The 281920-nt window shown below is 33.9% G+C and overlaps 2 protein-coding genes and 7 long non-coding RNA genes across 15 annotated transcripts; 6 read left to right on the forward strand and 3 right to left on the reverse strand.

Annotated features, from left to right (window-relative positions):
- Positions 1–1152: 1152 nt before the first annotated feature.
- On the reverse strand, positions 1153–2082 carry LOC126966964 (uncharacterized). The gene has a single exon (XM_050811280.1). It carries the CDS (start codon positions 2080–2082, stop codon positions 1153–1155), a length of 930 nt encoding a protein of 309 aa, XP_050667237.1.
- Positions 2083–13711: 11629 nt separating this feature from the next.
- Positions 13712–224997, forward strand: LOC126966760 (uncharacterized). 2 transcript variants are annotated; one of them, XR_007729775.1, is made up of 2 exons: positions 13712–14119; positions 17799–18282. XR_007729775.1 is itself a non-coding variant. In XM_050811042.1 (2 exons), the coding sequence occupies exons 1-2, from the start codon at positions 14077–14079 to the stop codon at positions 224859–224861; spliced, it is 555 nt and encodes a 184-aa protein (XP_050666999.1). In that variant the 5' UTR covers positions 13712–14076; the 3' UTR covers positions 224862–224997. The 2 variants fall into 2 exon arrangements, 1 of the variants encoding a protein (XP_050666999.1); XM_050811042.1 differs by lacking the exon at positions 17799–18282 and adding an exon at positions 224350–224997.
- Positions 116142–120209, forward strand: LOC126966796 (uncharacterized). Its single transcript, XR_007729816.1, has 2 exons — positions 116142–116461; positions 119730–120209. It is a non-coding gene; the product is annotated as an uncharacterized LOC126966796 (long non-coding RNA).
- On the forward strand, positions 130733–131583 carry LOC126966787 (uncharacterized). The gene is made up of 2 exons (XR_007729808.1): positions 130733–130996; positions 131158–131583. It is a non-coding gene; the product is annotated as an uncharacterized LOC126966787 (long non-coding RNA).
- On the forward strand, positions 145813–147546 carry LOC126966783 (uncharacterized). The gene is made up of 2 exons (XR_007729804.1): positions 145813–146641; positions 147170–147546. It is a non-coding gene; the product is annotated as an uncharacterized LOC126966783 (long non-coding RNA).
- LOC126966774 (uncharacterized) lies at positions 162358–165237 on the forward strand. The gene is made up of 2 exons (XR_007729795.1): positions 162358–164125; positions 164204–165237. It is a non-coding gene; the product is annotated as an uncharacterized LOC126966774 (long non-coding RNA).
- On the forward strand, positions 167898–174888 carry LOC126966798 (uncharacterized). The gene is made up of 2 exons (XR_007729818.1): positions 167898–167939; positions 170389–174888. It is a non-coding gene; the product is annotated as an uncharacterized LOC126966798 (long non-coding RNA).
- Positions 224998–227979: 2982 nt separating the features above from the next.
- On the reverse strand, positions 227980–247536 carry LOC126966770 (uncharacterized). 2 transcript variants are annotated; one of them, XR_007729787.1, is made up of 8 exons: positions 246503–247536; positions 246016–246176; positions 244913–245129; positions 243784–244020; positions 238347–238511; positions 235831–236109; positions 231362–231605; positions 227980–228635 (listed from the first exon to the last, which is right to left on the reverse strand). It is a non-coding gene; the product is annotated as an uncharacterized LOC126966770 (long non-coding RNA). The 2 variants fall into 2 exon arrangements; XR_007729786.1 differs by lacking the exon at positions 227980–228635 and having other exon boundaries at positions 228762–231605.
- Positions 247537–270418: 22882 nt separating this feature from the next.
- On the reverse strand, positions 270419–276415 carry LOC126966766 (uncharacterized). Of its 5 annotated transcripts, XR_007729781.1 has the most exons (5): positions 275796–276409; positions 275516–275600; positions 275327–275348; positions 272750–273684; positions 270419–270854 (listed from the first exon to the last, which is right to left on the reverse strand). It is a non-coding gene; the product is annotated as an uncharacterized LOC126966766 (long non-coding RNA). The 5 variants fall into 5 exon arrangements; XR_007729779.1 differs by lacking the exons at positions 275327–275348; positions 275516–275600 and having other exon boundaries at positions 275796–276405; XR_007729782.1 differs by lacking the exons at positions 272750–273684; positions 275516–275600 and having other exon boundaries at positions 275796–276387.
- Between the last annotated feature and the right edge of the window lie 5505 nt (positions 276416–281920).

Below are 281920 nucleotides of genomic sequence, written 5' to 3' on the forward strand. Positions count from 1 at the left end.
CTCCTCAAAATTACCTTTGTTATAGTTAAAAATTGTCCGCTCAGCTGGTTTCAAGTGTGGTATATATGAAAAGTTAAAGTGCACAATTAATGACTTATGATAGGGATCTTCTGGTACTAACGGATCAGTGCATGCTGACACAGTGAGCTCATTGTTACTTAAAACTAAATCTAATAATTTGCCAAATGCATTATAATTACTATTAAATTGTCTAAGTCCACACAGACTGAGTGTATCTACGAATTGCAAAATGTGGGACGTGGTTGGTGCAATTGGAATTAAGTAAGTTTCGCATGGAACCCACGATATGGAGCTCATGTTGAAATCTCCCATAAACTTATCAAGCGGATTGTTATTAATCAAAGATGTTAGTTTACATAGAAAATTGTTAAGCTGAGTAGCAAAATTATTCCCAAGGTTCTGTTCGCAGAGATAGAGAGTACATATGTGTATTTTAAATGTTGTTCTCGGACTAGATGCAGTTATCAACAGTGTAACCCACACATCCTCGGCACACGACTGCCATTCAATTCTGGGCGTAGCCAACAGATCACGTCTAATGGCTACAAGGACACCACCTCCACGTGATTGCCCTTGTGCTAAGTAATCACGGTCACGCCGAAAGACTAAATACCTACTATCAAATAGCTCACTGTCAGAGATTGATTCAGTCAGCCATGTTTCAGTGAGTGTTATCACATCATGATCGCTCAAAGACATATTTCTTGAGAATACCTCTGTTTTAGTTCGTAACCCCCGTACATTTTGGTGATAAATACTAAGATTAAACACTGTTACCGAAAAGACAATTTCTAAATAGATCAATGATATACTGGAACAAATCATTTGTATACCGAACCATATACTCCATATACCAGTCAGCGCTACCCGAAATAGATAAATAACAAATACAAATATACTCATGAACAACAATAAACATAATTATCAGCAAATGGAAAAAGCACGCAGTAACTTTTTTAGCGTAGTAATGACATATTCTATAAATACTACAAATAATACTAAAAGCAGATACAATAGTAATGCCAATAGCATAAATAATAACATGTTTAAGTATGGTAGAAGAAATACAAGTAATGTAAAATATTAAAATAAAAAATCTTATAAGTAAAATAAGTAATTCTGGCAGTATTATTATCGTATCTTTTGAATATCCTGTTCTCTTTGTATGGTAAAAGATTTTGAAGTAGAGTCGCGCCGAACAAAAATTCTTGAATGTTTGACCCACACGAACTGAAAATTATGTTGCGAGGCGAGTGCTTTAGTTTTCGTAAGCAGCATTTTGTTTCTAGTGGTGAGGTGGTCATTTACAAAAATTTTTCCAGATCCAGAAATCTCAATATCCTGAGGTGTGAGACGGTCTTTAACGGAGCGTGCAGCAGCAACAAAATTTTCTTTGCTATACCGGTTTGTGAATGATAGTACTATATTCTTGACGTTGTTGGTGCCTGTGTGAACTCTATGTACAAAGTTTATTTGATCTTTAGATACAGGACATGAGATCTTATTACCAATTTTATTAACTACATCAAAAAGATTTTCTTTGTCTGTGATTGGTACGCCTTTTATCTCCACATTGTTAGAGCGAAGCCATTGATCTTTGTCAGCAAGCTCTTCCTCCAGTTTGGTCACCAGAACCTTGAGTGGTTGCAAACATTCTTGATCCTTCTCTACCCTGGCGATATTTGCTTCAAGTGACGAGATTTTCTTTGAATATTCAGAAGCAGAGGCTTTAAGGTCACTAAGCTCTTTTTTTACGACCTGCATATCCGCTACAAGGCTGGAGAGTGGCGCCAGTTTTAAATTGATGCTTGTTAGTTCCTGCATGATGGTTTCCAAGCTTATCGATGATGGCGATATCGGTGAAGAAACTGGGGTAGGAGTCACAACACTTAAATTGCCTGGGTTTTTACAAGCCGGACACCGCCAAGATGCCTGCCGATCACCGAATCTGCGATAGCCGCGTTCTGTAATTCCAGAGCATTCAAAGTCATACTGTTTCGTGCATACTGAACATTTTATCGTTTCTGTTGCTTCATCTCCGCAGCGACTACAGGTCATCATTTTTAGAAAATAATAATACTTTGACTATATTTATATATATGTATGCCTGTAATACGCAGAAAATAATAAAGCAACGGTGAGAAAGTACTTCAATAATTCACGGTCTATGAATGGATGCCGTGAGTACACAATGCATACAAGTTAGCACAAGATATGTTCGCAGTACTTATTTAAGCGATTCTGGCTCAATACAGTGGCAGTTGGTACAAAACAATATTCGGTCACTTATGCTTGTCGAACGCAAAAGGTGAATTGTTATTAGTTGATCACTATTAGTTGAATATCACTTCTGTAATCTGGATCTATGACCGGTTTCCGTAGGCGCACATTACAATTGAACACAAAGAATGAATTAAAGACGCAATTCTGACCTGTCTTCGCTGTACTTAAGCGTGAAAATTCAATGTAGCGGCAGTAGGCAAGATGTCATCCGTGTTGTTGATTGAGTTGAGGTTCAAAACAATATTTACACACTTTATGCTTGTAGAATGCACTAATATGTTATTCTTATTAATTGATCACTACAAGGAGTTTACTAGTAGCCAATTTGTAACTTATTTAGGTAGTAACAAAACAATCGAGTACGTAATTATTAATTATATTATTTTGCTAAACGTAAACAATACTATAATGTTCACTGCGCGTCGCGAGACTGATAATGTCATCAATTAATAACCAACAATGTCATCCAGCAATAGCTAGCAATCTCACCCAGCAATACTTTATAATCTCAACAAGTAAAAGCTAACAACGTCAACCAGAAATAGCTAACATCTCAACCAGCAATAGCTCACAATGTTATCCAGCATAAACTAACAATCTCACCCAGTAACAACTAACAATGTCAACCACCAATAGCTAACAATGTCATCCAGCGATAGCTATCAATGTCAACCAGGAATAGCTAACAATGTCAACCAGCAATAGCTGACAATCTCCACCAGAAATAGCTAACAATGTGAACCAGCAATAGCTAACAGTCTCAGCCAGCAAGTATTAACAGTGTCATCTAGCAATAGCTAACAATCTCACCCAGCAATAGCTAACAATGTCAACCAGAAATAGCTAATATCTCAACCAGCAATAGCTAATAATATCATCCAGCAATAGCTAATAATCTCAACCAGCAATAGCTAAAAATCTCAACCAGCAATTCCTAACAATATCATCCAGCAATAGCTAAAATTATCACCCAGCAACAGCTAACAATCTCAACCAGCAATAGCTAACAATCTCAACCAGCAATAGCTTACAATATCATCAATTAATAACCAACAATGTCATCCAGCAATAGCTAGCAATCTCTCCCAGCAATACTTTATAATCTTAACCAGCAATAGCTAACAACGTCAACCAGAAATAGCTAACATCTCAACCAGCAATAGCTCACAATGTTATCCAGCAAAAACTAACAATCTCACCCAGCAATAGCTAACAGTGTCAACCAGCAATAGCTAACAATGTCATACAGCAATAGCTAACAATGTAAACCAGCAATACCCAACAATCTTCACCACTAACAACTAACAATGTCAACCAGCAATAGCTAACATTGTCATCCAGCGATAGCTATCAATGTCAACCAGGAATAGCTAACAATGTCAACCAGCAATAGCTGACAATCTCCACCAGCAATAGCTAACAATGTGAACCAGCAATAGCTAACAGTCTCAGCCAGCAATAATTAACAGTGCCATCCAGCAATAGCTAACAATCTCACCCAGCAATAGCTAACAATGTCAACCAGAAATAGCTTATGTCTCAACCAGCAATAGCTAACAATATCATCCAGCAATAGCTAATAATCTCAACAAGCAATAGCTTAAAATCTCAACCAGCAATTCCTAACAAAGTCATCCAGCAATAGCTAAAAATATCACCCAGCAATAGCTAACAATCTCAACACGCAATAGCTAAATATCTCAACCAGCAAAAGCTAACAATGTCATCTAGCAATAGCTAACAACGTCAACCAGAAATTGCTTACATTTCAACCAGCAATAGCTTACAATGTTATCCTGCAAAAACCAACAATCTCACCCAGCAATAGCTAACAGTGTCAACCAGCAATAGCTAACAATCTCATCCAGCAATAGCTAGCAATCTCACCCAGCAATAGCTAACAATGTCAACCAGCAATAGCATACAATATCAACCAGTAATAGCATACAATGTCAACCAGCAACAGCATACAATCTCCACCAGCAATAGCTAACTATGTCAACCAGCAATAACTAACAATCTCAACTAGCAATAGCTTACAATCTCCACCAACAATAGCTAACAATGTGGACCAGCAATTGCTAACAGTCTCAGCCACCAATAGCTAACAGTGTCAACCAGCAATTGCTATAAATGTCATACAGCAATAGCTTACAATGTCAACCAGCAATAGCTTACAATATAAACCAGAAATTGCTTACAATCTCCACCAGCAATAGCTAACAATCTCAACCAGCAATAGCTTACAATCTCCACTAGCAATATCTTACAATGTGAATCAGCAATAGCTAAAAACCTCAACAAGCAATAGCTAACAATCTCAACCAGCAATAACTAACAATCTCAACCAGCATGAGCTAACAATGTCATCCAGCAATAGCTAAAATGTGAACAAGAAATTGCTAACAATGTAAACCAGTAATAGCTTGCAATCTCAACCAGCAATAGCTAACAATCTCAACCAACAATAGCTAAAAATCTAAACCAACAATTACAACCAGCAATAGCTTACAATGTAAACCAAAAATAGCTAATATCTCAACCAGCAATAGCTAATAATTTCATCCAGCAATAACTTACAATATCAACCAGCAATAGCTTACAATATCATCCAGCAATAACTAACAATGTGAACAAGCAATAGCTTACAATGTCAACCAGCGATAGCTTGAAATCTCAACCAGCAATAGCTAACAATGTCATCCAGCAAAAGCTAACAATCTCACCCAGAAATAGCTAACAATCTCAACCAACAATATCTAATAATGTCATCCAGCAATAGCTAACAATCTCACGCAGTAATAGCTAACAATGTCTACCAGCAATATCTAACAATTTCATCCAGCAATAGCTAACAATCTCACCCAGCAATAGCTTACAATGTCAACCAGCAATAGCTAACCATTTCATCCAGCTATAGCAAAACATCTCACCCAGCTATAGCTAACAATCTCAACCAGCAATGGCTAACCATTTCATCGATCTATAGCAAACATCTCACTCAGCAATAGCTAACAATCGCAACCAGCAATAGCTAACAGTCTCACCCAGCAATAGCTAACAATCTCAACCAGCAATAACTAACAATGTCAACCAGCATTAGCTCACAATGTCAACCAGCAATAGCTAACAATCTCACCCAGCAATAGCTTACAATCTCAATCAGCAATAGCTAACAATCTCACCCAGCAATAGCTAACAATCTCAACCAGCAATAACTAACAATTTCATCCAGCAATAACTAACAATGTCAACCAGCTTTAGCTCACAATGTCAACCAGCAATAGCTAACAATCTGCACCAGCAAAAGCTACCAATATCAAACAGCAATAGCTAACAATCTCTACCAGGAATAGCTTACAATGTGACCCAGCAATAGCTAACAGTATCAGCCAGCAATAATTAACAGTATCATCCAGCAATAGCTTACAATCTCACCCAGCAATAGCTAACAATCTCAACCAGCAATAGCTTACAATCTCAATCAGCAATAGCTAACAATCTCACCCAGCAATAGCTAACAATCTAAACCAGCTATATCTAAGAATTTTATCCAGCAATAGCTAACAATCTCAACCAGCAATAGCTTACAATCTCAATCAGCAATAGCTAACAATCTCACCCAGCAGTAGCTAACAATCTCAACCAGCAATAACTAACAATTTCATCCAGCAATAACTACCAATGACAACCAGCATTAGCTCACAATGTCAACCAGCAATAGCTAACAATCTCTACCAGCAATAGCTTACAATGTGACCCAGCAATAGCTTACAGTATCAGCCAGCAAAAATTAACAGTGTCATACAGCAATAGCTTACAATCTCACCCAGCAATAGCTAACAATCTCACCCAGCAATAGCAAACAATATCAACCAGCAAAAGCTAAAAATCTCAACCAGCATTAGCTCACAATGTCAACCAGCAATAGCTAACAATCTCTACCAGCAATAGCTTACAATGTGACCCAGCAATAGCTTACAGTATCAGCCAGCAAAAATTAACAGTGTCATACAGCAATAGCTTACAATCTCACCCAGCAATAGCTAACAATCTCACCCAGCAATAGCAAACAATATCAACCAGCAAAAGCTAAAAATCTCAACCAGCAATAGCTTACAATTTCATTCAGCAATAGCTAACAATGTGAACATGCAATAGCTTACAATGTCAACCAGCAAAAGCTTGCAATCTCAACTAGCAATAGCTAACAATGTCATCCAATAAAATCTAACAATCTCACCCAGCAATAGCAAACAATCTCAACCAGCAATAGCTAATTATGTCATCCAGCAATAGCTTACTATATCACGCAGCAAGAGCTAACAATGTCAACCAGCAATGCATACAATCTCCACCAGCAATAGCTAACTATGTCAACCAGCAATAGCTATCAATGTCAACCAGGAATAGCTAACAATGTCAACCAGCAATAGCTGACAATCTTCACCAGCAATAGCTAACAATGTGAACCAGCAATTGCTAACAGTCTCAGCCAGCAATAATTAACAGGGTCATCCAGCAATAGCTAACAATCTCACCCAGCAATAGCTAACAGTGTCAACCAGAAAAGCTAATATCTCAACCAGCAATAGCTAATAATATCATCCAGCAATAGCTAATAATCTCAACCAGCAATAGCTAAAAATCTCAACCAGCAATTCCTAACAATGTCATCCAGCAATAGCTAAAAATATCACCCAGCAACAGCTAACAATCTCAACCAGCAATAGCTAACAATCGCAACCAGCAATAGCTTACAATATCATCAATTAATAACCAACAATGTCATCCAGCAATAGCTAGCAATCTCACCCAGCAATACTTTATAATCGTAACCAGCAATAGCTAACAACGTCAACCAGAAATAGTTAACATCTCAACCAGCAATAGCTTACAATGTTATCCAGCAAAAACTAACAATCTCACCCAGCATTAGCTAACAGTGTCAACCAGCAATAACTAACAATGTCATACAGCAATAGCTAACAATCTCACCCAGCAATAGCTTACAATCTCAATTAGCAATAGCTAACAATCTCACCCAGCAGTAGCTAACAATCTTAACCAGCACTAACTAACAATTTCATCCAGCAATAACTAATAATGACAACCAGCATTAGCTCACAATGTCAACCAGCAATAGCTAACAATCTCTAGCAGCAATAGCTTACAATGTGACCTAGCAATAGCTTACAGTATCAGCCAGCAAAAATTAACAGTGTCATACAGCAATAGCTTACAATCCCACCCAGCAATAGCTAACAATCTCACCCAGCAATAGCAAATAATATCAACCAGCAAAAGCTAAAAATCTCAACCAGCAATAGCTTACAATTTCAATCAGCAATAGCTTACAATGTGAACATGCAATAGCTTACAATGTCAACCAGCAAAAGCTTGAAATCTCAACCAGCAATAGCTAACAATGTCATCCAGCAAAATCTAACAATCTCACCCAGCAATAGCTAACAATCTCAACCAGCAATAGCTAATTATGTCATCCAGCAATAGCTAACAATCTCACGCAGCAATATCTAACAATGTCAACCAGCAATGCATACAATCTCCACCAGCAATAGCTAACTATGTCAACCAGCAATAGCTAACAATCTCAACCAGCAATAGCTTACAATCTCCACCAATAATAGCTAACAATGTGAACCAGCAATTGCTAACAGACTCAGCCAACCATAACTAACAGTTTCATCCAGCAATAGCTACCAATCTCAACCAGCAATAGCTATCAATGTCATACAGCAATAGCTTACAATCTCAACCAGCAATAGCTTACAATTTTAACCAGCAATAACTAACAATGACATCCAGCAATTGCAAACAATGTAAACTAGCAATACCCAACAATCTTCATCAGTAACAACTAACAATATCAACCAGCAATAGCTAACAATGTCATCCAGCGATAGCTATCAATGTCAACCAGAAATAGCTTTCAATGTCAACCAACAATAGCTGACAATCTCCACCAGCAATAGCTAACAATCTCAACCAGCAATAGCTAATAATCTCTACCAGCAAAAGCTAACAATGTCATCTAGCAATAACTAACAACGTCAACCAGAAATTGCTAACATTTCAACCAGCAATAGCTTACAATGTCATCCAGCAAAAGCTAACAATCTCACCCAGGAATAGCTAACAATCTCAACCAGCAATAGCTTACAATGTCATCAATTAATAACCAACAATCTCATCCAGCAATAGCTAGCAATCTCACCCAGCAATAGCTAACAATGTCAACCAGCAATAGCATACAATCTCCACCAGCAATAGCTAACTATGTCAACCAGCAATAACTAACAATCTCAACTAGCAATAGCTTACAATCTCCACCAGCAATAGCTAACAATGTGAACCAGCAATTGCTAACAGTCTCAGCCACCAATAGCTAACAGTGTCAACCAGCAATTGCTATAAATGTCATACAGCAATAGCTTACAATGTCAAACAGCAATAGCTTACAATATAAACCAGCAATTGCTTACAATCTCCACCAGCAATAGCTAACAAGGTCAACCAGCAATAGCTTACAATCTACACTAGCAATATCTTACAATGTGAACCAGCAATAGCTAAAAACCTCAACAAGCAATAGCTAACAATCTCAACCAGCAATAGCTAACAATCTCAACCAGCAATAGCTAACAATCTCACCCAGCAATAGCTAACAATCTCAACCAGCAATAACTAACAATCTCAACCAGCATGAGCTAACAATGTCATCCAGCAATAGCTAAAAATGTTAACAAGCAATTGCTAAAAATGTAAACCAGCAATAGCTTACAATATCATCAATTAATAACCAACAATGTCATCCAGCAATAGCTAGCAATCTCACCCAGCAATACTTTATAATCTTAACCAGCAATAGCTAAAAACGTCAACCAGAAATAGTTAACATCAGCTATTGCTGGTTGAGATTTCAAGCTATTGCTGGTTGACATTGTAAGCTATTTCTTGATGAAATTGTAAGCTATTGCTGGTTTAGATTGTTTGCTATTGCTGGTTCAGATTGTTAGCTATTGCTGGATGAGATTGTTAACTATTGCTGGATGGCATTATTTGTTATTAATGGATGAGATTGTTAGTTATTGCTCGTTGAGATTGTTAGCTATTGCTGGGTGAGATTGTTAGCTATAGCTGGGTGAGATGTTTATCTATTGGTTGTTGAGATTGTTAGCTATAGCTGGGTGAGATAGTTAGCTATTGCTGGTTGAGATTGTTAGCTATTGCTGGGTGACATTGTTAGCTATTGCTGGTTGAGATTGTTACTTATTGCTGGTTGAAATTGTTAACAATTGCTGTGTAAGATTTTTCGCTATTGCTGGAGGACATTGTTAGCTATTGCTGGTTGAGATTGTTAGCTATTGCTGGATGAGATTCTTAACTATTGCTGGATGGCATTATTTGTTATTAATGGATGAGATTGTTAGTTATTGCTCGTTGAGATTGTTAGCTATTGCTGAATGAAATCGTTATCTATTGCTGGATGACATTGTTAGCTATTGCTGGTTGGGATTATTAGTTATTGCTGGGTGACATTGTTAGCTTTTGCTGGTTGAGTTTGTTAGCTATAGCTGGGTGAGATATTTAGCTATTGCTGGTTGAGATTGTTAGCTATTTCTGGTTAACATTATTAGCATTGCTGGTTTAGATTATTATCTATTAGTGGTTGAGATAGTTAGCAATTGCTGGTTGAGAATTTTAGCTATATCTGGTTGAGATTTTTAGCTATTGCTGGTTGACATTGTTATCTATTGCTTGATGAAATTGTGAGCTATTGCTGGATGACATTTTTGGCTATTGCTGGTTGGGATTATTAGTTATTGCTGGGTGACATTGTTAGCTTTTGCTGGTTGAGATTGTTAGCTATAGCTGGGTGAGATGTTTAGCAATTGCTGGTTGAGATTGTTAGCGATAGCTGGGTGAGATATTTAGCAATTGCTGGTTGAGATTGTTAGCTATAGCTGGGTGAGATAGTTAGCTATTGCTGGTTGAGATTGTTAACTATTGCTGGGTGAGATTTTAAGCTATTGCTGATTGAGATTGTTAGCTATTGCTGGTTGAGATTTTTAGCTATTGCTGAATGACATTGTATGCTGTTGCTGGTAGAGATTGTTAGCTATTGCTGGTTGAAATTGTTAGCAATTGCTGGGTGAGATTTTTAGCTATTTCTGGATGACATTGTTAGCTATTGCTGGATGAGATACCTAGCTATTGCTGGATGATAGTGTATGCTATTGCTGGTTGAGATTATTAGCTATTTATTGCTGGGTGAGATTGTTAACTACTTCTGGTTGAGTCGTTTGCTATTTCTGGTTGACATTTTTAGCTATTGCTGGTTGAGGTTATTAGCTATTAGTGGTTGAGATTGTTAATTATTGCTGGTTGAGAATTTTAGCTATTGCTGGATGAAATTGTTAGCTATTGCTGGTTGACATTGTTAGCTATTGCAGGATGAAATTGTTAGCAATTGCTGGTTGGGATTAATAGTTATTGCTTGATGACATTGTTAGCTATTGCTGGGTGAGATTGTTAGCTATAGCTGGGTGAGATGTTTATCTATTGCTGGTTGAGATTGTTAGCTATAGCTGGGTGAGATAGTTAGCTATTGCTGGTTGAGATTGTTAGCTATTGCTGGGTGACATTGTTAGCTATTGCTGGTTGAGATTGTTACTTATTGCTGGTTGAAATTGTTAGCAATTGCTGGGTAAGATTTTTAGCTATTGCTGGAGGACATTGTTAGCTATTGCTGGTTGAGATTTTTAGCTATTGCTGGATGAGATTGTTAGCTATTGCTGGATGGCATTATTTGTTATTAATGGATGAGATTGTTAGTTATTGCTCGTTGATATTGTTAGCTATTGCTGGTTGACATTGTTAGCTATTGCTGAATGAAATCGTTATCTATTGCTGGATGACATTGTTAGCTATTTCTGGTTGGGATTATTAGTTATTGCTGGGTGATATTGTTAGCTTTTGCTGGTTGAGATTGTTAGCTATAGCTGGGTGAGATATTTAGCTATTGCTGGTTGAGATTGTTAGCTATTGCTGGATGTGATTTTTAGCTATTGCTGGTTGAGATTGTTAGCTATTACTGGTTGAGATTTTTAGCTATTGCTGGTTGAGATTGTTAGCTATTGCTGGGTGAGATTTTTAGCTATTGCTGGTTGAGATTGTCAGCTATCACTGGTTGAGATTTTTAGCTATTGCTGGTTTAGATTGTTAGCTATTGCTGGTTTGTCTATATCACTGATTCAAAGTCACACCAGTTTACAGACTGAGTGCTCTCCGCGTAGCGAGCGCTTTCCGTACAGTCTCGGGCGAAGCTGCATTTGTCATAGCTGGAACCCTACCCCAGACATACTGGCTGAAGAACGTAGAGCGATGTTTCATCACAGGAATACGGAAACCTCAATGTTGCCAGCTGAACTCAAAAGCAAACAAAAACAGAAGAGTTTGCAACGATGGCAAGAACGCTGGAGTACTTCAAGTAAGGGACGTTGGACCTACCGCCTGATACCTGAAATTGCGCCATGGGTTAACCGCAAGCATGGGGAGGTTAACTACTACCTGACCCAGATGATCCCTGGCCACGGATGTTACAGATAGTACGTCCATAGATTTAAACACGAGGACTCCCCAGATAGCCCAAACTGAACAGACGCAATCGAAGATGCGAATCATGTATTTTTTAAATGCCATCTTTACATAACCGCTCGGGACAATTGGGAGAAGACAGTAGGTACAAGCATTACACCTGATAACCTTATCAGCGTAATGCTTACTTCTGAAGTAGCATGGGATGCAACTAGTGCATACGCGGCAGAAATACTAAAAAACTTGCGTAGGTTAGAGAGGGCAAGACAAGCCACTGTAGTAAATTTAAATTTTTTAGTTTCCAACTAAAGCAAAAGCTAGATTCTCCCCCCGTGAAAAAATGCCTTGCGGCGATTCCATGGGGGCTAAAGAGATAGAAGAAGAGGCGGTTTTTTAGTCTGTATTGGCCTTCAAACCGAGCCCGACATATGAGATCAATACGATCTTGATCTTATTTTACGTAAAAGTATTTTTCCCCACAGAAAAAAAACACCCCTACACACACACACACACACACACACACACACACACACACACACACACACACGCATACTAGTTAAGTTGTCTTTGCTCCCTGTATTGTATTTTGATAATTAATAATCTTCTATATGTATAAAAATCAATTGCTGTTCGTTAGTCTCGCTTAAACTCGAAAACGGCTGGATTGATTTTTTATACATATAGAAGATTATTAATTATCTTTATACAATACAGGAAGCAAAGACAGCTTAACTAGTATGCGTGTGTGTGTGTGTGTGTGTGTGTGTGTGCTGATTTTGGTTTTGAATGTTTTGTGGAAGTCTAGGGAAGGTTTAAAATGTTTGAATAGACGTGAAAATGCTTGGATTTAAATAAAACAAAAAAAAATTCAACCCGTCGTTCAGAAATCAAATTCATATCAATCAAAGAATAGTTGAAAATGAATAACTACTAAGAATTTTTATATCTTTCTAACTTACTCAGGAGGTAAAAAGTAAACTAAATTTTAGGTAACTATAGTAGGTAGATTAACTACAGTTGTTAACTATCTATCAGATTATTTTTATGTAGATTAATAAATCTTAAGCTTTGTCACAAATTAAATTTCTGAACGCAGACAATTTTATTTGTAATTTGACAACAAACTATATTATGTGGATTGATAAATCTTAAGTTATGTCAAAAAATAATATTTCTGAACCTAACCGCACCACAAAAAAAAACAAAAAATGCAAAAAAGTTTAATTTACAGCTTTAAATTGATGTGTCTGTCAATATAAAATTGAAACCTTATAAAAAGCCAGTATTTTAAGAAAACTCTGTTTTGTAAGTAAGCTGCTTACTTATCATGTGCAATTATATCGTGTATATAATCAAAAATAATAATAAAATTTCATTCATACCGTGCATCTCATTTTATTTTTTTAATAAAAAAAGGATGCCTTTCGTTTGTTTTAACTTTATATTATACAAAAGTTTAGGTCTTTTATTTATCCATTGAGGCAGTACGAAGTCTGCCGGGTCAGCTAGTATAATTTAGAAACATATTTTCAACTTGTAATACTAGTATTAATTATTGTAATGTTAGGGAAATAAAGTTATTATTATTATATTTTATTAATAAAACTATGAATAAAATTCAAGATAATATTATGTAACTTGAAACCCACTTTTCAAATATGATAAGCACGGTAATTCAAAGTTATATCACTTGCTCATTTTCCACTGAGGATTCGAAATGTTGGCCTATTGACTTGCGTTCCGTGCAAATAAATTAAAAAATAAAGTAAAAATGTATAATGGAAGTTGGATATTGTAATGTCAAAATAACTCTCTTAGTGCCAAAATATTTGCTTTTTCGGTGTTTATTGCGTTATTTCTTCAATTAAAAGGCATTATGATGGAGTTATCCGCGAATTCTTTTTCCCGTGGCGTATTAGATTGTCACATAATCGTTCGTTTGTAGTGATTTCGGGTGTGTTGTCGCTAAGTACAAATGTCACTGTTGTTTATTGTTTTGTATTTGTTATTATATCAGTGAAATCAACCAAGAATTTTATATTTTAGTGCTACTATTTGATTTAAATCAGTTTGTTTTAGTGTTTTATAGTGTTAAGTGCGAAATAAATTCAGTGATTTGCAGTGTTGAGGTTAGTTTTCGTTCCCGCTTTTATGGTGTTTTCACGGTACATCTCTATTTGCAGCCTCCGGTTCGGTGAGTAGTAGCAAGTAAGTTCTATAACTCAGAATCTCCCAAAGTCTATAATATATATAGATGTTTTATAGCAGCAAAAATAACATTTTTATTATGCAACACTTTCTGCTCTCAGTACTCTGATGTTTGTTTATTTGTTGTTCTATGACGTATTTTACTATAAATTTCATTAAAGATGCTGACAAGAAACCAAACTAATAGATATTTTTTTCAACAAAATAGAAAATTTGGTATTAGTTGAAAGTATATTCTATACTTGTTGTTAGTAAGTAAAAGTACCATGAGATGTTCAGTTGGGAGACATTCCAATAATATGGCCTCAAGAAATACAATGTTCTATAACTATATAATATATCAGTAATGATTCTCCATATTTGAATGAAATGTTAAAGTAGAAGAATACTATCATAACACTGAGTATACTGTACTTGTATAAACATTTATGTGGGAAAGGTTATTATAGCATTAACAATTTTCTTAATGACTCCACGGCCTGGAAATAAAGCGAACACCCTCAGGCTCTTTAATTATTAATGTTTATTGTACGATATTACATTGTAATCCATATTTTATATTTAAAAAAAAGCCCACTGAGTTTCTTGCATTTCCCATTCTTCTCAGCTCTGAGGCAGTCTCTTTTGAATGGGTGGTAGTTTTTGACGTTCAATAAGTGATTTTAAATCCTATTTTGAATAAAAATATATGAATTTTAATTTTGAATTTAAATTTGTACTTAGTTATAGCTGCCTCTATATTTTAAATTCAACTAGGTTTTATTTTCTTAAAAAAAATATTTTCTGTTTAATGTTGGTAAAAGTTTAAATTTACCTATGTGAGTTAGTAATACTAAGATATAAAAGTGTAACAATATTTTAGTTAGTAGTAAAAATAAATAATACAGTATAAGATAGTGTTTTTATGTTGGGACACATTAAATAATTCTTTCAGGATAACTATGATAATAATATTAAATAATTTTTCCAGTGTTTTTGAAACACAGTTGGATTCACTGTAATGTAGTAAGTTGATAGTTATAATTTTTTTTGATAGTTTTTGTATAAGTGAAAGTTAGCTTCCAAGTTTTTGAATGTAAGTTGATGTGAATGCTGCAGTGTTGGCTTGAGAATTAGTTTGTATCCCATTTAATGAATGTAAGATTTTAGCACTGTGTTGATCTACAAGTTTTCATTCCCGTTAAATAAATGTACGTTAAAGTTATTTATGCCATTACATTGGCTTTATAACTGTGTAAGATTCCCATTCAAGGAATGTATGTTTAAATAATAGCCACAATGTTTGTTAGTTTTTTGAGTTAGTTGAGTTGGTATTAGTACTGGGTTCAATTCCCAGCAGAGGAATATAAGTTTAATTTATTGCCACTGTGTTGGTATTAGTACCGGGTTCAATTCCCAGCAGAGGAATATAAGTTTAATTTATTGCCACTGTGTTGGTATTAGTACTGGGTTCAATTCCCAGCAGAGGAATATAAGTTTAATTTATTGCCACTGTGTTGGTATTAGTACTGGGTTCAATTCCCAGCAGAGGAATATAAGTTTAATTTATTGCCACTGTGTTGGTATTAGTACCGGGTTCAATTCCCAGCAGAGGAATATAAGTTTAATTTATTGCCACTGTGTTGGTATTAGTACCGGGTTCAATTCCCAGCAGAGGAATATAAGTTTAATTTATTGCCACTGTGTTAGTATTAGTACTGGGTTCAATTCCCAGCAGAGGAATATAAGTTTAATTTATTGCCACTGTGTTGGTATTAGTACCGGGTTCAATTCCCAGCAGAGGAATATAAGTTTAATTTATTGCCACTGTGTTGGTATTAGTACTGGGTTCAATTCCCAGCAGAGGAATATAAGTTTAATTTATTGCCACTGTGTTGGTATTAGTACCGGGTTCAATTCCCAGCAGAGGAATATAAGTTTAATTTATTGCCACTGTGTTGGTATTAGTACCGGGTTCAATTCCCAGCAGAGGAATATAAGTTTAATTTATTGCCACTGTGTTGGTATTAGTACCGGGTTCAATTCCCAGCAGAGGAATATAAGTTTAATTTATTGCCAAAGATTCCCATTCAAGGAATGTATGTTTAAATAATAGCCACAATGTTTGTTAGTTTTTTGAGTTAGTTGAGTTGGTATTAGTACTGGGTTCAATTCCCAGCAGAGGAATATAAGTTTAATTTATTGCCACTGTGTTGGTATTAGTACCGGGTTCAATTCCCAGCAGAGGAATATAAGTTTAATTTATTGCCACTGTGTTGGTATTAGTACCGGGTTCAATTCCCAGCAGAGGAATATAAGTTTAATTTATTGCCACTGTGTTGGTATTAGTACCGGGTTCAATTCCCAGCAGAGGAATATAAGTTTAATTTATTGCCACTGTGTTGGTATTAGTACCGGGTTCAATTCCCAGCAGAGGAATATAAGTTTAATTTATTGCCACTGTGTTGGTATTAGTACTGGGTTCAATTCCCAGCAGAGGAATATAAGTTTAATTTATTGCCACTGTGTTGGTATTAGTACCGGGTTCAATTCCCAGCAGAGGAATATAAGTTTAATTTATTGCCACTGTGTTGGTATTAGTACCGGGTTCAATTCCCAGCAGAGGAATATAAGTTTAATTTATTGCCACTGTGTTGGTATTAGTACCGGGTTCAATTCCCAGCAGAGGAATATAAGTTTAATTTATTGCCACTGTGTTGGCATTAGTACTGGGTTCAATTCCCAGCATGGGGATAAAAGTTTTATCTATTGTCATTGTGTTGGTATTAGTTCGATGTTCAATTCCCAGGAGAGAAATATAAGTTAAACACAATGCCACTGTGTTAGTATTAGTACTGGGTTCGATTCCCAACCAAAAAATATGAATAGTTAGTTATGTTCAATGAGTGATTTCATGTACTAATTTTATTAAAAATATTTGAATAAGGTAGAGCGCAATTCAAACAATTGCCCAATCAAGAGGCTAAGTGTGTAAACAGCCCAGATAAACTAGGTAAATATTAAAAAAAAAACTCAATCAGATAATTCTTATCACTTTTATATTAAGGATATTATTTAAAGTATTGCATACCATTTATAAACGGAGTAAGCAATTAAGTAATAGTTGATGGCTAAGTTTGATTGAGATATTTTCTAGCTAGGCCACCTTGTTGACATGAGTCTTTTACAACCATGGTTTCATATTTAAATATTTGTCCTTAAATTTATTACCTCATAGAACAAAAATAACATTTCATAAAACAAATATCAGTTGCTTTACTTTTGGAGATTCTTATCCATTTAACAATTATATATATTATATATAAAACCATAGTGCCATTACTATTCAAGGATAGGTTTAAATTTAAATATATCACTTTAGTACTATGGTGATTAATACAAAAGAAGAAACACATATGAAAACAAAAAGTTTGTAAAATGATTAATATTTTTTTGTTCTTGTGTTTTATTTTTTTACCATATAATTCCTGGACAATTTAATAAAATATATCAAATTGTGTGTTTAAATTATTTACCATTCCTACTTCCACATCCTGTTTTCCCTGAATACAAAAATTTTAATATTTGTGCCATACCAATGGCAAGTAATGGTCCATATGTCTTTTATTTTATAAGGTATGAGGTATTTGGTATAAGAGGTTTGATTATTTGGTTTTTCTCATCAGTGCCGGCGCAGTTTATAGCAGGCAGGACAGGAGCGGGCTTGCTTATTTTAAATGGATTCACATTTTATATGAAGAATCATCAAGCACATGGCAAGAAACAGTGGTACTGTTCTTCACGCGATGTTCATGGCTGTCGGGCAGATGTCATCACATACAGAGGCTATGATGGCCGAGATTATATTTCAATCTTCAGAGGTCGGCACATACACCACCCACCTCGTCTTCGCCAGTGTCAAGATGGGAGATATATTAGAGAAAAAGATTTAAGTAGATTATACAGCAAGTCCCAATAATCCTAGCTGTTTTTATGTATTATAATTTTTTACATTTTGTTTCAATTTTAAATCATGACGATGTATATGTATTGAATGTACTTATTGTTATACACTGACGATTTTTTGGAACGCATGTTTCTTATAGGGACCTGCTAGTTTAGATTGGTTGAAAATTGTGAATATTTAAGAATACATTATTCTGATACAAATGTGCCTTACTTAAATGCCTCTTATATAAAATATGACCAGAAAGACAAGGATCTCATATATTTGATGATTGTGGCATATACATTGTTTATATATTATATAAATAGAACTTTATGATATGTTAATTAACTAGAAATACAGAAAAAAAGAAAACTTATAATATAAAAGCTATTATATTGTTAGTTTTATATATGCTTGTTATATAAACTATTAAATATACACATATAACTTATACACAAGGAACAGAGTGTGTGTGTGGAATTGGAGATTAGATCTCATAGCTTGGTAAATGTATGTACCTGTTATAAGTTATGCTATGTTTCAGATTCAAATATATACTACCTCCCATCACACCGCACAGGAAGTATGGTGCTGATATTCAAAGACAATAAGTATTGGATAAATAATCGGTACCAGAATACAATTAATTGGACATGCAGAGACAGGAAGCGTATTGGATGCAACAGTTGTGTGCAGACCACTGTTGAGGGTCGTTATATCAAGCACAAGGGCTATCATAATCATGCTGACAATTATACTAAATATAACTTTAATGACTGATGCCGGACAGCATGTTTGGTACTTCCCATTATTACCGCTGTAGAGAGTGTCAAAAATGTATAATTATAACTCACATATTAAATATTATTAGTAGCAAGTAGTCATAATATAAAGCTTTCTACTTACTACCAACCAAGAATTGTATTTTGGTTATTTTATTGGAAAATACAATGTTTTTTCATTTCTTTCCTGTCATAACTGTTCATAAAAAAAAATGTAACTCATCACCCATTTAAAAAGTATTGTCAGTATTCTAATGGTTATTACTTATGTATCTGTTTAATATTACAACATTAATGTACAATGATTCTTGCATTCTGATAATAGTGAACAAACACTGTCGGTGCATAACAATCTGTGGTTGTTTAATGTAGGTACCTACTTAATTTATTATTTAATTTGAAATAAAAATAACATATTGTGATCTTACTTTTAAACCTTTAAAACTTGCATCAAAGATGAGTAAGTTTTTTATTTGTGTGTCTATTTCTATTACTGTGTAAAATAATGGTACCTATCAATAAGTATAGGATTTATTTCATTTAATCTTATAAAAATTATAAGCTGTATCGTAGAAAATTTACTGAAAGCAATGTATTTGCTAATTAGTTGGTAAGTACTTAACTATATTTATTTTAGATTAGTATTTTATAGTCATAAAACTTAACACAAATTACTTATTAATCAAAATTTGTGCTAGGATAGTATACGAGGATAGAATTCAGATCTAGTACTTAAAGGTATTTTAGTGATTTTGTAGCATACTTTGTAACTGATCTCTTTATAAAAGTTCATTCCTTTTCTAATATTATTATTATTTTTAATTAGTTATAAATGATATGCAGATCAATGTTAGGTGTAATTAGAAGTTTCTGCCATGAAACAATGTGATTATACACATGGAACAATTGGATCCGTTTTGGAAAGTTTTGTTTAATATGATAAACTAGTCATCATTCGATTGAAAATATCTGTATGTGCCAAATGTAATCTCTATTGTAATGACTTAGGAAAGTTTGTAATGAAATTATAATATTGAAATATGCTTGTTGTTTATTTTTTAATCAATTTGATTGTTTTTAAAACACTCTTGTGTCTTTATTTTAGTTTTGTTTGGATCCTTATAATTTTTAGGTAAGAAGTGTGAATTATGATTTTTATGTAGGTATTTTTTTTTTATTTTGCAAAATATCACTTTCCATATCTTCTTAACTTAGAACTGCAACATTTTCCATATCATTTTAGTCTAAAGTAATGAAAGATTCTCAGCCTTTTAAAATAATGTAAAATATTATTATAAAGTTTGTTTTTTTTTTAGCTATTTATGTCAAAAGTAGTAGGGGGAAGGACTTGGCATTGATAAACAACTATACTTTCGCGAAACATTACCCAGTGAAGAGTGGCTATCGATGGAAGTGTTCCAGCCAGTATTCGAAGAATTGTCCGGCGGCCGTGACCATCGACAACGACGGTCGGATCGTCAAGAGGAACGAGAACCACACGCACTACCCGCCGCGCTATCGACACAGCATCTGGGCCCACCACGAATATCTGTTGAATCTCAGAAACTGTGTGTAAACAAACTATCAAATGACGCGTGTACTCACTCCTGCTTCAAGTTATACAAAACTATACGTTTTGAGCTCGATTTAAGTGTGTGCAGAGTAAATATACAATAATTTAAACCAAAGGTATAAATTGATTCTCAAACTTTCTCTTTGTTATTAATAAACGCGAAGTATAGTTATTATCTTTCCTTTGTCACTACAGAGTTACATGACATACAGAAGTAATTTGAAGCTTTGAGTAAGTTTTCATTGCGTTTATTACTAATAAGATAGTCTGGGTTGAACGTTACCTAAGTGTTAGATAAGCTCTTCAGTAAGTATACATCGTATACTAAACACTGTAATGTTTCAGTACTATTGGTGAAGGGGCGCAACGGGAAGAACCTTTTGATGCTAAATGGATACACGTATTATCAACACAAGCACCTCCGTGATGGATTTAGATGGAGCTGTACCCAGATGGGCTCCAGATCGTGTCGCGGGTTCCTGCATGTGACGGACGAGATGCTCGTCGTCAGGGCGTTCATTGAGCACACTCATCCACCTTCCACTTACTTCTTTAAGCACATTAAAAAGAATTGTGGAAAAATTAAAGTGGTAAGATATTTATATATTTCTTTTTCAAGAATTTCATAAAATCATATAACTAGGTACAAAAATCGCGTATATTGTAAAAATCAAGTCCATAAAGACGCATTATTAAGAAAAAAATGTTGCAGAGTTTTGCTTAAGACCGATTTTGAATATTACGGGTGTCTATTAAATGTACATAACAATTTTCAAATCCTGCTTTCTTTTCAGGCAAAGAGTGTGACGGGCGGTGTGGCTCCGAGCGCACCTCTCAAGATATCGAGAGTCCAGGGGCGCGTCGGATTCTAACAACAGCTAGCTTTAATATTATTATAAACTTGAGTTTTAATTATTAATCTTTATTTTATCAAGGCATCATGGAAATTAAATTTAATTATAAATGTATTCATGTTATATTATAGAAACAATTAAACGTCTAGTTTATACTGTTTGCGAAATAATTTTCCCTTCTTGCATGATAACAGTAATTGGTTGAATACTATAGATAATTAGTTTAATGTACAATAAGACAAGGTCTGAAATTAATGGTAATTTTTGTCGGCAGTTGAATTTTATCTTCGTCCAAGTGGTCGCATCAACTTGCGTCTCAACAACTTTACCTTCTATAAGCACTTGAAAGCTAGAACAAACGCGTATCGCTGGAGCTGCACAGCATACGGTTCAAAATGGAAATGCAAAGCCCACCTCATCATCACTGACAAACTCGAAGTCCTCAAAGCGAGCATCGATCACAGCCACCCGCCGAGCTCCAGGAAAGAACCGCGACTACCCTCACTGAAACCCATTAACAAAAGTGATGCATACAATAAACAAAATGGCCATCCAACTATAAACCCGCCATCATTAACTCCTTTACACGATTATTTGATTGCTCATAGCGTTTATAACAATTATTGAAAACGAAACAATTGTATCATGTCGTCTTTATTAAGATATTCGTTTTACTAGTTAGTTAGGCTGTAGCGAGTTTATTAATTCCGTATTATTATACGGACAGTATTACACAAGTATTACAGACAGACAACAACGATCACTCTCGCTACTATTTAAGGTACATTTAATTTTATTATATTCGACAGTCTTGAAAGTTTACTATTATAATATCTTGCCAAATTGTTATTAGTTCCTAATTCATTTTCTGCGTTTAATATTAAGGGTGCCTTCCAAATTGACTAACACTTAAATCCAAATAATACTTACTCGAAAGTGACAAGTTCGTCTTACACTCGCCATTTGTATGACACTTTGTGTTAGTGTGCGTGAATTGTTTAAAAATAGAGGATAAATCAAAACTCAATTTTTTTTAACAGCTGTAAATAATAATAATAATAGTCTATCTAGACGTATAAAGCGACGGTAATCTAATCGTATTACCCTATGGTCTAACCAAGACTGCACGAATTTTGCTTTTTTTATTGAATACTCGCTATTCTCCAGTTAGTGGAAGTAATATTTGTTCGACATAAACTTACCAGTAACTGAATACAACATAGGTAGGTACTGATCCTCTCCCAGGTGTATACCTACCGGTAGATGAATCTGAAAATACTAGAACTTCTAAAAAAGCAATTAGGTACATTTATGATTGCGTATCCATGATCGTAAGAGGAATTGTTATTATTACTTATTGATGTAGGATAATAATGTTATTGATAACATTGTAATTTATTTTGTAAGAGTTTTCATATTTCAGAATGCTGTTCTGATTGCAACCCGTCACTTTGACGGGGTTATTTGCTTTAACCCAATTAATATTACTAATTTATGAGACTCAATTTAAAACAATTTTATATAAGAGTTAGGTACGTTATGGTAAAATGTATCTCCGAAACATAAAAGTAATATGACAACTGTATTTTGTCATTTTATCACATTTGAAGACTTTTTTACGTAACTTTTGTATTGAAAGTGCCTTCTAGAATAGGTTTTGCATGCTTTTTATTAGTATATTAAGTTTTTACTTTTTTTTTAGATAAGTATCCTTATCAAAAGTGTGATATTTTGTATAAACATATCCAGTATTATTTGTGTGATCATTATTTTACTCTAAGACTGTGTGATTTTGTGCATTTATTAAATATCTCGTTTCGATCTCGTTTTAACTACCTACATTACTACACGTACACTGTATAAAGGTGCGTTTCATTTTTAATTCTAAAACTAATCTTTGTATAATCGGATAATGCTTTTGTAATATCAAGCGTTTAAATAAAGTATCTTTAATGTTTTTACTATTATTTTAACTGTCTCATATCACATTGTTTTGCTTACTGTTCTGAACTGTGAGGAAGGTATTCTATATATTTTTAGTTAGAACTCTATCCAGTAAAGCGATTACTTACATAAATGTTGCTTACTTAAATATATTTACTCCAAGAATTACGAAATCCGAGTTAAATCAATTGAAATTAGTTAAATTTTCAGTCTTTTCTATTACCTTCTTCATTTAAAGTAATTATCTGCAATTATATTCAGCGTAAATGATACCTCACCTTTGGCCTTCCATTTGAGCCCAAAATCGAAGTTCAAGTTCTCTGCGATCGGCTGACTGTGTGACTTTCCGTACGGAGTATTCCCGAATTGATACGATTTAGAGACTGAAAGCTCGGAGCATAGTCTCACCTCAAAAGCCCTCACCTCTACTATTGCACATGGCATGGTGGCGTTTTCACTTCCCGTTGAGCATCAGGTGAGCCACATGCCGGTTTACCTCATCTAATACATTGTAATAAAACGGTGTGTGATCAAGACCGCGCCGACTTTACCCGAACCAGCATTACAGAGCGAGTTGGTGGCTGCATATTATTACAACACATACAATACTCAGTGCGCTTAAACAAATTATCACATCAAAATATATTTTAGAATATTTACATTTTTAATACATGTACAAGAGTAGTTTGTACATAAGCATAAACTCACAGCTGTGTTCCAGAGGTTTGGCACAGATTATGGAACTCCATTTGCCACGATGCTAACATATTTGTTTTGCTTTTTCTAAGTGCATCACTTCTTTCATAGTTTGCTTTATTGTTTATTCTATTTTTCACCTCTTTTATCTTCCCGTCTATCCCCGACTTGATCGGAGAATGTCTAGGTCGACTTTTCCCAACACTTGTATCCAATTAGCTCTGTAACTTCGTGCAGTCAATCTGTTTTCATATTATCAAATACAATCACATCGTTTTCTTTCACTCCTTCGTTCTCTTATGTCACCGTTGATTTGTCTTTTAATTTTACATTATTTATTTATCCATACATTGCGTAGGTACTTACACCACGAGCGACTGATTTTGAGGGAATTTTTTCGGGGCAGTAATTGTCCGTTTTGTTGTTCACTTAGCGCCATCGCGCTTATAATTTAAATAACTTAAATTATTATAATTTTTAATAATTTTAAAAACCATTAATTATTTTCTCTCGTAAGCGGTTGGTCGGGATAGTATTTCTACTTAGTAATATTTTGAAAACGAAGTATTTATTACTTTATTTCAGAAATTATTTCGTAAGAATTCCGTATCTTCACACTATAACATTTATAATACTTTGCCGAATGCTGTGTTGAAAACTGCGAAGGTACTAATCTGATTTATTTATTTTATTATTCAGTACAAATAGTAGATTGTTAACCGAGGGTCGAAAGAATCAATTCCCGACGTATTTAAAGTTTAGACACCCGAGCGCAGCAAGGGCGGCTATAGTCCGAGTAGGAATTGATTCTTTTACCCGTGTTAAGCACTTTACTTTTCATTTCGAATATGAGGAAAATAAAATTAGTTGTTTATTTAAACTATTTATTGATATTAAATCATAATATTAGTAGTACCCATTTAAAATTAACTGTCAAATTAGGACAATGTATGACGACTTTTTAAATTTTAAATTAGGAACTCTCCGCGTAATTGTTGCGGCTTATTCCGCTCAAAGAAGTTTGCGCTAAGTTCACGCTGACAGTCACATGTCCGCAGCTTTTTTTTAATTCGTTTTTTTTACATAAAACTTCACAGCTGAAAGCAGTTCTATTTTTGAAGTTCATTCCGGCCCTTAGGTGGAAAGTAATTTGTGTGAGTTTTTCCCTCTCTATGTAGGGAAGCAGCATTTTCCACCCAATAATTAGATCAAGACAACATTACTTTCCGAGTATGAGAAATGAAAAATAATTTTCATTTCTGTCCTTATTTGCGTATTTGTTACATAAACAAGTGTTTCCGCAGGTAAAATGTTAACACTGTCAAGAGGGAAGCGAGGAAAACAGGTATTTTATTACAAGGGATATACATTTTACAAGCAGAAAGAGCTGAGCAGAGGTGATGCTTCCAGATGGAGGTGCACCAGACACAGCCGGGCCAGGTGCACGGCTTACTTACACCTGGACCATAACCTGAGTGTGGTGTACGCGCCCACCATATGCCACACTCACAAACCCCCGAACGTGATAAAGCCTAAGACGGCAACTTTTTATGTGTAGAGTGCTTTCTAAATAAACTGCACAAAATAAATTGCCGTGAATTGCCTTTTTGCGGTAGCTTTAAAGGTGCTTAGTTTATTATTTTGCTCCAGTTGTTCCTGTTGTTTGACAGGTCGATTCTCGACATATTGTCGATATTGCTTCATAAGCTATATGATATAAAAGTAACATTGTGTCAATTAAGTCCGGGGTAAATATTTCACATACCAGGTATATTATGTACTAGTTGACCCGGCGAACGTTGTTTTGCCATATATTTTTTTTTTAGAGTTAGACCGTTTCTTGAATATTGCTTTATTTTTATAAAATAAACGTAGCCTAAGTTACTCCTTATTACATCAGCTAGCTGCCAATAAAAATCACCGGATTAGCCAGAACATACAGACAGACCGACCGACAGACAAAAATTGTAAAAAATGTTATTTTGGTGTATGTACCGTATATTTATTATTTATTTTATTATTTCAATATTACAAACAGACACTCCAATTTTATTTAAATGTATAGATAATTCAAACAATATTTTTATAACTAATAGCCTATATGTTATTCTGGTGTGTAAGCTATATTATTGCAAAGTTTCATCAAAATCCATTCAGTAGTGTTTGCGTTAAAGACGTTCAAACATACATCTAGACATACAAACTTTCACATTTATAATATTAGTAGGATATTATATTATCAGACTATGTTGGCAAATGTAATGCTTATATTTTAGTGGCTTATTTAATTCTAATCGTGTTTGTGATGTTCATGAATTTATTTATTTATTTAATCGATATATACATTTCCGACACAGATGGTCTTTAGAACTATATAAATTATGCATAATTTATATTACACGCGGAAAAATGTGAGTACATAGATCTTATTAAATACGTTTATTAGTGTTAATGTTTTGTTGCACTTGATCTCATGTTTGTTTGAACTTTATTCAATAATTATAATTAACAATAATAATAACATACGCAGCAACTGAGTTTAATGAATGAAGGGCAACTAATTGAGATTTTTTTAAATTGAAACGTGTGTATTTTCTATATAATATGTTATGGTATTGAAACATAAATTATTTTAATATAAGTAAACTAGTTTATCTATTTATCCTGACGTTTCGCTGATAATGTAAATCGGTTATAATTTATTCTCAAAAAGTATATCAATAGTATTTTATTTTATAGATGAATTGAAGAAAATTTTAAGGCAAAAGGCATACAAGGCATTTATTTTCTCAAAATTGATTCCTTTAGAATTCTTTTTGATGTCATTTCTTATACTACTAGATACTACTACCGCTTCGGAAACAAATGGCGCTCTGAGAGAGAAGAAGCGGCGCAAGAAACTCTCCCAGCATTCTTTTTTTTTTAAGATTTTCTTATTCAACTTGATTCGGTAGGCAGTGCAGCCGGATCTTATGCAAATTAAATTTTCTCTTAAATATAATATGCCCACTTCTAGATATACACGGACAAAGACCACGTCAGGTGTTTAATATTCTTTATATTGAATATAGTGAGGTCACACCTAAAGCCAACATCAATACCGTAGCTGTCCATCCAAGGAGCGGAGTATGTTCCAGTGGGCATAGTTCACGGTATTAGTTCGGGACGATACGACATGGGTACCTTCAAGAAAAGCGCGTACACCTTCCTTAAAGGCCGGCAACGCTCTTGTGATTCCTCTGGTGTTGCAGGAGAGTGTGGGCGGCGGTGATCACTTAACACCAGGTGACCCGTACGCTCGTTTGTCCTCCTATTCCATAAAAAAAAAACGGTATTTGTATGGCGGTGCATGGTCACAGTATGACGCGGTCACGCGGGAACATTAATGATAAATTATGTATTCCTGTCATATTATATATGTTAAAATGTATATGTATGCACATTATTCATTTCCAGTTTAGCTTCTATACACCCATTACTACGAGTCTTTTGTAATAGTAATTTATTAAAAACCAATCAAAACAATACAATAGTATTAATTTCCTTGTGCAGTCAACAAATGATCGATGAAACATATTAGTTACTGTGCTCGCTACTTGTTCAGTTTATATGTACATTGATCGTTTGTCCATTACACGATTGTTGTGGTGTTCCTTAACTGGGCTTGTTGTCGCCAATGATTATGAATGACTTATTAGTGTATCAAACCAGAAGTAATGTGCGCATATACAAGTTTGAATGTAATCCTGCAATGGAAAGAGTATGTCGGTAGGTACTTTGTGGGTACTGGGTTACACATAAAACTGTACTACTGGGAAATTATTGGGAATTAAATTTATTTGAGGCAAAAATAAAAACACTATCTTCTGCTGCAACCTGTCATAATCTCTGCTCCTTTTAACCCCAAACTTTGAGAATGGAGATTCGCTGTAAATGCACACAACTTTGACCCACTTATCAATCTTTTGCAACGTAATAAAACGGGAAATTAATGCCCATTACCCAGTTTATCGTCCTAATTTGGTAGCAAAGCGAATTTATGGCTGAAATGTATACATTTATAAATGACGTTATAGTCCACAGACCACACACAAGAGTGGGAGGCTCCTTTGCACAGGATGCCGGCTAGTTTATTCTGGAATCCTGTGCGGGCCTAGATTATGGGTACGATTATGGCGAAGCCTATTTCTTCCGTGAAGCAGGAATGTGTAAACATTATTGTTTCACTTAAAGGGCACCGTAGCTAGTAAAATTACTGTGCAAATGAGCCTTACACATCTACATCTTATGTCTTAAGGTGACGAGGCCAATGGTTTTATCGCTCAGAATTTTAAAAATCTCGAGCGGCACTGCATTGTCGTGGGCAGGGCGTATGAATAACCATCAGCTGAACGTCCTGCTCGTCTCGTCCTTTATTTTCATACATGAAAGTCTACCAACGCAATCCAAAAGAAGGGCTTTGGGTATTTAATTCTTATAAGTAGGTACCATACGTGTACTAAAACCAACATATGATAATTCTTATTCTTCTAGTTTTCTTAGATGTTGTAATTTATTGTGATAAAGATAAGTAAAGGGCACAACTACATTTTAGCCTTGGCTGATTGTTATATAAGCGTTTAAACAATAACAGTAAGAAAGATCTCAATATAGGTACTTAGTTTTAATTTACAGTATGTTTGTTATGCTCTCACACCCTAACTACACAGCTGATTATGTCATTGTACACACATCTTGGGTAGGAAAATACATAGTCTACATTGTATCCTGAAATTTATAAGATTTTGTGAAGATAAGCGGTTAAGATTTGTATACGGACGAAGTTACGGGCACAATGTAGTCACATGTTAAATATTTAACACTATTTATCAAGATTGTGAAATTTTTGACATTTAAAAGGTACATACAGTCAGAAGATAGATAGACAAACATTTCGATAAACGTAGTATTGGATTCAGTCAAATGTTTATTTATGAGAGAATTTAAAAAAATGTAATTACATAGCGGGCACTCTTGTATTAAGTTAGTGTTATATTACTCTATTATATCCAGCTAACTTCATAGCCTCATGTTAAGGTTGTGTAAGTGAACATCCAACGGAAGTCATATTGCTAAGTCTCCGGTGTCCGTCTGTTTGTATCACATAAACTACAAAAACAATAACAATGGCTGATAGCTGAAATTTGAACAGAGAGTGTAACAACAAATAAAATATAAAATATTCTATGCAATACAAGTATTTCAAAAGTACAGTATTATATATCTTATGTATCTTACGATGGCACGGAATTTTTGATGAAAGAATCTAGAAAATCAAAGGAAATAGTTACATCTTACATATTTATGTTACCTATCTACTGGAAGACACTTCGTAAAAACTTCTAAACCTCTCTTAATTAAGTTACTAACTTACTTAAGTTATTAATTATTAAATTGTACATTTTTAATTGTCAACTTATTTATTTCAAAACCAACAAGATAAGAATGTGATAATGATCCATTAAATTGTATTTATCAATTTAAATATAGGAATTACCTCTAAAAATTCTTCTTATTTATTAAATCCTATTTTTATGTATTGATTTATTATGAAAAATAGAATTACAATTTATTAATATATAACAGGCCAAAAACCACAGAGCTGAAGCTCTAAGCTTATCACAAACTGAATTTATTTAGGGTGCCAGTTAAATTTATGGTCTATAATTATTAATCCAAGATATACGGAGATAACGGAGACAATTATTGTAGGACAGATGCAAATACTAGGGTCCAAGTTATGGTGAAAGTAAATTGTAAGTGACTCTGCGCTTTTAGTACTCGTATTTGGGTAGTATCATTTGTTGATTTTATGTACGGGGATCGAATATGTATTAGTTTGGTTTTTTAGCATTTAGGACAAGTCCGTTGTCATGACACCATTTATTGATTAAATCAAAGTCGATTTGAAGTTTATCAAGAGCATCTTTGACATTCTTTTCAACTATTAACAAACATGTGTCATCTGCATATTGGTATGAGGTGCAATATTTTAGAACACTAGTCATGTCATTAACATAAGCAATAAAATGAAGCGGACCGAGCACCGATCCCTGAGCTGTGCCTTCAGTGACGGGAATGACCTTGCTAGAATAATTTCCCAAAAGTATTTAAAGTAAAACTTCGCCTCAAATTTCTTCACCAATCTATCGGTACCCCGCGTTCGATTGTAATGCGACATTGTAGTAAAGGTGAAGTTGTATCATTAGTTTTAACTACTGCTTTCAAGTTAGTGTGGCCGCGCGGTCTAAGGCGCCAAACTTAAGTCTTGGATCCCGAGAGGAGAGCAAGTTCGAACCCAACAACCATGTTTATTATCGCTTTATATTTCAATTTTCATAAAGAAGTAAAGCATTCTCTTTTTCGGTTATCATGCTAATATTAAATACTCGTATGATATTTTGTGAAACAAAGTTTCACTTGCATAGTCGTTTCATTAAGCCACACAATCGCTTTTTATTACACGCACACATAAATTTATTTTCTATTTTTTAGTTGAATTTTATATAAAGCGTGTTCTTTTGTTTTTTTTTAACTATTATTTTTAAATGTTTACATATATTTATGAAAATACATGAAGGTCCGTCCAGAAGGCGACTTAACACGTAATCCGCATATTTTAGTTATTTTATACAAATTGAACGGGTTTCCTTTTAAATTTGCTGAACCTGTGTTATGGGAGACCACTCTTTCCGTCTGATAAAATGCTGACATATTAAGAAAACTGAAATAAGCAAAGTAGTCTAGAACTTGTTATAACTATAGTTATTAAATTAACTAAAGTAGATTATACTTTTTTTTTTAAATTTGCGTTAGATTAGAATTACGACTAGATAATTGTTCACCAGATACTTAGATTGATTTATAGACAGGTGAAATACTCCAAATTAAAGAATAAAAAAACGTTTCAAAAATCGACTTCAAAAACTAAAAAGTATAAAATAACTTAATAAAAATTTAATTTAATACTTATCTTATGCAAACCTTTAGCTTTAACATTAATAAAATACTATTATTTATATGTGCTACCTATTGATAGGTTTTAATTGAGCGGGATAGCTTCGTCTAGAACAAAACAACGCAAGCGGCCCGACGTCCTTAATATTTACAGTAAGTAAGCTGTTTATAATATTAAGTTTTATTTTATATGAAATATTGTTATTTTTGGGGTCGGTGTCAGGTTTGTAACTTCGTACATAGTTAAAGGTGAGATGTGCTTGTGTCGCACGTGCGATGTGAGGAGGCGAACGCGGGGCCGCAACGGGAGGACACCGACTGAAAAATAACAATAATCGTAACTAAAATTAGATTGTTTAAAAATACGCAATTAGTTTTAGACTTTTTAGTGCATATTATATCTATTGTTATGGATTAATGTTTTAGAAGTCGGTTGATTTTTTTGTTATTTATTTTTTCAAGTATTGTACTAATAATTATTAGGACGGCACAAGTTGATTCCTCCTGACGTCGTGTTCAGGCCCCCGCCCACGCTCATCTAATCCTTTCAGCTATTTAACACAATATAATATAATTAGGAAATAAGATCAAAAAGGGTTTTTAAGCTTCTAATAATAAATTTCAAACATCACAAAGAAATATTCGAATAGAGATCGGGCAGAGTAACGTCCTAACTAGTCAACGGTTGCAGCGGAAATGTGTCGACGCTAGGGAGACGTCGCCTGTTATAGACGTCTTCTCCCTGTCCACCTGTCACTGTCAACACAATTTAAATAATTACTCACTACAAACAATCAATACGAAAACAGGCAGAATTTCGGTGAGATGTTCACAGACGACAAACGAAGTAATGGTCACCAAAAAAAATCAAATTCCAAATTTCTATAGTTGATTGTAAAATGTATACAAATTTACTTATTATAGCAATTTACAATTAAGCCTTATATATGTAGGTATCAGAAAACTTATTTCTACAACCCTATCTACGTGTCAACGTGTGTGTCTACGTGGATCAAACTTTATTATGCTTAAAAACTAATACATAAGGTTTGTGGGGGAAAATCCAGGAAACTGGGAAAACCTGGCTATTTGCTAATGGTCACCAACTGTTCTGTTACCGCTTATGTAGCGGTCTGTCGGCTGCAAGTGGGGAAAGGTGACGTCACGTCTTTAAAATTTTCTTGTGTTTCTAAGAATATATTTATAAAACAAATATATTTGTCACAAGAAATTAAGTTTCTCGCTTGGCTGTATAATGTTGCCTTCTTCGCTTAAGGAATATTTTGTTATCACATTACAAAAATCAACATACCTATATCACAGTAGACATGGCCCAAATGGCATCTATTCCGCATCGAAATAAAGAAGAATCACGTAAATCGGATCATAAATCTCATCGTTATCGGTGTACATAAAAAAATATCAATTGAGAACCTCATCCTTTTTGAAATCGCTTAAAAACGACAAAACTGACACTCTCCATTTCAAGGTTGTTTACTTAAAAAAATAGACTTGCGACTAGAGCAGACAATGAAACATAATGTATTAAATTGTACTATTGTAATATAAAAGTTAACAAATGACAAAAAAAAAGTAAAGCATCGGTACTGCGGTTTCTGCAATGATAAATTGATGCAATATTTGTTTGGAATCCTGAGGGAAGGAGGAGTGGAGTGAACACGAGTAGTTTTGAGAAGATTATTTGCTCCCGGCAGATCCCTTCTAAAACATTATTAGCACCAAGTTTAGTTCTATATAATTTTCCAATAAACGGTTTGAAAACGTGCACTTTCGCGTGGCACTGAATATTTTATTTTGCTAGAATATTTGCTAAGTCTAATTTATGATTTAAAATTTTTAATAGAAACACTTTCGACTTTTAGAAAGATTTTCCACGAGTGACGTTATATTAAAGAACTTTAATCTATCGTTATTTATGAGGTTAATTCAAACTGTTTATTTTTCATGTACTGACAACAAAAACGCGTTTCTATCCAGAAACGCTGTCGATTATTTTGATAGTATGAATATATATTATAGAATGGATTCCAAGTGGTGGAGCCGTATTCTAATAAGCTACGATAAAGCAAAATAAACCATTTTAAGCGCTAAACATGATTTAAACGTTTTTCAAATACGCCAAACAAATACTAGTATTTTGTAACATTAATTGATTGTTATATCTATATATTGAAGGATAATATTTCTTGTCTAAAAGCTGGTGTCTGTAACACCAAAGGTGTCTGATGTTATCCACTTCGTCTAACGAAAGATTGTTTAACGAATATGAAGCATTATGTGCTTATTCGTTTCTTTGTAAATTTTATATCCTGATATTTTTTAACATTGGGGGACAATTAATTCTTAATAGACCCATGGGGATTACTGTTTAAGTCATTTTGAAGGGAATCCAGTCTAACGGAGTTTGAATAGGTTTAAAAATGTTTAAGTCGTGTCAAATAAAGCAAAAGATTTTATGCGGTCACACAAGTCGTTAATAAATACTAAAAATAATATAAGACCTAAATGGGATCCTTGAGGGACGCCAGATGGAGCTATGAACGGCCTATTTGACGTTTGAGTATGTTTTTTGCATCACCTTACATATTATATTGTAATAGAAATCATTTGTAACGATGAAAATGTAAATCTTGATTTAAAAGAGTGGCAATGAGTTTCCTGGTACTTCTTCTCATTAGTTCAACCCTTTACGAAGTAGCGGTAGATTCAATAAAAAAAAATTTTTTTTTGACATTTATAAGTGTCATTTCCGTGACCTACACGAATAAAGTGATTTTGATTTGATTTGATCTGATTGATAACCGCAAACCACAACTTGAGTGGTCGACCCGATCGAAAGTCTTACTGACATCCATGTATATATAGCGTCAACTTGGTGTCCCTTGTTATTGATTACTTGAGTTGTGAATTCAGTTAAATTGAATATGGTAGACATTTTAATGCGGAAACCATGCTGTTGGGATACCTACTAAAAAAAATTTTTAACAAAAAAAAAAACAACCGATTTCAAAAACACTATTCCAAAACAATAGATATAATATGCACTAATATATATGTGCAATATGCACTAAAAAGTATAAAAATAATTGCGTATTTTTATACTATCTACTTCATTAATCTAATTCTAGTTACGATTATTGTCATTTTTGAAATCGGTGTCCTTCCGCCGTGACCCGCTCTCGCCTCCTCACGACGCAAGCACATCTCACCTATAACTATGTATGTAGTTACAAACCTATCTTGAATGACACCGACTCCAAAAAATATCAAAATCAGTTCACCCAGGCGAAAGTTTTTAGATAACAAACATAATAAAAAAACCGACTTCAAAAACTGAAAAGTATCAAATAACTAAAAATTTAATTTAATACACCTCTTATGCAAACCTTTACCTTTAATATTAATAAAATACTATTATATTTTGTATGTGCTACCTATTGATAGGCTTTAAGTCAGTGCTGACTTCAAATACTTTTCAGTTTTTGAAGTCGGTTTTCTTAAACGTGTTTTTTTTTTACGTTTTAGTGACAGTTTATAATAATATAAAATCAATCTGAATGAAAAATCAAAAAAAAAACCGTAGGTACACGGAAAACAATTATGTCATCCAGGTAGACGAAAATTTTCATATAAATGTTCATAAAATTAAAATTACTTGGCCAAACTAGGTAAATTTTTTATGGGACCATATGGCATCTATTTCGCATCAAGCAGTATTTTCTGTCTGTTCCATTTTCCGATCAAGATCTGTTAAGTCGGAGGATTTACGTTTTAGTTAAACTGGTTATTTAAATGTGAAGTTCCTTGAATTAAATTAAATTTGTCTTTTAAATTTGACTTAGATATCGTTTGTAGGGCTTTTGTCAAATTTTAAATGTGGTTAAATCCAAAAAAAACCCTCTATGTACGCCGACGAAGTCGCGGGCATCAGCTAGTACGTTATAAAAATGAAGTAGTAGTTCTTTTCTGTTTTTAGAAAAAATATTACACTGGAGACATGGATAAGTTTCTTCAATTACAAAGGATACAATGTAATTGTTGGGCGGCTTAAACGTTATTTTCAAGTCAAATTCAAAACTTTCCCACGAGGTGTGGCGGATCTTAGTAGCGGCCGTTTTCAATAACGTATCTCTAGTTACGGATACATTGCTGTCACCGTTTAATGACAAGATCTTATCTATCCGTAGTTATGTCCAATATAGTTATAGTCCAATGCTTTATGTCGACAGATTATTGAAATGTAAGTAAGCGTAATAGGATAGATTTGTCTACGTCTAGTAAGTAACTTAAACTAAAGATAGATAGGTTATTGAAAACGGCCGCAAGCCGCAGTGGCACATTTGGTAGAGTTTCGAATTGAGATGATTTTTCCTGTAGGAATAGGAATAAATTGAGATGATTTTTCCTACACTATGTAGTGTGCGTATGTATGTGTATGTAAATCATCTCAATTTATTAAATTTTGCTCGTTTCTTGAGATAATGATGCGTGATTATATGTCAGAATCTAACAGCAATTACTGCCTCATGACCAAGGCTAAAGAGTGGAAGAAATTACAAGTTCTTTGATTAGATTTCTCAAATTATTATAGTTACGTTACATTACTACAGATAAATAAAATACTTTTTAAAGGATTAAAACGCATATTATTGTAACTATGTTTTTACATTAGATTTTTGCGTAAAAGTTACATTTTTATTATTATTTTAGATAAACCGATGTTTCAACACATTTCCATATCTCGTTTTTCCCGAGACCCCCTAAAAAAGAGATCTGAAAAGGTCTTGAAACGTCGGGAAAACACTTTTCACACAAAGGCAGTCGTTTAGTACCAGTCGCTCGTTATTTTACTAATCTTAAGATGAAATATTAATTATTCTCCGATTGTAAAAAAGATAATGATATAGAATAATAATAATAATTCTTTATTTGTATAATCTATACTTAATATTATAAATCTGCAGTGTTTGTTTGTTTGTTTGTTTGAACGCGCTAATCTCTGGTACTACCGATTTGAATGATTCTTTCAGTGTTGGGTAGTCCATTTATCGAGGAAGGCTATAGGCTATGTTTCTTTTTTTTTTTCAATATTAGGGATCCGTAATAAAATTGCTATTTTGTAACACAAGGTGTAAAATCGAAAACCTATTTTTGCGTGCGCTGCAAAAACTATTGACAATAGAACAAAATGATGTACAGGCTATAATATAGGCAATATTTTATTACTTATCGCGTGAATTATACTTTATATGGCAAAACAACGTTTGCCGGGTCAGCTAGTGTGTGTATAAACGTTTACATAAAAATCCTATAAGAATCAACACATAGCCAAAAAGGGCATGAAAATCACATTAGATCCACATCATTGTATAATAATAAAATTCTAACATTACAAGCACTTAATATTTCATTGTAACATCTACACAAAAATATATACATGTCATATAAATATTTAGTCAAAGTTAAACACAAGATTATAAAAAAAGAAAATCACGAATTTAAAAAGTCAGATACAGCATACAAATTGTAATTTATTAGCCATTCTTATAATTTCGTTTTAAAAGGACCGATCATTGTCTAAAATTATACCTAAAAATGAAGTTCCCTTTTTTTATCCATAATGACGTCATTATATTCTATTTTTAAATTATTGCGTGGAGCATTTGAAATGTCATATAGTTCGATTTAGTTAGATTTATTTGGTGTGAATAAACCAAGCCATTTAATAATTTCGTAAGAAGAAGTATTGGTATTGGTTGATAAAAGTAAAACAAAACAAGCGTAATAATCTGCCAACTGTCTCAAAAGCTGTAATATATATAAGGAGGGTGCCTAAATATTACAAAATCAGTAGTTTTAATAGACTGTTATCTGTGATCGTATGAAGGATATTTCTATAACGTAAGTGATAAAGATTACAGTCACAGCTGTGTTTCATTTTGGCGCGGAGTTTGAGTTGCATTGTCATTTGGATTAAATACGTCCGGTAGAAATCATAATGGAGAATTTGCGACGAGAACTAAACTCATTTCCCAAAATAGTGTTTAGGAAATGGTTTGGTGATTGGATTATTCGTTGGCGTAAGTGTATCGTTTGTGAGAGGACATACTTTGAAGGCGATAAAATAAATTGGAATGACTAACATTTTTGTATGATTGATCTCTTCCCGCTAGTTTTTGACAGAGTTGTAATTATATGCGGAGGTGTTCATAAAAACATTCTGTAGACAGATAGATGTTGATACTCGGCCATTAAAAGCACAGATGGTATATATATTTAAATATATGCAGTATGAAGTTAAATGTTTTTAATGAAAAAATAAATGATCTTTAAACCTAAATTAAAATAGTTCTAATACGATATAAAAATATTCACTCTATAGCAAAATGTGTCTTGGAATGAGAACACCAAACACTTGCTACTGATTTCGTCAAAGCAACATACAACATACATACAAATACGAGAACTGATACTAAATATTTCGAACCGATACAACTGACGACGTTGCATGTAGGAGGAGGACGCTGCCCTTCATCATACTGATCCCTATCAGTGGTCTACCGAGAGGAGTTTACTTACTGTGAAATGAAGTATAAGTATTAAGCTTTTTCTTACCCCGTGGAAATACTTTTTTTTTTATATATTATTAAGATAATACAATAGTCTTCCCTATAAATGGTGAGCACGACACTCAAATAAACAGAAGGTACTTTATTGTTTTAGGGATCTTTATATTTTACATTTATACATGTATATAAGTAGATAGATAAAAGGTAACATTCATTATGTTTATTAAATCATATTATCTTAATAATTTTGGCTTTAGCTGAGGCGAGATCCTCATAGAAGATATCCATTTTATGAGAAATAGAATTATAATGAGAACAGAACCTGGAATTGAGCGAGTTTCTACTAACGTTAGTTCGACGATAAAATAAAACTAATACTTTGATGGTTGGGGTTTTAATAAAGAAAAATTTACGCTTTTCGTAGGTTACTGCTAATACGAGCATTAACGTGGATCTCTTGGCTCCTTTGACAAAATGCTTGTACTGTCAGGTCAGACATTAGTGTGCGCGGTGCTCCATGACGCAAGACGGCGGATTGCAGAGTGGACTTAAGGCGGGGTCATACCTCAATATCCACAAAAATTGGTTTCTCAGGGAGTCGATTACAACGTAACGCAATGAAAATATCCCGACGCAAAAAATACAGTGCACAAAGAAGGATCTAAAGAAAATTTTTAACCGAATATAATATTTATATATAATTTGAAATATACATTAAAAAATTTGGAAGTTGCTTCCCAAAAATAAACTGTGGAGTTTTGACTCCACAGTTTATTGTTATGTCTCCGTATTTTCAGCGATAACAACATTCTTTTTTTATGGAATTGAATAGAATTAGTACTTTTCTAAAACTTAAACCGATCAATATTTTAGTTTGATATGTAAATTTTGAATAAACAAAAAAAAATCAGTAAAATAAATGCCCATTTGCAGCTTAGCCACATGATCAACACAAATATTGGTTGGGTTGGTTGTAGCATTTACAATCCTAGTCAGTCCGCGCCTTAAAAGTCGATACCTGTCCTTAGTGCACGCGAAAAAGTTCATCAACTTAGCGCGCACGTCTTGTATTTATTTTACTTTGTTTTTAATAACGTAACTTAAACTTTTTTTATTTTTTTTATGATAGTAAGGGACAAGACGAACAGGACGTACAGCTGATGGTAATTGATACGCCATGCCCATTACAATGCAGTGTCGCTCAGGATTCTCAAAAAACCCAAAAATTCTGAGCGGCACTACAATTGCGGTCGTCACCTTGAGACATAAGATGTTAATCCTCATTTGCCCAGTAATTGCACTAGCTACGGCGCCCTTCAGACCGAAACACAGTATTGCTTACACATTACTGCATCACGGCAGAAATAGGCGCCGTTGTGGTACCTAGCCGGCTTCCTGTGCAAAGGAGCCTCCCACTGGTAATAGATTAGTAGGTAGATTATACAGACTGAAGAAGAATGAAGCGTTGAATACGTTACACTATTAAGTAAATTAAATTTAAATTTGTAACCGAAACGTTAGACTAAATGAAGAATTAAGACGATACCCGAAAAAATTTTAGGTATTAAAAGATATTGAACAACATTTTTTTTGGAAACAAATTTTTAGAGAGAATAATTAAATTCCTTATGGAAAATTATTCCTAGCTTTAAGGTAACATTTTTATCAGGGTAAATAATAAATTTTGCATTGACGAAGTTTGACGAAGTGAAGGCTATCAGAAAGACCCGGCAGCGTCATTAAAAGAGACATTGTGGAAGAAGTAAGTTAAATGTGTGTTTGGCACTCCGAGGGTTATATTTCAATCATTCGAACAACAGTAATATACCAATTTCTTGTCTGTTCTTTGATCAATCTTGTTAATATAAAGCGTTTTGAATCCCTGCGGCTATGGAAGCCTCCAATGTGTACACACTTTATTAAAATAAAATTTTGTTTTATTTTATTAAGAAAACGAACAGCATGTTACAGATTAGATAAGGGACTAATAATATTTTACAATAACAGGTATCCCTTGTATTATATTATAGTTTCCGAAAAATTCAACATGGTGCGATGCCTACTAAAAAAAATGAGATTTATTTTGGGATTATATTGGTCGTTTTGTTAGGTACATAAAAAAATTGTAACTACATATCTAAATAATAGGTAAGTACTACATACAATAAACTACTTTTTGTTTCAGGGAGCATGATAAAAATGGCATCGGGGAAAACTTTTTATTATTATAAGGGATATACATACAGTAGGCATTTTCCATGCGCAGCAGGTGTCCGTTGGGCGTGTCCTCGTAGATACAGTAAGAAATGTTTGGCATACTTGCATTTGGATAACAAGCTAAATGTAGTGTTTCAGTCTCAGTCGAAACATACGCACGAGCCTTGGAAACTGCATATGTTATGCGACGGAACTTTTATTAAAATATCTTAAAACAGAAGGTTCTTTTTTATTTTGGTCTTTTCGAGCGGCGCCAAGTGACAAAGAAAATGTTTAGTCGTCCACATTTAAACTGTCAAAGCTTTATAAATGATGCAAATGCTATCATCTAAGATATTTTAAACAGTTGGTTGACCTGTAATAATATTGTATTAAATTGCCTAATATTTGACAGGTGAATTCATTACGTTGGTGTCCGGTAAAAAGTTCTTTTTCTACAAAGGTCATACGTTCAGCAAATATAGTAGTGTAGCAAAAGGGTCACTGGATCGTTACAGTTGTACAAGAGCGAGAGGAAATAAATGCAATGTGTACTTACATCTGGACAAGCAATGCAACATTGCGTTTGAGGCGCCGATACAACATACCCATGCACCTCAAACGTATCTCAGGTGTCCTAACGGTTTGTACTATAAAATTTAATAGTGTATTATGTATATAAAATAATCATGGGATTTTTATAGTATTTTCTTGTCCAAACGGAACTTTTTCAATGAATTTGTTTCATGATCACTCATTTCCATTCCTTGATCTCTTATTCTTCAGTGTTTTAAAAACTTAATTCCAATCGTTACATTAATCGAACCAAAGCTTCTCTTCCATTTAATATATAAAAAAGTATGTGTGTACTTATGTACACACGCAAGAAATTAAAATTCTTTGGCGTAACAAAACTAAAATAGTTAAAAAAAATATTCGCCGTGCTATTTTATCTAGATTTAAGTTTATCGACATGTTGATATAATATAATAATATTAATTTTGTATAAAACTAATAGTAAATTATTGTATAAATAAAAATGAAGTATTTGGTTTTAGTTAAATTAGTCGATAGTATGATACAAATGGTCTAGTTGACCAGCTACCGTCAGAGTGTATTGTGTGACGGTGCGCGCGGCCATTGTAAATATTCGCTCTTATAATTTTTCTCTGGCGCGCCAAAAAAGAATAAGTTCAAAATTCTTGGACCCATTGCACTCCGATGACGGCATCGTATACACGCAGACACGGAAACGGTTCAATTCACTCGGATTCTCTAATAAAAATTGGTATACATTACTAGATGTTTGACTCTAATAGGTATTGCTGTCCTCAAATGGGTGCTGTTTTGACCAAATTCTTAAACAAAATAAGCAATTAATCAGATTCTTAACACTTCTACAGCTCTTATGTACTATAGTCTGGCCTTAAATATTGTTACTATTAGAAATAAACAAAATATTATATTTGAATTTGAAATCTGTCATTTTTATATATTGAGTTTTCTCATTTTGGCACCAATACATTGTACCATATTTTGCGACATTAAAATGGAATGGGGTGATTAAAATTACCGAATCGCTGTTTGCATTACACAAAGTAGGTATGGAGCCAAATGAAATTTTTAAAACTCTCCATACGCTTGGTATTGGTAAGATGTTTGTGTAACGGGCTATTAATAGGTACAATGAGACCTCCCCTGTCTGTGACAGAAAAAGATCTGGCCGTCCACATAGTGTCCGTACGAAAAAGGTGCTCAAAGCAGTAAGGGAAAGAATTCAAAGAAATCCTGTCCGAAAGCAAAAAATTTTATCTCGAGAGATGAAGATAGCACCTAGAACCATGTCGCGTATTTAAAATGATGACTTAGAACTTGCAGCCTATAAGAGACGTACTGGTTATTTCTTAACTAATAATTTAATAAAGAATAGGGTGGTAAAATCTAAACAACTACTGAAGCGAGAATTTTTTTTCAATTGAGCAATATTTTAACAAACAAAATGACCGTATTTATGCTCAAAGCTCTAAGGAAGCTTCCCAATTAGTCGACAGAGTGCAAAATAGGCACTATCCGACTTCAGTGATGGTTTGTTGGGGTATTTGCTATGAAGGAATGACTGAGCCATACTTTTGTGAAAAAGGTATCAAAACATCGGCACAAGTATATCAAGACACCATTATTGAGATGGTAGTGAAGCCCCTTAACAACACCATGTTCAAAAACCAAGAATGGTCCTTCCAGCAAGACTCGGCGCCGGGTCATAAAGCTCGATCTACGCAGTCTTGGTTGGAAACCAAACGTTTCGGACTTCATCAAAACTGAAGACTGGCCGTCGTCTAGTCCGAATCTTAATCCGCTGGATTATGATTTATGGTAAGTTTTAGAGAGTACAGCTAGCTCAACACTTTTTTTGTGTTTTTAGCTGCAAATAAAATACTTTATTATTACTTTATTATTATTAAAATTTAATATTCTATATTAGTAACCAAACAGAATCATTATTTTACCAATCTTTGCAATTCCCTACAATACTGTTATTATTTTTATAACACTTAAAGTTGCTCAAAATTGAAGATGGATGGATCACTTCGTCTTCCGGTACGTGGTCGCCATTCGAGGACTCTACTGCTCCAACGGTCATCTGTCCGTCGAGTAATGTGACCAGACTACTGTTACTTCATTTTATTAACGATCAGAGATATGTCGATGACTTTGGTTCTCTTACGGATCTACTCATTTGACCACGTCTGCGTTCCGCACCTCATCATTGGCAACACACAGGCTAAAAACCTTCGTCTTTAGATTTTGGTATTTGGGACAAGAAGATTTTTCGGAGCTTACCGAACGCCTCCCATTCGAGTTGGATTCGACGAATCACATCTTTCCCGAAATTGATCCTGTCCAAATGGATTATTTGTCCAAGGTAAGACTCGTCAAGAATTTCGAGAGTACAGTTTTCAACGTTTGGGAGTATTTGCCACATGGTCATAACAAGATATACATAAACATGATCTTCGTCTTATCCATGTTCATTTTGAGCCCTTCGGGAGCTATATTGAGGCTATCGAGCATATCATATCGAGCGAAGTCTTCCATGGTCTCAGCCAAGATGTCGATATCGTCTGCAAATCGTAGGTGAGTGATATATTCGCCTTTGATATTGATGCTCAGTCCATCCCAATCCAGAGGCTTAAAGACACCTTCCAACGCGGCGGTGAACGTTTCGGCGAAATGACATCGCCTTGTCTGACTCCCCCCTGCAGTCGGATAGGCTTCGAGAGCTGATCCTGGAGACGTATTGACATGGTGGCGTCGATTTATAATATTCACCGTGATAGAATAGAGTCAATTTAGCAGCGGCCTTAGCGGAACTCTTAACAAGTTAACAAGTTGGGTGTTCTACGTAATATTTCCGAATACTCTGAACGCTTACGTAAATTTAACTAAGATTGAAAACCGAAGATGGGTCTCTGATATGTGCGTTTAACGGCCGTTCCCAATATACTATCTACAGATAGAGATAAATTACTACCTTCTACCAATGACGTTCTATACATATGGACATATCATTCGCAGTCTGACAGTGGAACGGCAAAAGTGTGTTTAAAGACAATGTAAGCACACTTTTCTATTTAGTCGTGTGTCAACTGTGTGTCAATCAACAAGCCTAAGTGTGCTTTAAAACGTGCTTAAATAATACATTAACGACTCATAAAAAGATGGTGTGAATTATCATCGGTAAGGTTATTTTATTTATACAAGATTAATATGCAAAAAGCTAAGTAATTTAATAAAACATTTAATCATTTAATATGGTATTAATTATTGACAAGTCCCCAGACCAGACCCGCTGGTCAGAATGAGACAGATGAAAGGACACAGTCAATATTGTAATTTGTGTAATGTGAACGGCTTACAAGAACATGAACGCTTACATACTATTTTTACACGTTATCACGGAAGTATCGTTACCTAATGATAATTGATACTTATTTACATCGCGAATGTGTAAAAGCTAATATTTTTCAACTTTCCTGTACACGAGATAATGAAAGAAAATTGGCGCCAGTTGGTAGCAAGAGAGAGATGTGAAGAAATTTACAAACTAAATTAGCAGATTTATATATCGCCACTAAAGGATTTAAGTTTTTTGGATTTAACTACATTTAATATTTGACAAAAGCTGTCATGCAAACAAATGTTGATGTCCGCTTAGGCTACATATACCAAAAAGATACCCTGGAAAAGATATCTAAGTCTAAAAGACAAATTTAATTTAATTCAAGGAACTCAACATTAAATAACCAGTTTAACTAATTATTTTATGTCAATAAAATATTATATTTGAGTATTAGTTTCTCGCATTAAACCTTACCTTATTAAATCCAAATCCCTTTAGAACGTAAAGAAGTAATAAATATAAACTCAAGCCTATAAATAAACATACAAACTTTCCCCTTTATAAAATGAGTGTTATTTTTGATTAAAAACATAAAAAAACCTCCGACTGAACTGATCTTGATCGGAAAATACGCAGCCGAAACTGAAATAATGACATTGCTGCCTATTATATTATATTTTAAACAACTGGAGTAAACGCAGAAATGTATAGACATAGCAGTGGCATGTGCCATATTTCGGCTTTGATTTTGTATGAGGTGCATTGTCTATATGTATAGAACGTCATTGCCTTCTACTGTCAGTAATTAGCTGTCAATAATCTGAAGCCGTCGCAATATACCCGATATGTCATTCTTATCGCCTTATATTAATATGTGAATTGCAATTTCCATACAAACTTCTATCGCTGGTAAGCTATACATGCTCCATTGACAGACAGCGTGAAAGGATAAGGTGTTACCGTTGATAATTTATTGGGACAGAAAAGTCAACAATTGTTATCTCAAGTAGACCACAACCGGAGATAGAGTGAATATTGGGAACGGCTGTTACATAACATTGCTAACTGTGATATTGATAGTAATCTGTTGAATTTGATAAACTTCCAACACAATCTGTGCCTATTTACGATCGATTCCTCAAAAAATAATGTATCGTGTAACAACTGCATAATAAGAATTTGTAGGGAACTTAATGAAGTGTGTGCTGATATTGATAATTTCCTTAAAGATATAATACGGGTTAAAGTAAGAAATCGCCGTTTATTGTAACAGGTAATTCGAATTGACATAAAACCTTCATGGTTTGAGATTTTTGAGTGAAACTTTTTTCACATGGTACGTATGTAAAATGTACAATAATCGATTGTCGACTTTCAGTTGTTTTTTTTATTCAGCTGAAACAAGAAAGATGGATACTTCGAAAATTCGAGTGATTTTTGCGTACGAGTTTCGACGCGGAACTAACGCGGCAGAAACAGCTTGCAATATCAATTTTGCGTTTGGATAGGGCACAGCTAATGAACGCACCTTCCGATTTTGGTTTAAACGATGTCGTGATGGAAACTTTGATTTGAAGAACGAACCACGTGACAGACCCACACAGGTGAATAACAATGAATTAAAAGAGATGGTGGAAGCCAGTCTGAGCCAACCTACTGAGGAATTAGCGGCATGGTTTAACGTTAGCATGCCAACAATATTAACTCATATGCGTTTTGAAAATTTAAAATTGAAATTAAAATATATGAAAAATATTGCCTCATGATTTGACTGGTGTACAGAAAGAAACGCGTATTAAAACTTGTGTTACCTTGTTGAATCGATATAGAAATGAAGGAATATTGGATCGAATTGGGACATGTGATAAAAATTGAATTCTTTACGATAACCGTAAGCGAAAAATGCAACAGCTAACCCCAGGTCAAACGCTGCAACAGTGTACAAAAGCAAAGCTTACCAATAAAAAGGTAATGGTAACTGTTTGATGGTCTCAGCATGGTGTTATTCACTATAGCTTTCTCCGATCTGGTAAAGCACTAACAGCAGATGTCTTCTGTGCCGAACTCCGAATAATGATTTTTTTTTATGGAAAAGGACGAGCGGGTCACCAGGTGTTAAGTGATCACCGCTGCCCACATTGTCTTACAACACCACCGAAATCTCAGGAACGTTGCCGGCCTTTGAGGAAGGTATATGCGCTTATTTTAAAAGTACCCATGTCGTATCGTCCCGGATATACCGCACAAGGAAGTTCATTCCACAGCTTTGTAGTACGTGGAAGATAGCTCCTTGAAAACCGTACTGTGAAGACCGCCACACATCCAGATTATTGGAATGATATCCTAACTTGTGGCGTGACGTGCGAAGGTTGAATTCGGCGGCAGGAATCAGATGAAACAGCTCTTCGGAACACTCCCCTTTAAAAATGCGGAAGAAGACTCACAATGAAGCGAGTCTCTACGCAACGCCAAGTGATCCAGCCGTTCACAGACCACTGGGTCCCTGACAATTCGAGCTGCTCTGCGTTGCACGCGGTCAAATGGATCGAGCTGATACTGGGGTGCACCTGACCAGAGATGACAGCAATTAATAAACGAACTAAATCAGTTTGCGATTGAATTGACATCATTGCGATTTAATCAATTGATTTGACGTCAACCTAAATTAGATAGCTCTAATCACGTCGTGGTACGACATAGCAAAGCAGTTCATTTTAGGTTGTGAATTGAATCGCAATAAGAGTTCATGGTAGGCTCGCAGATCACCCTGTGGTACGTGACCTAAACCATTCGGCATTGTGGCCGTTGAAATCACCCAAGACTACGATCAGCGGAGGGGATCTGTGCAAGCACCTCGTCAATTGGCATTTCAACGCAGCCCATGAGATTATCCGTTTCTGAGTTAACACTATAGGAGCTGTAGACACACACATAGATGCGGACGCGGTCCTCAATATCTACACGGAGCCAGAGAGTAAACAGGTCCCTACCCTCAAAATTGCCGAGAAGGCGACAGCAGATATCCTCTTTAACGTGCAAACTCCCCGGCATGAGGCAAACAATTATGCTCAATTTTGTACCCGGGATACGTTAAATATGACGTTTCGCTAGGTCGGCATATCTGCGTCTCCGTAAGGAAACACAAGGCTAGCTGCGCCGTCTCAAGGTGGTGGTGGACGGCGTTTAAATTGGAGTGGATTCCCCTGATATTGCAAAAGTCCACATTAAGCGTGGAACGGGGTGCCGATGTAAAGTACTTTACGTCGGTATTCTGTGCGAGTGTAGTAATTAAACCGAACGAGTCTGGCCCGATTGTGCTGACGTCATAAGACGGCAGCGTGACTCTCCCACTTATAAAAAGCCCTTAGTCGGCCCTCTTGGGCCTGGGACTCCCCTATTGTTTTTACGCCCCGGGGAAGCACATTGCAAAACTGATATGAAAACTAGCAGTGCAACAGCCCCGGCTGATGAAATGCGATCTTCACGATTATTGCTTCATGAACACACAGCCTGACGAATCTAGATCACTACAGTTCTATCGCAAAGACATAAATGACCTTCTACCATGAGGCGTCGTGCCAGCAATGTATATATAATAATTGTATTTTTTTTGATTATATAAATATGAAATATACATACAATATAAATACTTAAATTTAAAAAAAAAAACGAATTTTAATTTTTCAGTACAAATCGGCAATTTCATATTTTAACCCCTAATACATGTGTTAAAAAAAATTGTCTAAAAATGTTTTTAGTAGACGTTCCATAATTTTATATTAAACTTAAATCTAATCTTTATGTAATTTCTGTTACACATTTTTGTCCACTTTTCTGTTCTTAATGTAATTTTAATTGGATAACAGAATCCTGTATGTGTTATTAAAATATGATAGTTTCGTCCTGTTATCTGTTATTGTACCTAATTGTTATTTTATTTTTGTTATTAATAAAGTTTTCATTCATTCATAATTGTAAATAAATAAAGATTTAAAATCTGGTGAACAAAATTATATGATTTGTATTTATAATCTTTGCTTCGCAGCCTTCGTTGGTTCTAGTTGGGCCTAAACTTAAAATATCTACTTTTGTCGCATAAATTGTTGAACGTACAAAAAAAAATGGTTTTGGTGACTTATGGTTTGGATTTATTGAGTCCGTACTTGAGTCGTCCGTGAGCTTGTACTGACAGCTGATACTGTACAAGATTATTATAGTTATGACAATTAACGTTTAAAATTTATTAACGTCAAGAAAATTTAAAATAATAAATTTATAATGTTATAATGAAAACTTGTCTGTATTTAAACTACTTTAAAAGAATACATACATACATATATAGTATCCCTTTATATTTATCATTTGAGACTAAGAAAAGGCATTTATTTTCTCAAAATTGATTTCTATAGAATTCTTTTTGATGTCATTTCTAACAACTGCTAGATACTACTACCGCTTCGGAAACAAGTGACGCTCTGAGATAGAAGAAGCGGCGCAAGAAACTCTCCCAGCATTCTTTTTTTGCGCTCTTTTCAATAAAAATATACAATATTGTACAGTCATTTCTATCGCTATAAAATAATCACAATCTAGTCCCAGGCTGTCCGACCATTTAGATATTCAGCAGTGGAGTAATAGGATTTACGACAGAGCCGTTTTTTATGAAACATTTAAATTTATTTATAGATAAGTCTCTCATCAGCCGATTACGGGCTTGTGCATTGTGTCTTCTCTAATTACTTCGTGTAACATTGGAGTTAGTGTTCTAGTATGTTCTCCTAAATAACCATAGCTTAAGCTCAGAGTACAGAACAAAACAGAAACCATCGGTCTAAATAATATACGCGATGTAAACTTATTCCAAGCTTAAAATTATTTCTCCCTGACATGTAATTCTGCAGTGATAAAGGTAGGTTAAAGACGAAAAGTTTTTTTGAAGTAACTTTACTTTTTTATTAATAACACAGTGAGAGTTTAAGGTAAGTGTAATTGTAGGGTAGTAGTTTACTATAAATAAATAAGATTCATAGGATTTTCTTTTCTAGGTGAATTAATAACATTAGCGAATGGCAAACGGCTCTTCTACTACAAAGGGAATACTTACAACAAATACGATCATGGTAGAAGTAGTGTAAGCAGCAGTGACGTCACGCGATGGGTGTGCACCCGTGTTGCAAGCAAGAAGTGTAAGGCCGTCTTGTACTTGGATAAACAATTTGAGATTATTGACATGTCAGAGGATCCGCATACTCATGAATGTACGGAATATAGAATGACTTGCAAGGGGATTTACTATAAGGTATAGGAAAAAATTAACCCAACTAATTTGAGGTTTTGTTTCGATTAAATTGATGGAGTTTTATTTTTATTTTATTTTGGCATCAAACAGTCACAAAATTACAATTTTAATGTTAGATAATTACTAAAAAGAAGACTTATAGTGCCGAAAATTAAATACCTAGTGATAAACATAAACATATAGAGTTAACATTTACAACAAACGTGTACAATACAATAACTTAACTTTATTTTATTAATAAACTAACAATAACTATATTTTATTCTCTATTCGTAACAAGATTACATAAGTTTGAGAATTAATTTCTTTCTAAATTCTTTATAAGGTAACGCAAAAACATCCATATCAGAAAAATCTTTATTATAGGAGTTAAGTGCTCGTGGTATAAAGCTGTTCAATATAATTGTTAAAAGTGTTTAATATAATTTTTTGTGTAGCGTGGTGGAACAAAGATATTTAATTTACGACAGGAGCGGGTGGGAAGTTTGGCGCGTGATGTAAATGATATTTTTGAAAGTAGATAAGGACAGTCAATCTTATTATTTAGAATTTTATGGATAAATATAATATCGATGAATTTACGACGATTAACTAAGCTAAGAATGTTGTACTTTTCAAGTGAGTCTGCATAAGAAGGAGTCGTATTATTGGAGTGATAGTTTAAAGTGTTTATAATTTTCTTTTGCACTTTTTCTATTCTATTTTCATGGAACTTATAGTTAGGATTCCATACACTACAACCAAACTCCAGAAGTGATCTTACAAACGAAAAATAAAGTATTAATAGTGTTCGAGGTTTTTTAAATGGTTTACAGACTCTGTTTATAAAACCTAAGCTCTCTGCACAATTGTATCTATATGATGATTAAAAGTGAGTTTATGATCCATCAGTATTCCTAAGTCTCTTACCGTATCTACGCGTTTTAAATTGTAATCATCTAATAAAATAATAATAAATAAAAGAAAAATAACATTTGACTATAGGTTTATAGTCAAATGTTATTTTTCTTTTATTGTTGTGAGTGTATGAGATAACGGAGCATTTATCTATATTGATAAATAGTTGGTTTTTTGTACAATAATCTGACAACGACTCGATATCCAGCTGTAATTTTTTACAATCATCTATGGTTTCAATAATACGAAAATTTTTTGTGTCATCAGCGTATTGCAAAAACATTGAATTTTTGAAGGTTGATCCTATATTGTTAATATAATGAGAATAATAAAGGTCCCAAGTGGGATCCCTGTGGGATTCCCGAGGGAATCACCAGGAATCCAGAGCAGCAACCTTTGACACAAACAGCTTGACTATGATTCCGGATGTAGGAGTCTATCCATCGTAGGAGACTCCCGTGAACACCAATCTCTGAAAGTTTCGTAATAAGGAGATCATGATTTATCCGGTCAAAGGCTTTGGAGAAGTCGGTGTAAATAACGTCCACCTGAAGACCTTTATCCATATGGTGGAGTAAATAGTCCGTAAAAGTAAGCATGTTAGTATTTACACTTCTTGCCTTCCTAAAACCATGCTGGCTATCTGAGATATGGTGTTTCATTGATTCATATAACTTTTCAGTAACTATTTTTTCACAAATTTTACCAAGCAGGCATAGTTTTGATATAGGTCTGTATTCTGAAATAAAATCATGTTTCGAACTTTTGGGTCTTGGTGTAATTAGTGCTTTTTTCCAGACCTGAGGGAACACACCAGTATCCATTGACACTTGAAATAAATATGTAACGGGCTCTGTTAATTCTTATGCGCACGAAAAAATTCAGAATGGGTGAATGCCGTCTCCTCCAGCCTCTTTGTGTATATTTACAGTTTTTAATTGTTGGAAAACAATGTTTTGGCTATAATTTATAAAGTTTATTTCAACAGGGGAACTTACATTATTAAAGGCAGTTGGAGTATTAGTAATTGGCGCGTTGTTTGAGGGAATAAACACGCTGTGAAAGTAATTATTAAAATATGAACAAATTTGTTCTCCACCCGATATAATTTCACCCTGGTAATTCAATTTGTCTGGTATACTACCTCTCGACATTTTTGACTGAACAAAGGACCAGAAATATTTTGGATAATTATTAATTTTGTTTTCTGCAAACTCCAAGTATGAGTGATAACATATTTTCTCTAAACTTTTAAATTTAGTTCTAAGAAGAGCGAAAGTGTTATAATCACTGCGGTTACCGTAAGTTTTCCATTTTTTGTGGAATTTTCGTTTTTCTCGCTCCAATTTAATTAGTGAATTAGTAAACCACGGAGGACGTTTTGTATTATTCGACAACAGTCGTGTAGGTACATACTTGTCTATGAGACTGTTTAAAATTTTATAAAAACTATAGATCATGTCGTCTACATTATTATACTCCGAATTATATTGATTTAGCGAAGAATACATCATAAAATCCGCCGTCAAGCATGCTAAGTTATTGTTATTTGTAATGATGTTCATACTATTAAGCTCACTGTTATAATACCAGTCAGCCGCAGAGACATTGAAATCGCCAATTACAATAAATAAATCGTTAGTGTGTATGTCCATGAAGTTGATAATATTATCATAAAGACAGGTTAAATTAGTTTCGTGTCGATCACTGTGAGGTACGTACGCGCATATAACGTGAAGCGCGGAGGCAACGCCCGGTGATCGCGGCGGCAGCGGCAGAGTTACCCATACAGCGTCAGCTGGTGGAGGTGCGCTGAACTCGGCCCGGAGCTGTGCACACAGCTCCCGCCGAATTGCAATCATTACGCCTCCGCCTCGTCGGCTCGTCGGCTCATCAGTAGATGCGCTTGCACTCGCGATTTGTTCACGGTCACGTCTAAACACTATGTAGCGATCGTCGATAAATTCATTGTTATTCAAATTAGAGTTAAGCCAAGTTTCAGTTAAACATATAATATCATTATTACAATTCAGAACACATGACAAGAAATTATGAGATTTTGTTCGCAGGCCCCTGACGTTTTGATAGTAAATTGATAGATTACTGTTAAATGACATTATTACTTAAATTAAGTTTACTTAAAGATATATTAATATGTTGTTCCACCCATTTTACACAACCTATTGCATATTTTGTAACTTTGATTTTTTTGTAAAAAGATAAATAACTAATATGTGTACTATTATTATCGTAGGCCATTATAAATAAATAGCTGAATTTAATGAAATTTCTACGCAATTTTATTAGTATTACATGCCGATTTGATAACTTTGTTTCTCCTATGTATGCTTTGGGGTTCATAATGTACAATATGGTTAACAAACTATATATAAAAATATTATAAAAAGATAGATTAATGGGAGTTTTATGTGATGAAAATCTTATAAAAAGTAATTTAATATTGAGTAGATGGGAATTGTTACTAATTCAAATTGATTTGGATGTATCACTTTTGCGAAGAAAGATTTTACAGTCTTTAATCCAAATGTATTTGTAATTTTTTTCCTTTCCCAGTAGACGCGCACTTCTATATAGCAGCTTATTAATAAATACCGGTTTTGCCGAGCTGTCGAAACCCAAGTCAGCCGTTGCAGTTGTCAGCCCGCGTCGGGCGCGTACCGATGCTAAAAAGTCACTTTTCAGTTTACGTTGGGTAAACCTTATAATAATGTTTGGTGTTATTGAATTTGACGACATATCATTTCCTTTGGGTGGTAACTTTCTTACGCGATATATGTAGTCAACATCTGCCGTAGTTAAATCGAACCCAATTTTGATAGCAATATTTTTTAGTACATTATTTAAGTTTTCCCCTTTCGAGATAGGTACCCCAGATACCTCCAAGTTGTTCATGCGACTTTGTTGTTCACTCACTGTTAATTTGTTTGACAACTCAGATATAATGGTCTCACTGTTACTGAGAGAACTTTCCAGGGATTTACACCTTGTCATACAAGTGGGCGGCGGTAGATGAGTAGAGATTTGGGATTATTAAAGCATTTAAAAATTTATAGAGAAATGCAAGATGTCAAACTTAAATAAACAACTTTATTACGTAAATTAATAACAGATTCTCACAAAATTTGCCAAGAATGTTTTACACGGGTAAACTACTTATTTACGGCTTACGTATTTTACGGCTTATGTCTGAGACGACTTAACTTATTTTGGCAAGAATTTTTCTAGTAGTTCTAGTAAAGTATAATTCATACGCCCAACGTGATTGGTTCTTGGCATGATTGACATGATTACGGTCACTAAGGGTAACTGGTTCGCGGGCTTGACATATTGTTAATGTTTGTCAGATATGTGGACTATGTATACGCAATGTATGAGGGGATCGTCCATAATAAAACAAATGGATTTTTGAAAAATCGTAAGTAAATTTAGTTTTTGGCGAGATGAGTATATCAAGCCTCTTCTTGCAATACAGCTTACAAACTCTTGAAAAACGAATGCTGTGTGTTTTTTGCAATTAAGTATGTCATTGAACAAAATCGTTTTGCCATAGAGCCAAATAAATTCTAAGGTACTAAAGGTACTAAGAAAGTACCGCGCTTTTAGAAAAAATTGCGTATTTCTTATTGGATTAAAAGAAGTCTTCATTTTTACATTGAAATTGTTACATTTGAGATGTCTTGTTAGGTATTATTAGTAATAATTTAAATATCTCTAATTGAACAGCTTTTATCCATTATCATTGCGACCACTGTCGTAACTGTCTTATAGGAATCTAAATTAAAAATAAGGTGAAATAAGAAAGGCACTCACACGTACAGGGTTTTTTTATGTAATAAGAGTAGAAATAGAATAGTAAAAATTAATAAAATAAAAAATTATCATTACTGAAAAAACAAAAAATACAAAACACCATCCCACAAAAAGGCAAAATTTAAACCAAATCTGTTAGTAACTATAACCTGGTCAACCTACCTCGGGACCGGCTCGAATGACAGTTCTAGGAATTGCGGTCAGCAAGAAAAACTTAAACAAAAGCGGTTTAAATAAAGTAGGCCAGTTAAAATAGAAATTAACCATGCACTAAATTTTCTACCCATTTTTTTAACCGACTTCAAAAAAGGAGGAGGTTCTCAATTCGTCGGTATGTTTTTTTTATGTTTGTTACCTCAAAATTTTCGACTGAGTGAACCGATTTTGATAATTCTTTTTTTGCTGGTGCTTCCCGTGTGGTCCCATTGTGATTTGGTACAGATCTGAGGCATCCCTGAGAAAACCATAAAAGTCTTAAATTTGCTATACGCATGTGGACGACAAATTTACAAATAACTCAATATCGCAATAAATTTTTTTATTGAAAAGGATATACTTCAAAGGTTTGGTGACAGTTTGGTTGGGTTCTGATTAAGGGATCCATGACAAAGTAACGAAACTCTTCAATTCTTAGGAGCAAATTAACGATACTCGGCTGATATGATGATTAATGGAACTTCTTAACGACTTACAGTAAGGGAACGATCTATGGCAGAATTTCTAACTGTCTGTAATCAAATTGCAAAGTGCTTACGTTCATTGCTGTATTGAATAAATCAGTATATGTACACATATTTATGCAATTTGTTAGTTAGTGTAGGTACTTCAAATTCAATAAAAATCAAAAATAAAAAAAAAATAACAAAAAAGAAACCAACTTCAAAAACACTATTTCAAAACAATAGATATATAATATGCACTAAAAAGTATGAAAATAATTGCTTACTTTTATACAATATAATTAATGAATCTAATTCTAGTTACGATTATTGTTATTTTTAGAGTCGGTGTCAGCCAAGGTAGGTTTGTAACTACATACATAGTTATAGGTGAGATTTGCTTGAGACGCACGCGCGACGAGGATGCGAGAGTCGAGAGCGGGTCGCGGCGGAAGGACACCGATTCCAAAAATAACAATAACCGTTACTATAATTAGATAAATTAATGAGATTGTATAAAAATACGCAATTATTTTAATACTTTTTAGTGCATATTATATCTATTGTTTTGGAATAGTGTTTCTGAAGTCGGTTGTTGTTCTGTTAAAAAAAATGTGTTCAACGTGTTGTGAGCTTAAGGCATATAGAAGAGTGTCGGAATGTATCGAATACTTTATAGTAATCAATGAACACTACATAGAGTGGTTTCTGATATTCATTATACTTCTCGATAATTTGTTCAATTGTGTGGATATGGTCTATTGTAGAATATCCACGTCTAAAAGCAGTTTGCTCTATTAGTTGGTGTTCCTCTATACTCTTACTAATGCGCTTTTCAATTATTGATGAAAAAAGTTTGTAGAATGTGGGCAGCAGGCTGATAGGGCGATAATTTCCTATGTCAGTGAGATCGCCTTTTTTGTACAGTAGGATAATGTTCGACTCTGACCATTGAAAGGGTGTGATGGCCTACTCTAATATAGAGTTAAAGAGGTGCGTCTGGAGACGTGCCAGATATTTACAACCTATGTTTATTGTCTCATTAGTAATTCCATCGGGCCCTGGGCATTTTTCTGTTTACAGTTTTTTTATCCCTGCTATTATTTGTAGCTCGTCCATCATTTTTATCTGTGAGACGTCTTCTGCAGGTATTTGTGTACTGGTGCTGAATAATATATTTGTAGAGTGAGCTTTACAATCATTTTGTTTTTCGTATAAATTTGATGCGGTTTTCATATAACGAGGGCTGCACTAAAAGTATAGGGAATGGAATATTTCCACTGTTCCTGTCATATTAAAATCTTTTAAATTGAAAACTGCATGGTTTTAAAAACCGAATACCATTTATTTATTTAAAAAAAGGTTCTCGGTTTTGTCACAAGGTCTTTTCAAACTTGTTTAGTCGTTGAGAAAATGGAATTGACTCGAGAAAATTCTAAAGCGATGATTTATTATGACTTTCGAAGTGGTTTAACACAAAAACAGTGTGTTGACCGGATGATTTCTGCATCTGGTGATGAAGCCCCATCCAAAACCACAATTTATCGCTGGTTTGCTGAATTTCAATGTGGACGCGTCAGAACTCTCGAAAGATTCCACGCAGGATCCTCAAATGCTGTATACAACATCATATCAGGTGACGAATCCTGGATATACGCGTACGAACCCGAAACAAAAATCCAGTCACTAGTTTGGGTGTTCGAAAATGAGTTAAAGCCAACAAAAATTCTTCGTTCACGGAGTGTTGCAAAAAAAAATGGTGGCCACGTTTGTCTCCAAAACCGGCCATGTTGCGACTATTCCTCTTGAGGGGCAAAGAACGGTTAATGCAGAATGGTATGCTAGCATTTGTTTGCCACAGATGGTTTCTGAACTCCGTAAAGAGAACTGCAACGGCCGCATCATCCTCCATCACGACAATGCGAGTTCTCACACCGCGCACAGAACTAAAGAGTTTTTAGAGCAAGAAAACATAGAATTATTAGACCATCCGCCGTACAGCCCCCACCTAAGCCCTAATGATTTCTATACTTTCCCTAAAATAAAGAATATATTGCGTGGTCAGAGATTTTCATCACCTGAAGAAGCTGTGGACGCCTACAAAACGGCCATTTTGGAGACCCCAAGTTCCGAATGGAATGGTTGCATGGTATGGAAAAATGTGTCAAATTTCGCGGAGAATACTTCGAAAAGCAATAAATACATTTTTAAATAGTAATGTTGTGTCACTTCCTTGATTCCCGAAATTTTCAGGGCCGCCCTCGAATCGGTCCTGTTATGTGATAAATTATTTGTTTCTTTTAGTTGTTTAAGCCATATCTTGTAGGTATTTAGCTCCTTTTATGCTTTTTTCATGCTGCCAGTAGTGCTTTTGTGTTTTTCTATGGTTTTTGATCGATGAAGCATGTAGTCTCTCTTTATGTTTTTACTTATGAGTTTATGTAAAGCTTTTAGCTCATTTTTCATAGCTCTTGTTTTTGGTTTTATTTTCATGCAGTTGTTTTCTGCGATCCATGAGTTTCCTGGTATAGGCTGATATTACACTAGGCTAAGTGGTGTGTTGTTCAACATTTTGTGTGATATGTATACTTTTTTCTATGCATCGAATTATATTGTCGTAGTTAGCTTGTATGGTGGCATCTACTTTATGTTGAAGTTCGTCTTCGTGCTTTTCTAAATATAGTTTATATGCTGATATTTCTATCTGGTTTTTCATTGATTTTCTTAAACGGTTTGTGTATTTTATACGGCTTTTCTTAATTTTTCGTAATATAAAAGATGCCCTTATAAGCCTGTGGTCGGTGGGAAAATTCACATTTAAGACTTGCACATTAAGAACATTTTTATCTAGATTTGTTAACATGTAATCAATTTCATTCCTCGTAATTCTGTCTGGGGATCCCCAGGTCCATCTTTGGGTTTTTAGGTTTTTATGAAGAAGGTGTTTATAATACTTAATTTGTTTTCGATTGCAAATTCAATCAGGCGTTCACCTCTGCTATTTCTCATGCCATATCCATGATTTTTCATTATCAAGTTTTCTTCTAGTCTAGGCAGTCTAGCAAAAAATTGGGCATCCTAATGCCCAATTTTTGAGTTAAAGTCACCCATGACTATTATGTTCTTACCTGAGATTTTTAAAGTATCATTGATGGTTTTATAGAATAATTCCACCTCATCTTCATTTGAAGCCTCTGTGGGTGCATAGACTTGCAGTATATCTTCTTGATGTCCATTTATATTTAGTTTTAAGAGACCTGCTCGTTCTGATAATCCGTTAAAACTGACGATGTTTCTTTTGAGATATTTCGTAATGATGAAGCCGACACGACGAATCTCATAAAGGCCGATTACGTCATATGTTGTACTTTCAAATGAGTCTATCAGCTCTATTTGTTTGTGAGTTGCTTATAGAGTTCTCACATTTAATGTTTTACACTTGGAATAAAATTTTTAGTGTGTTTATTCCTGGTAGGTTTTTCTGGAGGGCTTTGTTCGAGCTCTACCTCGGTACCCAACCGTGGTGGGAGATTAGGGGTTGGTGGGGCCGTTGCTAATTGTTATTCCTTGTTGTTTTTGTTTTGCGTTTTGTTTTCTATGTTTATAGACTGATCATGACAGTTTACGGCGGGAATATGGTTGAGCTTTTGTTTTTGTATCATAAAATCATACATATTTGATATCTTTTTATAAGATTGATTATGATCTTGTTTTGCTATTAGGTTTTTTGTACGTAATAACTCCGGTGATGCTATTCTTTTTCCTTTATCACAATCAGTTTGACGTAACTGAGGTAGGCCTTGTTGCCTAATTTTTTTTCTCTTTTCAGCTGATCTTGTAACTCTTTACGCTTATTTAGGATTTCTAATGGGTAATCCTCTTTAAAGTAATATGGCGAGTTTTCCAGGAGTTTTTTATTTTTCAAGAAATTTATTTTTACTACCATTGTACTGTAAGTTATTTTTATCGGTCTAATCGTATCTTTCTTTTTTCCAAGTCTTCTACGTCTTGTATACTATAACTGGTACTTATTTCGCGGGCCGAGCTGAACGTATTTTATCACCCAAGTTCACAAAATTTTAACTACTTTAATCAGGATTTGTATAATTCTCCGATAAAACACTGTTAAAGCCTTACGACTTGACAGTTTTTTATTATTTTTATACACTTTTTATATATTTATTTACAATAAAGAAACGGATCCGATGTCGAACGTGCCACTGTCACTTGTCACTTCCTTAGGGTCACTTAGAGAGCATAAATTGACAAAGTGCTGTCAGATCCAGGTGGAGCTCTTGAAACAAATGTTTATGGTCGATATCTCGGAAATGAGAACGGCATCTGGTGTACCGCCCTATTAAAAAAATGTTTTGGGTTTATATTTTCCCAACTTTAGTATTTCACAACTGGCTCTTTTTTCAGATTTTCAAATATTTTTTTAAAGTAGGGGGAAGAAAATAAAACTCAATTTACAAACAGAAACGGAACGCCATTATTTCCATTATTTTACAACCTTTTTCGGGGATGCCCATCGATTGTTTTAAATCTTGCAAGCCAAAAAAAGAACAACTGTCATGTCAAAGTGAAAATCAGGGTATTTGAATTTCACATTTGCAAAAACGTGAATCTCTATTTACTAGCTGTTTTATGTCGCGTACTGTGTGTTTTTTGAAACATTGACTTATTTATTACTACATCTTTTCCCAACGACGTTGAGTTGACTTTGTGCTCCTTCGTTCAAAAAACTGTTCAGTTTGCGAAAGAACGAGTTAAGGGTGCTCACCCTATAGATTTATGCTTTGTCAGCCAAAGTAGAGCATAGCAACAAGTCGTAGGTACATTTACTTTACACGTGTAGAACCTTCTGGAAACAATATTGCTGATGTACCAAATTACTTTCCCATAGAAATATGACTCTCTTTGTTAGAATAAGCTATATAATGTAGTGCGATAATGCAGCCGGTAAGTGGCCTTGTCGTTTGGGTCCTCTGTGCCATCGCGAATAAAAATTTTCGGGCAACAAAGAAGACTCCTAACGTTCGTTTTAACGATTAAACGGGTCAACGAACCAAAAATAAATTTGTCGACACGGCGCGGAGCAAGCTGACCAGAATCACTGCTCACAGAAGCAGAGCGGAGAAGCGGGTTATGTGAGTAAATCTTTTCACTATCCTGTCAAATTTCCTTTTATATTTTCCTGCTGATCTTTATATGTGTTTCGTGTAATAATAGGGATTAGAAAAAGCCCGTCCAGCACGTTGCATATATAATTTAGTTAGTAAAGTGATTAAAATCTCACGTTAGTTACTTATTTTGTATTTGAATTTTATTTAATAAATAAAAATGGAAGGAATCGTAGTTGTACCTTCGGAAGTTTTGAAAATAATTCCAGTACTCAGTGGAGAGACAAGACTCTTATCGTTGTTCATCCGCAAAACGGAATACATTATTAGTTTATATAGAGGAACTGAAGTACAAAATGAATATCTTTTTAATGCAATTACTAGTAGATTAGGCGGGGAAGCAACTGACTTAATTGGTGAATCAATACAGACTTGGGTTGAATTAAAAAAAATATTACAGGATCATTTTGGGGATCTAAGGACGGAGGATTGCCTTGTCCTTGAGTTAGAAAGTTTGAAAATAAATAGAGGCGAAAGTTATTTAGAATTTTGTAACCGAATACAAAAAATAAAGAGTATTTTAATAGCCAAAATCAATGAAACTGTCGATGATGCAGCTGTTAGGTTATCTAAACAAAGTATATACACGGATCTTTCTATGAAAGTTTTCTTGTTTAATTTGCCGAAATATTTAGTAAGGTTAGTGCGATTAAAAAATGTCTCAACATTAGAAGACGCATTAAAAGCTGTTTTAGAGGAACAATATTTTTAAGAAGTTTATGATCAAAAACAAACAAGGTCCACTCAAATTAATCAAAACTTTCAACGGCGAAACATTCACCAATATAATTTTAATCAACAAGCATCGACAAGTACATACAATAACTTGCCGAAATTGTAACGATCTATTAATAATTTCACCTCTCATCGTAATAACTTTTCTCCACATAATTCATTACAATTAAGAAACAATAATAGGAACCAGAATAATCTTCTGAATCAAAATAATCCATCCTATAATAATTATAATACATTGGAACAAGCGAGGCCGCAGTTCCCACATCGGCAAAATGCTGACAACGCTCGTCGCGGCTCGCAACACGTACAGCCAACGCCGGCGACGGGATCAGGTTGCAATACCGATGTAACCATGAGAACAGCTAGTTCGAGACGTGTAAACTATACCGATTATAATGATAATGAAAATAATGTGTTATGGTTATGGTTTGTAAATGTGTTACCAAGTACTTTTAATTATAATGAACAAGTAGGAAATTTTTACATAAGGGCCCCTACACACGAGAACGGATAAAATTAAATTGTAATATATTAAATCTCCCGCATATACGTATACCAGAAATTAATGCTATCTTTATGATTGATACCGGTAGTCAACGCTCGTTTATAAGCCCAAAGTTAGCGAATCAATATTTTTGCGACTTCAAGCGAAACGAAAATTTTGAAGTAGTTAGTACTCATGCTAGTAGTAAACATAATGAAGTAGTGTTTATACCTTTACCTAGATTATTTTAAAGTGATGAATGGCACAAATTTTAAATTTACTGTGTTGATGATAGGTATGACGGCTTAATTGATAGTGATTTATTGACTCAACTTCACGCAAATATCGATATGAAAAATTATTTACAAAGGGCACTTGCATACCGATTATTTATAGTCCGCCAATACGTGAAATTTATGTGTTACCTCCACGTAGCGAATTAAGGGTCAAACTTCCAGTAAATTTGTTACATGGTGAGGGCATATTAAACTTCACAGAATTTACTGAAGGTGTTAGAATGCCAACAGCTTTAGTAAACTGTATACATGGTTACGCGACAACTGTTATTCAAAATTCCAGATCCTAGCAAATGGAATTAGCAGTGACTTCTTCTTTTAAAGTTGAACAGTACTCAGGAACGAATTTAGAATTTGATAGGGTAAATTTAAATTTTACTAATAAGTTTAATTATAACATAGATCAACTGTTAACAGATAATCTCTCAAAGTTAAGAGTAGATCATATGAATGAGGAGGAAAAGCAATCAGTAATTAATATTTGCAAAGAATTTAAAGATATTTTTTATTGTGAGGACGTACCTCTTTCTTTTACTAATGAGGTAAAGCACAAAATTAGGACTAAAAATGAAGATCCAATACATATTAAACCCCATAGGTTACCGCCTACACAAACAGCAGAAATTAGGAACCAAGTAGAGAAAATGCTCAAAGATAACGTGATTCAAAAGTCTTTTTCACCTTGGAGTGCACCGGTTCATCTAGTACCCAAGAAAGTAGATAATTCAGGCATAAAGAAATGGAGGATGGTCATAGACTACAGACGCCTTAATGAAATAACTATTGACGATAAATACCCTCTTCCGAATAACAATGATCTTTTTTATCAAATAGAGGTGGAAAATGAGGATAAAGCCAAGACAGGATTTAGCACCCCTTTTGGTCACTACGAATAGAATGCCATTAGGCCTAAAAACGGCACCGGCTACATTCCAGCGAGCAATGGACAACGTTCTAAGGGGATTACAAGGTATCCATTGCCTGGTATACCTTGATGACGTAATAATATTTGCTAAAAGTATTCAAGAGCATAACGAAAAACTTAGGGCTGTATTTGAAAGATTTCGTGAAACCAACTTAAAAGTGCAACTAGATAAATCTAATTTTTTACTAAGTGTTATATTTAGGGCACACGATAACTAGCAAGGGCTTAAAACCTAATAATGATAAGATAGAAGCCGTACTAAAATATCCTATACCGAAAACCACATCGGAAATCAAAAGTTTTCTTGGCCTTATAGGATATTATAGGAAATTTATTAAAATTACAAGGCCGCTAACAGTCTGTTTGAAAAAAGTTAAAAGTATCGATTTAAATGCTGATTATATAGAAAGCTTTGAAACTTGTAAAAAACTTCTCACAAATGCCCCATTATTACAAATACCAGATTTCAATAAGCCTTTTATTTTGACCACCGATGCATCAAACTTTTCAATCGGGGCAGTACTTTCACAAGGCACTATAGGCTCAGACAAACCTGTGGCATATGCTAGCCGAACTTTGCCGATACCGAGTCTAGGTATAGCACCATAGAGAAGGAACTTTTAGCAGTCATCTGGGCAATAAAGCATTTCAGACCGTATTTGTGGGGTAAAAAGTTCCACATTTATACAGTCCATAGGCCCTTAGCCTAGCTTTATTCTCTTAACGAACCAAATAGTAAACTCACTAGATGGCGCCTTAGACTTGAGGAATATGATTTTGATATTAATAATAAAAAAGGGTCACAGAACTCAAATGCAGATGCTTTATCTCGTGTAAAAATAAACAGCTTAAGAGCGGATAGTAATAATATCGTAGTTAGTTTAAATGGTAGACAAATGAGGGAAATAAAAGTTAATATGTTAGATAATGACAGCGAATCAATGAAAGTTAATGTAGATTATAAAGAAACTACTATAATTTTAGAAGATAAAAATGAAAGTGATTAACAATTTGCTTATCAGAATCGGATTCAGAAGGATGAGTATAGATAGAAAAGAGATTCCTGTCATAGACATATCGGAATCAGATGACGGCTACTGCTCACTCAATAACGAATAGGGAACATGAAGGCATACCAATTTTAAATGAAGCCATTGATACCAAACCTAGACAAATACTTATCTACATTTGGTATAAAAATGACATCAGTGTAAAAGACATTTCTAATAATAGCCAAAAAATAATTGAGGTTCACATGCCTGCTATTAATAATGAACATTTAGTTAAACAGTTTTTAAAAGAGTATATAGACTTTAAACAAAAGTATTTTATTTATTTCGAAGAGGAAATATTTAGGAAAATCTTTAATAAAGTAGTAACAGCTTTATATAAAAAATGTGAGCCGTCACGGGACGCCTGGCAGATGTGAAACATCGACATTATTTTGTAAAAGTAATATGCAGAAAAGAACATATTGTGATAGGAACTAAATATGTCATAATGATAAAATAAAATATTACGATTTTTTTCCAGATAACGATGACTATTTATTGAATAAACATTTATTTTTATTAAATACAAAAAAGTACGAATTTATTTCAAATCGTGACTACTTAATTCGTTTAATCAGTGACTTCGGTAATAGTTATATTCGATGTTGCCTCTGAGGACGGTTCGGAAATCGGTTTTACGTGCGGCTATAGATGTTTCACATCAAAAAGGCTCTCAAAATTTTATAGTATGTACAGAGAGAGTAGTTAATGTAACAAATGAAGAAGAGCAAAGAGAGATTGTTATTAAATATCATGAGGGCAAAACTCTTCGTCAGGGTATACGAGAAACATTCACAAAGCTTAGAAGACACTATTGGTGGTCTAACATAAAAGTTATGATTTCTGCCATAATAAATGCATGAGAGCAGTGTAGGAAAATGAAATATGATAGAAAACCCATTAAGCCCCCAATACAACTCACTCAAACACAGTGTATGCCATTTGAAGAAGTTTTTATGGATCTTTTGTATACATATAGAAAATAATTATTATTTAACTATAGTGGACGCGTTTAGTAAGATAGCACAAGCATTTAATGTACCCAATAGAAGTACGCCGGAAATTGTTAAAGCATTAATTAAGTACTTTAGTATCTATGGAGTCCCAAAAAAGATAAATAGCGACCCGGCACCGAATTCAATAATAATCTAATTAAAGAATTACTGAACTTGTACAAATTTGAAATGCATGTAGGGACACCAAACAACCCCAATTCAATGGGTATTGTTGAACGTTTTCATTCGACAGTTCTTGAAATTTATAGGTTAGCAAAATATGAAAAAAGCGACCAAGATGCAGCATCAGTAATGACATATGCTATTATGGCATATAACAACACTATTCATAGCGTAACGAATTTCACACCTTTTGAAATAGTATTTGGACATACAGAATCAGGAAATGCGTTTGATATAGATAGAGATAAAAATTTATTACAGAAATTAGTTCAGGATCATAGGAAAAGACTCAAGGTATTATATGAATATGTAAGCGAAAAGATTATAGAGAATAAAAGTAAAGTGGTAGAGAAAAAAGGCGGTGAAAAGCCTCCAGAGGTAAAGGAAGGCAACGAAGTTTTCATGAAAACAACTAGGAATCGAAAAGGCAAGGAAATGCCACGGTACGAAAAAGCCAAAGTTATAGGGAAAATTAATAGGAATATTGTACCGGTAAAATTAGGGAAAAGGAATACAAAAGTAGCAATAAAAAACTTAAAACGCCCTCCACAGGTGGAGGCAAGCAGTCTTGACGCTCCTGGTCCTAGTGGAATCAGCAAGCAGCGTAAACCTGCAAGATATGAATCAGAATCCGGGAATAGCGCCGTTACGGATAAGTACAGCAGTGATTCAGAATAGCTAGTGGACTATTTTTAAGACGTTAGATTTAGAAACTTTAGCTAAATACTTAGAAACTAATATAAACCAGTATTTTAGATTAAAAGATATGATTTACTCGCAAAATGAGTACCATAATGAACTTGTAGGATTAGCTTCACAGATTGAATCTTTTATGCAACTTACAAAAGATAGATTTAAACAAATTATGCCCAGTAAAAGGCTAAAAAGAGGCTTAATAAACCCGTTAGGTTCTATTATTAAATTAATTTCAGGCAATTTAGACAATGATGATGCTTTACATATAATTCCGAGATTACTCATCTCAAGGACAGAGAACATTCGGTAGAAAGAAAACTGTCACTTATGCAAAAGGCTTTCGATAAGCTTGTTAATGTTTCAGATGATTTAAAACATAACTTACTTCGACTGAATATTAAAACTTCGCAGCTACGAACATTGCAGTATAATCAGTCAACAATACATAATATAGTCAGTCAAATGAATACTCTTTATCAAATCTCAAATAACTTTCGAACTATCTATTATGTAATACAAGAGATAGAAACAGCAATAGCCTTTAGTAAAATACATATACTTCACCAATCTATAATCAATTCTACACAATTATTTAATATATTATTAGAAATAGAAAAATATCATAGATTAGTGTATACTGTAGGTAAAGACAACCTAATGAAATTAGAAAGAACTATAGTTCTTAAATCGTATTCTGATAATAATAAGTTAGTGTTTGTGTTGGAAGTTCCCCTGTTAGACACGATCACATATAATTATTACAAAATTATCCCGATACCTATATATAATCCTATTTCTTTAAAAACATCTGTTATAATTCCCGAGTATCCTTACCTCATAGTGAATGGATTGAAATACAGACCCGTGTCAACTCCATGCCAGCAAATAGAGAATGATCGAGTACTTTGTAAGGAAGATAACATCGTGCAATACGCCGACACTACGTGCATAGAACAAATAATGCTTCTTAAAAACTATTCTTCATGCCATAAGAATGTTGTACAAATAGAGGACCTTAGAAGTCACCTAGTAGCAAATAGAATATGGTTACTTTTCACAAAGAAAAACATACTTCTTATTGAGACCTGCAAAGAGGAAGTCAGGAAATACAACCTGAAAGGAACATTTTTGGTAATTCCCAATGGAAGCTGTGAAACACAAATCGGCGACAAGATTATCAGTAACGTAGCTGAAAAAAGGACACCCGAGGTGAAATTGCTGCTGAATCCTGTAACGATGCCAGAGCTGCAACAAGAAATCAGAATAAAAGACAGCCAGGTCGACCTTCGCAGTGTAGACCTTAACGATATCAGAGATATTCACAATAGTGCAAAATACAATAGTGAAAGTGGTGATAAAAATAAAATTTCAGTGACCCAGGATATAAGTGTATGGACAATAAGTATCATAGTAATAATGTTTGTGTTTTTAATAGCCTTTGTATTTGTTAAATTAAAGTTGTTTAAGAATATCCTTCAGATACGTCGAAATCATCTGGAACCAAAAGATTCGTCTCCAGCTGATTTCTCTCTTAAGGGGGGAGGAGTTAAGGGTGCTCACCCTATAGATTTATGCTTTGTCAGCCAAAGTAGAGCATAGCAAAAAGTCGTAGGTACATTTACTTTACACGTGTAGAACCTTCTGGAAACAATATTGCTGATGTACCAAATTACTTTCCCACAGAAATTATTGCTGATGTACCAAATTACTTTCCCACAGAAATATGACTCTCTTTGTTAGAATAAGCTGTATAATATAAGTTTCCGTAAAATTAAGTATTCTGTGTTTAGTCTTAGCCGTAAACATTGTAAATCGGGTTTATTGAATAAAGTTATTTTTTTATAAAGTAACCATTCAGTTATTCCTTGACTAACGCTTATTACGTTATTTTGATTATGCAAAAAGGACGCTGTGTTGTGTTAATACGTCTTATTTTGTGTTGTGATTGTGGAGTCGAATCTGAACTATAGCAGCAAAAATGCCGATCGTGCGTGTGGCAGAGAGCAAGTGGCAGCAAAAAATTCAATTGTTGCAGATGGTACTCTTGGGGACCCTGATCTTCCGTCAGAGCAAAAACTAGCCATTACAATCGCAGACGCAACATACTTATACACTCAGAAGAATTTCAATTATTTGCTTCAAACTATGGCCGACTTGATTGGTTTTGCTTGTGGCATCTATCAAATAAAGCAGGCGCGTTCATATGTCGGTGAACATTTCAGGTTTCACGGTATTTACACATTAGAAGTGAGCCGTGACCAAATACCTGGATTGCAGGGAATAAATCCAATGCTGTTTCGGGCAAAAATAGTCTCGCCACTCTTCAGAAAAAACATACTTTGTTTTTATTGTAACTGAACGAGGTAATCGTGGCAGAGAAGCAATAATAAGTTATTATTGCAACTGCATTGTAGGGCTGAGAACTGTGGGGTGTTGCTCCCATGTGATGAGTATCATCTGGTACCTGGGCTATGCTCGCCATGAGGGAGTGACACGACCAGCTAACTTCTTGGATGACGTTATTTTAAGAGTGTAGTTGATTGAAAAGGCGCCACTATCCATACGTTTCTGTACTACATGTAGATAAGATCTGTCTCAATAAACACCATTTAATGAAAAAGTTGTTTTTGTTATTCAAAATATGCAAGTAGTATATTATGTAGTAGTAGTAGACTGCCTGGTGGGAGTTCTAAAGTATCCTAGAACATGAGAAAATTGTGGTTTAACACGAAGAAAACCGCTGTTGCTAGTTGAGCAGTAGGTAGTATTTAACAGACTTCAAAAAAGGAGTATGTTCTCAATTCGACGCGTATATATATATATTGGTTCAATTATGTTTCTTGCTTTTTTATCTGACCGTTTATTTATACATATACATATGTATGTACGTGTGTATATTTGAATGATTTTGTTTTAATTATTTGTGTAGGTATTGCCAAGCAAACGGGGTCGTAACATAACCGCAAAACTTCTTAAAAAACAAACTTAACTTATGACTCCCAACTTTATAAAAAAAAGAAAATTAATGCCACATATTCTTATACAATGATCTATTAAATGTAAATATTTCATGTTTCAACACGACTTTTTTTTGGTGTACGAGACTTCCACTGAAACCTGCCATTCGCCTTTCCTGTATTTTTTTTTGTAAAGCTTTTTACTATTTATGGCCCATATAATGATCTGGTTTTTCTGTCTCGGCCGATAACTCTTAAAATATGGGATTCAATAAAAAAAATGCATCCATTCATTTTAATAATAATAATAACAATAAAGCCCTTTATTCAGACTAATTTAGTATCTGTCTATAAAGTATTAAGAACTAAAAATTATGAAAAGATATACAAATATATTGTAATCTAAAGCTTAACTAATCTTAATATATTCTATTGTAATACTTAATTATTATATTATTTAGGTCTGCTTGCCAATCGGCAAAGGCCTCTTTGCAAACCTTTTCCATTCCTGCCTATCTTGAGCCACTCTATTCCATATTACTCCTGCTACGTGTCTAATTTCATCATCCCACCTTTTCTGCGGTCTGCCCCTTTTCTTTTTCCCTTCTCTTGGGACACAATTTTGTTCCATTTCTTTTTGCGTCTTATCATGTGCCCTGCCCATTGCCATTTGAGTATTCTGATTTTGGATGTTATGTCCATGACCTTCGTCTTCCATCTGATGACATGGTTTTTTTATTCTGTCCGATATATCCTTTTCATTGCATGTTGGCAGGTTTCCAGTTTTTCCACAGTAATTTGTGTTAATGGCCATGTTTGGCTGCCATACATTAAAACAGGTAGTACGCACGTATTGAATAGTTTTTTGTTTACATTAACGTGAAGAGTTTTATCATTCATGGCCTCTTTTAGACTCCAGTATCTCTTCCTGCCATTTGCTATTCTTCTCTCAACTTCTTTGGGTATAGGATCGTCTTGTGTTGTTAGCTCTCCCAGATAGATGTATTCGTCAGTGAAATCAATTTAGTTATTTCCTAGATGTATGGTGGTTTTTTTCCCGTTTTTTATAACCTTCGTTTTCTTTGGGTTCAACTTTAAACCTATCTTCTTACCTTCATCAGCTAGTTCATGAATCATTTGTTGTATCTTTTCCGGTGTTTCAGCAAAGAACACTATATCGTCTGCGAACCTCAAACGTGTTAGAGAGGCTCTGTCGACATTGATTCTCAGTTAAGGCCCCTTAAGATTGTTTCGAGAACTGCTGAGAATAACTTTGGAGATGGTTTCCTTTTCTGATACTCTTTTCTACTCTAAATGGTTCACCTTTTTTTCTAGTTGGATTCTTGCGGTACCATGACTATAAACATTTTTTATTAAGCGCATATATTCTTCGATTCCTTGTTCTTTTAGGAACTTCCATATATTTTCGTGGTGTAAAAAGTCGAATGGCTTTGGTAAAGTTTAAAAATTATCTCGGCAATATCTTATATATATTACACATGAGACTGATTGGGTGATAGTTTCCGATGTCGTGTTTGTCTCCCTAATTATATATGAGAATAAAGTTTGATTCTGTCAATTGTTGTGCGGTAATTTCTGCGTCTATTATATCACTAAACATTTCCGTGAGGATCAGTGTGATTGCCTGCTTATTTTGCATTAAGATCTCGTTGTTAATACTATCTGGTCCTGGTGATTTGTCCTTCCGTTGTGTGTCTATTACTTTCTCTATTTCTACGTGTCCAAATTTATTTCTTCTGGCGGGGTGTTTTTGTGTCTATACAGTAATAGGATGTTGCAATTTCCAATATGTTTTTCTGTCGTGGTACCATTTGCTTCTATTTCTTTTCATTTTTACTACCCAGTCTATAGATTTTGTCAGTTGTCCTTGTATATTTTCAATACAACCGGTTTTTACTATGTGTGTTTCGATATAATATTATCTCCATTCTATTTCTGTTCCTATCTTTTCTTATGTTTTTCTTGATTTCTTTGTTAATTTCTGGTAAATTTTTTTCTTGTGTCCTTTGCGTCTCTCGTGTTGATTAAGTAGCACCTTGGTTCTAGCAATTTAATATTGGTAGTTGTAAGCGATTGCTTGTGTAGTGGGATTTGCAGCGAGTTTTGATTCAGTTATAATAATCTTCTCTATCCAGTTGTATTTTTCGTGTGTTTTCAGGTTCTTTGTGTTTTCTTTAAAGTTTGTGAATTTCTCTCTCAAGCTGTTAATTGTTCCATTTTGTGATTTCCGAGCTTTGTCTTGGTCTAGGTTTCTTTGGTTTTTTTGTTTTTAATTCTGCCCTGATCAGCCTATGATTGGTGTTGAAGTTTAATTGGTTGATGACGTTGAAGCAGTTGAAGTAACTGTTTTTTTTAATCATGAAGAAATCAGTTTCATTTCCCGTCTAGTGAGATCCAAGTCCACATTATTTTTTTTGGTTTTCCTATGTTTGTTTGAAGTTTATAATTTTTTCTCCATTCCTGCTTCTGGTTTTGTTGCAGTATGTAAATGATCCTAGTTTGTTTTCTCCAGGACGCTTGTCTCCAATTTGGCAATTGAAGTCTCCCATTTCTATTAAGTGTGAATGAGCGTGATCACTGGTGGCATTATTTAATTCAATATAAAATGTGTCTATTGTTTCTAGGTCTGACTGTTCTGTAAGTGAGTACACTTGTATACTATACCATGAGTCCGCTCCGAAATGACTAGAAGCCCTTCTATGCAGTCTGTCAGGTATTTATTTACAATAAAGCCAACCTCACGATGGCCAGGAGTGGTCTCTATATGGTATAATAAGAATTCCTAATACGAAACAATTCTTTCTCCCAATCGTCTCACTTCGCTAAGGCCAACGATGTCCCATTTGATATGTTGTAGCGCGTATGTTAATTCTGTTAAGTTTTCTTAATTTTTCAGAGTACGGGTATTTAGTGCTGCAATATAGATGTTTTCTTTTCTTCTTTGGATAAAAAGGTTGTGGTCTTCATCCCCCACGAGGACCAGTCGGATTGGGGGAGATTGTGTTTTTACATTTTGTAGCTTTTCATATTTTGTTTGAATTTCCGTTGTTCATTCGGAACAACGGAAATGATATTGGTTCTTGCCTGTGGAAATATTGGTTAGAGAGTTTGATCTGAGTCTCATTGCATCGAAGGCCTTAGTTCTCAGAAAAGCTATGTCTCCTTTTTTCCTCTCTTCTAGTAATTGCGGATGTAGAGCTTTCATTTTCTCTAAAACTTCTTTCTTCCTCTGAAATATAAATTTCGTTTAGTTTCTTTTTGTTTTTCGTTATTTCGTTCTTCTTCCATTCGCTTAGAAAAGAACATAGTACAGGTATCTTTTTGTTCCCGGCTTTTGGTTTTCCTAAGCGGTTTTATTTGCTTACCTCGTTTTCTTCTAACTTGATGTTTAATTCACTTTTGAAGTTCTCCCTTATATTCTGAAATAGCTCTGCTGTTTTTTTTTTGAGAGGAGGAAATACTGTTACGTATTTACTCCCCGGAACGTCTCTAAAACCTCCTCTATGCTGTTAGCCCTGGCTTTTACAACGAATTAGGACGTGGGCCGTGGAGGCCGCAAAGACTCCTCCATACTGTCGTATGGGCCGTACGATGGTTTTGTACAGCGTCACTTTGTGTTTGAGTGGAAGTTTGCTTCGCCCACACACAAGTGGATAAAGGCGACTGAGGACAAATCGGGCTCTATTGCATACCGTATCAATATGTTTCTTGAAGTTCATATTGCTGTTGAACGTGACTCCTAAGTATTTGTAATCCTTCACCCACGGTATGGGTGTTTCATACAATTTAATGACGTCGGTCGGTCGTTTTTTAGCGCGGATGCTATTCGCGTTACCGAAGAGTACCGCTGCACTCTTGGTGGGGTTCACTTCAATCCGCCATTTTCTGAACCAGTTGCCTAGTTTATCGACGGCGGCTTGAAGCACTTTAATGTTCCTGCTCAAAGTTGAGCGGTTCAAAAGAGCGGAGCCAAAGTAGAGTGCCGTATCGTCAGCGTAATGAGCGAGCTGGACATTCGGAAACTTGGGAATGTCGCTCGTGAAGAGCGAGAAAAGAGTGGAAGAGAGGACTGAACCCTGTGGCACGCCAGACCTGATGGGTCTGGGTGAGGATAGGGTGCGCTCTTCTCGATATTGGAAGGAGCGATCAGTAAGGTAGGCTCGTGCGCATGTTGATACAGCTTGAATACTAAGTCGTTGTGCCATAACTTGTCGAAGGCCTTCGCGACATCGAAAAACACGGCTGCCGTGGTAGCGTGAACTTGACGCCGTATGAGAATGTACTCGGTGAGTCGGTGAGCCGGCTGGGGACACGAGTGAGCGGTTCTGAATCCAAACTGTATGTCGGGTATCAGGTTAAGCTCCGCGATGTAATGATTAAGACGCGCTAGAATTAATCTTTCGTAAAGTTTCCCGATCGAGTTAATTAAGCTAATAGGCCTATAGCTACTCGGATTGGCTTTAGGTTTATTGGGTTTTGGGATACCGATAACAATGGAATCCTTCTATTGTTCGGGGAACGCGCTATTAGACAAAAGAATATTAAAAATGGTAACCAATAAAGTAATAAGAGTCGAGGGTAGGATTTTAAGAACCCTATTGTTTATAGTGTCGGGCCCCGGGGCCTTCTTGGAGTGAAGCTCCTTAATGATTAGCTTCACCTCTTCGTAAGAGGTGGGTTTTATTACATCGCCTGAAGGGCTCAGAGCGGAGCGACGTTCAACTTCACGATCAACTTCGTCAACGTGTGTCGGGTCGGCTGCTGCATTTGGAGAGCACTGACTTTCGAGACTATCGGCGAGGCATTCAGCCTTCTCATCGTCATCGGGCGCCGGCTGCAGTCCCGGTCTATCCAAAGGAGGCATGACAGTGGGCGGCTCCTGTTTGAACGCACGAGGCAGCTTCCAGAAAGCCACATGTGATGGCTTAAGGTTGCCGAGCAAGCGGTCCCAACGTTCGCCGCGGAGTTCCGCGATACGTTCTCGTACCACCCGCTGTAGGTAGCGGAGGTGGCGCCTATTCTCGACCGACGGATACCTATCGTAAACTCTAGTAGCTCTGTGCTTCTGCGTGAGTAAGTCCCTGACCTCTGGTGGCAGGTTTAGGCGATGCGGGCATCGTCGGGACCTGCCTGGAGCAGGCCTTTTTTGAAATCTATGAACTTAATCGCAGTTTAAAAAAATTCTATTTAAAGACTTGATTTTTCTAGAATACAACGCTTAAAATGTTGTATTAAATTATGAACCTTATTAATAGCCCTAGTGGCCAATAAGTATAATATACACAAGTGTTTCTGTACAATATTTTCTTTTCAAACAAAAACAGTTTATTTGGTCATAATGTCTTACAAATTGATACACTTGCTAAAAAAGCATTAGGATTTTTACCAACGGTATTCGTTTGTATATTCATATATTTGCGTGTCGTGTCTAGTACACATACGATATAATACAACCGAACACTGTTTTACACCTTGATTTATTTATTTATTATCTTTAAAATATTGGTTTGTAGTAATTTAATAAGTATTTTAAAATTGAAACATAATTCTTTTCTATAATATAATAGTTTACTATTTCCTTACTTACTGTGACTATGTCAGTTGGTATCCTAACAGTAATCGTTGATCTGTTAGTACCAAGCGTTACCAACAGTTACACACCACCTTCCTTCCAGTGCAATATTTTTGTATGCATCTATTGTATGTATAATATTTTTGATTTATTTTAAATTTTTTCAGAGTCGCCCTTGCCTGATTTCAGTAAAGATCCACTGTCTATACTGGATTATATTGACATGCAAACCTCTTCCGACTTAAGTAATACATTTGGTTCGCCATCAAAATCACCTTTCACTGTTCATAAACAAGGCTTAACGCCACCTTTAAAAGAATATTCCAGAAAATTCTCATCAATCTCGATACCAGGACTTAATGATGAATCATCAGTACTTTTACCAGCAATTTCAATTCCTAGCAATACGCGTCAGAAGAAAATAAATGAAACTGAACCTGATAATAATCCCTTGGCTACGTTTTCCGACGATATTAGTGAGCCTGAATGTGATACGCCAAATCAGATTTACAATAAGCACTCACGAAGTTCAAGGTTTAGGAAAGATATGAAAGAAGCAAGTAAAGTTTTAATGCCAAAATCGAAAGATGACCTAAGAAAATACAGAATGAATAGAGGTTTGGATTATATTGGTAGAAAAGGTAAATTTACCCCTAGAAAAGAGTTAAAACAGCCTTGTCTTAAAAGTTGTCGTCTGAAATGTTATGACATGATTCCGGAAGAAAACCGAAGGAAAATTTTTGAAAACTTTTGGAGTATGGGCGATCATTCGCGTCAGTGGGCTTTCATTACTAAATATGTTGAAAAGCTTCCAAAATCGCGTAGTAAATCTGTTAATTCGAGGCGTGCTTATACTTTTAAATATAGTTTACCTAATTTAGAATCAACCGATGACGATGTCGATATAAGGAAAATACCAGTTTGTAATATAATGTTCCTAAATACCCTCTCCATTAGTTATAATTTTGTTAATACGGCCATATGTAAATTTGATCGTGAGAGTGGAAGCATAAAACCTGATCGACGAGGAAAACATCCAAACCGCCCAAAAATAATTTCAGCTGATATGATTCAAAGTGTTATTAACCACGTGGAGGCCTTTTCGCACGAGGAACCTCTTAATACACGCAAAGATTCAAATTATAAAAAAAATAATAGATTGTCATTTCCTACGATGTTTAGGTTCTACAAAGAGTGGTTTGATCCAGAAATGTACTCTGCACAAGCTACTACTGTACGTCAGTATCGTGATATTGTAAATAAGTATTATATCACTTTGTATAAACCTAAAATAGGCAAATATGAAAAATATCTCATCTTTGAAAAACAGAAGATGTTGAAGAAAAAGGGAGAAAAGCTAAAATCTTTAGATAAAAAACCTTGAGCAAAGTAAAGCTGCAACATGACTTCTAGTATATGTCGCTTTAAAGGCGATATAATAGTATTAGTCATTGATGAGAAAATACTACATTTTGAATGATTACTGTTTATGATCTGATATTCCAATAAATATTACTAAATATTACGTAGATTTACTATAACGATAGCCAAATTAGTAACAAACATATCTTGTAACACTTTGATTAGTTATTGTTATTAATGCCAACCTACACCTAGTATTAAAGTAATTGTAGGCATTGTATACAGTACTATTATAATTTGAATGAATAGCTTAATGTAATAAACGTCTGTAATTTGATATGTCTTATTTACTGAATCTGTCTAAATAGCTTTTCAATTACCATATTAATGTGACCATTTTTTTTTAATTAGAACAGGTTAAACATTATCCGTAAACGATAGACATAAAAGAAACAATGCCACCATACATTGATTTGTTATATCTCAAAGGGTCAGCGTTTTCGATGAAAGCTCCCAGCCGGCTTGTTATTTTCGGACATCTTCAATAATCATCGTCATATTTCAACCATTATAGACATAATATTATATTCCTTGAAGTTTTAATTTAAACATGAAGCTCTTAATATTTTAATAAAAACGTATTTTATCCTGTTCAGTTATTTTTAAGTTTATCGGCTGTGAGATTTTGTTTTATATAGTTGTATTATTATCACACGTCCTGTATTGTAACTGTGAGGGCGACCAATGTTTTTAATTTTCACTTTTCCTCACTGCCTTTAATAAATACATAATTTAACTAGTGCAATTAACATACACAATAAAATAAGAAAACGAAAAAAAAAAATCTTGAAGTTGGTAAAAAATCGTTGGCTTCATGAAATGCATTAGGTAGGTCAATGAATAATGAATACAATTTTGTAAATAGTGCTCTGGATACAATAGATAAGATAGGAATGGGAATGCTTCATTACATTTGGAAAATTGGTTTTAGACTAGCGCAAACATGGAATCTCGTGATCTCACTCTGCACTACAAATGCAACAAAAAGACCCGAAAGTATGGACGTCGTCAGTAGTGTGTGTCGTGAATTAGGGAATCAAAGACCAAAACGAACTAGGCGCCACGTGGACAGATTGATGTACTATTAGTGTCAAGTGTCAATGTGTCAATAGTTTTTCGCCGCGACCACGATACATGCAATTGGATCGAAATATGGGCATCAAGTTAATAAAGTATATATCGTGAGTACCCGTCATAATAATTAAAATGTTAATGTTTCGTGATGATAAAAGTTTAAAAACATACTATATTTGGAAAATAGGTTACGTATTGTACGTACACACACAATATCCTATAATGCGACTGTTTTCTAGAAAACTTGTCAGGTTGTAATGATCCATAAACCAGGATTACATCGTTTAGTGGTTTTCGAATCATGTTAAGATTAACACCGGTGCTATATAAACTATAGGTTAGGATGTTCCTTGCAAAATTGTTACCTTACGTATATATGAAATATGCATTTTGCTTCCGTAAGCGTCACTCCATCACAGAACAAGTGTACATGGCTGTTTAATAAGAAAGGGGCTGGGAAAAAGAAGCTCTGTACAGCAGCTTAAATGTTCGACAAGCATTCGATCGGGTTTTCGATCTCTTTTTTCTCTACAAAATTAAAAAAAAATTAGATCATTCCTACTACATATTTGCCTTTGGTATTCTGTAGCCAATTATGACTAAGTGATTCGAAGAGAGCAAATCGGCTACCCAGCCGAATATTAACTCTCTCAACCCGATGGCATCCCAACTACCTTGTACGCACTAAAGCGAATGATTACAGACAAATAAATAATACTGATTGGAATTTAGCTTACATTATAAAGAGTATAGTTATATAATCTGCATAACGAGGAAACCGGTGGCTTAAATTTGTACACCATTTATATAACCATAAAATCCAGTGTGTTATAACATAATCAGCGTCAAGTTAAAGCAATAAAGTTTTGGATGTATTTTAATATTAATCTAAAAAAATATTTGTAGAACGGATATTCCAAAATTAAACGCAAATTTCATAAAGAACCCAATATAAATGATAGTGTTTCCTTCCAGGTGAAATAATATCATTCGGTTATGGAAAGAAGAAGTTTCTTCACGATGGCTACGTGTATGCACAGAACCGCCTTATGCGAAACGGTTTGTATCGGTGGCGGTGTATCAAAAATAATATTTGTCCCGCGTATATACATCTCAATAATGAATATAAACTGTTTAAAGCTAACTCCTCTCACTCACACGATAGACCTTCTCTGCTAAAAACTCCAAGTGGAATTTATATCAACGTCGGTAATTCTAAATAGCCGTTCGGCACAGCTTGTACCACCTAACCGTAGCCATTTTGAAACTAAATAAGTTCTAGATTTATGCATCAGATTTTTTTTTATTAAATTGTATCAAAATGAATGGGCGATCTGTCATCCACAACCGCGCGATTCGTAACAAACTTTTAGCCTCACATAGCCATTATGTGATATCATTTACCGGCTGCTGTATTCGCGAACCGATATCAATATATGGGGCAGTGCAGCCGATATTAATACCATCTTTGTGCTGCAGAAGAAAGCTATTCGCGACATTTTTAACCTAGGTCTTAGATAAAAATTTAAAGAAATAAATATTTTCACTGTTGCATCTCAATATATCTTTAATGTGCTTATGACATTAACGAATTTGCTAGAAACTACGAATATCATAATTCTAATACGAGGAACAAACATAAACTTCTTATGCCTACTTCACGGTTTGGTTGAGTTAGTTAGTCTTTTATTGTTCGAAATATATGCTTTTACAACAAGATCCCAGAAAATGTACAAAACAAATGAATTAAGAAATTCAAAAGAATTGTTCCCAACCTCTTATAGCTCACCTGTTTATAGTATATTGAGGACTGATCGCAGCTCTTAATGAGAAATAAAAAGAATTGTTAAAGAACATTTGTGTGGTTAAAGGTAACTGTCAAATGGTTTACAATAATTATTTTGTAGTTGTTTTTATTAGCTGGTCACTGGATTAATAAGATCCTGTCCAGTTTCTATTGAGATTGCTCGAACGTGTATTTCAAAGTAAACTTACACAAAGTATACAGCAGGGATTCTTCAGTTCTCTACACCACACAATAATATAATATTTAAGGAGAACCTGTTATTTCTTACCTCGTGCTCAAAACCGGAGTTCACACTTCACCGTTATAATGCTGGCGTCACTTTTACTTGAATCACCGGATTCAAGAATTCTTTTTTCCTATTGGTTGGGATAAAATACAGGGTGGGCAACATAATACAAGCACACAAGAATACTAATAAATATCATAGATAATAGAAATAAAGTGTAGAAAATAATATATTCTGTGTATGTAACAAAACTTAACAGTTACTATAACATAAATAATTTTCTTAATGATACCATAGACTAGGAATGGAGCGACTATCCTCAGGCTATTTAATTATAACTTTTATTGTAGGTACGATATTACATATAATATTATGTTACCTAAATTTAAAAAAAACTGCTGATATTTTTGCGCCCGTTCTACTCAGGTGTTACGCATACATTTTCGACTGGGCGGTAGTATTTGACGTTCAATAAGTGATTTTAAATCCTATTTTGAATAAAAATATAAGAATTTTAGTTCATCAAAAAACCGTGGGCACTACCCGATTTCAGTGATGGTTTGGTGCTATGAGGGAGCGACTGAGCCATACTTTTGTGATAAAGGTATCAAAACATCGGCACAAGTTATCATGATACAATAATTGAGAAGGTAGTGAAGCCTCTTAACAACACAATGTTCTATAACAAAGAATGGTCCTTCCAGTAAGACTCGGCGCCGGGTCATTTAGCTCGGCTACGCAGTCTTGGTTGGAAACGAACGTTTCGGACTTCATCAGAGCCTAGTTCACCGTTCGGCCACGACGTTAAGTGTATCAAGCGCGCAAGTCTTGTCGACCAGGTTGTGCGCCCGCGGCCCGCGTGGCAACGCGAGCAGTGACCGCCACACCTACCGGTCCGGCACTCGAAGATTCACCTGCCCGAATACGTCCGGATTAAATACCTTGCCTCTAATTATTTTAAAAATATACAGAACAAGCGCTAATTCCCTTCTAGACCTTATCTCATTGTATCCGACCATACCCAAAACAAATTGTGTATTAATTATTTATGGGTAAAATGGGTAAGCCCCATAAAGCCTCATGTACAAGAATCTATTGTTGAAGTTGTTGTGTTTACGAACACACACGACACGCGACGTGCTCGGCTCTTTCGTTATAATTAATTATTAATATTTTTTGTTACACACTAGTGATAGTCAGATAGTAACAACGGTCGACGCTGCCGCGGCACGCTACGTGTTCCAAGAGTCAACACCTCGCCTGAGCCCGGCCCCTGTAAACAATATTTACCTTTCTTTTCAATCAGTTTGGGTTCGACAATTAATATATTGTTGTTATATTTCAGTAAACATATTCATGACGTCCAGAGGAAAAGAGCGCTTGATCTACGAGAACTTCTCGTACTATAAGCAGAGTCGGACACGGAATGGCTTTAGATGGGGCTGCACGAAGAACAGGTGGCACAGATGTCGAGCGTACCTTCACCTGTCTGATGATATGATGATAGTGAGAAGCAATACGGACCATACACATCCTGCTTTTGTCGAAACAACCAGGAAAAGAGTTAACAAGTAGTGGGTTATAAGTTTGTAGTCAAATGTGCTAGTCACTTCTAGTCAGCGATGTTTGAAAATATAATCCATTTAGCTCTGTCCTATTTCATATTATACCGTAAATTAAAGTTTCAATCGTCGCGTTGAAATAAGTTTAACAGTGCCTTGATATTTAAATATGTATTGCGTAGGCAACATTAATTAAGAACTGGATCTAGTAATGAACTGGTAATTAAGAGTTGATTTATAATATTATTTATATTTTCACGCTTCATTTGCCGATGGCCAATTCATTATTATTTAAGATGTAACGAAAAGATTCATTAATTATAAATTATCATAGAAACACATTTCAGTTGTATTGTAAGTTAGTATTGAACCTGTATTTTAAAGCTGAAAGTGTTTTTCGAAGTTGATCTTGCCATTGCTCGTCTTAATAAAATGGATTACTTACATATAAATATTTTAGTATTGTTTTTTATGATATATTAAGTATATTTTCAATATCTCAACCTAAAGAATTAATATGGGGCATAGTCATTTTAATGTTTTCTTTTAAATACTTAATTTTAGTTTATGAAGTATTCTATTATATAATTATTTGTATTAGCCATGTCAGAGCTATGACAGTGTAAGCTTTTAAATAGATCTAATAGCAAAATATCAAGTTAGGGTTAAATAGACAATTTTTAGAAAATTTATGAGAATAATGTGTGATGTGTGTATATAATGGAGAATGAAAGTAAAATTGTAATGAAGGAGTTTGTAAATGTTTGTTAACATTCCAAGTCGGATCTCAAATAGTTATAATTCTAGTCTCAATTTTTATTTCTTAAGATAATTATACACAATTAGCTTCGATAAAAACCATCGTATTACGCACCTGAGATTGTTAAACTTACTTAAGCTCATTATGAGTTTTTGTTTATGAAAAAATAAAATTAAGTTGTGAAAATATGTGTATATTGATAGCACCATCAATTAACACGAAAGTAAATTTGTAAAATTCTGTTGTTGGTATTATATTCTGCGTAATTCAGTTTAAACTGAATGTTAATTGAATGATTAGTTCCACTTTTCTATCAGGGAAACCAAGAAACGTTTACTTGTTATCATTTTTGAGGGTCCGTAGCTACTACGTAAGTCGGTACTGGCAAGGAGCCGGTCAATTCCTAGCCAACAGATATGTTTGAAGCGTTTAAGCAAAAAGCAATCATATATCGTGAACTATAATGTCAAATAATGTCAAAATGATTATAGGTCGCAATATGAATACATATCTCTACCTGATATCTATGTTACAAATATACCGCAGTTTTATAGTATGGTTTCAATTTTAAACAAGTTATACGGCCCTTAACAATATGAGAAGCTTTTTTAAATGTTTAATATTTTATAAAACACATTGAAACTTTACAACGAATTAATTACAACAGTTAACCTTCAAATTTATCTTTCAAATTTTATAATAATAATAATATGTACCCGTAAGAGGTATATTTTAATTTTGTATGGTTTCTAGTTATTTTTAATTAGATTATTACAACGCACGAATTGTTTGTTTATCTTCGGGTTGTTCCAAATATAACATATTTAAATATAAAGCATATCAAACGCTTTATGTGATTTACACTCTCCCATATTTGTAGTAGGTTCCATTCATACCACATTCAGTAGTACCTACCCTACTCACTGTATGAATGGTTCGACTCTTTCGACGAGCTCTGGGTTGAATATGTAAGAGTGCTTCGTGCTGGTGATTCCGGCTAGAAGGAAATAAGACATTCCATGGTTCATTTTAATTTGATTCAGGATGACGCACTTCGGTCCTTATTTCAAAGGCGTAACTCAATACATATTGTTGTCATTGTCACCAATAGTAAGTACTTTCGAGATCTTTCGCTGTGTAATATGCTTTCATTCTGTCATGTATTGGTAGATGACACTGTCTCACATATCGCCATTTCCTCGTTGAATCACTTACTTCCATAAATAAATATAATTGGATAGAATAAGAATCGTGCTAAATATAGCAGAAGTGAAGCGGGATAAGATGATCTTCATAGATACGCCCTGTCCATAGAACAATTCAGTTCCGCTCACAATTCTGTTCAGTTGTGCTCGTCACCTTACACAAAACATGTTAACTCTCATAGGGCCATTAATTTCACATGTTACTGATGGGTTTTTGGTTAAAAAGCAACAATGCACACCATAATAATGGATTGAATTATTTTTAAAGACAATACTCGTAGATGTCATATTTATAACACTACCACCGCATCGGAAAGAAATGGCGCTCTGAGAGAGAAGAAGCGGCGCAAGAAACTCTTCCAGCATTCTTTTTTTGTGCTATTTTGAATAAAATATACAATATTGTACCTATTAAACATACAAAATTTGTATTATTAGGTCCGGTTTACAGTCACACCGAAATACAAAAACTTTTGTTATAAATCGATTATTGTAAAATGAAAATTTTAGCCCAGTGCATCACATTAACATGAGGGGCCAAGATACTCATGTACAACGGCTTTGGTTATTCCAAAAGAACTGCTGCAAGGCGAGGTGAACTATGATACACGTGCTAGATCGTCATAAGCAAGAAATGTAAGTCGTTTATCATAGTGAACGAGAAGAATACGATAGAACAGGTCTGTGAAGACCAAAAGCATTCTGTGACCAAGTATGCATTGACGAAGCTGGGATATATTCGGATTAATAATTGAGAGTTATGGACAGTATTCATTGTAAATGTGAGAAGGGAGCCGTATAAATGTAATTTAATATTTCTCTATTTATTTCTTTCAATAAAATACAATTTCTTGAATTGCCCTGTTTTCTTACTCTTGTTCGTATTCTTTGGACTTGTTATAATAATGTCACGCTTTCAGCCATCAAATTTTCAATTTGACAAAAGACACGCAAAATCTTTTTAAAATTGTAACTATTATCGACGGGGTAATCCGGTAATATCATAAAATGTTTATTAAAAAAAATGTTATACCAGCTATATGCTGTTAATATTAATAATAATAAAATATTAAAACACAATGTACTTACTTAACTTAACACTACACTTACCTACAACCAATACTAATGTGTGTGGTTGTTTGTCCACGCTAATCTCTGAAACGGTGACATTGGTTTGAATGTGGTTTTCAATGATTTATCAAAGCAAGCCATATATATGTAGTTGCTAACTTACTATGATAAATCATTGAAAACCACATTCAATCCAATGTCACCGTTTCAGATATATATATATATATAATTAAATAGTCTATTATATTAGAAACACTTACAAAAAGTTTCAAAACACACGATAAAGGTATGTAACTTAAAATAACATTAAAATATTGTTAAATAAAGTAGAGACGTCACAATGAAGCGTGGTGTTCGTTATTCGTCATTGAGTCAGAAACACATTGAACGATATATTGAATATTTTCAGCTTGCTTCATAAAATTGGTATCAGTTGATATTGCATAACGGATTTTGTTATTCAAAACGAAGTGCTGTAAGAAAAGGTGGATAAAGATATAATACTTGTTCGAATACAGTCAGTAAAGGTCGTAAATCAGTTATCATGCTTAATGCTGTCAATTAAATTTTGGGAATCCACGAAGATCACAATCATGAGGAAGCGGAACTGATTTATACGAAGTCTGGTTACGTTCGTGTGAGCTGAAGGATGAATTGGAAGATAAATGTAGTGTATATATAAGAGATTGAAGAATACAGTCATATATTATACAGTCATATATTAGTGGATAACATGAATCATATCGAAATACTAAATGTGTTACCAAATCGGCAACAAATATTTAAGTCAGTGTTGTGATATTTAAGTAAATGGTAGTGTTTGTACCTCGCAACATGTAATTATTACAAGAACCACCTTACAATATAACGGCTGGATATGGTATAAGTTTGTTTTCGTAATAGTTAAGGTCTAAGTTAAATTTAACGTTGACAGTTACGCCGACTCTAACATAGACTGTGAAATGCTTAGCACCATCGTATTTCTTCGCATAGTCAAAGATAAAATTAAAAAGTGAAATATCAAGTCAATATCGAATATTTATTTGAAATTTCTGACAGGTCGCTATTTTTTTATGGAAAAGGAGTAAACACGAGCGTACTGGTCACCTGATTTTAAGTGATCACCAACGCCCACATTCTCTTGCAACACCAGAGGAATCACAGGAGCGTTGCCGGCCTTTAAGGAAGCTGTAAGCGCTTTTTTTAAAGGTGCCCATGTCGTTTCGTACCGGAAACACAGCACAAGGAAGTTCATTCCACAGCTTTGTAGTACTTGGAAGAAAGCTCTTTGAAAACCGCACTTTGGAGGACCGCAACACATCCAGATGGTGGTGATGATAGCCTTACTTGTGGCGTGTCATGCGAAGGTGGAATTCGGCGGCAAGAATCAGGTGAAATATCTCTTCGGAACACTCCCCGTGATAAATGCAGTAGAAGACACACATTGAAACGACGTCTCTACGCAACGCCTAGTGATCCAGCCGTTCAAAGAGCATTGGGTCCCCCACAATTCAAATGGATCAAGCTGATACTGGAGTGCGCCAGACCAGAGATGACAGCAATACTCCATGTGTGGCCGGACCTGCGCTTTGTAGAGCGCTAGAATATGGGCCTACTTGAAGTTTTGCCGTGCTCTATTAATGACGCCCAGCTACTTCGAAGCCAATTTGGCTTTGCCCTCCAGGTGGCCACGGAATTAATTTATCTAAGTCGACTATAAATTGTCAAATGGTGCACCACATTTTTGCTTACATTACATGTTTGTTATTGCTAGAGTTGGTTGTGCAACCCAGCATTAGCTTGACAGCTCACAGTAAGGTTCACACAGTCTTCGATTTTGATAATTGTTATAAAACCATCAATCGATAGTAGAACTAAATAACTAGTTAATGAAACAAAACATATAAAATTCTTGATTGTCGTTGATATTACTTGGCAACAAAGTTTACTATCAATGTATTCACAATGACCACTCTGTGTACTTAAATTTATTTGATCAAATCATAGACTAATTTAAATAAAAGGACATACACCGGTTTGTGAGTGTGACTCAGTGGTGTCAGCTAATATAAGATTTCTTCCTGTTTCGCCTCGAGTTTTCGTCCCACATTGCTGTTTCGTCCCACTATTATTTTATTCCTGTTTCGGGTCACTTTATAAATTGCTATTTTCGTACATTCAGAAAAAAATGTGAATTACAACAAATTCGAAATATATATAAGAGCAATAGCTTACTCCAGACCAAACGATGGCATGAAAGGAGTTCATAAACCTATTACAGGATATTTTCCTGCAGCAAACTGCAATCGGCACAGCTATCTCTGGTTGTCTCAAAAATAGAACAATAAAACTCGGTAAATATATCATAGACGGACCAAGTACATAGAGAAATTATCTTGATTCCGAAGTCCATGCATCATGAAGGTGGAGAAAGCGGTAGATAAAAGTTAATATTTTGAGCATAAATGAAATTGTATAATCATCATAAAACAAAACAATATTTATTAATAAATCACAATTCGATTTACAGACAGTTCTATTAACTATTCTATCAACAATTTAAAATTATCATCCTAATATAGACCGCTATACAAGTAAAAAAATAAAATCTATCGGGCACACATTGAACACGTATTTTTTTTTAAAGATATTGAGTCTTATAACCAATTTATATCACAATTTGAATAAGTATATTTAGTTATTTTAATTATACACAAAAGTATTATATTGTATGCATTTAACGGTTAAAAAAAGCTCCTGTTGCCAAAAGTACTAACTTGTTGAGTTCACGCTGTCCGTACAAAACATGTTGTTAAACACATATTAATGACTACCCGAGGCGAATAAAGATCAAAAAGGGGCCTAAAGTAAAATTAAATAATAAATTATTCATTATTCTTACTTTCGAGACGAAATAGGAATAACATCTGGGTCGTAAAAAGATTTTTGTGTAAAATGTTGTTAAAGTTATATTAATGTTAAAGTTATGTTTTTGCTAAAGCACTTTTTATACATTTTACCATAATTATACTCAGCTATACTAATATGAAATTGAAGGTATAAAAGGGCATTGATTGTATAAAGAAATACTCGTTTTCACTATTTCAAATCTTGCATTCCTATACTGACCTCATAGTTCTGTAAATAGTAATATTTTTTTTTTATTTCAGCGTCGTTTATCAAGTTAATAAGCGGCACAGAACTGCTCATATATGGCGAACATGCATTCTCCCGCCGGTCTGCCGTTGGCGCGCGTCGTACTCGCTACACCTGTTCCTCGGCAACGAGCAAGGGTTGTAAGGCTAGAATCATCCTCGACAGTAACAATGTTATTGATAATGTATACGACGTGCACAATCATGCTGCCACTCGGTATGTTAAAACACCAAGCGGCTATCTCCGCTGTTGAATAATGTAGAGGAGATATCTAAATAATAACAGCTTCTATGCCTATGTACATAATATCTAAACGGATCTGTTAAACTACAATGAATGTTTTCTACCGCATTTATCACGGGAAATGTTCCGAAGAGCTGTTTCACCTGATTCATGCCGCCTAATTTCACCTTCGCACGACACACCACAAATTAGGATATCATCCCCTCCATCTGGATGTGTGGCGGTCCTCCACTGTGCGCTTTCTTTTTCTTTTGCCAGTTGGCCCTTCCCAAAATGTTGTTTGTTTGTTCATGAATCTCGCCACATGACCTGACCAGCGCCACTTTTGTGTCCCAGCGTACTCAAGAGCATCTATTGTTCTTGTCCTTTTCCTAATGGTGTCACTTCTAATTTTTGTATTTTTATTATTTTCAACAGACTCTTTTCCATCGTTTTCTGGCAGGTCGCTAGTTCTGTTTTAATTTTTATATTGTTTGTCCACGTTTGACAGCCGTATGTGAGTGTCGGTAGAATGCAGGTGTCCATAACAATCTTTTTGAGATGCAGAGGGAATAATCCTTTTAAAATTTATTTTAAGCTCCAGAATTATTTCCAGCTTATATTCTACTTCTTCGTTCAACTTCTTTCACCTCGCTGTTATCTCCAAATTACAATATTTTTCCGAGATAAATTGGTTTTATTGTTTTTGCTGTTTGTCATTTCTTTGGTTATATCAGGATTCATTATAAGACCGACCATCTCACTCTTTATATCTATGAAATTTATCATTTTTTCGAGATATTCACTTGTTCCAGCAAACAAGACATTATCATCAGCGAATCTCGTGTGTAAGGCGTATTTCTTTTATGATAATCCCGTACGCTGACCAGTTCAAGTTATCGTAAATTGGTTATAGAACTGCTATAAAAAGCTTTGGTGACAGAAGATCACCCTGTCTCACTCCTCGGCGGATGTGTAGTTTCGCTCGACGTTTTCCCCTGCTAATACTTCCGTTATAGACGTTTTTGAGTACTTTTATATATTTGTCATGAACATGGAATATCTCTAGACCCTCGTATGGAATTTTGAAATTGTATCAAATGCTTTAGCATAGTCAACAAAGGCTATGTATAGTGGTCTGTTGAACTCCTTGTATTTTTCTATAACTTGTTGTATAACATGTATATTATCTGTAGTGGAAAAACCAGAACGAAATCCTGCTTGTTCGATAGATTGATGTTCGTCGATTTTTGGAGGTATTCTGCGTTGTAGGATTGATATGAATAGCTTGTATATACATGGTAGAAGGCTTAAAGACACATTACAATGTAAGATAATATAATTATACATAGTAAAATTAACAAATTAGAAATATGGTGTCATAAAAAGGACACCCACTCAGCATTCTTGGAATTCAGATTAGGATAACCCCAGTTCCAACACTCATTTTCAGTAGGTACCAACCAAATCGACCTGTTGACAGCAGCCGTAGACAACACGGTTTCTTTTGTTATAGGTCTTAAAAGTTTTAAGAATAGTTATTGGTCTGTACAGTAAATTGGCAGTGTTAAATAAATGCCAGAAAAACAGATGTATAATTTTGCCATAAAATCTAATATGGGGGGAACTATGCATAGAATCACATCACTTGATATTATTTTTATTTGTAATATTAACGAAAATGTAGAAGCATATGACTCGGTGCACCATAAAAGTGCACTCCTATAGCTTAAGCATAACTTAGTCAATAATACAGCTTTAAACCTGTTTAGAGGTAATTTTACGATACTTCTAAAATTACAAAAATAATATAAGATTCATTTTGTTTAAATTTTAATGGCCTACATCTACATTTTAGTTATTCATTCGTATAAATTTGAAATGTGTGAATTCAAATTCTAATATTTTTATTCAAAATAGAATATAAAATAACTTATTGAAAGTCAAAAACTACCATCCATTCCAAAAGGTATGCCTCAGACCTGAGAAAAATGAGTAAATTTGATATAATATGTTATTTTCTTACTATTTAATATTACGTTATTAGCGCTAAAGCAGTACACGATGTCAGATAATAGGTATATGTTTGTTTAATATACTTACTTTAGTTTTCGTTATAAGTATAACCTGGTTTCTCTTCACTTTAAATATCAGTGAAGTGACATCCGCAAACAATACTACCATATGTTTTTTTTTCTATAAGGTTAGGAGATCGTTTATGTAGATAGGGAACAGGAACGATCCAAGAATAGACCCTTACTGTAACCGCATACTGAGAGGAGTCCCACTAGTTGCATATTTTTCGGTAAATATTATATCGTAGTATTATGGTTGAAAATTTTTTGTATACTTAAGTTGGTACAATTAAGTTTTTTTTAAATCTGGTGGCCATTTAATGTATTATAATTCTCTTGTGGCTCTATAAATTATTATAAGTTAAACGTCAAATTGTGGTCGGTCAAAAATCTTCTTATATATAAAATTCTCGTGTCACAATGTTAGTTACCTTACTCCTCCGAAACGGTTTTACCGATTTTTACCAAATTTTATATGCATATTCAGAAGGTCTGAGAATCGGCTACTATCTATTTTTCATCCCCCTAAATGTTAAGGGTAGTCCACCCCAAAAATTTTTTGACATTTTTTTATTTTATTATGATTCAGCATTGAAAAATACATACAAATTAAAATTTTCGCCCTTCTACGATCTACAACTATTTTTGTATCACGATTTTTATATTATTCTGTTCTATCCACCAAACCGATATAGGTTTGCAAGATGGCAATCGAATACAATAATTGTAGTACGATTTTCTAATTGATTTTTTTTTAATATGGCAATACGACGTTTGCTGGGTCAGCTAGTATTTTTTTAATATAATAATGGGATTCCCATTTTATCAATATATACACGTAACATACTATAAATTTGTCACAAAATTAGTAATTTTAGTTCATATATTTTAGATCAGTACCTACATCACGCTATAACATGGCGCGAAATTTATAAAATACAAGAGTTCATACATTTTCAAATAAACGTGAGATTTGGAGGGGCGGTTTACGTTACTATTATTAGAGTTATTTTAGTAAGTCTTGCAAAGCATGCCTTCATGTTTCCGTGAATGGTATAATGATCATATTCATACACATATCTATACTATAAGTATATATATATATATATAATATTATAAAGCTGCAGTGTTTGTTTGTTTGTTTGTTTGTTTGTTTGAACGCGCTAATCTCTGGTACTACTGGTCCGATTTGAATGATTCTTCAGTGTTGGGTAGTCCATTTATCGAGGAAGGCTATAGGCTATGTTTTTTTTCAAAATTAGGGATCCGTAATAAAATTGCTATTTTGTAACACAAGGTGTAAAATCGAAAACCTATTTTTGCGTGCGCTGCAAAAACTATTGACAATAGAACAAAATGATGTACAGGCTATAATATAGGCAATATCTTATTACTTATCGCGTGACTTATACTTTATATGGCAAAACAACGTTTGCCGGGTCAGCTAGTGTGTGTATATAACAAGCAATGCTGGCTATATTAGACATAGGAATTAATGTTATTCCATAAGAATTGACATGTTGTGACATTATAATACATTAATAATATGTACTGTTCATTGATTTTATTGAATATTAATGATGAAAATGCTCAAAAATCAGATTCAATTTGATACCTTGAAATCCCATATGTCATGGCCAAAATATACACTTCAATTTACAACACACATCTGAAATCATGAGTAATACGTGATGGTGAAGAGAAACTTCTTAGAAACAAATCTCAATGTCAAATGTCAAAGTATGGTGAAATTTTAAGTTGGGAAGAAGTGCAGAAAGCTAAAACGAATAACATTGTAATATGTATAATGAACAATGACGGTCTATACAAATATAATATAAGGACATATCATTCGCAGTCTGATCGCGGAACGGCAAAAGACTGCAGACAATCACACTCTCTTCTTAGTGGAGTGTCAAACTGTCAACTGTCACTGGCCGAAACGGGTTTCTAAATTCAACATAATCTTAATATATATAAATCTCGTGTCACAATGTTTGTCCTCAATGGACTCCTAAAGTAATGAACGGATTTCAATGGGGATTACTTCATGGAGTGCAGTTTAGTCCAACTTAAGAGATAGGATAGTTTTTATTTCGATTTGGGACCCATAATTATTTTTATTTCCAATATTTGTTTTGTTTGGACATATTTTCTGTGAGAGTATTTTTGACGCGCGATTTGACAGTTCTGCTGTGAAACAATTTCATTATAACAACAAGGAGCATATTATTATGTTACAATGAAAAATTATTGACAAATTCATCAAAAACGGTATTTTATTTATTATGTACAGAACAACGTCTGTCTGGTCAGCTAGTTATATATATATATATATGTATATAACCTGAACTGCTGAATAGCAGTCGAAGCTTATCACGGGGTCATTTGTGGCATGTTCCATGTTTCGGGTTTGTTGTTATACGAAGTGATTTGTCTATATTATGTAGGTAGAACGTCATTGATAACAATTCATAAATTAATTAATCCTTGTTTGCGTTGTCTTTAACAATATCAAATAAGAGTCAGTATGTCAGATATGGATATGAGTGACTGTAAAGAATTACTACTAGATTTTGATGCCTTAAATTATGTATATTAAATCGCTTTTTGTGTAATATTTGTCGAAGGATATTTACTTTGTTTGAATTTAGCTTACACAAATAAAATTTTAAACTAAATTTATGAACGATGACTAGGGACTCGAACCCGCGACCTCTCGCATTCCGTGCGAGCGCTCTTTCCACTGAGACAACCGTTCGAGTGACGCATCGTTGATAAATCATATATGTCTTGTTCAACTATCAGGTTCAGGTTCGAGCCCCGCATCGTTCATAAATATCGTTTTCAAATTTTCTTTTTGTGATTAATCCCAGAAGTGAGGGTTATCTCTTAAAAATATTTTTTTTTTGTTTTTAGCTTGTTATTAAATTACTTGAATATAATACAAACAAATATTTCCACAGCAACATCTTTCAACCCATAAAAGTTCTTTAATTTAAATATTTCTTAGGTTCTCTTAAATCTCACCAAAATAACAAATAAACAAAGAGAAATGAGGTATTTTATTTTATTAATTTTGTTAAGTAAAAGATGCCTGTGGTATGTTATTATTTACTTATTATACATGAAATATTATACATGAAATTTTATATTATATATTTTATTTCAGTTCACTTCATAATATTGGCGAATGGCGTTAAATTGATATTATATAATAAATATACTTTTTCCAAAAGCGGTTCAATTCGTGATGGTGGCGCGCGCTACAAATGTTCTAATACATACAGAAAAGGTTGCAAGGCGTATTTGCACGTGAATGCAAAAAATCAGCTTCTATTAGCCATGGAGGAACATAACCACGATCCTGTCAAATTAATAAAGACTGCCTCTGGATATATTCGTGTTTCAGATAAATAGAATGTAACAAGTGTTTTATAATTATTTATAAAGCAAATCATAGTGTTATATTAACCATTGTCATCTTGAACACAACCCATTTCTAATCGTTTATTGTTCAAGGCAAAGATATTTGCTACAAATTATGCCGTTACGAATTTTTTGTAGGACACATAGTTTCCGAGATATCGCGAAAACGGTGTTTGCATCCCTTTTTCCAAGATGGCGGCCAGGGGACAAAGCCGGCAACCCACAAACTTGGGGTTAAGCTTCTATTGACCCCCCACATATGTATTTAATACGATATGCTTGCTTAAACATACATAAATACAAATAAACATCCATGACTCGGAAACGAACCTGCATATTCATCAATCATTGCACCTACCGGGATTCGAACCCGGGATTACGTATGTACGAATACAAAAATGTACGTAAATAAATGTGGAGTTGATTAATTTCCTCTATTACATTTTCTTTTTGGCATATTTAGCCCCTCAATAGTCGTAGCAATAATCTTTGACATGTCCAAACTACCAATCCATGTTGGGAGACAATGAATTTGAAGTTTTTTAATGGATTTAATTGAATGTTGTTTTAAGTTTTCGTGGACTCTGATTAGCTACGGTATTTTTTTTATTTTTCCAATATACGTTATTACACATATCAGTAAGTGACTTAAATACCTCTATAGTGATGTTACTTTAATACCTTATATGTTATCTTCAAACAATCTAGACTTCAATCCGAACTTACCAGCCAAATATTTTCGGCGGATATGTAAAGGTTGAAGACATAATTCACTCTGCATGACATGGATTGGTGTGGTCTTGATGAAGCCTCCAATGACTCGCATAGCCTGATTCTGGTTTGTTTCTAGTTTGTAGTAGTTTCTACTTTTTCTAGTTTGTTTAAATGGCTTTCAATACTATTATCATACAAAAAACTTGCATAATCAAGCCTACTTCGTATAACTGATATAAAAAGCCGTCTTAGGTGTTTCGGATGAACCCCCCATTTACTGCCTGCTAAGACTTCTAAAATATTTAAGAATTTTAGCGTTTTGTCTCTAGCCTCGTTGATGTGTTTATCCCATTTTAAACTTCTGTCAACCCACATACCTAGACTTCTCACGCTGTCTACTTGTTGAATCTTGTACTTATCACGAACTAAATTTACATTAGGGCTAGTTCTACGTTTGCCCCTGCTAAAAATACATGCTTTAGTTTTTTTATAAGAGATGTTAAGACCAAGTTCTTCGAAGAGTTTACTGAAGTTATTTAATGATGATTGTGTATTGTTTATCGCTAGGTCGATATTTTTATTAGAGCTATAAATGACAAAATCGTCATCATATTGAGAGATGTATACATTTTCTATGGATAAGCAAATATTACTGGTAGCTAGGTCAAATAATAATGGGGACAGCGGCGGTTTTTAGATTTAAATATTGGCATGTCTGGAATTACAAAGTCTGGAGCCAAGGAACATAATAAATTATTAGACGTTTCACTGTCTATGGTAGGCGTCATTGTTTAATATCCCTTAAACCACTTCATGCGCATCCACATTTCATTAGTGGTAGCCACTTCGTCAAGACTATCGCCAAACCGTTGCCATGACTTAAATCTACCATTTCTGATTGCTGGTTGACAAGACCTGATGTTTTCTTGTAAATCACGTAAATTTTCTGGTGTTGTGTTTCTTCTAAACTTTGCTAAGGCCATTTTTCTCTGTGCTATTGACCGTGATAGATGTGGTGTCCAATATGGTTTGGGCTTAAATTTTTCAGACCGTAATAGGTTGTCTGGAATCAAACTATAAGGTATAGCCACTTCCGCAGCCGAGTTTATAATGTTTATAAAATCATCATAAGTATTTTGAGTATCTAATGAAAGATGAAAATCAGCAAGTTTTTGTTCTATGATATTTTTATAGGTCGTCCATTCGGCTTTTTTAAAATTTCTGTGCTTTTTGACGTGAGATGAATTTCTCATTATATCTAATTTCAGTTCCACAATTAAATGGTCACTTCCAAGATTTTCGTTAAGTACCTTCCAGTTAAATTTAATTGCAATATCCTCAGATACGACTGATATATCAGGGGATGTTCTTTAGACACGTTCACAAGCTTAATACGTATATAATTTTCATCATTAAGAGAGACAAAGTTATGTTCTAATGTCAGTCAAATATCTGATTACCCCTTATTATCTGTTTTACTAGACCAGTTACTATGATGCCCATTAAAATCTCCTGCAATTATTGTTTTGTGTGTAAATTTTGAAAAAAATCATACCAATCTTGAAGAGAGGTGTTGGCCGACGGTGGGCAATATATGGATACTATATTCTCGACCTCTTCACAGTTAAAAATTTTAATAGCTCTTATTTCAATCAGTGTATTAGATATGGTACAATATTGTTGCTGAGCTTTTAATGACCTATGTGTTAAAATAGCTACTCCTCCAAAACCATCAGTGCGATCAGATCTGAAAATATTGTAGCCTCTTATTTGGAGACTATCTTCTAAACTTAGCCAAGTTTCACTTACAATAGCGACATGAACTTTTACCTGATTTAGCAGTAAATCGAATCCCGTCAGATTGGGGTGAAGGCTTTGAGCGTTCCACTGAATCACATTTAAAGAATACTTAGAGTTTACTGCCATTCTGAGATTTTACAGCTATAGATAAGATCCCACTGTTTAAAATCTTCCAGCAAGTTATTATCGTTTTCCCAAGTCAGATTTCTTTCGAGAATTTTCTCTTTCAATTTTTTCAGTAAGGCTTTCCAAGTAAGATCTTCTTTTTTAGTGGTTGTTTAGTCAAGGGACTACAGTGCTTTTCTTCCTGTTCACTGGTTCGCATTTTTTCACTTGTCTCAGACCATTATCCCAGTTAATGTCTTCAAACGCACTTGAATATGGATCTTGCCACCGCTTCTCACGATAACCGCAGCCCGGACTTGGACTCGATTTCTTGTAATTATGATGAGCTGGGCTCTCAACCTGGACCGAGAACTTAGGTTCATCTCCTGGACGCACATTATAAACACACATAATGTATGACCCCCAAAATAATGCGTCAGATAAGAAAACTGTATTTGCAATTCGATCAAAAGCAGTAATATTATGAAAAGTAAAAATATTTAAGTATTTCTTAAAAACCCATTATTTTTATTAAGCCAATTTCCTAAATATTTTCTTACTTATAGTTCCTGTGTATAGTTGTAATCCCAATAAACTTTTGTATGTGTGCACTCGTAGCCGAAGGTGGTATTGCTGATGGGCATCCCCCTTTGTTGACATTCTCTAACATTTTCCAAAAGAAGTGAGTCAGCAACACTGGTGGAGGAAACAAGAGTGCTTTAGATAGAAACTGGAATGTCAGAGAAATTTTTCTCAAAAGCAATAGCAACTTCCTGCTGAGATTAATTTATTGTATTTTTTATTGATTGTCTTTCACTATCGATAGATACTCGTATGCAAACGCAAGCTCTGCCAAATACCACAGAGACATATACCATCCGGCGTAGTTATATGTAATATAATTATTATAGAGAAAATATAATCCATGTCCAGCGTATCTTATGGTATTTCATATGCTTTCATATGGTTTTTTCTATTGGAGCTCAAAGCTTAAAATAAAAATTATTTAAAAAAAATTCCTTATTTTTTTGACATTGCTTGATAAAACCATTTTTAATTAAAATTTTCCTAAATAAATGAGAACAATATTCTAATTTATTTTAATAATTAATTTCAGCTAGCTTTATAACATTGGTGAATGGTGTCAAATTGATAGAATACAATAATTTCACGTTTTCCAAGAGCGGCATCATTCGCGATGGCGGAGCGCGCTACAGCTGTTCCAGCTCATTCAGTAAGGGATGCAAGGCATATCTACATGTGAGCGCCAACAATGAGCTGCTGTTAGCCAAAGGAGAACATAATCACGACCCTATCAAGTATATAAAAACTTCTTCCGGATATATTCGCGTGTAAAGTTTAGTACCACCACTGTATTACGAAGATAAAATAATTATTTAGGTACCTACCTACTTATATGAACTTGTCTCTATATATTGTGACCCGTGATAAAGTCAGTTTTGTCCCTTTATACACGTTTAGAACGACAGTGACGCCTTCTGGATTACCGGCCTATATATAAACGTTTGCTAAAATACTATCAGATCAATATCAACATCGCCTCGACAATTCGTCAGATGGGTCGGCACCAAATTGATGAAATAACTTTATGACTTGGTGACAATGGAACCGACGACACAAAAGTATGAGAGATGCATGGTGATGTGAAAACATCAATACAGTTATATGAAAATGTATATGAATTATTAATTAAATACCTATCTTAACGGAGTAAAAGAAGCTATCGATACCTGTTTGAATCAAGACGTGATTACTGATAAAACAGAAGTACCTATAAGCGATTAACGATACCGTGGAAAGGGTATTTTTGAAAAATTTTGATATTTACTTTAACAGACTTTATAGAGTTTATAACAACAAATTCAGCGGGCTTTTTTTTCATCAAAAACTATGTTTACAAAGTAATATCGTACTTGTAGTATCTTCCAAAGAAGTGTTTATGAAAAATACGAGTCTATTAGTATATTCAAGTTCATATTCAAATATTTTTATTCGAAATAGGTTGTGACATCACTTATTGAAAGTCAAAAAAACTACCATCAATTCCAAAATGAATGCCTCAGACCTGAGAAGACTGGGCGCGAAAAACTCAGCGGGCTTCTTTTTTTCATCAAAAAATATGCTTACAAAGTAATATTGTACAAGTAAACATATTATTTAATAGCCTGAGGGTGGTCGCGCCATTCCCAATCTGTGGAATCATTAAGAAAGTCATTTCTGTTTTCGTAATCTTTACCACACAAACGTCTTTTAACAATTGTTTTGTATAATGTACTTTAGTTTTGAACATTTTCTGGGATCTTGTTGTAGAAGCATATACATCGCTCCACAAAAGACTTAATAACTCGACTTAGCCGAGTAGCAGACATAACAAGTTTATGTTTGTTTCTCGTGTTAACATTATGATTGTCACAGTTTCTAGCAAATTCCTCAATGCTATGTACATATCGAACATTATCAAGAATATATTGAGAAGCAAAAGTCAAAATGTTTATTTCTTTAAATTTTTCTCTTAATAATTGTTTAGGACCTAGGTTATAAATAGCGATAATAGCATTTTCAAGTCCTCCTCAATAGCACAAAGATCGTATTGAGCACTGCCCCATAAATATGCCCAATACGCAACCACAGATCAGTTTAAAGAGATGTCTTTTACCTGTTCTGTGCATGGAACTGTAGAAAACGGCGGAGAATTCGCAACTAAAGTATTCCGTGCATCATAATTAATTTTGTTCCTAAAATAGTTCCTTAACCCAAATCAATTTCATCCATTTTCGGCAACACGCTACGACGAATTGAAAATAAAGGATCATCTATAATTACTAGCCAGTATTCAAACATTGAGTACCAGAGAGTTCGCACCTCATTTTCATTTTTATCAATATTAAATCTATGATCTCAAAAGTACATTATATACTACCGTTGTGGCCTTATAATTTGAAAGTTTACGAGTAAATAAAAATTTTGTTTTCAGTATACTTTATGACGTTAGTGAATGGGGTGAGATTAATAAAGTTCGATGACTACACGTTCTCCAAGCAAGGTGTCATTCGTAATGGCGGAGGTCGGTACTGCTGTTCGAGTTCTTATAGTAAGGGATGCAAGGCGTATCTACATGTGAGCGCCAACAATGAACTACTGTTAGCAAAAGGAGAACATAATCACGACCCTATCAAATATATACAAACTACTTCCGGATATTATATTCGCGCTTAAAGTTAAGTGACGCAACTTTATTACGAAGATAGATTGTTTTATATTTAAGTGTACTGGCTGTTACTGAGCGGTGATACCTATTGCGTTGAAAAAAATATTACATTCATATAGAAATTTCAATGAATGATTTTAAAATTTACTATTCAAATTCAAATATTTTTATTCAAAATAGGATATCAAATTACTTATTGAAAGTTTAAAAGTACCACCCAAAAGGCATGTCTCAGACCTGAGAAGAACGGGCGCAACAAACTCAGCAGGCTTTTTTTATTATATAAAAATATGGTTACAATGTAAAATCATACCAATGACGTTCTATACGTATGGACATATCATTCGCAGTCTGATAACGGTTAAAATACGCAATTATTTTTATACTTTCTAGTGCCTATTACGAGGGCTGCTCTAAAAGTACCGGGAATGGAATATTTCCACTGTTCCTGTCATATTAAAATCTTTTTAATTGAAAACTCCTTGGTTTTAAAAATCGAATACTATTTATTTATTTAAAAAAAGATTCTCGGTCTTTCCACATGGTCTTGTCATACGTCGTTGAGAAAATGGAATTGACTCGAGAAAATTCTAGAGCGATGATTTATTACTTTCGAAGTGGTTCACTTTTAAAGAGAATATAAAATATTTTTAAAACAATAATATCATGTCGTTATATTCATTGTTCCCATAAACTGCCATGATTATCACACGAGATCACTGCAATCCAAAGTCCAACGTTACGATCTCATAAACACGACTGTCGGAACTAAAATACTTATAAAAATTATTATATAAAACATCCATTGAATTTGGGATTATGATAAAGGTTTACACATTAGACGAAAGCACACAAGAGTTTTTTCCACCCACGTTAAACTATGTTTAATTCCCACATAATATTGGGCGAGCCTCCACATTTCTAAACTCCGGGCTGCTGCTGAGAAATTTTTTAAGAAAAACTCAATGCTTTTTGCCCGGCCCGGGAATGAAAAACCTACCTATCTATTATTAATATGAGGATGGTCAAAGACATCCATTTTTGACTAAAGTTATCCGTGAAGAACAATTTCTTAATAGGAGCCTATTAGAATTATCTTTATTGGATAATACTTTTTTTTGTGTTTAGAAGAGAGGTGACGAGCTAGACATTCAGTGGATGGTAATTGATACGCCCTGCCCATTACAATGCAGTGCCGATCAAAAGTTTAAAAAAACCCAAAAACGCTGTGCGGAACTACAATTGCGCTCGTCACCTTGAGACATAAGATGTTCAGTCTCATTTGCCCAGTAATTACACCAGTTACAGCGCTCGTCAGACGGCAACACAATAATGCTTATACATTTCTACTGAAAAAGGTGCCGTTGTGGTAGTACCCATAATCTACAAATACAATTTTGGAATTATTTTCAATGTCAGCTAAAGAAATTTTTAAATAATCCTACCTATAGACCTGAGAAGAATGGGCGCAAGAAACTCAGCGGGTTTTCTTATATAAAAATATGGATTACGATGTGATATCGTACAATAAACATTTATAATAAAAGAGCCTGAGGGTGTTCGCTTCATTCCCAGTCTGTGGTGTGATTAAGAAAAACGTTTATGCTATGGTAACCTTTCTCACACAAACGTTTTTTAACAATTCTTTTAAATTTCGTAACACATTTGTTTTGTACATTTTCTGGGATCATATTGTAGAAGCATTATACATCGTTCAACAAAAGACTTACTAACTCGACCCAACCGACTAGTAGGCATAACAATTAACAAGTATATGTTTCTTCCTCGTGTTAACATTATGAATGTCAGTTTCATTCCTCAATGTGCTTATGAACATACAGAACATTATAAAAAAACATATTGATAAGCAACAGTCAAAATGTTTATTTCTTTAAATTTCTCTTAATGATTGTTTATGACCTAAGTTATAAATAGCGCAAATAGAGGGCTATTATAGAGGGCTATAAGAGGGTTTCTGCAGCACAAAGATGGTATTAATATCGGCCGCACTGCCCCATAACAATATACCATAGGACATAGTTTAGACATAGATATTATTTATAGTGTGTGTGGATGATGCAGCTACTGTACTCAATAACTTTTGTATTAATTTACATTTACTTTTTTGACTTACTCGTGTAAGGCATTGACTATTTGACGTTTGAGTATGTTTGTTGCATCATTTTACATATTATATTTTAATTGAAATTATTTGTAAACCGATGGAAATGTAAATCTTGATATAACAGAGGGGCAATGAGTTTCTTGCTACTTCTTCTCAGTAGCTCAACATATTTTTTTGACATTCATAAGTGTCATTTCCGTGACCTACATTGATAAAGTGATTTTGATTGATAGTACTATGAAAATAACTAAGGAATATGCTGTAGAACTAAGCCTATTCGCCAATCCTTTAATATGGGGGTCCCATTGCTTAGGTAATAACTTATCAAAAATGTGAAACTAATGAATTTAATTTCCAACATAACAAAAATATCTTGAATTAAAGATGGTGCAGTGTGAATACGCCTTAATTAGCGGTTTTGTTTATGACGGCAGTCGGCATCTTTTGAGGAATATTGCGTGATTGTGATTGGAGCAAAAAACATAATTCAAAATTCAAAGAGTATTACGCAGACAGGTCGATCTTTTTAACCTAAATGTGCGCATTACATAGTTTAATAATTCGATTAGAATTACTGGATTAATATTTATTGGATCATTACATAACTAAAATAAATACAAATTTAGAATGATTTTGCAATGTCAGATTAGGAAAATGCACATACACAATAACTTCGTCTTTATGGCAAAATGAGAACATAAATTGCCTCACAGCTGCAATGAATAGTAGGTATTTTACTATTTTCGGATATTATGTCACATCTACGTTATTCATCTATTTTAGGTCAAAGAGAGTTCAGGAAAACAGCTGATAAGGGTTGCAGGATGCATAGTTATTGCGAATACTTAGCACTTTAAATATTGTATTAAAATATAATGCTAATTCAATTCTGACTTCATATAGTCATTAGAGATGACCTGAGGAATGTCTGGTTCAAAGCATAGTATACCCATAAAGTCTCCGTCACCGTCTAGAATGTCATAAGCGTTTAGGTAATGTATTGAAAGGTAAAGGCAAAGATAATTTATACGTCTAGAGTCGTACTGTAGTGTGTGTGACAAGCTACGTCTTACACTTTGCGATTTGTATGACACTTTGTGTGAATGTGTGTGAATTGCTCAAAATAGAGGTTAACTGTAACATAGTCTATCTCGACGTATGAATGATCTAAGGGTAATTACATTCACGGATATATTAGAAGATTTTTAAGTTAGCTCTAATTGTGTGTTATTTGTTCATTGTACTAGAACCAGCTAGTTGACTGTTACAGCTTGTTAGATCTTATAATATCTTGTCCCTCTTCTGTTTCGTTTCTTCTGCTTGTAACTAGTATCTCTTTTACAAGCTGTGGCAATCTCTAAGTGGGTCTACATTCTACGTTCTATTAATTGTAACCCGTTGATTGTCCTTAAATAAATAAATAAAAATCTATTTAAACATATAGTAAAGAGTTTGTTTGTCCCACTCGACTGTCCAACACACTCAGTGGCACTGAGTAGAGATGGGCCGAATATTCGTTTTATATTCGGTATTCGGCATATTCGGCAGCTTTACCGAATATTCATATTCGGCCGAATATTCGGCTGAATCACCTAATATTCGGCAAAGTGATACTCAAAGTTTTTACTGTTATTGACCCGTGTATTATCATGATTTGAGTGTACAGTGTAATGAGGTAAGTATTTTAGAGTATAGCTTTCTGTTTTTGTCGTCACTGAAGCTTTATTTTCAAGTAAAGTAGGTTGGTAAAAAGATAATAACTTAATGCAAAATATAGGTATCTACTATCTAGCTTTTTTGGGATTAGGCTGCTGTGTAAACTCTTTAGAATAATATATTATAATCAGGTCTGATTGAAGGAAAATAAATGTACCGAATGTTCGTATTCGGTGAAACCCATGTTCGGCCCATCACTAGCACTGAGTGTGTTCCATTGGCCCCCACGCGATGAGTTCACTCGATGAGGGGCTCACTTCAGATTATATAAGAGTTCTCGTCTTAAAGCCGAGCATCAGCGTCTTAGCCGCCTTTTCACAAAACATCCTTCCCTTTGACAACTTTTTGACAAAAGTGGGGGATTTAATAGGTAAGACACCAAGGTTCGTTTCATTCGATGTTTTTATAATAAGCTATTTGTACATTTTAGCTTGCTTTATGACATTGGTGAGTGGTGTGAAATTAATTAAATACATGGACTACACATTCTCCAAGAGCGGAAACATCCGCGACGGCGGCGCCCGCTACAGTTGTTCGAGAAAGGCCTGTAAAGCGTATCTACACGTGAGCGCAGATAATGAAATACTGCACACTCAGTGCGAACATAATCACGAACCGATTAGGTATATAAAAACTTCCTCTGGCTATATCCGTCTTTGAAATGACCTTGAACCGTTTTGTCTGTGGCTATACACAATAGACGTATATATATAGGCATGCATGTCAAAGATCCCTACATATTAATTTAAATAAAGACTCCTTTAGAAAAAGTTTGTACTTAATTATTAGAATTGTAGTTCGCTATTCGTACATAATTGTATAAAAATGATGTCAATTAACGGCCGTTTTCAATAACCTATCTATCCATAGTTTAAGTTAATAGAGGTAGACGAATCTATCCTTTTATGCTTGCTTACATTACAATAACCTATCGATTTAAAGCATTGGATATTACTATATTAGACATAACTATGGATGGATAAGATCTTGTCATTAAACGTTGACAGCAATGTATCCGTAACTAGAGATACGTTATTGAAAACGACCGTAAGTGTTTAAGTAATATTAGTTGTCTAATAGTCATCTCAAAGTTACATAAATTATTAAATGAATTTCGATTAAATTTTGCTTTCTTACATACATAAAACCCTAAATTAAGATTGATGAGATATTATGTATTCTGACTAAAAACAATGGTTATTGTACAATATAATAGCAGGTAATAAGTACGAGAGCTGGCACCAATTTTTGGGTAGGTATTTGAGCCAAGCTGAAAACTTTTTCCATGCCTCTCCTATTATATAATCTAATATATCCTAAATATGTCTGTTTATCACGCACAAATCAACACAATCATTTTTATACTATGCATTTTTTGCACAAATTCACTAAATTTTCTTTTTTATACTCCGAAATTTCGACTACAAACCTCATAGCTATTGTAAGTCACGTGATCCCAGCAGAGCCAATAGTAACTCGGTTAGGAAGAACGAAGATAGCTGCCTATAGCGCTACTCACTCGTACCTGTTTTGTTTCATAATTTGTTAGATCACGTGTCAGGTAGAAAGTCACACAAAAATGATATGTCATTTTGAGAATCTTATTTTTTAGTAATAAAAAAATACCCTATTAAAATTTCAAGTTGCCTCAAATACATTTTTTATATTGTTTTGCAAAATATTTTTGCACGCGCCTGGCAATGGTTAAAGTCCCGATATTTATATTGTTATATTCTTTAAACATAAAAGTACAACATATAAAAATTGCATATAGCCTCTAACATATTTTTGGAAAAATAAAAATGATATTTTTAAAACCTTAGGGATTCATTTAACCCCGCGTCTCACCAGCCAGATCTGCACCTCCGAGTTAAGGTTATAATAGGAGAGGTATGGAACAAGTTTTCAGCTTGCCTAAAATACCTACCAGAAAATTGGTGTCAGCTCTCGGACCTTAACGGGAGTTTATCCAAAACAGGTCTTAAATACTTTGTACCTTTGCTTACTAGGAAACTAACCACATAGCGTTTGAGATCTTAAGTTTAATATTTGATTGATATATTTATTCTATTTTAGTGTAAACCTTTTGAGTTAGTGTAGTGCATTAGTGTAATACAATAAAAAAAATAGTGATATTATAAAAGACACATGAACACAGTGACTTCCCCTTAATAGAGACATTAAGAAATGTGTTAATGGACACATTCTTAGTTTAATCTATCTAGCAGTTTAAGTTAAAGTAGAATTACTTCTTAGTCTAAAGTTAAGTCTACATTGTAATACAAGTGGGGCAACATTATCATAACTATATTATTGTTCCCTAATTGAAAGAAAAAAAATTGTGTACAAATTAATAATTGATTTGTAACTAGAATTAAAATCACACATTTTACGCGACCTCTACCGCAAACATTGAATAATATAACCATGAAGAAAAAGCCAAAATGTGTTTAGTTCATATATTGGCTTTGACTTGATGAGATTGACACAATATGTCATTCATGTGTCAATGTCAGTAAATAATAAACTGTCAATCTCTGTATCACAATGAGATCATGTAAAATAAAAAGTCTTTAATGAGAGGTCGGATAAGAGTACTGAGCAGTTTAATTTCTTGTCACTAAAATATTAAATATTTCAATTTTGATTAATATGAGTCTCTTTAATTTCAGCAAAATTTATCAAATTAGTGTCGGGAGCTACACTTCTCTCTTACAATGGATATACGTTCTGGAAGGGAACATGTCGCACAAGAGGCGGCACGTTGAGATACAATTGCTCAAAGTATTCTAAAGGATGCAAGTCGTATGTGAATATCAGTGAAATGAATGTGGTTTTATTTTCTTATGAAGATCACAATCATGACCCAGTCAAGTATAAGGAGACCAAAATTGGTTTCATTAAAATAGGCTAAAGAGACAGCGTAAACTATTAAAGATTTGGTCCTCATTGATGTTTAACTATATTAGCAATAGAAAATATTTCGCTCCTCTTTTGTACAGGATGCCGGCTGGATTATGGGTACCACGACGGCGTCTATTTCTGCGGTGAAGCATTATTGTCTTTCGGTCTAAAGGGTGCCGTGGCTAGTGAAATTACTGGGTTAATGAGACTTAACATCTTATGTCTCAAAGTGACGAGCGCAATTGTAGTGCCGCTCAGAATTTGGGCTTTTTCAAGAATCCTGAGCGGCACTGCATTCTAATGGGCAAGGCTTATTAATTACCATCAGCTGAACGTCCAAAATTAGCACATTGAATTAGACTTTTCAATGCCACAGGATGCTGTAACCAGATTACTCCAGTTAAGCATGCTGATAATACATATAATATTGATGCATAAATATCTGTTTTTCTAATAATATTATTAAATCGTTTGAATATTTTTCGTTCGATCAAGACTGCTTATCTAGTAATTTGATTGATATGTTTTATCCTATTATATTAGCGCGTGTGTGGTAAAACATATGATATTAATAATGAAAATCAGTTATGGCTTAACATTAGCCAGACGAAGGGAATCGTTAGACTCCGAGGAAGAGATGGCCTCCGCTTATCCTCTAGGAACTCCTGGTGCTTAACTGTCTTCTCGGCGTTTCTACAATGAAACATGAGTTGCGTTACACTGATTACTGTTGATGTGATGCGATTAGGTCGTTGACCACTGATGAATTATTAATAATTAATATTATATGCGTATTGCGTGCGAACTGCTCTGTGATCGGTGACAACGTTTGAATACGGCACAAGATACAAGTGGCCTTAGATTAGCCAATCAAATACCAATGTGTCTGTTGTCTATGGGTCAAATAAATATCACAAAAATCACAAAAATGTTTACAATACGGGGTCCGTACTGTACGGTCAATCTCTATCGTGGCCGTCCTAAACTTATTTAACAAACACGACTGCTAACAGTGCAGTATAACCCTTTGAGCGGTAAAAAAAATAAATTACAGGTGTATTATATTTCATCTTTTGTTATTTAACAGTACCTATACCTTCTTATGTATAAAAATAAAATATTGATATAAATACTTCTTAAGTACAGTAGTTGTGAGCGAAGTGATGCATTTGCACTACACAGGTTTCTGTGGCGCATCTTAGTCTTAAGTCTTCATTGTACTCTGTTTTTTAATATGAATAAAAAAAAAAAACAAAAGTAATAAAAGTTAAGACAAAATCAAAATTGATAAAACTTAAATAATTTCAAAGAGTTGTTTATTACTTTTAGATAAATAAAAAGTATAATGTATTTGCGTGTGTTTTATTGTGTTGGTGAGTTTACTTCATATTATAATTATTTGCTAGCTGACAGCCGCGACTTCGTCCTCGTGTATACATGACTGAGCTCGTAGTCACAGTACAATTATTTCTAGTGTGTTTGTAAAATAACTGTTGTAAAATAATCGCTGCTTCGTAAAATTGTAATATCTTTATTTTAAACAAATATATCGCAATATATTTTTAGATATGGGCCAGATGTGTAAAGTCGTATATCCAGTAGTTCTTCGGTGATGCGCGCACAAATACAAACCTCCATCAATTTGTTTATATAGATGAGGTTCTATTATAATATAGAGTTTGTAAGAAGGATGTTGTTTTATTTTTGGAATTACTTGAATTCAAATTTAGTATAGGACAAGCACGATTTATAGCTTTATATAAGTACGGAAAAGAAAATTTACTACAGCGACATTTGTATTTTAAAATTAAATTCTGTGAGTTTTGACACGATGTATTTGTACCTGTGTTTGCAAAGAATATTCTATATTATGGTTCGCCATTTTTTTTTTTTTTTGGAAAAGGAGGACAAACTGGCGTACGGATCACCGCGTGTTAAGTGATCACCGCCGCCCACACCTTCTTGCAATATATATGTGAGGACTTCGAGGTGTTCAAAGTTAAGAGGTTACGGAAGTGCCAGTTCGATAATAGACTCATACCATACTCAGCTTTGGATAAACTCGTCTTCTGAAGATTTGTCTTTGAATAAAAAGACAGTGTTACCTGCATAACATATAACGTTAGTATCTTTCAGAACGTCTAACACAAGCCTGGTATCATTGATGTGTATATCTTAAATGTAATATATGTATTAAATATAATATAAATAAATAGCAGTGGGCTTAAAATACTCCCTTGAGGGACGAAAATAAGAGAGCTCTAAAACCATTGTTAAGTAAAAGCTTATCCTTCTTACACCCATCACCTTTGATTTATTATTATGGGATACAGTGTCTTAGAGAAGTCTAGAAATACACCAATTCTTCTTTAGTTCGATTTCATTGAGTAATATACCAAATTATAAATTTAAAGGTACAGACAATATGTTATTGTTTTTAAAGTGATAATCTAGAATTAATACACAAATAAAATTTGATAAACAAAATTTTATGAACGATGCGGGACTCGAACCCACGACCTCCGGCGTTCCGTGCCGGTGCTCTAACCAACTGAGCTAACCGTTCGAGTGTCGTATCGTTATAAAATCTTGTTTGCTTTGTTCAACTCTCAGGTTGTGGCTTCATCTAGAATTGAGGGTTATCACTTTGAAAACATAACATATTGTTTAGATTTACTAGAGCGACATCTAAGTCAATTTCCTAATATGCAAATATTGGGATTGAGCAGGTTATCAACTGTAAAGTAGATCCTGTAGATGAAGCCACAACCTGAGAGTTGAACAAAGGCAACAAGATTTTATAACGACGCGTTACTCGAACGGTTAGCTCAGTTGGTTAGAGCACCGGCACGGAACGCCGGAGGTCGTGGGTTCGAGTCCCGCATCGTTCATAAAATTTTGTTTATCAAATTTTATTTGTGTAAAAGATACAGGTATTATCTGAGTATCAGTGAAATGAAAAAAAATGTTGTATTACGTGCTTATGAAGATCATGATCATGACCCAGTCAAATATAAAGAGACCAAGCATGGTTTCATTAAAGTGGGCTAAAGTAAGTGTGTAAATAATTAATTAGATTTTTAATTAAGATTTTGCCATTAATTTTTCACGTGTATTATTAAGTGATTTATATCCCATCGATTTATAACCCACTATCTCCTACTCATACCTGTGTAGGTATGGCGGATGTGTATTCGCAATGTAAAAAATTCAGTGAACCAATTAACGTGTACTGTCGCGACGTGTTGAATGCCCTTTGGTCAGTTAACGATCGTGAAGAGCGGCTACTGCCTACTGTGGCTTACTTTTATTAGATATAACACTCAATGAGGTCTGTGCACATACACAAATACAATGGTCAAGAAAAGCCATTGAAACAGTGGATTCCGTTTTTATTCTCTCGCCTTCCGTGAATCGTAGACAAACACTCTTTATATTTAGTTCGCTTCCTTTTGCCGTAATTTTTGAAAGTAAACTCGCCATAAGAGGGCTTTCGGCATTTTTGTTATTGAAAAAACAGACAAAAGAATGTACGCTCACGGTTGGTGACGTCTAGGTGATCACCGCCACCTACACTAGGAGAGTTTCCGACTTATTAAGTGGTTTTACAGCGACATAGGACGTGGGTCTTGGAGGCCGTAAAAAAAATACTACGCAACGACAGTCGCGAAAGGAATGATTAACCAGTTAATAATTTGTTTGTAGCTTGTTTCATCACTTTGGCTACTGGGTCAGTGTTACTTATGTACAACGGATATACTTTCTCAAGAGGATGTCTCATAAGGAATGGAGGCTCGAGGTTCAAGTGTTCTAACGCTATGCAGAAACAATGCAAGTCTTATATACACGTGAGCTTGGACAACAAGATTTTATATGTAAATGAACAGCATAACCATGTACAGCCGATATATAAATGGACAAAATGTGGATATGTTCGTATCAAAAATTAAATAAAAAATTACGCTTATTTTTGTACAAGTTTTACTATCGTAGCATACCTAGTCTTGCCATAAATACTAAGCAAATATAAAAAAAAATCTATAGCAAATAACATTTATTACTTTTACAGTGTGTTAGTTTAATTCATTAATAATATAAAACAATTTAAAGTATAAAAAGCGTATTCGAAGTGGTCTCCATTGGCTGCAATATAGTCCTTTAAACGTTGAGGCCAGTTATCAATAGAAGCACGCACTCTTTCCATGCGAAAATTCTTCACTGCCAATCGTACGGATTGATTTTGGTACTCCATAAATCGTAATCCAGCGGATTAAGATCGGGACTAGACGACGGCCAGTCTGCAGCTCTGATGAAATCCGAAACGTTCGTTTCCAACCAAGACTGCGTAGATCGAGCTTTATGATCCGTCGCCGAGTCTTGCTGGAAGGACTATTCTGGATTATCTAATATAGTGTTGTTGAGGGGCTTTACTAACTTCTCAAGATTGGTGTCTTGATATACTTGTGCCGATGTTTTGATACCTTTTTCACAAAAGTATGGCTCAGTCACTCCTTCATAGCTAATACCCCACCAAACCATCACTGAAGTCGGATAGTGCCCACGTTGCACTCCGTCGACTAATTGGAAAGCTTTCTTACAGCTTTAAGAATAAATGAGGTCATTTTGTTTGATAAAACTTTGCTCAATTGTAAAAAAAATCTCATCCCTAAACAAAATTTTTCTGTGACCTCCCTTTGCTTCAGTAGTTGATCAGATTTTACCACTCTTTTCTTTTTTAAATTATTAGTTAAGAAATAACCAGTACGTCTCTTATAGGCTGCAAGTCATCATTTAAAATACGCGACATAGTTCTATGTGCTACCTTCATCTTCCGAGATAAATCTTTTGCTTTCGGACAAGAATTCTTCGAATTCTTTCCCTTACTACTTTGACCACCTTTTTCGTACGAACACTCCCTGGAAAGTCATATCTTATTAATAGCCCGGTATACAAACATTTTACTGAATACCAAGCGTATGGAGAGTTTTAAAAATTGCATTTGGCTCCATGTTGTATCCACTTTGTGTAATGCAATCACAGCAATGTATTGGCGCCAAAATGAGAAACCTCTATAAACAGTTATATAAATATTGACAGATTCCAAATTCAATTGTAATATTTTGTTTATTTTTAATTGTAACAGTATTTATGGCCAGACTAAGTATAAATTTAAATGTAGAGTTTTCCCATTGTTTGTTCACCTAAGTGCCTTTACAGGCTATGTTGTTTGAAATTAAACTTAACAATTTATAATAAATTAAAAATATTAAAGTCGTAACAACTCAAAAGTTAAACATTTATGTAGTAGTAGGATATAGTATAAGTATCATTCATAGTTTTTAATAAATGTATTCTACAAAAGGAAAATTATGATAATGTTTTAAATATTCTATAAATAATTATTATGATTACTTTTGAACAGTTCTTGGATTTGTTTGTTATATAAGCTAATTATTATATATCTTTTAGACTCTACTAGAATTAACTTCAAGCAAATCCTTATTTCATGAACTATGAATTATATTAATGAAATTCTCATTTAATTTAATTTTTATGTATTGAAACTTATTTTAATAAAAAAAATAATTAAATACTTAAATAAAATGTTTAATTTAAATAAAAAATAAAAAAGGTTGATTCCTGGCACCGAAGCTAGATCGAACCGAAGAAACGAAAACAGTTTAATTAGTAATTATTATATAAAATAAGTGAATTCTGTATTTCTTTAAGTGCCACATATATAATATTGTATTGTGTATTTATTGCTAGAGTCTGTGCATGGATTGAAATTTTGTAATCAATAATGATAACTTAATAATATTCATTTACCTCTTTCAGCACAATTTATAATCTTAGATTCTGGAGTGAGATTACTAACATATAAAGGATACACATTTTCCAGAGGTACTGCTCGTATGTCAAGGGTGAGGTATAAATGTTCGTGTACCAACTCAAAGAAATGTAAAGCAAGTGTGATGCTAGACTATAATGACATTATACTGTTTGCTTCAGAAAGTCATAATCATGAACCACTCAATTATAGATTGACGAAAAACGGAACTTACATGCGAGTACGTTTCTAAGAAATATTTATGACAGCATTCTTAAGAGTTTTACTCTGATGATGTTTGGATGTTTGTAGCACGTTAAAGTGATATTGATATTTTAAAAATCATCAAGATAAAACCGTCTTCAATAAACAATCACGAACCGCTAAATTATCGATTGACAAAATTACTTCTCCCAGTCATTTAACTCTGTAGTGACCAAACTTTACTTCGCGTTTATTAATAACACAGTTGGTGTGCAATTCTCACTGAACTGTCACAACAGAAGACGTCCTAGTAGGTACATGATGCATCACGCAAAGTATTTTGTCTCTTTTATGCACAGTTACGAAGACAGTGACAAAACAAACTTGATCACTGATTCCGTAACGACAAATCTGGAATACGAGCCTAAAACACTCATGGAATTTGCTGTTTCGGTAAACGTGGACCTCATAGCCTGTTGTTGATTACCAACTCGGACGTCTTCTAAGTGTGCCCGGGTTCGAACCCCGCTAGATGAACATGTGTATGACGAATCTTTGTTTGTTGTCGACTGACAGATGTTTAGGAATATTCGTCAAAACGATAAGAAACTGATTCTCATATAATAATAATCATTAGGAATATTCGTCAAAACGATAAGAAACTGATTCTCATATAATAATAAACATTAGGAATATTCGTCAAAACGATAAGAAACTGATTCTCATATAATAATAATCTTTAGGAATATTCGTTAAAACGATAAGAAACTGATTCTCATATAATAATAATCTTTAGGAATATTCGTTAAAACGATAAGAAACTGATTCTCATATAATAATAATCATTAGGAATATTCGTCAAAACGATAAGAAACTGATTCTCATATAATAATAATCTTTAGGAATATTCGTCAAAACGATAAGAAACTGATTCTAATATAATAAGCCCTTAAAATTTTGGAATGTTCTATCCTCCCCTTAACTCACAAACTTAGGATCCAAAACAATTGTGTTAAGTAAAATATAATAAATAAATGTACTTGTAAAAGTGTAATTTAATTGTTACTTATTACATTGTCCACCCATTACAATAGAAATTATACCATTTGATTTAATTTATTTTTTTGTATGTTCTTTGCCTCATAAAATGACCGCTCTTTATAGACATATTTTTAAATATAAATAAATATTATGCATGTGGCAAGTCTCTTTTATTGATTTTTTATAATTCAAGTATAAAAAAATTTGTTTACTTGTTGCAGCAAAATTTATAACGTTGCTATCAGGAGCAAAGTTACTTCTGTATAACGGACATACGTTTTCGAAATGGGCCCAAAATCTGAAATCAGTGAGATATAAATGTTCGTGTGCCACTATGAAGAATTGTAAAGCTACTGTAGTGCTTAACTATGAGAATACAATAATATCTGCGTCAGATAATCATATACATGAGCCAATCCGATACCAAATGACCAAAAACGGAGCATATTTCCGATTGTGAATAGCGTACGTAGGCTATCATCATCAATCAGAAAGGGTATAGAATCCCTTCAATGCTATGTTATTTAAGTCATGTGCAACGGTATGGTGTTGATTAAGTTTTAATAAACAAATAAAAATAAAAAACCCCTACAAAATAAAATTTATATTTTTCAATTTCTTTTCTTAAACAACCCTAACTTTTAAAGAGACCGCCATTTTTAGGCGGAGCAGTTGTTTGTAAACAAAATAAGGTAACCTACCTACGGATTTAAACATAAACAAAGCGTAGGTACGTACCATTCTTCTTATTTGTATGCTGCGCAGCTTTTAAGTACTCCTGGTGTTATGTTAAGTACGTCTGTCTAAGTCACTTATACTTACTTATATACACGTATTAACGTAATTGAAGCAGAAAATAAGTAACAAACGTTTAAAACTAGCCTTATTCATACAAATAATTTATAATCGTGCCAGTTTTTACGTTTTATTTAAAGTTTCTTGCCGAAAAATTCAAGGCTAATTAAACGGACCTAACAACGGCGGTTACCAAAGTTGGTTCCTGTGGTACGTACAGCTGGGTGGCTGGCCTGAATATCACCGAGTGAGGAACGTGAGCTAACTTTATTTTAATATTTTATTAAATATTCATTCATTTATTGCTTCAATGAAAGGTGAAACTCAGAGCATAACTTCTGAGATGAAAATTTTGTTTACAAAACGAAGCTCAATTTAAGGTCAAATGACCAAATTTTAAAATTATTTAAATAAAATCACAAAGAAATCTACAGTCACATCTGTTGAGTTCGATGAGCTTTCTTTGAAGTTCAGTAGATTTGAAAATGTATTCTCTACGCTCCAAAGTCAAATAGAATTATTAAATTTAGATGTAGAAATTGATGAGCGAGAGCAAATCGAGCAAGAATTGTGTTTCGCTATGGATAAGAGCTTAATTGAAAATCAAAATCAAATTAAATCAATAGAACAGCGGGCCTACTATGAACTCTTATTGCGATTCAATTGACAACCTAAAATTAACTGCTTTGCTATTTCGTACCACGACGTTATTAGAGCTATCTAATTTAGGTTTATGTCAAATCACGTCAGAAAGTGAGTTGCAAACTGTTTTAGTTCATTCATTCATTCGTACCATGAACTAATATTGCAACCTAAACTGAAAAGCTTTTGTGTCAAAGTGAGCGATTCGAAAAAAGTTGCTACTTCCTTAGAGGAAAGTGAATCGTGTTATTAATAACTTTTATAAAATTGTGAAAACATACAGAACAGGAAAATTTTATTGAAAAAAGATGAGATGAGAATACTTTATTGGACATTTTTGTACAACAAGATACTGAAAATAAATACCGAAAATGAAAATACTAAAGACGAGGCAGTAAGGGCCTGGGCTACAGCCTATACGCAAGAACGAATTAAAAAAATGTACTCTGTGCTGCTGTCAAATCAAACATCAATGGAGGTGCGTTTTAAGCTAAGCAAACATTAAATTTGTAATTCAAAGAACTTTATATATTTATATTACTATTATTTAATAAGTACAAAAAAAAACTTAATGGCTTATAATATGACGTTATAAAGCGCAATTTTAAAATGTTTTTTTAGTATTTTCTACGCAAAATACCGCTAAACTCATATCATATAGGTTTCGAAACGCTACGCATTTGGTTCGAGTAAGAGAGACAAACTTATGCAACGACTGTAGAGCGTCATCTCTTTCTCACACCGCTGACCACAGACAAATTTTATTTTGTTCATTCTTCATAAGCGATCCAAACGCCATTCAGTAAAAGGCACTTCATGGTACGAATTTTAGCGATTCAGTTTAGGTACCTAAATTGAACAGCATCGCAATCGCATCGCTAATTAAATGTTGATGGTAGGCCTGCAGGACGAAATAGACGCGATTCTTTATTTCAAGAAGCTCAAGGGCAATGTATTATCAAAAAATTATATTATATGTATTAGCAAGAAATGTATTATCGAATAAAAATAATTCTAATAGGCTCCTATTAAGAAATTGTTCTTCACGGATTAATTTAGTCAAACATAGTTAATAAATAGATATCTTTGACCATCCTCGTATTTATAATAGGTAGGTAGGTATTCCATTCCGGGCAAAAAACTCCGGCCGGGATTGGCATGGGGGGGGGGCAGTTATTGGGTTTTATGTAAGAAAATTCTCAGTAGCAGCCCGGAGTTTAGAAATGTGGAGGCTCGCCCCCTACTATGTGGGAAATAAGCATAGTGAAACGTGGATGGAAAAATTACACCTCTGTCTGTATAATTGACGCATTAATTATGCGTGAAATTTCTTTTTTTGTTTATTTCTTATATAATAACAATAAGTAATAACAGGAAGTAAGTTATTGTAATTGCAATTGAAGTACATAAACACAAGCCATATGGTTTTGTGTAGTGTGCATACACCTTAATCACAATCCCAATTTCAATGGATATTTACCTATTTACCAAAATAAGATATTTTATACTTTAGTTATCTTCCTGCAGTCGTGTTTGTCAGTTCATCGCGTTGTACTTTGGATTTCGTGTGATAATTATGGCAGATCATGGGAACAATGAATATGAACGACATGATATTGTGTGTGGGTACGGTGATAATAATAAACAACAATCTGGTCGCGGCTCGCGAATTGTACCACCGTCGGTACAGAGATAGCTTCCCTCATACGCCTGTTTCCGGAGCTAAAGCCGATGCACAAGCTCCACTCAAGTGGGTCATTTTGAAGTTCGGAACGTGGTGAAACACCTTCGCATGGACTGGTGTCGCCAAATGTAAGATAAGTACAACGGCGGTGACTCAAATGTTCTATTTGACATCGTCACAGGTGATGAAAGCTGGATATATTGCTACGACCCGAAACCAAAAGACAATCAGCTCAGTGGATGTTTCCTTTCGAGCATCGGCCAACTAAGGTAAAGAAAGGAAGAAGTCAAGGAAAAAGATGATTGCCTCATTATTTGATCGGAAAGGTCATTTCGCGACAGTTGTGCTAAATGATGGAAGGACAGTTACTGCAGACTGGTATGTCAATCGCTATTTGCCTGTTGTCTTGGAAAAAATTCGACAGCAGCGCCCTCGAAGCAGGATCCTCCTTCTCCACGACAATGCTTCAGCGCACTCCGCAAAACGGACTGTTGAATATATGAATATGTCAGGTGTCGAGAGATTGAGTCATCCGCCATACAGTCCTGACCTGGCGCCTTGCGACTTTTATTTATTCCCAAGAACTAAAGATAAAATTCGAGGTATTCGCTTTACGAGCCCTGAAGATGCGGTGAAAGCGTACGAAAATGCCATAGAAGAGACCCCTGAGGAAGAATGGGCCCACTGCTTTTCTCAATGGTTCCATCGAATGCGACAATGTGTAGAGAGGAACGGAGATTACTTCTAAAAACAATAAAAGTATTGGCAACTTTCTACATTAAGCCGTTTTTCATTTTCTAAACATTTTCAGTGTTAACTAAGTATATCAGAATCGTAAGTATATAGAAAAATCGCTTTATCAATCTTAATTTTATACTTGGAAAATTGGAATGATAATAGAAAATAATAAAGGTAGACTAAGTCCCAAACTAATATTTTTATTGAACTCTGTGTCTTAGCCCTGGTTAAAAATGTTGATTGAAAAGTATTAAAAATTATGAAATTTTAATACTTTTGAATACTCTCAATTTTTTTCATGTATATATAGATATACAGCTTACATGGGGTGACTGATTCCCAATACTTTTCAATCAATATTTTTAATCAGGGAGAGTACGACATACATATACAAACAACACTTAACAAATATATAGATTATATACACATATTAAAAAACAAACAAAATACCGTGGAGCACTGGCACAAATGAGTAATAGTCTATACACTACACGGTCAGCTGCTGCGAACTATAGGCGCCGCCCGACCGTCAAGCGACATGCAACACACAGGCGAGTTTGAGACGATGAAATAAAAGTTTCACTTTAAAAAGAACTGCTATATTATTTGTATACGTTACTATGCGGTCACAAATTAACACTTTTGCTGGTTTGAAAACCAACGCTGGTCATCCATTGGGCAATTTGGTAAAGTTGCGATTAAGATAATATTTACATTAAAATAAAAACGTATTTTAGCTTGTAAACTTATAAAGTGAAATAAATAACTAACTAATAATAAGTAAGAAGAAACTTATATGTAGACTAATTTAATTAAATGTGTGCAGTGTGTAAGAGTGAGTTATAATTTTAAGTTTAGTAGTTGTATACGTTTATGAACTCAGTGGCCGCATGTGAAACTGACTTGACTTGTTGTTTTTTGCATGTCAATTATAAACAATGATTTATGGCAATAATTAATTGAATAAATTAAAATTTACCGCTTTCAGCAATATTTATAACGGTGGCAACTGGAGCTAAATTACTCTTATACAAGGGATATACTTTTTCTAAATCATCCCCCAGATTGAAATCGTTGAGATATAAATGTTCGTGCGTCGATACGAAAAAGTGTAAAGCTTATGTAGTGCTCAATCTAAACAATGAAATAGTGGCTGCAACAGATAACCATAATCATGAACCCCCACGATACATGGTGACCACAAGCGGAGTTTATGTCCGTCTATGAGAATTATAAAGGATGTTGGAATATTTCTTAACCATCATATTAAACGAATCAGTAAGTTTATAATAGAAGGAAGTGAAAAATAGATATTGTTGTAATGATTCATGTAAAAGCTATGCATTAAAGAAAAAATAAAAAATATAACTTGTAATTTGCTTTGTGTTTGAATGGTAGCTTTAATTTGTGGTAATTACAAAACTTCTGATTAAATAAATTTATGTTTATCTCTTTCAGCAAAATTTATAACGTTGACATCAGGAGTAAAATTGCTTCTATATGATGGATATACGTTTTCGAAAGCCAAACCCAGTGAGAAGACGGTGAGATATAAATGTTCGTGTACCAACTCAAAGAAATGTAAAGCAAGTGTGATGCTGGACTATAATGACATTATACTGTTTGCTTCAGAAAGTCATAATCATGAACCACTCAGTTATAGATTGACGAAAAACGGAACTTACATGCGAGTACGTTTCTTAGAAATATTTATGACAGCATTCTTAAGAGTTTTACTCTGATGATGTTTCTAAGACGATGAAATTAAATGATTTATTTGTATGAATCGTGGCAACATAGTTGTTAAAAATGGATAGGTGTACAGCACAATTCGCCAATATATCGGCATACAAATATTTGATCGTTGAAGTTGATACCTTAAAAAGCGTTTAGCTAAAACCTTTTGCAAATATACTATATTGATAACAAGTAACTAATTATTATTATTATTTAATAAAATCCTTAGCGATATATTATATGAATTTTCATCGAAACTTTTTTTGACCAGTGCGAGGTATAGCATCCTTATGAGGTATGGATATATCTATCCGCGTTTTTCCATCAGTCTGTCAGTAAACCGCCATAGCTCACGGAGTATGTATTGGTGCTACGAGGGCTGCACTAAAAGTATCGGGAATGGAATATTTCCACTGTTCCTGTCATATTAAAATCTTTTTAATTGAAAACTCCTTGGTTTTAAAAATCGAATACCATTTATTTATTTAAAAAAGATTCTCAGCCTTGTTACAAGGTCTTTTCAAACTTGTTTAGTCGTTGAGAAAATGGAATTGACTCGAGAAAATTCTAGAGCGATGATTTATTATGACTTTCGAAGTGGTTTAACACAAAAACAGTGTGTTGACCGGATGATTTCTGCATTGCGTGATGAAGCACAATTAATCGCTGGTTTGCTGAATTTTAACGTGAACGTGTCAAGCTCAGTGATGATCCCCGTCAAGGTCGACAAAAACTGCAGTCACCAAAGAAAACGTTGATGCTGTGATAAGCTGATTGAGGAAGATCGACATGTGACATACCGCGAAATTCAGGCAACTTTAGAAATTGGCATGAGTCAAATACAAATAATCTTGCATGAACAATTAGGTGTAAAAAAGTTGTTTTCCCGATGGATACCGCATTTGCTCTGTGAAGAGCAAAAAGCGGCTCGCGTTACTTGGTGCGTCAGAACTCTCGAAAGATTCCACGCAGGATCCTCAAATGCTGTATACAACATCGTATCAGGTGACGAATCCTGGATATACACGTACGAACCCGAAACAAAAAACCCGTCACGAGTTTGGGTGTTCGAAAATGAGTTAAAGCCAACAAAAATTGTTCGTTCACGGAGTGTTGCAAAAAAAAATGGTGGCCACGTTTGTCATCAAAACCGGCCATGTTGCGACTATTCCTCTTGAGGGACAAAGAACGGTTAATGCAGAATGGTATGCTAGCATTTGTTTGCCACAGGCCAATTTATCTATTTTATTTATTTATTTCATATAGGATGACCAACAGCGTACAATAGTTTTAAATAAAATCTAATAGTGACAAAAAGCCAATTAAAGGTCCTCACGGATAGCGACATATTTGTATAGAATAGTTACGAACACTTCAGTTAATACTGTCAACGATTGTGATAGATATACTAATATCGTAATTACATACTTATACCATACTAATGCTCTAACAATTCAGTGAAAGAATTCGTTACTGAACATGTGCCTGGCCGATGCTACGCTTGTGCAAAATAGATCTAAGCCTTCTCGCTTATCGATTTTATTAAAGTTACTGCTCACTCGCCACAAGTAGGAATTTTGCCTGTATTGAAACGCGAAAGACTAAGAGGGATTTTAATTTTTATCAAAGTTCGGGATAGTCAATTAAATTGGAAGTAATTTTCAGGAGGAAAGAAATATCTGCTATTTCTCTTCTCATGGAGAGAATATGAGAAGATGAAGAGAGTATATCAAATCGTTTGCAAAGATTATAATAGTTTTCTCATAAAACATAAATACTTAATAAATTTTAATTGAATCCTCTCAATTCGTCTAATATATGTTTCGTATTGTGGGTTCCACACATGGGAAGCATATTCGATACTGCGTACGAATGTGCAGTAAAGAATTTTAAATGTTTTGATGTTTTTGAACGAAGCACATGTGCGTTCTACAAAGCCCAGGACGCTTGAAGATTTCTTGACTATATGTGCAATACGATCATCAAATAACAGTTTAGAATCATATAAAACTCCGAGATCACGCACGACATTATTTTTTGTTAATGTTTGACTTTTTAATTTATATTCCGATGGTATAATGTTATATTTGCGTGTGAAAGTAACTACAGAGCATTTAGAGGAATTAAGATCAAGCTTATTGGTTTGGCAATAGTAGTCCAGTAGATGTAGGTCAGCTTGAAGGTTCTCAACATCATTAAGAGTCGCAATGGTATTAAATATCTTCATATCATCAGCAAAACAGAGCATGCGAGTGTTATGAAAGCAGGAGGAAATATCATTTATAAAGATGGTGAATAATAAAGGACCAACCAAGTAACGATCCTTGCGGACCCCGCTGGGAATGGTTACCCAGCTCGAGATATAATTACTGATTACCACAGCTTGTGACCTTCGGTCAATATAAGATGAAGACCACCGATGCAAGTCCCCGACAATGCCGAAAAGTTGAATTATCGATAAAAGCGTCTTATGGTCTATTCGGTCAAAGGCTTTGCTATAATCGGTTTATACTACATCTACCTGGCTACCATTGTTTACGGCTTCAGTCAGAAATTCACTGAGCAAGATAAGGTTGGATACAGTAGATATCCCTTTGAGGAATCTATGTTGAGATGGGTGGAAGGAGGTTTTTAATGAGTCGTAAACCTGGGTGTGTATTATCTTCTCAAAGACTTTGGCTATTAGGCATAGCTTAGATATAGGTCTGTAGTTTGATACATCCGTTTTAGAACCTTTTTTGTTATATAGTGCATTAAATATATCGTTGTCTGAACCTAAAATATTTATGTGAAAGTGCGTTGATAGAAATATGGAAGACCCGTGTATAGTTGTCCCCGCGATACACGGAGTTTTTGTCTGTCTATGAGAAATGTAAAGGATGTTGGAATATTTCTGAACCATATTAAACGAATCAGTAAGTTTATAATAGAAGAAAGTGAAAATTTGATATTGTTGTAATGATTCATGTAAAAGCTATGCATTGACTTGTAATTTGCTTTGTGTTTGAATGGTAGCTTTAATTTGTGTTACTTACAAAACTTCTGATTAATTAAATTTATATTTCTCTCTTTCAGCAAATTTATAACGTTGATGTCATGTCAAGGAGTAAAAGTGCTTCTATATAATGGATATTGTTCGAAAACCAAAGGCGGTGAGACATAAATGTTCTTGTGCTATTACAAGTAGCTGTAACGTTCGGTTCGACTTTGATAATATGATGGTGTGTGTATAAGAGACTCATCATCATTTATCACTCAGTTACCAGTTGACAAAACTGGAGCATATATCCGTTGACGAGGAATAAGAGGTCATTGGTTGTAGAAGATCTTCCAATACTGAGAAGAGTCGTCTGAAATCAACAATTACCGAAAGACTCGATGTTTCTTTCTTACCTATCTATATATTAGATAGGTGATACATTTGGGTGCTTTTTAGAAACGCCCTAACAATGTTAAATATATAATATAAACGATTGGGTTAGCCTGAACTTAATGTGATATACTTTATTTTAAAATTGTTTTAGTTACACGGTAAATAAATATTGTTATAAATAATTACATATATTATTTTACCTATTATCTATTTTTTTTCATATGCTTAAAAATGTTTGAAAAGAAGAACATATATGCATATTTCATAATACTGTATGATTTGGCGGTAAAATAAGGCATCTTTAAAATTGTAAGATATTTAATCTAATCTTATATATATAAAACAGTCATTTATTGAAAAATCATAAAACTTTGTACAACTTTTTGAAGCTGTTGCCACGTAAACATTAAAATGTCTATACTTTCATTGCTCCGATCAACTTGTCGAGTTTGTTGGAGGATGTTCAGCTCGGCTTAGCGTTATATGTTTAATTACACGCTTTAATAATTTTAATGTTGGTGTAACTTCGATATAATTTTGAATATTTTTACCTTTCAATTACCATGCCAAAACTATAATTACGAAGTACTTTTTAGAGGTTTTTAAGGCCGTTTTCAATAACCTATCTATCTAGTTTAAGTTACTAGAGGTAGACAAATCTATCCTTTTACGCATTTCAATAACCCATCGACATAAAGCATAGGACTATAACTATATTAGGAATAAGTATGGGGAAATAAAATGTTGTCATTAAACGGTGACAGCAATGTATCCGTAACTAGAGATACGTTATTGAAAACGGCCGTTAATATACATTTCAAAATACCTACTACAGAAAATCCTTATGACACTTTCAGTTAAATTTATACAGTTGATGTCCGGGGCTAAGTTGCTTATTTACAATGGATTTTCGTTCTCAAGATGCGTTCCCGGATTGAAAACTGTGAAATATAAATGCTCAAGTGTGATAACCAAGTGTTGTAAAGCAAAGGTAGTGCTCAGTCATAGTAATGAAATAGTGTCGGCTGCAGGGGAACATACTCATGAGCCAAGCCGCTACCAGCTGACAAACACAGGAACCTACATTAGAATTTGAGATAGGTACTGAGAAATAAATCAACAGATTCGGGATGAGACCATTGAAAAAATTGTTTTAGTTTTTAATTCATACATAAATATATTGCGTGGAGCTATAGTGGCGACAGTAATTCACCTAAATAAATATTATTTCCATAATAACATTTCGGAACACCCTGTAAGTAATCTAGAACCCGCACTAGCATATTTTTTTTATGAAAATAATGGACAACACGAGTAGGACGTCCGCTGATGGTAATTGATGCGCCCTGCCCATTACAATGCAGTGCCGACCAAGAGTTTCGAAAAACCCTAAAAAGCTGTGCGGAACTACAATTATTTCTCGTCACTCATAAGATGTTTAGTCTCATTTGCCCAGTAATTACACCAGCTACAGCGCCCTTCAGACCCAAACACAATAATGCTTACACATTTCTGTTTCACGGCAGAAATAGTCGTCGTTGTGGTACCCATAATGTAGCTGGCATCCTGTACAAAGGAGCCTCTCCTCGGTCGTCGTACTACCCTCGTAGTACGTGCTATACCTCGTGCCTACTGTGGGACAACCACGGCGCGCGGTACATGTTCGTCTAGCTTCATGGCTACGGCTAACTAACTCAACCCAAATATGTTCACTGAATGTCGCCATTGTACCTACTGTACAATGTATAGTATCTGTTACATATGTAGTAATATCTAGCTAGTGAATATTATAAGTAACATTATTGTTAAGTAACATATTGTGGACTAATTAATTCAAAATTAGTTTACGCACTTATTCTTTATTTGGTGTAATGGTGATTGTTTGATAAGTAAATGTCTATCACTCTTTTGAACTGTTGAAGTCTTTTATTTGCTTGTACATATATAATATACAAAATAGAAATTAGGAAAAAAAGTTTTAATAATGAGACGTGGAATATGGCTGTCACTATTCCGAAATTAAATATATCTTAGTGAAACATTGAATAAGGGAGAATAAATATGTTTTATGCTAGTAATATATAAACGATAGCTGCATTTAAAAGACTAGTCAAAAGAAAATAAGCAATATAATTCACTTTTTTATACTTCTGTCCATTATTGCTTTGAAGTAAGTAGTAAAATATCTGTGTATTTATTTCAGCAAAATTCATAAGTTTGTTATCAGGAGCACAACTGCTTCTATATGAAGGACATACGTTTTCAAAAAGTTCGCCCACGGCGAAGACGGTGAGATATAAATGTTCGTGTGCCCGAACAAATAGTTGCAAAGCAAAAGTTGTTATAAGCCTTGATGGTAACATTGTGGCTGTAAAGGAAAAACATAATCATGAACCGCTCTGTTACCAGTTGACTGAAACTGGAGCTTACGTCCGTGTGCGAACGTACAAAGATCAATAAATCTTAGTTATTTTCAATCAATGATAGTTATTTTCACTTTAAGGCGTCCGATGTACTTGAAAGTAAGTTTACACTCCTATCAATACAATAACCAGGGGCGTACACTGGTTTTCCAGCGCGGTAAGCACTGGAAGCCTAACTAGTCGTAGTTGCGATTAATATCTTAAAACTTAGTTCCTGTTATAAGGATAAATATAATTATATAATAATAATAATATATTCACTTACTAACATTTTTCTGCTGTTCTGTCAGATTGATCGTGTTTTTTTAGCAAGATTTGTAAAATTATTCAAGTCACCGTAACCAGTATCATTCCACACAATCTTCGTTGTAGAAAATAAACAGCAAGCAGAACAATAAATTGGAATGGCGGCATCCAGCTAGCCAAGTGTATTTTTTTGTAAAACTTGGTATTGAAATATCTCATAGTTTTACCATTTTGTTGAGTTAAACTAATATTTGGCATTGGTCTATTAAGAGAAACAATTTTTATTTTATGTATGAACGATAATTGTGCAAAAAGGATACGTACCTAATTTACGTAAAAAAAAACGTATTTTCGCCACAATCGCGACATTGAAATTTCTCCATTATATTTTAGTACCTTACTAGTTACCTATTTTAAACACAGCAACTTCTATTTTTCCCAATACAAACACTAAATATAATTAACAATAAACAAAACAAGCTTATCAATTCATGCCCGTGATACAGTACACGAAAACACGACAACTAAAAAAATGGCGCTGTGATTGTTGATTACTGAACAATATATTTAATATTTATATACCCGGCAATGTCATATTTTATATCTCACAATCATGAATCACGTCATGTGCGATGTCAACAATCTTATGGGAGCACCAATTGCGCTCGCAATAAGGTTGAAACTAGGGGTGAGACGTATTTATCGTCACAGGTATTTGTAACAGGTATTAAAATATCACCGGTTGTCACTGTGACAAGATATCAAAAATAACAGTGATAAGTATTAGGAGTATTTTGTAACAACTAGTATTTTGTAACAACGAGTATTTTATAACACCTAGTATTTTAGTAACAACTGTTATTTGAGTAACACCTGTTATTGAACAAGTATTTGATAACAACTACTATTTTAGTAACAACTGTTACTGAACAAGTATTTAATAACAGCTAGTATTTTAGTAGCAACTGATATTTGAGTAATACCTGTTATTGAACAAATAATTAGGAGTATTTAGTAGGTATTTTTTTAACAGTATTTTGATACAGCTATAATTGTGTGATTTGTAGGTCTGTTATGTTATTTTTAATTCAATAGGTAATAAAATAGTTATGGTTCAACTTTTCTTTTAAAATATGTGGGATAAGAAAAACCCTGTTAACTTTTATTGTTTACTGAATATTTTTCTTTTAGACACATTTGTAAGTAATAGATACATCACTTTCATACATTTATTTAACATACTATTATTAAGATAAGATAGGTAGGTACCTAATTAAAATATTGAAGTAAATTTCAAATGGAAGACGCTATCTCTGATATCATTTTTCGTAATCGTATTTATTCAGAGTTATATTGTGCCTACGAGCAGGAAAATACGGCTGACCTCTTCGAAAGAAAAAACCTATATTGGTAATTTGACAGTACCTACTGAATAATATATTTTTATGATGTTTATTTCTACTTTATTGTTGAATTATTCGTATGATAAGGGCACATTTTAATTGTGTACTAGGTAAGGATCACTGTTTAAGCATAGGTAGTATTGAAACATAATGAATACGAAAGTATAATGATTATTTTTATTACATCAAAACTATAGAAATAATAAATAGGTCTGTACAGCTTTACCTAAACAGAACTTTTGAAATTCGAAGTTACCACAAGAGAAAGTACTATATAATACGCATAGATGGCGCTAACAAGTAACACCAAACAACGAAAAATATACGCCTCACTACAGTAGCTAGTATTTTGTAACAGGTATTTGTCGCTGTTACTTTTGAGTCACAGGCACCGTCATACCTAGTATTGCATTTTGCCTAGTACGTCTCAACTCTAGTTGAAACTCGAACACATAGCGAAGAGACACGTCATAAAAATTACTCATTAATATACAATTTGCTGCTTACGGACTGTACACTCAACACACACATAATCACTGCACAACACTGTTTGATAACATTTTATGCTACAATACAAATTCCTTACTTGAAACGAGCGCTAAAAGAAGATAGCGAGTTACAATGTCGTACTAGCGCCATCTAGTTAGTGAAGAGTAATGCAATCATAACCTTTTTTTCAAAACCAAAAATACTATCCCAAGGCTAGGATGATTGAGGATGAGGACATTTACCTGTATATCATATATATTACAAGCGTTCGGAACAAATCCTTAAAGTATTTTTTTTTTATGGAAAAGAAGGACAAACTTGCGTACGGGTCACCTGGTGTTAAGTGATCACCGCCACCCACATTATCTTGCAACCCCAGAGGAATAACAGGAGCGTTGCCATTGTACGCACTTCTTTTGAAGGATACGATATGGGTAATGTCGTATCGTCCCGGAATCACCGCACAAGAAAGTTCATTCCACAGTTGTGGAGGACCGCCACACATCCAGATGGTGGGGATGATATCCTAACTTGTGGCACGTCGTGCAAAGGTGGAATTCGGCGGCAGGAATCAGGTGAAACAGCTCTTCGGAATACTCTCCGTGATAAATGCGGTAGAAAACACACAATGAAGCGACGTCTCTACGCAACGCCAAGTGATCCAGCCGTTTTCAGAGCAATTGTGAATACTTGGTTTTTCATGTTTATCTAATGTATTTATTTTTCTTTTAGTGTCGTTTTAAATTAGAAATAGCAATCTTCTATTTCATCGTATATTTCTTTAATAATAATCGTAAAGATATCGAAGATATCGAAGCATTATCTGTTGAGCGTGTAGTGGAAATATCTGCAATAGAGATAAAAAAAAATTGTATGTGTATATAGACCGCCGCTGGCAAATTTTGAAATATTTGAAAAAACTATGGAAGATGTGTTATCGAAACTATCAATCGAAAAAGAAATTAGTTGTATGTGGCGACTTTAATGTTAATATTATAAATAACTGCTGCTTAAGTGTGCGATTGCTGAATCTGTTCAAATCATTTAATCTCTCTCATTTGTTTGCGGAGCCTACTAGAATATCTGCGACTAGCGCCACGTGTATTGACAATATATTCACTGACATATTTCCAATAAACAAATGTATTATTAGTAAATTAGACTCAGACCATTTTGGTCAACTAATAAAAATTAAAGACATCAGATCTATTCTGAAAAAACAAGTTAAATGTACTCCTGTAACAAATTATCGTTTAAATCAATTGAAAAATTGCCTCAGTTCCAATTCTCTATTCCTACCTCAACTTAACTTAGATGCCAATGCAATGTACAACATATGTTTTGAATCATTTACTAAACTGTTTAACTCTATTTTCATTTCAAAATCATTTATTCCAAAAAATACTTTATCTTTTAATGACTGGGCTTCCGTCGATTTACACAAACGTAAACAAACATTGTATAACTTATATGAAGAGAGGCGATTTAATACAAGTGCAAAATTTAAAAATTATGTAAGGTTATATTCTAAAGAATTCAAGAACGATTGTAAATTAGCTAAGTCTCACAACATAAGTTTAAAGATTAAAAATAGCAATGACAAAATAAAAACAACTTGGAAAATTATAAATGAGGAGATCGGTAAAACTAATAAGAGAAATAATGAATTCAAATTAAAGATTGGTAACAGAAACATAAAAACAGATTCTGAAATTGCAGATACATTTGAAAAGTTTTTTACTGATATACCGGTCTCTACGACAAAAAAACTAAATTCCTCACCTATATCTGCAATGAAACTGCTACAGAAAAACGTATCTTTATGTAATACACACTTTAAATTTAAGCATGTTGATCGCATAGAGATTATTAAAACGTTTAGACTAATTAGCGTTAAGAAAGCTAAAGATCTCTGGGGAATCTCTGTTAACGTAGTGAAATCTGTAATAGAAATTGTAGCCAAAGACTTAGCTTTTATTTTCAATGAGTGTGTAGATTGCGGTATATTTCCAAACCAAATGAAACAGAGCAAGATCACTCCTCTATCTAAGTCGGGAGATAAAGCTGACCCCACCAATTTTAGACCCATATCAGTACTACCAACCTTTAGCAAGATTTTCGAAAAAATTATGTTAACGCAATTAATTAACCATTTTTACAAAAATAACCTCATGCATAATAAACAATATGGTTTCACTCAAGGTCTTTCAACCACAGATGCTAGTATCGAGTTAATAAGAAATATTTTGGATGCTTGGGAGGATTCATGTGATGCGTTAGGAGTGTTTTGTGATTTATCCAAGGCATTCAACTGCGTTGATCATGAAACCTTACTTCAAAAATTTCACCACTTTGGTGTTAGGGATGTTTCACTAGATTTAATAAAATCATAGTTGTGTAGGATAAGATTCAAAGAGTAGACGTTAATGGAAAAAGATCAACTGGCTCTATCATATCGATGGGTGTACCGCAGGGCTCAATCTTGGGTCCTTTTTTGTTCCTGGTTTACGTCAATGATTTACCATACCTTATTCAAAATAAACATGATATTATACTGTTTGCTGACGATACATCTTTGTTATTTAAAATAAAACGCCAGCAAAAAACTTTCTGTCAGGTTGACGACGACATTGCTGAAGTAGTAAATTGGTTTAATGTTAATAACTTACTTTTAAATGAAAGGAAAACAAAATGTGTAAGGTTTACACTTATAAATATAAGGCACCAACCAACACCTATAAAAATTAATAGTGAAAAACTTGATGTAATAGAAACGACAACATTCCTAGGCATTACATTAGACTTTAAGCTACAATGGGGTGCTCACATAAAAAACTTATGTAATTGACTTAGCTCGGCAGTATTTGCGATAAAAAAAATTAGGCAGCTGACAGATGTTGAAACGGCTAGACTTGTATATTTCAGCTACTTTCATAGTGTCATGTCTTACGGAATTATATTTTGGGGTAGGGCGGCAGATATTGAAAACATATTTGTGCTGCAGAAAAGAGCAATTCGAGCTGTCTATAAAATCCGTTCAAGGGATTCATTGAGAGAAAAGTTTAGGGAAATAAATATTATGACAGTACACTGCCAGTACATATACGAGAACCTCCTATACGCCTATAAAAATATTAGCCAATTTAAAAAGAATAGTGATGTACACAGTGTCAATACTTGAAACAAACATAAACTCGCAATTCCATCTACTAGGCTCCGTAAAATTGCTAAATCTTTTAAAGTGGATTGTGTTGTATTTTATAATAAACTCCCAAATGAAATTAAAATGTTACCTATTAAAAAATTTAAATGTATCGTAAAAAATAAATTAACATCTAAGACCTATTATAGCGTGAAAGATTATTTGAATGATAAAGATAGTTGGAATTAATGTTCTAAATTTTGTTAATGAATAATATTGTGATACTCATTTGAATGCTATTGTAACTTTTGTACTTCATCCTGACTTGCACTAAATAACTTATAAAGTTTTATAAAGTTTAAATAAAGATTTTTTTGACTTTGACTTTGAATATTAACATAATCTTTCCTCTTTCGACAAATCTGTAATAAAGCATTTCTTTGCTCCTTTCGAACTTGCGTAAAATAATCTTCGAGTGAATCTTTTCTCGTTTTCGAATAACTTTGTGAGTGTCGCGATTGTGTCGTTACTTTAAAAGTAGTGTGCAGTGTAGCGATAGACTCATGAAGCTCCTTGAGTAATGCAAAAAAGCAGTATTCTTCTGAGTCTGACATTATGAAGTTCGAAATTCAAAAAAAAATTCAAAGTACTTTTGTATGTAAAATTTGTAAGTTTTTTTTCATAAGTGAACTTCACATTTTTTTTAAGTCCAAACACTAGCAAATTTTTTGAGTCATTTTAACACTAATTCTTCTAAGTTGTTAACACTGAATTTTTACCTAAGTTCAAAACACTAGTAGATTAGTTAGTCTTTTGCATTTTACTTTATAACTATAGAGTATTTACAGTTAATCCGGGCCCGGCTCGAACGACCAATCTACACTCACAACACAAGTAAGCACTTCACAACACTGTTCTAGATTTCTTTTTTTTTGGTTTTTTTTTGTTGCGCCCAGACAAGGGAAAGGGCTACCCTCCGGGATAACAACGGGAGGGAGGTGGTGAATGCTCATGCATACCAACGCAGCCTAAGTCTGCGTTCGTTATGTAGGAGTCACGTAAAACCCACTAAACTCCACCTGAGGTTGGCCTTGGGCAAGTGCCCTCTAGCCTTCATCGAAAGCGACCTTCTCTTGGGGAGAGAGAGGCGCAAGCGGCACTCCCTATGGAGTATCCGCTGAGATACAATACAAATTCCTTACATGAAACGAGCGCTAATAGGAGAAAGCGAGTTACAATGTCCTACTATCACCATCTAGTTTGTGAAAACTAAAGCTATCATAAACTCGGACCATGCTCAACCGATGGAGTCTGCGGCAGCTCGAAATAAATGTTAATTAACTGTAACTGTTATTCAAATTATTGTAGTTATTATTATTTTTTCAGGTATTTATTTCAAAATGTTGTTATTGAAACGATTAAAAAAGACGAATAAATAAAGTATTTTGATATTATTTAATTGAACCTTAATAAATATAATTGTAATTTATAATACTGTAATGTAATTTTCAATAACGTTATTAGTTACAAGAGTGGTGTAAAGTAAACACCTTACTCTCTATTGTAACGTAATCTAACGGCGTTTTTAGTTCATTTTGTAAATTGTATTAAGAATTACCATTTAATCTCTGAAGTAAGTGTTTACAGAAAATGTTAACTGCTTTAAATTTACAGGGACCTTTGTGAGGAATCTTAAAGGCTCGAATATCCTTCTATACAAAGGTTATACTTTTAGCAAAAATGGATTTATTAGGCAAGGTGGTATCCGATTTGCGTGCTCAAAGTTACTGTCGAAGAAATGCAAAGCGTACATTCACGTCTCCAAAGATAATATTTTTCTCAAAACTTTCACCGAACATAATCACGATCCGCCTAATTTTATTGTTAAAAATGATGTTTATTTTGAATTCTGAAACATACTAAGCTTGCGCCATTATTTATTGCTAATGATAAGTTTAGTTTCACTTCGATGTACATTGGTTATTGTTGTAATATAAAATGTTTTAAATTTATAGTCTATAAATTATTAAAGAACGTGTTTTGTTTATTTTATTTGTTTGTTACATTAATTTTAAAAATATCTGTTTCCTTACAGGCACAATTTATGGGTTAATTTTTTTATTGCCGTTATTTATTTTATTGCATTATCTCGAGATAATGAGTCATCCGCCAACAGCCCTGACGTGGCACCCTGCGACTTTTATTTATTCCCAAGAACTAAAGATAAAATTCGAGGTATTCGCTTTACGAGCCCTGAAGATGCGGTAAAAGCGTACGAAAATGCCATAGAGGAGACCCCTAACGAAGAATAGGCCCACTGCTTTTCTCAGTGGTTCCATTGTATGCGACGATGTGTAGAGAGGAACGGAGATTACTTCGAAAACAAATAAAAGTATTGGCAACTTTCTACATTAAGCCGTTTCTCATTTTCTAAACTTTTTCAGTGTTACCTAGGTATTTATAAATGTTGTATATTTTATATTTGGGTAGCTTTCAGTAAAGACATTAGTGATGCAATTGGGCTTTGATTAGTAATTAAAAATATTTATATTTTAGAAAACTGTTATTGTAAACATTTTATCTGTACTCTTAATTTTTTAGAATAAACATGAGTATCTTAATATGTGCCAGCTGTTTTTCATAGTTAAAATGTTTTCAGTTAAACTATAAGTAACAAAACATCTCGTGGAGAGAGATCTATTCCTTGAGAGAACTATGAACACGCTTTCTTACATAAGACACTATCAGATCGGTGTTCCGATCTTTCTGAGATTCCCAAACAACCCCCGTGTACATTATGTCATCGAAATCGTTATAGCCGATTCCGAGATTCGCAACATGTATATGTTTACTCTATACATAAGTAGAATTGCTCGTTGAAGACTATTAGATATAGTGGCCCCTATATAGGGGCACATCATATTGCTAGGAATGGTAATTTTTGTAATAAAATATAATAAACCTACAGAAGACACCTTAATAATCTATCTTATTTGTAGGACGATTCGTGAAGAAATCAAATGGCTCAATTATTCTTCTGTACAATGGTTACAAGTACAGTAAAAATGGATTGATTGGAAAGGGCGGTACTCGCTTTGCATGCTCGAAGCTATTTTCAATGAAATGCAAAGCATTTATTCATGTGTCTAAAGATAACATTTTTATCAAGGCGAATACGGAGCATAATCATATACGACCTAGGTTTATTGTGAAAAATAATACCTTCTTTGACTTGTAATTCTTATGGAAGCTTAACGTAAATAAAGGTAAAAAAAAAATATTTTCATATTCAGCGTTTCTTCTTGACCAATTCTTCCATCCTTTTCTACCAAAACCTCGTCCACCTAATGCTGCTTTGAAATCGCTATTGTTTTTTGCAAGTTTATCTATCGTATATATATAATAATTCTGTATCTCTCTATTTCAGCTCACTTCATAACTCTCGTGTCAGGGAAGAAATTACTCATGTACAAAGGCTATACTTACTCGCGAAATGGGAATATACGAGGCGGCGGATCTCGCTATGCGTGTTCATTGCTCAGTAAAGGATGCAAGGCATATCTTCATCTCACTTGGGATAATATACTGTTGTTTGCGAAGGATGTACATCCTCACGAGCCTCTCAAATTTACGTTGACTCAAAGTGGATATGTAAGAGCTACAAGTCTATCCTCTATACCGATGAGATTGATTATACCTGCCAGAGGACGCAATAGAACTAAGAGGTCTCGCCAGCAGAGCCGGTCCGATTGAGAAGCTACTAACAAACACAATTGAATGATATCACAGTGATATATTATTCCCAAAAAAGTTTAGGTTCAGTAACGGCAAATATATGCAGTTGTGATAAAAATATGCCTTCTTAATTTCAAAAGTATAGGTTATAAGTACTTGATACAATCATAGGGGTTGACAGAGACAACTCGTTTCCAAATAATATCTTGCTGACAAATCCCATTTTGTTTATTTTACTCATTTAGTTCGCTTGCTAATATATTCATCGATTCAAATTGGTACCTGACCTTCCTTATCAATTGCTTCTTTGAATTCCTTTAAAATTATTCCCTTTCCCCCTTTCAATGTACAGTTTTTAATATAAATACATATAATAAAATCTTTACATAGTAACAAGAAAGTTCCAAATCTGTTTGTCCATTTGTCTGTCTGTATATCCGGACAATACGCATAAAGTACTGAATAAATTAAATTGTAATTTTGGATGAGTATTAATTAGCAAGAGGTCGAGACAACTCACCCACAATATACTATCGAATAGATGACCTGACAACCCCACAGTGCGTCACTAATTTTTATTTGTCAATATGTTTGTTAGCTCATGGTGTAATATTCAAACAAATTATGAGCTAACGACAAGCGTGGCGGATACACCGCACAAGGAAGCTCATTCCTCAGCTTTCAAGTACATGGAAGAAAGATATTTGAATTTGAATGCTTCTTGAAAAACGCACTGTGGAGGACCGCCACACATCCAGATGGTGGGGATGATATCCTAACTTGTGGCGTGTCGTGCGAAGGTGGAATTCGGTGGCAGGAATCAGGTTGAACAGCTCTTCGGAACACTCCCACAATGAAGCGACGTCTCTACGCAACGCCAAATGATCCAGCCGTTCACAGAGCACTGGGTCCCCGACAATTCGAGCTGCTCTGCGTTGCACGCGGTCAAATGGATCGAGCTGATACTGGGGTGGCCGGACCTGCGCTTTGTAGAGCTCTACTTTACTTTAGCGCTATTTTTACTAATATTCGAATTATATTCCGAATCTTAGGTTTAATTCATTCTCTTACTGTTAATTTTCGTTAAGATAATTGAATAATTTCATTATTTTGTTTATGTTAAATACTCCAAAATGATTATAAATATATTCAATTTATACGTTAACTAAAGTTTGTTTTGGTTAAATTTAGGAGTACATTGGATTAAACTGAATGCGAAACCAAACACTTTTTAGGAACCCTTAAAATGACACAAAATACATTTTATAGCCTATACACGTATGAATATAGTTGTTTATCCAGAGTACAGTGAGAATAAAAAACAAAATAAATTAACATTGCGAGGTTACTTGTATATTATTTTACTATTGTCAATGTTACACGTTTGTATAAGTTTATATGGTCATGTTACTGGTTTATTTTATATAGTCTTTATGTTAAGGCTCCTTGTGGGAGGCTCCTTTGCATAGGAAGCCGCCTAGAATGTGGGTACCACAACGGCGCCTATTTCTGCCGTGAACCAGTAATGTTTAAACATTACTGTGTTTTGGTCTGAAAAGCGTCGTAGCTAGTTATATTACTGGGCAAATGAGACTTAACATCTTATGTCTCAATGTGCCGACGCAATTGTAGTGCCGCTCACAATTTTTGGGTTTTTCAAGAATGTTGAGCGGCACTGCATTGTTATGGGTAGGGCGTATTTTCATTAAAAAGAGCTCCGTCGTTAGTAACGAAGATGACGAGGTTGACCTCGACCACGTAACGAGCCATGTCTGCCTTTCCTAAGAGTATTTGAAGGAGGTCCCAATTATTAGATTATTAGACAGTTACTCAAAACTTTGCCCTGCTCCAACGGAACTGTTGTTTGGTGTCAGACGTAGCAAGCAACACTGTGCTCTTGACACTATTATGTTAGATAATGCATTGGTAATTGCTGGTTCGATGACCACACTGTCCAGTTACTACTAACCAATGTATCATATTAAGGTGCAGTTAATAAACGTGGCGTGTATCAGCCAGCTACAAACGGAATTGCCAGCGATACCTGGTGGTTAGTGATACAGACTGCCCATTACAATATGGTACCGGAATTAGGACTCTTGATTGAACCCAAAATTCTCAGCGCTAGCGCAAATGTCAAGTTTCACTTGGCCAGTAATGTCACTAGCTACGGTGCCCTTCATCGAAACAATATAATGCTTGGATATTCCTGCACGGCTGAGGAGTGTCGATATGATGAGTATCGACTCTATACAGTATTTCTATATATAGGCAGTATTTCTAGATCGACCGATACTGAAAGTTGCTGGCGCCATAGTGATAACCCCGAAGGGTGAAAAGGTTTTAATACATAATAAGTTTGTGTACTTGGAGCAAGCTTTGGACAAAGAGTATATAAGGTGGTGTTGCTGTGAAAAGACCTGCTCTTCGTTTATAATTATGAATGGCAGAAAAATACAGTATAAGATATTGAAGCATAACCATGACCCGATGACTTATAATCCAACCTGGTCTCGTTTTTTTACTGCTGTAAGATTGACTTCAAAGGCCAGTAAGGGGCGACGAATCTTGAAGATTTGAACTTACCCATCTTATCTCATCGTTGAACACCATTTGAGCTTGCCTGTTTACTATGCGTCGAGGGTTCGCTGCTATTTATTGAGTAAGTAGTCAAGTGTGAGTTTACCTCGCTCACTAGGTCCCAGCATACTCAATACCAGAATGGAAGACTGAATTTAATTAACATGGTTACCATTCTTGAATTTAACTTCATCATTTAAAAAAAAGAAATACATGTGTTGGTATAGCAGCAATAGAAAACCCACTCTATCAAAATTTCAGCTGGTTTGTTACTTGACTAGACGTTGGCTACCCTTTATACAGTGTCGCATAAAATGTAAACGTATCTCGCTCCAGTTAGGTGTGAGCGCAAAAGATGGTTCGTTTCGTGCTATATATACTTTGTCTGGCCATAAATACTCTTACAATTGAAAATAAATAAAATATTACATTTGAATTTGGAATCTCTCATTTTTATATGATTGTTCATTGAGTTTTCTCATTACATTGTACAATATTTTGCGATATTAAAATGGAGTGCGGTGATTAAGAGAACCGAATCGCTGTGATTGCATTACACAAAGTAGGTATGGAGCCAAATGAAAGTTTCTAAACTCTCCATACGCTTGGTATTAGTTGGTAAAATGTTTGTGTACCGGGCTATTTATAGGTACAATAAGACCTCCTTTGTCTGTGACTGAAAAAGATCTGGCCGTCCAAGCAATGTTTGTCGAAGGAATCCAATCCGAAAGCAGAAGATTTTATAGCGGGAGATGAAGATAGCACCCAGAACTATGTCGCGTATTTTAAAATATGACTTAGGACTTGCAGCCTATAAGAGACGTACTGGTCATTTCTTAACTGACAATTTAAAAAAGAATAGGATGGTAAAATCGAACTTCTCGAGCCGCACGCAAAGGGAGGTCACAGATCAATTTTGTTTACGGATTTTAAAAATTAAAACATTTTCTTAAAGCCTTCTTAAAAGTAGGTAGGTATGTCAATCTTCTGTGAACGATTTCTCGACTCGTTTTGTATTTCGGTTAGTAACAGATATTTATGTACTTGGTTATAATTAGCGACTTTGCCTTTGTATTTCATGTTTTTGTAAACAGATATCAATGAAATAAACCACAACCTCCTAAGTGCACATACGTATAGACGGGAAAAGAAACAAAAATTACAAAAAACATTTATTTACCAGGTAAAATAAGTGCAATGTGTAAATCTGTTGTTTTTTAAAAAGTATTTAATATACACACGGTAAGTTTACATTTTTATTAAAGAACAATTTTTTATGCGTTTTTTTTTCTTATCCATATTTCTAATTTCTGTTCATTTTAATCAATTTTTAATAAACTCATCGCTTTCAGTTTAACCGATCGAGCTGACAAATGGAAAGAAGTTTGTCATGGCGAACGATAATACTTGTGGCCGAGTAAGTCGCTCAAAATAGGAACGCAATATATTTGTACATTAAGTAGGAACATTAGTGGCAATTTTTTTCTATTCAAACATTCTCGACTCTTTCATCCGTAGTTTTTAATTGTAGATGAAAGAATTTTCAATTAAGATCAATATCATCATCGTCATATCCTCTCTGTTCCACTTTATTGATGTTTTTGTAAGAGCTAGACTTGTGCTAATGTTTAAAAAAGTTCTGATAATACTTCCTCTTACCGTCTACTTGCAGGTTGTCGTACATCATGATAAATGACAATGGTACACTAAAGTTCACTGAGAAACACGCCCAAAAAACCCCTAAGTTTATCCGCTCATACATTGAACTGTATCATAAAATGATATATTTTAAAATACACATTGGCTATATCTCTTCTTACTCGGCCTTTAAACTGCTCCGGTGACTTCTAATTACCTCTGACAACTTTGTTAAGTCGCCTGAGGAGACAGGATCAACACTCTTCACTCTTTTCAGCTTCAGTTAGCTTCTCGAGCAGTGTAGAGGCTGGGTTACACAGACATTGGTCTGTTAAAGCATTGGCTCCAATTTAATGATGTTTTCATACAGTTTTCTGAAATATGAGAGAGAAAGATCGATTATTTTGAGGCATTTGCCTGATGCAAGACTAGCAAAAATCTTAAGTATCGTCGAACGTGTCGTCTTACATTTTTAATATATTATCAATTTTTTTAATGCGCTTTATATTTCAGTGACTAATATCGTGCTTGGCAACGGTAAGACGTACTTGATGCTAAATGGGTATACATTCCGTGCGCGGATGAGGCTAAAATGTGGCACCCGCTATGTGTGCACGAGGAGTAATAACTGTCGGTCATATTTCATCCTGGCGAAGCACGGCACCATTGTCAAACTTGTGGAGAATCACAAACACAAAGCTCCTGTATACCATAAAAGTCCTAGTGGCATTTTTTTTAGGATAGCGTAGACTGTACTTTAAGACTGATAATTAATTGTATGACAATTTCTGTATTCGACTGATCTAATTGGCGTTCTTTATGCTGTGCAATCTATATGTTACTTTGTAAATAAATCTTGTTGAAATTTCCTTTTTTAAATTAATTCTTTTGTTCTCACAAAGTTAGCTTACACTTACGGATATACATTAGAATCTTATTTACGAAATAGATTCTTTCGTTCGCAATATAATTTTCTAATATCTAGATGACCACGATACTTGAGGTCCTACCTTCAAAAAATGTTGTTTAGTTTTTCTCTTTATATCTCGATTTTGGGGGCAAATTTTTTGATATATAATTTTTGACTTCAATAGTTAAAATAAAAAATAGAAAACACGAACACTTAAGTAAATTTTCTCTCAGTTTTTCATAAAATCAACGTTGTCTGTTATTTTTTTTTTTCTTGTCATCTTACATATTATTATATTATTCTTATCATCTAAGTACGTATTTAAGACATCATGGTGGCTATGGGCATCATCCGAAAAAACTTACTGGCAATTTACTAGAGCAAAAATCAAAATATTTTAGAAGCGCCGCAGTTCCCTTCAGCCGTGGCGAGGAATAAGTACCAGCTGGTATAGCGACGAGTCCACTTCGACTTCTTCAGAAGAGAATGAAGTATACAAGCTAGAGCCTATTACTCGTAAATTACATTTAGCTGCTGTATCATCGGAAAATGTATTATTGATACATTTCTTTGGACGAATCGCTCACCTCATCGAATGTGGCCTGTCCTATAAGTAGTCACTACAACAAGCACCATACATGGAACTATAAACTTAGGAACTGTGTTTGGTTGTTGTTGAATGTTAACAGTCTCCCACTCCACCTAGTTGTAGGGTTGTTTCGATTATTGTTCTAAGACTGCTGCAAGTCTGTGTGCTCAGAACTGTTGACACTTTCTGAACCAGCCGTTCTCAATTTCGGTGCAATTGAATCAATTGTAAAAGGGCCAGCTTCCTTTAGCAAAAGGAGCGCTGAAGGTACTGGTGACTTTGGTCTGTTAGTATTTAAATTCAAATATTATTATTGAAAATAGCATGTGGAATCACTTATTGAAAGTCAAAAACTACCACTCATTTCAAAACGAATGCCTTAGACTTGAGAAGAATGCGCGCAACGAACTCAGCGGGCTTTTTTTCATTAAAAACATGTTTACAAAGTAATATTTTACAAGGAAACTAATTATTTAATAGCCTGAGGGCGGTCGCTCCATTCCCAATCTGTGGTATCATCAAAAAAGTCATTTATGTTATAGTTACCTTTACCACACAAACGTTTTTTTTAACAATTCCTGATAATAAATAACGTTTAAACTTTTTGAATATTTTCTGGCATCTTGTTGTAAGAGCATATACATCGCCCCACAAAAGATTTACTGACTCGACTTAGCAGAGTAAGTTAACATTATGATTATGACAGTTTCTAGAAAATTCACTTATGTGCCTATGAACATACATTGCATTATCAAGAATAAATTGTAAGTAAAGATGTTTTTTTTTTTTTAATTTTGCTCTCAATGATTCTTTAGGACCTAGGATATAAATAGCGCCAATAGCCCTTTTCTGCAGCCCAAAATTGTATTAATATCGGCAGCGTTGCCCCATAGCAATATACCATAGGACATAATGCAATGGAAATAACTAAAGTAAACTAGCGCCTTGTGCTAGTTAATTGTCTAATTTTTTTAACCACGTATGCTGCGGAACTAAAGGCCAATCCCAATATTCAGTCTAACTCTGGTTGTGGCTTACTTGAGATAAAATAACGTAACTATCGATGACTTTTCTGTCCCAAGAAACTTATCGAAGGTAACTCACCTTATCCGTACACGCTACCTGTCAATGGGTAGACGTAAAGCTGGCATGGCATTGCAATTCACGCGATAAGAATGACTTATCGGGCTTCCATTGCAATATAAGGCGATAAGAATGGCTTATCGGGCTTAATGGGACAGCTAATTACTCACAGTAGAAGATAGTAACTTATCTCTATCTGTAGATAGTGTATTGGGAACGTCCGTAAGTCTGTTTGCCAATCCTTCAATATGGGGGCCCCATTGTAATTTGTAATTTGGAATTCCGTATCCAAATGGCAAAAAATGGAACCCTTCGTCACGTCTATCTCTCTGTCCGTCCGTATATCACAGACACTTTTTTCGGGAACTATAAGAACTATACTGTTGAAACTTTGTAAGTAGATGTATTTTGTAAACCGCATTAAGATTTTTACACAAAAAAAAAACAATAAATTTTGGGGATACATAGAACCGAATGTCAAATTTTTTTTTCATCAAATTCATACGTGTCTATCTATGGATAGGTCTTCAAAAATGATTTTGAGGTTTCTAATATATTTTTTTACTTACCTGAAGCGCTTGCGCGAGACACACTTCCAAAGTAACTTTTAAAATAAGAGACTTTTAAAATCATTGTTGCAAACTTCCACCAAAAATTGAACGTTTGACATTTCGTACGGTGACATGATAATACAGGATGGGCCAAAAGAAGTCATCCGATGTTGTTTGACTCTCTTTTTTTTTTCTAATTGAAAAAGTTCAATTTTGTTTTTTGACTATGTTTATTTGAATCTTTAGAATTGTACTGGACAAGTCGAAAAGATGATATCAGCCAAATAGGCGCCGTCACGATTGCTAAACGGGCTCGTTTTATGGCATTTTTCATCACTTCAGCGTGAACTTCGGGCGAAAATTTTCTCGCACTCGTGTCTAATGTTGTCCTTGAAGGCTTCCAGAGTCTCGGACTTGTTCACATAAACACAGGCTCCAAAAAACCCCACAAAAATAGTCTGAAACGGTTAAATCGGGAGATCTTGCGGGCCAGTGCAAATCGCCAAATCGATAGATGAGGTGACCAGAGAACGCCGCCTTCAGATCGGTTGTGGCTCGCGCAGTGTGTGCCGTTGCTCCGTCCTGTTGGAACCACGTGTCCTGCAGACCTAATTCATCCAATTGCGGCAAAAAAACACCGTCCACTGTTGTAAATTGGCCAGCGGCGTTCTCGAAAAAAAAGGACACGGTGACTCCTCCAGCGTGAACAGTGGTCCCATACTCTTCAAGGTAGGTGGCCAAACGGCGCAGTGTTTGCGCAGTCGGTGTCGGCGAGGGAACGAATTCCGTCGCGCGAATGCTGCGCCACCACCACAGACGAATTGTTACGCAAAAAAATAGATACAATTATTCCGCGTTCTTGGGGAGCGTACGGCTCCAAGGCTTGTTCACTTGTATTCTGCATCTGTCTAGTCCATAAATCTCAAAATAGATTTGACAGTGGCGGCCATTTGCAAAAATGAGAGCATCTTCCAATAGGGTGATTTCTTTTGGCCCACCTTGTGTATATACATTAGATCATGACATCTGAGCTAGGGATCCAGGGTCCTAATGAATATTATTGTGTGTTAAATATAACGTTGTTTGGCACCCATAGAATGCCTAGTTTTGGGCTATTAATTGTGTGAAGTGTGTTAATTCCTAATATTAATCTATTAATATTTTGAGGTGCTAAATAAAATGAAAGATTTTTTAATGTCGCAAAAAGCCAACTTTCTAATTAACTAATTGACAATCCAACATTTCAGTGAAAAAGATCTTGGTGAGAAACGGCAAGACGTTCCTCATGTACAAAGGTTACACGTATTGTCGCAAGAGTATACTGAAGTGTGGTGTGCGATACGTTTGTACCCAGACGTCTCAATGTCGCTCCTACATGATCATTTCTGATGATGGACACATTCTTAAGCTGGTGGAAAAACATGAGCATAGGAAGCCAAGATATCACGTAGCCTCTGACGGTACATACTATAGGGTTTAACTCTTTTATTTTCAGTTTTATCATTTTATTTACTTTGAGATATTGTATTCTTTAATTTTTTTATTTAATTCTAAGGTTACCCTACATAAGATGCAAGTTACTTAAGAATAGTACAATTATGTTTATGTTTAGTTTTTTTCTTTTATACTTTCATTTTAGAAACTCATTGAATCTTCAATGATTTTGTAGCACTGTTTAAATAACAATTTACTAAATATAAAGTACCATATTTGACGTTGGTTTTATGGCTCTTATAGCCTTTACAGCAGCTGGATGACTGTTTAACTTACGCAAAGAAAAACAACGCATAAAATGTTATGTCACATGATTATTAAAACATCGCGTGTGAAGAAGTTAGTCAAGACAAGTCACATTGTTCACTATATTTGGATCTTTTTCAATTCAAATGAGTAAAACTATGTTGAAAAATACAATAAAAATAGTGAATGAATTGTTTTTTACATATTATAAGTATTAAAGTGCACTCATGTTTGTATTTTTGTATTTGATATCTTAATGAAAATCTTATTGGTTCATTAAAATATGTTTTTAGCATAATTTAATATAAGGAAAAATATTCTTCGCAAATCCAATCTTTAGTAGTGTCTCTTTTGATTTATCTATTATATTTGATTTTAAGATTAATTTCTACCAGTTGGTCAGGTGGTACAAGGGGCGTCAGAAATATAAATGCTGTTAAATTGTCAAATAATTTTCTGTGTAGTCCATTTCATTGTTTTTCTTACATTTTCCATAAAGTGTTTTAAACCCAGTGAAATAATATTCGCCGTCTTTGTCTTGGAACTGCTCGTCAAGTACCGCCTTCATCTCTTCGTTACTCGAAAGTCTTCGCCCTTGGAGGTCTCTCTTTAAATTAGGATCTCCTCACATAGCTCTCTAGTGTTTTAAGAAAGGTAATCGATAAACAAAATCCCTTCACAATCTTCAACATAAGTGTTTTTGCTTTTCCCATTTTTCTATTGACTGCATTGACTCCTGTTTTGAGTCCGGCTCATATAATTACGCGTCCAGTCGCTGCCGCCAGTTTAGTTGTTACTATACACTTACCCCCTTATTCATAATGGTCCGCTAACTTTAAACAGCCGCTTAGGAGTGTATTTTCTCATTCTGACTTAGGTCAATAGAAGAAGAGAGAGTGAGAATTAGCAATGCTTTAAGTTAGCAGACTATTATGGATAAGGGGGTTACAATATACTAGTGTATACAGTACGATCAAGAGGTGTTAGGTATGTTGTTATAAGCAGTCAATTTATTTTAAATAAAACATATCCAACATTTCTTTAATGATTTAAATTAGCGCTTGTGACGTGACAATTTTATAATTTCAGTAAAAGAAATAAAAGTCAGTTCAGGCAAAACGTATCTAATGCTGAACGGATATACGTACGGTCGGCATATGAAGCTAAAGAGCGGTGTACGGTACGCGTGTACGTCGTCGTCGCTATGCCGCGCTTACATCATTCAATCATTTGTGGGGAGCATCGTGAAGTTGGTCACAGATCATGTACATCCACCGCCTCGCTATGTCCGAACGTCAAGCGGGATTTGGATCCGGGTGAGATGAACGACGTGGCTACCGGACTACTTGTCTTTGTAACGGGCGCTGCGAGTTATGAAGTACAAAAGTGTACCCTCCACTTATGAGCTGTCCCCTGTATTTGAAGTCTGATAACAAGTAAAATTTAAATCTTGATAATATTTTAACGATTGAAAAACAATAAATATATTCCAAAAAAAAAACATATATATCAATAATATTACTAATACTTTGCGTTATTCAAATAAAGCCGAATAAATATCTTCCTCATCGTCTGGGTCTGAGGCGATTTTCAAAAAAGATTCTTTAAAATATGCCACCAAATTGGAATGAGCTTACATGTGCGGTGTTTCTAGGTTGATGACTAAATGGCTCTCGAACAACCGTTGACACCTTTAAAGGCAACTCTGCTCTTATCCTACCCACCAGGCACGTTTGTATGTATCTCCGATTCTCACAGATTCACCCAGCAATATCTACAATGGCGTCAATCCACCGTCAATTTGGTCGGATATACTTCTTTTTCCCTACTGATCCATCTGCTAGGCAAACTATATGACCGACCTAGTTTTATTCTTATCTAACGTGTGTATCCCTTACACTACTTAGTCATCATAATAAAGTAAGTATATCATTACATTTTATATAATTTTTGCAGTTGTTATAATGGAAAATGGCAAAGAAAATCTCTTTCATAACGGCTACCTCTACTTTAAGAAATATGGATCAAAGAGCGGAACAAAATGGAACTGTACAACGACTAGCAAGTGTAGTGCGTTTATTTATATGACACATGACAATAGTAACATCCTATATTCAAATACGGCGCATAATCACCCAAGGAAAAATATTTTCAAGTTGTCCTCTGGACGATATATTCGCGTGTAGGAAGTGTTGCTGCCAAGCACCTGTTTGATCAAATCGGTGAAACTGTCTATGCTTTGAAGTCGGACAGCATAAGGACCGGAACGCATTAGTGCGGCGCTGCGCAGCGCTGCACTGGGTGGTACTAAGCGTAATAACTCATAATATAATTTCAACCATTTTGTATGGAACATGTCGCACCAGAGTTGCCACCGAAACAATATTTTGACGCGCAGCGCAGCGACGCCCAGTGCAGCGACGCTCAGTACGACACAGCAAGCGGCGCGTCGCTTCAGTATGCGTACTGTTCATTGTTAAGACTATAGAATTTTGTATTATAATTTAATTAATTTTAATAACTAAATAAAAATAATTTAAGTGTTCATTTTATTAGTTTAATTTAATTATTATTTTATTCATATATATTCGATGCATACCCTTAAAAACTAATTTATTTTGTTTATTACAGCCATTCTAAAATACGCTATTGATTGAAAAAATTGGCCGTTGTATTTCTTGTTTCTTCGAACTTAATGGTAGATTCAGTAATTTAGAAGAACAATAATTTATAGTCACGATTCAAAAGCGCTTAGTTGAAGCCTAATTGAACAAAGTGTATTTGACTTTTTTTTGTCTTCTATACATGCTTCCAATATATACATGCCAATTAGTGTTAATATATTCATCTTACGAAATAGTGGCCTACAAGATTCGTACGGGGGGATACCTAATATAGCCCGAACACATTGTTTTTGTGCTACGAAAGCTCTTTGAAAATGAGTTGATAAGCCCCACAATAATAAACCATATCTAAGATTCGAGGCTTCGTAACCATGATATGCTAAAAGAGCTACCTCCACAGATGCTTGATTATTGAAAATACTCCAAAAATGTATGTAATTGTATACACAATTGCAACATTCATTATTTTAATAAGATTAAAAATAATTGTAAATCAAGTTGGAAAATTATAAAATTCTTTATCACACTCAATTGTTCAAAAAATTTTCTACAGTATTGTAAAGTACAATACATGTACATGTACATGTCAAAAGCTTTTGATCGAGTGTCCCGTGACTTATTATTTAAAAAAATAGAGGCATATGGAAAATGGCGGCTTGTGTTAGATTGGTTCCGATCATATTTAAAAAATAGGAACAATAACAAAAGTGTTATTATTACTTGGACTAATAATATAAATGAGAAAGCAACATAGAAATCTGAAAATTCTTACATTTAACCAGTGTGGTGTACCTCAAGGAAGTGTCCTGGGGCCTATTCTGTTTTTGTTCTATATCAGTGACATTTTAGACGTTACAAATAATAAAATATATCTTTACGCGGACGATATTTCGATAATTTTTAAACCTGACATTAAAAACTTTGATATTATGAATTTTAACAATGACATTATAAATAATGTGGACAAAATGATTAAATAGCTTGGTATGTATAATCTTAAGATAAACCTAACTAAATCGAAATATATGAAATTTTCAAATGCTCTACGTAATAATTTAAAAATAGAATATAATGACGTCATTATGGATGAAAAAAGTAAACTTCATTTTTAGGTATTATTTTAGACAATGGACTTAAATGGACATCACACATAAATATAAGGTCTGTGGTAGAGTAAATAATTTTGTTTATACCCTGAGGCGCCTACGAATAATTACATATTTAGGTACCACACTGTCAGCTTACCACGTTCATGTTACAACTATCTTGAGATACGGTCTTATAATTTGGGGTAATGGCGTAAACATCCAAAAAGCATTTATTGCACAGAAAATGTATTGTAATAATAATGTGCGATTTGTGGGGTAGTTCCGTACGAATCGTGTAGACAGCTGTTTATTAAACTAAAATTGTTAACCTTGCCGTGCCTATACATTTATGAAATTAGTATTTTTGTAAATAAACAGAGAAATAGATATCTTTTCACCACTGTCAGGAAAATGTATGGCCGCGACCAACGACGTCCAAATAGGCTTACTTGTTTACAAAGAGCACCCAGGGCTACTTTGGTTATTTAAAATTGTCATGCCATGTGTATTCAAATATTTATTTAACTTCCCGATACTATTAAAATGTTGAATATTTGTCCTTTTAAAACTCAACTATATGAATGGCTAATTAATTACAATTTCTATGCTGTATCTGACATTTTAAATTTGTGATTTTCTTTTTTTATAATCTTGTGTTTAACTTTGACTTCATATGTATATGACATGTATATTTTGTGTAGATGTTAATATGATGTTACAATGAAATATAATGTGCTGTAATGTAATGCTAGACTTTTATTATTATATCATGACGTGGAGCTAATGTAATTTGCATGCCCTTTTTGGCTAATCTGTTGATTCGTATAGTATTTTTTATTTATTTTGTACACACATTATGCAAACAAAGAATTATTATTATTATTCTGCCTTCACTTCAGACAGTGCAAAACAGCTGGATTATTATAATATAATTCAACTACCCGCTTATATCAACAATGTGCAACGAACTCTATGCTTAGATAGCTTTAATAAGAACTTAAGTTTAAATGTTGTTCAAAACATCCAACATGTGGTAATTATATATTCCATAGGCTGTAATTTGTTCTAGTTATAAGAAAGGTTTATTTTGCATGCTTTAAACAATAAACGAACACAGTCTGTGTGACGGTTTAATGAATGAGACCATTCGCTGACTTTTGTTAGCCATTGTTCTTTATATGTGTACAAGGCCTAATATGTTCATGATTGTCACATCGCTTATTTTTGTAAGTACAATAAATTTTTGTCGACCGAATTTTTTTTTTTGTAATAAATTTTGATACAAATAATTAACGCAATTTTTCATCGTAAAGAAGATTCAAATTTACATAAATAATTATAAAAAAACCCAAAGAACCTGCATCTTCTACTGTATTTATCTCGGTCAGTGTTCTGAAGAACTTTACCATCTGTATGCTTAGCGTTTTTCTACCGTACGTTTTCGAGTTTTCGTTGAACTCTGCTACGTACAACTAAAATATGCATTGATCATTCTTGCGCAGTATTTCCGAGCGTAATAAGAGTAATCAGAAGACTCGGACGCTTGTATGTCCAGAAATTTCACAAAAAAGACAAAAACCTGCTAATGGTTATCAAAATAGATGGCAAAATAAAATAATCTGCTGCTTGATGATTACATTTATTACTGGAAATAAACGACGAAGAAGTGGATCAGATGGATGTACCATGTCTAAAAAGTGTGACGCCTATGTGGTCCTTAATCAAGACAAAACTGCTATAGTCGAACCTAAACATACTCATCTAAAGAAAACTGTCATTAAGACTACTTCTATTGAATGTTTGCTGATGACGCTGGACTTTGAATATTTGTATGAAAAACTACAATTCCACTAATACGGTGTTCCAGTATTAAAAAGATCTTAGATGCCAACAAAGGCGTTTTATCGGAAGAAAATCCTCAGATTTTAATCTGGAAGGTGTGCTCAGTTAATTTAAAGCAAAAATAAATGATTTTATAATATTTTGTTGTAAACATTTAAGGTCTTCTAATTACTTTGTCATCTTTAATTAACATATAAAATTTATTAAAAATAAGCCTGTGCTGTAAGCAACTAGCAAAGTCCTGATAATAGTATACTTGTTATGGTAACTTTGTTGCAGAAAAACTTGAGCTTATTCGGATGGTTAACGGAAAAGTAGTGGTTCTATACGATGGGTATACATTCTACAAGAAACACGTTTCCCGGAGAGCTGAGCAGTGGTACTGCACTTCGTCAGGGAACTGCAGAAGTCGGGTCACGGCCGACAAACAAGGCAACATCATATCGGTTTATATGGATCATAGTCATGAGAAGCAGGTCCTTGTTTTATCCAGTACAGGTGCCTATGCTAAGATGAGATCTTCAATATAAGGTAATAACCACATTCTATACATCTTCACAGTAGTCGTAAGACAAGCCATAAGTAAAAACATCAAAAATATCTCTGCCCTAGTAGGATATTACATAAACATTTAATAGGATGTTATTTGCAACTTGTTATAATGTAGAAACAAGTTTTAAATCTGTAAGGATTAGGTAATTGAAGTTTTATGAACTAAGTATATTAATATAGTTGCTAAAAACTTCTTCAAATTGTTTTATTTCTCTCTTATTATTCGGACTCACCACTACAATGTTACTGTAATACTGTATAAATTTCATGTGGTGGTAATAAAGTCATAATTATGTTAAATTCTTACTTTTATTGAATGCAACGTAATAGTCGATAAGTCTACAGATAACTTAAGTTCAATAGAACATTATGATGATACTAATATAATCTGATACTTAGACATAAGAAAAATATACCAAGGTTATCCCTGCCTGTAGCGTAATTAGAAAGGCCGATTACAAGAAACGTATTCCTTAGTTTGATTTTAAGGAAGTTTCATAATTTCAGGATACATTATTCCTTTCGAATACATTGGGAGAGGGAAGAGAAGAATGAAGAAGCAAGAAGTGGATATAATTAAATCATTAAGGGGACAAGAAATTCTGATAAGATATGGCTTTAGATACAATAAGCATCGCTTGAATAAGAGTGGTGTTACAGTGTGGCGGTGTGTTAACCGGAGTATGTGTAAGGCATTTCTAAGTTTGAGTGTTGACTTCAGTGTTATTAAAGAAGCTTCTCATACCTGTCATTGGTGAAGCGAAGGATTTTAAAACATTATAGCAAAGAAGATTTTTTCTTTTCGGTGAATGAATATAACCATTATTATCATCGGTATTTTTATATGAGCAGCTCTGCCAAACGAATAAATATTCGAGTACTGATTTGCTTAATTTAAACTCTTAAAGGTAGTTTGATGAAGATCCAACTTTAACGGCTAAAAAGCTCTAGTTGTCGTATCACTGCTCCTCTTAACTTCTTACTACTCATAATACCTCGCCTAGTATCGGGATACCGCGTCTCCAAAATCTTGAGCGATAGCCAATTCATCATAGGGTCCCTAATTCCAGATCATCTTCCAAATCAAGACAAAATATGTCCCTGCTTTTTCTAAGTACTAATGTTAGATACAAATTGCCACTTTATGTCAAACAACGCTATTATATATATATATAATACTAGGTGCCCCGACAGACGTTGTTCTGTAGATAGTAAAAAAACAACTGTTTTATATTTCAAAACATCAAAAATTATTTCGTAAATATGCTCCCTGTTGTTAGAATGAAATTGTTTCACAGCGGAACTGTCAAACCGTGCGTCACTAAATTCTCTCATAGAAAATATGTCCATACAAAACAAATATTGAAAATAAAAATATTAATGGGTCTCAAATCGAAATAAAAACTACCCTTTCTCTCAAGTTGGACCAAACTGCACTCCATGAAGTAATCACCATTAAAATCCGTTCATTAGTTTAGGAGTCCATTGAGGACAAACATTGTGACACGAGATTTATATATATTAAGATTATATGCACGCATTGTTTACTGTACCTGATCTGAAGTGAAACAACCTTACTGGGAATCTATTACGCTTACGGTAGGTATTGATAAAATAAATAATTCACGTTTCATAGCTTAAAGAAAAATGTAACATAATTTTATTTTTACTATTCTCGTTTATTTTGTTTCAGTAATTACAATGGAGAATGGAAGAAATAATCTCTTTATGGGCGGCTATACCTATAATAAATATTATGAATCAAAGAAAATCATAAAATGGAGTTGTACAGCACGGCCGGCATGCAGCGCCTACGTCAGTACGAATCACGACTTGGTAATAGTGGAGATGAATTTAGATCATAATCACAAAAGAAGAACGCTTATTCAAATGGAGTCTGGTCGTTATATGCGTATATAGAATTTAATGGTTTATATTGATGATATGATTTACACAGCTATATTAAAATTACAATTTGTGAGAAAAATATAACAAACACGTAAAATTTTATGTATAGGTAAACATCAACAAATTTCTTTCAATTTATAATCTTAATCATAAATGGATAGTCCATCTCCGATAATTAAAAACTAGTAGGTACATATAAAATATTTCATAAAATATATCGTTTATTTGTTCCGGGTAAACTCAAAAACTGTTGCTTGGATTTTAGTAATTTTTAACCAATTGAAGGCACTTTTATTAACAAATATAAAAATTTGAATTTCAAGGAATTAATAAGAGATCCATATGAAAATTACCGCACTGCTCAAACGTCAGGGTGACATCAGATTCAGGCATACACTTCAAAATTACTTTTTATAAACGGTTGACTGCTTTTTGACGACTGAAGCGAAGCGAGGGTATGTCTTTATTTTATTTATGATAGATGCATAAATTGTGTTAAGTAATGTATCGTATTATAAACTACAATAAATCAGTTTCATTCAAGTACTTTGTAAGTTTTTTCATTTACCTTCAGGTATTTAAAGAAAATAGTAGTCAATCAGTCATCAATCTTATCGAAGACAACCACTGGAGCAGCAATGCGTACGGGTGCACCACAGGGCTCAATTTTAGGTCATTGTTTACCTCGTCATCAATATCTGCACGTCGCTTCACTTTAAAAATAAGTGAAGTATCGTTAGCAAATAATACAATCTCATGGCTATCATCTACCACAAACGGTAAATCGTTAATATATATAAGAAACAAGAAAGGACCGAGAATGAGACGACTCTGAGAACACCTATTCCTACATCTTTACCCGAAGATCGTTTACCATTTACTTCGACTATCTGAACTCTTTCGCTTAAATATGATTTTAACAGATTTAGGTCTGTATTTTTTACTCCTTAATGAATTAGTATTAGGAGTAAAGTTTCACGGTGGACGCAGTTAAATGCTTTGGACAAATCACAAAAAATGCTCAGTGCATCCTGTGACTCTTTCCAGGCGTCGAAGATGTTTCAATGAGTCTAGGTTCTAGCATTAATTGTTGATAAGCCGCTAGTGAAACCAAATTGATTTTTGTTCAATAATTTACAAAAATGCATTTGTAGCTGCTGAAGCAAAAGTTTTTCAAAAATTTTACTAAAAACAGGCAGCACTGTAATAGGCCTAAAATTACCAGGGTCAAAAGAACTGCCGAAGAGAGAAGTATTTGCGAGAAGAAGTATTTATGAAATTTATTTGCAATTTCTATTTCCGATTTTATTATGCGATTATTGATATTTAAACACATAGGGGTATTACGGCAACTCGATCTACCAGTGTCATTATTAATTACATTCTAAGATGCTTTTACTTTATTATTACTGTTTTTAATTTTAGCTGCAATTAATCGTGTAATATGTTCAATTGTTGACTCTCACGACGGAGCCCTCGGTTCGATGCTCGCCGGCCCCGTAGGTACCAATGTGTTGCAGGTTTTTGAATTCACATATATGCTTTATAAGATCGACAACGGTCTTTGATTCCTCTGGCGTTATGAGAGAGTTTGGGCTGAGGTGATCACTTACCATTAGGTGTGCCGTGTGCTGTACTAAACTCTAAAATATTGTACTCACAAGAAATAAACGCTAAAAAAAAATAATGAAATCATATGCATGGCGCCATTACCCACACTGTTAAACTTTCAGCTGTCTTGTCAGCTATTAGATACAGTCCGTGACAGATTGACGGACGGCTCACGAAATCTTAGTAATATTACCCCATGGATACGGAACCTTATAAATGTCAGTCGCCAGATCATCACTAGTCTAGTTCACTTTTTAAATATAACATATTTCATAACTAACATTCACCATGAAGAAATGTCTGTAACCGCTTATTGGTTTTCAGAGATAATAATGAAGAATGGTAAAACAAATTTACTCGTCGATGGTTATACTTTTTATAAGTCTTACGAAACGAAGAAGCTTATAAGATGGATTTGTACGTCACAGCCCAAATGTCCTGCGAATGTTAGGACGGACCACAATCTTGTTATAATCAAGGCGAAAACACCGCATTTACACGAAAGGAGGAGACTTATCAAATTAAATTCTGGCCGATACATTCGTCTATAAACATCAGTCATTATGAGCTTTGTCGTATTTTCGTTTCTTCTTCGTCTTGAAAGCAGCTGCAGCCGTCACAGGTGTAAAAAGTGATAGTTTTTACCTCTATACAAGCAGTACAAGTGTCCATAGAGTCTGGGTTTATAAAGAAAACTTGGCTACTACCTACTTGATCCTAAATTGGCAGAGAACTTAACATAAAATATTTTTTTGTTGAGATTACAAACACACGGTATTATGTTGCACCGATAGTATAAGATATCTGTCGCTCTCCATACATTTATTTATCGTTAACGGTGAGCAACACGTTTGTAGTACGGTAAGTTCTCTAGGGCCCGAACACCCGATACTTTGGGTCATTTACTGTATTTCCGCCCGATCAAGAAACTCGCTATAGTATTAACTACTCGGAAGAGAAAGTAACAGAGAAAAAACAACAAAATATAATAAATATAAATATTTATTATATTTTGTTGTTTTATACCTATAAAGCTAATATTATCTCTTAATTTCCCTCATTTTAAATCAAGCTATAAAAAGAAACTGTATTTTTCATTTATTATCTTCACCTTTGAACATTATTTTCAATTATTTTATAATTCAATTGAAACTTAGGAAGTGTGTAAAAGGTGTATTTATTGATATCTTTAAAACAACTCTACTTTTATCAATATGTGTAGAAGGGGTTGGTAATTTAAAATTGAAATATCTGTATTTTACAGTTTCCAATAATAATTATTATTATAATAAATGACTATATCCAATTTGGGCAGCGTTACCTCTTAGAATTCACAATGAGTAATGCCTCCTCGAAAAAAAAAATCAAATTCCAAATTTCTATATTTGATAGTAAAATATATACAAAATTACTTATTATGGAAGGAACTGCTCAGGGCTCGATAATCGCAACGAACGAATACCTTATATACGTAAACAATATGTGCAGGTTATTCAAACACGGTTCCGTATACCAGTTGCTGATGACACGTGTATAGTTGTGGCCGACACTGATATTAAAATAGCAGAAAGAAAACTTCGACGCTATGTGTCAATGGTCTCACGATGTGGGTTTAGCCATTAACGCGCAAAAAACCTAGTTAATGTGCATAGAATCCCCTCATAACAAATCTTCATATAAACCTTTGATATTAGCCCACTGTCACGACTGTCAACACAATAATACAAGTCATAACAGCACAAACTGTACACCACTGGATGTAGTGAAAGAACATATGTACCTTGGGCTAATTATAGACAATAACTTTACGTGGAGTCCTCATATACAATTTGTATGTAATAAACTAAGGTCAATACTTTCTAGATTATCAATACTTAAATACAAAATGAACTACAAAATCTTGAGACTACTATATCTTGCCCTGGCTGACTCTGTTGTTGGGTACGGGTTGTGCTGTTATGGCAGAACGTATAAAACATATTTAGAAAAAATTCATAACTTACAATTAATAAGATTACTTAAAACCATTGTGCCTAACCATGTTAAATATAAATTTACTAATAACCACCAAGAACTATTTTTCTATTGTAATGTTATGTCGATACACTCTAAAATAAGATTCGTTATTTTAGTTGTAGAATATAATAATACATATTGTAATGTTAAGAAATATGAAAGAAAAAAAAATATGGATAAGGAAACAAGCCTACCTAAATAAGTTTTGTCTACCTAAATATAACAATGTATATGGTAAAAGAACCTGTAACTATGTATTACCAAGGATTTTAAATACATTACCTAATGATCTAATAGATGTATATCTGCAAAAGAAAAATTTCAAAGTAAAGCTAAAAAATACTATCTAGAAGCTAATAACCAGGAATACCTATGATGTATATTTTTAATAATACTACTATATGTTATATTAAGTCTTAAGTAATTCAAACAATTATTGTAATGCGAACTTACCGCTCGCACATAAACCTTAGAGGATTTGCGAGTATGTCTTTATTATTATATATATTAAGATAATTTTGTTCATTGAATAAATAAAATTAATAAAATATAGCAATTTACAATTAAGCCTTATATATGTAGGTATCAGAAAACTTATTTCTACAACCCTATCTACGTGTTGAGAGATAAAACTTTATTATGCTTAAAACTAATACATAAGGTTTGTGGGGGAAAATCCAGGAAACTCGGAAAACCTGGCTATTTGCTATCATTCAATGCCTCCTCGAACTCAGCGCTCTGGCTTAAATATAGGGCACGACCGTCTACCGTGTTGATGCTACTAACTGTTAGTTGGCATTGCTGTAGTGCCAAATAACTTACACGAATCAACTAATATTGATATTATATGCTGTGTCACGTATACTTTATGAATAAAACAAAAACGACAAAATAAGTTAAGAAATTATCTATTGAATTACAATTAAAATAAAGTTACGTTTAAGAGAGTAAAAGTTAAATTCAAGAATAATTAAGGTTTGATTTTAGTATTACGATCAATTTAAAACAAGAATTACTAAAGTGGTTTAAAACAAGTTAAGAATTAAGATTATTATAAGGTCTCAAAGGTCGAAGGTAGGTTCTCATGTAGTCGCTGCAGTTGCCTTAAGCTACCAGCTGCACTCCCCTGACCTGCTTAGTACGCTGTGTGGTGCACGTGTAGGTCACAAGTGATTCCAGTAGTTCTGGTTGGTCTTTCTTCCCCAGTGGAAGAAAAAGAATTTCTTCTAACCCAGTCGTAGTGCCCCGTATGGGGTTAGATCACTAGAAGTTAGACAATTAAAATAGGTAACATAAAAAAACACAAATTTTCAAGTTGCGACGTGTCATATGACGTCAAACAGATGGCGAGCGCGCGCACAGCACACAATACTCATGCGGTTCGCACAACAGTGATAGCTGGCCTAAGTGTCTAGTGACGACTGACGACGCGGTCGCTGTGCGAGCGCGCGAATTATTCAACCGAGTCACCACGAGTCCATCACGCGGCGCGGTGGACTCGTTCCCCGCGGTGGACTCGTTCCCCGCGCTGCACCCCTCGGATCTCCGAACCGAACGCAACAGAACTTGTTTTATATTATAGATAAGTCCACTATATTTCCAAATGAAATTAGGTATAAGTTAACTAAATATAAAAGACGTAACAGTTGTTATAGCTATTTCTAATCACAGTGATAATTATATTAAATAGTATTCAATTATTAACAGTAGTTAAAGAAATGTAATTATTAATTGGGAATATCTTATGGCATTTGGTAGCGCTTGTTAACACATTAAGCTGACATATGTGTGAATTAAACATTTACAGCGAAGTGCCCAAGCACCCTATGCTTTTCTACGATAAAATTCATTTTTTTTGTTGCTTATGGTTTATGCTTATTAAAAATGATTGTCTTCTTTTTAGTTATGGTTTTCTTTAAAAGCTTGTTTTTAGTTATTTTTCAACTATTTTTTGACCCTAATTTGAACTCTCTTAGGGTTGGTAATCTAACATTATCAGAAGTTCAACCTATTCAATAAAGAAAGAAACAACCAACTTAAATGGACCAAATATGGTATCATTAGAGTATTTAGTACTTATATTTCAAGTTCAAAGATATTCTTGTTATCCTGCTGGAGTGAGTCCATAGTTACCGTGCCTTACAGAAGACGCACACAAATTGTAACTTAATGCAATTATGTAGTACAGCAAAACTACAGCAGTGCAAGCTTAAACCTAATAACCTCAATTTCCACACCTACAATTACATGGGTCTGAGCACACATGCAGTATATAAACGATCGACCTATGACACTTGAGAGACAAAGACAATAGGAGAAAGACGTTTTACAATCCCGAACATATAAAGAAACTATTTCATTAATAGTATTGACGAATCCGTGATATAAATAAAATTTTACTGTATTTTCAGCCATAACAATGCAGAATGGTAAAACAAATTTACTTGTGGATGGCTACACCTTTTACAAAGCTTACGAAACGAAGAACCTAATAAAATGGAATTGTACTTCAATACCCAAATGTACTGCGAATGTCAGTACTGACCACAATCTGGTTGTAATCAAGATCAAAACGCCGCATTCACACGACAGGAAAAACCTTCTCAAATTGAAATCAGGACGATATATACGTGCCTAATGCGAAAGAATAAAAGCGGCCACTCGACGCGGCCCCGCTGTCGCCCCTCGCCTCGTCACGTCGCGCGTGCGACACAAGCACATCTCTCCTATAACTATGTACTATGTAGTTACAAACCTACCTTGGCTTACACCGACTCCAAAAATAACAATCGTAACTAAGTTATATTAATTAGTAGTAGAAAACGCAATTAGTTTTGTGTGCATATTATACTGTTTTGGAATAGTTTTTTTGATATCGGTTGTTTTATTGTTACTTTTTATTTTTTTAATATGTGAAGACCTACTAAACGTGCTGCTCATATAGTTAGTTATGCTCTGTAGTTTTTCATTTGATATAAGTGATATGATATCCTATTTTGAATTAAAACTATTTGAATTTATATATAACTTTTGGTTAATTTTAACTTGAAATCTACATGCGTTCCTGAGAAAAAGTAAATGACAACCGGACAGATGCTCAATGAAGTGAACAAAACTACAATGATTCCTTTTTTTCTGTTACAAGTACAAAACTGTCAAATACCATCGTGATTTTGACAAGTACGAACAATTCAATACATTTGCAAAAGAAACATTTATTTAAATATACCTATTAAAAAAATTAAATTGTCTCAGTATTGCGCTTAGCGAGATACAGTCCGCTGATAGACCTACGGACGCGAATGGATACGGAACCCTATAAATGTCAGTCACCAGATCATCACTAGTCTAGTTCACTTTGCGAGGATAACATATTTCATAACTAACATTCACCATGAAGAAATGTCTGTAACCGCTTATTGGTTTTTCAGAGATAATTATGAAGAATGGTAAAACAAATTTAGTCGTCGATGGTTATACTTTCTACAAAACTAACGAAACGAAGAAGCTAAAACGATGGATTTGTACGTCACACCCCAAATGTACTGCGACAGTTATTACAGATCACAATCTGGTTATAATTAGAGCCAAAACATCGCATTCACACGAAAGGAGGAGACTTCTCAAATTAGTTTCGGGCCGATACATTCGTCTATAAGAATGTCATTATGAGCAAAGTGTTTCGTCATATTTTCGAACCGGCTACAGCTAAGGTTGTGGTCATACAAGTTTTAGATTATGTACCTACTTAATTTATTTTTAAGAAGGTATAACAATATTATTTTGCAATATAAGTATTGTTGTGACATAATATTAGCAGATTAAACACAATTTAATTGTTCAATACTAATCATAAAGTAAGTAAATAATATTGTTATACCTTCTTAAAAATAAATTAAGTTGGTACATAATCTAAAACTTGTATGACCACAAAGTCAGCGAGATTTATTTTTGTACTAGCTGACCCGGCAAACGTTGTTTTGCCATATAAAGTATAATTCACGCGATAGTTTTATAAGTAATAATAAGTAAGTAATTATAGCTGTACATCATTTTGTTCTATTGTCAATAGTTTTTGCAGCGCACGCAAAAATAGGTTTTCGATTTTACACCTTGTGTTACAAAATAGCAATTTTATTACGGATCCCTAATTTTGAAAAAAAAAAACATAACTTATAGCCTTCCTCGATAAATGGACTACCCAACACTGAAAGAATCATCAAATCGGACCAGTAGTACCAGAGATTAGCGCGTTCAAACAAACAAACAAACAAACACGGCAGCTTTATAATATTATATTATTATATAGTATAGATTTTAATACCTTCCTATTTCATTATCTTGTTTATTAAGTTTATATTGTTTTATATCTAAATATTTTAGAAAGACGTCATTAGTCTATGTAAAATAATTGTCTTTTAGTGATTATGTACAGCATCCATTGTATTAGACTTTAAGCTTATGGTAAATAAAGACCTTTATAAACTAACTAAACTAAAACAGCTTAGGTTGGAATAACGCTAGAGTCTTGAAATTTGAGAACTGTCACAGGTATTAAAAATTGACACTTTGTGGCACGTTAATTAATAATAAAATTGTCTATTAGTCCATTGAAATGTTGCATAGCTTTACATTTTTAGAGAATGCAATTTTATTTTTGGGACATGTGTGGGGGTTCAATAGAGCTTAACCCCAAGTTTATGGGGTCGCCACCCTTGTTCCCCGGCCGCCATCTTGGAAAAAGGGGTGTAAACACTTTTTTCGCGATATCTCGGAAACTGGCCGTTTTACAAAAAAATCGTTACGAAATAATTCGTAGCAAATTGTTTTGCCTACAAAAATGATATATATAATGGAAGAAAGTGAATTCGAAGATGAACATCCAAGTATGACTCCAATTTTAACTCCTGTCATTCCTGAAACTTTCACATTAGACTTTAATTTAGATTCTGAGCCCCAGCCTGGACCATCGAAGAAAAGTAGATTAGAGTAGCTTACTTAATAAGTGATTCACAAATAAAATTTGAAAAACAACAAAATTTTATGAACGATGCGGGTCTCGAAACTACGACCTCCGGCGTTCCGTGCCGGTTCTCTATTAACCTTAACCCTACGGTCGTGGGTTCGAGTCCCGCATCGTTCATAAAATTTTGATGTTTTTCAAATTTTATTTGTGTATTTATCCTAGAAGTGAGGGTTATCACTTTAAAAACATAACAAATTATTAATAAGTGATTGAAAATAATATTATGAAGTCGATGATTACCTTAAAGCGCCTACAGACTACCTCATAGATGACGGGGAAAACAGTTAAAATGAATAAGTTAAGTTGTATGAATTTAACAAAAACTTTTTTATGAATATATTTACAATAACAACTTTTGAGCGCTGAAACAGCGTTTTAAATAAATGCAATTAAAAAAAAATACAGGGAAAAATTTTCTGCAAATGATCATCTACAAGATAGGTTTGAGATAATTTTTTTGCAAAATGTATAAAAAAAAGTTATAATGCAAAACAGATTTTTTTTTTAAATATTTTGCTTATTACTTCTTTAATATTTAATTAGATTCAAAACAATTTGCTACACTTTATGTCATTACGAATTTTTTGTAAGACGCCTAGTTTCCGAGATATCGCGAAAAAAGTGTTTTCCCCCCAAGTTTTTCCAAGATGGCGGCCGGGGAACAAGGGTGGCAACCCCATAAACTTGGGGTGAAGCTTCTATTGACCCCCAATATATGTCCGAAAAATAAAATTGCGTCCTCTAAAAATGCAAAATTCGGTCCTTAAATTGTAACATTTCAATGGACTGTATACAATCTGGGATTATAAATATGAAGTTTGTAAAAAACCTCGTTTAAGGACTGCCTACGTTAGTTAGTTCTACTGCTGGCAAGGTCCGACTTTATATAACAAGGCAAATAATACATTAAATTTAATTAATAATACATATTATTCTTGTAAGAAATATTTAATAACATGGCTACTTCAACACGATTATGATGTAACAGAAAATCTTTTAGCCCCAATGTTACTATAATACAAACACATAGAGATACATATAGGTTCATATAATTTTTATCATCTTTACTAACACTGAACACACAGACAAACTGAAAAGAGAATAATACTCTCTTTGAAGTATTCATAATCATGCACAAATATATACATACACAAACATATTTTATATTTATACATGTCTCAATAATATAGACAGTAAAAAGAAATTATATAATTAGTTAAGGGGGGGGCAGGAGACTCATAGAACAGGTTCTACCTAGCTTGAGCTCCCGTCTCTCAACTGTAGTTTTAACATTTTAAAAATAAGTATAGCTTTACTATTGTAAGAAATAAAAATTAAATAAAATATATTGGGAGAAATATACGTATTTGATTTGATTTGATTATAGACAAATCTTGACCTACTAGGTTCAAAGACTGTATTGACAATGAACTTGACACATTATTTGGGTGAGATATACTTTGTAAGTTTCTAGGGCACGCGGAAATACGGTCTTATGTTGCTTTGCTAGTACAAGATATCTATCGCTGTCCATAGATTTATCTGTTTATCGTTCACACCTCCAAATACATTCATCTGATCACATATAGGGGAAACAAAATATCGATGTGTTACATTTGTTACAACATATAAAAATAATTTAAATTATTCATGAAAACATAATGTAAATATTGGTTTATTATATTTTCAGCCATAACAATGGAGAATGGTAAAACAAACTTACTTGTGGATGGCTACACCTTTTACAAAGCTTACGAAACGAAGAACCTAATAAAATGGATTTGTACGTCACAGCCCAAATGTACTGCGAATGTCAGTACTGACCACAATCTGGTTGTAATCAAGATCAAAACGCCGCATTCACACGACAGGAAAAACCTTCTCAAATTGAAATCAGGACGATATATACGTGTCTAATGACACAATAGAAATTAACTCATGGTTAAAGAACACAAAATTTATAGAAAATTATTGAAATTAAATAAAGTAATTTAATTTTCTATTGTTCTTTAATGTTGCTTAAAATAAATTTAAAATGGATTATGTAGTAGAATTTACCTATGCTATTATAATTTTGTCTCGCTTTTTATGTTCTATGTGTAATATGTCAGAAACAAATGATTTATTTAAAGCCACTGCCTATCTATGTATAGCATTACGCTGCATGTCTTAGCTCGAAAAATGGTATTTGTTAATTTTGTTATTTGAATAATGAAAATTAATTTCTCCCAGATCATTCTTATTTTTTCGGCCTTTTCAGTGCTCCACCGACCGTCCTTGCGTACGTCACTCGCGCTTGTTATTTATATAAATACTGGACCGACCGTACGCACGCGTAAATTGCTACGCGCTTTGTACGTGGACCGTCGCGGTCGGTCGAGCGCGGGCACATGCGTGCCGTCGGTCGGTCGGCCGACACGCTAACGATTAACAAAATATGAACGCGTTTAGTGCTGCATTCGGTGGACCGACTGTACGGATGTCCGTATCATCGTCGTCACTTGTACTGAAAGTGATTTCGTATTGAACATGAACAAATATCGAGTTCGACATCGCGAAGCATCAAAAATTTCATCAGAAATTCATCAAAAGTTTTGATCGAGATTCTTAAGTAATAATTTTTTCTTCATCTTCGCGATAATTAGTACTTAGTCTGGCCATAAATACTGTTATATTAGAAATACACAAAAAATTACATTTGAATTTGGAATCTGTCATTTTCAAATGATTGTTCATTGAGTTTTCTCATTTTGGCACTAATATTCTCGTTCTGTCACTTCACTTATATTCAAAGTAAAAAGAAGCGAAATTTTATATGACGAAGTAAACAATGCTCTATCCGACATCGTGTACTGGTTTAGCGCCAATAACTTATTGTTAAATAGTAATAAAACCAAGTATATTAATTTTACCGCGCCAAATGTCAAAAATGTAGATGCAAATATTTTATTAAACGGAGAGGTGGTAAAGCAGTGGAATCTGCTGTATTTCTTGGCATTACTCTTGATTCCAAATTGTAATGGGGCCCCCATATAGATGGATTGGCGAATAGGCTTAGCTCTGCAGCATATGCGGTTAAGAAAAGTAGACAGTTAACTGACATAGATACGGTGCGACTAGTATACTTTAGTTATTTTCATAGCATTATGTCCTATGGTATATTGTTGTGGGGCAGTGCGGCCGATATGAATACCATCTTTTTGCTGCAGAAAAGGGCTATTCGCGCTAATTATAACCTAGATCCTAAAGAATCATTATGAGAATAATTTAAAGAAATAAACGTTTTGAATGTTCTATATGTTCTCTTTCAGATAGATAACTTGCAATTAGCTTTAACAGTTTTGAACTAAATTTTTTAATCATGATGTCGTTATCAACCCGATCGAATACCTTCTAGAAGTCTAAGTAGGTAGGTTGGTTGCCTTGTTCTAATTCCCATGACACAAAATCCACAAGGTGGAGAAGATTTGAGCTTACTGATCGTCGTGGGAGAAACCCGTGCTGCGCTCCAGTAACGGGATACACTGCGGTAAGATTATGTCGTACAAGGTACTCTTGAAAGGTTTAGTACTCTACCAGTCTAAGCACGGCTCCTGATCTAAACTACTCTCTACTACTACTACTATACTCCATACCACCTCGTGTGACTTTAATCTGCACACCACTTTTACTCCGCAAGGCGTTAACAAATGACCAGCACTGCTTTGGTTCTGTTAACAATTGTGTTGAAATTCTGTGTACATAGTTAGAATACGCAAAACTAATATAACTTTTTATTTTACGTTGCAATTCTAAGAACATCATATCACTAATACTTTTCCATTATCTATGATAGGAAGCTTTCATTTTTATATCACAAATTACTTTGTTTGTGTAATAGACGAAAAATACTCTGTGACGTGCAGTTTTTCGCGATTTTTTCGGGACGTATTAATCAGATATTGCATAAAGGACTCCAAAAAAAAATCTGTAGAACTACGTCTTTATCACTGAAATTAGTATCCATAAGCAAACTATAAAGTTGATCAAAGTCGCCTTTTGCGAAATTCTAGTCTAAATTGCTATCTATATTTGTAGGATCAATTAAAAGTACACTCCTAAATGGGTACTCTAATTCAATCATCAAGGGAGGATGGTGAGGATTGATATTAGTGATCACCTCCTGCAGGGTAGCTGCCCTCACTCGTACGGCCTTATCCAATGTCAGTACTGGTGAGCACCAGATCTAATTTTCTCTCATCCATATTGGTCACGCTATTATATTGATAAAGATAACAAAGACTTAGAAATCAATGAAATAATTAGTTTACATTAACACTTGCGCTGTACAGATTCAAGTCTCCCAATATAATCACTTCACAACTTGAAACCATCGAGCAGAGACGCTCCAAACTATTAAAACATTCAAAGTATAGATCCTCACTAGCGCGTGGTGGCAAGTAAATAACATTTATGTACACATATTTATCAGCAACTGTGATTCTCGCGCAGAGGTCTTCACAGTGTGCTGTCTCGTAAAATCATGAATTGATTTGTCTAAATTGGTTTCTGTAATAGCATCCAATATATTTAATAATATTGTCCATTATTGTTAAATTGGTTCTAAATGTTTGAAGCTTGGATTTTAACCAACGTCCGCTTTGATAATATATTCCCAAATTGAACTTCTTTGTGGCTACATGCCTGGTACTTTCCTTACTATTTTGACCTACGAAAGGGCTGGGTCCAGAGTTTTATGCATATTCCCTGTAGCCAACTCTCTGAAGCCATTGTTTTCTCAAGTGCATTGTAGGAGACACCAAGCTTAAAAGAAGCATAATTGCCTCTAGCCTTCAAAGTATTAATAGACATAACGTCACTAGAACCACATATAGAAACAAGGTGCTTGCGAATCTGCTCTTCCGTAGTTCCGGATTTAACGTAATAAAGGTGGAGCTCTCTAGCTGTGACGTGCTAGTAGCGCTACCTTGAGTTATACGTAGACGCTTAGGTTTTACCTCGGTCCACGGTCCGTTTTCTGAGGGAAAGCTTGAGGAGATTAATCGGAATTCCCGGTGTTCGAGGCTCCTTATAGTATATAACGGTGCCCTTATTCTTTTTAATTGTTTTCTTCTCTATGGAGGCCTGGGCTGCTTCGGCGTAAGTTGCCTGAGAAATTATCTTCAGACTTCGCAGGATTAGGTGGAAGAGTACCCGATAAGAGAGAAGTTAAAAGACTTATATCACTCTTAACGATTTCCGCTTTCTTCCCTTCCATTTCTAATGTCTTTCGCCTAGTCTCCAAGGATGTTATTTTGTTAGTTAACATCGTTACAGAGCTAATTATTACAGCCTCCAACCGTTGAGTAATTTTGTTACTGATTGTATCAGTTAATTCTTCTCTTATTATGTATATATAATATTACAATTTTAGCCATTTGATAAAGTGCTGTGACTGGAGCAGTGCCGCAGTACGTCATTCGTCGTATTTTATTAATTCGCCATTATAAGTTCACTGCTAGATGCGGGCCTCTCGCGATTTACGCCACTAAAACCGATCTTCGGCAGTTCGCATCCAGCTGTTGCAAAGTACTCTGGGTATATCATTGCTCATCCTAGTTGGAGGTTTCCACTAAAGAACAGGTCGACCTCAGCGGTTATCTGATCTGTAGGTAATGTTACTAGCCCGTTGGATAACCTAATTTGATAAAAAACAAAAGTCTAAAAAGCACCAAACAAAAAATTAAAACATAACAATGTTTCAGTTATTACAATGCAGAACGGCAAAGTTAATTTATTATTGGATGGTTACACGTACAGCAGCCATTACAAAACGAAGAAGACAATAAAATGGAGTTGCAGCTCCCGGAATACTTGTGCGGCGTTTATCGAAACAAGCCACGAATTAACTATAGTTAATTCCAATATATCTCATACACATGATAGAAAAAGACTTCTTAAATTAAAAAGTGGAGCTTACGTGCGCTGTTAAATACAAGCGCGGAAAGTATGACATTACTTTTTGAGTTCCGGTTGGCCGAGGTTAAACCAAGGACCCGAGTCATGAGTGTAAATGACAATTCGCTCGTGTATCGAACGACGTTTTTTAATACAAGTGCTAAAAATATTTAGACCACAATAACTTCTAGAACTCATTCTGTTTTACAAATTTCAAACATATTTTTGTTCATAACAAATCAATATAGCTATCAATAAATACTAGTGCGGAAAATTAGAAGTTATCGCACGCAAAATAAAAGTCTACTTATTGAGCAAATGTATTACAAAAAAAAATATTTCTGATTTTGTGATTAAAGGATAGAACTCTTTTTTTTTACTTGTTTGGAGACTTTTTTAATTTATGGATATCAATAAATTTTTGGTTTAGTTGACCACTGTTTTTGCTGATCTATCACCCCGCAATTGTATCTCTTTAAATGATATTTATATTGGTGCGCTACCTATAACCCTGATAATAAAATACAACACAAGTGACTACCGTTAAACATAGACATACATAATATTTGAAAGTCTAGTTTTGGAGGCACTCTCACCTTGAGTTGCTGCTTGATAAATCGTACTGGTAACATGCGCTAATTGTAAAACGAACTGAATGTAGAGTCCAACACGCGCATGCGGCTAACACAAGATACCAAAGCAGAAAACGTACTAAACTTACAATTCATTTCAGGGCCCAAACTGATTACACTAGGTACGGGTAAAACCCAGCTTTTGTACCAAGGATACACTTACTTCCTTCATTATTCTACAAAAATGCATAACCGTTGGGCTTGCACGACATACCCCAAGTGTAAGGCAACGCTGCGGATAAATGATCAATTGGAAATACTTAATGGCAATAGTCAACATGGTCACGATAAGCCTAGACTTGTTCAACGTAGTGATGGATACTTTATCAAGGTGTAAGTTTGTTATAGTGCGGTTATATTTGTTGATTTTAACAGCAGTACACATATATCTCTAATCATTTCTTCCTATAGTACAGGTAGTGCAACTACAATCTTCACATGAAAAAACTATATACTAGGATACTAGTGCTTGTATCGCTGTAAAACGTGGACCTTTACAGAAAAAGTCAAACAGAAGATTGCTATTAATAAAAGAGCAATGGGAAGAAGTTTATTAAAAATAAGGAAGATAAACACAGTAAGCAGCGACAGGATAACACGGAAAACCGAGATCACCGATGCACTCACACATGCACTGGTGCTTAAATGGAAATAGGCTGGATATATTGCACGGTGTACCGACAGGAGGTGAACTATTACACGTTGGAAGGGTCCAACATCAGGAAAATAAAATAAAGGAAGACAACTGAAACAGTGGGCTGATGGCATAGCACAGTCAGCAGGAAAACAATGGATGCAGAAAGTTGTGTATGAAGTTGGAGGAGGCCTTTATCCAATCTGGGATCCATATCTCAAGTATCGTTAAAATAACAATTGTACTAACAACCTAGATTTAGCAAATAATACTAATAAAAAGTAACAATATTTCAAATGTACACTTTTTATAAAGATATGGAATAAATGCCTATTTTACTATTATTAAAGTACAGATAATAAGCTGTTGAAAAAAATTGTCTATGATTTGAAACTTATATTGTTGGTATCGAAATAAGGGTTGCTTTATAAATTATTACATACAGGATCTACGGTGGTGCAGAATCTGCATTGGTGTGAGTTAATTTCTCACTCTACGGCTATTTGAGGGCTAAAGAAGTTATTTCATTAGGCTTACTTAAAGTTATGAATGAATTTTGCGAACTCTTTCTTCCGTGCTTAGATTTGTTGACAATACCATCAAATTTTGATGGAAATGTAAATAAATTAAAATTGTATTTACTATACTCCCTTTTGAAGCGACCAACACCAATTACAAATACATATTCGTGATAGGGTTTGTAATAAATATTGTATTATAACTATAAAGTTAAGTACAAGTTTATCTAGTGCCTTATTTTTCGCTCTCTGTTATGATTTTCTTCAAATGAATATATATATTAATAAGATAATTTGTTTTATTACTGTGACCATCAGCACTGGCCATTCCCTGACCATATTTAAATTCTAAAAAAATTTAATGTTCTTCATAGATCTACTTATTTTTTATTTGGAATAAATGAAAAACATTTGTTACAGTAATAGGTGTTCAATAGGTATTTAATTGGTGTATACTTGAACATAATATTAAGATTGTAAAAATTATGATTTATTTTTGGAAAACTGATAAATTTATGACTTGTCTTATTACAGGAAAACTTATACAAACGTCAACAGGTAAAATAAACTTAAAATTCAAGGACCATTACTACACCAGAGTGCCAGGCATTGAATATAAGTGGAGATGTGTGCGGACAGGCTATTGCTTCTCGTCTATACACGTCGATGATCTCCTCAATGTTGTCAAGGCGGGTCGCCCACACAATCACGATCCTCCTGTTTATATTGAGAGGAATGGCTTGTATATTCGCGTTAGATATCCTAATATTCATTAAATACTTTCTTTGTTGTTGTATGTATTATGTGACTAACGATATTGTTATTTTATTTGTGTTTTTAGCATCAATGTTATTTTGTTTTGACGACTGAAGCTATAAAGTGATCTCATTTTCTTCTGTTTTCAATTTGGTTTAAATAAATATTACGTAGTCTTAACACACTTTTGACTCAGTTATTATTTTATAGTCGCAATATGTTTGGTTTGAGAAATCACAAACAAGATCATTTGTTGTTATATAAACATGTTTTATCTGTTCATCCATCATTAGAATATTACATTGTTTTGTATTCAAGACGGTCAATCTGCTAGATTTAAAGTGGTATTTCTAATCTTCTTTACTGATAACGACTTACTAACGTCCATTTGAAACACGAATACATTTTGCAGAAAGCTATTGCGATACTTCATAAAGCATCAAAAAAAAACATAAATGAATGGTTTTTTGCCAACAGGTGACAAGAGCAAATTCTTCGAAAATGTAAATCTGCAGATCTACTCTTGAAATCAACAAATAATATCAGCTAGTCTACCATGGTTTTTGTACTGACTACTACCATAAGGTCTCGTTCACAACAAACGACTAACCTATTTAAATTTAAATTTTTCTATTTAACCAGATATTTCAAAGCTTACATCTAAAAATCTCATTTGTAGAAGCTTTTCGAAATATGAATCCGAGACACGGAATGTATTTGCGTCTCGGATTAGCGTAGTGATTTTGTATTTACCCAAACTTACTGATTGAAAATAATATATTATCTTGCAGTTGAACTAATAAGGACAACAGAAAACCAAATTTACCTCAGGTACAAAGGATACTGTTACTCAAAACAAACGAATAGCAGCTCTCGTTGGCGATGTACCAAGAGTAGTTCTTGCTACGTAGGCATGCACGTAGACCCTTCTAACTTCGAGGTCTTAAGTGAGCCAAAAGAACATCAGCATCCACCTAAAACTTATTTCAAAACTAGAGACGGTTTGTATATGAGCAAAAATTGTCTATGATTTGAAACTTATATTGTTGGTATCGAAATTAAGGTTGCTTTATAAATTATTACATACAGGTTCTACGGCGGTGTAGAATCTGCATTGGTGTGAGTAATAACTCTACGGCTATTTGAGGGCTAAAGAAGTTATTTCATTAGGCTTACTTAAAGTTATGAATTAATCTTGCGAACTCTTTCTTCCGTGCTTAGTTTTGTTGACAATACAATCAAATTTTGATGGAAATGTAAATAAATTAAAATTATATTTACTTTATTTACATTTTGAAGCGACCAATACCAATTACAAATACATATTCGTGGTAGGGTTTGTAATAAATATTGTATTATAACTATAAAGTTAAATATAAGTTTATCTATTGCCTTATTTTTCGCTCTCTGTTATGATTTTTTTCAAATGAATATATATATTAATAAGATAATTTGTTTTATTACTGTGACCATCAGCACTATTGTTATTTTATTTATGTTTTTAGCATCAATGTTATTTTGTTTTGACGACTGAAGCTATAAAGTGATCTCATTTTCTTCTGTTTTTGATTTGGTTTAAATAAATATTACGTAGTCTTAACACACTTTTGACTCAGTTATTATTTTATAGTCGCAATATGTTTGGTTTGAGAAATCGCAAACAAGATCATTTGTTTTTATATAAACATGTTTTATCTGTTCATCCATCATTGGAATATAACATTATTTTGTATTCAAGACGGTCAATCTGCTAGATTTGAAGTGGTATTTCTAATCTTCTTTACTGATAACGACTTACTAACGTCCATTTGAAACACGAATACATTTTGCAGAAAGCTAATGCGATACTTCATAAAGCATCAAAAAAAAATGAATGGTTTTTTGCCAACTAGTGACAAGAGCAGATACTTCGAAAATGTAAATCTGCAGATCTACTCTTGAAACCAACAAATAATATCAGCTAGTCTACCATGGTTTTTGTACTGACTACTACCATAAGGTCTCGTTTACAACAAGCGACTAACCTATTTAAATTTTTCTATTTAACCAGATATTTCAAAGCTTATATCTAAAAATCTCATTTGTAGAAGCTTTTCGAAATATGAATCCGAGACACGGAATGTTTTTGCGTCTCGGATTAGCGTAGTGATTTTGTATTTACCCAAACTTACTGATTCAAAATAATATATTATCTTGCAGTTGAACTAATAAGGACAACAGAAAACCAAATTTACCTCAGGTACAAAGGATACTGTTACTCAAAACGAAAGAATAGCAACTCTCGTTGGCGATGTACCAAGAGTAGTTCTTGCTACGTAGGCATGCACGTAGACCCTTCTAATTTCAAGGTCTTAAGTGAGCCAAAAGAACATCACCATCCACCTAAAACTTATTTCAAAACTAGAGACGGTTTGTATTTAAGAATGTAGTTTCACGTATTTTGCTTTTTATCATTATTGCTTCCTCTGGTGTTGCAAGAGTTTGTTGGCGGCGGTGATCACTTAACAACAGGTGACCCGTACGCTCGTTTGTTCTCCTATTCCATAAAAAAAAAATATACTGCTCGAATAGGTTATGAAAAAAGCATCTTTGTTAAAGTAATCTGAAAATTTTCTATTGTTTATAAAGGGTGTCTCAGCGCCGATTTTAAACTTTGAAAATTTGTATAAAAAAACAAATTGAATTCATAATATTTTTATTGTAGTAAATTAAAGTGTATAAGTGCGGATTTTATGTACGGAATATTACACCGTCAAGATGTCTTCCATCACGGCGAATGCACTCTTCAAATCGGACACGCAAATTTGCCGAGACGCGCCGAAGGATGTCCGCTGATATGGCTCTCACTCCTGTCGTTATTTTAGTCTTTAGCTGCTCCAAATTTGTAAGAGGGGTATCAAAAACTCTTGTTTTAAGATAACCCCATAAAAAAAAGTCAGCGGGGGTTAAATCGGGAGATCTGGGTGGCCACAATATGTCTCCAAAGTGGCATATGATTTTTCCCGGAAATAACGCATTTAGTGTGTCCATGGAGACCCTAGCAGTGTGGGCTGTGGCCCCATCTTGCTGAAACCATACTTGTCAATATCCTCTTCTTGCAGCTGAGGTACAAAAAAGTTATTAATCATTTAAATATACCACTCACTCGTCACTGTAACCGTCGCACCTCGGTCATTCTCGAAGAAAAACGGCCCGATGATTTTCTTCGCCGATATTGCACACCATACAGTGACTTTGGGGCTGTGCAATGTTTTTGATGTTTTTGTTTTGGATTGCTGGATGACCAGTAACGGCAATTTTGACGATTGACGTACCCTTCGAGGTGAAAATGTGACTCATCACTAAAATAAACGTTGTCCACCCCGTTTTTCTCCGAAAAAATCTCTAACATCTTCTGACAGTACATTTTTCGCTTGTTGTAGTCTTCTTCTTTAATTTTTTGCACAATTTGGATTTTATACGGATGTAATTTTAAATCTAAAGACAAAATTCTTTGAATGCTTGACCGATGGAGGCTTAAAGAGGCAGCTTGTTTTCTAAGTGAGCGTCTTGGATTTTCCGCGACCGCAGCGGCGACGCGGTCGATGTTTTCAATCGATCGCATAGGTCTATTTCGTGGTCCAATTGAATGATTTAGTAAACATCCTGTCGCTCTAAACTTCTCTACCAACGACTTAATTAATTGATTACTCGGGGCATTATTCAAACGGCGGATTTCATAGCGACTAAAAAATTTACGCCGTGCTTCACTCAACGAAAAGCCATTGCATAAGTACGCTTCCACTGCGTACGCGCGGTGCGCACCACACCACTGCGCCATGGCGACTAAAAAATCCGCACTCGTCACCTATCTAACGCTACCACTCCCCTCCAGCTAACCCCGCAGGTTGCCAAGAAATTCGTGTTTAAAGTTTAAAATCGGCGCTGAGACACCCTTTATATAACTTTTCACTACACACATTGAGCCACATTTTTTTCATTAGGTTTCATCAACTTTAACTATACTTATTATATAAAACTCTTCATTATTCTTCGTTTCACATCGCCGCGAAAATGTGACGTAGATTTAAGTTATATATCATATGTATGTTAGACTATAAGGTATTTATTTTATGGGCCTTGTAGCCTGAAATAAAATGATTTATTATTATTATTATTATTATTCTGTTATAAATTAAAATAATTGAAAGAAGTGGTTACTGGATAGGTAATTTTATGTACTTCTAGCTGACCCAGCAAACATTGCATCGCGTGTAAATTATTAAAAAAATGCAATAAAAAGGTTCCGGCATAAAAATAGATTACGACCTAACCTAAGCTCAGACCTACGAAATATACATAAAAGATTTCATAAAAATCGATCAAGTCGTTTCGGAGGAGTATCGCACGTAACATAATAACACGAGAATTTTATGTAAATAGATGTACTATCTAAATTATAATGGGTTTAATGAATTGTTCAAGAATGTGTTGAATAATTTGTACGTGTTTTATTAAAAGAATCCGTGAAACTCGTATTACCCGTTCCAAAATATTAACTCTTGCTTGCTTCGCATACTCTCTAACGTGTGAGGTTTGAGATCGCAATGTATTATTGTTGTCAGTCAATTTATTTAAGGTTAAATTACCTCAACATCACCAATTTTTCAGAATATTTCCAAGCAGTATTAATGTTAAAATTCTTTCAGGTAAATTCGTGTGGACAAAACGTGGCGGTAAACATCCTCTCCTGCTCGTCAACGGGTACACTTACAGTTATCAGAAGCGAAACGTTGATGGAAGGGTGTCCTGGTACTGCTCTCGGAGACTCAAGGGCTGCAGGGCGTCTGCGACCAGCTTATCAGGCCGTGTCCTGACCTGTAAGCCTCACGATCACGCACCGCCGCATTTAGTCAATTATATTGAAAAAACTGTCGATACCAACCATCTGTTTGAGGGCTTCGAGTATCTTATGTAATTATTTGTGATGTCTGTTTTTTGGTCGAAAATGGACATTGGCAAGTTATTAAACAATTTGATATCATTTGGATTGATTTTAAATTTAGTAATTTTATTTTTATTTTCTTGAACTCTTAATCATGTTCATAAAATATATATTTTCATGATGAATTATTGGATTTAATCTTTGTTAATGTCTACTGTGACAATAGTACAAGTATATACAAATATAACCCTCACGGCAACGCCTCACTTTCTTTTAAATATACCGCTATAAAGAATTAATTGTATTTATGAAAACCTGAACATCATTTGGAATATTTGTACATTTATTGTTTTGTGTTTTAACAAGACTTGTTGGCGCGGATCTTTATTGAAATTGTTAACGGAACAACAAACGATTAGAAGTTTGCAAAAAGTAGACTTTTTATACACGGGTAACACTGAAAATGTTTAGGAAATGAAAAACGGCTTAATGTAGAAAGTTGCCGAAAGCTTTATTGATTTTCGAAGTAATCTCTGAGAAAAGCAGTGAGCCCATCCTTTGTTAGGGGTTTCTTCTTTGGCATTTTCGTACGCTTTCACCGCATCTTCAGGGCTGGTAAAGCGAATACCTCAAATTTTATCTTTAGTTCTTGGGAATAAATAAAAGTCGCAGGGTGCCAGTTCAGAACTGTATGGCGGATAACTCATTATCTCGACACCTGCCATAGTCAAGTATTCAACAGTCCGTTTTGTGGAGTGCGTTGAAGCATTGTCGTGGTGAAGGAGGATCCTGCTTCGAGGGCGCTGCTGTCGAATTTTTTCAAGACAACAGGCAAACAGCGATTGACATACCAGACTGCAGTAACTGTCCTTCCATCTTCTAGCACAACTGTCGCGAAATGACCTTTTCGACCAAAGAATGAGGCGATCATCTCTTTTCCTTGACTTCTTCCTTTCTTTACCTGAGTTGGCCGATCCTCAAAAGGAAAAAGTTTTTTTGAACTTGGCTCACCAATGCCTAGGCTTGCCCGTATCTACTGATACGTCACTCTCTTATCTTCCTCTATCATGCGTCGCACAGCACTGATGTTATCTTCAGTAGTCGCTGTTAAAGGACGTCCCTCACGCGGATCATCAGAGAGATTGCTACGTCCACGCTTAAACTCGATAAATCAATTGTAAATAGTGGCACGAGATCGGGCTTCAATAAGAAATCCTATTTGCAGCCTATAATAGCTTTGTTGTTGAGTAAGCCCACAAAAAAGTCATAATAAATCATTGACCGAAAATTTTCTTGCGTTAGGTTCATTTTCACGTGTAACAAGAGTTTTAGACTTGCCGCCAATTCACAAAAATAAATGACAAATTAATGCATTATACTACATTAGGTTACCAAAGAGTTCTAAAATTGAAATAAAAAAAAAGTTTTCATAAGCAATGTTTCTAACTAGCCAGTTCTGGCTAGTTAGAAACACTCTATTCTAACATTTTCAGTGTTACCCACGTATTACAGCTAGCAAATGTGAAATGAAACTCACTGCCCATATATATGAACTGATCAGAACTGAGCATCTTGAACATGCATTGTCATCCTTTGAAGTGAGGTTACCCTCTGAATTTGAATACATTTGTTATTGAAAGCAACAAATCAAGTAAAACAAATGAATAGTACTAAGGACCTAATAGTGGAATAGTAAATGTAGTGTCCATTTAAATAAACCACTATTACGAATATTAAGCCTCAGTATAACAAACAAATGTCCATTTTCTATTAAACATAAATCAGACTGTCTATTTTAATCACAGAACCTGAATACTATACATTTAAATAAAGTGTTTAAGTAGTTGTTAAGGTAAAATCAAAATTAAGTTAGGATAATTAAACTTATAATATTAAGCGACATGACAACAGAAAATTCTTGCCACACTATGTGTAATATTTTCATTCGTATGGGGTCATTAATAGTTATGAAAGTTGACTTAATTCGGCCTAGTAAAGTTCCTTCGCATTAATAATATTAAATGAATGTGACGTCAGTTTGATTAACGCTAGGTGTTGTTTTTATTTCGGCTTCTTTGAATGCTAATTTAAGTAGATAAAATGCAACTGACGTTTCTATGTTAAACTGTTAGGCGATACGCGTGTGATAGTTTGCTCGATGGCTTTAGCCAATTCGTAATGAAATCATTTATAGTTCTATAATAATTTGAAGTGTATTACCAATGATATTATAGTATTAAAAGAGGTAGATATGTCACTAGCGCGCTGAAAATCAATCGCCTAAATTGACTCAATTGGTTCCTTTTGTCGTAGTCGCTCTCTCGATACGAAAACGGTACGGTACACACGCGTTTGTTGTTGACAGAATTGCTTACAATTTGATATAGCTACAACATTAAAATACCGTCTTGTGTTATGGGAAGATGCACTAATTACGAAAGTAAAAAAAAAAATAATAGAATTACATACCTCAGTTAAGAAATCATGAATTATAACATTTTATTTGATTTCATTATTTATCTAACAAAATAAATATGTTGCCATGACAACGCCGATCGCCGCCAAACCGATCATAGATTAACGTACAGAAATGACAAAATATTGATGCTGTCTGTTGCGGGATGATCGAGGTAGAATATTTTAGGAAATGATGTAAAAAAGTCATTGTTCCAGTGAATGTAATAATTTTTAATAAACAAGTGCATAGGTATATAGGTAGCTGAACTATCAAACTACTAAAAAAGTTTTAGGGTAGGTAGCGGATGTAGACAGTGAGTGCTATTTGTTTACGTAGGAGTTTCTTCAGTATATCCCTAGCTAACTGCAGAAGAATCAATGGATCATTTTCTTCTTCTCCCATTACCTTATTGTAATAAACCCTCAACAAAAAGACTCATAAATAATATAAGATACAAAAAATAATAATTGTAATCTTAAAAATTTTTTGGGAGCCGTTGTTAGTAAAATGGGACCCTTACTGTAGATACCTTTCGGTTTTGTTTTGGTTTCTGTATGTTTTTTATTATTTATTATTTAAATAATTAATATCATCAATGTGGCTATATATTATAATCAATATTAAATTATTTTTTTATAAAATCAATGACACATTATCTACCTAATATCAATGCAGTTTTACAACTTTATAGCTTTTACTACATGAACTCATGAATGAATTGTAATTTAGGCATAAATCACGGTATACTGTAAAAAATCATATCTGATGAATTAACTGTATTTTCTCTATACAAATACGAAGCAATTAGCAAATTAGAGTTATTTCTTTTTCGCTTGCGATAATTGCATTTACTATCCTTCTTTGACGTTTAATTGTAATGTAGTGTGCTATTGCAATGTTTAATTATTCATGTGTGCGTTAGGGTATCATTTTCAAACACCGAATGTTGTCTACGTAACCTATCTATACTTTTAAATATCATTGTGTATTACTATCAAGTACTGTCAATTGATAGTTTGTTGGCTTGTATGAAATGAACATTCACGACTCGTGGTCACACCAGTTTGTCACACCAGTGTGACTACGAGTAATTTTTATTCCTCGTGGTCACACCAAGGGTTTTACTACACCCTGTTGGTAATTCATATAAGTGATGTGTCAATTTCAATTCTCATGATATCGACATTCTCGATAGTTTAGATAAGGAATGACTAAAGATGGAAATTGTTTTTTCCTCTTCCTCACACCGCAGGTTTAACTACACTACCATATGTCGAAATAGGCAAAGATGTATAACTTTTGTATATAAGTATATAATTAACGAAGTATTTTCATAAAATGGCCTAAAAAAATATTATTATTAATAAGTTTTATTTGGGTATTAATGAACAAATTATCTTTCTCAATTTGTCTCTTTATCCCTCACAAGGGATATTATGTGGACTAAATTAATAATAAATAAGTTAATAAATTATTAACTGTCTTAAAAGAGGATATGGAAATTGTCATTGAAAAAAGCCCAACAAATTGACACATCACTTATATCAATTGCCAACAGGGTGTAGTAAAACCCTTGGTGTGACCACGAGGAATAAAAATTACTCGTAGTCACACTGGTGTGACAAACTGTTGTGACCATGAGTCGTGAATGGAAATGAACTAATTGCATGTGAATACTACTTCAATTTAAAATTCTGATTGTAAATCATTTGCCGATACTTGTGATATTTATACATATACTATGTACTCTCCTTAATTTCATTTGCATATTTAGTACTGAGCTTAAAATATATAATTTGTGCTATATTGTTGTGTTATTTATTTTGCCCAAACAACTACATATTATATTGTGTTGGGAAAACTGTAAAAGAAGGAGACAGATACTGTAATATGTAGTATGTCATTAAAAGCTTCAAAGTACCTATATATAATATTATAAGAATATATACAGGAATATTTTATTTAGATTTCATAAATATAAATTTCAGGTATTTATTGTTAGTATTGTCTACATAATATAGTCTCAGATGAATAAAATTTATCATTAAACTAATAAATATTATATTACTATTGTTTTAATTTAAAGACTTGGACAAACGAGCGTATATAACATCTGACAGTAAGCGATCCACGCTGCCTACTTTCTCTTGCAACACCAGTAGCTGTACCAACTTTTTTTGACTCCTGGTACCCGAATCCTGTAGTGGTACATTACAGAAAAAATTTCAATATACGAACAGTTGGCGAACGCCACACATCCAGATGGTATGAATTAGGGATTCGGCGTCAGGAATCTTCATTCCTCTCATCTCTTCGGAACACTGCCTGTGATAAATGCGGTAGAAGAGACACATTGTATCGCCTTTTCTTCGCAACGCCAACAAAACGAGTCGTACACAGAGTACCCAGTACTGGTTCGCCAGCAATGCACGTGGTCAAATGATTCAAGTTGATACTGAGATTAACCAGTAAGTGAGAACGAGAGAAAGATTATCATTGACTATCTTTTCCCTTATATTTTTTCAGTAACATTTATACCGTCACGGATGGGCATACATCCATTGCTAATGCTGGATAGGTATACATTCAGAAGACATAGTGAAACTTCAAAAAGCGTTTTATGGGTTTGTTCCAATCGATACGCTAAGTGCAAGGCGTTCGTCAAACAAGTCAGTGATGAATACACGTTTGGGAGGTACGAACACAATCATGAATCGCCTCACTACATGAAATTGAAGAGTGGGGACTGGGTGAAAATAAAATAAGATGTTCCATGATAAATACACATGTTTGTAAAATACGGAGAACATGTTCATTATACTGTCAAACTAGTTCAACTCTCTTGTGTGTGTGTGTGAACTTTACATTCTGTTTATATATAACGCTTCAACAACAACGCTTCTGTTTAAGAGTATTCTGTAATTATTTGACAATTATATTAATAAAAAAAATTGTAATTTTATTTACCAAACTCCATTTTTAAATAAAATTTCTCGATTTTTTTTTTATAAATTTGAATATTCACTCAGCTGTTTTATATAACCAAGCGTCTCGCGGCCGGCTTTATTTTGTTTGAATTTGCTTCCTTACGATTAGGATTTCTTTAGGTTTAGATAATCTATATTCGAATCAAAATACGTAGATATAGATACATTGTTACACTCAAGCAGTGATCCGTTGGTTTGTATATTATAAAAGTCCTCATTACATATTGGTCCTTAGCATGTATTTTGAGCTCGGTTCATATACAATATTTGAAGCAGTGATGTAACCTTTTTTCAGTGTCATTCGTACCTTCAGGAAAAGGCATTCATCCCTTGCTTATGCTAAACAATTACACATTTAAAAAGCACAGCGAAACTTCTAAATCCACCTTATGGGTTCGTTTGAACCGACACGCAAAGTGCAAAGCATTTGTTAGGAAAAACTGTGATGGATATTACTTGGGAAGTACGAGCACGATCCGCCTCATTATAAGAAGTTGAAGAATGGAGTGTTAGTAAAAATTAAATAAACCCAGAGAAATTCAGGAATGGTTTATAATTATTGTCTGATACAGTATGTACAGAATCTTGGAGAATACAAATACGGAATCAAATGACAAAAAGTGAAATGTGTAGTGTGTGTGTACACGCAGTATTCGGTAATCCATATAATATTATGATCGTATGTGAGCACGTCAGACAATATTAACGATATCTATATTAATATTATAAAAAGGAAAGGTTTGATTGTTTGTTTGTATGCATTATTCTCCGCGAATGCGAAAGCGAATGTATGTTTGTATGTTCCCTAATAACTCCTAAACTATTTGACCGATCTCAATGAAACCTTTTGTAATAGATTCGTTGAAGCTCAAGGAAGGTTTACATATATAGTTTGTCGTGTCACGATCCCACCCACACAGTCATCCACGCATTTACCATATCTCTCGAACCGTTTATTGACAGAACAACGTGTGTCGGGTCAGCTAGTTAACGATATAGAGACATTTTATTAAAAGTGAAAGTTTGTCAGAGCATACTCCCAACACAGGTAAGAACTATGGACCATTATGAAGATTGGACTACCTGGAACGGTTTACCTCAAGGGTCAGTTCTAAGTCCTCTTTTTTACAACTTACATTCTTATGTACTCGATAGAACAGTCTCGTTCTTATGTCAAATATTACAGTATGCAGATGTCATTGTTCTGTACAGTTTCTTCTTTCAGAATATCTTCTACAACATGGGTTTACACTATCTGTGACCAAAGTACAGTGGCTTTGGCATGTAAACGGAACTAAAGCTATGTATAATACCGATCAAATCAAATCCAAAATATTTTATTTCATAGGTAAATCATTTTACATTTGGTATATGTAATTTTTTTCCATACAGCTCTTTCGGAATACAGATTTCCTTGGAGAAGAACGAGCAAGAAACTCTAAGGTTGCTCTTTTCAAAACAGATTAAGTATTACAAGTTCTTATTTTTAATGCAATTTACAAATAATTTCAATTACAATATATGCAAAGTGATGGAACAGAAATATTCCAAAGTCAATAACTATTTAGTTATTGACTTTGGAATATTTACTTGGCTACACGAGAAAGTCAAAAAAAGGGGAATTAATAATTAAAAACAGGAGTTATTGAGTACAGTAGATACAATAAATAAATAAAAGGCATAATGCGAGCCTTGTATTAAATAAAATATATGATAACTTTAATTTAGAAATAATTAAATAAAAGAAATAAAAAAAACATGAAGCACACCTCCCGGTAACAGGATGATTCAGCCAACACAAGTAGCGCCCGTTTACGAGCATGGCGCATGGACCAGCCATCGCCTCCCTCGACCATATTTTAGGGAAGGAAGCGAGTATGCAATACTTGCTAAATGTCTTTACTTACAATTTACCATTTTGTTTCAATTTACATAAGTAACTCATAATAATTATTATTAATATTTTTTTTACTAAATGCAAACAATGTTAATATTTAAATTATATAACTATAATGACATTTATCAAACTGAGACAGACATGTAACAGCCCAGCAGTTCAGTCCCAAGGGTTATTTAAATTCAGATATTTTATAGTACCCTTTTATATACAACTTTTTCTTCGGCACTGTTCTATATTCATTTAAAGGTAAGTTCTGTATGTCAACAGGGACCTTACCCTTGAATACATTTGTGATTTTATGAAGTCGACTTCTAAGCCTATCCCTATTTCTAGTGTTGACATTAGGAGTGTCAGTAATTCTTTTAAACGAATTTATATTATTTTTTACATAAACAAGATTTTCATGTCAATGTCAATTCGATGTCAAAGTCAAATCATTCATTTCCTTAAATTTATTTCTTAATGACACTTAAGAGTGTCATCATCCTAAAATTTATTTCTTAATTACACTCAAGAGGAGCATTTAAAGTACCTTGGTCCTACTTTATAGATGGCACGAATAGCTCGCTTCTGCACTGTGAAAATCGTGTTGACATCGGCAGCATGTCCCCAAAGTAAAATGTGATATGTCTTCAGACTATGAAAATAGCTGAAGTAGCACTTCTGCACTGTGAAAATCGTGTTGACATCGGCAGCATGTCCCCAAAGTAAAATGTGATATGTCTTCAGACTATGAAAATAGCTGAAGTAAACTAGCCTCGCGGTATTTTCATCCTCAAGTTGCCGAATTTTTTTAACTGCGTATGCTGCAGAACTAAGCTTTTGCGCCAAACTCATAAATATGAGGACCCCACTGAAGTTTGGTATCTAAGGTAATGACTAAATATACGATTGTTATTAAGGACAAGATCTAAATTCATCAAATAATAAAGTCTGATTTTCTGATTATTATTGAAAATCGTGTCATTTATTGCCAAACAGAAGTGAATTTATGCCGACAATTCCATTGAAATAAATGCTTCTTTTACTGCACCCCACCTAGAAGAAACAACTGAAAAAAACGATCCGGAGTAAAGAAATGATAGCACCCTTAACACATTTTTACTTTTAACAAAACAAATCTTATAACTATATTTAAATAAAATAGTATGATTGAATTAAATTAAAACTATCGTTACGTCGAAGTGTACCAAGAATACTAGCAGCATTTCCGCGTTAGACAATTTCTAGTTTATTATTTGATTTGATTTGATCGGTATTATACGTACCTTTAGTTCCCTTTACCTGCCAAAGCCACTGTAGTCCAAACTTCATAATTGGCCATCATTCTTATCTGTGTTGGGAGTATGCGCTCACTAACTTTCAGCTTTTATAAAAGAACGTAGGTCTGGGGATCTAAGAGCCCGTGAGGCTCTAAGATCAACAGGCCTAGCCGAAATATTTCCTGTAATGAATTTTAGAAAATAACCCCACAATCGCCACGGGCCTATTAACAGCGCTACCTTCTAGTACAGCTTTAGATGTATGTTCTATAATTATATTATTAAAAAGTATTAATAAAGCCTTTATTACAGTTAACAAAATATTTTCTACAACTTATAGACACAATATAATAAATACATTTCAATTAATAAGCTTAACTTACATAACTATATTATTAACTTAATTATTAATTATATGCAATAAGTTTTAAACAGTGTCCTCTTTCTATTAACTGTTTGTCCTTCGACAAAGGCCTCCTAAGGTCTTCCATTCTTTCCAGTTCCTTGTTATTCTAGTCCATAGTGGTCCTCCCATTATATGAACTGTCTTTCTTTATTCCTCTTATCTCCTCTGGGGTACCATTCAGTTATTGCCCTAGTCCATTTTGGTGTTTCATGCTTAATAAAGTGGCTTACCCATCTCCATTTCAAAGTGCGTTTTATTTTCTCTATGCTTTTGAACTTAGGTTTTTCTTTGATATGATTAAATCGCACTTTGTCATGGCACTTTTTGAATTTTGGCAAACTTTTAACTTACTTAGTTGTTTTTGGGTAAAAGCCCAGGTCTGACAACCATAGGTAAGGTACGACAGTATGCAAGAGTAGAATGTCTTTCACTTGTCTTTTATGTAGGTTTCTATATTCGTCATCACTTTTCCCAAGTGTTTGTAACCCTTCCGTTGATTTCTTTTTCTGTAGACTCCTTAGTAGCTATCACTTGTCCGAGATACATATACTCTTCTACATATTCTATGGGTTTATTATTCACCGTTATTGTAATTTTATCAGAATTTGTCATTATTTTCGTTTTTTCGGTGATCATAGAGAGTTCAACTCTCATGCTTTCTTCTGCGAATTGCTGAAGCATAATCCCAAAGTTTTTTCCATTTTCAGAGAATATTATAAAGTCGTCAGCGAAGCGTAGATGGTTTAGGTTTTCTCCATTTACTCTCATGCCATGCCATATTCCTTCCAATTCATCTTACGAAATATCATTTCCAATACGGATGAAAATAATATTGGATAGATTGGATCTCCTCTTTCTATGGCAAACTCCGCACTGAATTGGTCCAGTTTTATAATAGCTTTACTATCGGCATATAATTTTTTCAGAATGCGAATGAATTTCTGATTACACCCTATTCTTCAAGTGCGCACCATTGGTATAGCATTGTGGTCCAACGTATCAAATGCTTTGTTGTAATCTACAAAGCCTATGTAATATTTCTTTTTATATTCCAATATATATTATACTTTGGCGGCCTTACAAATAAAATTGGCATAATGTTATAACTAAGCATAAACCAAAAATATGTGAAATGTTTACAAATAGACATTTTGCTTACGAATGGATTGTTCGGACGTATAACGTTTCCTGCGTTTATTTGCAAGGCAATTTGTAATTCGGAACACTTTAGAACTGTTTTTTGTTTCTGTTTTTGGATTTGTAATTCTGAAAACTTCAGAATTATCATTGTATTGACAGTGTTGTCAACGAAAGTGTACACATTTTGTAGTTTCTTTGTTTATCATCAGTTATAATATAACTTTATACCAAGTTTATTATTATATTATATTATATTAATACAATATTTGTGCTGCAGAAGAGGGCTATTCGCGCTATTTATAACCTAGTATTAATATCGTATTAGTTTTACCTTAAACATTACCCCTTTACAATTGCCAATTCTTGAGGTATTAAAATGGATATAGTTTTTTATCCTTATGAGATAGACATAGTCCATCGTGGACTTTTCTGTACACCTTTATAATATATACAATTCAATCATACATTATTTTGTTATATCTCAAAGGCTCAGACAGACTTGTGTTTTCGTTGAAAGCTGCAAGACGACTTATTTGTTTACGGCACCACATAACGTTAATGTATACAAATATGTATACTAAAACTTAACAAGTTATATAATAAATCATTCCTGGAGCACCACGCTACCCATTGGTGTAAACAGCTTGAAAATCGTTCTTGAGTGTATCGCGAACTAAGTAGTCGAGTAACTCACCTGATGACGAGGGAAGGGACCAGCGGCCTATTGACGTCCCCAGAGGTGTAGAGGTACACTGCCGGCCTTTAAAACTAAAAACGTCTGTGATTACAAATAAGTCTAACAATATTTCTTAAATTTCAGTGTTTTTCATACCATCGCGAAAAGGAGTCAATCCACTACTGATGTACAAGTTATATACCTTCAAAAAGCACAGTCGCAACGCTCGTGGTGTTCTATGGGTCTGCTCCAACTCTACGCAGCGTAATGCTCGGTGCAAGGCCCATGTCAAAGACATTAATAATGAATATATATTTGGGAAACATCAGCACAACCACCAGCCACCGCGTTATGTACAACGGGAGGATGGCACTTGGATCAAAATTAAACAGTGAAGAAACGTTCAAAGTAGAACAATTATCCCCAAGGGTTTCACGGGTATATATAAACCTTATCAATTTTTTACAGGGTGTTCTACCAATGAATAATAGTTATTTATGCAACTGTTGTGTAATAAGGGGTATTAAAACAAGAATGTGGATTGTGATTATTAATGATAATAGTATCATATGAGTGTTTTAATACCTAATTATCAACAGTTGCATACAATACTTTATCTACACCCAGAATATGAATCCTCTAAAAGATTCTGGAACAGTTAGCTTACTGCTAACATTAAAACACCAGTCCTAGTAGTAACTTATATCATTCATTACTGATTATATACAAATAAACTAAGTATTTATGAAACAATTATTTATTTTAGTAATAATTTACATTTTGTATAGTGCAATAATTAAAATTCACTCGAATATAATGTTCTTTTGCAGCGTTTAAAATGAATGGCTCTTTTTTTGTAAACAAAACAGTAAAAATATCGAAGAAAAATGGCGGGGATTCGAATAACCTACTTCTTTTTTACGGCGCGCGATGTTCTGGTAGAGTGGAACGCGCGTAAACGAAAATGTTCTTTTTTTGAAATTCATACAGAATACAGTACCTCGCATCAAGCAATAAGAATGTGGTTGTCTGTTGAAAGTCTTTGCGCATGAAGGGATCGAAAAAAATACATAGGAGTGTTGTTATGAAATTCAGTACAACATTACAACACTCGTTTGGATAATTTAATGGTTATTAGAACATTGGGTGTTTTAATGTTGGTAATAAGCTTACTGTTTCAGAATCTTTATTATAGGATTTAAAGCATGGGTGTAGATAAAATAAATTACACTTGTGGTGGTATTTTCATATCACGAAAAGACATCAGCTTTTTTTGGAAGTTTGGTTCGAGTAGGTGCTGAACATTTGTATTGGTATTGGTATATACATGGGGTGAGCCGTTAACGTTTGAAATACTCGTTATTTACTGAAAAATTAAAAAGTAAAATAAGATAAAATTAACCGTATTGCATCTTGAGAAGAAAAAAATCCCACATAAACAATTTCTAATCGCGGAAAAAATGTTAGGCGGTTGGGGCCAGGTCTGTAGAGTACGGAGGAATTGTAAGAGGAATTCAAAAAATTGGCTTAAAACAGTTTCTCGACCCGCGAGATGTTGCGTTTTCATGGAGCAGTAATTGTGAAGATATTTTGACGAGTCGGGGCTGACTCCCTAAAGGTTGCCACATCGCTCAAAGTTCGAAGAGTGCGAACGGTTATAATATAGAGACCGGATTATATGCAAATGCATATTGCATATGCTTTTGCATATTTAATACCTTTTCGGCTGTTGCATATTTTAGAGAAAAAAATTGTATATTTAAGCTCGATCTCGCTCATCGTTCGATGCTTTTCATAGTACACCCAAACATTGCATTCAAATTTAAATTCTGCCGAATAACCAATGCAAGAGAATGTGGGCGGCGGTGATCACTTAACACCAGGTGATCCGTACGCTCGTTTGTCCTCCTATTCCATAAAAAAAAACGCTCCTTTTTCGCTAACAAAAATTTATCAATCAATCGTAGACACAGTTTGTCTACAGAACATTTAGAACAGTACTTAGTAGTACAGATAAAGTACATAACATGTAAAGGTAAATCTTAAATTTCATTGTTACATAAGTAGGTATATCTTGTAATAGGTTTTTTCACAGATAAGATTGTCAGTACAAGCCCATATAAAATAAAATAAAAATATTGAAATATGACTTTTTATTTTTTCCTGTTTAATTGTATGCATGTTTTGGCCCTTTTTGTGGTGTTTCGTGCATATTTTAGCTATTTTACTTGCATGCATATTTTGGGCATTTTTTGTAGCATATAATCCAGTCTCTAGTTATAACAAACACAGATCGATGATTCTTAGAATACTTTAGAGTCTGTCTATTTTCTCTGTTTCTGCTGTTCTTGCTGCTTCTCTGAAATTTTTCAATAGTTTTCGAAGTTGATCTGAGTATAATTGGATATAGTGATCAAAATGGTAATGTATCGTATATAATTGTGATGTTATAAAATAAAAATGTACAATGATATAATTGTATTTGTTTACTCATAAACTGTGGTGCTGGAAGATGATCGTCACCTGTCACCCTAATGTCATTACATAATAGCTTTATTTATTGACAGTGTGTGAATTGTTACATGTACTTACTACTGTATAAGGTTGACACTTACAAACTTATTAGATCTGCCCACTTGTAAACCATATAAAAACTACGCTTCAATTTTTATTTACTGTTAAGTAATATGATCACGGATTCAAAATACTGTATGCTAAGTGGGTGTTTTCTTCCGAGGCGTTGGCAACTATTGTGAAGAGAGCTCGAAGCGTGAAAAAAAAACATGATGACCTCGTTTGTCAGAAGGAAAGGTCATTACGCGAAAATTGTTTTAGAGGATCAAAAAATAGTCACTTCAGTCTGGTACACTAACAATTTCCTGGAAAAATCTTGAGTGAAACGAGCTCGCAGGAGGATCATTCTTGACCATGACAACGCCTGGCGAACGATCGACTATCTGGCGAGATCACACGTGGAATTACTGGGTCACCAACCGCCCCCCGATAGCCCCGAAATCGTGCATTGTATTTTTTTATATTCCCAAAAATAAAGAAAAACGTCGAGGAAAACGATTTATGGACGCCGAGGAGGCTGTAGCTGCGCTTCAAAATGTCGTCGAAGAGACTTTTAAGGCGAGTGGGCAAAGTGGATTTCTTAGTGCTTCAATCGGATGTAGCGAAGTACTTTTGTACCACTTTAAGTAGATTATTATTTTATTATTGAAATAATTTGTAAAATGATGAAGCTGTGAATGTTGATTTAAAAGAGTGGCAGTGACTGTCTTGTCACTTCTAATAAAAGCTCAACATTTTCCAAAGTGGTAAATGGTAAAAAGTATAACAATTGACATTCATAACTGTCATTTTTCTGACCTAAATATATAAAATGAATTTGATTTGATTTTATTCGACATGTTATTAAAATTTTAATGCAGGAGAGGTTATTATACAATATCTATATGTTATACAAAATCGTTACTTTTCCAGTTTCTTTCTTACCGTCAGGGAAAAAGGTTCATCCGTTGCTGATGTTCAACAACTATACATTTAAAAAGAAGAGATGTAATTTGAATGGTATCATATTATGGCAGTGTTCCCGTTGTAAACCCTTTTCTTATGTACCATAAGTATACATATAAAAAGTCATCGTGCAACGCAAGAGGCGATACTCTGTGGTGCTGCTCAAACCGGTATAGCGGTTGTAAGGCAAATGTCGCGAGCCGCGGGCAAGTCTACCTGGTCGGAGACGTGGAACACTCGCATCCACCGTCTTGTTACTGTCGCTTGAGGGATGGGAGATGGGTGAAAATAAAGAAATAGCATTTATGTACGGTGGTTTGTGTTACTAAAGAAAATAATCGCAAGAACACAATCCGAATGGGAAGAAACATTGTAGAAGTTATTTAAAATTGACAATTCTCGATCGAAAAAAGCGTCATGTCATCGATCAAATACGAGGGCTGCACTAAAAGTATCGGGAATGGAATATTTTCACTGTTCCTGTCATATTAAAATCTTTTTAAGTGAAAACTCCTTGGTTTTAAAAATCGAATACCATTTATTTACTTAAAAAAAGATTCTCGGTCTTGTCAGAAGGTCTTTTCAAACTTGTTTAGTCGTTGAGAAAATGGAATTGACTCGAGAAAATTCTAGAGCGATGATTTATTATGACTTTCGAAGTGGTTTAACACAAAAATAGTGTGTTGACCGGATGATTTCTGCATTTGGTGGTGAAGCCCCATCCAAAACCACAATTTATCGCTGGTTTGCTGAACTTGAACGTGGACGTGTGAAGCTTAGTGATGATTCCCGTCAAGGTCGTCCAAAAACTGCAGTCACCAAAGAAAACGTTGATGCTGTGCGTAAGCTGATTGAGGAAGATCGACATGTGACATACCGTGAAATTCAGGCAACTTTAGATATTGGCATGAGTCAAATCCAAATTATCTTGCATGAACAATTAGGTGTAAAAAAGTTGTTTTCCCGATGGATACCGCATTTGCTCTGTGAAGAGCAAGAAGCGGCTCGCGTTACCTGGTGCGTCAGAACTCTCGAAAGATTCGACGCAGGATCCTCAAATGCTGTATACAACATCGTATCAGGTGACGAATCCTGGATATCGCGTACGAACCCGAAACAAAAAACCAGTCAGGAGTTTGGATGTTCGAAAATGAGTTAAAGCCAACAAAAATTGTTCGTTCACGGAGTGTTGCAAAAAAAATGGTGGCCACGTGTGTCTACAAAACCGGCCATGTTGCGACTATTCCTCTTGAGGGACAAAGAACGGTTAATGCAGAATGGTATGCTAGCATTTGTTTGCCACAGGTCGTTTCTTTAAAGAGAACTGCAACCGGTGCATCATTCTCCATCACGACAATGAGAGTTCTCACACCGCGCACAGAATAAATAGTTTTTAGAGCAAGAAAACATAGAATTATTACACCATCCGCCGTGCAGCCCCGACCTAAGCCCTTATGATTTCTATCCTTTCCCTAAAATAAAGAATAAATTGCGTGGTCAGAGATTTTCATCACCTGAAGAAGCTGTGGACGCCTACAAATCGGCCATTTTGGAGACCCCAACTTCCGAATGGAATGGTTCCATCGTATGGAAAAATGTGTCAAATTTCGCGGAGAATACTTAGAAAAGCAATAAATACATTTTTTAATAGTAATGTTGTGTCACTTCCTTGATTTCCGAAATTTTCAGTGCTGGCCTCGTATGTACCTACGAGGTTTAAGTTAACGGCATATGGACAAAAATAAAGGTGACGTGCGGACGTGCTAGTTCTCCTTTTAAATATGGTAAAAATCATACTTCTGGGGCACAAATAGGTTGGAATTTCCTATTTTTAACCGACTTTAAAAAAGAAGAAGCTTCTCTATTCGTCGGTTTTTTTTAATATTTGTTAACTCAGAACTTTCGACTTTTCGTGAACCAATTTTGATAATTCTTTTTTTACTTGAAAGCTTGTTCTTCACGTGTAGTCCTTGTCATTGTAATTTGATCCAGATCTGACCTTCTTAGAAAACCATAAAAGTCTATTTGCTAATTGCGTGACAAAAGGCCGAATAACTAAATATTGAGCCAACCGATTTCAATGATTCTTTTTTTATTGGAATGGATGTACTTTAAAGGTAGTTCGGTGAGAGTTTGGTTGGGTTCTGATCTAGGAATCCATGATAAAGTAACGGAACTCTTCGATTAAAAAAACACAGTTGTTTTTTTGTTCAAAATAACTTTGTTTTGACTTAAAAAAAAAACTATTCTAAAACAATCGATATGATATGCACTAAAAAGTAAAAAAAATATTGCGTATTTTAATACAACATAAATAATTAATCCAATTCTAGTTAAAAAATATATTTTTAAGAATTTTAATAGATATTTACTACTTAATTAAATCCTTTATTTAAAAAAATATGCTTTGTAAAATAAACCTTAATAAGAGTTGCAATATAAGATTTTGTTTATTCATTATTGACACTATACACCAGTGCTGAAGCCATTGAAAATGATAAAATGTGAAAAAAAATATTAGTAGGATTGAAACCTATTGGAAACTGAAGAGAATATAACAAAAATGAAAGGAAAAATAAATTACGGGCAATCTTAGGTCGGTAAGTGGAAAAGGGGTTTGTTGTAGAGTAAAAAACAGTTATCTCGATTTTCGGCAAAACTAGAAGTCCTATAAAAAAGTCAAATGGCAAAGTTGTAAGTAATGAAAAGATTTCAAACTTTGGTTTTCACATAACCTCAAAATTTATTTAAATCGAGATAAATCGTTTATTACCCTTAAACACAATTTATTTATCCTTTCATTTTTGTTATATTCTCTTCATTTCCAATGGGATTCACCCTACTATTACTTTTGTTTTTTTCAAAAATTATCGACCCTGATCTACTATTAAAACTTTTGCTATGTACCTACTTGTATATTCAGGAAATATTTAATTATTTCTACTGCGTTGCCACAAAAAATAACGCAGTTGTTGTGTTAAGTTGTTGCATTTTGTATATTTCTAATCAGTACTAAAACCGGGTATATTTTTAATATTTTCCAGAAAGAAGCTTCTCTCATAAACGTCTGACTTCTGCTGAAAGACAACGACGTAATAGACTAAAGTTAAAACTGAACACTGTTAAATATGCAGAAGCCAAGAGAAAACGACTTGATTGGTATCACGCTAATAAAAAACTAGTGAAAGATATGACAGAGCGAGAACATACAGCAGCTAAACGAAAATGGAATAGTTATAAAAAAAAACGACGAGAACTTGATAGAGCTATACAACCTATTATTGTTACCATACCGTCTTTCCAACTAGCAGAAAACAAATAAGTCGATATAACCTTCAATATACTGATGGATAGATCTTTTGAGATCATCCTTCAGACAGACTATGTAAAAATTAAACTTATTTTGAACTTACTTGAGAATCCCGCCTTCTCGACGTCATCGAGCGCCGGCAACAGTCTCGGTCTGTCCAAAGGAGGCATACCTGTGGGCGGTCCTTTGAACGAGCGAGGCAGCTTCCAGAAGGCCACATGTGACGGCTTTAGGTTGTCAATTGAAGGAGGAAGGAATTCCACGATTCGTTCCCCCACAACCGTAGTACCACCAGCACTGTAGATTGCGAAGGTGACGCCTATTCTCGTCCGAAGGATACCTGGGCTAAGATGTAGTGGCTCTGTGCTACTCAGTGAGTAGGTATCTGACCTCTCCTGGCAGGATTAGACGATGTGGTTGCATAGTTGGCACCTCCCTGAAGTAAGCCTGGATCCTGTTCTGGAGATAGGACTGTGGGCCGTGTCAACCGAATATAGGACGTTCGGTATAAGGTCAATTGCATGGTTGTCTCGAGGTCTTTTTTCAAGCGTTGCCAGTCGGTCACAGTTTTAGTTGGTAGCTGGTAATTAACCGATGGGGCTAGGTTTAAGACGACCGGCAGGTGATCTGAATCTAGTTCGTGAAACGCTTCAATAATGTTAACATTGAGCGTTACATTTTTAAGTAAACTTCAAGTGTGAGGGGTCGGTGATACCAGGATATCGTGTTGGTTCGTCAGGTGCTGTTACTGAGAATTGAAGTGTGTCTCTGAGTCTAATATTATTCCGTCTCCATTTGTTACTGTCATCTGGCGTGTTTGGCGCTAAGACCGAGACCCACAATGACAGAATCTACCTGCCTGCATGTTTGCTAACGACCTAAAATTAGTGCGTGAAATAAGTGACATTTCAGATCATGATAAACTCCAGAAAGATATAGAAAGAGTGGTTGAGTGAGGCAAGAAAAATAACCTGCTCTTCAACGTAAGAAAGTGCTCGGTCCTGACATTTAGTCGTGCGCGCGCCCCCCGCCACCACCAGTACTGTATCGGTTGCGTGTGATTGAAACTCGACACAGAAAGATCGAGGAGTATAATTCACTGCTAATCTCACATTTTAGAAAACATATAACCGAAATATGCAATAAGGCGTACCGTAACCTAGGCTTTTGTATTGAGACAATGAAACGGTTTTACTAACCTCAATGAAATGGGTGCCCTATATGAAGCTCTATATGGGCACCGAGTAAAATGAAATATAAGTAGATGATAGAGAAAATTCAAAACAGGTTTGCAAAGTACAATTATTTAAGTTGTATGGGGTGTATCCTGGATATCCGTTGCTGTATCCAACTTTGTTCGTCCTGGGTATGGTGGGATACAGCTAACTGGGAACAAGAAGGGAAGTTGCGCATGCCAAGTACCTTCTCATGGTATTGCGGGGGAAGAAGGACGAGCTAGCAACCCCAGAACAACTTCGACTATACGTGCCGGACAACAGAGCTGAGCGGCGCCGGTTGCTGGTGTCGATCTGTTCACATGTACTCTGATAGAGTTCACATAGGCGGCCTCTTGTATTTTAGTAATCGTTTAAATATTAAGACAAAATATTGTCTTGTTAAACTTTTTAATCATATGTTTAATACAATTTAATTAGTTCTATTATATTTCAACTGGTTTTGATATTTTGACATTGAATTACTAATATCTATTTTTTATTATTATTGTGTGACTAGTACCTACCTACGAGGGGCGGTCAAAAAGTTCGCGGAATGGCGGGGTTGGCGGGGGTGAGGTCGCTCCTCCAGGTAGCCGCTACTTGAGTAACTCATAATTACTATATATGCCAATTTCTAGCCTAATTGGGTCATTAGCTTTCGAGTTACAAACGAGTGAACAAGTAAATCGGGAACAAACTAGCCACTATGGAGAAAATTGAACATCGCGCCGTCGTAAAGTTCCTCACCAAACAAGGAAAAACGCCTCAAACTATTTTGCAAGAGATGTTAGCTGTTTACGGAGACTCTGCTCCTGGTAAAACCATGATTTACGTATCATATATTCACATATTTTCGTATATTCTATATGACTAAGCTTTTAAATTGTTACTATTAATTTGACATTTTGTAATTATTCTTATGGACATTATATTATTAGGTTCACCTGTAATTTGAGGGTAAATTGAAATGATAATAAATAAATAAATAAATAAATAGTATAAATTTGTTTTTGGGACCTACAAGTGAACGAGAGCCGATTTGGTTCTGGCACGTTGGTATTATCGGTCTAATTTTGTTTTCAATAAAAGTTATAATCCTAAATACAATATACAACTAAAAATAACAACAATTAAAGCAGTAGCACATACAAAGGTTCTAGGAGAAATAATAGATGAGAATTTCAATTGGAAAGAGCAAGTAGATAACATATCTAAGAAAATAAATAAGTTCGTATATGCGCTTAAGCAAGTCAAAAACGTAACAAGCTTAAAAACTGCTATAATGACTTATCACGCACATGTAGAATCGCTACTGCGCTACGGGCTTGTATTATGGGAACACAGCACAGATATAAACAGAGCATTTATTGGTCAAAAAAAGGTGTATTAGGGATTGCCCTAATACATTGCCATAATGCCCGTACATTGGTACGGGATGCATCCTGAGCAATCGTGTCAACCCATATTTAAAAACTAGGATTGTTACCTTTGGCGTTGCTTTTTATCTTCGAGATATGTATGTTTGTAAAAAAAATAAAGAATTGTATAAATCAGCTAATGATCTAAATCCGCGGAACCGACATGATCCACAAAGACTCGTTCTACATGATGTTCCAAAAATTACTAAATTTAATAAAAGTTGTGTGTGTAATTGTGTTCGTGTTTATAATAAGTTACCGAGTAGCGTTTAAGATTAAGCTATATAGTTGACTAAATGCTTATAATTTTTAGTGTTAAGGAATTTATGGAAATGTAATTTTGATATTCATTGTAGTTAAATATTTGCATGCTAGGAATACTTAGTGCTAGCAAAACATATAAGCTCATTATTATAATATTTTAATACCATTGTATACTATGTTTTTTGCAAATAAATATATTATTATTATTATTTGGGATCTACAAGTGAACGAGAGCCGATTCGGTTCTGGCAGGTTGTGATTAACGATCTCAATTTGTTTTTGGAACCTACAAGTGAACGAGGGCCGATTTGGTTCTGGCACGTTGGTATTAACGGTCTAAATTTGTTTTCGGGACCTACAAGTGAACGAGGGCCGATTTAGTTCTGGCACGTTGGTAATAATGGTCTAAATTTGTTTTTGGGACCTACATGTGAAAGAGGGCCGATTCGGTTCTGGCGCGTTGTGATTAACTGTATATATTTTTGTTTGGATGGAAATCACGCTTAAAGATTCCGTTACAAATACATATTACATACCTACCAAGTTAATAAAAGCGTTTTAAAAAACGAAAGACGAAATGTTCATAGTTTTATTCTATTGATAATGTATAGTTTTTACAAATTTCGAAAATTCTGAATATAACTAAATGATTTTAGTAGGAACTTAATTAAAGTGATTGTTAATAAAATGACCAGAATATTATTCATCGGACAGTAAGATCGATATCTATGATTGTAAGAAAATATTTTTATCTTAACAATAAGATTCGATGGCAATATTTAACTCTAATATCATCTATCCTTCACCAGTGGGAGGTTCCATTGCACAGGATGCCGGCTAGATTATGGGTACAACAACGGCGCCTATTTCTGTGGCAGTAATGTGTAAATATTACTGTGTTTCAGTCTGAAGGGTGCAGTAGCTAGTGAAATTACTGGGCAAATGAGACTTATCGTCTTATGTCTCAAGGTGACGAGAGCAATTGTAGTGCCGCTAAACACTTTTGGATTTTTCAAGAATCCTGAGCAGCACTGCATTGTAATGGACAGGGCGTCAATTACCATCAGCTGAAGGTCCTGATCGTCTCGTCCTTTATTTTCATAAAAAAAACACACAGTGCTGGTAAGAAAGAAATTTCCTTCTAGCGTTATACCTTTCATAATTTTCATCATAATACCATACCATAGTTTTCATACCTGCTAGGCAAGGTACCTTCTGCATAACTCGATCAAGATTCATAATGTTGTTATTGTTTCATGGAAAGTAAAAACGTAATTTGTTCCAGTGATGTACCTACCGACCCGGAAAGGCGTGAATCCCCTACTCATGTATAACGATTACACATATAAGAGACGTTTTTCGGGTTTAAAAGGTGTCGATCTTTGGTACTGCTCGAATCGGAACAACGGATGCAAAGCCGTGGTAAGAAGTAAAGGAGACGTCTACTCTCCCAGTAAAGAGCATAATCATCCACCACCATCGTACCGCAGGATTGGAGGAAAATGGGTCAGATGTAAAAAAAATCCAGAGATACCCATATATTATTAATAAATTTTCCATTTTTATAAGCGTTTACCAACCTGAGGGGTGCGGACTCTGTCCCCATGTGACTTTGGAAACAACATTTAAACAAATAACAAATTGATGGATTAAGATCAATCTTATGTTACTTATAGATAATTGTTAAATATTAATCACCTAATTGAGGGAAAGGGATAATATTCATTGCTCTTTCAAAGAAACTGTAAAAAAACACGTATTGTATTAAAAAGGTTGTGAATAACGATAGTGATAGCGAACGAGTTATAAAAACAGTGACATCTCTTCTTATATTAATCTTAATTTGCGCGGGTCACGTACGTCCCGTATCGCCTTATCTTATCACATATTATGTACAAAGATTGTTGCCACATATAGTTAATACGTAGCAAAATATTAGGGGTTAAAGTATGAAACTGCCATTTTGTACTGAAAAATTAGTTTAAAATTTAACATATTTATTGAATCAAAATAATTACTATTTTTATCTATACATTTCTGCCATCTAATAGGAAGATCATTTATGCCTTTGCGATAGAACTGTGGTGATCTAGATTCGACAAACTGTGTGAAAGCATTTTCTACTGCCTCCTGAAAAGAAAACTTTTTATAACGTAAAAAATTGTCCAAATCACGAAAAAAATGGTAGTCCGTTCGAGCACCGTCTGGCGATTATGCAGGATGACGAATGGTTTCTAATTGCAGTTCCTGTAGAGTTAAAACGGTTTCTCGTGCTGTATGAGGTCTCGCTCATCATGGAGCAATAATGGTGAAGATCGATTCATGAGTCGGGGCTGTTTGGAGTTCGTCACAGTGTACATGCACCGTTATTGCTTGACCAGATCGGAGAAAGCTATAGTGAATAACGCTGAGACCACCAAACAGTTACAATTACCTTTTCATTAGTAAGCTTTGGTTTAGGGCACTGTTGTGGCGTTTGACCTGGGGTCAGCCATTCCATTTTTCGCTTACGGTTATCGTAAAGAATCCATCTTTCATCGCATGTCACAGTTCGATCTAATATTCCTTTATTTCTGTATCGATTCAACAAGGCAATAAAAGTTTCAACGCGTCCCTTTCCTGCATATCAGTCAAATCACGAGGCACTCATTTTTCATATTTTTTATTGTATTGATTTGACGCAAATTACTCAATATTTTTGGTAATCTAACGTTAAACCATGCCGCTAATTCCTTAGTAAGTTTGCTCAGATTGGCTTCCACCATCTCTTTTAATTCATTGTTATTGACCTGGGTCTTTCACGTGGTTCGTTTTTCAAATCAAAGTTTCCATCACGATAGCGTATAAACCAAAATCACACGGTGCGTTCATTAGCAGTCCTCGCTCCAACCGCAACATTGATATTGCGAGCTATTTATGCCGCGTTAGTTCCGCGTCGAAACTCGTATTATAAAATTACGAGTTTCGACGCGGAACTCAACAATTTTAGAAGTATTCATCTTTCTTGTCTAAGCTGAATAAAAGAAACAACTGAACGTCGATAATCGAATGTTGCACATTTTTTTAAAGAAGAACTACACTGGTACCATGTGAGAAAAGTTACACGCAATCTCTAACAAATCTCAAACCATGAAGGTACAGAACCTCAATTCGAAGTATCTAAACGTACAATAAAACGCAATTTCATACTTTAACCCCAATCATTATATTAAGGTAAAAATCTCTTGTTGAACTATATTATGTTTATGACTATATCTAGAACCGTAGACTCCAAAAACTAGGTTATTTAACTTAAAGTATTAACTTAGAGGTCTAAGTACTTAAAGTATTAACCTTATATTATACCTTTAAGGTATGGTAGGTTATGTAACACTAAGGCTGGGTTGCATCATATTAGCTGTTATAGCTAAGTTTAAGTCAAATTTAACATTAAGAGAAAGGCAGACTTTAACATAGACTGCGGAATGTGTTGCACCATCGTATTCCTTGGCATAAGTAAAAAGAGAAATGTCAAGTAAATATCGAATATATATTTGAAACTTTTGACAAGTCGCTATTTAGCTATTTAACATTAACAATAGATTTAACCAGCAAAGATTGGACGGTTACGGCTAACAATTAAAGTAATGACAACATGTATAAATTGTTAAATGGTTGTACTCATTTTTTGCTTAGCCAGTATTTTAACATGTTTATTATTGCTTAACTTAGTTGATGCGACCCAGCGTAGGGCTATATCATTATGATCATAAAATTTATTGTTGTTATTTAATATTTTGTCATCAGCAGTTTTTAGTTTGTATTCTTTGTTATTATGGTCTTATTTTCTATCTTCTAGAGTCCTCGTACTTAATTTAGTGAAACAGGTCTTTGACACAATGTTTTGCATACTTTTGGCATATGACTAAGTTTCAATATATTATAATACGAAGTATTTTTTTTTAAATTCACCACAAAACCCTTGACATGTAAGTTAAACTCGCAAATACCATCCAAAGCTTATACAAAGTTTAATATTCTCAATGAATCGTTTTAAAAATATGTTTAACATTTCAGCTGTATTAATTACAGACATTCCATAAATGAATTCATATTTGGATGACTGTATATTGTATGTTTTAAATATGTGACTATTTCGATTTTGTTTTAGGATATTATTACAGGGAGTCCTACAGAGGTGTTAGACAACTTGTGGTTGGTGGATATGCTTTTATTTGTAGAACCTACTGCCTCAACCACGTCAAGAAGATTTGGAAATGTGCGACTCATTGTGGCTGCACCGCAAAGGTCCATACCTTCGAAGACGAAATAATAAGTCTTGATAACAATCATAGTCATCCATTGAAATATGAATCATGATATTGTTATGAATTTTGGAAAATATTTTATGTTTTAGCAAATTTTATGTTGAATTAAGTTAATTTCACTATTTAGAATAGATTTATTTACAAACATATATATATGTGTATTACTTTTAATTTAACCTTATTAGATGTCGCATGCTTGTCTTGAATAAATCAAATTTATGAATTGATTGAAAATTGAATTTTTACTTTTTAATATTATCTATCTTCTATATATAATGAAAATAGTCTTTATTTGAGGCTCTTTCACGCCTAAACCGCTGATCGTATCATGAAACTTCCTCGATTCGATGCAAAATTTATCCTAGATGGTTTATGGCTACTTCTTTTTCGAATTCCAACGTTCACTCCTTTTAAAATTCGAGCATTTTCATCAATTCCTTTTAAAAAGCGAAGTGAGCGGGAACGGCTAGTACAAATTTAATTTTGAATTTAAGTTACTTATTATTAGGGGTTAAAGTATGAAATTGCCGATTAGTACTGAAAAATTGAAATTTTTTTTAAGGTATATATAATTAATCAAAATAATTACCATTTTTATCTATACATTGCTGCCATCTAATAGGAATGTCATTTATGCCTTTGCGATAGAACTGTGGTAATCTTGTGAACTGTGTGAATTTCAAACTGTGTGAAACCTACTGCCTCCTGAAAAGAAAACTTTTTATAACGTAGAAAAATGTCCAAATCACGAAAAAAAATGGTAGTCCGTTGGAGCAAGGTCTATCGAATATGAAGGGTGACGAATGGTTTCTAATTGCAGTGCATGTAGAGTTAAAACGGTTTCTCGTGCTGTATGAGGTCTCGCGTTATCATGGAGAAATTATAGTGAAGATTGATTCATGTGTCGAGGCTGTTTCACTGCTAGTCTTGCTATCATTGTTCGGAGTTCGGCACAGTAGACATCTGCCGTTATTGCTTGACCAGATCGGAGAGAGCTATAGTGAATAACACCATGACGAGACCACTAAACAGTTACCATTATCTTTTTCTTGGTAAACTTTTCTTTAGGACGCTGTTGCAGCGTTTGGCCTGGGAGCAGCCATTGTATTTTCCCTGTATGTGTGACAGTTACCCGTTAACATTTCATGGCAATGGATAAGGAAAGAAAAGATGAATGGATATGCCCTGGTTATCGAAATAAGGAAAAAAGGTCGATAACACGAACACTCCAATTCATTCTACATCTCAGCAAAAAAATAGCAACAGTATTCACACATCAGTGGAAGACAATGTAACATATCGTAAGAAAATCATTCAGTCAGAACAAAGTTCACTCACAACACCTCCAAATGATATGGCGATCTTATCTGTGATCAGGACTGAAATCCAAGCGGCGATCAATGACTTGCAAACTTTCGTCGAAACAATTATTAAACGAGAATTGGAACCTATAATAGAGAATCTCTCTGTTCTTCGGGAATTAAAATCTGGTGTAGAATTTCTTAGTGGCGAATGCGACCGTATAATTAAGAAACTTTTGCATTCCGAAGAAAAAGTAATTTCTCACTTTGCTAAAGCATAAAATAGACAAATTACCCACAAGATTTCAATTTGTAAAATCAACGTTCCCGAGAAACTAACATTGAATTAAGTGGTATACCGGAAAGTAACAGTGAAAACTTGATCAACGTCGTAAAACAATTATGTTCCACAGTATTAATTCCCTATACAGGACATGTATATTATTTCATGCACGCGAGTCAGGAAGATGAACGATTCCGATTCCGATGTTATTATCAAGCCATCTACAACAAGAATAAGCAATAACATTCTGTCTGCAGTCACTAAATTTAACAAAAGTAATTCCACTAATAAATTGAATTCTGCACACTAAGGCTACAGTCTGAATAAGGTGCCAGTGTTTGTATCAGAACACCTCGCTCCAGTTTACAAAGCCCTACATTTTCTTGTTAAAGGTACTAGCAGAGCCTCTTCAATACATTTTTAACACATGCTTGAAATATAGCACATTCCAAATTAAGCATTGTGGAAAACTACGAGAGTTATGCCAGTCCCGAAGGGTATAGCGGGACCAGATGTCAGTGGGTAAAGATCAGAGGCGGTCCTATCGACGCCGGCAAAAGTGTTGGAGTCAGTTATACATCGCAAGCCGTTCGCGCAAGTGTCAGCGCAATTTTACGACTCCTAACACGGGTTTCTTCCAGCCCGACGCATTGCCACTAATCTACTTAATCTGATGACATATCTGGTCCCAGCAATTTACTCTGGAATACAGGTAGATATGGTTTAACTGGATTTCCAAAAAGGCATTCCATACTGTCAGCACTGACGTATTGCTGAGGAAATTAGCGGATGTAGGCTGCACGCCAAAAACATTACAGTTCTGGGCTTCTTACATGAGGGACATACAGCAATATGTAGACTATAATGGATATAAATCTGAGCCCTACCTTACGAGATTTGGAGTAAGTGAAGGCTTCGATCTATCGAATTTATCATATTGATAACCGATCTGCCAGAGGTCCTAAGGCACAGCAAATGTCCCCTTTTTGCAGATGATCTAAAGTTACTGCTCCAAATACGAGATAAATCGGATTGCGAGCACCTACAAAACGACATCTCAAAACTCATTGAACTTCAATCCTGCTAAGTGTTATGTCTTAAATTTTACCCGAGCCAGTAAAGCAATATTGTATTATTACAAGATAGGCACGGATACAGTGCAGCGGGTGAAGCAGATACAGGATTTGTTTGTTTTGTTTACATCGGACTTGATGTTTAGAGAGCATATTATTAAAACCTGCAAAAGGTCTATAGGAATTTATGGTTTGTTTTGAGACACTCTAAAGAGTTTACTAATATCACAACCGTCAAGGTACTTTATAAATGCACTGGTAAGCAGTCGTTTGGAGTACAACTCTGCGATATGGGTCCCTTATGAGGATAAGTACAGGTTGATGGCACCTATACTTCAAGGTATATGGAGTATACCCATTTTACCCACTTATGTACCCGACACTGTTCGTGCTGGGTATGGTAGGGTATAATGAGTTGATCGTCCGTAGGGACGTTTTTCTTGTAGCGTTGTTGCGCGGAAAGGAGCACAATCCGGGAGTTCTGTGCTGCTTGAGTCTCCGTTTGCCGGACCGGTACGTTTGGAGACACCTCCACCCGCCACTCCTATCCGTTCCGATGGCGAGAACAAATTTGTCGGTAAAGTCACATTAACTAGAGCCCTTCGCCATGTAAATGAACTCCACAACAAAGTGGACATTTTTGGGTATATGTGGAGTGAACTCGCAAGGGTATTGTATATGTAGCGTGTTTTGGGAAATAGTTGTATGTTCAAGTTTTGTGTGTTTTCTGGTGTTATGTATTATTTCTAATGTAATAATAATTTTGATTGTTATTTTCGTTTGTAAGGTATTATTTAATGTTATTGTATGATTCGATTAAGATTGATTTGCTTGTTGTTTGCATATATTATTCTTGTTTGTTTGTAACTGTCGCAACTGTAGTTAGGTCTATTGTAATGACAGTTGCTGTGTGGTAAATAAGAAGCTAGGTGCCTGCTATTACATTTGGCTTGGCACCGACTTCAAATCAATAGGTAGTATATACAACTCATAGTAATTTATTAATATTAAATGTATAAGATTCGCATAAGAGGTGTATTAAATTATATCTCTATTAAGTTATTTTACACTTTTGAGTTATTGAAGTAAATTTTTTTAAACGCAGTTTTTTTTTAATTTTTAAATTTTAGTGTCATTAATAAGGTAACTATAAGATTTCGTTGCTTTTTATTGTCATATATTAGATAGTAATTTTTTGAAGTAGCTGTAGGTAGACCTACGAAAGGTTCCAAAGGAAAGGTTTAGTGAGAATTGTTGAATATATTGTAGATTAACAGTCTTTTTTTTTTTTGTTATTTGGTTGAGTTCTTGTGATAGTTTTCATCATGCTCGCTTAAATGTCACTGCTTGTGGCGGCGACGTGGGACAGGTCGTTCACTTACCTAAAATATGGTCGAGGGAGGCGATGGCTGGCCCATGCGTCATGCTCGTGAGTGCTACTTTTGGTGGCAGGATGATCCTGTAGCCGGAAACTCTGCTTCATGGTTTTAAAATTAAATATTATATTTTTTATAATTGCTAATAAAATGGTCGCTAAATACCTTTATTTATTTGCGGTGTCGATTGATGCATCTACTGTACAATGGCCTACTATTATTGTTGATACAGTAATGGTCAGCCATGACTGTACTCAATAACTCTTGTTTTTACGTATTTATTTATTATTTTTTATTATTTGTAGTTTGAGTATTATTGTTGCATCACTTTACATATATTATAATTGAAATGATTTGTGAGTGATTGTCACAATGAGTTTCTTGCCACTTCTTCTTCTCATTAGCTCAACCCTTTACGAAGTAGCAGTAGATTCAATAAGAATAAATATTTTTGACATTCATAGGTGTCATTTCCGTGACCTATATGAATTAAGTTTTTTTGATTTGATTTGAACAAAAACGTGTCAAATTTTCGTGACGCCCTATTGCGTTTCGTTCGTAAAAAATTTACCCTCATGCGCCTAAAGAAGTTTCACTTCAAAAACTAATCGAATTGAGAACCTCCTCCTTTTCGAAGTCGGTTAACAATACTAGGGATAAGATAGAAGCAAAATTATGTAGTAAGCAGGTCGAGTCCATGAATTAATATTGTTATTCCGATTATATAAAAAGTACTGAAAAGCAATTTTTTTAAATACTATAAAGTTTTGGTCTTCTGTCAAACAACAACAAGATAGTGTATCAAATTTGCCTGCAGAAATGTTTTTAAATGAAAATTAAGCTCATACGGGAGAAAGAATTGTTAAAAAAAATAGTTTCGCTCAGCACTTTTCATCTGTTTATTATACGTCCTATAATTCTATTGGCCTTGACAAAGGTGACTCTTTTCCTCAGCTCTCACTTAGTAACATTGTCATAAAGGAGCGAGCAATTGAAAACACTATAAAATTAATTGACGTTAGTAAAGGTGCTTGACCGGACAGGATATCTACAGTATTTATTAAAAGGACAGTAAAGCAGTTAACACTTCCTCTGAAAATTGGTTTTAAAAAATCGATTACTGCTGGGACATTTACTACTGATTGGAAGATTGCGAATGTTGTATCCATATACAAAAAAGGTGATATAATAATATGTTATACCAAAAATTATAGGCCTGTATCAATCTTAAGCATAATAAAAATATTTGTCCAATTTCAGCCAGACATCTGGAAATCGTTATGACGAATGCACAGCATGGTTTGGTGTGTGACGGATCTTTCTTAGGGCGTGGACAATAAAGCTGAGATTTATTAAGATACACAGATTTTTCTAGAGCTTTTGATAAAGTGAACCATGAAATATTCATATCAAAAAAAATTCTATGGGATTTATTTATTTATTTATTTTATTAGAAAAACACAAACAGAAATACAAATACATGAGTAGACAATGAGTTCTAAGAATTATAAAACATGTATTGTAAACCACATGTTCCGCTGATTTTTAACAATATTGCGTTATCTACGCTTAATAATACTAGTGATTAAAAATTAAGATTTAAAATAAGATTTATAAGTAATAATAATAGTGACATATAAACATATAAAATATTTATAAAATAAAAATAATATAATCAAAGATATATATATATATATGCATATTATAGTAATGCACTAAAATATATATATTGTACCTACTATCTATATTATAATTTATACACATTTACCTATATATAGAGACAGTTGTACACATTGTAGGAGCTGTATTCTATGTATAGTTCATATTTAAAATTTGTATTCGTCTTCTTGCTTCTTTCTTAATATACTTATAACCTGGGATTTAAATGTGGACTGCTTGTCATGAAACATATCTAAATTATTAATTATATATATTACACATTCTACGGACGAGTGACCGTATTCCAGCATTCGTACGCGACGGTGGTATATAAATGAGTCTTTTAGCCGTGACACGTTCACTAAGTCAGTGCATTTATGTTATTATGAATGATTTTGTATAAATATAGTGATTCGAGTTGTATTCTACGGTGATGAAGTGATGTCATATTAAGTTGTTTTAGTATGCTGTTGTAATCAAAAACATTTTTCAGGCATCTAAGATTAATTATTTTAAGCATTTGTCTCTGATTTTTTTTCAAAGTATCTGATTAAATAATGTACACAGGATCCCAAACTATGACTGCGTATTCAATAGTTGACCTTAGGAGAGCAATAAAGATATATAAAAGTTTTTAGGTTACGAAAATTTTATCCCATTCGGAAAACGAAACCAAGCATTTTAACTGCTTTCTTTGGTATACTATCAATATGATTATTCATTAATATTTTTGAATCTAAAATGACTCATAAATCACGAATTTCGTCAACCTTGTTAATATTATATGTAAAATTAATGGGTTTTTTCTTTTTAGTTCGAAAGTTATCGTTTTCTTCAGAATCAGAAGCAATGACCACAGCATTATTTTGCTGTAGAGCTATATTATGTAACACAGCTGTAGCAACAATAACACAGCTAATGTATTATCTAACTTTAGTCTTAATTTTTGTGATAAGCATGGAAATCTTCTTTTCCACACACCAAAAGTCCTTTCAACTGTATTTCTTGTTTTTAAATGTGCTTCATTATAGCGCTTTTCTGCATTTGGAGAGGGATTTAAAAGTGGTGTCATTATATTTTTTTCACAAGGATAAGCACTATCCCAAAGCAGGTGACCATCCATCTCATTGTTATCTAAGCGTGCTCGCAGAAAGGAATTGTGATACACTGTACTGTCATGTGTGATCATGTGAGATCCATGACATCGAGCATCTATATCACGGATATATAAGCTTGCATCACATACAACTTGTACATTAATAGAAAATAATCTTTTTCTATTTCTAAATAGCTCTGCTTGCTCACCTCCAGGGGATTGAATTGGAATGTTTGATCCATCTATATACCCTATTACATTTGAAAATCCAGCAATTTTAAAAAATTGTGCTTTAACATCCCTAGTTAGAACAGGGCTAATCACATTACTAATATGAATCACAGTATTCTTATCAAAGCGATACCTTAATTTAAACTCGCTACAAACTGCTAAAGTGCCCCATTTATAAATCAGGAAGTAGAATTGATATCAGTAACTATCGTCCCATATCAATATATAAATATGGATTCAGGCCAAAATAAAAACACTTTCAGCTACAGTAGACTTAGCTACAAAAATAAAACTTAATATAGACTGTAAAAAATATTGTTTTAGGAGTTTCATAGACCTTAAAAAACATTTGATACAGTAAGCCATTCGTTACTATTTAAAAAACTCGAATATATTGGGGTCACTGGTACAGCACTAAATATGTTTATATCTTACTTAAGTAATAGATTAGGACCATAACTGTTCCTTATATATGTAAAGTACATCCACGATATAGGCTTACATGGTCAGGTCACCCAATACGCAAACGACACATGTCTATTTTAATTTTTATCCTCGATTCATGATATTACCTCACATGCGCAAGAGGATCTCAATTGTGTGAGGTGTGAGTGGTTCCAATATAGCCTTCTAGGACTTAACTTCTAACAAGAGTGTTTCGTCTCATTCTCCACTTACCATAAATGGCAGCAGAAACAACAAGAAAAATACCTTGGCTTAAGAATAGACAGTAACTTGACTTGGAAATCTCAAATCGATCACATGAAATCTAAACTATCATCACTATCTGGTTCACTTCGTAGAGTTGTTCATTGTCTTCCAAAGCAGGCCCGTTTAACGATATACAACTCATTAGTAAAATCATATGTATTATATTTGATAGAAGTATGGGGCAGCTCCGCTAAATTTAAGTTAAAAGAAAACTAATTAAAATACTTTTCCATTATCCGTTTCTAACACCTACAGAAAAAGTTTATAAAGAAACTAAATTTATGAATATTTTACAGTTATACAATTAATACACGACCTGCATACTAATTAGGAAAATTATAAACAGATACAATTAGAATTAAAATTTACAAAAAAGAAACAAATACAAAATAGACGTAATAAAAACCACTTAATACCACCAAAGCCATGGACCAATTATGGACTGAAAACAATTACATATAAAGGTGCTAAACTGTACAATGGACTATCGTCGGATATCAATGATGCAGGCACTTTTAATTTATTCAAGCTCCGTTTAGCGAAATGTATTATAGATGATACTTCCTTTGTCTAGTGCATACACTTATATTTAGTTTTATACCTGTGTTTATCGTACGGACGATTCATAGATTATTATTTATAAATATTGTTCTCATGTAGTTGACAGTTTATAATGTTTTTAATGAGAATAAATGATCTTTAAACCTAAGTTATATTTTCGAACAGTTCGGATACGCACCACAGCAAGAGGAGGACAGGTGCTGATGGTTGGAGAGCATCGCTTCCATAGAGAATACATGACAGATAGAATGAGTTACTGGAGATGCACCAAGCGACTCGCTATGAACTGCAGATGTACCGTTCGTATCATTGACAGTGAAATCATTAGTACTGGAAAACACTCGCATACATAATTTACTATCTATAAGGTTTTTATTATTATTTTAACACTTAAAACTATTGAAGATACTTTACTTTTACCCTCCTTTACGTGTCCTAATTTTATTATGCTTGTTAGTCCAAAACTTGTGTTAATTCTTGTTGAATATATATTTTTCTGGACATCAATTAAAATGCATATTCTCTAAGATACGAATAGGAAGCGGCCTTCAACCTTCATGGTGGAAGCATTATGATGGATTTTTCAAACAAACTCACTCGCGATATGTTTTCTAACATAAGTAATCAATTTTCATACAAAACATATTTTGTCCAACAAATGGATGAGGAAAGTTCGCTTCGTATTCGTGTCGTACACTATAAGAAATGAATTATTTCTTAACGAAAGTTATGTTTAACTTAGAAGTTCACTGTCCACAGGAGTTTTGACCAAATTAAAATAGCTTATTAAATTATAGAATCCCGATTACTATAAGTCAAATCAGGATTGGTTTTGATGTTAACGCATGACATAGTGCGTCATTGAGACGAGATATTAAATGAACCTATTGTAGCTCCTATTCAAAAGTCTGACGATTTGGACGTGACCAAAAGCTATGAACGATTTTTGAAAATGAAAAAAAAAATTGTGACCATGAAACCATAATCTGACAATCATGTGGAGGAATTTCCTTAAACTGACGGTTTAAAATTAGTGATAGATGAAAAGTTGTTATAACGATTTATTTATGAAGTAAAAACTTCCTTAGGGCACGTGACCTGATCCAAATGTTATGATGGATGTTAAGTTTTCTTAAACTTTTTAATGTGAAATAAGTGTAATAGTTCTGAAGTGTTAAATTTTTATGTAATATAAATTGTCATTTTTGTGTACGATAGAGCAATATATGAATGTTGAATTTTACCATATACATAAATGCTAATACTTTTATACTGATAAATAAAGCAATTCGTATGAATTTATACCGTTACCGTTCATAAATTTTCAAAAATGTTAATGTTCTAGTTTTCACCTTTGCCTGCACTTCCGGAGTGCAACCCGTATTTTTGTCTAATCTGATGGGCTGCTCTAGACGTTCGACCCTGTATATACAGGGCTCAGGTATGTTGGGAGTATTTTACAAGGTGCAAGTTTCTTCCTCTTATGTTATTCTGACGCAATTCGGTTTTATCCTTCCTTTATATTATATTCGAATAAATCCCAAAATCCCCGCTTGGTCTCGTCTGCTGTAATAGTTTGTTTATGTTATGACCATAAACATAGTATACTAGCGTAATAGACAAATTCCATCCTCATTACGGCAAGACTAAATTAAATTAAAATAAATGTTCATGTGTGCGTTTTTTACAGATGTGGTAGTGAGTTAGTGAAGTGTGTAGTAGTTTGTTTTTAGTCAATTCCTACGACAAATATTGATAAATGGAGTCATATTCAAGTATACAATATTTTATTATGCAACACATATTTTCGTAAATGATTATAATCTTAAGAAAATAAAGTGCTTACTGCGTATATTAAATGCAATATTTAGTGTTTTAGTGCATATTATCACAGTAGAAACATGTACTATATTCTACGAAAATAAACATCTCTAAAGTAGTATTGAAGAATCAGTATTTACCTGTGAAATGTTGCTTTAGTTAAATTGTTGCTATATCTAACAACACAATCTAATGCAGAACACGACACCATTACAATTTTTTATTAACATCCGTTAAAACACAGAAATATAACGAAAAAACACTAAAATTAAAACGCGGTCCAATTTGACAGGAGACTATTGGTTAATGAATTGTTTCAAAACGGTTTCATGGTCTTCAACTATTCCGTCTCTTTCTCACACCTAGGTTTCTGTGTAAGGATCTCACTTTCACAAAGGGTTCGTCTATTACGGTAGTATAATTAGTTATAATACATAATATATTAATAATATGTTATGACTTATGGTGCAGTAGACGTATGTACTACCAGTATGAAAAATACCTGCAAACGTTCAAATTGAAATTCAAATATTTTTATTCAAAATAGGATGTGACATCACTGTCTTTTATAAAATTAGATAGGTGTAACCTATCAGATGTCAATACCTTACATTTTTTATAATTAATAATATTATTAATGGCTACTATCTGTACTTAATTAGATAATATATTATCATTACATGTCACATAACGAGAATGAGACAATAGGGTTAACAAATTGTTTAAATTGTATCGTATTTTCTTTTCCTGTGGTAAATCAGGCATATATGGCAATGTGTACATCATAAGATTAGCTATTTTTAAGCTATTTAATTCACTGTATAGTTTTTGTATATTTTTTTTATTTAAATTATCTCTTCCCAATCTAATCGGTTCGGTTCGGCGAAGACAAATGACTTTGAAATGACACACTCACACAATCATCGACGAGGCCCCTAAGTCGTTTTTGCGGTCTTCAGCCGTATACCATACGGCTGTTTAAACTCGGCTTCATCAAAACTGGAGCTATTTTTTTTAACTATAAGGTAGCATAGTATATTTAGAATGATTTATTGTTGTATTATTATTATATACAGTAGGTTTTCGAATTATAAGTCCGTGAGATCTTTTGTAATAAATTCGTGAACATAATTCAAAATGTGAAACTAGGATGGCGGCTGCAATTTTTATTTACAATTTTTTTTTTATGATTGTGTTTTAATGGTTTTTGAGGATGTTTTTTACGTTTATATATTTTGGACACAAAATAGTTACCTACATGTGTTTTCACATGGGTTTCGTGAGTTTTGAAGCCAATATCAACTAGTGCTGTCAAAATTAAAATTGGTAATGGCAGCTGCAAAAAAAATATCAACTTTTTCGTCACGGGTTTTCTAGGGTGCTAAAAATGTATAGTGCCATAGAATAATAACGCTCAGAACGATAGTTTCATTCATTTTTCCTGTCAATATAGAAGTAACATTATAATTAATGTGTGCGTGAGCGTCACGTACTTATATTCGCCAACACGCACACAGACAGCGAATTAATTTTGCAAGTGAATAGAAATTTCCCTAAATCAGTAAATTGTAAGAAATACTAGATCATATGTTATGGAACATAAAGAAAGAAGAAATAAAATATAAATTAATAATGTAATAAAAACATCACTAATTTAATTATTGTTGCAACAATCTTTGAAGTTTAAAATCATAAATTTGCGCGGCGGCCATCTCGGATTTCAAAAATGATCCCAAATTCGTTCTCTGCGCCCTCGAGAACCTCAGATACGATATCCCTATTGTTGTAATCATAAATTTGCGCGGCGGCCACCTTGGATTACAAAAATGATCCCCAATTCGTTCTCTGCACCCTCGAGAACCTGGGATACGATATTAATATTGTTGAAATCATAAATTTGCGCGGCGGCCATCTTGGATTTCAAAAATGATCACAAATTCGTTCTCTGCACCCTCGAGAACCTCGGATTCGATATCAATATTATTGAAATCAATAAATTTGCGCGGCGGCCATCTTGGATTTAAAAATAAACCAAAATGGCGCGTAACCGAAAATCGTGACGATTTGCTATAAAATTTCTCTCACACGACGATAAAGAAGTTTCACTTTAAAAACATACCGACGTATTGAGAACCTCCTCCTTTTCGAAGTCGATTAAAAAGAGTGGCCGTTAATGTTCTCACGAGCTCAACTTTTTCCAAACATATGGTAAATTCAGTAACTTAAAAGAAATATTTATAGTGAATATTGAAAGCGCTTAGTTTAAGCCTATTTGAATGAAGATTACTAAGACTTTGACGTTGAATTTGTTTGAAGTATTTAGGTGCGACATCTGAATTTCTTTTCATAATTTTTATTATAAGACGCTTTGTTTATTATAAGACACCCTTTCACTGCACTGTTAGTAATTTTTTAATTAAATTTCGTGCACTGTTTGTCCTGGAAGTTGACAGAATGACACTGACGCGGCGGGAAACGTATGTGGTCATAACTGAAACTGCTTCATTTCGCTTGGGCCTACCCACGTTCTAAGTGTTATTATTCTGTCAAAATGTAAATCCAAGATGGTGGCCGCATGAAATTGACACTTGTTGGGTCAAGAGTGTCGTTTTCATGGTTTTCGAGGGTGCTGAAATTGATAGTGCTTTCAAAATGTAAACCCAAGTTGGCGGCTGTATGAAATTGACATTTTTTGCGTCTTGGTCTTGTCTTTTAGATGGTTTTCGAAGGTGCTGAAACAGATAGTGCTGTCAAAATGTAAATCCAAGTTGGCGGCTGCATGAAATTGACATTTTTTGCGTCATGGGTTTCACTTTCATGGTTTTTGAGGGTGTTCAAACTGATAGTGCTGTCAAAATGTAAATCCAAGATGGAGCTATATGAAATTATCAACTTTGTCATCATGGGTATTGTTTACATAATTCTCGAGAGAGTTGCAGACGAAAATGCTGGACTCTTGACATAAAACTGTGTGTTCACCTTCGTGCGAGTTGTTGTCGTTGAACACGAGATTGAACTGTTTTTGTTTACGCAAACCAACATCTTTTGTGATGAAAATGACAAAGAAAAAATTTTGTTATCTCTTCAGACGTTCGCAATGTCTTCGTTTTAAAGTCACATCCGCCATCTTGGATCTCGAAATGGGTGTCATATTTTATAATTGACACTCCCGAAAATCTCTAAACCGTATGGGTATCAACCCATACTGATTTTATTGTAAAAGTCACATCCACCATATTATATCTCGAAATGAATGTTAATTGTTTTTAATTGACACTCACGAAAACGATAATTGCCCCGTCTAGACATGTTCATGGGATGACTGTAGGGAAGAGTTTCTTAAGAGTGTGGTAAAACTAAAAGTTCAACGGACAAAGTATAAAAACAAATATTTCAATGTTTCCCGTAAATATTTCAAATAAAATATTTCAATGAAAATATAAAAAAAATGGCGTGCGTACAAGGTACACATGTCAGAAGTGAAACTTCCTTGGAAAAATAATTTTTAAATCTCGTTTATTTCAATTATTCTAATCTGTTCTCTCAACCAAATGTTTTTTGTCAATATTAGAAATTATCAGATGTTACTACTTACTCGCGGCAACACGCTAAACCTGCAGAATACAACGCTACCAGGGAAGATGTTCTCATTTTTCGCGGCCGCGTGCTAAATCTGCACGATACTCTAGGAGGGAAGATGTTCTACTTACTAGCACTAAACCTGCATGAAAATTTACCCTCACGCGCCTAAAGAAGTTTAACTTAAAATTTAAAAAAATATATTATAAAAATATATATTAAAAAACAAATTATAAATAAGAAAAACATTCAATAAAATGTTGTTTAACAAATAAAAATATTATATAACAGTCATCATGTAGACTATAACATTACACTAGACACTGTATAGCCACTATACATAAATATATTAAGTTTTTTACTTTTTTACGCTCCGCAAAGCCCCATAGAGAACTTCGATCCAAAAATAGTCGAATTGAGAACGTCTTTCTTTTTTAAAATCGGTTAGAAAAATAATAATAAATCATCAATGACGTTCTATACATATAGACAATGCACTTCATACAAAATCAAAGCCGAAATATGGCAGATCCCACAAAATGACACCTTCGACTGCTAAGTCTATACATTTCTGCGTTTACTCCAGTTTTTTTAAATTTTATTGGTCAATAGGCAGCAATGTAAACACTATTTCAGATTCAGCTGCGTATTTTGAATTTAGAACCCGATTTGGACAGTGACATCAGTGGAGTAGCAGTTAGGTATTTTTTTAACCCATGCGAAAAAGAGGGTTTTACGTTCGTCAATCTGTCCCTGTACGTTTTTAATCAAAAATCACACTCATATTATAAAGAGGAATGTTTTTATGTTTATTTATTGGCTTGTGTTTATATTTTCTATACGTTCTAAAGGGAGAGTAATAAATAATTTAATGAGAGAAACTAATACTCAAATATAATATTCTGATTTACATAAATAGTTAAACTAGTTATTTAAATATTTGTATGACAGCTTTTGTCAAATTTATAATGTGGTCAAATCCAAAAAACTTAAATCCTTTAGTGGTGAAATATAAATATACTAATTTGGTTTGTAAATTTCTTCACGTCACTCTCTAGCTACCAACTAGCCCTAATTCTCTTTCATTATCTCGTATACGGGAAAGCCGAAAAATATAAGCTTTTACTTGCGATATAAATAAGTATCAATTATCACTAGGAAACGATACCTCCGTGATAACGTGTAAATAGCACTAGTATGTAATTGTTCACGTATTGTAGGCCGTTCACATTACACAAAATACAATATTGCTAATCATTGTTCACTAGGCCTTTAAATATAATTTTAAGAAAAATATAACCGACTCCAAAAATAACAGTAATCGTTACTAGAATTAGATTTATTAATTAGATTGTATTAATAATATAATTATTAAAATAATTACGTACTTCTACGTAATTATTTTAATACTTTTTAGTGTATATTGTTTTGGAATAGTGTTTTTGATGTCGGTTGTTTTTTTGTTAATTTTTTATTTTTAGATTTTTAGTGAATCTGAACTACACTAACTAATAATTTGTCTAAATTTGTGTAGATCTACTAAATTTTGCAATGCAGTAATTTATTCAGAAATTCTGCCACAGATCGCTAAGGAGTTCCATTTATCATCATCATATTCGACTACAACAATTACTTGGCCATAACGACGTTACGGTAGGTGAGTCAAATATCCGAATAGCATAGAAAAGATACGGCCAACTATCGTTAATTTGCTCCTAAGAATTGAAGACTTCCGTTACTTTGTCATGGATCCCATAAGCAGAACCTAACCAAACTATCACCAAACTACCTTTGAAGTATATCCTTTCCAATAAAAATAGAATTATCGAAATCTGCTGGCGCGATATTGAGTTATTACTAAATTTGTTGCGCAAATACTTATAGCAAATTTAAGATTTTTATGGTTTTCTCATGGTTGCCATTGCCAAATCGGTTCACGCAGTCGAAAGTTCTGAGGAAAACATAAAAGAACATACCGACGAATTGAGAACCTCCTCCTTTTTTGAAGTTGGTTAAAAAGAGCGACTCTATTGTTTTCATTTCTGACTGTGTCGTTTCATCTGTCCTATTCTGACAAGCGGGTCTTGTCTGGGGACTTGTCAATAACATTGAACCATATTTAATGAAAAAATATTCGTTTTATTAAATTACTTCCACTTTTTGCATATTAATCTTGTATAAATAAAATAACCTTACCGATGATAAGTCACACCATCTTTTTTTTGAGTCGTTGATGCATTATTTAAGCACTTTTTATAGCACACTTAGGCTTGTTGATTGACTCATAGTTGACACACGACTAAGGAGAAAAGTGTTGTTTTTAAGCACACTTTTGCCGTTCCGTTATCAGACTGCGAATGATATGTCCATATGTATAGAACGTCATTGGAAATAATATAAATAAAAATAAAAAGCCTTTTATTTCTTGCTACACAGTATAAATTTTTACAATTAAAAAAACAGTTTAGTAAAAATTTAAGCAAGAAGAAAAATATGGTTGCTTGAACCTCTCTCAACGGAGGCATGCCTCCAGAGTTGACCATTGTTCTCTATCTTTTGCAGTTCGCATCCAGTTGATACCCACTGTTTTTACAATGTCGTCTGCCCAGCGATTGCTCTACCTCTTGTTCTATAGCCAAATGGTCCTAGCCATGATGTCTTTATCGTCCAGCGATTGTCAGTTAGTTGACATTTTCATATTTCGTTACACAAAAGCGGAATACAATTATGTGATGATTGATTTTATGGTGAAAATAGTGGTAGAAGTGCTATTTAGAGATATATACAAATTGAAAACTGTTAAATATGAAATAAAATTTTCATTAAATGCCAAATTACGTTATTTCGTATAAGAAACAGTTTTTTTTAATATTTTCATTTCGTCAAACGGAACTATTGAGCGCGAGGTTGCCAGACCGATCTACCAGATAAGTCATCTAGTAATAAATATAGCGATGAAGTGATTGTGAAACGCAATCTGTTATATCTGTAACTTTTGTGTCGTTATTAATTTATTATATTTATTTAGCCGATGACAATCAGCTACGACGCTAGCTAAGACAAATATAAGAATTGAATATATTGATATTTTTGTTAATTATAGTAACTTTACTATCCTAAACTTCCCAGAGATTACAGTTGCCTACACATAAAATAAACATTTTATTTACTTATTCTCACCATATTTTTCTTTTTCATACATAGGTATATTAGATTACCTTTTGGTAGGTACGGTAGGTTGTTGTCTCATAATTTTTCGGAATATTCCTAACAAAGATTAATTTTCAAGGGTTTCTGCTGAGGCGTCAGAAAAAGAGCAGAGAAGAAATACTGAGAAAAAAGAAGTTGGCAGAAAGAGCGAGATACCAACGAATCAAACAGGACCCGCTGAGATACGCTGAACTCAAAATCAAGAGAAAAATATCATATTGGCGAAAGAAAATACCAGAGACAAGTGAAATGGATTATCACGAGTTCGATACTAGAATATATCTGTAACGAAGTGAATTAATTGATTTTAATCTTAGATGAAATTTTAAATTTGTTAATTAAATTCTAACGCTGCACTGGTCTGTAGAGCGTACTTAGACATTGCTTAGACTATCTAGAGGATTAAGGAGAATTCGTATTAATATGTACATCACTTTGAGTGCGAGCTAAGCTTAAGGCTACAATAACGACGACTTACAAAAAACTTAGAATATAAGAAGAACAGAATAGAGGTAAATTTTTTCTCAGTCATATCAAATGTTTATGATTAAACATTGACTTTAGAATGTGACCAAATGTAAATATATCAGATTCGTTACAAAATACAGCAAGTCACAGGTAGGATACCTAGTTCATTTGTTCAGCTGTCAAAATCAAAATAGGTCCCTTTTATCACACCAAAGAGTCTACTTCTGTCCAATCTTCATAAAATATCGCATATAAAGTTGCAAAGAAATTTTCGAAAAACATTTTTTTTTATTGTTAAAGTAATGTGAAACGGTCACTTCACTTTCACTTGACTTGACTCAAAATAATCTCAGATAAACTTACTGAAAATTCAATTTCGCATTAGTAATGTCGGAGCAGAGTTTGAGTAAAACTGATTGTTTAAATGATAGTCAGATTTTAGATAGAACATTTTATTATATTATTATCAGCCGTCAAACTAACGTTACCATCGTCGTTACAAGTATTTCACTTCGGAAAGCTTAGTTTTAACTTAGTTTACTTTTAGTTAAAACTTTTTCTTTTAAATCGTTACATATTGATAAGATTGGATAATGGACGTATCGTATTGCAAGTGATGCAACCAATAATTATTATAATATTTACTGAATGCTGCTTACCCTTTACATACACTAAAACACTACAATGGATTACATAGAAATCTTTTTTGAACGAATAAAATTGCAAATGTCTAAACAAACCGAAGACATTATCTCGAGAATGGACGATAAAATGGCTCCACTTTCACGCAAAGTACAAAATTTAAAATTGGAAAACAACTCAGTAACAAAATTACAGCGATGGAGAGAATGAGAAGAAGCAATAATATAATTCTACAAGGAAAAAACGAAACTAAGGGAAGTACACTAGAGCTTATGAAAATGACGACAAAAAAGAGTAATACTAATCTAAATATTTCCCTTCATATTAGAGATATCAATGAAACACGAAGAATCGGTAGAAAAACTACGCACGATCAGACCAATACTGGTTTCTTTCGTGAACGCTTGGAAATTAAAGTGAAGTACTCAGACACAAGAAAAAGTTTAGAAATACTTTTGTTTCTGAAGATTACCCCAAAGAAGTTCAAGAAAAAAGGTAAGAATCAACAGAAATAATGTTAGAAGAAAGGAAAAAGTGATAATAGGTTACGACGAACTAGTTATTAAAGGAAAAATATTACATTATGAGAAACGTAAACGAAACTTTTCGGCATCACCGAAAAATAATGAACAACAACCTAGGCTTGCTTGCTTTTGGTTTATTGAAAGGAAGAAACAGCTCAGTCTCTTTTACGAAACACGACAATCAGAAACAATGACATAAAAACATTAGAAACCGGGAAATAGCAACTAAAAAATTTAAACATAACAAACGATAACGAAACATTTCCCAAGCCGGTTGGTCTCCGTGAGAATCAGACTATAAACCTCCACAAAAAAGAATTCTAAAATAATGACAATAATCGCATAAGAAGTACAAAGAGAAATTGTGAAAATACCACTATGAAAACTGGAACATTCAATTCACTTTCAAGAACTGAGAGATACCTTCAACTGGCTTATGCTATAATCGATTACGATGTGCTAGGATTATCCGAAGTGAAAAGAATGGGCTGTATTATTGAAGAGTATCAGAAGTGCGTACTGTGCTATTTTGGAGAAAGTAAAGGCCTACATGGCGTAGGAGTTATGGTAAGGAAAATACATAAAGACAAAATATTTAATCTTACAGGAATTCCCGAAATGGTCGCTCTACTACAGTTGAGAAAGAAAAATCTTAGTATTTCCATAATTCAGGCATATGCTCCAACTGAAACCTCTCAAGAAGAAGAAATCGAGACATTCTACAGCGATACAGAGAAAGCATATCGCTTAGCTACTAAGAAACTAATCGTAATGGGGGATTTCAACACCCGAAAATAGAGCACCCCAAGAAAGAAGAAGAAAATTTATGCAGCGGAAGCTATGGTTATATATACATATATATGGAGATCGAAATAAAAGAGTCCAAAAACTAATAGATTATGCCCTGGAACACAAGTTAAGTTTAATGAATACAGTATTCAAGAAAAAAGCAAAAAGAAGATTTACTTCGATATACCCTAATCAAAAAATCAAAAATGAACTCGATTTTATCATGATACTAATAAGTTCTAAACCAAGTCAACTTCCCTTCAGATCATAGATTAGTAAGAGCAACAATCATCATGGGTCAGCAAAGTAAAAGCAGGATTTTTTTTAAAACCAAAACTATTATCTCTAATACTCCTGAAGAAATTAAAAATTACCTTAATTGCTTGAAAGCCAATCTTGAAGACTTGACAACCGGTCAAAAAATGTTCAAACCTACTATGACATATTATCAGAAACAATACTCTGCAGTTCACAAAGCAAAGATGCAATTCAAAAAAAGAAACATACAATACTTAGCGAACATACAAAGCAACAAATTAAGAAGAGGTCAAAATTAATACACACCAAAACCAGAACTAATGAACAGAAACACGAACTGACCTGATTACACTACAAAAGAAATGGATACAAATGTAGAAAACAGCTCCAGCGAAACAAGGACAAGAAAAAATGTAATAGATCATGTGACCTATTTTTATAGAAAACTGTACAGTAAAAAAGAAAATAACAACCTACAGAGTGAACATAACATCGAGAATAATCAGTCTAACGCAGTAAAATTAATAGAAGAAGGCGAAGTGTACTCACACATAAAGATGCTAAAAAATGAAAAGTGCCCAGGACCTAACAAACGAATGTCTTAAACTAGGAGGTCCTATTATAATCAAACACTGCATCTAATATAATACTGATATACAAAAAAGGGAATCCTTTAAGCATTGAGAACTACAGACCAATCAGCTTACTGACATGTTTATACAAGCTCTTTACATCTATTATACTAAAAAGAATTGCTGAACAAATTGACGTCTCACAGCCAGTAGAACAGGCAGAATTCAGCTCAGATTTCAGCACAAGCGACCATATACAATCTGTGAGTCAAATAATAGAAAAATATATGGAATACAATAAACCGCTATATGTTGCCTTTATTGATTACAGCAAAGCTACTTACAGCATCAATCACAGCTCCATTTGGAGCGCATTAAAAACATCAAATGTAGACAATAAATACCTCAATGTTATAAAACATATATATTTAAACAGCACGAGCAGGGTTAAACTTGAAAGAAGAAGTGAACTGATTAAAATAGAAAGGGGAGTTAGGCAAGACGACCCTTTATCACCAAAACTTTTCATAGCTGTATTGGAAAGTATTTCCCAAAACTTAAAAAAAGGAAAAATTTGGAATCAATATAGATGGACGTCGATTGAAAACCTCAGGTTCGCAGATGACATAATTATATTTGCTGAAACATAAAACTAAATAAATAAACAAACAACTACAGGCTATGCTGCGATCAAGAATGCCAAAATGTGTCAAGTTAGGCAAACAAAGAGTTGGCAGACCAACCAAACAGTGGACTGATGACATAATAGAGATTCCAGGAAAAGACTGGATGCATAAAAGCAAAGATAGAATACTTTTGAAAAAACTTGAGAAGGGGGCCTTCACTCTTACAATATCCACAACTCAAACAAATAGAAGCATAAGCAACTAATCTTCCTATCACCAAACAATTAGAATTTTATCTTACCTACTAATACTACTCGTACTAATAATTCGTATTGTGTAACAAGAGTTATGGAATAAATTAGGCTTTATTATTATTACTGACTAGTGAAAATATACAAACACTAGACAGACAATAGATTTAGAAAATACGCCGTAGGAAAATATATTCCAGTATTTAATTGAAATTTTATTTTTACTATTTTACTTTGTTGTAGTGATTTATAATTATTTGATGTATTTATTGTTTGTTACATAGATAATTATATTACTGTTAAATTAATTTATGAAAATTTTATTCAAGAATTAATGTGTTGTATTAACAACCATTATATTGTAAGGTATATTTTAAAAGTTAGTTTATAGTTTATCTGATTGAAAGTCTTAACTGCCACCCATTTTTGCAAGGCACAGATTTAACTAACCTAAATTGATGGCTCAGTGAACTTTAATTACTATTTTTCTACGAGGATCTATTCTGAAGGCTTCCAAGAACAGCTCGCAGGAAAGGAAAAAAACTCAAGGTTCATGTTAAAGCCAAAAATTGTTAAAAACTATTGCTTAACTAATTAGAAATACTGAATGTTTTATTTTTATATTTAAATAATTTTTTTTCTTAACTTTTTAATAGTTTTCGTAAGCCGTACGTACGATTTTTATAAATATTGGTCTTATGGATCCGTAAGAAGAAAAAGAGGTGGAAAATTCTTGTTCTTTTGGTGGTAACTTATTTTTTTTAATAATTTTTGTGATATCTGAAAAAAAATCAACGTCTTTCATAACATTGCAATTTTTGCGAACTTTGTTCAAAAAACATCCACATGGTATCCGAATCGAATAATTTGGAATTAAGTTTAACTTTTTAATTATATCTACCCAGTATTTCTTTATCATTCCAACTCTAATTAGACAAAAGACTGTGTCCATGTGATCGTTACCTTAGCTGTTGATAATTTTATAGTTTATAATTTATTAATTATTATTTACCTGCCACGGGATAAGAATTATTAGTTACGTGCGTAGCTCGTGGCGGGTTCTAAGCTGTGTCACGTTTTCTTCTCTCGAATCACTCTTATGTTAATTTAAGTAACTGTGACAATTTGGCGGCCATTTTCAGTACTGTTTCAATAAAAATGTTGTATAGTTATAAAAAAACATTGAACTCTATGCCATTGTCCCTTGTAGATAATAATAATAATGGTAATAAGGTGTGGAGCTATATTCTAATACAAAATTATTATTTGTGTATTCACGGCATAATTGTGGACAATATATGTACCCCAAATTGGAGCTTTTACTGTACATTTTGTTTGTAGATAGATAGTCAATTTTAATAGAACTTGTATTTGAATATAATAATTTAGACATATCACTATGTTTATAAAATCTCTTATCATTCTGAAATAATGTGAGTTTCACAGAATAAGCGGAATTAAGAAGAAATGAGAGGATAATGGAAATACCCCCAATTGAATTAGAGCAATTCATTGTTGTGTCTGTTTATAGACCACCTGTGCTAAGCTTTGAGAAAGTTATGGATGAAGTAACATTCTAAACCACAAAATAAAAAACTGCTTGTTTGTGAAGACTTTAACATAAATATTTTAGAAAATAGTACTTAAGTACTTTTAGTATTAAATTATTAAATCTATTTAAACCATACAAATTATCCAATATGTTCTTGGAACCCACAAGAATAACTTCTTGCCGCAATGCCTGCCACATGTATTGATAATATTTTTACATATGTGAGAGCTAGGTACTAGTAAAGTCATAATTTGTAAATTAGATTGGGATCACTGTAGTCAGTTAATTCAGATTGAATCTTTAAAACCCAATTAATATAATTAAACGTAAAATATTTTTTGTCCCAGATAAGACCGCATGAGTGACGTCACCTTTGTTTGAAAATTGAAATGTATATTTTATTCATAATAAGTTCTATAATTTGTTAAATTATATTTTCACTCCTAAGTCGGTCCGCAAAACTGATGCAATAGTTTTTATCGAGTGGGCAACAGTTGAATTACACAAAAACAGGCAAGCATGCGGAGCGACAATATAACAGTAGTGATGAGTTGAAACAATATGTTCAGTGGTTCTCTAAATTAAAAAAAAAACTATACTATTGCCAACTCAATGTATATGCGAGATAAAATAATCAATAGTTCTAACGTAATAAAAACGACTTGGAAAATTCAGAAAGACTGAAAACTTGAAGAATCCAGAAGGGTGACCCATAAAATGTCTGATTCTTTGATTGATATTATTGTGCCAGATTTTGCTGTAATATTTAACATTTGTATAGGAATATTGTGAATTTCCTGACCTAATGAAACATAGTAAAGTAGTTCCACTGTTTAAATCAGGTTGTACCAGCGACCCTACTAGTCATAGACCAATATCTGTACTACCCATTTTTGGTAAAATTTTTGATACGTAATATTAAATCAATTAGGTCGTACAATTTTTTCCATAATAATTTATTTCACTCCAAACAGTTTGGTTTTACCCAGGGTCGTTCAACTACCGATGCTGGTGTTGACTTGATACATAATATATTTGAAGCCTGGGAAGAGGCTCGTGATGCGCTTGGTGTCTTTTATGAGTTATCCAAGGCCTTCGATGGTGTTGAACACGAAACATTAGTCTGGATTTTTATTATTCTATTCCTTTTTATATAAATAATCTGCTTAATATCGCAAAGCAAAAATATCAACAGCGGTCACGTCAAGCAGAACCTGCGGTTGACAGACGCCGAGTAAGTCGATATAATAATGAATTAAGTATTTATAATACAAAATAGTAGTATAGTATATAATAATACACAATTTTCGTTGTTTGTCGCCCTCGCCCGCAACATAGCATGAATGAAATGGTGTGTGGGCGGGGAAAAATGAAAATGGCCGCAGGCAGAGGTGTCCAAACTTTCATAATTGGGTACGAAAATACTCTTTTTTTATATTTTTTAAATGTCATTGTTTCCTGAAAATCGATATTTATATGTACTCACTGCTTAATTCATTCAACATACGCCTTAAGATATAGTACAGGATTTTTTTAACATCCTGTATATATGAAAATTTTGTTATATGTTCATAAAAACGGCAAAAAACTTTAAATGATGACAAACAGGCAAAAGGCATATAAGGCCGGCAACGCTCCTGTTGCTAACGGCTCCTTGTAGGCTAACGGCCGTTTTCAATAACATGTCTCTAGTTACGGATACATTGCTGTCACCGTTTAATGACAAGATCTTATCTCTCCATACATATGTCCAATATAGTTATAGTCCAATGCTTTATGTCGATGGGTTATTGAAATGTAAGCAAGCGTAAAAGGATAGATTTGTCTACCTCTAGTAAGTTAAACTAAGGATAGATACGTTATTGAAAACGGCCGTATCTAAACTCGACAAGTCATTTATCGTCAATTGTGTTAGATTTTATGTTTCCTGAAAACATAATGGAAATGTCCATCAACAAGTTCAAAGCCTATATTAAACATAAACTTATATAAACCATATTAAATATAAACTATATTAAACATAAAAATCGTATTACAATTTAAAGGATTATTTAGATGATGTGACAGCTTGGGTATGAATTGCTCTAAAGCATTTAAAGTTTAATTACTCTTAATGAATATAATATTTATAATTATGAATTGTACTAGAAGTAAAATGGTTAAATTGTAAGTGGAGGTATTTAGTGAGTATTGCTTACTATATTGTAGATGAACATTTTTTTTGTTATTTGGTTGAGTTCTCGTGACAGGTTTCATCATGCTCGCTTAATGTCACTGCTTGTGGCGGCGACGTAGGATGGGTTTCCTTCCCTAAAATCGCCTATGCGTCATGCTCGTGAACGGGGGCCACTTGTGGTGGCTGGATGATCCTGTTACCGGTAGCTCTGCTTCAGATTTTTAAAAGTTATTATATTCTTTTAATACTTTTATTTTTTTATACTAAAATACTTTTATTTATTTACGGTGTGTGTGTGTGGATGATGCAGCTACTGTACTCAATAACTTTTGTATTAATTTACATTTAATTTTTTGACTTACTTGTGTAAGGCATTGACTATTTGACGTTTGAGTATTTTTTTGCATCATATATTGTAATTGAAATGATTTCTAAAACGATGAAAATGTAAATGTTGATTCAAAAGAGTGGCAATGAGTTTCTTGCTACTACTTCTCATAGCTCAATACTTTACGTATTGGCGGTAAACTCAATAAGAAAAAACAATTTATTTTTTACTTTCATAAGTGTCAGTTCTGTGACCTGCATGAATAAAGTGATTTTTTGATTTTGCTCTGATTTAAGCCAATAAATACGTTGTTTATGTTATCAGTTTGTAATTTATGAAATATTTGAATTTGTTATTAATGAGCAATGAAAATTCAATATTCACTTATAATATTAAGTCGACATAGAAAGTCCAATCGAAAGTCGCAATGATTTATGTATTTATAATTGCATAATTTATAGAAACATGTAATTATGCAACTTTAACTTAATGAATTCAGATTTGTTTTCAGTCTATGGTTAAAACATCTGATGTATGGTTAAAACATCTGATGTATGTTTTATTTATTTATTAAAAAAGGGTTACTAACTAGATATACAATTAATGTTATGACTACTTATAATAAAAAATTTCCTATATTTAATACTTATATATCTAACTTATAGGCATGCACAGCGCTGCCTTTATTTATTATTATAAGTAAAGTAATACAACTACAATATGTATGTTTACTATTACTAAAACTATAAGTTATAAGTTTTAACTATACACTTACCCCCTTATTCATAATGGTCCGCTTACTTTAAACAGCCGCTTAGGAGTGTTTTTCTCAATCTGACTTAGGTCAATAGAAGAAAACAGAGTGCGAATTAACAATGCTTTAAGTTAGCAGACTATTATGAATAAGGGGGTTACAATATATATATATAAGCAGCGTTAAGACGACCTGTCTACTTGTTTGTTAGTGTGTGCAGTTGCTGCTTATTTAAATTCAAAATACTGAAGAAAGCATGGCTGAGTGTTTACAACTTGTCAATCAAACTCTGTTATAGTAATTAGCTTGTTGTATCTCTATTAGAGATGTTCTTCTCTCTCGCATGCTACGTTTTTTCTTTACACTAGTATATTCTTAGTTTATGGTTGTAATATATTGTTGTATATCTACTTATATAATATGTATCCTAGATAATTAAGTTCAAAGAAAACGAAGTACAATTAAAAGACCGCATTTATGAAACAAAAACAGAATTAAATATTTGCAACATAATTTTATATTTATTTTTAATCTATTTATCAATTACGTTGTAAGTTTATCTAAAGATGGGAAACATGCACTTAATAATACACTAATGTTTAAATGTATTCATGTGACTTCTTTTTATACTATGTCAGCTTTACGGCCCCTTGCATAAAATATGTTAAGGGCGTCATAATATTTCATTCATAACAAATCTTAGATTAGAGGCAAGTTAAATGTCCTTGTCGTTTTCCATATCATATCATGAACGGATATTATTAAGAATTACATAAGCAATAAAATGTATTAGTCAATATTATTAATTACATTATACCTGAGTCTTCTTTTGATGTACGTAACTGTGTCTGAGTCGTTTTGTCTTTGTCCTGTCCCTACTCCCATAACAATTGTCCCAATTGAGTAGGTGCGATATGGACATTTGTCATGATCTTCGTCTTGTCTATGTTAATTTTGAGACCTACTCCTTGGGAGGCTTTTTTATGAAAATACGGGACGAGACGAACAGGATGTTATGCTCATGGTAATTGATACGCCCTGCCCATTATAATGCAGTGCCTCTCAGGGTTATTGAAAAACCCAAAACTTCAAGATAGTAATGTTTACACATTACTGCTTCACGACAGAAATAGGCGCCGTTTTGGTAACCATAATCTAGCCGGCATCCTGTGCAAAGGAGCCTCCCACTCGAGCCTGTATTGAGGCCATCGAGCATATGGCTTAAGGCTTCCAGGGTCTCTGCCATGATTATTAGTGAGTGATGTATTCGCTGTTGATGTGATGCCCAGTCCGTTCCAACGCAGCGTTAAACAGCTTGGGCGATATAACATCGCCTTGTCTGAATCCCCGCTGCAGTCGGATAGGCTTCGAGATCTGATCCTGGAGACGGACTTACATGGTAGCGTTTACTTACAAACACTTCAAATCAATGTGGCACCTCTGGAGAGACTGAAGCACCGCCCAGGTCTCGATCGAATCAAAGGCATTCTCATAATCCACGAACGCCCAGCATAGTGGCTCCATCTTCTGTATAACCAGCCGCAGCGTATGTATGTGGTCTATGGTGCTAAAGCCTTTTCGGAATTCGGCTTGTTTGGAAGGCTGTAAGTCGTCAAGTCTCATCGTCGCATGAGACGATTCGTGATAACCATAGAAAACAGCTTACATAGATGGCTCTGAAGTGATATGGGCCTATCGTGCTTCAAAAGCATTTAATCGCCCTTTTTAAAGAACAGCACCACTATACTTATGTGCCATACTTGTGGCGTTTTGCACTCGAGGATGACGGATTGAATAGTTTCTGGAGGGTCTTAAGTGCAGAGGTACCACCAACTCTCAGAAGCTCAGCTGTAATTCCATCATCAACCGGCGCCTTGTTGTTTTTAAGCTGCTTTAGGGCCAGACTAATATCGGACAGGCTGACGTCTGGGATATTTTCGGTATAGTGACGGGTTAATTTGGCTCTTCATCCTTGTTGGTAACAGGTGCCCTCGCGGCCGTGTATCATAACTGTCCGTAGAACTTCTCGACTTCCCTCAAAAGTTTGGGTTTAGAGTTTACAGTAATTCTGAGTATTAGGTACGCTACCCTAGTCGACACGCTCCCCACCTCAGTTTCGTTGTTGACGAGAGACTTGTGAACGAGGGACCCGACACCACCCTGGGACTGTTCTCCCGGAAGTAGAGCATATGTTCGTAATTTAGGATTAACGAGTCCTCACACTGTCTTTTTTTTATTCAAAATAGGATGTGACATCACTTACTGAAAGCCAAAAACTGCCACCCATTCCAAAAAATCATGCCTCAGCATGCCATTCAATCATGCCTTTTTTTTTCATCAAAAAATATGTTCACAAAGTAATACTGTACAATTAAATTTATTATTTAATAGCCTGAGGTCGCACTATTCCCAATCTGTGGAATCATTGAGAAAGTCATTTATGTTATAGTAACCTTTACCACATAAACGCTTTTTAACAATTCTTTTGAATATCGTAATACTTTTGTTTTGAACCCCACGACATCCTATCGTAATCTGCTCACAACTTCCAACATTGTATGTTGCCAGGGCTAATGGTCTTCATTTGTAGTAACATTGCCGAACCCGGGGATTCTTAGCACCCCTGCGCCGTCGCTTATGTGGCTGCTACCGTGGCCACCACGAGCGGGGCCGCCGGGGACTGGAGGCCGGGACCTTATAGTCTCTGTCATGTTTGGGGGGTATTTTGCCATAATCGCCACGCTTGGCAGGCGGTTTGGCGATCGCAGTAGATGGTTAGGAGCGCCTAACGAAAGAATCTGCTCCCCATCCTCTGTTGTTTGTATCCCTTAGTCGCCTCTTACAACACCCACGGGAGGAGATGGTGTGGTGCTATAAAGGTGCGACACCACACACACCAGATCTTCGATATTCTTCTCACCACACAGACAGATCTATATTAAGCTGTTTGGATTAGTTAATTGAGTAAATTTTAATTAATATTAATTTGCGGTACTCTATAAATAATGACATTGTTTCAGAAACCAAAGATGAATTCACCGACACCACTCGTGCAACAGACAACGTTGGCCATGAATCGGATGACGACGTTATAGAAGTACTTAGAGACGAAGCCCCTATTGAGATTCTATCTGATGGCGAAGAGTTGGAATTGCAAAAGTCTAGAGATTCGTGCATTTTTAATAATTTGGTATTCAGTCCTTTCATTTCTGAGCCTGGTGATATAGAACTCTCACATCCATTGGATAATTCTGTTACAAGTATTGAACCCGCAGTGCCTTCAGAAAATATATTTGCTCCTGTTATTACAAATACTGTATCCATAGATAAAATGCCTGTAGATACCATAGAAACGTCTGATAGTATTGATAATGTTCCTGTTCCTACTACAAGTGAGTTAAGTGAAAAGAGTGAAATTGGTAAAATTGAAATTGAAAATAGTAAAGTAGTAGATACTGAAGTGGACAAAATAAACACAGAAGTTCCTCCCAACATACCACTTGAAACTTCCACCACTGAATCAATTACTTAGAATTGAGATTACTTAATGTTAAGTGACATTTGATTAAAATTGTTTGAAATATGTGCTAAAATCTGTTCCGAACATATTTTTGTATTAGATATAATGGGTTAGTGTTACTTTTTGTCACTATAACTTATTAAGTATTATAATTTAATGAATATAAGCATTATTATTTAAATCTTTATTTCTCTATATCAACTATAAGAGCGGACACTAGGCTGACATGATAGATGCTAATCACTTAATCACCACGCTTTCTTGCAATAACAGAGGAATCAACTGAGTGTTCCCGGCCTTTGGTAGATGAATCAACTAACACTGTTTTATTAAATATATAGCTATGAGTAATTAATAGCAGTAAACAGTTAATCAAAATTTAAAACAGTATAAAAAAAGTTTGAAGTTTATCTTTAGAACCTCTTTGATGAAATTAAAAGACTGGGAAGTCGTTAAAGATGTACATAATATTTAGCAGTCACATTGAATCCCATAATTCATTTCAACGACATTCTTAATTTCATACTGTGGTTCATGATCACAGTAACTCATGAAGCAATGGTCAACTCGATTTCATTTCCATGTTGTCATTGGAAGTCTACACAGTACATTTTTTCATTTCTTGTTTTATTTGATCGAAGTAAAAAAATATATGTTATTTTCTATTGATTTCATCGAATGTTGAATAAGTAACTGATTTAAGACAACGTCATTCGTCTTACGGCCGTTTCCAATATTCAGTCTATCTCTTACTTGAGAAAAAAATCGAAACTATCGTTGACTTTTCTGTCTCAATAAACTTATCGACGGTAACTCACCTTATCTGTACACGCTATCTGTCAATGGGACGACGTTAAGCTTACCAGCGATAGAAGTTTGTATGGAAATTGCAATTCACGCGTCCCAATATAAGGCGATAAGAATGACTTATTGGGTATATTGGAAAGCTTCAGATTATTGACAGCTAATTACTGACAGTATAAGGTAGTAATTTATCTGTAGATAGTATATTGGGAACGGCCGTTAATTAATAACCTATTAATATTTTTTAGAATTATATTTAAAACAGCGCTGTGTATTATAAAGATTTAGAGAGAAGGCAAAGAAATACTAACAGAATTATTAAAATGTAAATCAGAGGGCATAAAAGCAATAATTAGTAATAATTTTAAACGATCACAAACCCAATGGACAGATGCCCTGAAAAACATAAAATTATAGCAAATTGGAATAAAGAAATGATTCCGATGATTCTATGAAAATTAAAACTTCTATCCTCCTATCCTAGCATTAAAACCTGTAACCGCACTGCGAACGATGATACCGGTTCTTCTCTTGAATGTGCAATCCTCCAACACTACGGAGACTTAAAAGATAAAAATCAACCTCCACATCGACATATACAACGTGAGAAGAACTCTAGCAAGCCCGGCCAAACTCATAAAACTTAAGGACGCAAATCGTATTGTCAGAAATAAGAAGAAGGAGGATACGGAATAGACGAGTATGACGATTTTATAATATGTTACAAACATGCAAAAGAAATACATAACTGGAAGCGAACGGCAATAAAGAATTAATAAATATAAAAATCTATAGTATAAATTGTAAACTAAAGAAATATGTACTACAAAACAAAATTATTGTGTCTGTCAGCTCCGACGCACGACTGGAGTTTACTCCTCAAGAACGATTGTCTTTGAACAGGTACTAAACAAATCAAGTCCAATGGAGTCGGTTACAAACGGATATACAGCAGAAGCTAATAAAAGCGTATTAATAGAAAAAAAAACGACATAATATGTAAGGGTAAATAAACGCATTTATGAAAATTCTTAAAGAATATATATATTTTTATTTTATTTACATTTTTTACGACTATTCGGCGAAATATTACATACATGCGCACCAAAAACGTTACTATGCCATTTGATGAGTAGGTTTATCTCTCCATATTTTTCTCATACCGGGCGACTTATATGAAAATCGATTCTTAAGGAGTAAACTCCGAAAAGAAAAAAATATTTTAAAAACTATTTGAATATTTATTTTGCATGTAAACAAATACTATAAAAGTACATGTATATGAAAAAAATTTTCAGGTTGAAAATATGCTAGGCTTCAAAACCCTCTTTTGTCCTTCTATTCCATTGAAAGCGTGCACGTGTCCATTGACCGCAGTTCTCAGGTATTGTCAAAGTCAACAACATTATAAAAGTCATTATAGTATATCACTTACCATTCCATTAAGACGGATGCTGCCGCGTCACGTCACTCCTGTTACAGCAGCCATTACTCGTGTGGCTCGTATGTTAGTGTCCAATTCAAATATAAAAGAAACTTGCAAATATCGAGCAAATTAACGTCTCGAGACTCCATCCTAGAATCGTCCATTTTAATAAAGGTACGAAATTAACAATAATCTGTAAAGTGTGAGAGGGAGTTGGTAGTGTAGTGTTGTACACATGCTGCCGTCTACACTACACACAAGCACAATATATATTTTATGGAAGAGGAGGACTAACGAGCGTACATTCTCAATGCCAGAGGAATCACAGGAGCGTTGCGGGCTTTTAAGGAAGGTGTACGCTATTTTAGGTAAAGCTACGTGGAAGCAAGTTCCTTGAAAACCACGCTGTGGGAGAACGCCACACATCCAGGTGGTGGGGATGATATTCTAATTTGTTCGCTAGATTCAATTTCTTCGAAAAAAAAAGTCCACTTGATATTCAGATTTTTTTTAATATTCTTTAAATATAAGAATAATGCTAGCTAGTATTTAAGCGTCATACAATTTATTGAGACGTAAGTATATATATATACATATATTTAATACATCAATCACATAGCATTGATACAAAGGCACTAAACTGTAAGGCACATAACACGTGTTTTCATATTTAAATAATTAACCATATAAATATAACACATAATTATTACATCAATATACAGGTTATTAAATTCTTATTTAAGGCACTAATTACATTTAAAAATTCGAATTGGACATATTTGGATTTTTTGATGTACGAGATCAAACTAAGTTCCTATACAAACCTTAACATTGTTAATACATTGTAAACTAAACCTATTTAAATAAAAAGAGATATATATATATATATATATATATATATATATATATATATATATATATATATATATATATATATATCATAATTTACAATCAAACATATAATACGTTACACTCATTGCTCACAAGTCTTAGCGCGTTGTGGTCACGCGGAATTTCTCACACGACCGCAATGCGTCGTGAGCTTTTGTTTTACAAAATTTTGGTAAATAATTAACTTTTAATATTATAATTTATACTACACTTTGTGAATAGAGGGAATGGTCTAGGCTATATAAATTTAATCAGGTTATTAAAAATTATGTGCAGAACGAGCATACATTGCCCTGGAATTAACGCACATCTTGTGCCCATGAGTATCATTAATACCTAAAACGTTAGATTTAGCGCATCAACAAAATGACTCATGGTCATGCAACACAGACGACATCGCATTGTGACCGTCCTCCTGAATTTTAAAGATATCTCGTGTGTCCGTAATGCCACGATTCAATCGTCGGTTTACGAATGGTTGTGTTCTAAGAAGCTTCTGACAATGGCGCTCTCGTGCGTGGTGAGGTTGGCCCGGCAACTGAACTGCAGCCGCTTGCTGCAGGTCCACCGCGTCTTGTTGCGGTAGCTTTCGTGCTTGATGAACTTGTGTCCGTCCACGTGAAGCACCGGGAAGCCCCGCTTGGACACGCCGACGCTCGCTGTCACTTTACAAACAAACCGATCATTTAATATCTCATATTAAAATATTTAACTTAACTGCTAGTTACTACAATTACTATATACTTAGCAGTGGCTTGGTACTAATAATGTAAATAATTGAAATTAATACATACTTTGGTACAAAACACTTTATTCAATTTAATCACAAGAATGTCTACAACTGGTTCACTTCTTATTTAAATATTTAAGGTTGCTATTGTAACATATATGGTGTGTGTGTGTTACATTCCATCAAAAATAAAAATATTTCAATTGAACTGTGTTATTGTAAAAAATCTTTCCGATTAATTGTATTCCCTAAGATTTTTAAAGGACCTACCATGAACTCTTATTGAGATTCAATTAACAACCTAAAATGAACTGCTTTGCTACTCATACCACGACATTATTAGAGCTATCCAATTTTGGTTGACGTCAAATCAAGTCGGAAATTGAATCGCATACTGTTTTAGTTGGTACATTCATTCGTACCATGAGGTAATATTTCAACCTAAACTGGATAGCTTAAAGTGAGCGATTCAAAAATTTTGAGTCGTTTTGTTAATAACTTTTATAAACTATTGAAAACATAAAGAAAAGGAAAATGGAATTGATGAAAGATGAGATGAGAATACTTTATTGGACTTTTTGTAAAACAAAAACTGAAAATAAATACTAAAAACAAGGCAATACCTAAGGCCCCTGGCTATAAGCCTGTTCGCAAGAATGAATTAAAAAAAATGTACTCTGTTCTCCTGTCAAATCAACATGGGGCGTTCATAGGTCATTTTAATCAGTTTATTTTTACGAATACGAGTTTAGGTTCCTAAACTGAATTGCATCGGCATTAAATCGCTAATTAAAAGTAGATGGTAGGCCTTCTGCAGTGTAAAAAAATAGATTTTATTTAGTTTATGTCATATTATATAGTTTTAATTATTACTTTAATGTCACCCTGTAAAGAAAAAGTTTTCACAGATTGTAATTTACATTGTACGCCCAGGTGAACATAATAAATTTCCAACGAGTCTAACAAAAATGATAATTTTCAGGATTTTTCGGTGGACTGGATTTTGTTGCTTCGTACTGTCTTAGCAAACAAGGCAAAATGGGAATAACCGTTGGCGGATATCGGTTTAGGTTCAACGGATGTGCAAGAAATGGGAAAATAAGGTGGCGATGCTCAAGAGGACCTTGGTGTAAAGCAGCTCTTCACACATACAATGGCAGGATCGTGTACTTACAGAGCACACATAACTGTGGGCCTAAGCCGTCCGTCACTTGAATGTTAATGTATTATTATTCAAAATGTCCGAATTTTAACTGGAATATTTTTTATTTATTTACTTGTATACCTTTTATTTATATGTGAAGAACACTTATACAATAAAACTGGGGCGTGCATTGGTTTTCCAGCAAGGTAGGCATGAAGATCAAACTAGTTGTGCTTTAGTCCGACGGCGCTAGGTTTTGAGATCAAAATATTGAAGTTGTTTGTGTTTCGCGTATAGTTTCGGGGACCATTTGGTCAACCTAATATTTTAGTTGATGTCACTCTAGATAGGTACAAGTACCTAACAATATGACATTATGTAGTTAGAAATTTAGTTATATCTTTTTCTTTTTATTTAATTAATTCATCTTTGTTATATTTTCTACAAAATAATTTTATATTGATATGATTTAAATTACACTCTTGAAAAATGACATACAGTCCGCTTTTTTATTAGCTTCAGAATACCTTAATTAATTTTCCTAGATATTTCCATATAAAAACTTACTGGATGAGTGTTTAATGGAAGTTTGGTTTTAGAATAATAGAACCAAATTAAAATAAAATAACTATAATCCCAGTGCTATATAATTTTAATTAAGGTTTTTATTGAAGTAGGTTATGCCTAATTGCCTATATTTAATGCACGCCCCTTTTTTATTATAAAAATACTTATACAATTTAAAAAAAAATATTCTTCAAGTATATAATATATATTTGTATGCATTTTTAATGCAAGCTGAATGCAAATCAAAATCCTACAATCATAGGAATTTTAACACATATAGGTTAAAAAAAATTAACAGTATTCAGTAATTGTTTCTTTTGCTGGATCTAAAATATAACAACATGTGTTTCAATGTTAACTTCAGCAAAAGAATTTAGTCGCAATTCATCTTACATTGTTTTTTGATCTGCTAAAGTTTTGACTCCAAAATTTATCAAATTATATTACGATACATTTGACTTTTTTTATTCTTCTTTCATTATTCTTTGCTATCTTCCTTTCGATTTTTACTAAGGCCTAAAATAGAAATACCATGCGCAGGATTATCGATCACTCGTTTATTCACGTTTGTCTTAGACACGTCAGAAGCTCCTAAGTTAGTGAAATCAATAACAATAATTACAGGGTCAATTTGTACATTTTAAATGTATAGTATATCAACAGCAAAGTTTAAGTAACAGACAACAGTAGTCTAGTTATAATATATATTAGTTATTTCATCTGCTTTTAACTATTTTGTGTCAAATGTAAGTTTTTCATTAGAAAAAACTATTTGAAATAGAGTTGTATTTTTAGAGTTAATATTAATATAAGATTTTGTATAAAGATGTTCAGATTGCATTTTGTTCTTGTGTGCGTTGTAATTATTTTTCACCTAAAGTAATATAATAATAGTGATTTCGTGTTCAAATACGAAATCACTGCATCAATTTAAGGTATATTGTACCAACTGTATATATTTTGGAGAGTCCTCTCTCTTAACAGTTTCCAAACATATATATTTCTTTCTTCGCTAGACGTCCAAATCAGAAAACGAACTGCTTGATCTCGACGAAGGTAGATCCAGCCACGTTGAAGAATCAGAAATATTTAGGTCTATATCAGATGTAATATTGCTTGAAAGGTCACTTAATGGTTTTTCGTCATCTTGTTGAATATTCGTATCTGTGATTCTTTCAATTCTTACTTGTACACCTGTAATAAAATAATATTATTAAATCATTGTCATTTTTAAGATTTTGCCAGTAAAATATTCTAAAGACCCTTATAAACTCCTTACTTATATATACATTAAAATATGAACTCATCAATTACAACTCAACTTCTACCTCTGTGGGAAATAAATAAATAAATAAAGATGAAAGCCTTAAAAACACAATTTAAAAATATTTTAACAAAAAAGATATGTAATTCGGATAAATCGTGTGACATACACACGCATTATAAAATACAACGTAGGTTTAACTTATCTGGCAGAAACGCCACAACTAAGATATAAGTAAACTAAATCGTTACTATAAATGAGCTTAGGCAAGCTGTTACGAATAAGAACTTTTAAAAAATATTGCCAAATTTACAAATTTGTATTGTCTATACTATTGTAAATACTTATTATTTGTATTTTGTACTCTCTCAACAATTGCGGTTCATAAATAAAGTAAATAATAACAATAAATAGTTCACAAATATTTATTTTCTATAAATTATCTAGGATCATGTACAGAGCTTTTGTGATGCAATAAATATCAAATGTTATAATAGCATAAATTCAATTTTTTTTTATCAAACTAGATTTAACTAAATGTTGAGGGAGAATGCAATGTATTTTGTATTATATGTATTGTTTTATTTAAAAAATGTGTCTGTATAACAGAAAATTATAATTCAATTAATTGTCTATCGCTACTCCCTCAACATTCAGTGAAAATTATTTTTATCAAATAACAGATAGACATGAGATTATATCAATAGTGATGTTTATGTCAATAGCAGCTGTTAAGAGAAAAGTATTTACATGTATATTAACTACATAACATTATAACTAATCTTATCGATTATATTTTATAAAGAATCCTATCAAAAATGTTTAATTTAGATCTAAGGAGTATTCACATAGAATGATAAGAAAACATTTGAAATATAGCAATAACGAAATATAGGAATTAAGGTAACTGTTAATATATATATAACGCTTTCACAAATTTTTGTCGTTATACTATTTCTAATACCACGGTGTATCTTTATTTCCGTTTGCGACAAATATGTGAAATAAATACTTAAGGCGTGTATAACTAAATGATTAGCGGTTGATAAAACTTCTTTAGATAACTTAGTAGATATTGTAGCAGTATTAGTAATGTAACGTTTAGGAGACAATAACATTTTTCTATTAGTTCTACTAACAGTATTTTTAGTCACTATTTCCTTAGTCGCGTGATTTTTATCACGCTACTTTTCTTTTCTTATTCTTACTTTTCTGCTCCTCTGAGGGTGGTTATTACTGGCCAGTAAGTGTCGTAACTAGGTGAGATCGGCGGATATGTGATCGTCGTCGGGCTCTCTTGCCTTCGAATTAGCCAATGTTGATTAACTAATAGATAATGTGACAGAAGTAGGCAACAAGTTATTCCATAGTGTGGTGTGGTTTTAAATTTTAGTTTGTCGAGTTTAAAATCTATTTGACCTCTTGGCGGTTGGCGGTTTGCAAAGACAACTCCAAACCATATCTCGAAATGTGACGTTTTAGAAGAATGCAACTTAAGTTATGTAAATACATTTTCTGCTTTAATTGGTTCTGTCATGTATGATTGCAACAAATGTGAATTAATTCAAAACCAGTTGAATATTAATAACTTCATAGTGCTACTTCTATTTTTTTGCTTTCTGTACCTAAATACAATGTGATTTATCGTTGGTTTGCATTGTAAAAAAATATGATTCTATATTAAAAGATCAACGGAAAAAATAGTTAAGGTCAATTTTCTATTCATTTGTTACATTACACTTTTGTTATCATTTACTTTTTTGAGTGTACAATTTTAATAATAAGTGGCTCATTACTAAGAAACCGGTCTACCTCCCAATCTTATATTTTTATAAAGTTACGGTCAGACGAAGTTTTATGAATAATGTTATACATATAAGGCAGATTCATAATTCCCTGCCTCTACACGAGGCATCCTCAGGACGTGTTGCCTCGCCAAAACCTGGCACGACACTCAACTTGAGTCTCGTGCTCACTCACTCACAAAGAAAACTCAAATCATTTGTATTCTCTCATAAATATAACTATTGTGAACATCTACTTACGTCGCTTAATATATATCGATATCCTTTCTAATAATAAACTACGACACTTAATAATAGATTTAAAAAGTAAAATATTTTATTAGCTAAGGATGTGTAAGATTAATAATTCCGAAGATAATTATTTTTAATTTGTTTTTTTTTTCTTTATTGTTCACAATTAAAAGTATTACGCAGAAAATACATATAAAGTCACCCACAAGAAACCATGTAAGGTTTATCCGTGGGGACTAGATCGCTCTTAATTACTAACATTATTATATTCAATTCTTTTACTAATCATATTAACACGCCTTATATATACATAATAACATTAAAAATTGTTTGCTTAATAAATACTTTGCCTTTTCCGGTTTTTTCTCAATAGTTTCTAAAACGTTTGCTGGCAAACCATTTAGTGTGTCTGGCAATAAATACTCGTCATAATAAACACGTTGAGTGCTTTGATTTCAAGGCATTTATCATAATTTCTTCAAAAAGCTTTAATATACCATGAGTTTCGTATAACGAAATCATTTCATGATATATATATTATATCCATTTATTATATAGGTATCATAAAGAAAACTGAGTAGTTGGAACTAAGAATCCTTAAAGATATCATATATATTATATAAAAAGTTGTAAATTCCACCCTCTTCATGGTTGTGTACAAAAGTTACCTGTCGAACGTAAATGTCAGTGCCAAATATTGAATTTATATATGTATTGATGTGTGATTGAATGTTTGTTAATAAACTAGTCAAAAATATGTGTGTTTTATTAATTAATAAGGTACCTTAAGGTAATAGCAGAGGCGTGCATATCATATATGCCTATAGGCATGGCCTACCTCGTCAAGAAAGTGTTAAATAAATACAGTTAATAAATAATAAAATAAAAAAATATTAAAAAATAAAGTTGATTAAGTTTAATTTCTGTTATTAGAATAACAGGTTATAGATAACCAAACTTCTATTGAACACTGACTCATTCAATTTTTCCTTCCTATATAAACTAAATTCGTACGCTAAGCAGTCCCGATAATTCCTATACGACGCAAAAAGCATTTCATAAATCTTATTTATATTCAACAGCGCTAGGGCGGTAAGCCATCTTATTAACGAATTGAAGCGAGATAAGACGATTACTCCCGAGTCTGTCTTCCTGTCTCACTCGCTCCACATTAGGAGTTTATGGCTGTTTCGGTTTTTGTAATATCTTAGTACTTTCAACGAGCCTTGCTAGCCTCAGTTGAGGGTACGTGAATTTTGGACGAGTAAAAATATACTATATGTATATAATGTGTACCTAATGTGACCGTATAAGGTACGAATGTCGTCGAATGCATAGAATATATTACAGAAGTGGTACTAGTAAACCACCTACCTACTCAATATCCTAATAATAACTTATTTATTGATTATCTGTGGTAACAATATATAAAAGTGGGGAGTTGAACATAATAAGTCATACAACACCGCCGCGCTTCAAAATAAACAATGGCTACCACAACGGCGCCTATTTCTGCCGTGAAGCGGTAATGTGTAAGCATTGCTGTGTTTCGGTCTCAAGGGCGCCGTAGCTAGTGAAATTACTGAGAAAATGAGACTTAACATCTTATGTCTCTATCTGGTGACGAGCGCCATTGTAGTGTCGCTCAGAATTTTTGGGATTTTCAAGAATTCTGAGCGGCACTGCATTGTAATTAATTATAGTAGTATGTAGTATTGTAATTAGTTATTAAGTAAATTAGCGGAACCGACGAAGATTTATATTAACCACAATATATTTTAAAAGAAATAATATATATTTTTTTACCAAGTTCAATAGAGTTCAATATACTAACAATTTTAGAATTTATGTTGCTCTGAATGACGCATTTATGTGGCCTTGATGAAAAATGATTATTTAATATTTTCGTGAGATGGTTTTCGACAATCTTTTTTGTCCATCTTTTCAGGAATGGTAACTGATAAACTAGTATTTTTTCTTATCGTAATTTTATAAAAGCAGTGTATATCTATCGATTATATGTGTACATATTGAACAATATGTTGCACGTCCTAGAACTGATTGAGTCTTAAAATAACTTGTTGACAAAAATCATTGAAAAATGAAAAGTGCGGTTTACTTGGTATTCTTATCACTCCTTGTTTGAATTCATTAAACTTTCCTTGTCAAGAAATAGAACTTTATCCAATGACTCATATCTCGCCAACATCTAACGTATCTGTACTTATAATCTGCGAGCCAGAAACAACCCCATGCTCTTCCATAAGATGATCCAAAACATTCTGAAGATTCTGTTCTTGGTCGTCGTCTTTGGCAGTCTGATAATTGCAAATGCTACACGTGGGTATTGTATCAATGACATCAAATACTTTCCAAGCCCAGTGATTGTCGATACAATCTGTAACAAACGGTCATTTAATAGTATTAACAAGCCTGCTCCAAGCAAGTTTCGTCGTCGCTGGCCTACAAGGATTGAAAATCAATCATAAATTATTTACTCTTCATCATTTCAGCCGGAAGACGTCCACCGCCTGACAAAGGTCTCCCAAAAAGATCGAAAGAATTAACATTTTTCACCACTCCGTGAAAGTTTAGTTTTAATGAGGTAAAGTAGCAAAAAACGAATGAGTTTCTTTTTGCTATTGCCACTCTTTAAAATCAATATCTCAACCCCTTGGACTACAAATTATGGTGAGAATTAGAAGGCAAGGCCTATTCTTAACGATACGCTGACATTTTAACTTTAAAAAATCTCTAGAACAAGAAGAATCGACTAAATTTTCCGAGGAAACAAAGTTCGAGGCCAAACAAATAAAAGGCCTTCGTTTGTTAAAGCCAATAGTAGTAATTGGGAATACAATACTTTTGTGCATAATGCTAAATGTCAACTAATCAATTGTCATGAGTATTTCATCATCATCAGCCGGAAGACAGATGATGATGACCACTGCTGGACAAAGGCCTGCCCTAAAGATTTCCACGACGATCGGTCCTGCGCTGCCCTCATCCAAAGTATTCCGGCGATCTTGGCCAGATCGTCGGTTCATCTTGTGGGGGGCCTACCAACACTGCGTCTTCCGGTACGTGGTCACCATTCGATGACTTTACTGCCCCAACGGCCATCTATCCGTCGAATTATGTCCCCTGCCCACTGCCACTTCAATTTCGCAATCATTTGGACTATGTCTTTGAACTTTGGTTCTCCTATGGATCTCATTTCTGATTCGATCTCACAGGGAAACTCCGAGCATAGCCCTCTCCATTGCCCTCTGAGCGACCATGATCTTTCTCATAAGTCATAACATAAAATTATTATACATGGGGTACATTACAATTTGATTGTCAATATTGGAATATCATATTTAATTTATACTTATACGTTCTTAATACACATTACATAGCTTTAATTCAATGATATAATATAAAATAAACATTAGTTTGTAGGTACCTCTCAAAAATTACATTTGAATACTATTATTTTTGGCTAAAGAATTCTTTTAAACTATAAAAGCATTTATCTATTAGCCATAATTTTAATTTTTTATGCATTAATGTTTTAGGCATCTCTCTAATATTCTTTGGAAGGTGGTTAAATACCCTAATACACATAACATTTGCGTTATTTTGATGAAGCGCTGTTCTACAGTATGGCATCAGAAGGCGAGTTGGATCTCTTAATCCTAATATGGAATAGTCCTTTGCTGGTTTAAAAAGTTCACCATGTTTTTTAATGAACATACAAATTTCTAATATATATAGACCAGTAAGCGTTAACAGACGGTGCTTTTTGAATAATGGTCTACACGATTCTAGAGGACTTAGCTTTAGCTTCCGAAAAGTACAACTCGTCGCCCATTCTGCACATAGCCCCTGTGATTTCTGTATTTTCCCCAAAATCAAAGATTTGATGAGAGGAATTCACTTGTACCAATTCCGAAGAGGCAGTGATAGCGTTCAATCAGCACGCAGAAATCATGCCTTAAGATCTGTGTTCCTCCTGTTTTAAAAAATGGTTCGATCGCATGAAGAAATATTTGGAATGTAAAGGAGAGTATTTTGAAAAGCTTTAAACATAATATTTTTATTATAATATGTTGTTTTTTTAAGTTACGCAAAACTTTTAGTAATAGACGAACCCTGTGTGAAAGTGAGATATTCTTGCAGAGAAACCGAGGTGTGAGAAAGAGACGGAATAGATGAAGACCATGAAATCGTTTAGAAACAATTATGTGTCTCCTGTCAAATTGGACCGCGTTTTAATTTGTAGTGTTTTTATCGTTATATTTCTATGTTTTAACGGATATTAATTAAATTGTATCGTGTTCTGTATTAGATTGTGTTGTTAGATATAGAAACAATTAAAAAAGAGAAACATTGCACAGGTAAATACTGATTCTTCAATACTACTTTGTGTTTATTTTCGTAAAACATATGCACTAAAATACTAAATACCTATTAAATTTTTATACGCAGTAAACACTTAATTTTCTTAAGATTAGAATCATTTAAGAAAATATGTGTTAGATAATAAAATATTGTGAATATGACTCCATTTGTCACAGGGATTGATCAAAATCAAAGTACTACGCACTTCACTAAGTCACTAACACAAGTTCCATTATTTAAAGATCTCACCTGGACTCTTCTTGTGCACCACCTTCAGATGTCGGTTCATGTTCCCGGTTGCGTTGCCGCCATGACTGATCAGTCGTTTACAAAATCTACATTTAGCTGTCTTCTTTGTGACGTGGTCGAAGTGCCGCCACACCCAGCTACGACGAGGTTTCGGCTGCACTAGAACTATTAATACAACATATTATATATAAAACTAACAAGCAACTATTACGACAAACACTTGATGGCCGACTTTACATAAGACATACTGTAGGCCGTCACTACTAATACTGTTTCTCTCTATGTTACTATTAATGATAATACTACAATTGTAAAGGAAGCCTCAAATACACAGTTCCTTTCTTCTCGCGCCTTTCGCCTTGGGTCAACAAACCGCGGTTCGTGGATATGATGAAGCTGCTCGTACACAGGACGAAGCTTTTTTAATCCATTTGCGAAAATATTATTATAAATGCGATATTTAAAAAAAAGATACGGCCAGGAGTTGTAAATTATAATAAAGGAATTTTTCCCCATTATACTATCTACATAATACTAGATGACACTCGCTTGGCAGCTCATACTACCAGCGGTCATTTCCTACTCCTACAGTCCGAGTGATCGTCCGTGACTCAGAAAAACGTGCACACTGACGGCGTAATTCTCTATACTAGTTGGTCGCAGCGACAATAGCTATCTAATACTAGATGACCAGCGGTTATTTACTACTCCTACAGTCCGAGTGATCGACCGTGACTCAGAAAATAAACTATCAGAACTTCGCTCGCTTCTAATTCCTACTCTAGTGGTGACATAGACACATCGAGTCAGTGTTGAAAGTGAAATAATAAATAAAATAATAGCGTTTTAGCATTTAAAAGCAAATTAATAAGTGTAAAAGTGCTTAAACAATAAGATTAATATATGAATGTGTAAAAAGTAGTGAAAAACATAATACATTAACATCTAAATTGGAGCAATTCAGCGGTTATTTTATCATATTGTGACAAATGATCAAAACGAAGAAAACCCGAGTGGCTAACACAGTAGGTCAAAAATAGCAATTAACAAGCTGTCCTGTGAATGATAAGTGCGATAGTAAAGTAAAAGTGTAACATAAATTAAAACTTAACTTAAACTGAGTTGAAAACAAAACATGAGTTTATAAACAAATTTTACCTGTAGTACAATATTTAGAACACGAAGTTTTGAAATTGTTATCATTCTTATATCACTTTATTATTTACCACATAAATACACTAGTTAAAATACAATATTTAATTGATTCCTAAATAATAATGATGAATGAATTTGTGTCAATTAGGAAATAAACCGCCATTAGGTACAGTGAATCAATGAATTCTTCAATTTTATCTACAAACTCAGAGTATTTATCGAGAAGTCTTCCCGACTTATCAACGGATAATTCATATGAGTTTGTGGAATTAAAAGAAGAGGTACATAGTTTAAAAGAACAGTTAACATCAGCTCGTGGAGAGATAGAGAGTCTACTTCTAGAAATAAGTACGTTAAAAAAATTATCTATAGAACAAGAAATTACAATCACTAACCTTAAAAAAATCTGCGAAGGTCATACAAGAAGTTCCGCAAAAAAAAATGATAAATACACCAATAGTCACATTATTGTACAAAAGACAAATAATGACAATATAAACAATAGCTGCATTGACTTGAATCTACAATCTGACGACGATATACGAACTGAGGGTAGTCTCAAAAATAACAACAGTGGCAAATTATGAACTCCGAAACAGAGTTGTGCCATGTCCAATACACATTGTTCACAAAAAGCCACAGATGGCGCTACTCACACTAAAGATGTTGGTACAATCAAGAATGGTGAAATATTAATAATAGGTGGGAAACAGTGCTTAGGACTCACATCGCAACTAATAAAATCAAGAGAAAATACCAAATTTGGTAACTACTATATTAATTCATTTATAAAACCAAATGCTGAGTCAGAAAATTTATTGAAATCATGCTTACATATTCAGAATATCTCGAATAATTACATTACTTAACGTAGGTGAGAATGACTCAAACCCTTATAAAATGCTGAGAAACTTATCTGAAGTGATATCTTACATAAAAAAATGTAAAATTATAATTTTAAATTTGTTAAAAAATAGATATTTAAATGAGCAGAAGTTAAATAATTTACTGAATATTTTTTGTAAAAGTAAGCAAAATTTTGAATATTTGTTAATGAAAGGAATTTAAGCCGAAATAATTATTTAAAAATAATTTGTTCTAAAATTAATTATTTGATTGATTGTGATTATAATTGTAAAAAAATTTGACGATAAAAAAATCAAATGCTCCTCGAAAATCTAGCCATACAATTCGTTATATAAAAAACAAACCAGCCAAAGGTACAATACCTTATAATTTCCCCATAGTAACTGACAATTGATATACAGCAATGGTTAATAATTCTCAAAAATCTTCACTATGCAAAGGAACAATACCATTTTATTTCCAAAAAATAAAAATGAAACAAACATGTACATACAATCAGAATTATTATCAAAAAACAAACCATTACAAAGTGAAATAATAAATGGATATTTGTTACATCAAAATATAGCAGGCCTCCTGAACAAAAGGGAACAAATAGAATTATACCTCAATGAATTGGAAGACAAATCTATGACTATAAATATATTATGCTTCTCAGAGACATTTGACAAAACAGGGGATGAAACAAATATAAAAAAAAAAATTATAAGTTAGCATCGGTGTTCTGTAGACAGAATGAAAAGAGAGGTGGAGTCTATATAATGACACGACATTATATTAGATATTCCCCACTAGGTAAGTTATGTAATGAACTCTCAAGAGAAAAGGTATTTGAATGCTGTGGCATAGAGATATTGGATACTAATTACATTATCATCTGCTTATATCGAACTCCTAGCTCAAATATATCTGAATTCTTTGAACTTTTTCAGCTACATTTGCATAAGCTTATGACTAACAATAAAAAAATAATAACATGTGGTGACCTTAATATAGACATTATGAAGAAATCTAACAATAATAATCATTATATTGACATTCTAAACAACTTCAACTTGCAAATATACATTGGTAAGCCTACTCGAGAAAAATCATGTATTGACCACATAATTGGTAATATAAAACAGGCATATGGTAAAGTTTATTACCATCGTTTCTCTTAGATACATGCCAAATATTAAAATATCCCTTAAACCTCAATCACACTATTATTTCACTAGGAGAGATTTCTCTCAAGAAAATATGGAAAAATTTAATTATTATATCTCATGCTTATCTTGGTCTGAGGTATATATTCAGAACAGTTGCAAAGATGCATTTAATATTTTTTACGACACATTTTTTCTGTTTTTTAAGCAGTGTTTTCCTTATAAAACTATAAAAGTAAATATAAAACCAAAATGGATAACTAAGGGATTAAGAAAATCCTGCAACACAAAACGTCAACTTATGCATCAATATTACATAAACAAAAACAATACTAGAAAGATTAAATATAAAAACAATTATAAGCAATATAGTAAAATTCTTAAGAAATGCATATACAATGCAAAAACAAATAGTAGCGAACGTTATATAAAGAATTCAAGAAATAAAGGTAAAGCAGTCTGGAACCTCATTAAAGATAAAGTTGATGTAAATATAACACCCAACAATTTTTACAAGATTATACATAATGGCAAAAATATACAAAACCCAAATGATATTGCAAATGAATTTAATGATTATTTTATAAATAGGAGTAAGAATGTTAATGGAATAAAACCAGACTACAAATTAATAAATACGGTAAATTCCTCCATATTCTTAGCGCTCTGTACGGAAAACGAGGTAATAATAGCAAACAGCTTTTAAATAACACCAAGGCTGTTGGTCATGATAACATAACAACCCATGTTATAAAAACATGCAAAAATGCAATAGTTGCAGTACTGACATATTTATTCAATTTATCATTTGAACAAGGACAAATCCCCACAACTCTTAAGTCATCTATTATAGAACCACTTCACAAAAAAGGTACTCATACGGAACTTATTAATTATAGACCAATATAATACTCTTCTATCAAAAGTTTTTGAGAAAATAATGTATAAACGATTGACCAACTTTTTTACGAAATTCAACGTCATTACAGAGGAACAATACGCATTTCAACAAAATAAATCTACCACAGTGGCCGCATATACATTAGTTAAAAATCTGATAACAAAAATTGATCAAAAAATTAGAGTAACAGCAGTATTCTTGATATAACTCAAGCTTATGACTGTGTCGACTTCGAAATTCGATAAACAAATGTAATTTATATGGGCTTAGAGGTGTCAGTTCAAAATGGCTGGAAAGTTATATTAAAAATAGGCAACAGTGTGTCCAGATTGAAAAGATTGACGGAAGATCAAATATATTACGATATGAATCAAGTTGGAATCAAACTAAAACCGGAGTACCTCAGGGCAGTGTACTTGGACCATTATTATTTCTACTATATATCAACGACCTACCAAATATTACAGAAAATAAGTGTGTGTTATATGCTGATGACATTACAATAATTATCCCTGACACAAACACAAAAAGACCATACGACTCGGTCATAAATGATGAAATCATTAAAATCGGCAAATGGTTAGAAAGTAACAATTTAAATATTAATATAATAAAAACAAAAATATATACAATATAAAAATTATGATACCATTTATCCACCCCTTAGAAACATAACATACAATGAAATTAAAATTGATGAGGTTGAAAATACCAAATTCTTAGGCATAATAATGGATAATAATTGTAATGAAAGGGAAAGCTCACGTTGAATCATTATGCAAACGTCTTAATAAGTTTGTTTTTGCAATAAGGAGAATAAAAATAAAAAATCGGAAAAAGCGGCTTTAACGGCCTACCACGCTTACGTGGAGTCTATAATAAGGTATGGGATCATAATATGGGGTAACTCAACAGTAATAAATAGAGTCTTAATAGCGCAAAAAAAATGTTTGAGGGCTGCAGCGTGAAAAAAGGACCCCTTGAAATATGCAGATCCGTATTTAAAAAATATAACTTATTAACAATTGTTGAACTATACATATTTGAGCATATAAAAAATTTGACTTTCAGCTATAGAAGCGAGTTGCTAGCTCAACTTGCCGTCAAAAAAAATTTGACACGTTCTTACATATTATTTTTATAAAAAAAAGTCATAGTGAAATTACTCCATACGACTTGGCTTGATCTTGGAAATATTATAATATAGATATATTTATATTTTATAGATAATTATATATTATATATAGATCTTATAATAAAAAAAATAGTATTGGTACAAGTGTTGATATGAGATATTTAGGTGTAATGCGGGAGATTACACCTTTAAGATTAATCCACTCCCAGTGTAATACAGTAAAATACGTACATGACCGCACTTGCACCGCACCGTCTTCGTTTCTGCTGCGATTAGAAACGGAAGGTTGCGACGAATTGTGCACTTCCCTATTATATGCAACCAAATGTTTGGTTCGGATGTGCCGGTTCATGTTATTCGAGTTGTTAGCCTTTATCGACAGGCCCGCACTACACAGATTGCATCGATATATCGTTTTTGTTACTCGATCAAAGTATTTCCAAACCCAACTTCTTTTGCGGGGATATACTGAAAAAAGTAATAATGAACTTTGTCGTGATATTCAAATAAATCAAGTTAGTATGTATGTTACATAATTATAGGAGTTTAATTATCAAATTGCTGTATTGGTGTACAGTTTACTTTGGATTAATATCCTCATTAGTGGTAGATTTGAAGCGTGAAGCGGAAATAAAAAGCTACAAAGGTAAATAATAATAAATTCAATGTGATGGTAGAAGCCGAAGGATTGTTTGATGTAAGCAGTTGTAAAAAATAAATTAACATCTAAGGCCCTAATAATGTGAAAGATTATTTTAATGATAAAGATAGTTGCAACTAATGTTTCTAAATTTATTGTTAATGAATATTGTTACACTCATTTGAATGCTATTATAACTTTTGTACTTCATCCTGACTTGCACTAAATGACTTATAAGTTTTACAGTAAATAAAGAAATTTGAATTAGGTAGAATCAACTAGAGTCATCAGACCTGATCGCACAGTAGACTACTACTACCTACTATACTTGCAAAACCAAGTCAATACTCAAGCTGAACTGAATCAGGTAACAATCACAACATAAATCGTTAGCTATAAGATACATATAAGATCCTGTGCCTAATGTGGTGTCAGACGGCATATTCTCTGTATATTAGGCGTATATGGCTATGACTGGTTATGATAATTTGCCGCTGATTGCCACTTTGTATCGCATATAAGTAATGCTAGTAGTAGTAGCCCCCTTGTTATGCTCTGTAAGGGAATTTGGGAGACAGTACTGACTTATCATCAGTCAAACCTAAACACCAGTAATTTTATTATATAGTTCCCATACAACTTCATGTCCAATCTTTTGGGTTATTATTTGTTACCCATGGCTTATCGTAAAAAAGGAAATTTATTTTATTTTATACATACCAGACTCCTTATGTATCTTATAAGGTTTTTCTTGATTGTATTTAGATATTACTATGTATTTTGACTTCCGTTCAACAGTTTTGAAATTTTCTCCAGTTTTTTCATCCTGTTCATCACATAGCACCTCATTGATAACAATTTGTGGGGTAGACTCTTCCACCTCTTTATTACAATCTAAGAACTCCACTTGGTAGCACACATTTGAGTCAATACTGTCCTAAAAATCAATTACAACAATCAATGCAACCATGCACCTTATATAATATGTATTGTAATGTAATATAATAGTGTAATGTATTGTCCGAGTTTAAAATGTCTCTTTTTAAGGGAGTTATTTGTTATCTACTAGAAACACTGAAACTGACACGGAATAATAATATTGACACACTTTTTACACAAATTATCTTGCCCCAAGTTAAGCATATATAGCCTGTGTTATGGGTTACAAGACAATGATATATTTAATACAATATACTTACTTAAACATACATAAATTTATATAAACATACATAAATACATTTAAACATCCATGACTCGGAAACAAACATCCATATTCATCATATAAATGCTTGCACCTACCGGGATTCGAACCCGGGACATCTAGCTTAGTAGGTAGGATCGCTAACCACTCGGCTATACAGGTCGTCAAGTTTGTTTCAAAGTTTTGATAATCTTACTTGGAAAAAATCTGAACCTTAGAATCCCAATGAATACTAGTGTATTTCATTATTTGTAATTATTATTATTTATAATAGACTAAGCAGGTTTCGCTGATGCGTCTATATCATTTGCCATATCTATCCATATGTTTGTCCAGTCTATTCTTAAACTGATTAACAGATTTTGATTTAACCACATCCTTGGGCAATCTATTCCATATATGAACGACTCTGTTGGTCAGAAAGTGTTTCAATGGATTTGATGATGCTAATTGATATTCTAGCTTCATATCATGTCCCCTTAGTCTAGGATTGCTCTTCCTTGGAAACATGCTCTCAAAATTTGGGACATTATAATAATTATTTAGTATTTCGTATGTTTCAATTACATGGCCAATAATATATGTAAAAATAATATTACAGAGTTCAAAATTTATTCATTACCTTATGTAAATCATATATTTCTTTATGTGTTTCCTGCATGTGATGCAAAAGCTCTAAACATTTCTCCGTAACAGTCACCTCAGAAACACATATATTACACTTGAATAATCCACTAGATTCTTGCAAGAAATATAAGAATACCCAGTCTGGTAAACTGTTCTCTGAAATTAAATTATAGTATTTAAAAAATCTAGCCATCTTTACAATATGTAACTTTATAACAGGAAACAAAATTAAAAGAGTAATTTTTCAATGTTTTAATTTAAATAGTGTTATTAAACATACAGAATTCATATTATAAAAGAGATATAAATGAACTAGTTAGCATTAATTTTAAACTTTTTGCATTTTTAATTTTAGACATGCCTTTGCAATTATTTTATGTAGTTTAATGTATTATGACTGACAAATATTCTGATAATCAATAAATATTATGAACTATTAGTCTGAAAGGCAAATCATTAAAAGAAACACAATTACAACAAACCTTTTATTCGATATGGGTGGATAAATACAATACAGTAATCCTTTTATTTATAGCACAAATTTTGTGGATAAAAACAATTTCTAGAATTTGTATGTAGAAAATAGGTTTTCTAGTTACACTAATAAACAGTCAACCAAAACTACTACCAACAAATGATACATAATATCCAGGTGGTGAATCTGATTAGGTTTAAATAACTTTATTCTCATTAAGACCTATTGTCACTTACATGAGAAATTAATATTTTACAAATTAAAGTAGGTACTTAACAACAATGATTATGGTGGGTACAGAATGCAATTCAATGTTAGGCAAACAGATAAGACATAAAACAACCTACATATGTTATTGAAACATTTCATAATTATTGAGTATGTGCCTTTGAAGGCTCGCTTTAAAAGAAGTCAATGTTGCAGGTTGTTATATATCTGAACTCCCTCAAAGGTTATTGTGATTACAGTGATAAACAATTATATATTGCAAATATTCAGTAGTAAGTACAAGAACCTAGTTCTTTTTCCTAGTAATTGTTTTTCACATTGTACCAGATGCAGGTTATTTATAATATACCTAGCTAATAGTTAGTTTCTGATATAATTACTGAGCTTTAATCACTGAACAGGGGCTTTTTATGATTATGGAAGTCTCGAACTACTTCTACACCATAAGTTTGCATGTTTATTACAGATATGCAACCGGTTTTTTGTCTGTAGGAACAGTTCCATTGCTCTGCACCACACTGTAGTTTTGCTTTAAAAACGTATGTGTATCCCTGAAACATTATTTGGTGGCCTTTTTTGGTTGGTACACACTGTACTAAATCTTCTTGCGGCACTGAAACCAAAATATTTCATATAAAAAATCTTTGATATTATGCCTTAAAGCTCGATTTTTTAAGAAGGTTCAATTTAAAAAAAATTAAAAGAAGGATAAAAATCAAAAATTTAACGTAGCACTTTTTAAAAATGAAAATATTGGGGAATTATTTCATTTTGAACAAAACAGGTAAATCAAAACAACAATACACCCTAATCTGAAAATTTATGACAAACTGCTGACTGGTGACTGACAGTTGGCAGCTGGCAGTTGACAAATAGACATTACGACAAAATAATAGGTATTTTTTAATGGCAGCCCGATTTTATGTGAACTGCTGCATTTCACATAATAATCTGAATTGTTTCTTAGTTTAATTAAAATTTAAATAATAATATTGACACTTTTAATTTGGCAGAAAAAAGCACAATGCAATCTAAATATTTATTATAAAATGCATTACTAATAATTTTCTCTACAAAGCCATAATCCAACCATCAAAACTAGATGGCGCTAGCTACACTACAATAATAATTTATCACACGAGCTTGAAATGAAGCGTTACCTACAGTTATACACAACAATAATTGCTGAGTGCTGACAGATTCGTTGAATAATTTATATTGTTAGGAGAATGTAGGAACTTCGTGTAATTAATTAATTATATAAAATAACATACACCACAGAGATATTTAAAATGTGACGATATATTATGTATCGTGCAAGTAAACTTTTATAAAACTTCTTCATAGAGAACTAAAAAGCATAAAAGGCATTTATTATCTCAAAATTGATTTCTTTAGAATTTTTTTTGATGTCATTTCTAATATACTTTATACTACTGTTATTTTCTGCTATGCATAAAGATACAATAAAAATATGGTAAATATGTATATTTGCCTACGCGGGGTGGTTGAATACTTTTTCTTTAAAGTTTAGATGGATCAAACAGTTACGAACACACTCAAAAATAAAATAAAGATGGATGGAGACGCATGATTTTTCTATGTTCGAAAGCTCTTCTGTACCAGCTCCGTCTGAACAGGAACCACCCTCATCACGGTGATGTGTGGCATTCCACAAGCGCGTATCGTGAGAAAATTTTGGCTTCTCACAGCCACTTTATGGAATCAACTGCCAGGTCTAACTGTATAATAAATTTTGAAATACTATATAGCTTTTGAGTATCAAAAGGCATGCTCGGATCTACTTGAAAATATTCGTAAAGTCCTTTTCAGAACCCTGTAATTTTTCGAGGGAAACTGTAAGTACGGCAATGTAGCCTGGCTAGACAATGTCAATTGGGACTCGACGAATTATGGTAACGCATACATTTCACCATAAATTTTGCCAATTATTTATATATTATGCTTTTTCTATGCTAGTATTATAAAAGAATAATGAAAATATATAAAATACCACGTCAATTTTAGCTCAATGAACGCCACGATTAAATTATATAGTTAGATACCTAAGTCTTTTCCGTCACGACGTTGGCTTATGGACATTGACCATATCATCATAAATCGACGTAAAATACCAATTTGATCAAGATAACGTGGCATGGATATCATATTATGATATTTTATTTGAATAAAATAATGATTTACATGAACTGAAATTTTAAAATAAACTCGAAAACGCATAAGCGTATCTTTGCAAACGTAGGTTCGTATTCCAGAAGGTCTCAACTGTCAACACTGTTTTTTTAATATTAATCTTTCTACTAACCTATAATATCTTTCTAGTAATATACCTACCTCTTCAGGGTCGTCGGCGAATCGTTGGCAGAATCCTGAGGTGTTCATTAGAATTGCATTCTTTTCTGACGTAGGTACAGAATGAACAACGACTTGTTACCCTCGTTTACACCAAAAACAACTCAAAAACTTGTTTTATACAAAACTTGTCAAAACATAATTGTAATTGTCTCATACTTTCGTTCACACTGTGTTGCCAACAAGTCTTTATACAAATATAAACCACATTTGCGTTCACATATAGGTCTGAGACATGTTTGATCCAGCCTGACACATTGACAGCGTTCACACCAACATAAAACATACGTTTGTAACAAGTAAGCATTGTTAATTTTATTGAAGTTTATGTATAATACTTATTTGAAACAAGTCTATCTATGCTTGTTGGATAAAGTTTTATACATTTACCGAACATACCGCATTTTTTTAAGTGGAAAAGAAGATAATTGGTGTGTCATGGGTCAAAGAAACAAACTTTATCAGTAATATTTATCTCGGCTAACATTAAGATATTCTTTCAATACTTTCATAATCGTCTCGCAAGCATCAGTAATGCATTGACTTCTTTTTGCCTTTGATATCCGATGCAAATACAAAGAAGAATATAAATCAGCAGTAGCTAGAAATCTCAAATAAACAGCTAAAAACTGTGATTCCTCTGTTGTTGCAAGAGAATGTGTGCGGCGGGGTCACCAGGTGACCCGTACGCACGTACGCACCGTACGAATTGCTCTCCTGGAGTGACGGCATCTCCATAATGTTTATTCTGCTTAGAAATGTATAGTGCAACTTTTCTTTTAAATTCTTATATCATTCAATAAGGCACGAAAGGCTCCCTCTTGGTGTCATTCTCCTCAAAAATGATCGCGTCCAGTACTTGCGAGTTTTTTTCGCATTTGCTTCATTTTGTGGGATGTTGCACTGTTACGTTCAGTGTAATGTCAGTACCAGTAGTCAATTGAGCTATATGCGTTAAACTTCAGGACTGACGAATCTTAATTCTACAAGTTTATCTACAAGTCCACAACAAGTATAAAACATGAGATCATAAACATGTAGACAACTTGTAGTTCACACACGATTTCATCCAACATGTTTCATACAAATTTTGTTTGCAACAAGTTTTATATTATATTTATAGTTTACCAGTGGGAGCTTCTTTGCACAGGAGGCCGGCTAGATTATGGGTACCACAACGGCGCCTATTTCTGCCGTGAAGCAGTAATGTGTAAACATTACTGTGATTCGATCTAAAGGGCGCCGTAGCTAGTGAAATTACTGAGCAAATTTGACTTAATATCTTATGTCTCAAGGTGACGAGCGCAATTGTAGTGCCGCTCAGAATTTTTGGGTTTTTCAAGAATCCTGTGTGGCACTGCATTTTAATGGGTAGGGCGTATTAATTAACAAGCTGAATGTCCTGCTCGTCTCGTCCCTTATTTTCGTAAAATAAAAAAAAAATTGAAAACATTACATACATAAAACTTGTATTTGAAACTTGTCAAATATGTATATTTTAATACACCTCGTTTACACCAAAGTATATTATACCTTGGTGTAAAAGGGTATAGACGATAGCCTGTTGATTGTTTGCTTTCTACCAATCTTATTCTTCCTGATGCGTCCTTTGTATTGTCAAAAATGCTATTGCTATTAAAATTGCTACTTTTACAAACATTTCTCGAATAATGTGTTACATAGAATTCTATAGCATTGCAATATTTAGTAGTATTCGTGAAATAAATTTCACTGAGTACCCCAGAATATTTTTTTTACTTACCTAAAATTGTTTATTATAACACGAGCAACCTAACACCGAAAACTGTTATTAAGTGGCACGTGGCACTAAGACATGCGATTGGTATAACCGATAGCGACGCATTAAAAATTCTGTCAAATAATAAAGAAGCTAACTAAAAACCGGAAAGTGCCAGTGATACTTATAGTAAGCCGTGATAGTAAGGTTTGAGAAGATATAAATAATTCATTGGTCAGTCTTAAAGCCTGTATTCACTTTGATTAGTGATCAGTGCAGGTGATTAGTGATTAGGAGAAAACAAGTATGGACAGCGACTGATTATTGCAGGTGATTAGTTGGCTGCGTAATAACGTGATTAGAAGCGTGTTCTATTTTTTGCGAGTGAAGTGCGAGTAGCCACGTCCCGTGCGCCCTCGCTACCCCCTCACTCGCATCGTGCCTTCCACTAAACACGCGAGCAAAGTAATATTCCGTCGTATCTTCAGCAGACAACGCCTTTTAATCCCTTTTCGAACCCATATTTTTCGTCTTACATGTTCAGCTTCCAAAAGATCTTAGGTTTCAGATACCAGCGCGTTTAATACTTCTTTAAGTACTTCTTGCAATTGCAAGCGCGCTTCTCTATGTTCGTCCATACTTCCTGATCGACACCTAACAAGTGATTTACTAAACAGAGCCACTAAACAAGAATTGGACACTACTTGCACTATACACCTGCACTAATCATCCTCAATAACTAATCACTTGCACTCGCACTAATCAAAGTGAATACAGGCCTTTAGAGATCTGATTGTAATGTGTCTCTTGTACGCTGATGCTGAAATCCAAATATTTTTATTCAAAATAGGATATGCAGTCATTTATTGAAAGCTTTCAATATATCCCATTGGCAGAAGAATCATGACTCATGACAAAATAATGGAATTAAAGAAAATATAACTTACAAGAAAAAATGGTATTTTAGAGAGAGCATGTACGATGCTTTGAAAGATTATGATCGATTGACAGACAAAGTACCAAGTTTACTTATCTGGTGCTTAGACTATATGCACCCACTTCTGGTTCTACATAAGGAGTGCCCTTTTCAAGTTACTTTCTGTTACGTACAATTCTTGCGCGGTAGTGATGCTACAAGGGAGCTAGTCGGCGGTGATGTAACCATTAGGTAACCCACATTATTCCTGCTTAATCTCTGTAACGGGCGGAGTGGAGTGGTGCGGTAATCGGAGAAGGGGTGAAGGTGCAGCAGAGGAGACTGGCGGGAGAAGGGATGACATAAAATGGCGTGATTAGTAGCGGAGCGTGCATTATTTTTCTAAAATTTTTGTACTAAGTTTACTGTAATTGAAAATATACTTAATTTTTCTTATTCTTTTATTTTTATTTAAATCTACGTAGAAGTTTTCTTATTTTTTAAATTAATTTAAAATCAAAGTAAAAGTTCAGAAGTGGCATTTTTACCACGTGCTAAGAAGATGAAACGTTTCCGGCGTCATTATTCTGGTAATAGTACAAAATCCAAGAAAATAAGAAGTAATGAACACTGTGTAACAATGAAGATAATAACGCCTTAACCGAAAGTGTTGATACCATAATATTGCAAAAGATTAGTGAAGTAATTAGTAAATTTCAAAATAACAATAATTCGAGGGTAGATAAATTACTCCATACGGATAAATTAATTCCTGAATTTGATCCTGAAAATCGTGATATGAATGTGCAGAATTGGTTAAAGAAAATTAATTAATTAGGAAATATTTACGATTGGTCCGAAGAAGAAAAATCATTTCACCTTCAATCTAAATTACAAGGTCAAGCACGGGTGTGGTTTAACCGCTTGGATTCCTATAACTATTCACGGCACGAGTGGAAAAACCTACTCACAAGAGCTTTTCCCTGTCACCACGATTATGCAACTCTATTGGAGGAATTAATGAACCGTAAGAAATTACCTAACGAATCTATGACGAAGTATTTTCAAGAAAAGTTAGCCATCTAAGTGATAAGGCTGCTGTTTCGTGTATTATCAGGCATACCAGTGCTCGAGTCCCGACGAGTTGTACGAGGGATTTTTGTCAGCCGTTGATAATTACCAAATGATGCAGGTAACCAAGAGCTTAGTGAGTAACAGGAACATAACATCTCGGCCGACGGAAGCATCTGGTAGTAAAAATGCTCATCAGCAACCTATATGCTATCGATGCAATGAAGTTGGACACATTGCTCCCGAGTGTACCGCACCGGCAATCGTAAGTGTTATAGATGTGGGAAGCAAGGCCATGTTGCCACGAATTGTAAACAGGAACCTGCGCCAAATGCAAGCAATAAAAGTCACGAAAAGAAGGTACAAGTCTTGTTGAATCTAAATGACAATTATAAGAAGACGGTAAAAGTTCTTTTATCGATACCAGAAGTGAATTAAATGTGATTACGAAGACCGCTGCAGATGCAATCAATTTAAAAATGGAACCATTCAATACCATGTTAAAAGGATTTGCAGGTTCGGCCGTTAAAGCTGACGGCTTAGTACATTTTGATTTGAATGTTGATGACATCCAATTACGTACAACTGCAGTTGTCACACGAGATAATTTAGGAGACATAGCCTTATTAATTGGATAGCCAGTCATAAATAATGAAAAAGTTGTTTTGAGTGTATCAAAAGATGGTGCATTTTTCAAAAAAGGTAACAGTTACTAATTTAAATCTTATCGACACAATTGAAGAAGCGTTATGTTTCAGAGTTTTAGTAGCCGAAGATACTGAAGTCCCGATCGGAAGCAGCCTCGTGAGTGTGTACGTAGCCAATCCACCTCCTGGAAATTTGAGCACAAAACCGAGACAATACAGCTTAAGTGGAGTCGTGTATGCTCTTGGACGTGGAATTTTACGGGAAGGCAAGGGTCAAAAATCAAAGTCTGTAACATCGGGGCTCAGCCGATAATGTGGAAAAAGGATGAGACGGTCACTAGAGCGGAGAGGTGCGACATTGTGCCAGAGGTGAGTGCAAATATTTTTTTAGTGAGTAGTTGCGAGGAAAGTAATATAGGTGGTATAAAACTTGATGATATTGACATAGGTAATAATATGTGTGACGGAGATAAAAATAAATCATATCAACTTTTGTTTATGTATTCGGATTGTTTTGCGAGTACTGTCAAAGAGATAGGCGTTACGGATTTAGGGCAAATGGAAATAAAACTTACAAGTGATATTCCTATAAATAGAAAACCTTACCGTTTAGCGCATATGGAGAGAGAAGTAGTAGCTAGAAAAATTAACGAGATGTTAGAGGGCAATATTATTAGGGAATCATCATCAGAATATGCTTCGCCATTTATTTTAGCTTGCAAGAAAAATGGCGATTATCGTTTGTGTGTCGATTATAGGTCGTTGAACTCGATAACCGTTAAGGAATGTTTTCCTCTCCCACATATAGATGACCAGTTGTCAAAGCTAGCCAATAAGAAAATATTTACAAATCTAGATTTATTTTCTGGTTACCATCATATTAAAATTCATCCAGATTCTATAAATAAAACTGCTTTCATAACACCGGACGGGTTATACAAATTGTTGAGGGTACCCTTTGGTTTGGCAAATGCACCGTCGGTTTTTATGCGTGTTAATCAAAAATTACGAATGGTGGGTAGTGATGAAATTATTTGCTTCATGGATGACATTTTATTGTCAACAGTTGAAATTTCTGCGGGTTTAGAGTTATTAGAAAAAGTATTTTGTAAATTACGACAAAGTCACATGAAACTGAATGTGCGTAAGTGTTCATTTTTAAAGTCTAGTGTTTCATTTTTAGGACACGAAATTAGTAGTGAAGGAATAAAACCAGGAGATCATAGAATTGCGGCCGTTTCAAAATTTAATCAACCAAATAATTTATTTTTTGAATTTTTTTAATTTATTTTTTTGATTTGAATTGAGACAATTTTTAGGGTTGTGTAGTTATTTTAGAAAGATCGTTAAAAATTTTGCGATTTTAGCTAAGCCTCTTAGTGATTTCACAAAAAAGAATAATGTGTGGCAATAGGGTCATGCACAGATGCAAAGTTTTGAGTTACTTAAATCAAGACTAATTTCTCGTCCAGTTTTAGCTTTGTACGATGAAAAATTGTCGTACGAAATTCATACGGACGCTTGTAAAAGTGGGTTAGCAGGAATTTTGTTACAAAAACAGGAATATGGGAATTTAAAGCCAGTTTTTTATTTTAGTAGGGTAACCACTCGAGAAGAATCCTTGTATCATAGCTATGTATTAGAGACGTTAGCCGTGGTGGCGTCACTCAAGCGTTTTCGTGTTTACGTTTTAGGCAAGCCAGTTAAAATTGTTACCGATTGTTCCGCAGTCTGATATACGTTACAGAAAAAAGAATTAATACCTAGAATAGCACGATGATGGTTAATAATTCAGGAATACGATATTGAAATAGAATATAAGCTGGGTGATAGAATAAAACATGTCGATGCTCTCGGTCGGAACCCTATTAGTGTACCTGTTGATGATTATGATAAGTATAATTTGCTACAAATTTCAAATGAAGATGGTATTTAACTGTACAATTACAAGATGAAAAATTAAACAATATTATTAAGCAACTAAAAGAGGGTAATGCATGTAATGACGTGATTAATAATTACAAAATTAAAAATGATCGTGTATATAGAAAAACTTTTAACGGGGAAAAACTCGTAGTTCCTTCTTTTGCTCGTTGGAAATTGATGCAAAAATTCCATGATCAAATAGGTAACGTAGGTATTAAGAGGTGCGATGAGTTGATTAAAGTTGATTATTGGTTTCCAAAAATGACACGTTTTATCAAAAAGTACATAAATTCATAAACATGAATTGCATCTAAACAGAGTGCGCATATGGGAAGGATGATTATAGTAAGCCCGTCGGAGAGTTACATCCAATTCCTACACCGTCACCACCAATGGACACAGTACATATCGACCATTTAGGTCCCTTCAGTGGGTCACCAAAAGGTTATCAGTATATGATTGTCGATTCTTTTACAAAGTTCTTGATTGCACGCCCCACAAGAAACATAAACTCTGTGGAGACTGTCAGGGTACTGAAAGACATGTTTAGTTTTATCGGATACCCCAAAAGAATCATATCGAACTGGAACTTAGCTTTCACAAGTAGAGTATTTAAAGAATTCTCCGTAGAATATAACTTTCGTCACACAGTTAATGCTATAGCGTGCCCGCGTGCTAATGGCCAAGTGGAGAGATACAACAGAACTCTACTTGATGCTATGCGTACACGAGTTAGAGATCCAAATATGTGGACCGACTGTTTACCAGATGTCGTGTGGGGAATAAACAGCACGTTAAATGAGAGCTTGGGTTATCATCCTTTTGAAATTCTATTTAGCTATCGCAGTAGACTAATGCCAAACTTCACAAACGAACGCAATGAAGCTAGTAGTAGTACGTCTGTTAAAGAAAAACGAGAAATTGTTTCTCGTAGGTTAAAACATCGTAGCGAAGTTATGAAAAGAAATTTTGATAAACGTCATAAGCCTGAAAGAAAGTTTTCTAAGGGCGATTTGGTCTTATGGAAGCAGGCGCCTACTGGTGGTGAGGTAAAGAATGTAAATACAAAATTACAAGCACTTTATTCGGGGTCTTATATTGTGCAAAAGGTAATACCTAACGGGCGATATTAAATTCGAAGCATAAAAGGCATGCGAGGATATAAAAAGTTTACATGGGTTGTAGCCGCAGACTCTATAAGACCATATCGCAGTGGCCCACAGTGTAGTGAGACTAGCAGTGATGAAGAAATAGTTAATAGAGATGATTTGATTGATTTGTTGGAGAGGTAATGATGTTTTTTTGTGTCAATTGCGGCGCAATTGTTACAGGATGGGCGACTGTAACGGGCGGAGTGGAGTGGTGCGGTAATCGGAGGAGGGGTGAAGGGTGCAGCAGAGGAGACTGGCGGGAGAGGAGAGGAGAGGAGAGGGGATGATATAAAATGGCGTGATTTGTAGTGGAGCGTGCATTATTTTTCTAAAATTTTTGTACTAAGCTTACTGTAATTAAAAATATACTTAATTTTTCTTATTCTTTTATTTTTATTTAAATCTACGTAGAAGTTTTCCTTTTTTTTTTAAATTAATTTAAAATCAAAGTAAAATCTCATTAAAAGGTCGTCTTCCTGTTGGTTCCTCTGCTATCATTAGTCAACACTGGGTGTGACTGATGAATGAAACCAGAATATTTTACGGCAAAAACAAGGGCTTTCAGTACTACCTATAAAATGTGCATTCAGTGTGGGATTTAAATTAACACAGAAATGGAAACAGTAAAATTGAAGCACAATGTGGGTTTTTTATTAGTTAGATGTAATTTTGATGACGTAGGGTGTGTACGGGTCGTCTGATGGTAAGTGAGTCTCTGCAACACAGGACTGTTGCGGTCCTTGTAAGTGATTTGTTTTGAGGTGTCATGTCTCGTGGGCGTTTTTCAAAAAAGTTAACGGTTACGGAATTGAAATGCAATGTTTAATGAATTTTTTTTTAAATTTTTGATAGCTCATGAAATAATCTTTTGGAAAATACTGAAGCTTGGTTCATATTGCTGTGTTGGGGCGCCTTCTGTTGTGTCGCAGAGTGTTCATACTGATGTTTTGTGTTGTGGTGCAATATGGCGTATTTTCAGATCAGTCATCGTGTGGTACACGTATTAAGTTTAAATATGAAATCATCTGTTACTGACAGTGATTTTGATATTAATATATTATATTGGATTAATTGGTCTGATATAGCAAGAACCTTCTCCATGAAAGGTAAAGGTCTCTGCAGACATGATCAGTACTCTCTATTCTCATCATACATAGACTATACATAAAAATCTAACGCTTTTTATTATTTTACGCTCCGCACCGCCCCACAAAGAAGTTCGTTCCAAAAATACAGTCGAATTGAGAGCCTCCTCCTTTTTTAAAGTCAGTTATAAAAATAGCCTGAAAACCCTATTGCTTCAATGGAGTGTAGGTAAGTACTGTGCTATGAGTAACATATGTCTACTGTGCTAGCAGCCACAAATATCTGATTTGCTTAAGAAAGCATATGAAAAACAATGTATGTGCCTATATGTGGGTTTCTCTCGATTTCCCTGGGATCCCATCATCAGATTTCGACTTAGTTATAATGAAACACCTCAGGAGAAGGCTTTATAACAAAAAAGGACTTTAAAGTTCATTCCATAATTTGGTAGTACGTGGTATAAAGTCAATGAGTAGGTCAATCAGCTCTTCGGAACACCCATCGTGATAAATGTGGTAGAAGACACACAACAAAGTGACGCAGACATTTCTGCGCAGTGCCATGTGAATAAGCCGGTCACAGTGTTATGAATACACGACTATTAGGTACGCTTTTTGTACGTACGTTGGTAAAAAAGGTCGCGCTTTTCTTGGGGTGTGCCAGACCAGAGAAAAGAACAATATCCTGTATATGCATGGCCGGACCTGCTCCTTACAGAGAGCGCAGATATGGGCCGCTATGCAGATTTTTTAAAGGTTATGGGAGACAGGCGTGGTGGATTGTATTTTGGAAGTTGCAATAACTATAAGAAGCAGAATAACACATAAAACTAAAACATAAAAATATAGGTATAAAATTATTATTTCAATATTATTAATCTTTGGAACAAGAACCAACAATATTTAAATGCGATTATATTTACCTATAATATAATAATATACTATTAGTGTTTTTGTCGATACAATAATTGAAATATTATTTATCACTAAATGATCATTGATGTACAATAAATATATTATTTATTTACATAATATCTTTAGGAACTTGCACCTAATCAATTAATTAAATATTTACGTGGACATTTTATAAAGCCTTTATAGAATCATACACATATTATCATCTACGTGCCTTCGTGCATGGTGCGCAAGCGCAGAAACGTCAAGAAAGATTAAAAGTTATATATATCTTTACCGATTACATTACTTACGAGTATACATTTTGATCTCTCATAAAATGAAATTAATTATATTATTATTAAATCGTAAACTTATAAGAAATTAGATCACTTCTTAAAATCCTATGGCGAATATACAAACGAAATAGGCAATTTTATTTTAATACAAAAGAACAATACAATTATTCAAATACTTAGTTATTTTTTGTATAACTGATTTACGAGTCAATACGAACAATGGTTATGGCAATTTTTAGAGGATTTCACGAAGCTAGAATCTTCTTAACATGGTAATTCCAGCAGTCGTAGCGCCTATTTCAAATTACATACATTCGAGTTACATAGTTAACTCTAGATCCAGACTCAGTGTAAGTTCACAATTTGAGCTAGAGTTAAGACAATCGAATATTTAAGAATTTGTATGCACTTCGAATTTGAAATATCAATTGTATCAACAGATAATCTAAACTGAGGGGTTGTAAGTATAATTTTTGTTGAGATAAAACATAAATTGGATTTAATTTAAAAACTTATGCAAAAGTTAGACTCATAAAGCTAGCAAGACTAAAATACTCAAGTGTTAAATCTCATTCGTTTATAATATATTTGCAGCAACCAGGTTGGTCTGGCTAAAGTGTCACGATAAAAATATTGGTGGTGAGCTAAAGAAATGCGGCAATTGAGTATCTCTAGTGGTACGTGAGATATAGTTGGCATTAATATTTGTATAAAATATCGGGAATATCACAAGCCAATCAGAACATTCTTATGCTGCTACTGTCTCGATAATAAACGCAATGTAAAGTTACTACAACTTACGACAAAAAGTATTAAATTTAGAATAACTTCGCGTTTTTTATTACACAGCTACAGTTAACGGCCAACAATAATGGCAATATCTCCAGCATAGCAGATTGTGGTTAAACCATTAAACCACATCTATCTTCATATCCACACAATCATTTTTTCTCCTGTGTGTTATTCTGCAGCATCGCTGGCATCATATATGACTTCCCATCCGGTGTGAGCCAAGACTTGGGCGGGTCGTGGTTATGTTTTCCAATAATTTCTGTCACTTTCCCAGAATTATCGATCCTTAACTTAGCTGGACAGCATCGGCTGAAGAAAAACCAACAGTACCATAGTTGACTTCCGTACGCCTTCTTATACATGAATCTAAAAGTATGGTTTTGGTAAATGAATAATTTTGAGTTTCCTCTTGTATTGATGAATATCCCTGCAACGAAGAAAAAACATATCAGTCGAATAAAATTTTCAAATATTTTTAGTAAATACCTAACGGAGTAGTAATCACTTTGGTAAGGAGTATTAAAATGTTAATATGTTTTCTTAACATAATGTCAAAACGATATAAATATTAGTAAAACAACAAGAGTCATTATAGTTAGCTATCAACGTTTTACAAAAAATGTTTGATTCGTCGAATCATAAAAACGGATCCTATATCATGTTAGATCCTATCACGAATAGACGTTAAGTTAACGGTTAAAAAGGGTAATATTAAGTGAACATTAAACGTAGATATTGTAGTACCTCAGAAACTTTCATCATACGTTTCAGTACAAACGTATCGGATAAGCTGATATTTTTTTTGTTCAAATTATTGAAATTATCTAATACTTCTTCTCCAATAAAAGTTACCTTACAAACTTGAATTTTCGACACACTAGTCACAACTGTCGACAATTTTAATTCATGGAAATTCTCAATAAAGGAAACACTTCAGATTTATTTACAATACTTACATGATAGAAAAATATAAGACTAGTATTTAATATTTTTTGCCCAAACAATGTTCATATATATTAAAATTATTTTAGTACATTACATATTACATCTCCTGGTTTTCAGGCACTTTAGAATTAAAGAATATTTACCTGCATACTTTTAAAAGGATAAAAGGAAAAACGAATCCTGTCAAACCAGCTCTTACAAGAACTGACTTCGAATAGCATTGCCTCCGTATAAAGGACATGGAGAGAACCAATGGCACGCACCAACCGCAACTTTAACACACTATACACACAAGTAAAAACCACTAAAAAACATCAATTCGAATTTTTCCATTCAATATCCTGCGTCAGGTATTCCATTCAATATCATGAATTTATTTAAGTAATTGAATTAGATAGAAATGTTAAAAATATGCTGATAAAGCTATTGGTAATTTTATCCCAAATTATTCACACTCGGTACAGTCGGGATGGGTACAATGTTTTAGTCTAATAGTTCTTATATTATAATAAGATATCACCGAGATATTTGGTGTGAATTACGCCACGCAGTGAATTAATGCAAATTGAACTTAGATTTTGAAGGAATTTGATTGGATTACGCAGAACATCTTCCCTAGCGTTGATTCAAGCAGATTAGGAGCGAGATGCGTGCGAGGGATGTCACGAATTGACTTAGATTTTGAAGCAAGGTGCTTGGATCACACAGAACATCTTACCTAGCATTGATTCACGCAGATTAAGAGGGAGATGCGTGCTAGGGATGTCACGAATTGAACTTAGATTTTGAAGCAATGTGCTTGGATGACACAGAACATCTTCCCTAGCATTGATTCACGCAGATTAAGAGCGAGATGCGTGCTAGGGATGTCACGAATTGAACTTAGATTTTGAAGGAATTTGATTGGATCACGCAGATCATCTTGCCTAGCGATGATTCACGCAGATTAAGAGGGAGATGTGTGCTAGGGATGTCACGAATTGAACTTAGATTTTGAAGCAAGGTGCTTGGATCACGCAGAACAACTTCCCTAGCGTTGATTCACGCAGATTAAGAGGGAGATGCGTGCTAGGGATGTCACGAATTGAACTTAGGTTTTGAAGCAATGTGATTGGATCAGGCAGAACAACTTCAATAGCGTTGTTTCACGCAGATTAAGAGGGAGATGCGTGCTAGGGATGTCACGAATTGAACTTAGATTTTGAAGCAAGGTGCTTGGATCACGCAGAACAACTTCCCTAGCGTTGATTCACGCAGATTAAGAGGGAGATGCGTGCTAGGGATGTCACGAATTGAACTTAGGTTTTGAAGCAATGTGATTGGATCAGGCAGAACATCTTCCCTAGCGTTGTTTCACGCAGATTAAGAGAGAGATGCGTGCTAGGGATGTTACGAATTGAACTTAGGTTTTGAAGCAATGTGATTGGATCAGGCAGAACATCTTCCCTAGCGTTGTTTCACGCAGATTAAGAGGGAGATGCGTGCTAGGGATGTCACGATTGAACTTAGATTTTGAAGCAAGGTGCTTGGCTCACGCAGAATATCTTCCTTAGCGTTAATTCACGCAGATTAAGAGTGAGATGCGTGCTAGGGATGTCGGCATCGTATCTTGAATCGATCTCAATTGTTCATAGCTTTGCTAACATCAAATTCTTATAATACACACGCTATATATTTGTGAATTTTAATAGCTTTTTTAACTAATCTATTTAAAAACATGAACACCTACTTACCCACACAACAGAAAACAGTGACATTTAAAATTAATTTTCACTTAACTGTTTGAAAATTATTACTAGGAAGATAGCAATAAAATTATCTAATATTATGATTTAATAACTCCGACTGCTCTGCCGGCACATATGTAGTGATCGCCGGCAAGAGTCCTATGCCCCCACCCCGCCTCAATTCGCCTCACTTGCCAATCTTCCATTTTTATACCGAATTTTTTTGTAAGTTCAAATATATCTAATTTAGTTCATGGGAGTATAACTCTGTAAAGGCATATTGTATTGTTTCTTGAGATATAGATTTTGCAAATCGCGAAAACAAATTAGGTCGGTTAGTGCCAGTCGGGAAGTCGAGAATTATTAATATTTTGTTGTCTGTAGACAAATCCAAAAATGATTTATAATCTTCGTTACAAGTAATGACTTACATTCAAATCATTCTTCATGGTAGGCCTTGTAAGTTAAAGTTGACGATCAGGATACAATCATAGAACACAATCTTTAACAATAGTTTACAAGTAGAATAACGAGACTTGTACTTACACATACTTGTCTTTCGGGAACGGTCGGATAATATTATTTGGATGTTTCCTTTAAGCTCGAAAACCTGATCTAGGCGGGTTCAAAATGGCAAGACATTATAGGCCTCATAACTTAATTAATAGTAATTCTAGTTGATTGCTTATTCAAAAAATTCAAGCTCAGCTGTTGTGTTGGTCGAATAAAATAAATTACATGCAGCCGTAATGTCAAAATCAAACAAATACATAGTCTTGCAATAAATACTGAAGAAAAAAACAAACAAAGAAAAAAATATAGCTATGGCAAATAACATTTAATTATTACTTTTACAGTGTGTTTAATACATAAATATTAAACATTTTAAATAATATAAAAAGCTCATTCGAAGTGGTCTCCATTGTCTGCAACACAGTCCTTTAAACGTTGAGGCCAATAATTAATAGAAACACGCACTCTTTCCATGGGAAAAGTCTTCACTACCAATCGTACGGATAGTTTTAGGGACTCCAAATTATTATGGCGTTTAGAGCAAGCCGTACTCTCTTAAATTTACCATGAATCATGAGCCAGCGGAGTAAGATCGGCGCTATACGATAGCCAGTCTTAAACTCTGATGAAGTCCGAAACGTTCGTTTCCAACCAAGACCGAGCTTTATGACCCGGCGCCGAGTCTGCTGGAAGGACCATTCTTGGTTATTGGACGTGGTGTTGTTAAGGGGCTTCACTACTTTCTCAAGAATGGTATCTTTATACACTTGTGCCGATGTTTTGGTACCTTTTTCACAAAAGTATGGCTCAGTCACTCCTTCATAGCTAACACCCCAACAAACAATCACTGAAGTCGGATAGAGCCCACGTTCCACTCTGTCGACTTATATCTATCTTATAGGCTGCAAGTCCTAAGTTATCTTTTAAAATATGCGACATGGTTCTAGGGGTTATCTTCATCTCTCGAGATTAAATCCTTTGCTTTCGAACAGGATTTGTTCGAATTCCTTCCTTAGTGCTGTGATCATCTTTGTCGTACGAACACTACGTGGACGGCCAGATCTTTTTCTGTCACAAACAGAAGAGGTCTCATTGTACCTATTAATGGCTGTTACACAAACATTTTACTAATACCAAGCGTATGGAGAGTTTTAAAAATTGCATTTGGCTCCATACCTACTTTGTGTATCACAGCGATTCGGTTCTCTTAATCACCCCACTTGTATTGGCGCCAAAATGAGAAAACTCATGAACAATCAATCAATATAAAAATTACAGATTCCAAATTGTAATGTAACATTTTGTTTATTTTTAATTGTAACAGTATTTATGGCCAGACTAAGTATATTTTGAGCCCCAAAATAGTTACGTCATGAATGTCGTTGAAATATTGTTTATGGTAGTTTTTAAATCGAATTCTGGTTACAAGATAGCAAATCTAATGATATAATGTTTTATATAATAATTTCATAACTTATGCAAGAAATTTGTTAAGATTTAGAAGAAATCTATTAGAAACTAAGAATGGCATATATTTTATTTTTCATGTTACTTTTAATTTTAATTCATTTAAGTAAGTTAACAAACAAGTAAGTTAACAATTAAAAAATATTTAAACAACTTTCTCCACCTTTAAACCAGCTTTTATAAATCCAACTTTACTACTTCGAGGTAGGTTAACTTAACAATATACATATTTTTAGTAATCAACATACAATTGAAACAAAAATATGACTCTCTGCCTTAAAGCTTCAGAATAGCCTTCCGACTTGTTTAATACTGTTATGTTGTTTACAAATAATAATCTATGCCTTATAGGCAAGTAATAAAAATGAGATCCTTTTCTCAACAAAAAATAATTCTTCTTATAAAATAATCACTTTTCGAAAACATCAATCTGCTCGTTAAATTGGTAAATCATTCTTATTACCTTTTGTAGTGATATTTAGTACAGGTAATTTTTAACGATTTGATTGCTCCTGGTTTAGAAAGATCGCTATACAATTTTGCACGGTATCCATGTCTCCCACGTAAGTGAATCGTGGTAAATCACATATTGGCATATTATTTTTGGAATCGGTGTCCTCCCGCCGCGGCCCCGCTCTCGCCTAGCCAAAGAGATTGACATATTTTATGATACATTACCCATATTTTAAAAACAAGCAGATTGTTAAGGCCTTAAATAGTAATAACTATGCACTAATATTACCGATCTATACCTATATACATAGTTTACCTACATTTGATTCATATAACGTTTTTTTTTTGTTTGATTATTGCAATTTTTTTACTTTTTAATATTTTTTTGAAAATGATGAGACTCGTTTAATAAGTTGTACATCTAATAATGTGTAATTATGTGTAACAATTTTTGGAAGTCCTAATAATAAATAAATAAATCTTCGGAATCTGTAAATCTGGTTTCTACCAGATTGCTTCTGATGCTTCTGCATTTATACGTGTACCATGTTCAGGTACCATCTGTCTGATAATGAATAGATCCTAGCTCGAAATGATCGCATGCGTCAGCGTCAGAGAAACAACTTAGTGATTTCATTGTAACTTGATTTGGAATGTAAGCTGATGCACGTAGGGCGCCCAACAGGATATCATTTGAGACTTATCGTTAACCAAGGTATATGCTCGATATCACAGCCTTCAATCACTGTCACTTTTTCTATTATTTCTCGCGGATGACAGATGTAAACTCCGTCAAGTTAGCTATGTCACCGTCTGAAGCAATCACTTGATGAACTGTTCTCCCTTCCCGTGTCCGGCTTCCAAGAATATTGCACAATATTAGGGTACAAACAAAGTACATGTCTTGCAGTTTACAATATAATAACATAAGACATAGATTTGTTCCTATATAGCGTTACAGAACCGTTGCTGAAAAAGTGAATCTTTTGAATGTTTGATGGTAGCACAGGATTTAGGTGGGCTCCGACTCTATGAGACGAATGAGAAGACATGGTCGTAGTCTTTCAAGTAATCAACTACAGTATAAGTACAAGAATATTTGTGTCCGCGAACCACCAAAATGAAAGCTTTGTATCTCCTGGTTGTACTAGGTAAAAAAGTTTTCTGAAAAGTCCATAAAACCGTGGCTTCGTTTTGAGACAGATCCTTTCAGTTTTTTTGAGGACATTATATTGGTATACCTTTTAGAGAAGAATGCTGGAAAATTTTGCTATGTCATTTTCAAGTTTTTTATGAGATTTGCAGATAATATTTCCTGTTTCTTTTTTACACTTGATTATAAATCTGATTTTCCTTGTTATAAGATCATATATGGGCTCGTTTTTACTCTCCGACTATTGCATTAAGATTGGTTTTAAGAAATCGAATTCTGCATAAACCAAATTTTTACTAGTTACATGTTCTCTTAAGACAATTTTCGGATCAAACAATTATCGATCGCAACAAGGCATTTTCAACATACTTTGATGATTATTCACTGTAGTCAGAATATGTGCCTTTGTTAGAGCAGCAAGTTGAAGGTCGATGTTTTCGTGGAACAACATTCACAAAATGGTCGGGAATTACGGATCTTAAATCGAATGGTTTTAAAGAACTTCTCATGGAAATTTTTCATAGTATCCTATAGATATCGTTTCTGTCTTTTAATTTGTTTTCCAGTCACAAATTCTTTCTTGCCTTCTGCTTGATGGCTGTTAGAATCATCTCATTTCTTAAATTCTAGTTTTCAGAATTTTTTTCACAGATTGTACAACCTTCTTCAACTGCCTTTTGACTCTTCTATATTTTTCACGCGAATTGTTTATTTTAATTTTTAGTATTGAAATCAATTTAATTGCTCATTTCAGAACTTTATCTGTTTTACTTCTACTTTTTGCTTCAGTTGCTTTTTGATCTTCGTTCACAAAGGACCTTATTAGTTCACAAACTGTTGGTTAGGCTTCATCGACAGTATTTGAAGGAGAACTCTGGCCTACAAAATTATCCGTAGTATTTCAGCAATTGGTTTTTCTTGGCTTTATTTTGAAGAATATTTTCTCCATTTTTTTCTTGTTAATCGTTGCTCCTGAGGCGTCATATCTTTGATATTTTTTTTTGTCCCTTTTCTTTCTTTTTTAAGTATTGCGACCTTTGTTTATTTTTGTATTCTGTTAATTTAATGGGGTCGCTTTTAATTTTAGCTAAGCGAGCCTTTTCAGCTTCTCTTTTCTTCTTCAACACTACTTCTTTACCCTTAGACATGGTTTGTTTGTTTTTAGGAGACATGATGTAATAAACTAAAATAAGTACAAAAATGATTAAATACGCTAACAAAGTCAGTACCCTGATATATTATATCCAGACGAAACAGAGATGACCTTGAAGTTATCTGTAGACCTAACGTTTATTTTAATAGTTTCGAATATTAAGAAGCTACATTTTGACAAATCAATTTTAACTACGTATAAATTCATAAATAACACATATTTACGGGCAAATAGCTACTCGCCATAAATACTACTGAAATTTTTACGTGTCACACGACCAACACAACTCTAGTACCGGCACAGTGATGTCGGCCGAACAATGGCACAGCCTGCAGCTAGCCTCACTTCCAACCTTGATATTTGAATTTGACATGTAGCTGGTGTTTAGCGGGAAATTTAAATTCGCAGAACACAACGGACTGACGATTTAAATAAACACAAAGTTTCTTATTACTCTTTCAACAAAATTGTACGAACCTACTTAAGTCTTTTTGACCGACTTCAAAAAAGGAGGAGGTTCTCGATTCGTCGGTTTTTTTTTATGTTTGTTACCTCAAAACTTTCGACTGGGTGAACCGATTTCGATAATTCTTTTTATTTGATAGCTGGTGCTTCCCTGGTGGTCCCATTGTAATTTGGTCCAGATCTGACAATTGCATCCATGAGAAAAATCATGTCTTAAATTTGCTATACATACGTATAGCAAATTGGATGATAAATTTACGAATAACTAAATAGCGCGCCAACCGATTTCGATGATTCTTTTTTTATTGAAAAGGATATACTTCAAAGATAGTTTGGTGAGAGATTGGTTAGGTTCTGCTTACGGAATTCCTGGCAAAGTAACGTAACTCTTCAATTAAGCGCTTACGCACATATTCAGACAAGTTGTTAGTTAGTGTACATCAAATTCACTAAAAATCAAAAAATAAAAAATAAATTTGCACAAAAACAACCGACTTCAAAAACACTATTCCAAAACAATAGATATAATATGCACCAAAAAAATATAAAAATAATTGCGTATTTTTATACAATCTAATTCTAGTTACGATTATTGTAATTTTTGCAGTCGGTGTCATCCAAGACAGGCTTGTAACTACATACATAGTTATAGTTTTGTATTGGATATACTAACAAATATTAAATTAAAATGTCTATTTTGTATAGAATATTATAGGTTATACTTACAATATTAAATATTATAAATTAGAGCTACGTGAAATACAGAATACAATCCTAAACGAAATGAAGTAATCCATGAAGATCTTACAAAATGAGGTAAAATATAAATAAAAAAAAAAACGAACCAAAACTTAAAAATATAATATATAATTCCATACATTGTGTTAATACAATGTTTTGGTATTTGCTATAATTATACGTATTTAGTACCAAACAGTAAATATATTTGAATCCCTTAATATTAAAATATGTAAGTAGGTATTTACAATTAATAGTTACTTTCATTGGAAATTAAATAATATTTGAATGAATATTTAGGTAGGTATATTTTAAAAAACACAATAAATTTAAGACAACATTAAATAAAAACTAATTTAAAAAGGTATTATCGAAATTTTCTACAACTTCCAAAATATTCATAGTACCTTTACGATAATAAAGATGTTTGTGATATAATTTATCACTGTTGTGTTTAGGTATCTGATTTATTTTATTGTTTCAAATTCCATTTGTACTTACTCAGGTGAAATTTTACAAATACTACTCCAGTTATAATCATAACATGAGTGTTGACCATGACCTGAATGATTATGAGTCCCAACTAAACCAAGAAGTTTCCCCTCGTTATTAGTAAATAGATGCGCTTTGCAATTCCTTACTTTGGAGCAGTACCAACGCCAACCATTTTTTAACTGATAGGGATATTTAGAGTATGTATAGTTATTGTGTAGTATTAGTGGTCTTCCACGTCTCGACAGCATCTGGACCAAGGCTGCAAACAGATAAGTAAGACATATCTTCATAAAATTGCAAAACAAAAATAATTTAAAAAAAAAACTCAATTCGTCGCAGGTTTTTTCATCTTACTTTTTACCAGAAGGAGACTTCTTAGCAGACCACGCCGGCTAGGTGGGCAAAACCAGAAAAATAGTCATAATGACCGAAAACTGTTAAATCGTGCTAAAACCAAACCTAAAACAAACCGAATGAAGTACCTACTTCAAACACTAGAATATTATAGTTTCCAAGCATAACTTAATCATCATCAACCGTTAATAACAATGGCTAGCGGGATGACTATCCGATTGATGTGGTAGTTTTCAAGAAGAGAGAGTGGAGAGGAATTATAAAGACATTCGATAATGGGGGCCAGGAAGTGTTGGACGTTGGACGAAATGAATAGACAAATTTAAAAAGCAAAACTCGCATGTAGTAAAAATAAAATAAAATATTTATTTCTATTAGTCTGCCTCAAACAGAATGGGCTGTCGTATAGCTCTGTAAACATTTTCCGGATTAAGATAATACTTGGGCGGTCCGTGACAATGTGTATTATACGTAGAAGTGATAACTTTATTTAAATCAGTGTAGACGGCGGCTCGACAATTTTTCTGCGTAGAACAAACCCATCTTAATCTTCCCTCACGATTATACAATTTTCTATAAGTATATTGTCTAAATAATATGATTTCCTTCCCTTTTCGTGAAGTGATTAGCATCGCTGTACCTAAAAATAATGCAAAAATAACAGACATTTTAAGAACAGACGCATTATAGTATTAGGGTTGTACCAAAGAGAAATAAAATCCTTAGGTACAACAGCATAAATTTATTACGAAAAATTTGAATAAAATAACACATACAGCGATTATATAAATATAACTGATAATTAATGTGGCGTTGTAATCTTAGATTAAAACAAAAATTATCGTAGTGTTAGGCATTTATTAAAAAATAAAACAATCTTTAAACATAAAATTTTTCGATAGTACCTATAGAGTAAACTAAAGTCATTATTTACTTGACATAAAAAGCTAACTTATTTTAAATTACTGTTCACGATTGCTTTCTTCGGTTTCAATTGAACGGTGATTGTGTATTGCTGTCGTAGCTAATATTTCGTCGTTTTCATTAAGATAGACACAAGCCGTACACAACTTGTTGGTGGCGCAGTCCCATCTCTCGCCAAATTCAGTAAGAACCATCGACTGTCGGTAGTGGAATCCATCATATTGCATCACAGTCATTCCCTTGGTAGACTCCATAAACAATATGATGTCGTCATCTGTCTGGATAAGGGTTTCTGAAAATATAAATATAACTTACACTCATTATTGATGCGTATACTTAAGATCTACTTAACCTACTTAGATAAACTAGAATTACTGCTTATAATAAACAAGCGAGAAAAAAAACAGTATGACGAATATGTTAAAAAAATAACTTTATTTAAAGAATTGTACGAATGCGATTTGTACAAATACGAATCCCATATTTTATCACATTAATTATCCGTATCCTCTAGTAGGTACATAACAATGAAACATAAAAGCAAAAAGAAAGCACAGCTGAAAAAAACTAAAGTAAATTAATAATAAGTGCCGTAGTGACAGAAACCTCCAGAATCCCTCTATATTATTCTATCTTCAAACATTCGACACAACGTTGGATCGTGGTTATGAGTGTTCATAAGACACACCAGTTCGAACTTATCGTTAACATGAGCGTAAACGTCACATTTATTAGGATTGGGTTCGTTGCAACACCATCTACTGGTAGCGCCGTTGACACTCACTTCTTTTCTGAATGTGTGCCCATTTATAACAAGAAATTTGTTGCCAGAAGACATCGTCACTACGATAACTGAAACAAAAAACAATTTGTTAAAATCGATCTCATCTTAGTACCGAATCAAAACTCGGTAAGTTAAGAATGACCGGACAAAATAAAGATTATTTGAATGTGAATAATAAATAAATTACAACATAATATATAGTAGAAATGTTGTTCAACAATAATTTGTACAACCGGAAAGCTAAAAGAAAAAAATAATTCCGCTACAGTTGGTTCACACTTTAATTGGTTGTAGGATACTTCTTATTTCGGAAAAAACAAAAGTCCCAGCTGTAAGAAATACTAGTATTTGTGATTAGTATGCTCTTAGCTTGAAGATCCCTAATTTGTATCAATTCAGAAATACGAACGTCGTACGAGTACATCCCGGAACCGCAACGGAAAAAACTTGTCAGCTACTTTTTGTTACAAACAGTCAAAAAGAAACCAGATCTATAACTGAAATTGTGAAGATATGAACAAGAATATTCACATTTTTTTTTTCAACAACTGATTTTGGGGGTCGATGCTATCTAAAAATTGACCAATTATAAGTTCTTGTTTATAACTTCTTGCTGTACTACAAAAATCTCTACTTACAGGTCGATAAGCGTGCACATGTTTGTACAAGATTATTTTTAAAGTAATTTGGATATAGGCGTCTAAAATAACTCATTTTGGAAAAGGTGTCTCTAGCCCAAAATAGTTTGAGTATCCCTGCTCTAGCTCATACTTAAGTAAACAACTATTGAGCAGGTAAAACTATAGCACGTAAGTATGCAGCTCATATTGTTGGCATATTTAAAATATTGGCTTGTAAAGGGTGGGCCATCTAGCGTTTACAATTTGAAGTAGATAGAATAGACTTTGATAGATAGAATGACATTCACTTTTTGACAGGAAGTTTTATGTTTGACATTTGCAAAATGGGACGCTATACGCTCGAACTAAATTGATGTATTAAAAATTTACATCCGATGTAGGTAGTGAGTCTATAAGCAAACTGTGAGAAATTTACGTAGACAATTTTCGAGTTTATGTTTTTGCACATTCAGCAGCGTCATAGCAGAAATGTTTTCGGTTGAACGCACTGGACGAGAACGTACAACGGTTGCTTTGTCTAATAACGATCAATTTTTACGAACGCTTTACAAATGAACCCAAAAACTAAACTCAAGGCAGATAATTTCTCGAAAATTTCTTACAGTTTGCGTTAAAGGTTCTACTTTGGAAGAAAAATATTATTAAGTTCCAATTTTCGTCGAGCATATTGTGACCCATTTAAATACAAGAATTAGATTTTGGACCGAGTCGTATGACAGATGCCTTTCATCGAAATTCGTTAACATGTACAAGGGTAACGTTTCGTGTAAGACCAGCACCTTATGAACACTACGAAACGATTCCACAAACACAGACATTACAAAAGAATAAAACTTCATAAAAGAATATTCGAAATTATTAGCCTAAAAAAGTTAGCTTATACTAATTTTCAACTACCGTTATGATAATGAACAAAGCAATTCAGGTACATACATGGTTTAATTTATACATATCTATACAAAATAATATAATAATGTCTTAAAACTACAAGTCTGAGTAAAATTTGGTATGTAGATAACAAATCCAACTAATAAAAAATAATAATTAATATTAACACAAAAACATGTAGAATAACATAACTTATTGTTAAAGGATTATTTTGATTTACTCTCAATAATCCCTGAATATGTCTGTAAAACAACTATAACTAAACAACTGAAAATATTCAAATGGTTAAACAACTGTACGCAGGCTTTTACATCACGGTGCTGTCAAAGCGTAAAGACCATCAGCTGTTATTTTATAAACAGGAGGGTCGTGATTATGATTGCCGGACACACAGACAAGCTCGTAATTGTCATTAATATGCAAACAAACTGTACATTTCCATGGCACTCTACCAGAGCAGTACCATCGTTCACCATCAATCATTGGCGAGGGACTTATGAACGAATACTTGTTTAACATCAGAAGTGTTGCTCCATCCACAGCTGTCACCACTGTTACTGTAAAACAGAAGAAGTAAAAGAAGTAGCACTCACTGCATTGTTTGTCGGGAGTACTGCCACTACTCCTATTTCTGGTACAATGCAGGCCACTTGTAGAGTTGTTTTTATGATTGTAGGTGTCGAAATAATAAACAAAATATCTTAAAAAGTCTCAGAACTTCTTATGCAGTGAGGCATGAGAGTCGCAGCAAAGTAAGATCCTTGAGTTCAGACAGAAATGAAATATATAATAATATACAATCCACATTATGTAATATTCTTTATTTCAAGATACTAGTAATTTTATAAAATAATACAATTTAAAAATATTAATAAACTTAATAAGGTAATCATTATTTACACACAATCACATTATATTGATAATAGACGATATATAGCTAACAATTAAATAAAGTACCTTACAATAGGAATAAAAATATAATATACTTACATGTAAAATTTATTTCCAACAAATGTAAATGTTATTACTAAAGTCACATAAAATTCATATAAAATCAATTCACTCAAAATAAGAGTTTATAGCTATAATTTTATTTAAAAAAAATTTAACCATATACAGTATAAAATGACAATCTACATACTGAAGTATACATGTTTCTTTGATTCCACTTTAGGTTTTGTATGATTATGATCTCCCTTTTCTATAACCACATTAAGATCTTCCGTTGTCAAAATAGCTTTGCAACCATCAGACTTGCTATTGGTACATTTCCAAACAACACCTTTTTTAGACTTGGTACATCTTCTAAATGTATATGATTTAAAGAGCAGAATATATTTATTCTTTGAAGCTTTTATCAGGACTGGTCCTGGAATGTGATAAATACTAAATATTTTAATATGTAACGATGTTAGTTTTTCTAAAATCATGCATTAACAAGGACAATCATATCATTATACATGTTAGATGACCAAAATAACATTGTCCCACCCATAATATTGCTTAAATAAATAGCAAACATAAAATTTTAAGAAGTCTATCACAGAGCAACCTACCCATATTCAATTGTAAATCCAAACAATACAGTAAATTATTGTTTTAATTATTAATTAATTTAATAATTTTCTGTTTTATTGCTTATTTACAATTAAAAAACCTTGAATTGTAAGCATTATCACAATTTCAGTTTTTCTACCACTGAACCAAGATTTAAACAGATTAATCGCTAATTGGTCCTATTAATTTGTTTCATATATAAATACAGCAAAGTCCCAGAGTGTCGACTACATGTCAGAAGAAAAGAGACGGTATTGGTAGGACCCCCACAAGATGGAACAATAATCTGGTCAAGATCGCTGAACTTGTTTGGTTAAGGGCAGATGAAGACTGATTGAGACGTTGGGTTGATATGATGATGATCATGATATTTAAATACCTGTATAGTATCTGTTTCTTCAATCCCTAAACATTAGTTTATATTTTTTCATTCAATTCAAGCAATTTTTAAAGGAATTACTGATTCCTATTTTAGTCTGTAGTTTTAGTAGTAGTTAATTCCTAGTTTTATGTAGTTATTAAGTACTACCAGACATTATTTACTAAATATAGTAATTAAATATGCAAATAATATCTATAATTGAAAAAAAAAAAATTTAGTGATCAATCATCAACTATCAGATGCTATATGATTATTTTGGGGAAGAATAAAGAATAAAAATAGTATAAAGGCATTAAATTTATTGACTATGGAAAAAATCATATTAAATCTATTGATTATGTTTAACACACATAATATAATGAAAGAATTACATATCAATCAACAACACAAAAATACATCAAAACAAACCAGTAAATAGATCCAGAGATTAGCACTCTGAACTCTTCAGCCCTATTATTATTATAAATGATAATATTTTAAACAGGTATGGATTCATTTATTGGTTTCTACTCCAGACCCATCTTCCAATAATATGTGTGCAAAGTTTGTATTTCACCTGTGTATAAAACTATGACCATTAATTAGAATTTAATTATTCTAAATATATGTTCGTTCAGCATGAATTAATATTCTAGTAAGTACTAAAATATTAAATTCCATTCATATAGTTTCAAGCATATATATGTAGGATAGCGGCCAATATATTTATATCCATTAAATGTTCTCTTAGCAATTGCTGAGGATCTAATTTATAATTTGCGCAAATTCCCCATAGATGAAGCTGTGGAAAATAACTTAAACATAATAATAGGGCACACAATACAACAAATCTGCAGCAGAGACTAATGCCAAGTTATAATAGAAATATTATTATTATTTTGACTGTTTGATTAATAATGGCTTATTACTTTTATTCTCTATTCATTTCTCTCATCTAAATTAGGTGTTTAATTAAAGCATGAAGTTAGTTAGCCACACAGAAGTATATATGTATGACACATTCTTAAACAATGTTTCAGTATCATCGAGATGGTTCGATGTCAATGTATTTAGCTAACAGAGCAATACATACCCAGTTTCACCAAGTTGGATGCCTACAAAAAACCATTCCTTAAGTAAAACTTATATTTGTATGACTTAGTTTTAACCTTGATAAGAAATATATTTTGAAATATCATTTGTTATTAATTCATATTATCTAAACATTGTTATAAATCTTAACTTCAAATCCAATCTTAATCAATTTAAACATTTTATTTACCAGCTTACTATTTGTTAACCATCTGTGAACTTAATATTTCTTATGAACCTTAAGACACCACTAATTACTGGTTTGTTTGACTTACCTGAAACAAAACAAAGAAAAATCCTATAAAAGGTTAGTAACATATTATTTTTGTTTTTTTTATTTCGTAACCTTAGGTTAGAATCGTCACTTGCTACTTTGATTCTCTAATTATAAAATTAGGTTTAAAGTCCAGATTCAAATTCATCTCAGCTGAATGTTTTAATATAAAATCATATTAAAATGCTTTACACACCTTTAATAATATATCCTATGGTTAGTGACGCTTCCCGCCATAGCGTATTTCTTGGATGTAAATAATTAGAACTACTAACAACTTTGGATACACTATGATATTTCAATACTTTGCAGTATTTATATGTAAAATTATGAAATACACATTTTTAAATTTGTTTTATCTGGATACACAACAGAACTTGCACATACTCAAACACAATCACAATAATTTTGCAAAACAACCATTGAAAACTTGATAAGAAATTTATAATGTCAGTTTAAAACTTTTAAACTTATATCAACTTTAAACATATAAATTATTTAAAAGCACACTGATTTAAATACTCTCGGACTAAAAGGAAAACAATAATTATAAAAATTTATAGGCTTTGAGGTTATAATAATGCGTCTGACGACTGATATGTGTATTGAAGTTCCTTCAAAGTTACAGGTATACACAAACTATAAAGTAGGTAATAGGTACATGAACAAGCCAGTATATAACTAATAAAGTGTCAATTAATGTCAATCTCTCGCACAGTAAAATACTTATTGAGAGAAACTTAACGTTAAATGTGGTAAAAGTTTAGATTAGTACCCCTTTACTTATCAGAAAAAAAAATCTTTGAATAGGTATCAAAATAGATTTCATATGGCCTAATATTAGTAACCCAAAGAAGCCTAGAAAAATGCAGAAAAAATTCCGATGAGAGTAGTTTTAAAAAAAAACACATGTGTCCTGTGGGATACGGTGCCAAGAGTCCTAGAGATAATATGTTAAGATTTTAAATTATCGCTAAAGATATATTGCCAAGTTACCTATGACTTTATTGTAAAATAATTTGGTTAGAAAAATAAGAAAAATGATTGCATATTTAATAAAAAATCAGTATCTTTTGTTAAAATCCAAAAAAAGAATATAGTATAAAATATAATTCATGTTGACAAACCAATAAAATAAACAAAAATACGCAATCATCTCTGAGGACAATATGACAAAATTATTTCCTTAGGTATGCAAATGGAATGGACATTAAAAAAAAACAATTTCTGATGGGCAGTCGGTTCGGTTCACACTTCATGCACAAGACCTTGGCCTACCCTTTCATCAATTTTTTTTTTTTCAAGCGTGGTTCGCATCGGCCCTTTTGCCCTAATTTGGAAAATTATTATAACCATCAAATCTGATGTAGTTGTCGGCTTTACAGTACCTACGAGGATTTTTGATGGTTTTCTTTGGTGCTGGTGGCATAAAATCAGATTTGTTTGATAGTTGTTGTCTCCCAGAATTCAGTAGCCCTTGTATTAAGTGATAATATATAAAATGTAGCCGTTATTTACGCACATATTCAAGATCTGTGAAGATATTGGCGAGAGCCATCTACGACTTTTCATTGCAGCAACATGTTCGTATGATCTGCACCTCTCATGTGCGCGTTGCAGTGCCTGATGATATCAGGACAGATGATAGCAGACCAACTGGCGTTTCGGCCTCGTGTTCAAGTTTCTTGATTACCCAATAAAAATTTAGTTGCTTTCTTTCTAAACGCGCTGGTCTTTTAACAGCTAATCTTGGCTGTTTAGAACGCGTATTCTTTATGTAGGATGATGATGGTGAAGCTACTACTATTGGTCGCGATGGCTCAGGTGTTACAGGTACTATTCGGCTAATCCTAGGTCTTTTGGTGAAGGAGGAATGCATGAAAGAAGAGAATCTTGAGCTGAAGAGTTCATGGAAATGGTTCCAATAAGTGGTTGTTCTGGTACTGAAGGGCTGGAATCGAATACCAATTGCACGTTTGAAAGGTCACATTCATCGTGAGAAAGTGAAGATTTTGAAGTTTTGTAAGCGAAGGATCCGGTGAAGATTCATTACTGAAGCGCTTTTGAAAAATAATATTGCCAAATTCACAATCAGACTCCGAATTTCCCTCATCATTTGATGATTGATTGGGTTCTGGGACCAAAGAAAATATTTTTCTGCCCATTGAAAGCACAGGCTACTTAGTAGGATTATGACAGAGCCATTTTTTAATAAAACATTTACATTTATTTATAGATATTGCCTGAACAGTAACTGGGACTTTATTACTAAAGTGTATTATACATTTACCTTTAAAGCTATATTACAAGCAATCCCTTATTTAATAATAATAATCCCGTATAATATAAAATGTTCATAAATGTAGATACTGACAAACACTATATCAATCAGCAGCACCACAGTAAAATACATACATGATGCTGTGAAAATAACTGAAGTACACTAATCTAGCGGTCGCAACTTTCGTGTTCTCTCTAACCTTTCTATTCTCGGCGTATGCCACAGAGCTGAGCCTATCTGCTAGTTGGGCAATATGTGGACCCCACTGAAGCTTTTTATCTACAAAAGAAGACAGTAGTGTCCACAAGATCTTATCTCTGGTCGTTTGTAAGTGCGTAGGTTTTTACCTCCGCTGTGTATGGTGTAATGAACCGTAAACACTTTGTTTTTTTACTGTTTAAGTGCCGATTATTCGTCTCAAACCAACGCACTATATTTGAGAGTGCATTGTTTACCTCGTCATATTGATGACGAGGTAAACAATGTCAAGTATAACAAAGTAAAGCGACGTGCAGACATTGGTCTGCACGTCGCTTTACTTTCAAAATAAGTGAAGTATAGTATATATCAGCAAACCATACAATCTCATGGCTATTATTTCCACAAACGGTAAATCGTTAATATATATATAAGAAAGGACCGAGAATAGAACCCTGCGGAACACCTATTCCTGCCGATTTAGCCGATAACCGTTTGCCATTAACATCGACTATCTAAACTCTTTCGCCTAAATATGATTTTAACAGATTTAGGGCTGTATTTTTACTCCATTATGCTTTAGTTTTTGGAGTAAAGTTTCATGGTGGACGTAGTCAAATGCTTTGGACAAATAACCAATAAATCCCAATATAATAATAATATAGTCATTGATTTCAGAGCAAGTCTTTATTACAAAATACAATTACAAATAAGACACAAATATTATAAGTAAAATTTCAACATAAGATATAAAATATAAACAAAAGTGTAAAATTAAAATAATAAATTTATACACTAATGTTATTTACGGTTCTCGCTGTGATACACAGACAACCAATTCCTGAAGAAATGATTATCCGGGCAATCACCGTTGGATTGAAGGATGCGATTCTGAGCACCGCGCAGACGACCCCAGAACAACTCGATGCGGAGACGCACTATCGCAAAAAAATCGGAAACTCCTACATCAGCGAACAAACCCGACGCGCTACGATAGGGAGGTTTTTTCATTTTATTAATTTAATATTTAAACAATTTCTAAAATAAAAGATACCGCTTTAGTAAACTCAGTCAAAGTACATGTGAACAGATCGACACGTTCTGATATGTCGTTAAGAGTGCCACCATACACAGGAAAGACAAAGTTGGATACACCCCATACAACTTCAAATTGTAGTACCTTGCAAATCTAAGGACATGACACTATGTAAATAACTATAATACACAAGACGTGCGGTAGGTTTGTCAGTCAGTTGCCGTATTTTATGAACAACGTAAGCAGCTCACAGACTACGTCCTCCGTTCCCTTTCAATAACTGCATCGTCCTTGAGGCAGGGAGTTAACACATGCCCAAGTTATTTAAATTGTGACACCCTTTCCAGTATCTTACCGCTAAGCCTAATGGGTGGTAATTGGTTTTACCCTCGGCCTTAAAAATGTGTAGTGATACACTTTTCTTGTTATTGTAGGTTACATAAGTTAAACTACATAAGCTTCACACACTGTCATTAGCCTTCTGAGGCCACAAATCGACGCACTCAACAGCACCATGTCGTCTGCATAACTAATGTTATTCATACAAATGCCGTCTATATAGCAGCCGACCCTAGTGCTACTGAGCTCGATGAGCAGCTCGTTTATATACAAATTGAAAAGCATAGGTGAGCTTAAGCCCCTCTGGCTCACCCCGCACTCCAAACCTGATTTCCATACCAATGTTTAAAGATATTGATGAGTTGTGACCGTATATTGGCTTTTTTCATCAGAAAGTGTAAATTGGGGTCTAACGCCTAGCAGAGTATGTGACAGCATGCTTGCAAGCATGCAAGACCCAACACAGCACCCTTGCCTCCCCGTGAGCCACTGCCACGTGTTTGTTCCAATCCACTACTACCTTTTTCCTTTTAACGCTGTGTTTGTCTTTACGACCAACTGAGGAAGATTCTCGCTTGTACTATGCTACTACACAACTTTGTAATAATTTCTGTGAAATTCGAGTCATTACAAGTACGATTGTAACATTCGTTAAGCCGATGTGGGAAGTTAATTAGCCTTAGCCTCTCGTGACATTCTCTCTGGTATATGCTAATTTGCTCTTCACTTCGATCTCCCCAGTAAAAAATATTATGAGAGGTATTATGAATGAGGTGCCTTTGGCAATAAAACTTTGGCGTTTATATTACATTCAGCAACCAGAGGGAATGTGGTCTGACCACAACACATCATTTAAAACACAGATGTCACAAACAGAATCCTTAGCGGACTCGCCAAGCCAGCGTTTTGATCCGTTGACTTCACTTATAAATGTATATGTATCTGACAGTAAACCAAGTACATCTGTGTCAATACATCTCCATTTTTATTATTAATATTTATGTTAGACAACAATAGGTCCATATATAAATGTTAGTGAAACAGTCTTATTTTTGTTCCGAACAGAATTGTGAGAGTTCATAGTGAAACCGCTCTGATGGATCCGCATTAAAATCCCTTAGAATGTAAGCACAGTTTTCCCCGTGTGAGTTAATAATGGCACTTAGCGAGCAAAGCACGCCTGTAAAATTCGTACGGTTAACCACTGCGTCCGTAGGCATATAAACCCTAATCACTTTAAATGATTTACCTTGTAAAACTACTTGTTTCGCACAGATACGAGCGTTATCACAATAAATTACGGACACATTTTGAAAAATACTACGTCTCCAAAGTAGAAAGACTCCCCCATAGGGTCTACTACGTAGTATGCTGGCAGACTTGTCTACGGCCGATACTCCAGTTGATCTGAAATTTTCGCTTATCGTGTCGAGAAAAAATAAGCCCTCCCGGCATAAGCCAAGTTTCTTGTAGTGCTATTATATCAGTGCTTTTACATAGTTCTTGAATGTATTATGAAGAGCGCTTTACACAAAAAATCTCCATGTAACGTTTTTATCCATTATATATTGTTTTGTTTCGACAACTCAACCAATATTTCAGTTGGTTTCCTAGGCTTAAAGTGCACATATTTTCGAAAAATAATTCCCCGAGGCCATTATTCTCATACAAGTATAGGGAAATATTGTTTTGTGATATAAATAGCTTATAAGCGTCGTGTTCACACTTTCGTTTCATTGAGATTTTTCCTGATTAACATTTTCATTTGTTTTATTCTTAATGTAATTAATTATGTCCGACTCCGCCGTGTCTTTATGCACATTTGTTATGAATAATGGTATTTTACGTTCAACAGTTCTAAATTTCTCCTCTGCGCACGACATTCCAACCCTCGTTTGTATCGTGGTTCTTAACGTGGGACGCATGATATTGCATTTCTACTGTCTCCACACGATGAACGCTCGAATCATTGATCTGTGGCGATGACTCATTCTCCGCGTTCTTACCAACGATGACATTGTGTTCCGGACCGATTGTAACTGTGTATAACTAGTTACCACCCCGATTAGTTAAACTGATGTTTCGGTAATTAAAATTATCGTCCCTTGGTGATGATGCCTTAGTACTAGACCGATCTTCGGTAATTGTCACAACAGTTTCGTTAAGTTGAGATAGCCCTATTCGTCCACTGTCACAGTATTCACCTCGTTTCATGTTAATTTTGAAGCTGAGAACGGAGGCGACATTCTCTTTTCGTAAAGGCATTTGCGCTTGATATCCTCAAGCTGTTCAACAGTCGCATTTGACAATATTTGATTGTTTTAATTTCGGCCTGTAATAACATCAGATCCTTTAACCTTCCACCTATAACTTTCGACAACTTGGTGACACTCGGTCACCTACCAAAATCATTGTTAGTAAGTACCTACTTTAATTGTTAAAATATTTTTTTTCTCATGTAAGTGAC

Source organism: Leptidea sinapis, chromosome 11 (genome assembly GCF_905404315.1).
Source record: "Leptidea sinapis chromosome 11, ilLepSina1.1, whole genome shotgun sequence".
Classification (NCBI taxonomy): domain Eukaryota; kingdom Metazoa; phylum Arthropoda; class Insecta; order Lepidoptera; family Pieridae; genus Leptidea; species Leptidea sinapis.

Bases quoted from the DNA above. Each gene is read 5' to 3' on its own strand.
- LOC126966964 (XM_050811280.1), bottom strand. From the start codon at position 2,082: ATGATGACCTGTAGTCGCTGCGGAGATGAAGCAACAGAAACGATAAAA.
- LOC126966760 (XM_050811042.1), top strand. From the start codon at position 14,077: ATGGTGTTTTCACGGTACATCTCTATTTGCAGCCTCCGGTTCG. The intron at 14,120-224,349 runs GTGAGTAGTAGC...ACATTGTTTCAG, and splicing joins TATTTGCAGCCTCCGGTTCG to AAACCAAAGATGAATTCACC.